This window comes from Xenopus laevis, chromosome 8L (genome assembly GCF_017654675.1).
Source record: "Xenopus laevis strain J_2021 chromosome 8L, Xenopus_laevis_v10.1, whole genome shotgun sequence".
Lineage (NCBI taxonomy): Eukaryota > Metazoa > Chordata > Amphibia > Anura > Pipidae > Xenopus > Xenopus laevis.
Window position 1 is genome coordinate 126,973,376 of NC_054385.1, and position 231,354 is coordinate 127,204,729.

General features: G+C 40.6%; 4 protein-coding genes across 16 annotated transcripts; all 4 read left to right on the forward strand.

Moving 5' to 3' along the window:
* Positions 1-3,261: 3,261 nt before the first annotated feature.
* On the forward strand, positions 3,262-10,689 carry LOC108699593 (SLAM family member 9). 3 transcript variants are annotated; one of them, XM_041573612.1, is made up of 6 exons: positions 3,262-3,362; positions 4,232-4,299; positions 6,171-6,488; positions 6,782-7,039; positions 7,860-7,879; positions 7,980-10,689. In XM_041573612.1, exons 2-6 carry the CDS (start codon positions 4,248-4,250, stop codon positions 7,989-7,991), a joined length of 660 nt encoding a protein of 219 aa, XP_041429546.1. In that variant the 5' UTR covers positions 3,262-3,362; positions 4,232-4,247; the 3' UTR covers positions 7,992-10,689. The 3 variants fall into 3 exon arrangements, with proteins under 3 accessions (XP_041429546.1, XP_018087164.2, XP_041429545.1); XM_018231675.2 differs by having other exon boundaries at positions 7,860-10,689; XM_041573611.1 differs by having other exon boundaries at positions 6,782-10,689.
* Positions 10,690-44,739: 34,050 nt separating this feature from the next.
* On the forward strand, positions 44,740-164,219 carry LOC108699426 (SLAM family member 5). Of its 4 annotated transcripts, XM_041573613.1 has the most exons (13): positions 88,036-88,184; positions 108,483-108,574; positions 108,664-108,800; positions 111,070-111,597; positions 114,033-114,192; positions 145,965-146,294; positions 151,100-151,363; positions 152,432-152,548; positions 155,724-155,770; positions 156,971-157,090; positions 157,628-157,705; positions 158,335-158,421; positions 162,676-164,219. In XM_041573613.1, the coding sequence occupies exons 5-13, from the start codon at positions 114,129-114,131 to the stop codon at positions 162,724-162,726; spliced, it is 1,158 nt and encodes a 385-aa protein (XP_041429547.1). In that variant the 5' UTR covers positions 88,036-88,184; positions 108,483-108,574; positions 108,664-108,800; positions 111,070-111,597; positions 114,033-114,128; the 3' UTR covers positions 162,727-164,219. The 4 variants fall into 4 exon arrangements, with proteins under 4 accessions (XP_041429549.1, XP_041429547.1, XP_041429548.1 ...); XM_041573614.1 differs by having other exon boundaries at positions 88,038-88,184; positions 108,483-108,800; positions 156,971-157,069; XM_041573615.1 differs by lacking the exons at positions 88,036-88,184; positions 108,483-108,574; positions 108,664-108,800; ... (1 more) ...; positions 114,033-114,192; positions 145,965-146,294 and adding exons at positions 44,740-44,829; positions 48,220-48,549.
* Positions 56,706-85,247, forward strand: LOC121397217. Of its 5 annotated transcripts, none has more exons than XM_041573618.1 (8): positions 56,817-57,152; positions 59,533-59,712; positions 76,726-76,866; positions 78,740-78,784; positions 80,979-81,296; positions 81,764-82,021; positions 84,528-84,699; positions 84,795-85,247. In XM_041573618.1, the coding sequence occupies exons 1-7, from the start codon at positions 57,107-57,109 to the stop codon at positions 84,680-84,682; spliced, it is 1,143 nt and encodes a 380-aa protein (XP_041429552.1). In that variant the 5' UTR covers positions 56,817-57,106; the 3' UTR covers positions 84,683-84,699; positions 84,795-85,247. The 5 variants fall into 5 exon arrangements, with proteins under 5 accessions (XP_041429553.1, XP_041429552.1, XP_041429554.1 ...); XM_041573620.1 differs by having other exon boundaries at positions 84,534-84,699; XM_041573619.1 differs by lacking the exon at positions 84,795-85,247 and having other exon boundaries at positions 56,706-57,152; positions 84,528-84,703.
* A 20,486-nt stretch (positions 164,220-184,705) lies between the features above and the next one.
* On the forward strand, positions 184,706-205,707 carry LOC121397218 (SLAM family member 9-like). 4 transcript variants are annotated; one of them, XM_041573625.1, is made up of 8 exons: positions 189,842-189,948; positions 190,267-190,596; positions 194,643-194,906; positions 197,527-197,637; positions 201,015-201,050; positions 201,802-201,836; positions 204,311-204,393; positions 205,490-205,707. In XM_041573625.1, exons 1-7 carry the CDS (start codon positions 189,876-189,878, stop codon positions 204,371-204,373), a joined length of 912 nt encoding a protein of 303 aa, XP_041429559.1. In that variant the 5' UTR covers positions 189,842-189,875; the 3' UTR covers positions 204,374-204,393; positions 205,490-205,707. The 4 variants fall into 4 exon arrangements, with proteins under 4 accessions (XP_041429558.1, XP_041429559.1, XP_041429557.1 ...); XM_041573624.1 differs by lacking the exons at positions 189,842-189,948; positions 204,311-204,393; positions 205,490-205,707 and adding an exon at positions 184,706-185,211 and having other exon boundaries at positions 201,802-202,030; XM_041573623.1 differs by lacking the exons at positions 204,311-204,393; positions 205,490-205,707 and having other exon boundaries at positions 201,802-202,030.
* Positions 205,708-231,354: the final 25,647 nt, after the last annotated feature.

Genomic DNA, 231,354 nt, shown 5'->3' on the forward strand with positions numbered 1-231,354 from the left:
TACTGTTGGGCCACTAATGAAATATTTATATATTTGTCCATGGGACCTGCAAAATTACTAGAGGAGACAGGAGTATGATGACAGATTTCAGTGTCTCAATGGGGCAAATTCACTAAACGAAAAAAGTGCCTAACGCTAGCGTGAATGCGCCAGTGTAGCGCATTTTCGTTAATTTGCCGATTCACTAACGGACGCTGGCGTAAATTCGCTAGTCTTACTTCGCACCCTTATGCCTGGCGAATTTGCGCAACGGACGTAACTACGCAAATTCACTGACGCGCAAATTATTCTGAACGCCACCTTTTATGCCAGACTTCCGTCGCCACCTCAGACCAGGCGAAGTGCAATAGAGTAGATAGGGATTGCTTCAAAAAGTTAAAAAAATTTCTAAGTCCCAAAAAACACTGGCGTTTTTTCATTTTTTATGGGTGATAGGCTGAAAAAGATCGACATTTTTTTTGGGGCTACCCTCCTTCCCCCCTACATTTCCTAACTCATGGCAACTTAACTATACAGTGGGCACATGTGTAGGGCAAAATAAACATTTTATTTGCTGTTGTGAAGGTTTCCCAGGCTTGTGTAGTGCTGCTACATATTCCTCCATTGTAACTTCAATTTGGTGCCGTATGCAAATTAACCATCGCTATCGTAACTTCGCTTTGCTTGGCGAATTAACGCTACGCTTCCCCTGAGCGCAACTTCGGATTTTAGTGAATTTGCGTAGCGCTGGCGAAAATACGCCTGGCGAAGTACGGCGAAGCGGACGCTGGCGCAACAACGAATCTTAGTGAATGTCCCACCATGTCTCTAGGGGCCACACTATCATGTACAAGGGCACAATCCTTGCCGGACTTTAACAAGCAATATAAATAAATACAAAATAAAGCAAAGCTGAAGGAGGTATTTGGGGGCCCACCTGAACCTGTAAATAGTCCCACATATATAACCAAGAGAGTAAAATCATGGTAACTGGGTATTCTGAGATTTTGCAATATACATTTGTTATTTTTTTTAATTCCAAGATATTAAGGGATACATGTACTGTTCATATGAATGAATTTTGTTACAACAGCGCCACCTGCTGGTCAGTTTCCCACCAGTCTGACCACCAAGTAGTCAAGGAAGTTGTCAGGAGAGAGAAAGAGGCTGTACAATAATGCCTTTCAATATGATATAGAATTACTTCTATTGTTTTGAACCGGAAACATTTGGAATTAGCCATTGCAGAATGAGTTAAAGCTGTAACAATCCCAAAGTTCGAGATTTGCTACTAGAATCAAATTGGTCCCAAAATATTGACCAGGTTTTGATAAAAGATTGCTTAAAGTAGAAGGAAAGGCATAAACTAAGTAAGTTTTATCAGAAAGGTCTATATAAATACACCAGTAAACCCTCAAATAAATGCTGCTCTGAGTCCTCTGTCAAAAGAAACAGCACATTTCTTTCCTTCTATTGTGTACTCATGGGCTTCTGTATCAGACTAACTGTTTTCAGCTTAAACCTCCAGGGCTTGGGCTTGAGCATGCTCAGTTTGCTCCTCCCTCTCCTTTTTCCCTCGCCCTCCTCCTCTCCCTGCTGTAAGCTGAGCCCAGAGCTATGAGTGAGCAGGGAGAGACTCAGGCAGGAAGTAATGTCACAATAAGCTAATACGGCAGCTGCTATCCTAAACAAACAAAGCTTCTAGAGTTGCTTACTCAGGTATGGTAAAGCACTCTGCAGAATAAATATAGTGTTATAGCTTGCACTAGTGTGGCTAATCTGTTGGCAATAAACCACTTCGGTAGCTTTCCGTCTCCTTTAAGATGAGGTTCAGCAGTTTTTACACTTATTGCTTCTTGCCAGCAGAGGTGATTCAAGAGAGTCAGGATATCCATTAATGATGGAGGGTTTTCAGATAAACAAATTAAAAACAACCGTTTCTTTGTGGCTGCTGTAAACATCATAATAAGATGGAACAGGAGCTGTTAATAGATAGGAGTTCTATATGCAGTTATTTATTTTATTCTTGTAAGTGCATATTACTGTATGTGTGGGGGTGGGGCAGAAACAAAGTAAATGAATTACTACACGTAAAAAAGTTTCCTTGCTCTTGTGGTTTTTTTTTTATTTTTATTTAGACATTCCAATTGGAGACCCCAATAATAAAGCTGCAGATTGGGGAAGTGACTATAAAGTCAAGTGTTGATACGAATTAACCCGATTCCTGGGAGCGCCGCATGTTACTAATTAGTGGCCATGGTGATGAAACACAGTAGGAAGGAAGTCCCTGCCCCATAGAGCTTACAATCTAAGTGGGCAGATAACATATAGGCACAAATGGAGGGCAAAAGTACACACACAAAGAGTGGCTGGGTGGATAAGAGGTCCGGTTGTGAATTCAATGGGTTTTTTCATTGGGACTACATTTTACTTGTTGGAAGGGTCCACCAACCAGGGAGCCTAATGGGCTAATAATTAGGGCCCCAGGGGGAGGGCACTTCTGACTTAGGGGGGGCTACAATACTACTAATTTAGGGGGTCCCAATTATTACACCAGTTAGTCACCTAGTAGAATGGAGGCCTAATGGATCCACCCGCAACCCCGTCAAATCCTCCCCAAGCCCTGACCTTTTTACAACACACTAATTGCTCTATTATGTCTCTTAGAGACCCTGCTTAGTAGTTCATGAAACGGCGCCAGCATCCGTTTTTTTTGGACACCGACGCATTTTCACCAGCGAAAAAAAAAATGACGCAGGCGTCAAAAACTAGACGCTGGCGCCATTTTACAAATGGCGTAAAAAAAATGGAAAAAATTTGCAAAATGGCGCTAGCGTCTAGTTTTTGACACCGGTGTCCATTTTGTTAACGCCGTCGCAAATTCGCTGGTAAAAATGAGTCGGCGTCCAAAAAAAACAGACGCTTTCGCCGTTTCATGAATTTTACACCGTTCACGGGAAATTTTCGAATTTTTTATCGAAGCGAAACGCGCCAAATTCGCCCATCACTGGTGGCACATTCAATATATTCATTCAACTACTTAATTCTATGCAGCTTGTTAATATGAATTAACTAAAAACCATCAATGGGTTTAATTGTCTTTGTAAATGTATTTGATCTCAAAAGAAGTTCATATTCTCTGCACTTCTAGTTCTGACTCCTGAAATAATGTAGCGGGAGCCAAATGATTAGCAAAACCACGTCATTATGCAAAAAAAAAAAAAGCAGTTGAGGGAAATAGGAAGCTCAGTCTGTCAGATTTTAAAAAACAACTTCCTGCCGCTAATTGTGAGTGTCAGTTGAGTAGGCGAGTTTGTGTCAGTGCCACGAGGGACGTCTCCTTAATGGGTCTGGGCACAATTTCCTATCAGCGAAAATTTCCGGTGAGTGGGGCTGTAGCTGCTGCATTGCCAGATATATACTGTATGTCTATCTTTATTTCTAGCACTGTACATATATTACACAGGGGGGAGAGCACTGCAGTAAATGAATATACAGACAGTTAAAAAGTGCCTCATGTTAGGAAATACAGGATCAAGGAGGTGTGAGTCCTGCAGAGCTTACAATCTAACGAGTCAGGGCAGGGCAGCTGGGCTCATTCACTTTACTGAATCCAAGTTGATAGAAATGTTATAACATACAGGCAGTGCCTGCGGATACAGTAAATGTCCCTACACTGTGGTTTTTCCCTTTTTACTTGTGATTATGGCGGCAGTAAAAGGGGACGGTTACATTAACTTTTAGTAAGTTATAGACAGACCTATTCTAACCAACTGTCCCACTGGCTTTCATTATTTCTTCTGCATGATTTTTGTATTGATATTAGTATTAATATTCCTATTCTGGCACCTGTAATATGCTGTCTGGTTGTTGGGGGTCACCAACCCTATCAACCAAAAAAAAATAATATATATGTATATATATATATGTATATATATATATATATATATATATATATATATATATATATATACAGATTGACTGAGTTTTAATAATTCTTTTTTTGTAAGTTTGTTTCAAGTTCCCTAAAATTCATCTTTATTTGTATTTCAAAGCCCCTCTCTGATTATTCGGGGGATTAACCCTTAGTGAACTGTTTACATTTCATCCCTGGGCTGCAGCACAGAAAATGTAAAACTTTACATCTTTGGGCTCTTTGGGGTATTGGCTTGGACTGAATCTGGGGTTGGAACTGGGGCCCCTCACTAAAGGACAGGCATTTATGTAACTTGATTTTCTTTCTCGTTGCAAGGAAACCTGTGACTAGGATGCCTTTATATCTTCACTTCTGGACCTTTTTAGTTTTCAGTTTGACAAAAGGTAATCTTGTTTCAACTGTTAGAAAGGGTATTCTCATAAAATCCCATTTCTTAATTGTTTTATTCATGTTCACTAAAGTAAATTGTTGTTGTTTTATTAATGTTCACTAAAGTAAATTGTTATGGTTTTATTAATGTTCACTAAACTATACTGCCATTTGTTATTCTGCCCAGTGAGACTTGTGTTGCTCATACATAACCAGAATTAAAGGAATTTCAGTATAAAAATAAAACCTTGGTAAATAAATAGGCTGTGCTAAATAAATAATGTATCTAATATAGTTAATTAGCCAAAAATGTAATATATAAAGGCTGGAGTGACTGGATATGTAACATAATAGCCAGAACACTACTTCCTGCTTTTCAGCTCTCATGGTTTTCACCGATTGGTTATCAGGCAGTAACCAATCAGTAAATTGAGGGGGGCACATGGGTCATAACTGTTGCTTTTGAATCAGAGCTGAATGCTGAGGATCAATTACAAACTCACTGAACAGTTATGTCCCATGTGGCCCCCCTTCAAGTCATTGACTAACTCAGAGTTAGAGAGCTGAAAAGCAGGAAGTAGTGTTCTGGCTATTATGTTACACATCCAGTCACTCCAGCCTTTATACATTACATTTTTGCCTAACTAACTATATTAGAAACATTTTTTATTTTGCACAGCCTATCTATTTACCCAGGTTTTATTTATACACTCAACTGTCCCTTTAATCTGGCCTTCTAATATAAGATCTGCTCATTTGTGGAAGATTCCAAATGAGTGGATCTGGGCCCAATATGACTCTACACATACTGGGCCAAATCTGGCTGATCAGATCATTATGGCCTACACAGAGTTGGATTAGGGTGTGCGGGGCCCACCACTCCACAAGGCCCTGCTCCAGTCATGGCCCTCCCAATTCCAGTTTGCCAACAAACTCTTCCATTTGACCCCCCAAGTACCATTTAACGTTTGCAACCCCCAATGAGAAGAGCAAGGGGAGCACCGACAGTTCCCAGTGGATATGGGTTGGTGGGGCCCATCAGGTTTTTTTCTAGTGTCCCAATGGCCCAGTCTTACCCTGGGCCTTTTGACCTGTCAAAAGAAGAACACATCAACATAATTCAGCCCGTGCATGACCACATTTAGTCAATTGTATGGTCACCATCAGGCTTAGGTAGTGTACAGCAATGACAATTTTGGCAGGCATTTATCCCACAAGCAGCCATTGCAAAATTAGTTGATATAGCAGCCAAAGGCTCCACTTAAGAGAGCACAAGGGTTAGACCCCATGAACCTCCAGAGTAGAGGCTTAGGCTTAAGTATGTAGGCTCAAGAATAGAGAGACCTCCATGGAGCACCAATGTAATGGTCTTGTAACGTGGGACTGGATACCTTTCAATGAGTGCAGATGTGATGTAATGTATACTACCCAGCCTGTGTCCTATGTCACTAGGGAAGCAAATGTACTAGGAGAATATACTAACTATGTTCCATCTGGACTCACGATCTATGAGACCTACTCAAAGAACCTGCTGAGACCTACCTGCTTATGAGGGTTTCTTAGGAAGTCCTTCCGATAAGGGAATTACTGGCACCAATGATTCCTCAGCAAGTCCAGTTGTTTTAGATTTACTTATACTAGATATACCATGACCTGGATGAATGAAAATCTTCATAGTCATACTGGTACCAAAGTTATTGAATATCTTTGATGTATTTGTACCTGGATGCAAACTCTTTCTGCCAAAGCTACTGAATGGACTAAGAGAATAAGAGAGATAAAGATGCGTAATGTAGGGGGTTGGTCTACATAGTGTTATACTGTATATACAAAGTGAGATTCATATTTATTTATATCAAACACTCCATTTCTTTCTCTCCCTTAGCTGTTTTGTGTTCAGCCAAATGTCCAGACACTACAAAAATGATCATAGCCGAGGGAAGTGACGTCACAATGCCAATTAATAAAGACTCAGTTAAAGAGGTTATTTGGGTGTTTAAACACCGTTACATTGCTAAAACCTGGGCAAATCGTATTTCTGAAATCAGTGATCCTGCCTATAAAGGAAGAATGGACATTAAGCCCGGGCTTTCCATCATGATTAAGAATGTAACAGAGGAAGATGAAGGACTTTACACTGCAAATGTACTCAGGGAAAATACTGAAGACTATGAACAACTGTGTTATGAACTCAAAGTATACGGTAAGATGGAACCAACCCATGAACCATTGTTGAGGTGCTAATCCCTTGGCAAGTTGTTTGTCTTTATGCTTTAATTTTTAATGGATTGATCAAGATCTAATTGCTGTTAGAGAAAATTAAGCAAGAAGGATGTTATTAGACACATACACATGCAAATTAGGTAAAGTAGCCCTTTAAACATAGGAAATATGAGTAAATATATATCCATAGGGGTTTAGTACTGCTAGGAGCATGATCTTTATTGACTCAAGATTTTTTACATTCAACATCTTGCATATTGTTATTTCCTCTAGAAAAATTATCAGCCAAAGACCTACAGATCCATCACCGTATCACTGACAGTAAAAACTGCCACCTCAATCTGTCATGTACAGTAAATATAGCTGATGTGACAGTGAGTTGGAATAGCATTGGCAGAGGGGATACCAATGTGGCCAACATTACTTTCCTTGGAAACAGCCCTGATACAGACTCCAGCTACACCTGTATTGCAGCAAATCCAGCCAGCAGTGTCTCTCGTACCATCATTCCAAGGCTCGTCTGTGCAGAAGGTAGGTCTTTTCATATAAAGGGATATATTGTACAAGTCACATGGGCACATATGCTGGGCCCCTTTAGTTATCTATGGAGGATTTACACCCATGGTATTGGAAGTGCAAGCTGTTAGATTTGATACTTCTAAACAATCATATATTGTTATTTACACTAAAGGAACCTCTAATATCAGAGAGGGCACTTTCCTTGAATTTTTTAGATGAACTAGGTTTCTTTTTATTTAAATAGTACTTTTTCATAGACTTTCTCACCATTGTATCTACTGGGTGAGGGGAGATTTTCTAGCAACTAAAAGTGGCCATACACGGGCAAATTAAAGCTGCTGATTCGGGTCCTTTAGACCAATTCAGCAGCTTATGGGGCTCTCCGACAGGCATCCTAGACTGATATCTGGCCAAAAATCATCCAGATCTCTATCAGACAGGTTTGTTTTTCCCACCTGATTGAGGACAGCATTGGCTAGTTGAGGTCTTTGTCTCGTTGGCTGGTATGCCCATGATTGTATGGCAAAACCAAAAGGCAGGCGATATCGGGGGAAGTTTTGGCTCATTTGACGATCTTGTCAAACAAGCAGATCTTATAGGGAATAGCCACCTTTAGGGGATACAGGTAACGCAACCATGAGTTACACTCCCTTCCAAGAGGCTATTATCCTTACTGCTACTAGAGGCACTGTCCCTATTATACCTGCTTCTACTAATATAAAAAAAACCTTCTATTTTCAGCCTTTTAAAACATTGAAAAGAAAAAACTGTTCCCAAACACCTTTAAAGATATTACTTAATGAGTAACTGTATTATTCTTTCCTCCTTACAGAGATGAATCCTAATTCAGGGGTAAGACACAAGAACCAGCACACTGGACTTATTCCAGTCATAGCTATTCTTCTTACTCTTGTTCTCTTCTTGGAGGTTTAATGTTTTCCCTGCCTTTTAGGAATGTCTATAGGGGTGACCTATGGAACCATAGCAAAGGAGGTAAACCCATTGGACCAGGTATGTAGTGGGTTGTTGCTACTTCCCTAATGTATAAACGGGGCAGTAATACTTATATTGGTGTTTGGATTAATATAGCAGGTGGAAATTCTGAAGAGACCAAAATAAAGAGTGAATAAGTTCACAGCCCTATGAGCAAGAAATCTGTAAGTGAGGATCAGATAGTTACAGACTAGATCCTGTTAGAGAACACTCTAACGATTACCTGGTAGGAGGAGCTCAAGATGTGAGGAGCGTCTCATGCACAACACCACAAGCACAGCAGCACCCGGAAGTGGAACAGAGCTGAATACTGTGAGGGGAAGCAGAAGAGGGTAAACAAAACAAGCCAAGGTCTGGGGCAGGCAGCATTCAAGCAGAGTGAGTAGACAGGCCGAGGTTGGTTCAGGCAGCGTTCAAGCAGAGTGGTCAGACAGGCCGAGGTCAGTTCAGGTAGAGTAAAAGCAGAATGGTAGGACAGGCCGAGGTCGGTTCAGGCAGAGTTTAAGCAGATTGGTCAGACAGGCAGAGGTTGGTTTGGGTGGAGTTCAAGCAGATTAATAACAAGCAGAGGTAGTAAACAGTAGATCAAAAATCACAAGAAGAAGTTCACACAGCTAGGATTATAACCAAGCACTGAGAAAATCGTTGAGTGCCCATTTAAAGGGAGGTTTTGGCACCAAACGTATTGACGCTGGACATAATGATGTTGGCCGTAATGACGATGTGCATGCTGACGTCCGTGCTGGGACGCACATTAACCCAAACCCTGGTAAAAACATGCACCTTGATGCCCAGGATCTTGCCGGTTAGTATTACAATAGAAAGTTAGTCAGACAGGAATAGGTAGTGAGATCAGTTCTGTGTCCCAACAAAGAGAAGTAGTGTTGGGTTACTAATCTCCAGCGAAACCCCCTAGTGTGGGGACCACAATGGCTAGTGCTCTCATCAATGAAAGACATTTACTAAGATTTTTACATACACTGGTGTGACAACCCTGTTGATGAGACAAATCTTCACTCTAATCTCTGTCCTACCTAAATATTTGAGAATACACTTCATGGAATCAATCAGCAATGGCTTATTTAGGAAAAAGGGGTGCATGTAACATGGTCTAATGGGAAGCAGCAGTGGCCAAAAGGGAATGCTCTAGACAACCCTTTCAGAGTATCACCTGCCTAACTGTTAAATTAATCTTTAGAAAATCCTATAGGAATGTCCATAGAGTCACTCTTCCCTCAGGAATCTAGTGAGGTCAGACAAGCAACTGTCTCCCAGGAGGCAGAAAAATAGGTCGAGAGAAGAAGGCTGTTCAGTGGTGGGAGAATGCAAAGCTGGCAAGTTGGGGTAGTTAAAGTGAGAAGAATTATATGTTTATAACATCAACAAACTCTCAAATTACAAAAGAATGGGCTGAGCTTGAGCATGCCACCTGCCATGTATAGTGTGTGAAAGGTTGGGCAACATTTTCAAGATGCACTGAGGTCAGGTAAAGTAGTTGTGGTACATGGCAGGTCAACAAAGAAGAAAAAAATCTTCCAAACACTTTCATAGGACCCCAGTAATGCTAGTGATAAGGATGGGTTGCTACCACACCACATGGGACAACACATGAGAGATAGCGGACGATGGTAGACAGACCCAGATTTAACCACCTAAAAACTCTGTTGGACATAGGACACAATAGAGGTGGAAAAAGCTTCACTATACAGTGGGATATGCTTTCACAGAGGATATTCGAATCCCCAAGCCAGTAGCAACAATAATATAGAACAAACTTTGGTGGTACAGTCTTCCTAGGAGAATAGATAGGGACTGCAAGATATGGGGTGTGCAGCAACTGACTAGGTGGGTTACTCAAGTCTTGAGAAATTATTATATGCAAACACTAACCATTTATGCTTTTTTCTCACCACCCTCCATAGGTTACAGAAGTGCTGGAGATCAAAGCAATCCAGGGTTTTACAACCGGTCGCCATATGGGGCCAGGAAGGAATTTTTCCTTATGGTGTAAATTGGCCAGAGCACCAAAGGTTTTTGCCTTCCTCTGGATTGTTATCATCTGTGCAGGTAAAAAAAAAAAAAAAAGAGTTCAGTGACCCAGCTGTGGCTCCTAGGACTCATTGTGGCTGCCAGAGCTCAGTACAGACCAAACTTTAAATGTAAAGGAAACTCTGAAGAAGAGGCTTGGTCGATCTGTTAGGGTGCATTAAAAGGAGGGTATGTGCACTTACTAAACCTTCCAAGTATTCATCATTCTCCCACAGGATCAGAGCAATCCAGTGGCTTGGATGACATCAAGAGTCAGGCTTATATTCAGGTTTATATTCAATCACGTGTGTATCATCTGCCCCATAAATCTGTGCATGTACACAATGCAGACTGGGCTCCTTTTATTTATTAGGTGAGGTACAAATGCTCAGAGCTAAAGTAAAAGCTGTTGGGTCACATCAGTGTATCCAAAATGGCAGCTAGAGTATTAGTCATATTCTGTATCCAAAATGTAGGGGGTTTTTGGTCAAACTTGTTCAAACTAGAGTCCACAATAATCCCAACTCAATTTACATATAAATTTAGGTTAGTGGTTATTGTAGACTCACATTGGATAATCCTATCACAATTACAGAGAATCAACACATCTGTGAGTTTCTTCAGATGTCACCTCTTTGAAGAGTTACAATGTGCCATTGTAAATGGATTAGTGGAAGAGTTTATATGGCGAGAACTTCCCACACCAGTCAGTTGAACTGAAGAAGCTGCTCGGATGAGTAGTGAAACGTCTTCATTGATTACTCAGCAAGTCCAGTTGTTTTTAGATTGACTTATACTAGATATACCATGACATGGATGAATGAAAATCTTCATAGTCATTGTGGACTCTAGTTTGACCACATTTTAACTTACAAGGTTTCTTTGTAATTTAAGTCCCTGGCACACTGGGTGTTCTCCCCATTACTGTTTTCCAGTAGATAAAGGCACTGGGCCAAACAACCCCCTTCCCCATCCTGTAGTTGCTCCTTATGCTGTTGAATGAAAAGATTACTATTGGATACAGAGGAAATAGTAACAAGGGAATCTTGGCACCAAAAAGCTGGTCTTGCAGGTTATGGTCTAATGATCCCTTCCTGGGGGGCACCAATGACCAACAGATGTTGTGGAGCCACAGCTGGGGGCAGTAAACACTTACTTATATTTATTGTTCCTTCTCAATAAAGCCTGTGACTTTCACAGATTTTTGCCACAGTTTTGGTTTCTGTGTCTTAATTTCGAGTGAAGACTTTGATGGATTGTCATACATTGTATGGACTGATATGACATTCTGATGACTCTTTCTGATAACAATTTTAACAGTGTCAGTTCTGTAGGAGGGTGAGTTCATTTCTGTATCACTAGGGACATCTCCTGTCTGGGTCAGTTTAGTATCAGGGAGGATTTCTGGTTAGTGGGACTATATAGCACTGCTTGTAGACACAGCATTGAATATATATTACCCAGACGGGGGGACGATGACAACAATGCAGTAAATGAATATACACATACACTGTTACAAAGTACCACAGTCACTGACCCTGCAAACACCTGCAGATTCTGAAATATAAATATTTCACCAAAAACACAAACAATTTAAAATGAAAAGTAGTTACAGTTTTTTGCAGTCCACACCATACTGAAATTTAATTTTAAGATATCCCTTTAAGTAAGGACTGCCATTTGGATCACATCAAGGTCTTAAGTGGTCTATTAACAAATAGCGGTATGGTACCTATTATCCAGAATGCTCGGGGCCTGGGGTTTTCCAGATAACTGATCTTTCCATAATTTGGATCTTTATACCTAGAAAACCATGTAAACATTAAATAAACCCAATAGGCTGGTTTTGCCTCCAATAAGGATTAATTATATATTAACTTGAATCACGTACACGCAACTGTTTTATTTTTACAGAGAAAAGGGAAATCATTTAAAAAAAAATCTGAATTATTTGGATAAACTTGAGTCTATGGGAGACGGCCTTTCCGTAATTTGGAGCTTTCTGGATAACGGGTTTCCGTATAACGGATCCCATACCTGTATATAGTAAAATAATGCTGATTTTTATCTAAATTGTCTTATTTTGCACATTTTTTCCTGGGAAAAAGTCTAAAAGTCGTAAATATTTGCGAGGAGTATTATTGCCCCCTATGTATTTTATCATTGCAGGTAGACAAATGATTGATAAAGAGTTTGTTATGCGCCAGTATTATAAGAAACATATTAACAGGAAAAGTAGTAAATAAGTTCCGTAGATGCAGATATATCAATTTTTTCTGAACCTGAGCTTTTTTTAAATTCACTGGCAAAAAAAAAATGCAATTAAACTCAATCAAGGGTTTTTTGGGACCACTAGCATATTTTAAGAAAATAACTAGAAAACATGAATGTATACATTTGCGATGGATGGATATGGATATAGACCCACTTATTTCTTACAAATTTGCTTAACGAATAATAGGTCTTCCTCTAGTTGAATTATAGAGAAGCACAACAGGTTTTAATTGCTGATTTTTCCAAGTATCGATTCATCAAAGGGGTTTTTCAACTGAGAGATCTTGAAAGTTTAAGTTTGAAAAACTCAAATAAAATTGCAGAAGAAATGCAATCTGAAATTTGAATACTTTTTCCAGTTAGCATTGTGGTGTTGCTCCAGTTTCTCCATCTTGCCTGTATCAGTGATGGGTTATTAAGCATAAAAACATTCTTCTTACCTCAGTTTTAGCAGTTGGACTTGGAGGATAACCTTAACCATCAAGAAATAACCTGCTGTCACCGAATTACACCTCTTGGGAAATAAGGTCGGACTGGCATTTAAGGGTTGGTTTACTGCATTATAGAATGGTTAATTCTCAGCAAATTTACAATTGGCCTTTATTTTTTTGTTTATTGCCAAAAGATTAGCCACAACAGTGAAAAATAAAATACTATATTTATTCTGCAGAATGCCATACCTGAGTAACAGCTCTAGAAGCGCTCTCTGTTTAGGATATCAGCTGCCATATTAGCTTGCTGTGACATAATTTCCTGCCTGAGTCTCTCCCTGCTCACTCATAGCTCTGGGCTCAGATTACAGCAGGAAGGGGAGGAGGGAGAGGAGCAAACTGAGCATGCTCAAGCCCTAGCCCTTGAGGTTTAAGCTGAAAACAGAAGTCTGATACAGAAGCCCATGAGTACACAATAGAAGGAAAGAAATGTGGTGTTTCTTTTGACAAAGGACTCAGAGCAGCACTACTTTGAGGGTTTACTGGTATATTTATATAGACATTTCTGATAAAGCTTACTTTATTGTAGCCTTTCCTTCTCCTTAAGGCTCCTGACACACAGGGTGTTTTGTTCTCTGCTGCATTTCAAGTGGATAGCAGCAGCAGTTTCTAATACTACTGAATGAAAACTATGTAGCTCCTTATTTATTGTTCATTCTTAATAAAGTCTGAGATTTTGCCATAACTTCATAGTTTCTGTGTATTGATTCTGAGGCGCAAATTCACTAAGCGCCGTTAATTCGCTAGCGTTTGGCATTTTCGGTCCTTCGCAAATTCACTAATGAACGCTGGCGTAAATTCGCTAGTGTTACTTCGCACACTTACGTCAGGCGAATTTTCGCTAGCTATGTAACTACGCAAATTCACTAACTTGCGCAGTGTACTGAACGCTACCTTTTACGCTAGACTTCCTTCGCCACCTCAGACCTGGCGAAGCGCAATAGAGTAGATAGGGATTGTTTCCAAAAAAGTCAAATTTTTTTCTAAGTCCCAAAAAACGCTGGCGTGTTTTCTACATGATGGGTGATAGGCTGAAAAAGATCGAAATTTTTTCTGGGGCTCCCCTCCTTCCCCCCTACATTTCCTGACTCATGGCAACTTACCTAGACAGTGGGCACATGTGTAGGGCAAAATAACATTTTTATTTGCTGATTTGAAGGTTTTCTAGGCATTTGTAGTGCAGATACGTATTCCTCCATTGAAATTTGAATCTCGCGCCGTATGCAAATTAACCATTGCTAGCGAAACTTCGCTTCGCTTGGCGAATTAACGCTAGCGCAACTTTGCAAACTAACGCTACCCCTGTGCGCAACTTCGGATTTTAGTGAATTTGCGGAGCGCTGGCGAAAATACGCCTGGCGAAGTGCGGCGAAGTTGCGTCTGGCGCAACTTCGCATCTTAGTGAATTTGCCCCGAAGTTTCTAAGCAACGAGTGCCCTATATATTTCTCTATTGCCTATTACTATGTAGCTACTGTAGATTCCATTCATTCTCAGGCTCATGATCAAGCCACAGAAAGAAATCATTCCTGCCGTCAATTCTAAACATTTCAGTGCAGCAGGAAAGTGAGTGTGTAACAGCTTTCCTAGTGAAGTATCCCTTCATCTTCATAAGTTCACTTTTCAATTTGTCTTCATTATTTATTTGTTTTTGAATTATTTGCCTTCTTCTTCGCGACTCTTTCCAGCTTTCAAATGGGGGTCACTGACCCCATCTCAAAAAATGCTCTGTAAGGCTACAATTGTATTGCTATTGTTACTTTTTATTATTCCTCTTTCTGTTAAGCCCCTCTCCTATTTATATTCCAGACTCTTGTTCAAATCAGTGCATGGTTGCTTGGGTAATTTGGACCCTAGCAACCAGATTGCTGAAACTGGAGAGCTGCTGAATAAACCAAAATAAACTCAAAAACCAAAATAATAAAAAATGAAAATCTATTGCAAATTGCCTCAAAATATCACTCTCTACATGATATTAGAAGTTAACTGAAAGGCGACCAACCTCTTTCATTTTTTACTTTTATAGAATTTTGCAAAGTTTTAATTCATGTTTGTCACTGTGATATCATGTTGTTGCCCCAGTGTCTCCAGCTTTCCTATTTCAGTGATGGGTTACTGGGCTTTCCAACAGTTTAACTAGCCCAGTTCTTACAGTCGGCAGATAACCTAAACTAGTAATATGGGCAGTGGGGAATGTGGATGGACTGAAGCTGGTGGGTAGAATACGGGCCAATAAAAGAAAACACAGCGGGGCTCATTTACTACCACTGGGGCATTTGCAGAGCAACCCCTGGCAGCCATGTCTGAGAACAGGTATTAAAATTACTTCTGCTTGGCTTTTAAATTGGAAGAAAACATATCTTCACTTCTGGACCTTGGCTTCAGTTTTCTTTTTGAAGCAAAGTAACTTTTTAACCATTATTACTTTTGCAGCTATTTTTGATTGGGGTATTAACTTTATTAAACTTTAATATTGGCCATTATAAAGTATTTTTTATTAAACCTATAACTATGATAGGAAGAAGACCAAGAGAAAACTGCAAAGGTAAAAACTGCAGGGTAAGGTGAAAAGAACAGCCGCAATCCCCCATTTTTTACACTTTGTACCTACATCAATTGCCACAGTTTAGCTTAAATACAGTAACAACAGCAACCAAGAGCACTGTAGTGCCACTGCCACTCAAAAGATAGTCTAACAAGATTATAGGATTTGGCAGCTGAATGGACTACTGTGAAGGCATGATTGATTAGTGTGGGGTCTGTGTCCCCAATATTCCAGTAACCCATAGTAACTGTTAAGCAGGTAGTATCTTCTGGTCTGCTGTTTGACAACCAACATCTAAATGGTTGTTATTGGTTACTAGACATATAACATACTCTGTCCATATTTATTACATTACACTAATAGTCAAAAGCTACAGTCAATCATAATATTTTAATTATTCAATTATGGAGGATGTAATAATTATATTTAGGGGAGTAAGGATTTTGTCTTTTCCCGAGTAACAAATGTCCAGTAGGATTAACTATGACTAGAGGCTGGGTCTACTAGGGTAGTTTGGAGGTGCTCGATGTTACTCATCCAGGTGACAACTGAGATTCATCAGGTAGCTCCTTGCTGGTTTAAAGGGGTTCCCTACTTCTCTAAGTAACTGGCAATTACTCTGGAGGTACTGTACATCTTACCATTCATTTTTTGGCTGGTGATCAAGGCATAGTTTGTATCCATCGGGTTAGGCACACATAGTATATATTCTTAAATCATTGCAATGAAGAGAAATTCCAGATTTCATTTTGCAGGATAATTTCCAAGAGAAAAGGGTGTGTGCCCTTTGGTGTACGAATGCCTGACGAAGGGGCATGCCTCCAAAAAAACTGCCATCAATGCTATTGATATTTACTGGGAACTGCCTTGTCTGAAGTGGAAAGGGGAATGAAACAACATGATTTGGATGATTTGAATAGATACAACAGAGTAAAAGCAGCGAAGAAGAACACAACAAGTAACCAGGGACAGAATTAGTGAGAAAAGAAATGAGTACACTGAAGTGAATCACCTACAAAACAAGAAGACAGTGTAAGGATTAAACAATGCTAAACTAATATTGGCAGAAGATTTATAGGAGCGCAGAACCTGCTGGGTAACACATTCCTGTCAACTCTCCTGGATTTCCTGAGAGATACCAGATCTAGGACCCCTCCCCTGGATGCCTGTGACTTCCCTAGTTATTTACTATGTGCTTCTAACAAAAAAATGAGGTGTTAGTACCATACTTTGGCCAAGGTATGTAGGCTCACAAGCATTATTAAGGCGGCTTATATGTGAGAACTACACTGCATATTGTTGTATGAAATCTATGGGTTATTATAAATTATTAGACCCCCAGTAACAATATGATTGAGTAACAGGTTGCACTCTTTATTCTGGAGCTCAAGCCCAGTTAGTTGAGGTTCTCCTGTGAGAAATGCCTAAACACTAAGGATGGGGGCACACGGGCAGATTCGGGGAGATTTAGGCGCCTTGTGACTAATCGCCTCTTCTTCGGGACGAATCTCCCCAAACTGGCTCCCCGCCGGCTTGAATGAAAAATCGCAAGCGGGGTGGTTCTCGCGGCGCTTTGTTTTCCAAAGTTTCCTCATAAGAGAAAGGCAGTTAGGGAAGATTGTCGTCCCGAAGAAGAGGAGATTTGTCACAGGGGCGACTAATCTCCCCGAATCTTGCCGTGTGTCCTTACCCTAAAGGCTGAATGACAGCAATTGCCGCACTAGGTCTTACTTACAGACATTATTTACACCCCAACAGGGAGAAAATGATTATCAGTGAGCAGTTTCAGCCTATAGAAGTATCTGTTTATGAGATATCTGTTAGGTTTGACTCTTTTAAGGAAACATTCAGCTTCTAAGCACCTTCCTATCTGTATAAATCCATATAAATAGATATATATATTAAATGGGGTGCTAGTATCACACTTTGGCCAAAATATGTAAGCTCACGTGCCGCGTCAAGGCCCCTCATTATATGTGAGACCTACGCTGCCTACCGGTGTAATAAATGTATGGTGTAAACGTATTGTTGTACTAAATCTGTGCTGCACTTATACATATCATTGATCTCCCAGCAACAACATGACTAATGAGATTACGCTGCACTTCCAGAAGCCTATAATCAGTATTATTAGAGTCTGTGGCACAGTGAGTGAGGGAAGGTATAATGTGGGATATGTGAGGCGCAGCGGATGAGGAGAATAACAGGGCTTGTGGGTAATGATTGATGAGTCACTGCCTGGGAATAGGGGAGCGGCTGAGCTCTCTGTCCAGGAAGCAGGAAACAGGAAGTTGAGTTTCTCGTGCAGTGAGATTTGATAGTCCTGAGGAAACAAGACTGAGTTGAATAACTGGGGGTTTAAGGAGTAATTTGCCCTAACAGTGGGTGAGGGGAGCTATAAAGGAGCAGGTTTCAGATTTATACAGATGGCCAGTGTCCCACTCTGTTGTGGAGTTAGAGGAATGACCTTCATTTTGTTCTAAATGATTTATGTTTTTTGTGAAACCCTGCTATGAAAAAACACAGACCGTATTTGCCGGTTGCCTTGATGTTCTGCCATTTGACTGAATTCCCACATACGGTGCGGCCAATGCAGGCACGTTCTTAAAGAGACAGTGTTCTTAAAGAAACAGACACCAGTATATAACAACCTCCATATACAGTAGTTGTTTTTTTCTACTGACCTTCCAGCGACATCCCAGATGTACGATCTGAGTCACCTAGTAAAGAAATGGCTACAACCAGAGCAGGAATAATAAGAATAGTAAGATACCGAGTAAGACTATTCCTGTTAATACAGGGAAGAACAATGTCCTCAAGAGATATAAATACATGTTAAAAAAAAAAAAAGAGAGGAGGCCACAATATGAAGGGGCAGGTAAAAGCAAACACAGCCCACCATCCTGGGATCAGGGTCAGATACAGGGCTGGCAGTTCCATAAACATGAACATATATCCACTACTTGCCCCCTTTAAACTAAACCAATGGTGTGTGATGCCCCAGGTCACATTCATTATTTCCTTGGCCCTTGTGTTCTGCAGAGACTGTCCCACTGCTACGTTTACAACTGAAACCCCCCGTGGTACTGTGTATCTTTCATGAGGTGAGGGGCTGGTGTAATACCATATGTATCAGGTAAAACTGGGATAGACTTTTCCCTAGAACCCAGTACAAAAATGAAAGTATAATTAAGGCCTGGCCTATAGATTACAGTCCTAGTCAGCTAAAACAATGCTATACCAGGCTCAATAGGGGTGACCACTAATGAAATGGGTCCATACCTTTAACCGAACTGTGAGCTTTAAATCAAGATACAAGTTACAGCCTCAGATTTGTTTCTCTTTGTTTATCCAGCAACACATGGTTTTGGATGAGAAACATTGTCCTCATTGACTTTGTACCTGACTTTATAGCTTTTAAACAGTTCTTTTCATGTGAATTGCTCTATGGGAAGCTGAATTGAACATGTTTATAATGTATCTTCCCTCTGATTGTGATGATTTGTGCTCAAAGTTGTCAATGTTTAAACAAATTCAAACAGTAATGGTCTTTCCCTCTCCACACCAGTTATAGTCTCCCCATCCACCCCAATATGGTAGATCTCCCTCTCTGCTGCTTAACCAAACACGTTGTTCCATTAATTACCTGGATGGAGCTTTGTCATTAATCATACAACCTACTGTCCTGCACTACTGGATAATCTGTATTCCCTGGGCAATGACGTTATTATGTTTTGGCTAAGGCAGATACATATTGGACTCTAGTGCAAAGAGACCTTCATCTTTTACTGTATATCCCATGGGACTTGGGGATATACATGAATGAATATTACTGCTATGGAATACAACATCACTCATCATTGTTATCAGAGGAATAACAAGCTGCTGGGATTTGTTTTTGGTGGCCTGGCCTATGAAAGTAATATATCTATTCTGAGGTGTATCTTTTCAAATAAATCCTAAGGAATCAATAACTAATGTGGTTATTTCCCCTTGCACTGCTATGGACGAATCTTACTATTAATGACTGGACCAGATCCTAAAAAGTGACACAGTTACATATAGTGAGCGTTTCTGGATTGTGACCCTTTCACACTGTGCCACTGAACAACCCTGGGAAATGAGCTCCAAACTATGTCTTGTAATGAAACAAATTAGTTCTCTGAGTTACTGGAACTGACAATGAAGGGACAGTTAGGGAGCACCATTTCTTCCATCATTGAAGCAAAACAACCCCAGTTGGCAGCCCTGCTTCAGAAAAGCCCAGTCTATGGTTAATTAGTCAGTCTTCCCCTCATTTGATGACCGCATGGAGAGAATGGATACTTTCCTCCACAATATTGAGATGACAGGCAAGTTGACTGGAAAAGCTAATGATGATTACAGGGAAATGCCCAATACACTGTGTCCAATACCCTCAACATCTATACAATATCCCCAGAGACCTACAGACAGACATTATGTCTAATCATGCTAGTGATACTCCAGTAACTATTATGCCTTATGGAACAATTTTTGGAGCACTCTGAAAATTCATGAGTACGTCTGGGCTCATTATCACTAAGTCCCCCGAGGAAGCTGTCTGGCTGGCAGATAAATGCCTGGATGGAAAAGCTCAGGCCAGTGACTCTTTTAACACCAACAACTGCTTTGTAGACCACCCTGCTACTGGGTCACATGATCCACCAAAACCATCTTGTGACTCCTAGCAGAGGCTGGGGATGCACTCATGGGATATATCAGATTATTTATATTTTGTATTTATATTTTGCCATCGGGTGTGGGTAACCCTTGAAATGCTACTCCTAATTGGGACTGGAGATTTTGAAGTTTTTCCCAAAAGTGCGGAACTGTTATTTAATGGTATGCCACTGATTCTGTAAAATATTTTATAGGAATTTGATTTTCCTTCTGCGGGTCTAGAACAAAGGCAATTGTGTTTTTGAACCAAAATTTGTAGATCCAGCAAACAACATATGGAATAGCCTTTGGTTGATGTACATCAATGTTTCTTTATAGCCCACATTGGGTCTCTATTGATTAACTAGTGTTCTGTTATACTTAGTTGCCTAATAACCTCTCTGATGTGATCTACTCATAATTCTGCCTCCCTTATTAGATTTTTATATTGATATTATTATTCTGCTCAATGCATTTTATTGATCAGTTTTCCATTAAAATGCCTATATTATATGAAGATATATAATCCCTTATTTATAGGTGATAAAAAGTGCCTCATTTTCACTATGGCCAAAAAATTGTGTGAAGACTGTTGCATTGTGCTGTCTGCAAATCCATGTCCCCCATAGAACCTTTGTTTGTGCTCTGTCTCTACATCTCTACATCTTCATCTCTACATCTCTACATCTTCTGGGAGCCTCCCTATCAGGTCCACATCTCCTGGGCAAAAAAGGGTGTCTGATTTCATCTCTTGACTCCTTCAGTCACTTAGGGCACAGATTTCAAAATTGCTGCTGGCTGTGCTATACATTTTACGGGGAACGCCCTCACCCTACAGTGTCCTGGCAGTCCAACCACCACATTGCTGCCTCTGGGACTTCATTATCAAGAACTAGAAGATTCCTACAGTCAGCTTTTTGGTATCTCACACATATTTGCCTACTACTTCATACTACAGTCTCCCGACAGTCCAACTACCACGTTGCTGCCTCAGGGACTATTTTTTCCCGGCAGTCCAACTAGCACATTGCTGCCTCGAGGGTTCTTCATTTAGTTACATTTTCCTATTGCTTTAGCCTAAGGTGCCCGGCAGTCCAACTAATGCATTGCTGCCTAGGGGCCTCGATTTTCCCAATAAAAGAAATTCCCTATAGTATAGTTATGTCAAACACCGTACAGCACAGTAAGATTCAATTCTGAAAGTTACACCCTAAGTGACTCTGAAGGCACCAGGAGTGCATAAGTCACATTTTTCTGTCTGTGGAGTGCAGATAAGAAAGGGAGGCAGCTGGATGGAGCAGTGACAGAGTGCAAGCAAAGGTTCTATGGGGGACATGGGTGCAGGTAGCGCGACAAAGCAGTGACTTCAGAGGAACTCAGTTTAACACCAATTCTTTCATCCATATGGAATCAACTGACACCTCTGAGATTATAAACCATTGTATCAATTCCTTATTATATGAATTAAAAAGAAATTAAGAAAGGAAGTGGGGTAAATATGCAGCCCTAATTTCCAGAGTTAATTGTGAAATGCATCAATAATTGCATATTTGTAGTTGCAATTGTTGTGTTTCCTAAATGCACAATAATTATGTACTTTAATATGATGAAGGGGTTAATATGTAGAGGAAGCATTATGGAATGGCTGAATTGCACATGGCTTGGTGGATCTGCAAACTATGGACCTTATACAGGTCAGAGTATTACATTCATGTACAGGAGTTGCCAAGTGTTAAAACGTTGTCATGTACACAATTAATTCCATCCAGGATATGACATCATTGCAACAGGATCTTGACAAACTGGCAATCTGGGCAGCTAAGAGGCAAATTCGATTTTGATAAATATAAAGTCATGCACCTGGGTTGTTAAAATATCCACTTATACCCTTAATGGGACTGCACTAGGCAAATCCATAATGGAAAATGAGCTTGGAGTCTTTGTATTTAATATACTTGGCTTTAGCAGGCAATGCCAGTCAGCAGCTTCAAGGGCAAATAAGGTCTTGATGATCCCTATTAAAAGGGGCAGAGATTCATGGGAGGAGGGGGTCATTCTTCCACTATATAGAGCACTGGTAAGGCCCCATCTAGAATATGCCGTACAGTTTTGGTCTCCATCACTCAAACAGGACATTATTGTATTAGAGAGGGTACAGAGAAGGGCAACTAAGCTGGTAAAGGGAAAATCTTAGCTATGAGGAAAGACTGGCCAAATTGGGGATGTTCACGCTGGAGAAGAGGCGCTTAAGGGGTGATATGATAACTATGTATAAATATATAAGGGGATCATATAATAATCTCTCTAATGCTTTATTTACCAGTAGGTCCTTTGAGCTGACACAAGGTCACCCATTCTGATTAGAAGAAAAGAGGTTCAATTTAAATATCGGGAAGGGGTTTGATACAGTGAGAGCTGTGAAGATGTGGAATTGTCTCCCTGAATCAGTGGTACAGGCTGATACATTAGATAGGTATAAGAAGGGGTTGGATGGTGTTTAGCAAGTGAGGGAATACAGGGATATGGAAGAAGCTCATAGTACAAGTTGATCCAGGGACTGGTCCCAATGCCATTTTGGAGTCAGGAAGGAATTTTTCCCCTCTGAGGCCAATTGGAGAGGCTTCAGATTGGGTATTTCCCTTCTTCTGGATCAACTGGCAGTAAGGCAGGTTATATATAGACTTAAAAGGTTGGATTGTGTCTTTTTTCAACCTAACATACTATGTTACAAAAATTAGAGAGTTAAACGTTGCTCTTTGCAATTTTGGAAGATATCGTTATGATACGAGACTGTAAACTCTACTAAAACAGAGAATTTCCATAGAGAGGTGTTTCTGTAAAAATATTGCCACTTCAATGTGGGACAATAGGGGATTAATAAAAAAACTACAGTAGAGCCATAAAGAATAAATTATACATAGTAATTAGCCATAAGAGAACATTTATAATGCTGATAGATGTTATACAGGTATGGCATCTGTTATCCAGAATGTTTGGGACCCGGGTTTTCCAGATAAGGGGTCTTTCCATAATTTGGATCGACATACCTTGTCTAAAAAAATATTAATTGAACTCAACAGGACTGTTGTCTGCAATGATATCTCAGTTGATATCAAATTCAAGGTACTGTTTTACTGTTACAGATAAAAGGCAATTGTTTCTAACAATGTGAATTATTTGATTGAATTGCAGTCTATGGCCTTACTTTAATTTATAGCTTTCTGGATAACGGGTTTCCAAATAATGGATCCCATACCTATATAATGTTATATTTTTGAAAGGTCTACTACTGGAATAGACCACTGGGAAGCAGTGTTCTCTGTTTCATAGAGTCTTATGCATCTCGCCACATGATGGAGTTGATAATAAGTTGTAATAAGTTGTTTAGTAATTCCGCATGTGCCTCTTGCTTCATTAGAAAGACCAATACACCTTCTATACAAACATGGCACTAGCTATTATATTATACTATACTATATATTGATGTGGAGAAGGAAACTATGAGGGAGGGCGCATTTACCTTGTACCAAAAGGTAACCCACTGGCCCCATTCCAGACTAAGGTTTACAGTTATTTCCCATTAATAAGTAACTCAGACTAATTCTAGTTCATAAGTGTGAGTTAGTTAAGTTGTTGTACAGTGTACAGACTACCTGTCACTCCTGCTCACTGGAAAGTCTAATGAGATTAATTTCAATCTCAATTTGATTACAGCTCTAATTGATTAGTCCTTAATCTGATAAAATGATCAAAACTGACTACAGAAACAGTTGTAGTGACACAGGGTTTAGTGACACAGGGTTCATCATGGGAATGGTCTGTTCCAAGTATGGGGGCTGTGTACTGCTACACCTCCCTTTAAAGAGACCAAACTCAAATGGACAAGAGGTGGAGGTGGGCATGAAAGTGGGTTTCTTGGCTCACACCAACCATCTTGCCTTGAGTAGAAAATCAAAGAAAAGTATGCATGTAGGAATCTTTCATCCCAAAGCTACCAATAAAAATATATATGTAGCTAAACTCCATTTTTTAGCCACTGGTGAATTAGCACACTAAAGTACCCAAAATGCATACACTCCCCACACATAATAGAAAGACAGTATCAACCCATATGTCTAAAATATTGGCACCTAAACCAACAAGGGTAAAAAGTAAATCACCCACATGAGGCAATGTGATGAAAAGATAGGAAAAATGAATATAGAAAGTAAAGAAGTGCTGACCCCAGTGGGACCTAGAAGACTGTGCCATTTCATCTCCAGTTTCGTCCTAGTATGAATATATGGGATTGAATTATAATATATTGACCAGTGTTCCATTCTGATCTGTACTATAATAACTGTTTGAATTGTGTATTATAAATGATTGTACTGTACTAGAACAACTGGATATAATCACTCCAATCTCAACGGCAGGTAAAGTTTGTTTGTGGTAGAGATTAAGATGACTACATTTACTGATCCAGACATAATTGAAAGTGTGCTTTTTCAGCCTGGTCATCTGTTACACAAAATGGGCTTTGCTTTGGTAAAAATGTGTCTGCAAGGGGGTTTCATTTATAGAAGAGGGGATGCTACTGTTTATAATAGGGGTACTTGGGGAGCAGTCACTGAGTTTTGGAATATTTGAGAGTCTTCTGGTGGTACAGTACAGATTGGCATAGATATTAGAAGAGTTTGCTTCATTAACCTAGAAACCTAGATGTATTTGTTTTATAGATTGGGTCCTTTTTTGGGAAAAGTCTGACCATGGAGGAGCTTCAGCCCTGGATGATAACTGGGGTTTCTTCAGCTTGGTTGGGGTGAGAGTTAAGGATTAGATTGAATCTGATGCGTGTGAATATATTGCCTTAACCTATATGTTTCTTTAACAGGTCATACCCTGGTGTGGGAAAAGTCCAACAGCAGAAATATTCAGTACGATTTTTGGTGTGAGTACATTTTTGGTGTGAGTACTCCTTCAGGGCATTTTATAGGTTGGGCCCTGGCTTTGGTGTTTCAAGCAATGGAGAATTTTTACTCTTGGCGGGTGAGTGGAGATTCTGGTTCTTGAGGTAGGCATGCAGGATAAGAGAAGTCTTGTTTCTAATGAATGTACCAAAGTTTTGATTTAACCAAGGTCTTTTTTTGTGTATAAAGTTGGACCATGGTTTGGATAAAGTCTAAACATAAAGGTTCTCCAGCCTTGGCAGGTAAGTAGAGAAGCCGGTGCTAGTGGCGGGTGAAGTCATTTGGATGTACAGTATGTGAGGATTCCTCTGCCTGTTCAGAATAGGTCAACCATGGAATTAGCTTCAGCCTTGGAAGGTGAGGGGGTGTCAGATGCTTTTGATGAAGGGATTGGTTTAAATGTGTATAAGTGGGTGTTACTTCACCCAGACATCTCTGGAAATTTTTTTCCAAGTTGGAATCAGGCATGGTCTATGTGGACTGTAAGTCGTGGACATGAGAAATGAGGAGGTCAGTACATCCACAGCCAAGAATCAACCCCTCAAGGACGTTGTGACTCTTGCTCATGTCTGGATTGTTTGACTGAGTGGTATCACAGTGAAAAAGAATACAGAATAAAAGATAGCGGTGATCACACTAAGGAATTTTGAAGTGGGTACAGCAGTGACTGTAGGATATACTTTACTATGATCCTGTGACTACAAATGTATGAGGGGATATTGGGTAAAATTAAATAAAGGAATTACTACCTTAGAAAAGTTACCCTGCTGTTCATTTGTTTTTAGATAATCAGTAGAGAGGGGAGAAGGAGTACTCCCAATGAGAATGCTACAGGGCATGAATTAATGAACACAGATATCAGGAGTGTTACAAGTGAACACATAGTATCTTTGTTTTATAGGATGGGTTTGCTTTGGGAAATATTTAGCTAATGAAACACTACGGGCTTCAAGGTAAGTAGGTATGAAGGTACTTAATGTAGCGTGTGAGCAAATGGAGATTTTGATATTGGTTCTCTTTCTTATTCTGCAAGAGGGTTTCATTCATAGTAGAAGAGTGGGAATGGTACTGCTTGTAGTAGGGGTGTTTGGGGAACAATCACTTGGTTTTTGATTATGTGACAGTATGCTACTCCAACCTGAGTGTCCTTTATACTACAGGTTTTGCCTTGGCTTTGGACAATGATGGCTGCAGGGGTGGTTCAGCTTATCCAGTTTGATTAGGATGCTGGTGCCCATATTCTGTGAGCTGCTGGAGGTATCGATTGTCATAGATATGCAGAAGAGTGGATTTCATTAGTCTGATAACATAGGTGTATTTGTTTTATAGGTTGGGTCCTTGTTTGGGGAAAGTCTAGCCATGGAGGAGTTTCAACCTTATTTAGTAACTGAAGTTCTTCAGCTTGGTTGGGGTAAGAGTGAGGTAAGTTTGAAGGGCCTCAACTTATATGTTTTATGTCCAACAGCAGATGTACTTCAGCCTTTGTATAGAAGTTTGCTGTAAAGGATTTGGGTGGAGGGAAATTTTTTGTTGTTGTGTGTACTGCTTCAGGGTATTTTATAGGTTAGACCCGGGCTTTGAAGTTACCAGTAAAGGAGGAGAGTGGGGATTCAGGTTCTTCAGATAAGGGTGCAATGTGTTGTTTAATAAAGGTATTTCTTTGTTTAATAGGTTGGACTCTGGTTTGGATTAAGTGAAGCCATGGAGGTTCTTCAGCCTTGGCAAGTAAGTAGAGAAGCCTACGCTAATGGTGGGGTGTGGGAGTTCATTTGGATGTGTGCGGGCATTCTTCTGCAGATGCTTGTGGTAAAGGGATAGATTGAATTCAGTGTGTATAAGTGTGTGCTACTTGACCATCTTTGTTTTATAAGATGGACTTTACTTTGGGAAATATTAAGCCCCAGAGGCTCTACAGGCTCTTTAGTAAGGAGGCATGTAGGTGCTCGAGGTAGAATATTGGCAAATGGTGTTTGTAAGATTGGGTCTCTTTCTTCTTTTTAGGCTAGGTCCAGTATTGGACTGTCCAGCCGTGGTACCGGGGAAAAAACCTGGTGGACCTTGGTCCTGTTGGGCCCCTTCTTTCCAGGCACCTTGGCAGGCTGTTTGGTACAACGGTGGATCACTAAGGGGCTTAAACATAGCAGCCAGTAATCCACTTTGCAAGGGTGGAGCTTCAGCCTTGGATGGTAACTGGAATTACTTCAGCTTGGTTAGGGTGAGAGTTAAGGGTTAGATTGAATTTGATGTATGTGAATATATTGCCTTAACCTTCAAGTTTCTTTAACCCTTTACTCACCAAGCACATACGGCATATGTGCTGGCGGGCCAGGGCTCTAAGCGCTGGCAACATACACTGTATGTTTTCGCCGGGGGCGCTGTTAGAGATGTGCAGAGGCTGCTTCTGCGGGCAGAACGCTGCAGAGCAGCAGCCGACACCCCTAGGCAACGAGCAGTGGGGCCAGATTTTTTACTTAGGTGCCCGATGATCCCCACGGCGACCCCAAATCAACAGCAACATCAGCAGGCCGTGGGGGTCATCTGTTGGCGCCTCCTTTTGTTTTGCACATGCTGCTGGCTGCGGAGAGATGCAGACCAGCAGCCACCCCCCCCCCCTAGACAAGGAGCAGTGGGGTCAAACTCATCTAAGAGGTGCCCGATTACCCCCACGGGACCCCAAAGAACAGGAACATCAGCAGGCCATGGGGGTCATCAGTGGGCGTATCTCTTTTTTGCTGCGCATGCTGCTGGCTACGGAAAGCTGCAGACCAGCAGCCACCTCCCTTAGGCAACGAGCAGTGGGGTCAAACTCGCCTAGCAGGTGCCTGATGACCCCCGTGGCGACCCCAAAGTAACAGAATATCAGCAGGCCATGGGGGTCATCGGTGGGCACCTCCTTTACTGCTGCTTGCTGCGGAAAGCAGCAGATCAGCAGCCATCCCCACAGGCAACGAACAGTGGGGTCAAACCTTCCTATAAACCTTGTGAAAGCAGCTCAGGGTACACCAAACGCTTTTTGATTTACAAAGGAAAGGACTCACAATTAGACCCCCCCTGGTTGTCCCCTTGACCTGACTGTCAGTGGCAAAATTGTGTGGGAGCTCAACACTCCGGGCCGAGATTACCACTTATACGTGGAGAACTTTTACGCCAGCATCCTCCTATTCAAGACCCTTCATTGTTTAGACACCCCAGCCTGTGGCACCATAAATCATAACCGTAATGGATTGCCCAGGGAGCTCCTCGACAAAAAACTGAACCTTGGAGAAATGTCTTCCCTAAGAAATGATGAGCTCCTTGCCATCAAATTTTTTGATAGGAAAAAAGTTTTTTATGCTGACGACCATCCACGACTCGTCAGTAATTGAAGAACAGAGAGCTGGTAGGCCCCCAAAATCTAAGCCTCTCTGTAGAAAGCAGTACAGTAAGTACATGGGTGGTGTTGACAGAACAGACCAACTCCAACATTATTACGATGCCACCCGAAAAACAAAGGCCTGGTACAAGAAAGTTGGCATATACCTTATTCAAATGGCCCTTCGAAATTCCTATGTTGTCTATAAGGCAGCAGTACCAGGCCCCAAATTGTCCTATTATAAATTCCAGTTGCAGATAATCCCTGCCCTGTTGTTTGGTGGTCTAGAGGAGGCAGTGCCTGAGATGCGTGCTAGTGACAACGTGGCCCGATTGGTGGGGAAGCATTTTATAGACACGCTTCCACCAACTCCTGGAGAACCAAGACCCCAAAAAGCCTGCAAGGTGTGCCGCAAAAGGGGTATCAGACGAGATAGACGGTACTATTGCCCAAAGTGCCCTCGCAACCCTGGGTTATGTTTCAAACCATGTTTTGAAATATACCACACTCAGCTGCACTACTGAAAATGTTGTATATTGTTGTGTACTAATTGACTTTATTATAAGAATTGGCATCCCGATTTGTGCAAAATTTATGTTCAGGGCACTCCTAGTATTTTATGTTGTGTTTAATTTCGTATTTTCTTTTCCCTAAACTGTTCCTATGGTTAGAGGTAGCACTAGGGGGTGTAGCCAAGTGATTTGTTAGGTGAAGGTCAAGGGCGCCTAAAAATTTGTGGTGAGTGATGACTCTGAGATAATTTCATCTTGCCTGCTGATGATGTCTTCTCTCTGATGCCACCGGCATTTACAGAAGGGACCTGTGTTTCTGGCAGTATGAATATATAGTGGCAAATGTTTTTTTTCTTATAATTGTGTAGATTTTCTAGTTCTAGTTTTCTAGGTGTTCTAAAATTGAAGAGTACAGATCAGAAGATGCTCCACACAGATAATGGTAAGGAGAATATTCAGTAACTATTCAGTAGGTTTTTGTTACTTCTCTTTGGGGCTTTGTAGAGAAATCTAGTTTTGAGGTTTTTTTTATCTTCATTGCAAGACAAACTATAACATTTACAAAGAACTGCGTCCAATTCTGCAAGAAGGAAAGCAAGGATGGTGGCGCTAAATAGCTGTAGGTATGCACGTTCAAGGAATATATCGTTTGTGGGTGGTATTTCACAGGTAAGGGGGTTTTTAGACTGAAAAACTGCAAGGTGGGGACGTGGAGCACAGCCTCAAATGTAGCTATTGTCCCTGTTTTATGGCGTTTGGTGTCTTTAGTTGCACCCATACATGTAGGGTATTGTTTTGTTCGGGAGAAGATGCACATTGATATTTAGCAGGTTTTTTTTAGTTGTCATGGCAATTTTGTGGAGAAATCTATCCTTGGTACTTTTTTCCTTTGTTTCAGGCCAAACTCCAAATTTCTATGGAGAACTGCGCCCACAGATCTGCGTGTAGGAAAGGAAGGATGGTGCCGCTGAATAGCTGCAGGTGTGCACTTTCAAGAAATATAAATATTTCACAGGTAAGGAGATGTTTGGACTGAAAAACTGCAAGGTGGGCACTTGGAGTGCAGCCTCAAAATGTAGCTATTGTCCCTGTTTTATGGTGTTTGGTGTCTTTAGGTGCACACATACATGTAGGGTATTGTTTTGTTTGGGGGGAGTTGCACATTGACACTTAGCAGGTGTTTTCTAGTTGTCATGGCAATTTTGGGGAGAAATCTAACTTTGGAATTTTTCTTTCTTTACTTCAGGCCAAATGGCAAACTTCTACAGAGAACTGCGCCCACAGATCTGCATGTAGGAAAGCAAGGATGGCGCCACTTTCACAGGTAAGGGGTGTTTAGACTGAAGAACTGCAAGTTGTGCACTTAGAGCGCAGCCCAAACTTTCCAGCTAAAATTTCCCTTATGTATTGCCCCTGTTTTGGGGTGCTTGGAGGCCCTGTCTTTAGGTGCACCCATACATACAGGGAATGATTTTGTTCAGGAGAAGTTGCAGATTGATATTTGCCAGGTTTTCTTTTAGTTGTCATGGCAATTTTGGGGAGAAATCTAACTTTGGAACTTTTTTTTTCTTTATTTCAGGCCAAACCGCAAACTTTTATGGAGAACTGCACCCGCAGATCTGCATGCAGGAAAGCAAGGATGGCACCTCTGAATAGCTGCAGGTGTGCACTTTCAAGGAATATATAGTTTGTGGGGGGTATTTCACAGGTAAGGGGGTGTTTGGACTGAAAAACTGCATGGTGGGTACTTGGAGTACAGCCTCAAAATGTAGCTATTGCCCCTGTTTTAGGGTGTTTGGTGGCTGTGTCTTTAGGTGCACCCATATATGTAGGGTATTGTTTGGGTATCTCCAGTTTGCAATTTCAGCAGCTGTCTAGTTGCTAGAGTTCAAATTACCCTAGCAACCATGGATTGAATTGAAGAAGAGACTGGAAAATGAATAGGAGAGGCCTGAAAAGAAAGAGTAATAAAAAGTAGCAATAACAATAAATATGTAGCCTTACAGAGCATTTGTTTTTAGATGGGGTCAGTGACCCCCATTTGAAAGCTGGAATGAGTCAGAAGAAGGAAAATATAAATATATATATCCCAAATAAAACATTGCTTAGAATTGGCCATTCTACAGTATAACATATTAAACGTTAACTTAAGGGTGAACCACCCCTTTAATGTGGGTTATATATATTCTTGCTTTAGGCTGATAGAACAGAACTGAGCCGTGTTCTAGGACCGGGTTCTAGACTGTAGAAGTGGATACCTGAGAGATGAATTATACGCCACTCTAAGCACAGGGTAGGGTACAGCTATTATCACTTAATTCACTACATTCCCAACTATCGCTTTTAGTTGAATTGGGGGTTGAATGGTGATTATTCAGTGTAGGGTTACAGGAATTGCCTCAGCACTTCAGGTACCCACTAGTTTTGCCTTATTATGAGACACTGACTAACCAGTACTGCACCAAAGGGTTAATTATCTGTTATTTTAGACTCACAGGTATCTGTTCCTATTGGCGAGTTACTGTAGACCCTTTAAATGCAACGGCAGTTTTGTGTGGCTCAACTAGAACCCTATTACCTCTGCACCTCAGATGCCTCCCAAGTCCTCTCTTCTGAGCACCACTATAAATCAGAAGCCACAGGTTAGCCTCAGGTTAGTTATTATGTTGAAGCAGATTTGCAGTTAGTCTCTTGAATAGAGCGCTGCCTGCATTCAGCAGAATCAGTGGTACAGGCTGATACATTAGATAGGTATAAGAAGGGGTTGGATGGTGTTTAGCAAGTGAGGGAATACAGGGATATGGGAGAGAGCTCATAGTACAAGTTGATCCAGGTACTGGTCCCATTGCCATTTTGGAGTCAGGAAGGAATTTTTCCCCCTCTGAGGCAAATTGGAGAGGCTTCAAATGTTTTTTTTTTTTTTTTTGCTTCCTCTGGATCAACTGGCAGTTAGGCAGGTTAAAATAGAGTTAAAGGGTTGAACTTGATGGACGTGTGTCTTTTTTCATCCTAACTTACTGCGTTACTATGTTACTATGTATACACAGAAGATCAAATGATAAGGGATTAAATGTTTAGGCATAAAAGTCTCACTATCCTGATTTCGTATCCAAATGGTGATGATTAGACACAGGAAAGAAAGGACCCGAATTCTGAAAAAAAAAAAAAAAAACAGTCAGAAAGCAGTGTATTGTTTGTCCCACTCTGTTAGCAGGTCCACATGATGTCTCTTAACCTCTCGCTGGTCTATCAGTCGGACCATCCCTGCCCTTATAAACCCTCTCAGTCCCACTGTACAAACAGAATGAGAATTGATTCCTCATACCAGCTGACTAATTGCTCAAGCCTGAAACCACTCAAGGGATTCCTTTGTGCAGAAAACTACTCCAGGCCAGTGAAGTTATTAAAGAAGCAAACTGAACAGATCGGCCCAACTCAATAGCAGAGGCTTTACTTCTCCTTTAGAACCCAACCAAAAAACAACAAGTTCCCCTAAATCTTTAGAATAGAGCCCTAAACACAACACATGTGGTATAGATTTGAACACTAAATGGGGTTATTTGTTAGTCCAAATGCCAAAAACTGGAAAAATTAGAGAAAAAAACACGATTTTTGTCAGAATTTTATTATACCCCGAGGATGGGAAAAGTCTGAATCCGAAATCCAGCATCTCAGACCTACCGAGGATGCATGTAAGTCAATGGGGGAAGTCCAGAAGCTATCCTGATCTGTGCTGGGTTTCATGCAATAATCAGAAGATTAAGGGCTCTTACTCACTGGCGTTCTGACCTGCGCTCCCCTGCGTTCCGTTTTTCGGCGTTCAGCCGCAGGGGAGCGCAGGAATAGACGCAAGTCATTATTTCAAATGGGGCTGTACTCACTCAGGCGCATGTAGGTGCCGAACGCAGGTTGAGACGCAACATGCTGCATTTTTCCTGCGTTCGGTGCCTACACGCGCCTGAGTGAGTACAGCCCCATTTGAAATAATGACATGCGCCTATTCCTGCGCTCCCCTGCGGCTGAACGCCAAAAAACGGAACGCAGGGGAGCGCAGGTCAGAACGCCAGTGAGTAAGAGCCCTTAGTGGTTTTTTGGGCAGACAATCTGAAAAATTCATACAATTCGATTTTTTTGTACGATTTTCACAATTTTTTTGTTTTTTTATTTCCCGCACTGGATTTTTTCAGGAAGATGTATTGATAAATAAGGGGAAATAATGTGTGAGGATGTGGTAGGAGTATATTTCAGAAAATAGTGAGTTCTTTTTTCAGAATTTTGATAAATAACCCCCTAAATGTGAGTCAGCCTCCTGCCCAACATTATTGCCCAACCTCACTAATGTGTTGCTTACGCTGACAAATCTCCTTACCAAATTTACATAAGATTTTGGACACCTACAGCAAACTCTCTAACTATAAAGCTAATGTTAATAAAACAGAGGCACTTCCACTTAACATCCCACAGAATTCCCTGCTGGACCTTCAATCATCTTTCCAGTATGTGGAAAACGGCCTCAATATCCTCCATAGGGACCCAAATTACGCCACAATACTCTGATCTTTTTAAGCAAAACTTTACCCCTCTAATTCAGCAAATGAAACTACTGTTAGGAAAATGGTCTACATATCCAATCTCCTGGTTTGGCAAAATATCGGCAGTAAAAATGAGTATTCTACCTACTTTTTTGTATTTATTTCAAACGTTACCTATCTCTGTTCCTTTATATGTATTAAGAGAAATTCAATCATGTTTTCATAAATTTATATGGAGCAGACACAGAATTTCAGGGAAAGTGTTAACAACCTCCAGTGACTATGGAAGTCTTGGAGTTCCCGTCATCCAAAAATACTATGAAGCTGCTCAACTTAAACAAATTCTGGCATAGTCAAGATGGACCTCAAACAACAACTGGAGTTTTATTGAGAATGTTTTTTCACCACAAGGCCATGTGAACCATCACATCTGGTCTCAACCAGCCCACACAATGGATCTTTCCATGTTACTCTTTTCTACACGGAGTATGTTAACTCTGTGGAAAAGGCACAGAACCAAATTGTCCTCTAGGAAGTCTACAAACCTGATGTTTCTAAACAACCCAAGCTTTAAACTCGAAACTTACCATCACTTTACCAACAGATGGGGTTCCAAACAATAAGCGATCTGATTAACCCGCTTACCAAAGATTTGTTTTCTTTCAATGACCTTACAGAGAAAATACCGCAAGGAACATGCCGATTCTTCGAATATTTGCAACTGAGACACTTTCTTAAATCTTATTGCGATGAGATCAAAGAAAATGGTGCTCTGCTCTAGACAAAAGGAGCATCTCTACAAAACCATTTTACATTGGTACCATACACCGGCCAAATTACATTCTTTCTTTCCAGATCATTCACCACTCTGCTGGAGAGGTTGTGGGGAAATTGGCAATGTGATCCATATCTTTTGGACTTGTCCTGTGATCCAACCAGTATGGGACAAGATAGCGGGCTCATAAACTCATAAGCTCACAAGCAGGCGTCTTCACAAACCTGTAACATTCAATCTTTTCTGATGGGCAAACCTATGCAAGGCATCCATAAGCATTGTCAATGTCAGGACTTACCCTGGTGATCTAGTGGGTCCACCGCCGCTCCTTCGGCATGGACGCCCGCTGCGCAGTTCCTCCTCTCTTCCTGGTGCCGGTGTATTCTAAGGCGCGCACACCGCACACGCTCGTTTCTTAAAGGCGCAGTGACGCTGGCGTGTGACGTCAGCGCCCAATGGCGCCAAATTCAAACGTATTTAAGGGGAATTTAGGTTTCAGCAAGTTGCCCGTTGTTAGGTTCAATTAGCTTGTTTCTGGGTGTTTACTGTGATTCCTGTCTTGATCTACTGTGTTTGACCCTTGCCTGCCTGCTACTACACTGATCTCTCCAACCCTGACCTTGCCTGTCTGAATCTACGTTGACCTCTCCATTCCTGAATCCTTTGCCTGCCCTCTGACTATTGTACGATCTCTATCCTGATTTTGGCCTGTCCGACTATTCTATCTGCTTGTGCTGGCCCGGCCTGCCGGTTCCTGGTGGCTTCCTATCTTCCAGTATCCTAGTAAACAGTCGTGCCCCATTGCCTGCCAGAACTTACGCCTAGCACCTCTCGTTAAGTCCAGGTGGCATCTGAGTAAGCCGAGGGCTCCTCCCGAGGCCAAAGGCGGTCACTTAATTGGTGAAGTAGAGCCGAGACAAGGGTGCTTGGCATCTGTTCTGGTGTTGGGTGACGACCGTGACAGTCAAGCTCTCCTCAAACAAATCTACACGGCTACCCGTATGAGTATAGCAGCTAAATGGAAGACACAGACCATTCCTTCATTAGAGGAAATAAAAAACGGAGTAAATAGCAATAAAACCTTTGAGGCGGGCACAGCAGCACTGCATAACCAAATGACTCACTTTATTGAAATATGGTCGGCTTGGGAATTATTACCACCGGCCTAAGACATTAACTGGACCTAGTTCACCCCACCAAAGAAACCCACCTGAAATAACCTAGATATTACCTTATCTCACCTTGCCAAACATACTTTTAGTTCATTACAGAGCCCTATAGGTTCACTGTTAAGCTATAATAGAGGAATAAATGTCACAGTATTATTATATTATTTTGTTTCTTTTACTTTTATTTACTTTGGTTTTGCACAGAGCAATATCAAGATTGATGAATATGAACAATGTTGGTTGTAACATATCTTGTTATTTTTGTGAAAAATAATAAAAAATTTAAGTAACAAAAAAAAAAGATATTGGGCAAGCCGGGGTTCCCATACTTTTGTTCATATCGGGTACATATTAATTATTCCTTGTTAGTGCCATGAAGATACCAGGTGTTTAACAACTGAAACAGGCAAGAGGATAGGTAACCTTTATTTTGCTTTTAAACCATAACTATCTTGAGCGTCTGTTCATTCTGGTGTGAGCAAATAAGTGATAGTGATTGTGTTTGGCTGCCAGAATGCCCAGTTCTAGCCCTGCTCAGAGGGTTAAATTACAAAAGCATTCTGTTAAATGTGTAATGTAGCTGTATAAGGCTCATAGGCAGGGACCCATCTCTCCCAGGGACAAACTGGCTTCAGATGTGCTGCCTCTAACAAGAGAAAAGGAGAATAGGGACCAGGGATGGAGATTCCTGCCAAATGGACTATTTATTTTGTACCAAAACCAGCACTGAATAATAAACTAACCTTAAAAAGACTGGTGCTGCAATAAGGGAGGAGCTCCAGGTTTGGATGCTAAACGTATTACAGGATGGGACAATTGCTTGTTGGCTCAGCGTTTCTCTCTTGAATTCAGATTCAGAGGTGGAGACCTGGTCAGTTGGGTTTATTGCTGGGAATCACTTACAATGCGATGCAGAGGGTCACTGAATCATCTTAGGCTTCAGAACAAGAGAGAGCAAGAGAAATATTTAAATTTACAATTTATCGGAGAAGGAAAGGCTTCATGCACTTGGGGGTGCCAAATGGTAGGTACCTGCAAGTGATTGTATTGACTTACCTGAAGCCCCGGGCCAGTGCTCCTATCAGGAGAAAACTGCACCAGCCTGGGGTTCCACCAGTGAGCACCACAGATCGATCCTCTTCCGTCTTTCCCTTTCTTTGCACGGCTGCGCATGTACAGTAGAACGAAAAGCCGAACTTTAACTACAAAGTCGTCAATTTTGTTCAACCACACATGCGTTTGTCCTGGGAGAATGGAAGAAAGAAGAAGCCGGAAGAGGATGGCTCCGTGGTGCTCACTGGTATAACCCCGGGCCGGTGCAGTTTTCTGCTGATAGGATCACCGGCCCGGGGTTTCAGGTAAGTCAATACAATCACTTCGGGGTGCCTAACATTTGCACAAAGCCTTTCCTTCTCCTTTAATCAATTGACATGGGAGTAGAAACATGGTCAAGGTCAAAATTGTACAGCCGAGCCTACATATTTCAGAATTGTAATTTATAATGTGCCAAATCTGGGCTGGGGAAACAGGCATGCCTTTTGGGGGGTACAGGCAGCAGTTGTAGATATAGGGAAAGTAAATGCATTATTTGCCCCTACAGATTTATCACTTGTCTTGGAAGGGGCTGTAGCTGTAACCAACTACTTTCAACATGCTGCTTCCAGCTGCTCCTGAACTACAGTGATGCACATTATACAACAGACAGAGAACTGCAAGTTAAATTACAAATAATGGGTCCCCTCATGTGGTAGTTAACCTGGGCTTAAAAACCAGCAAGTATAGCCCCGAACTCTGAGCTAACCAGCCGTTTGCTTTCACTCCTCACTCAGCCATACACTGATCACAGCTTGTAGTTACTGGTTCTTTAGGATTTCAGCGCCGGAGTGAAGCAGTGTAGAGTTCCTCATACAGATCTAACTGATGTTCCAGTTGCAGCTGTTGGAAATGAAAACAACACACATTTAGATTGTAAACTCTTGTGAGTAGGGCCCTCTGATCCTATTTTTTACTCTGTAATTCTTGTTTGTTATAAGTGAATGTAACTTGCTGGAGTTATATAAATAAATGCTGATGAAGACTGTGGCTGGATCATGTTTATCACTGGATTTTCATTAGTTTCACACACTGTGGCACTAAGCCACTTAGCCATCACTGCTGCCCTTATGTGAAGAGCAGTGCATCATGGGATTTGTGTGTGTGTGGGGGTGACAAAAAAACACAATTCTTAAGATAGCTTTTATTTTTGACCCCATGATATATAGATATATGAGCAGTTGGCTGGACAATAATATTTAATTGAAGGGGCTAATAAACAGATTTTTCTAACTTATTAATTGCATCACCTTTGTTATTCACACACATATACCCGTATACACTACAGTATAATTAAATGTAATCATATTGCTGATATAAATACTTGTTGCATAATCACATTGAATATCTAGGATTTTAAAATCCATAGGCTACAATTATAGTTCAGCAACACCCCGAATGCTGAAAAAAAAGCACATAACTTGACATTGTGCCTTCCCACACACATCATGGGGGTTTGTTTGTATACTTATGTTCCATTCCTCATTCTACAAAGGCTTTTGATTTGAGTAGGAATCCACACACAGTCCCACGTAGCAGTGTATTTAAACACTTATCCCAAAGTCCATCATAAAGTTCTATCCATTCCAGCAATGCCTGAATGCAGACATCTAATTGGTTGCTATGGGTCACTGGCCCTGAGCAGAAGCACCGGCATTTAAACTTTGTCCTGGTTTTTGCATTATATTTACTGTATAACCTACTGCAGGGCCGGAACTAGGGGGAGGCAGAGTAGGCACGTGGCTATGGCACAAATCTGTGGGGGCACCAGGCACGGACCTTCTCTGTCCCACTACCACTAGTTCCGGCCCTGCTTAACTTTGTTTTTCCAATTTGCTTATTTACAACTGCCGCCTACCCTGTATTTTTCCCGGCGCATTTGCGCTTTGGAGCGTGCGATTGTGTCATTTCACATACGCACGTGCGCCCAGCCGGCGCCGGGATCAGCCAGGTTACCTAGAGCACCTGCCCGGGTTCTGACCTACTGATAAAACCCATAAAAGGCTGCAGTGTGGTCACTAGTTCATGTTATATATTTATATTTAGCTCTTCTGCTACTGGTTTCCCATTGTTGGTGCTCCAGGAGTCCTGTGCCTGTATGAGAGACACGGATATAATAGATGTCAGTGCTGAATCCTGGGCCAGGACAGACTGTGCTGTAACTACTGACAGTTTTATCTGCATCTGATCAGTCACACAGAAGTGTCTCATACAGTATAAGCTGTTTGGTCTCTGACCTGCTGCCAGTTTCTCTCATGTGTCAGTTTAATCCCAAGTCCTGATAAGAACTGCCTTTGGGTTCTACACCCTGAATAGAGTTCACTTTACTGCCACAGGGACTCCCTATATACTTGCCCCATGTACTGAGCTCAGCCATCTTACTCCTCTCACTCTGCTTCTCCCTGTGGACTTTCCTTCCTTCCTTCCTGCCCAGCTCACAGGGGTGGGGATTCCTTCCTCTTCCTGATTCCTACCTCTTCCTTCCTGCCCAGCTCCAGAGATAGTAGCTCCTCCCCTCCCTTCACCAAAACAATTCACAGCAGCCATATTGTCACACAGACAGAGATTGGGGAAGGGATTCCTATGTTCCCCCAATAAGTACAGACATACAGACACAGTTACTATACAGACACACAGACAGAGCCGTCACTAGTTACACTGGAGCCCAGGGCTCATGTTTTTGTTTTAATAAAATAACAGCACTTGTCTGGGCTTCATATATTATAATCTGAATGGTCTTTTTCTTCAGGCGCCCCCCTTACAAGTGCCAGTGAGAGATAATGTTTCAATAGACACTGTTTGTATCATTCATGTGTCTGCAGTACAATCTGTTCTGCCCCTAATACACAGACACTGTTTGTATCATTCATGTATCTGCAGTACAATCTGTTCTGCCCCTAATACACTGTTCCCAATCCCCCGGGTTCTACAGTCGCTTGTTTGGGGCCCCCATATGGCTTCCCCTTCTGGCAGCTCTTTATTCTACTGGACATTCAGCCACATTTAATAATCAGCACAGGGGATACCAGGGAGGGAGCAGGGAAGAAAATGATGACCCTGAATTACCAGTCGAGGGTAAAACGATAGAAATTGTAGTCACTTGGGGAGCCTAAGAAACTGTATCCCCAGTGATTTTAGCTTTCATTACATACACCCAGTAGGAGTCTGTGACAATTCTCATGCTGGTGGCTATTAGTCCCCTGAAGCAGTGTCACATCAAACAAGATTATTATGGCAGACTATGCCCTCAGCACAATTAAACATTTGAGTTAATTAACAGTACTGTTCAAAAAGTATAAAGAAATAAATAATCAAGACCAATTGAAACATTTCTTAGAATTGGTTATTCCATAACATACTACAAGTTAATTTTAAAAATCTTAGCTATGAGGAAAGACTGGCCAAATTGGGGATGTTCACGCTGGAGAAGAGGCGCTTAAGGGGTGATATGATAACTATGCATAAATATATAAGGGGATCATTTAATAATCTCTCTAATGCTTTATTTACCAGTAGGTCTTTCCAGCTGATGCAAGGTCACCCATTCTGATTTTTTAAAAGAACTATTTTTATTTGAGCAATAGTCAGGTACAATCTCTCCATCTCTGAATACTTACATTTGTTTTTCCATTTCAACATCATTTACAAATCAGGTGTATACATTATCAGTATTGTACGGCAGTAGATAAAAGAAAAACCCCTCTTCTGGGTTCATTGGTTCACTTCTATTTTTAAACAATCAAAATTCATCCGCTTGCTAAATATTTTAAATTAATTCTATGACTATAGGATCTTAAAAATATAAATAGTGAGTAATTTAATTAGTTAGAATTAATACTACCATATATACTCGAGTATAAGCCGACCCGAGTATAAGCCGAGGTACCTAATTTTACCTACGAAAACTGGGAAAACTTATTGACTCTAGTATAAGCCTAGACACAACTACAGCCCTGTCTCCCAGCAGCGCACATTCAGCCAAAGCGACCCCCCCAGCGATCAACCGGACTTCTTTGCAAAGTTGATGGTGACAGAGAATTAGCAAACGGATTACTGTGTGCATTGTCCCACTGTCCCACTACCATGTGCAGAGGGTGCTGTTTGATATTGCCATCACTGTTAATCTTTCGTACAACCAACATAGGGCGCTGTGTGATATTGCAGTCACTGTTATTCTTTCATATAACCAACAGAGGGCGCTGTGTGATATTGCAGTAACTGTTAATCTTTCATATAACCAACAGAGGGCACTGTGTGATATTGCAGTCACTGTTATTCTTTCATATAACCAACAGAGGGCACTGTGTGATATTGCAGTCACTGTTATTCTTCCATATAACCAACAGATGGCACTGTGTGATATTGCAGTCACTGTTATTCTTTCATATAACCAACAGAGGGCGCACTGTTATTCTTCCATATCACCAACAGAGGGCGCTGTGTGATATTGCAGTCACTGTTAATCTTTCATATAAACAACAGAGGGCGCACTGTTATTCTTTCATACAACCAACAGATGGCGCTGTGTGATATTGCAGTCACTGTTATTCTTTCATATAACCAACAGATGGCGCTGTGTGATATTGCAGTCTCTGTTATTCTTTCATATAACCAACAGAGGGCGCTGTGTGATATTGCAGTCACTGTTATTCTTTCATATAACCAACAGAGGGCGCTGTGTGATATTGCAGTCACTGTTATTCTTTCATATAACCAACAGATGGCGCTGTGTGATATTGCAGTCACTGTTATTCTTTCATATAACCAACAGAGGGCGCTGTGTGATATTGCAGTCACTGTTATTCTTTCATATAACCAACAGAGGGTGCACTGTTATTCTTTCATATAACCAACAGAGGGCATTGTGGGATATTGCAGTCTCTCCCCAAGTGAACTGTTGGTAAAGGAATGATAAAAAGTGACTGCAATCTCAGCTACTCGGGTCGGGTACCGCTGACCCGATTATAAGCCGAGGTAAACTTTTTCAGCACATTTTGGATGCTGAAAAACTCGGCTTATACTGTGCTAATTCATTCGCATCTTACAAAAGACAGGCCAAATCAATTCATTTCTACCATTAAATCACTCCTTTACAATTGACCCACTGCCCAAAGTGCATAAGTGTTATAAAGTTATTAAATTAATTAAACGTGATAAATAGTGAAGAATAAATATATAGATTAGTAAACCAACTTAATTAGCAATAAATCATTTACCCAGCAACTCAACCTGATATAAAATTCGGAAAAGGATATAAAGAGAGGTGGAGTTGTCCCAAAACTTTCTACCTATTGATTTTACTATCCCTGGGACACCACAAAGCAAAAATAGGCAGGAAAAACCAGGGCTGTGGTCTCGATATTTAACTCTGGCCCTATCTTATTTGAAGCGCTATTTAATCCTCACAAAACCACAAATCCTGGTCCCCTTGAGAATCCCAGATACAATAGACAGAGAGGAGAAAAGAGTAGGGTTTGAGTGCTGTTTACCACCAGATAACCACCCCCCCCTTGACCAATTCAATTAATAAGTTAAGAGCTTAAAGCTAAAAATTGTTGTTAAAAAAGTTTTTAGTTTAAAGTCCTTGTTAAAAGGCTATTAAAAGGCAGAGTTTGCTGAAGGGGACAAACAAACCGACTGCCACTAGAACTTTGGATTCTAGCTGTCCAACAATGCCTCCTATTCCGGATCCGGGGAACTTGCACAAAGAAACACCAACGAGTGGATCAGAATAACAAGTTCCGTTTATTGAAGGTCAAACATAGGCTCATATAGGTTATAAGTAAAGACGTCCCAATATAGTGACGTATCAGCATAGTTATTAGCATAGTATATGTCTGTAATAGGTATATCCTTCAGGATGGACAAGATAGAAAAAAGAGACAAATATGTGCATGCTTGTAGCTAAGATATTTTGTCTGAGGCAAGCTGATAATATTGTTTATAGTACATGATGATACTTATGCAAGGTTGTCTAAGAAGAGACAGTACAGGGTCGTACAGGAAAACAAGTACAGAGGCCTACAAGGGTCGGCACGTAGGCATGTTAACCCTTCATTCACCAACGCGCATTTCGCAAGTAATGCTTTCTCAAGGTGTTTACATATATATTAAATATTGCACATATACATTACTGTTACTTTCTATCGTGTACACTCTGAGTTTCCAACATGTCAAGTATATATGGAGATGTAGGCATATATGTATGACATTAAGCCATATGAATGGTCTTCTTATATTTAGTGAACTTATCAACATATTTAACACCTTTTATATAACCAGTATGAAAGTGATAATCGTTACCATTTTTCTTTGTCTATTTCTGGGTCTCATTATATTTTCAGTGCTGCAGTGCCGGAGGTTCCATCTATACATTTCGTGCATGTTCAGTCACAAACTAATAGGAGGATCTCTACTTATAGTTCTTGTAGGAGGTTCCATTTTAATGGATTGGGAAGAGGTTTGTTACAGTGAGAGCAGTGAAGATGTGGAATTGTCTCCCTGAATCAGTGGTACAGGCTGATACATTAGATAGGTATAAGAAGAACCCTGCAGTCTCATGTAAATTAAGGTCGTGTTACACTGGTTCCAGGCAGCTCTGGTGCTATTGTGAAATGCATCTTTACCAATGTTGCCCACCAACACTGCACCAAATTGGCTAAAGATCTGCTTGTCTGGCAACCTAATGGGCCCAGATCATCATGAGGCCTAGGGAGATTTGCTAGTAGAGGATTTCATCAATGTGCCACTGCTGTCCAATGGGGATTTAATTAACCTTCCCAACACTGGAGATGTCGGTTTTGACTCTGTAATATCAAAACAAAGTTAGCTCCACCTGTCAGCTCCATGTAATTATTATGAAATTTAATAATAAATTATTATAATCTGCTTTTTTTACAGACCCCCAAGTTGGAAATTATACCCAGCAGAACATAATACGTCTTGGTTTGTCCTCAGTGATACTGGTTATTACTTCATATCTGATCATCCAACACTTTCATGCCATGAAAAGAGACATGATCCTCAGCGATGGAAGGGCTGGTCATATTGTGACTCCTCATGGGCGGGGCCTATAAAATGTTTCCATTCAGGCTGAAGAGATTGACCATCCATCAAGTTAATCCTTATACTGAAATAAATCCTATCTAGTTTTTTGTAGATCCAGTGGAAGGAGAAAGTTCCCCATAATATAGATTGACTCCAGCCCAATGCACCCACTCACCCTTCTTTATAGATTTCAGGGCAGAAGATCTCACAGTGTAGATAAATGATATAAAGCTGCTTCTTACAGATGACTATACAGTACTATACACTTATAGTGGGATTAGACTTCCTTCACCCCCAGATAACTATTAGGAGAGGTCATATTGGCTTATTTGCTTAATTTATTCAATATGAGGTTGGATATCCCATTTTTTATGTATATAGACAGAAACTCTATGATCAAACAGTCACTATATGTATTCTATGCAATACCTGTATCCTGGAGCTCTGGCCGGGAATATGCCAATAGGCAATGAACATACTGCTAACCTAGGGGTATCTTTATCAAAGAGTGAAGTTAGAGATCACCACAGTCCTCTAGAGTGAAATTCCGCCACTCTCTATTCTGCTAAGGAACGTGCTCATATGGGTAGTACAGGTATGGGATCCATTATCTGCAACCCCCTTTATCCAGAAAGCTCAGAATTAATTGAAGGCTGTCTCCCATAGACTCCATTTTAACTGAATAATTCAAACTTTTAAAAATGATTTACTTCTCTGTAATAGTAAAATAATAACTTGTACTTGATCCCAACTAAGACATAATTAATCCTTATTGGAGGCAAAACCAGACTTTTGGGTTTATTTAATGTTTATATGATTTTTTTAGTAGAGTTAAAAAAATGGAGATCCAAATATGGAGGAGCGCACATCTGGAAAACCCCATACGTGTTTAGCACACTACAAGTCTTGACTGGTGTCCCTCTGTACCATGCATGATCATTACAGAATCCAAGAGGCACCGGGAGTTAATGTACACGCATGGCACCAAGAGCCGCCAGTTGAGACTCTACCAGATCTGATCAGAAATAGTTGTCAGGCCAGTAAGATGTTTTATAGAAGGGTAATGGTGTCAGACATGGATGGCAAATAGAATCACTGGGAGTTGTCTTACACATGGGCTCCATTAGATAGATTTGACTTGAACATGGGGGACACGGTTGCATTTATTTCTTGTTTACTGTGAAAATGGTTCAGTGGAAAACATATCATTTGTACTTCTTTAAAACAAAATACCACTTCCCCTTTGAATCTGTGTGGGTTTTGCTACAAGAGGGTTAGAGAGAGGAAGGCAGTTGAGAGAAGAGAGAGAAAGAGAAGAGGAATGGATCACATCAGATGGCTGCTCATCACTTTCCTACTGACAGGTAACTTTATACTGTCCATTCCCCATGTACCTCATTCATATTCCCTCAACCCTCCATCATACATTTAGTAGACGTGTCCCTGAATTTTCAAATGATCAAATGAGCAATATGTTCCTAAACACAGTTAAGTCCCACAGTCGTGTTTTTACAGTTGATTGACTCGCTGCTCCGAGTACTGTATATCATGTTTACTCTTTTCATTCTGCATTTAACCATCATGTTTGGGACATACAGTATTTATTAAAGAACAGTCACGTTGCTATTCAGTATTGTACCTCACAGTTCAAGTTCATGTGGTTATTGTGTAAATAGAAGACGTGGCCCTTCCTGCTGTGAGTTTGTTCTTGGTTTACAGGGGGTGCAGGGTGGTTCGTTGGGGCAGTTTTGTGAGGGATGATGGGATTAATTGATGTTACCCTGGTCATGGGGGCTTTGGGTTCAGATAAAAGAGTGTGGATATCAAAGAAAGGAGACGTCCTTGTTGTCTGGTGCTTTTCAACAGGCTGAAACTCTTGTGTGTGGGTTGCACATAGGGTTGCCATCCATTTGGGTTTCAGAAGTGCTGCCCGGGTCAAGACTGTCTGCCCAGTTTCCAAATAAGGAAAACCAGACAGGACCCCTCTCAACTGACATGGTGATCCGCCAATCATTGATCACCATGTCATAGCCCTGCCCCATGACGACACTCGCCCGCCAATGCTAGTGTTGGCTCGCCCAATTGTGTTACTGATCAGCCCCACAATGTCATCGACCCAAGCCCTGTCTGGATCATGGGCCAATGGAAAGTGACAACCCTGGTTGCCCAAGATTCCAAATGTGAAGAAAGTAGTACCTGGAGCGCACAACACATTTTATAACATCGCAGTGTGTTTATTGCAGGAATGTCATGCACTACATGTTTCAGCCCAATAGACTTCTTTAGGTGCATAAATGAATGACACAGCAAGCTACCATTTAAACATATCAAGTAAATAATACAGGTATGGGATCTGTTATCTGCAAACCCCTTATCCAGAAAGCTCCAAATTACAGGAAGGTTGTCTCCCATAGACTCCATTGTATCCAAATACTTTTTTTTAAAAAAGTATGTCCTTTTTTCTCTGTAAAACTAAAACAGTAGCTTGTACTTGATCTCAACTAAGATTCTTATTGGAAGCAAAATCAGCCTATTGGGGTTATTTAATGTTTACATTTTTTTTCTAGTAGTGTTAAGGTACGAAGATCCAAATTATGGAAATATCTGTTGTCCAGAATACCCCAGATCCCAAACATTCTGGATATCAGGTCCCATACCTGTATCCTTGAATATAATAAGGCAACCAGTAGTGGTCCCCTACCCTGAGTTGTTTCAGTGACAAAATCATATTCAGTTCACAAATGGAAAGGGTTTTCAGGGTATCTGGAAGAAAAGGCATTTGTTACAAAAAACATTTCGAATAGAATAAGGGAACACAAATATTAAATTTCCACTTCTGAAATCTGATCCTGAAAAAATGAAAACACACATAGTGGTTGGAAACATTTTTATTTACAAAAGCAAAGCCCGGCCAAACCATTATGGCTGGTACTGGAGGTGGTGTGTGTTCCACAAAGAGGTTGCTGATAGAAAGTACCTCCTGTTACAATGTGAGGCAAGGAAAATACATTCAATTGGATACATTGGAACCATTAGGAATGAACATAGCCTTGAGATTTAAAAGTTTTTTGTAACACAATAAATAAATTTAAACTTAATGAGGGGGCTATTCTAAGCACTTTTGTCATTTACATTCATTATTTATTTGTTTCTGATTCCAAGATATTAAAGGATACATGTACTGTAAATAAAAATGTATTTATTATAAAAGCGCCACCTGCTGGTCAGTTTCTGACCATTTCATGTTTACATGATTTTCTAGTAGACTTACAGGATGCATAAAGCTTTAAAATAAGTGAATATAAATTTTATGAGAGGGCTATTCTAAGAACTTTGGTAATTTACGTTCATTTATTATTTATTTTTTTATTCCAAGATATTAAGGGATACATGAACTATTAATATAAATTAATTTTGTTACAACAGCGCCACCTGCTGGTCAGTTTCTGACTAGTCTGACCACCAAGTAGTCAAGGAAGTTGTCAGGAGAAAGAGACAGCTCTGATGTTCTTCTGCTTAGGAAAGATTTCTAAGCAGAAGAACATCAGAGCAGCCTCTTTCTTTCTCCTGACAACTTCCTTGACTACTTGGTGGTCAGACTGGTGGGAAACTGACCAGCAGGTGGTGCTGCTGTAAAAAAAATCATTCATATTAACAGTACATGTATCCCTTAATATCTTGGAATGAAAAAATAAATAATAAAAAACAAATGTCAGAATGGTCACAAACTGACCAGCAGGTGGCGCTTTTATAATAAATGAATTTATATTAACAGTACATTTATCCCTTAATATCTTGGAATAAAAAAAATATATTTTACATTGTCTTATTTTAAAGTTTTACTTATCCTTTAAGTCAGTTCATTGGAGGTCAATGGAGTTTGCCCTATATTTAGACCCTATTCACTTACCTGCCCCTTGAATATAGACATTATATATGTTTCTAGGCAAGAGATATGTTTACAGAAGTCATGTGTGTAAGTTATATTACATGTTTATACGTACGTTATGCAATTTCCATGACTTTCATCAGAATTTGACCGGGCTTGGGATAACAGTGACCCTTCTCCATTGGCAGCAGTCCTGTAAGTGACTATAGGAGACAATACTAATAATTCTCCGTAGGACTGAAATAAACAGAAAAGTCACAAAACAGCAGGAGGAACAGCTAGAAATGTTGGACACACTTTGGCAAACACAATAATCCCTGTTTCATCTGAACAGATAAAACACAAATGTACAAAAATGTCAAAATGTATTTATTCAATTTCAGGGCACACAATGTATCTGCTGGAGTGCAATAATATTGGGTAATGTCATAAACATTTGCTCAGGTCTAGTAACCCATAGCAACCACATCCTTGATTACATACAAGTGTCCACTACACACAACCTGCTGTTTGGTTGCTATGGGTTACTAGACAAATAAAAAAAAACATGCACCTTTTATTACATTAGCCCAATAATATATAAGGAAATACAGAAAGTTTCATTGTATCATTGCAGTGAGCTGTGCAGCCATCTTGGATACATTGGGTAGAAATGTAGAGACTCCTGAGACTGTTGGGAAATATAAAAACAAAATTTAATCTGCTTTAGGTGGAGACTCCCTACTTGTTCCACTGGATCTCTGGCTTTTTTTTTAATTCAGTCTTGAAGGTAAAAGTAAGTGGGAGCCATTTCACCTACAGACTTTAATGTGACAGGGTTGGAAATTACATTTTACAGTTAAAATTTATGTTTATGTCTCATTAGATATTTCATGTAACAAGGAATGTGGCCCCAGGATAAATGTGACCGGAGCAGAAGGGGGAGGAGCCAATCTACCAGTGAAGATACAGGGAGAGATAAAGGACATTACTTGGATTATGCCTAAAGGAGTCAGACCAAATGTCTTTGCTACAACAAAACCCAATGAGCCTGTTGATATCCGGGATATTCAGTATGAGGGGAGACTGCGCAGTGAGACAGACGCCTCCTTAACCCTCACTGATCTGACCAATCAGGACCAGGGAATCTACTCAGCAGCTGTCCGTCTAGAATCAAAGCAGCAGTGTGACCAACTGTATCATCTCCAAGTCTATAGTAAGTCTGGGTGTGATACTTTATAATTACACCTGTACATGTCAGAACTAGAGGGGCCACAGGGCCAAATTTACCCCCCAGTCCTCCTCCCGAAATGATCTTCTGCACCAGGTTATTTATAGGGGTTTCTATTAATGGTCCTTTTTCCTAAGGTGCCAAATATTACACACTCACACACACTCACTCACTTACTCACTCACTCATGTACACACTCACACACTCACTCACATTCACACAATCACTCACTTACACTCACACACTCATTTACTCACTCACACACACTTTCACAGTCACACACTCACTCATGCTCACACTTGCTCTCACTCACACACTCAATCTCACACTCACTCACTTACTCACTCAATCACTGAATATGAATTTCCAACTGGGAGAAATAAGATAAAAGGTGCAAGGTTCACTAGTGGTTAAATCAACAATAGCAATCAATCATCAGTGGCCACCTGTTTAAAAGAAAAAAAATGTATTGGTTACAGGTTTGCTGATTATTAAATTCTGATGCTAATTGCACTGGTTTCTGTGCTGCCATGTAGTAATTATGTGTATTAATTACTAATCAGTCTTATATTGTGACATTTCTATTCTATGTGTACTGTATATTGTGAGTGGGTCCCTAAGCTCAGTAAGTGACAGCAGCACAGAGCATGTGCAGTGAATCAGCAGAAAAGAAGATGGGGAGCTACTGGGGCATCTTTGGAGACACAGATCTTTACTGCTAAAGGGCTTGGGCTGGTACAGAAGCACAAAACATCATGTACAACATTTCTACCTACTTCTTTAGTTATTCTTTAGTTCTCCTTTAAAGTCAAGTCAGTTTTCATCCACAAACATCTGTCCCATCAGAACTGAGCTGCTCCTACATAAACACCACTCAGGCTTTAGCTTCATCAGATGGACCTTCTTTGGGTGCGGTGATGCACTTGCACCTTCAGTGCTAATATCACGCTGGGGGTGGGGTCTGTCAGTGCACATCTACCCATTGACTGTAATGGAAAAGGTCTGTTACAGAGGTGCCCAGCTACAGCTACAGTGTTGTTTTTGCAGCAGAAGAATCAGTTCATGGGACCTTAGTGTAAGATGTAGGTGCAACAGTCAGGGCTGTTATATATTTGTATAAACTGTGTTAAGTTGTATGAAGTTAATTGCTTTTGAAAGATGTCCGAATGCTGTTGCCTTGGTGAATAGTTTTATTCGGGGCACCCCTAGTAGGAATGAAAGACCTTTTTGGCCCGGTACAGTTTCATTGCAAATTTCACATTTTCTGCAGTGGTAAAAATGTTTGCAAATCAGCGATACCATTTTCACATGCATTTTGCCTTAAATTGTATTTAGTATTAGTCTGGTACAAACTGGACTTCACTCCAATACTTGATGCAGTTAAAAAGTAATTTATTTAACAAACAAACATCTCAAAAAGTAGCCTTACGCTTTTTATGCCTTGTGGGCATATTTTTGTGTCACAAACAAAAATCTCAAAAGTAGCCTTACGCGTTTGTGGGCTCTTAGTCATTGTGCCCACAAGGCAAGACACGTGTAAGGTTATGTAACGCTTTCTTGGCCTATTCTGCCAATTAGGAGTTAAGGGTGACCAGCTAGGTAGTGAGCATGGGTTACATTGTGAATCTTCACCCAGGGCAGAGCCTTCGCCAAATGGAAGCTTCCCCTTTAAACTGTAGTTGAACTACAACTCACAGGCATATAAGTGCAAAATAGAATAATGGACGCCAGGAGGTTCTTTTAAAAAGGTAAAACAGGAGCACAGATTTATTATGCCAGAGGCAAATGACCACAAGTTTACTTACAAATATACTGAGGACACAGCAGGTGGAATCACTTTGGACAGTACAAGGTTCACAGTCAAACAGGTGCGACTCCCAAAAGATATTGCAGACAGGTGTACATCAATTCCCAGTTCAACCGACGTTGCACAGTGAGGGGATCGGGATCTATCAGGTAGGGTACAGGTAGTCCTTTGCTCACCTAGATGCCTATCAACTGAGTTCCCTGCTCTAAAGTCAAACAGGCCTTGTGGGAAGCTACTTCCTACTACAATCCTTGTTGGAGCGACAACTGCTCTTTCTGCTACACCTCTCTGTCTTACTCTCCTAGAGAGACTATAACAAGATCTTACTATCTTAGCTGGTCCTCGTTCACGGGGTTACCTGGTCCCCGACTTAGCACCAAAGGTGTCAGGTCCCTCTGGGGTAAAAGCTTACTGGGGCCTATGGTGATCCCAGGCTCAATGGAGATTCACCCAGCAGCAGCACCAGGAGCCAAAGAGGAAGAGGACACTCCCTGCACAACACTATATAGCAGTGTGGCAGGGGAGTGTCATTACACTCTTTGTCCAATAGGTGTGGGTGTTACACTTTACCAGTTACAAGGGCTTGGCCCAATAACAAGGGAAAAGAGAACTACATACAAAAGGTAGGGGATTAACTCTATAGGGATAGGATATCCTATAGGTCCCTACAGTTACTATTTAAGATTTTTTTTTTAATAAATTCCTTTTTAACTGCATTACGTATTGGAGTGAAATCCAGTTTGTGCCAGACTACTCCTAAATACAAGTCTGCCAATTACCTCCACAAGCAAATCACAATATTTGCACCATGTCTAGTAACCCATAGCAACAGCTTAGAACCCTGAACTGTCCTGAAATATGAAATTATGAAATTATGAAATACTAGAAATGGGTAAAACCCTTTAACTGCTAATAAAACATCATGAATGTCCCTACCCACAATCCCTTGGGTGAATGTTATACTCCCTCTATCATAAGAATAATTTCTATTTTAATGCACATTGCTCTTGTACTTCTGCCCGGGGCCACAGTTATTGTTCCCCACAGGTTGTTGTTCTAATAAGAAAGCAATAACATGTTCACAACCATTTTTGGCTGCTGACTCCCATTTTAAAGTTGGAAGAAGAAGAAGACAAATCATTCAAAAACGAAAAATGGTAATTTCTCCTAAAATATAAAGTCATAACAACTGTCCCCACATTCTCTTTGTAGAAAATCTCTCATCAGAAGATATCCAGATTCATGCAAATATCACCCAAAATGAGACCTGTAACGTTACTGTGACCTTGTCCTGTGCTGTGATTGGATCAGATGTGACTGTCACCTGGAATAACACAAACAGCCCTGGTACAGAAGTGACCAATCACACGCTCCGTGTCTATAATGCTCAGTCACATGTCACATACACTTGTACCGCCCGGAACCCAATCAGTGAAGCCTCCAGAACTGCACATATTCTTGTCACATGTCCTACAGGTGGGTTTTATATAGGAGACTCCTAGATTTTATATGGGACACTGGGAAGCTGGGGAGAGATGGGGATTATGAGGGTAATTTATTAAAAGTAACAAGTATTGTTGGTCCCAGTAATTCATAGTAACTAAGCAGCAGTTGCTTTAGTTTCACTTTAATAAGTTAAAGCTACTCGGTTGTAAATTTGACATACGTGATGGGCAAATTATCTGAAGGATTGTTAAGGGATCACATTCAAAATGTTGTCCTAGTGAATGGTATTATGAACAGCAATCAGCATGGCTTTATGAAGGATAATTCATGCCAGACGAATTTGATTGCTTTTTATGATGAGGTAAGTAAGGTGCTGGAGGGACAGTAGATGTGATCTATTTGGATTTTGCCAAAGCGTTTGATACTGTGCCCCACAAACGTCTGCTTTCTAAACTAAGGTCTGTTGGGCTTAATGAAGTCGTTTGCACGTGGATAGGAAACTGGCTACAGGATCGGGTACAGAGGGTGATTGTTAATGGGACATTCTCTACTTGGAGTAAGGTTCTTAGTGGGGTCCCTCAGGGCTCGGTATTGGGTCCACTTTTATTTAACTTGTTCATTAATGACTTAGGGGAGGGTATTGTAAGTAATGTATCAGTGTTTGCAGATGACACAAAACTATTCAGCCCAATTAATTCCATCCAGGATGTGGCACTTGCAACATGATCTTGACAAACTTGCAATCTGGGCAGCTAAGTGGCAAATGAGATTCAATGTTGATAAATGTAAAGTCAAGTTTGGAGAGGATAAACTTGTCTGTAGCAAGCAATGTGAGTCAGTAGTATCAAGGCCAAGCAAGGTCTTGAGCTGTATTAAAAGGGACAGAGTCACGGGAGGAGGGGGTCATTCTTCCACTGTATAGAGCACTGGTAAGGCCCCATCTAGAATATGCCGTACAGTTTTGGTCTCCATCACTCAAACAGGACATTATTGTATTAGAGAGGGGACAGAGAAGGGCAACTAAGCTGGTAAAGGGAAAATCTTAGCTATGAGGAAAGACTGGCCAAATTGGGAATGTTCACTCTGGGGAATATGTATAATATATATATATATAAGGGGATCATATAATAATCTCTCTAATGCTTTATTTACCAGTAGGTCTTTCCAGCTGACACAAGATCACCCATTCCGATTAGAAGAAAAGAGGTTCTGCCTAAGTATTCAGAAAGGGGTTTATTACAGCGAGAGCTGTGAAGATGTGGAATTGTCTCCCTGAATCAGTGGTACAGGCTGATACATTAGATAGGTATAAGAAGGGGTTGGATGGTGTTTAGTAAGTGAGGGAATACAGGGATATGGGAGAGAGCTCATAGTACAAGTTGATCCAGGGACTGGTCCCATTGCCATTTTGGAGTCAGGAAGGAATTTTCTCACCCTCTGAGGCAAATTGGAGAGGCTTCAGATGGGTTTTTTTTTGCCTTCCTCTGGATCAAATAGCAATTAGGCACTTTATATATTGAATTAAATTTTTCAACCTAACTTACTTTGTATGTTTACTTATCCTTTAATTTGTCACACAGCCGTGATCTTTTTTTTCTTCTTTTTTCAACATGATATTTTTAATTTATGATATCATGAAGTGTCATTATCTGATGTCACAGACTATACTCATGGTAATTTTGTAATACAACTACACAAGAACCCTGCAGTCTCATGTAAATTAAGGTTGTGTTACACTGGTTTCATGCAGCTCTGGTGCTATTGTGAAATGCATCTTTACCAATGTTGCCCACCAACACTGCACCAAATTGGCTAAAGATCTGCTTGTCTGGCAACCTCATGGGCCCAGGTGGCAAACAATCAGATCATAATGAGGCCTAGGGAGATTCACTGGGAGAGAATTCCATCAATGTGCCAATGCTGTCCTTAACCAATGGGGATTTATTAACCTTCCCAACACTGAGGATGTCATGTTTGGACTGTACAATGTCAAAACAAAGTCAGCTCCATCTGTCAGCTCCATGTAATTATTTATGGAGGATAGTTACATGATATGAAATTTAATATTAAAATATTACAATTTGCTCTTTTTACAGACCCCCAAGTTGGAAATTATACCCAGCAGAACATCATACGTCTTGGTTTGTCCTCAGTGATACTGATTATTACTTCATATCTGATCATCCAACACTTTCATGCCATGAATAGAGAAACATGATCCTCAGCAATGGAAGGGCTGGTCATATTGTGACTCCTCATGGGCGGGGCCTATACGCTAATGTTTCCGTTCAGGCTGAAGAGATTGACCTTCCATCAAGTTAATCCTTATACTGAAATAAATCCTATCTAGTTTCTTGTTGATCCAGTGGAAGGAGAAAATTCCCCATATGACGCTTTTACCATATTTCACCAAAGGGGATAAATGCTCATTCAATAAATAAAGCTGTTGGATTGGCCCCTGGATGAACACTGTATATAATAACTGTTAATATCAATGCAATAAGCTCTTGCTGAAGTTCTCTTAATCTATGATAACAAACCCAAATGCATTGTCTGTTCTGGATAATGGAAGCCGGTGGTGGAGAATGAGTTGGTATCACCCCACTGTCTCCCGAGGGAGTGTATAGAGGAAACCATGACTATATGCTCTTATTTAGTTTACTTAGTGGCTGGGTAGTCTGTTTTTGGCAAATATAAAAACTGTGCTGAGGACACTTAGCCTTCATCAATGCAATGCTCCAGCCACATGTACCTGCTTCCAGACTGGGATGGAACCAAGCAGGTTGTGTTCCTAAGTACATATGACAGCAGGGACTAATCCTAAAGTTTATTGTCCTTCATATAAAATTTAGTCTGAAGCACCTTCCCATCCAAGCACCCATTCTCCCACTCCAACCAGTTATTTTCACCCCACCCTTCTATTCACATGTGTCCTTCAAGTTCTTGGCATTGGGTACTGACCCTTCAAACTGGAGACAACAAAGCACCAAAATAAAAAAAAGAATTTATTTCAGACTCCTTGATTCTTTTAAAGTAGCAAAAACAAAAAGGAAAAAGAGGACACATTACTTCCGATTCTATAGCTCCCTAAATGCCAAGCAGGAATATGTGCAGTAGTATTAATTATTAACATTGGCCAGGGAGCAATAGATGTGTCCAGACCTGGCAGCTGCCAACCCTGCATTTGGCCATCAGATAAAGGGGAGCAGGGCTGTTTTGGGGTCAAAAAAATTTGGCCGCTCGTCAGAATAGTCACGCGCATAAAAATTGTCGCTTATAAAAATTATTCGGACACCCATTGACTTTAATACATTTGGACAAATTATAATAATTGTCACGGGTGTCAAAATTGTCGCGGGCGATTAAATATTTTTTCCGTCCACGACACTTGACGTCCGCAACAATTTTTATACGCTCGCCTATTTTTTTGACTTCAAAATAATTTTGACGCCAATTGACTTCAATTTGTTTTGCGAATTTTTTGGCGAATCGAAATGGGACAAATTTGCCCATCACTGAACATCTACACTTGTAGATTTTAGTACCCCAATAGCCTTGTATATTAAAGGAGAAGGAAAGCTACCAAAGCAGTTTATTGCCAATAGATCAGCCACAATAGTGCAAGCTATAACACTATCTAGAAACTCTCTGTTTGTTTACAATAGCAACTGCCATATTAGCTTGTGTGATATCACTTCCTGCCTGAGTCTCTCCCTGCTCACTCATAGCTCTGAGATCAGATTACAGCAGGGAGGGGAGGAGGGAGAGAGGAGCAAACTGAGCATGCTCAAGCCCTAGCCCTGGAGGTTTAAGCTGAAAACAGTAAGTCTGATACAGAAGCCCATGAGTACACAATAGAAGGAAATAAATGTGCTGTTTCTTTTGACAGAGAACTCAGAGCAGCATTACTTTGAGGGTTTACTGGTGTATTTATATAGACCTTTCTGATAAAGCTTACTTAGTTTTAGCCTTTCCTTCTCCTTTAAGCTTGTCCAAGAAATCACCCAAGCCACTCTTAAAGGCATAAACAGAATCAGCCATTACATCAATTTCTCATATTGTGTATTTTAAAATACTGCTACTAAAAAATACTGCTAGGACATGTAGCAAGTGCTTAGGATTTACTTAAAGGGATACTGTCATGGGAAAAAAAAATTTTTCAAAATGAATCAGTTAATAGTTCTGCTCCAGCAGAATTCTGCACTGAAAACCATTTCTCAAAAGAGCAAACAGATTTTTATATATTCAATTTTGAAATCTGACATGGGGCTAGACATATTGTCAGTTTACCAGCTGTCCCAGTCATGTGACTTGTGCCTGCACTTTAGGATGGAATTAGTTTCTGGCAGGCTGTTATTTCTCCTACTTAATATAACTGAATCAGTCTCAGTGGGACTTGGCTTTTACTATTAAAAGCTGTTCTTAGATCTACCAGGCAGCTGTTATCTTGTGTTAGGGAGCTACTACCTCGTTACCTTCCCATTGTTCTGTTGTTAGGCTGCTGGGGGGGGAAGGGAGGGGTGATATTACTCCAACTTGCGGTACAGCAGTAAAGAGAGACTGAAGTTTATCAGAGCACAAGTCACATGACTTGGGGCAGCTGGGAAATTGACAATATGTCTAGCCCCAGGTCAGATTTCAAAATTGAATATAACAACATCTGTTTGCTCTTTTGAGAAATGGATTTCAGAACAGAATTCTGCTGGAGCAGCACTATTAACTGATGCATTTTGGAAAAAAAAATTTTCTCATGACAGTATCCCTTTAAGCAATTTGCCTCAAGTTTAATGGAAAGCTGAAATACTCTATGACCATATTCAATTACAAATCTTTATTTGTATTAACCTAGTGTATCAAACCAAAGAAGATATATTAAGGGCATATGTGCTGATATTCTTAATTATAGGAATTTTGTTTTACACAGTTGAGTCTTTACCAAATATCTATTATGAAACCAAAATTCCAAGGGAGATTGAACCCCTATAAATATATAAACTTAAGTTGCTGATGAGACAGTGTTTCTCTTTGTAATGTATTTATTGCTGCTTCATATGGAATATCTCACTCTATCTCAGTTCAGTGACTGGTTAATGTTTCCTTAGATATGGGAGGGATTTAGGAGAGGTGGGCGGGACACAGGCTGGAGGATTAATAACAGGAAAAGGCAGAGAATTTAGGTGATATGTTGTCACTGATGGAATATACAACATAGTCTATTACAGATCTCCCTCTGAGTGTGAGACTGCGGGAGTTGGACATAAAAATTCTGTTTAAAGAGAAAGAAGAAAAATGAATCCTCTGTACCGGAGCCTCGTGCTCTTTATTCTGCTGAAATGTAAGTTTCTCTCTTGTACTGTAATTGCATTTTGTTGGCTTGGGTTATACTGGATATAAACAAACAGTGAGGCTTCTGGACAGGGGTGTTATTTAAAGATTTATTTTAAGTTTTAAAAATAAATGCAGAAGGTCCCTAGGGTTTTTTATGTTTCTTGTGTTGATCAAGTAGAACGTAGTTTGTCAAGACAAATGGGGTACAGAACCAAGGAAAAACAAGGCGCCCAGCTAGGGCTTTATTAGCATTTTGCTCTGTATACTTGACTTTTTTACCCTCTGGCATGGCTGTCCAATATCTCTGGTTAGTTCATAGGCAACTATTGGAGTAGATAGCCCCAGAGTAACTGTGGAAGAATCATGATACAAGCGAAGGGTCCCATGAGTAATAAAAAATGACCCAAGTCAATGAGTCCTCAAGTACATCCCATAGAAACCATAGGGACCCACAAGAGCAGAGGATCATTTTTGGATTGGTATCAGGGAGACCTAAGTGGAGTCTCCTGGAAAGCTTGTGATTTTGTTTGTGGGTCCAGTTAGCCAAACATTGACCTTTATGGTGGCCGCACTGAAGAAACTGAAGGGGCTGGGAGTCCGAGATGGACCAAGGTGCATGTTGAACGTCCCCAATAAAGTGCGGTAAAGCTCTTACAATGTCCTGTTATTAAAGCAGAGAGTTGGTTTGCTCTGTCTGAGACATTGAAAAAGTCCCCCAGGGTTCCTGTGCTACTTATATTCATGTATCTTAATCCTTAATTCATTAAATAAAGTGATGTTGTTTGGGACAGATGCAGCCATTAAAAGCAGAATGAGGCTCCATGGGGCCAAACGAGTTTCTGATTCAGCCCTACTACATGTGTATAAAGAATCAGTGAGGATTAAGGACAGGGGGTGGCAGTTAAGGATTTCTTTTAAGTTTGCAAAATGAATGCAGAAGATCCCTGGTATTCTTTGTTTTTTGTGTTTATAGAGTAGAATGTAGAATAGCAGGGAATTCATTTCAGTGGAGGCACCAGTTTAGTTTGTCAGGATAAATGGGGTGCAGCACCAAGGAATTCCCTGTCACTCAGCTCTATCTTTATTAGCCTTCTGCTCTACATCTTCACTACTGACCCCCTGGAATAGCTGTACAGACACCTGAATGAGGTTCCAACAGGTCTGTGATGTCATTCTTTATGTCCCATGTATTTTAGTCATTATTTCTTAGTGGTTTCCTCTGGGCGGGGGCACCATGTACCCAGTATCCACCCCTACCACCAAGTCAGGGGCTTGTCCTCGTCCAACAAATGCAAAGCCCAGAAAGTTGTGTAATACAGATTTCCATGTAACATGCAGTTGTGAAATATGTTTATAAATGAACAAATGATGAGTAGTTAGAAATGTGAAAGAACAAAATAAATATTAAGATAAAGTTGTATAACCAATATGAGGCAATTAAAATTAACATGAACACAGAAATTCCAGTGAAGAGGAGAGAAGGTGGGGGGGATGGGTGGATAGAGACCTGCCAATTATATTGTTGGTTTAACCAGGGCAGAAGCAGGTGCCACCGGGTCAATAAGGTAAAGAGCAGTTTCACTAGGAAATTTTGTGCAAATCAACATAATGTTTTGAAGTGAAACAGTTAATTGATACAAAGGGGTAAGAAATATATGGTTGTTGGCTTGTCATTGAATTATACAAGTAGGGATCTACATAGAGATATTCCCAACTGATACCTCAGGTTATGCTATGGGAATAATAGTCTTTATATCTGCTACGAAGTATACAAAGGGGTAATTACACTAATATAGATCAAAATCTCCCTCAAAATATCCTTATCCTGCAGCCTTGTGTCTTTATATGGTCACAGACTCAGTGACTTCTAATATCCTTATTATTTACAGAAGGGGGTATATTATCCCTTATAATACATGAGTGATACTCAGAGTTCCCTGTATAACTCAGCCTGCAGCCTTGTGCCTTTATATGGTCACAGAACAACCCCTCAGTGACTTCTAATATCCTTATCATTTACAGTAGGGGGTACATTATCCCTTATAATACATGAGTGATACTCAGAGTTCCCTGTATAACTCAGCCTGCAGCCTTGTGCCTTTATATGGTCACAGAACAACCCCTCAGTAACTTCTAATATCCTTATAATTTACAGTAGGGGGTACATTATCCCTTATAATACATGAGTGATACTCAGAGTTCCCTGTATAACTCAGCCTGCAGCCTTGTGCCTTTATATAGTCACAGAACAACCCCTCAGTGACTCCAGTGGTTCCAGTAAGTACTTAATGCAGTTACACAGTACAGTATATACAGTTGTATGTGTGACACGTCTCACTATTAAATATTTATATCCCACTAAGACCTGTCTCTGCATTTCTGGTTAGTGATATCTCCAGAGTCTCTTTGCTCCTGGGAAATACAAATAAGCGTCGGAGAAGGGAGAGACGTGATTTTGCCAGTGAACAACCCAAAGAACAGAATTTTTTCTTGGCGATTTGATACCGGAAACTTCTTTGAAAGCTTTGCTAAAACAGAAGCCGGAGGGAAGAAATGGGACATAAAGGATCAATTCAGAGGGAGACTGAGCAGCACAGAGAATGGATCTTTAATCATCACTAATATCACCATGAAGACCCCTCATATCTACTATGAATGGCCAGAAGAACGGACTGACTGTATCCAGAAGTATTCCCTCCTTATCTACAGTAAGTCTGACTCTCCTATTAAGCTATATACTACTCAGTAATAGCGAATTTCTCCCGGCAAAAAAATCGTGCAAAATAGTGAATTCTGAAAGTTCACAAAAAATATTGAAATTCGAACGTTTATGAAAAAATCGTGAAATTTGAATGGTTTCACTAAAAAAATCGTGAAATTTGAAGGTTTTCACACAAAAAAATCTGCCATTTTCACAAAAAATCGTGAAAATCAAAAATCGACGCTAGCGAATTTTAACCGGCGAATTTTCACGGGAGATTTGCGTATTTATTTGCCGGCAGCAAAACGTGAAAATTCGCCGCAGATTCGTGCCAGGCAAATTTATTCACCCATCACTACTCAGTAAAAAAAAAATATATAGAAGCATTTGCCCATGTAACCCTTTCTTGGCATACTCTCATAGAACAGGATCACACTCACATTTACTTGGCAGACATGACCTCTTTGCTTAGGAAGATACTGGGAAAACTGAAATTTACAGGTCAACACCTCCACCTAGTGGCCACTGAGGAGTACACCTTAGGGGAATAAAAAACACAAAGTTTCGCAATAAATATAAAGTTTAAATAGCAATAATGAAAATCAACATCAACCAAAACAAGTAATACTTATTTTAATCCAAATGAGTTATGTAACGATATCTGATTGTTGGTTTGCTTTACAGATGATCTCCCAGAAAACGATTCAGTTGTCAGATATATCCCTGGTAAATGTAAGTTCATTATCAATGCTTTTACACGGTACATACTTACAGTTCAGTTACATCTCACTTTTAATGCCCTGACTGGGGTCTATATCAGCCTTCTGAGATCATAAAAACAAAACATTGAAAGTGCCTAAAATATAATTTTTAGTAGGTGAGAGCCTGGTGCATTCTGTGATTGGGTGGTGGCATTTTTTTGTGTTTAAAGGATAAGTAAACCTTTTAAATAAGCAAATGTAAAATTGATGAGGGTGATATTCTAAGCACTTTTGCAATGTACATTCATTATTTATTTTTTTTAATTCCATGATATTAAGGGATACATGTACCGTTAATATGAATGAATTTTGTTACAACAGCGCCACCCGTTGGTCAGTTTCCCACCATTCTGTGCCTTATCCCCTTTTTCAGCTTTGAATGGCTGCCCCCATGACTACAAAGCAGCTTGTTTATATAAACTATTGTAGAGTTGCTGAAGCAAACATGTCAGTTTTACTTTATTTTCATTACTTGATTTTCATTATTTTTAAAGAGTAATTTTTTGGTGTTATTTTCCTTTAACATCTTGCAATTAAAAAAAAAAATAATGAATGTAAATAGCAAAAGTGCTTAGAATTGCATTCTCAATGTCTTCTTGCAGCTGCGCATGCGCAATAGAGTGAAAAGCTGAACTTCAACTAAAAAGTCGGCTATTTCGTTCTACTGCGCATGCGTCTGCCCAGGGAAATTTGAAGAAAGAAGAAGCAGGACGAGGATGGCTCCGTGGTGCTCACTGGTATAACCCCGGGCCGGTGCAGTTTTCTGCTGATAGGAGCATCGGCCCAGGGTTTCAGGTAAGTCAATACATTCACTTGGGGGTGCCTAACATTTGGCACCCCCAAGTGCACCAAGCTAGTGATGTATGAGTCGGGATTTCCCCGACCCGCACCCGACCCTAACCCGCCCTCCCTTAGCCCACGCCTGCCCGCATATGCACTTCCGGGTTGCTTTTATAGATCCATACCGCCCCACCGGTGATGTTATAAAAGGGGCGGGGGGAGCAGGCGCATCGTCTATAAAAGATGAACCCGGAAGTCGGCATTTTACGATGTCAGGCGGAGAGAGCAGAAGAAGAGCTCAACCAGCACCCGCCCGCCACCCGTGAAGAAGCATGCAAGGTCGGCCCGAACCCGCCCAACCCGAGGGTATCGGGCTGACCCGCACATCGCTACACCAAGCCTTTCCTTCTCCTTTAAGGAAATCTCACATGAGTTCTCCAATGAAGGCAGAGTATTAGGCCAAAACTGCATGCCAATTTCCCTAATATTCCCTGAGCAGGCTTTTATAATGGGACAGCTCCAAAATGGTAGTTGTCCAGAGCAAATATAATTTGAATTTAAAATTCAAGCTTTTTACGTTTTGCAATTTTTGAAATTGGTAGAATGGATGAGTTTTTTAATTAGAAATAGCTCAAAAACTCATCATAATCAAATGTGAGCTTATTTGAAATCTTGCATCTTGAAGTTTTTTCTTGATTAAAAATGTGAAAAAGGTCAAATCCAGCACATTCTGCTAATTATTTTCAATTAGTCTATCATATTTAAATACTTGAAATTGTTTTTGAAAAAATCTCAATCTCATCGGATTTTAGATGTTTTGCAATCGAGTCGATTCACTTAATAAATCTCCAACATTTGAGTTTCCTTATCCCAAAGTCAAATTTAAGGACTATCATCTTTTTTTTCAATGCAAACGATATGTGATTGTTGGTTTTCTTTACAGATCATTTTCGATTAGGGCATCCTGCTGTCAGAGATATCCTCGCTAAATGTAAGTTTATTATCAATGCTGATTCAATCACTGTTAATGTCCTGACTGGGGTTTATATCTGCCTGCTGAGCTCATAAAACAAAACACTGGGAGTGCCTAAAATATAACAGCCGATGAGAGTCTGATGTATTTTGTGATTGGGTGGTAACATTTTTATGTATATAAACTTTTAAAATAAGTGAATGTAAAATTGATGAGAGTACTATTCTAAGAACTTTTTTTGTAATTTACATTCATTGTTTTCTTTTTATTCCAAGATATTAAGGGATACATGTACTGTTCATATGAATGAATTTTGTTACAACAGCGCCACCTGCTGGTCAGTTTCCCACCAGTCTGACCACCAAGTAGTCAAGGAAGTTGTCAGGAGAAAGAAAGAGGCTGCTCTGATGTTCTTGTGGTTCTCACATCTTTCCTCTCATTCAAGAAGAGGCTTTATTACATATAACTAAATGGCAGACATATATAAAGATGATATTCAGGAGAAGAAACAAATGACATCAGAGTCACTATTCAATCCCATTGGTTAGTGGGCCTGTAACATGAAAATCCATTTGGTCTGTAAACTTAGCAATAAAATCTCCACCTTTTGTTCCCCCCAATGTTTCTGTCTATACACATAACAGCCAATCAGGTTACATCTCCTCTATTACACTCTAAAAATGTTTTGCTGTATTAAAATCAACATATTATTTCTTGATATGGTCAAGGCACATTTATAAAGGGTCGAATTTACAATTCATGTGAGTTTTTTAAAACTCCCATAAACTCGAAATTCGACCAATTGAAATTTATTAATAAAATCAGATTTTCTCAGCTCAGACAAATTAAATTGACCAGAAAACTCAAATCGAATTTGATTCAAAACCACTATAAATGTGATCTTAAATTCTCTAGCAGTAACATGGCATCCCCCTCTGGGCTAGCCTGCACCCCTACCTCTGTGGCCACCCCTAGAGGCCCCCTACCCAGCCACTACCTCTCTCTGGGCCCTCACGTATACCTGTGCTGTAGTTGTGGCATTGATCGGGGCCAGGGGGGAAACCATCAGAGAGCAGCGTGGGCTGTAGGCGGGTATCGGTCTGGGTCAGTTTTTACCCAGTGTCCAGCCCACCCATAGTTACATAGTAAAATCCAGTTGAAAAAAGACAAAGTCCATCAAGTCCAACCCCTCCAAATGAAAACCCAGCATCCATACACACACCCCTCCCTACTTTTAATTAAATTCTATAAACTCATCTATCTATACTAACTATAGAGCTTAGTATCACAATAGCCTTTGATATTATGTCTGTCCAAAAAATCATCCAAGTCCCTCTTATAGTCATTAACTGAATCAGCATCACAACATCACCCGGCAGTGCATTCCACAACCTCACTGTCCTGACTGTGAAGAACCCCCTACGTTGCTTCAAATGAAAGTTCTTTTCTTCTAGTCTAAAGGGGAGGCCTCTGGTACGGTGATCCACTTTATGGGTAAAAAGGTCCCCTGCTATTTGTCTATAATGTCCTCTAATGTACTTGTAAAGTGTAATCATGTCCCCTCACAAGCGCCTTTTTTCCAGAGAAAACAACCCCAACCTTGACAATCTCCCCTCATAATTTAACTCTTCCCTCCGTCTAACCAGTTTAGTTGCACTTAGTCTCTGCACTCTCTCCAGCTCATTTATATCCCTCTTAAGGACTGGAGTCCAAAACTGCCCCCATACTCCAGATGAGACCTCACCAGGGACCTATAAAGAGGCAGAATTATGTTTTCATCCCTTGAGTTAATGCCCTTTTTTATGCAAGAACTTTATTTGCTTTAGTGGCCACAGAATGACACTGCCCAGAATTAGACAACGTGTTATCTACAAAGACCCCAAGATCCTTCTCATTTAAGGAAACTCCCAACACACTGCCATTTAGTGTGTAACTTGCATTTATATTATTTTTGCCAAAGTGCATAACCTGCATTTATCAACATTGAACCTCATTTTCCAGTTTGCTGCCCAGTTTCCCAATTTAGACAAATCACTGTGCAAAGTGGCAGCATCCTGCATGGAACCTATAGTTCTGCACAATTTAGTATCATCTGCAAAAATAGAAACAGTACTTTCAATGGCCACCTCCAGGTCATTAATAAACAAGTTGAAAAGCAAAGGACCTAGTACAGAGCCCTGCGGTACTCCACTAACAACACTGGTCCAATTAGAAAATGTTCCATTTACCACCACTCTTTGTAGTCTATCTTTTAGCCAGTTCTCTATCCAGGTACAAATACTAAGTTCCAGGTCAACATTCCTTTAAGTCCAACCCTGCTGTTAGTTGTATGGCGGGATATCTTTTCAATATGCTTGAGTTTATTTCAATAGCATTTGTATTAAATTGAGGGCTGTGTTGTGTTACAAAATCCATGGGTATAGTATTAATAGAACAGAACGAATGCGTTGGATAGCAAGAAGTAGCCCACAACAATAACCCAAAGTGGCCTTACTGCTTACACTGGAAACAACTTTTATAATTTTTTTGGATTAATGTAAGGTTCAAAAAATTCACAAAGGCTGAATTCATAAACTGTGTGAATTTCAGTCCCAATTTATTTTATTAGAATAATCACTAAAAGTTTCAAAATCCCCTTTTGTCCTACACCAAATTCATAATAAGTCATCGATATTGAGCCCCCCCAAAATGAAACAGTTAAAGAAGCTATAAGAAGGTGGAACCATTTTTTCCCATTTTGTGCCTTTCTTCTGCAGTTAAAATTTATTACTGTATAAAAAATAATTGTGCGTGAGTAGAAGCGTCGCTGCTTGTAAAAGAAAAGATTGTAGTTGTAGTAATCTAAGACCTTCAGGCCAAGTCTGATATTGCTAGGAAGGTGTAAGACAAGTGGCTGTAGGTATTGGTTTACCAATTGGGCTAAGGGTTCATCTAGGGAGCCTATTCCAGAAATGACGGGAACCGAGTCCAAACCACTTTATAAAGTCAGCGTTGATGATAATATAATAGAATCAATGTATAACTTCACAAACTTTCCAAAGTTCCACCTGTCTATCATTCGAAATAACAACCATTTCAAAAGCCAAATAATTTTTTTGGGGTGCTGTATTGACAACCTATTATTAATTTGGTGTGGAACTTTGTTGATTATACCAATAATACTGAATTGGAACTGAAATAAGAACTTTAATAGATGTAGTTGGCGTTACATAGAAACTTTGTACTCTCTAGTTAGAGATTACCAGTCAAGATATCCAGTAGCCCCGTGGCAGTTGTTCTCTTCTACTGCACTAGTAGCTAATCATGAAGGTTACTAGCTCATTCTTGGTTAGCCCCTCTCCATCTAGAAATAGCTACACAGTAGTCAGTCGTTATATGGAGGTAAATATGGATGTCTATCAGACAGCAGATCCAGACAGGTAGACCAATAGCTTTACTTTAAGATTTAAAAATGACCAGTTATGCAAGGAAAGGTGTTTTGGTTAGGTCCATTGTTTGACCAGTTAACTTATTTACCAAGTATGTTTAGGGGCCTATTTAAGATTGCTTGTGCTTTTCCACTCGAGAAATCTTTGAGAAAACCTCACGAGTTTTCTAATGAAGGCAGGATTTCAGGTAAAAAATGTTCTGACTTTTCTGCGAGTGGGCTTTTATAATGGGACAACTGAATGGGATTGAAATGTAAGCAATGTTTTTAATTGAGGTGTTGTTTTTTAAAGTTGGTAGACTGGGTAGAATGCCAGTTCTGCATTCAAGTTTTTTTCAAATAGACAATGATTAAGGGGTATTCCCAAACGCTTTAAGTGTCCATCACACTGCGACCACCTGTTTTTTAATGTTTCAATAGATAGTGGTCTTTACTCTATAAAACATTGTGCCCTACGAAAAATTTTTGTCTTTTTATTTTGGATAATCGAAGCTCTAGGAGCTCTTTATAGGTGTGGGTGCACTGAATCCTCTGCAGCCATTCTGAGTTTTGTTAAAATTAGAAAAAACTTGAAAGCTCACCAAACTTAAATGGTCACTTATTTAAAATCTTGCATCCTGAAGTTTTTCATGATTAAAAATGTGAAAAAGGTCAAATTCAGCACATTCGGCTCATTATTTTCAATTAGTCTACTAGCTTTAAATATTTTAGATATTTTTTTGTAGAAAAACTGAAAAAATCATGTACAATTTGTCTAGCACAACTCCCACAGCTTTTAGTTTCCAAATTTCCACACTCGAGTTCATTTGCTTAATACATCTCCAACAATGGTGTTTCTCAAACTCAAAGTCCAATTTTTGAGAACTGCAATCATGAAGAATTCTAACATTTATGAAATGTGATCCAATTGATGATACGACAGTGTAGGGTTTCAATTATCTGGGGTCCTGAGTAGCTCTCAGGACTTGGACCACCATTGATACATTGGACCTTCTGGTGAGTACCCTGTGTGAGGTCAGTTAGTGATGCAAGATGGGTAAGGTTTTCAGACACAGAACAGAGGATTAGTAGGAGAATTAGATCAGCCTTCAGGTCAGGCACAGGACACAGTGAAACATTGTCTACTTTATAAGGCATAAAAAGAACCAACAGAAAACGAGTTCTGGTTTTTGTAGGTGAGCAGAAGACTTGTTGGGATAGGTGGGAAAGCTGCTATTTGTATTATAATTTTTCATGAATAAGATCTCTATTTGGGTTCCCATATGTATTATTTCTAAAAGTTTCTCATTAAGGCACACATCCTTAATACTTTGGAATCTTCACATGTCTCTAGGCTGTAGGCAGCCATAAAACAGCCCCTATTATAATTAGCCATACCGTTGCACCACAATTTATTGGCACTGACATGCATATGAATTGTATGGTTTGATCCTGCCATTGTAGTACAGGGCTGTTAGTTGTATTTGGCTGTGGTTGGCACAAATCATATCTCTGTGCCTCAGTACATGGGTCTAATGCTACAGTGCTGCCCTGTAAGATATACCTGATAATACAGAGGTTAAAATGTATTCTTATTAAAGGGTCTCTTCCTTCAACCATATCTATGGATTGGCCACCTATATAGAATAAGGAAAGTCAGTATTCATTTAGCTTAAGGGTTATTATGTGATCTTTATAGGGATTTAATAGCAAATAAAACTTTAAAACACATGTATATAAAGAGAGGTGTATTGGGAAGGGTTGTTGATCATTCTGTAGTGATTAAACTGACACACACACAAGTAAAACCAGGAGATTTATTGATACTTAGCAGTCTCTGTGGGACCCCTCCATACAATGGCTCAGCAGTAATTCCAACGTAACCAGGCACTTCCAAGTCCAGGCCAAACTCAAACAGCTTTTCTCCAAACTAAGAGTTATATATGTTTCCTTCGCACAGAATACAAGAAGAGTATACATTTTATTGGAAGAAATACTATATATGGTAAAAATACATTATTATTGAGTATATCGCATCAGTTAGCATACTATATATGGTCAAAATTAAGCATTAAACAGCAGTGCAGGGCCACGCTGGGCAGGCGCCCTAGGCAGGCCCGGTAGTTGCAGCGCCTGTTTAGTGTGCACATGCGCGAATTTGCATGCATGGTTTGGCCATTCCAGAGTTGACAACCTACTGGACTATTTATGGGGCCAAACCAATGGCCTTTCCTACTGATATCATGCAAGGATTGGCTAGATATTTATTAAAATGCCCATCTGGGGAGCATCAAATCAGCCTGTTAATGCAGCCCTACCTGATGGACCTCCTCAACTAAACTGATAAAAACCAAGCACTACTGTGTCTGAACTGCACAATAAACATATTTATTTATCTTCCCTGTTAATAGGAGAGGAGCCAGAAGAACCAAGGGGAACCATTGGAGGAGAACCAGAACTTGAAAGACAAGGAAGTCTCATTTACAGATTATGGAAAGGTTTAAACAATCTTTGGAAGGTAAGGACTTTTTTGGCATCCCCTAGTGATTAAGTCTTAAAAGATCTTATAACTTGGCTTTATTTTATTTCTCTTTCAGGTATAAAGAGGAAAATCGAATTTAAAAAGAACTCACAGCCACAAATACCAGTTTGATGTACCAGTAATAATTCTTGATTGCAGATATTAATGAATTGATCAGTACTGCACTTTACTTATTTCCTCTCTCTCATTGGTCTGTCATCAGTGTCCCTTATAGAGGGAAAATATAATCAAAATATAAAATGATCCAGTCCTATCTGCTTTTCTGGTTCAACCTGTAGATTTAGAGCCAAATGATTGAATATTGCCTTAGAACTGATTAAAGAGATTCAGATGTAGTGATATAACCATCCATGGCATTGAAAACAATGACCAACTAGATGACTCCTACTGAGAGCCTCATTAATCCAAGAAGATCTGAGCAACTTTGCAATTTTTGCAGTTTTTTAAAGATTTTTACTCATTCAAATTAGAAAGTGAAATGGGAGTCAGCGAGAGTCCATAAAAATGTAACTTTTGTAGAGTTCTAGGAGTGAGGGAGTTACTAGCAAGTTGGTTCTACTCAGGACTGGGTTTAGATGATACCCAGGCATTGAGTGAAAGTGATAAACTCAACTTTAAAAGCAAAACAAGAGGGATATATTTATATGACATAATTGCCCAGATTCAATTCAGTCATAAAAACTGGTCTCCTGGTTTATCATGTGAAAATTCAAGGACAAGATTCAATTCGAGGAGAAAAATCTTTTCTCCTGAATCAGTTCCGTTTTTTTTACCATAGAGTTTTCACTGGTGAGACTGGGACAATAGGATCTTAGCCCATAGTACTGTATTACTGGTGAGACTGGGACAATAGGATCTCAGCCCATAGCCCTGTATTACTGGTGAGACTGGGGCAATAGAATCTCAGCCCATAGTCCTGTATTACTGGTGAGACTGGGACAATAGGATCTCAGCCCATAGTCCTGTATTACTGGTGAGACTGGGGCAATAGGATCTCAGCCCATAGTCCTGTATTACTGGTGAGACTGGGACAATGGGATCTCAGCCCATAGTCCTGTATTACTGGTGAGACTGGGGCAATAGGATCTCAGCCCATAGTCCTGTATTACTGGTGAGACTGGGACAATAGGATCTCAGCCCATAGTCCTGTATTACTGGTGAGACTGGGGCAATAGGATCTCAGCCCATAGCCCTGTATTACTGGTCTGTCTGAGGCAATATAGTTCAGCTATGTTACATGCATTTAGTAGACGTGTCCCTGAATTTTCAAATAATCTCATATCCATAAAGTAACATATATCAGTCTCATAGTCATTTTTATGTTCTGTTCATCTTTTTGGAGTTATTTTAAGTGCATCATGTTTCCCCATCTGCCTTTCATTTTAATTTCCAGAGGACGCATAGAATTTATTGAAACCTGCATGATGTTTTTTATTGAAGTTTTTTATATAGGGTTTTGCCCAAAAACTCCAAAAATTTGAGCGATTCGAGTTTTTTCCTGCAGAAAACTTGATTCATTCGAGGTTTCTGATTTCGGGACTCAGACTCACAGAATTGGGTTTATCCCAATCGAGTTTATTCTTAAATAAGAAACAATTCAAGTTGGGAGTTCATTCCAGTTCATTAGAGGTATAAAAAACTAGGGATGCACCAAATCCAGGATTCTTTCGGGATTCAGCCTTTTTCAGCAGGATTCAGATTCGGACAAATCCTTCTATCCGGCGAACCAAATTTGCATATGCAAATTAGGGGCAGGAAGGGAAATTGCGTGACTTTTTGTCACAAACAAGGAAGTAAAAAATGTTTTCCCCTTACCACCCCTAATTTGCATATGCAGATTCGGTATTCGGCCGAATCTTTTGCGAAGGATTTGGGGGTTCGGCCAGATCCAAAATAGTGGAATCGGTGCATCCCTATAAAAAACTGAAACACTTGACCTTTGATAAAAAAAAAACCTAAATGTGTCCCTGAGTAGTGTGTAAGGGACTATAGGATAGCATTGTACACATTTGCTCAGGTCTAGTAACCCTTAGTACCCAAATATTTGATTTTAGACAGGTATCCAGTAAAAAAAACCCATTGTTTGGTTGCTATGGGTTACTAGAACTTTTTATTATACCAGTTAAACATAAGGACATACAGAAAGCTTTATTATATCCATGCAGTGAGCATCCATGCAGTGAGCATCCAATGCTGTGCAGCCATCATGGATACATTGAGTAGAACTATAGTGGGCCCTGCCATTGTTGGGAAATGGAAAACCAATATTTAATATGTTTCAGCATTCTATAAAGAGCTGGAACTGGACTGGACCTCGGAGGTGAAAGTAAGTTTAAGGTGGGAGCCCTGTCACTGTCACTTACAGACTTACAAACCTTACAACATTTGTAATTATTATATATTGCAAAGTGGCTTATCATTATATTTTCTTTTATTAGGCAAACAATTATTGTTGTGATAGTTACATTATATGAAATATAACATTAAAATGTAACAATTCACTTTTTTACAAAACCACTACTTGGAAATTATACCCATCAGAAGATGATCCGTCTGGCTTTGGCCTCAGTGATACTCATTATTACTTTATATCTGATCATCCAAGAGAAACTTGAACATCAGCAACGGATTGGCTGGTTAAATTGTAACTACTCATGGGCGGGGCCTCTTAATTTGAATCTCTGTTTTGGTTGAACAGAGAGACATGTCCATCAAGTAAAACCTTATGCTGAATAATTCCTATTATATGTTCTTGTTGATCCAGTGGAAGGAGATAGTCCCCATTTGACACAATTATCATATTTCTCCAAAGGGAATAAATGCTCATTCTATAAAATAAGTGTCAGACTGGTCTGACGGGACACCGAGAAAAAACCCAGTGGGCCCTGACCCTCATGGGCCCCTGCTGGGCCAGACCCCCTCTCCTGATGCTTGTTTTTTGCTTTTTTAAAAAAAGGATTTTGGTGATGCGCAGCGTGACGATGGGGCGCCTTGTGTGCATGCGCGCCAAGGGGGAGCCGTGTGTGCATGTGCACCAAGGGGGTGGCGCATGGCGTGCACAGTAGGGGGACAGGGGGGCCTGTAGGGGGGCCCTGGACTGCAGTCCCGGTGGGCCCTGGGCTCCCCAGTCCGACCCTGATTGGAGTAGTCCCTGGATGACCACTGTATAAAAAGAGCCAGATTCAATTTGAATTATTTTTTCTTATTTTCCAGTTCCCTGGACTTGGGTTTGTCAGTTTCTTCTCTATTTAGTATTATTATTAATTGATATCCTCATCATGCCTGATATCATGGGTGATATTCTACCAGAAGCTTCACACAATGACTTATGGTTTAATACAGTTCCCTCTAGTGATGAAATTAGATCATAGCAAACTTATATATCTCTTATGATGTTTTCTCAAACTGCCAAACTCGATTTGAGAAGTGAAACTTTTTTGTAATTTACAAGCCATTTTTTTTGGTTGAAAAAAGGACATTTTAAGAAGATTAAGGAAGTGATGCACTTCCTTTGTATGACTGCAATATATATATATATATACCACCACTGTGATTTTAAGAACTTTTGCGAAAAAAATTCCCAGATATATAAAGAAATAATTTTGAACAAATAGTGTGTTCATAAATAGTTTGTGGTGGGTAACTATATGATTTTGGTTATTCTTGACCATTCTTCATGTATAGAATGTGAAAGGTTCCCCTTCTTTATATAAGTACTGAGCCAAATATAAATCAAGCTGGGCAGATTCACTTTGAAATTAAACCAACAAAATATAATTAAAATTAAATTAAATTTTAAATTAACATTCATTTCAAACAGATTTCTCTTTTAAAATATCAAAACCAAGAAAATGGGTTTATAGTAAAGGCCTCCAGTTCCATAGGTCCTTGGCATTTAATGCATGGCAGGTTCTGCTCCTCCTGTTTGAGCCAGAGGAGGAGCAGTACCAGGAGCACAACAGGTCCTGGGTTTGAAACCAGGTTGTTCCTGACACAAACATGCACAATGGTATCTGAACTTTACATGGGAGCCAGGGAGACATGGATGTGTCCAAACACATTCTGCAGCTCTGCATTTGGACATCAGCTATAGGGGAATTGGGGTGCCCCCGACACTTTTGTAATTGTGGTTGATAAAATAACAGTTATGCAATGAAATAGGTTGCACACAAAACACATTTAACTTCAAATAAGGATTTTATAAATAGCCAAAGAAGGGTCTTTATATTAAAGACAGAAATAAAGTGAGCAGTGGTAAGTGGGATTAGTTACATAGGTAATTTGGATTGAAAAAAGACCAATGTCCATCAAGTTCAACCCCTCCAAAAGAAACCCAGTGTGCTATATATACAAATACTATACTTATTACTGTAGATCTTAAGATCCCATTAGTCTTGAATATTATACTTGAAGCCATCTTCCCCGGGACATGTAGCAATTGGTTAGAAACAACGAGATTTGCCTCAAGTTGTCTGGAGGAATAAAATACTCTATGACTATAAAGTAAAACTCATCATTTATATTAGACTAGGGAAAAGAAACAAGGACAATGTATTAAAGGTGTATGTGCTCATATTGTAGATTATATGAAATATCTTTACCAAATATACATTATGATGCCAAAATTGTGAGGGAGATTGAACCCCTTTATAGATATGAACTTAAGTTGCTGCTGAGACTGTGTTTGTGTTTGTAATGTATTTATTGCTGCTTTATATGGGATATCTCACTTCTTCTCAGTTCAGTGACTGGTTAATGTTTCCTTAGATATGGGAGGGATTTAGGAGAGGTGGGAGGGACACAGGCTGGAGGATTAATTGAAGGAGAAGGCAGTGAATTTGGAATCACAATTCACAGAGCACTAGTAAAGATCTCCATCTGGGTGCGAGACTGCGGGGAGTTGAACATATAAATTCTGTACAAAGAGAAAGAAGAAAGAGAAGGAAAATGATTCCTCTGTACCGGAGCCTCCTGCTCTTTATTCTGCTGAAATGTAAGTTTTTTTGATTGCACTATATTTGTATATTCTTGTACTAGATGGTTATAAAGAAACAGTGAAGCTTTTGGAGTTATAGATTATTTTTAAATTTGCAAAATGTATGTAGAAGGTTCTAGGTTTCTTTATGTAGAATAGCAGGCAATGGATTTCAGTGCAGTCAGTACTCAGTTGAGTACAAATGGCTGTGCATCTAACCTGCCTTGTAGCCATAGTGGTAGTGGGTGTTGTCCCAACACTGGTCGGTTAATAGTCAAATGGGCAACATCAATTAAAGTGAAGTTGAGCAACTTTGGAAGAATCATAAGGATACTGGAGATGGTGCCCAGGGTAAACAAATGGAAGCACATTCCTCAAGTACATACTTTAGGAGCCAAATACAGTTAATAGAGAATCATTTCTGGATTGGAATAAGGGAGAACTATTTGGGAACACCTGGAAAGCTTGTGATTTTGTTTGTGTGCCCGGGATGGCCAAAATGTGCCCACACTAAAGCAACAATAAATATTCAGGTCGTCCTACAGCAGAGGCTTTCTGAGATAGAGTCTACTAAGGTGGGTGTTTAAGTAGACCAATAAAAGTGGAGTAAAGCTCTTAATATGACAGTCCTGTTATTTAATCAGAGAGTGAGTTTGCTCTCTATGTATATGATATGTACAGGGTTCATGTGCTACATGTTCATTGATGAGTTCCTTCATTTTTTAGATAAAATGGTTTTGATTATTGTTTGGGGACGAGACAATTGGGACAGATGCAGTCATGAAAAACAGAGTTAAGGTTCATTGGGGAAAGTGAGTTTCTGATATTCACCTTCTTTATATCCCATGTATTCTCCCTAGTGGTTTCCTCTGATTGGGGCACCATGTTCCCAGTATCCACCCCTACTACCAAGTCATTTCTGTGTCCTGGGCCAACGTATAAGTCCCACAGAGACTTGTGTAATGCTGTTTGTGTATATCCATGTTATATGCAGCTGTGTAATTTTACTTAAAAAAATATTTAGGTAAAGTTGCATAACCCATATGAGGCAATCGATGGGAATCAAAATAAACCTGAACATAGAAATTCCAGTGATGAGGAGAGAAGGCAGGGAGGATGGATCGATAGAGGCCTCCCAAAGTTGTTGTTGGTTTAACCAGGACTGAAGCAGGTGTCTCCCGGGTCAATAGGGTAAAGTGCAGTTTCACTAGGAATTTTGTGAGTGTCTACAGAATGGATTCACATAGAGATATCCCCCAACTGATAACTCAGGCTATTCCCTGTATAACTCAGCCTGCAGCCTTATGCCTTTATATGGTCACATAACCCCTCAGTTACTTCTAAAATCCTTATCATTTACAGTAGGGGGTACATTATCCCTTATAATACATGAGTGATACTCAGAGTTCCATGTATAACTCATCCTGCAGCCTTGTGCCTTTATATGGTCACAGAACAACCCCTCAGTGACTTCTAATATCCTTATCATTTACAGTAGGGGGTACATTATCCATTATAATACATGAGTGATATTCAGAGTTCCCTGTATAACTCAGCCTGCAGCCTTGTGCCTTTATATGGTCACAGAACCCCTCAGTGACTTCTAATATCCTTATCATTTACAGTAGGGGGTACATTATCCCTTATAATACATGAGTGATACTCAGTTCCCTGTATAACTCAGCCTGTAGCCTTGTGCCTTTATATAGTCACAGAACAACCCCTCAGTGACTTCTAATATCCTTATCATTTACAGTAGGGGGTACATTATCCCTTATAATACATGAGTGATACTCAGTTCCCTGTATAATTCAGCCTGTAGCCTTGTGCCTTTATATGGTCACAGAACAACCCCTCAGTGACTTCTAATATCCTTATAATTTACAGTAGGGGGTACATTATCCCTTATAATACATGAGTGATACTCAGAGTTCCCTGTATAACTCAGCCTGCAGCCTTGTGCCTTTATATGGTCACAGAACAACCCCTCAGTGACTTCTAATATCCTTATCATTTACAGTAGGGGGTACATTATCCCTTATAATACATGAGTGATACTCAGAGTTCCCTGTATAACTCAGCCTGCAGCCTTGTGCCTTTATATGGTCACAGAACACCTTGTTGATATTCTAATATTTCGCAGAAGGAGTAACATTATTTTCTGCATATAAGTATAGACATTTATAAATAATTGTTGGTTTGCCTTACAGGTATTTTCCCAGAAATGAACCTGTTCTTCAGTTGGGCCAGTGGTTCCAGTAAGTATTTTCCTAGTCCTCTTACCCATTATGGTAGTTACAGTTTAAAACACATCTCACTATTAATTCCTGAATTGGCTTCTATCCTTGCCTCTTTCACATCTAAGTTCCACTCAAAGATAGAGTGATCTACTTACTGTAATTCCTGTTAGGTACCAGGTGCTAGTGCAGTGTATCGACCCAAACCTGCCTAGGGTCAAAATTTAGATCCAAGCAACGTAGTCACTGCAGCACACTGGAAACTGCCAATTTCATACCTCCCAACTGTCCCTTTTTCGGAGGGACAGTCCCTCTTTTGACAGCTCAACCCGCAGTCCCTCATTTGTACTGGAAAGTCCCTCTTTTCTCTGCACTGAACAGCCAGAAAAAGAAACAAAGTTTCTCACTTAATTGGCTTTTAGCAGAGAGCCCAGAACAGCTAACAGGTGCAAATAAGATACTTTGTAACAATTTTGAGACACAAAAACACAGTTTAGATAAGGAGAAATATTTTCAAACTTTGATAACCTGCCAAATTTTGTAAAACAAACATGGTAATTAGGGGGTGTGGCCACAGAAAGGGGTGTGGTCAAAAAATTGCTGCGCTACATGCGGAAAAAAATTTTTGTCCCTCTTTTTACTTCCAAAATGTTGGGAGGTATGCAATTTGTTCAAAAAAGTGATCTATTGGCTCATAGTAGACAAATCAAACAGGCAACATTTCGGACCCTCCTGGGTCCTTTATCAAGCCTCGGTGTCCGAAAATTGCCAGTTTCCAGTGTGCTGCAGTGACTACTTGATTCTTTCACATCTAAGGACATACGGTATAATCAAAAAGTAATTTGGAATAGTTCTTCATACACCATTCCATTGACAGTGCCAAATATCTAACTTTCATCATCTGGGAGTCCTTGTATAGTTTGCCTGTATTTTCTACTGGATTATTAGCCTTAATCATTAACGTGGGGATTGGGCTGATGGAGAATATTTATCCCACTAAGACCTGTTTCTGTATTTCTTGATAGTGATATTTTGGGAGGATCTGTGCCACAGTGAAATACATATAAGTGTCAGAGAAGGTGGAGACGTGATTTTGCCAGTGAACAAACTGAAGAATGGAACTTTTTATTGGCAATATGATAACGGGTTCACGTTTTTGGAGATTGCTAAAACAGAAGCTGGAGGGAAGATATGGGACATAGAAGATCAATTCAGAGGGAGACTGAGCAGCACAGAGAATGGATCTTTAATCATCACTAATGTCACCATGAAGGACAGACAAAACTACTTTGAATGGCCAGAAGTATGGACTGACTGTATCCAGAAATATTTTCTCCTGATCTCCAGTAAATCTCACTCTCTTATTAACCTATATACTGATCAGTAACACATTATAAATCTGCATTTACCCATAACGGCTCATTAATTCATTCAAGTCTGATAAACAAAATGCAAAAATGAATGTAACTTGTCCATTATTTTTAAATGGGCTGTTCACCTTTGAGCTAACTGTTATTATGATGTAGAGAGAGATATTCGGAGACAGTTTGCAATTAGTTATCATTTTCTATTATTTGTGGTTTTTGAGTTATGTAAGGTATACTGTCATGGGAAAAAAAACATTTTTTCAAAAAGAATTAGTTAATAGTGCTGCTCCAGCAGAAATCTGCACTCAAAAGAGCAAACAGATTTTTTTATATTCAATTTTGAAATCTGACATGGGCTAGACATATTGTCAATTTCCCAGCTGCCCCTGGTCATGTGAACCTCAGAGTTCCCTGTATAACTCAGCCTGCAGCCTTGTGCCTTTATATGTTCACAGAACCCCTCAGTGACTTCTAATATCCTTATCATTTACAGTAGGGGGAACATTATCCCTTATAATACATGAGTGATACTCAGAGTTCCCTGTATAACTCAGCCTGCAGCCTTGTGCCTTTATATGGTCACAGAACAACCTCTCAGTGACTTCTAATATCCTTATCATTTACAGTAGGGGGTACATTATCCCTTATAATACATGAGTGATACTCAGAGTTCCCTGTATAACTCAGCCTGCAGCCTTGTGCCTTTATATGGTCACAGAACAACCCCTCAGTGACTTCTAATATCCTTATCATTTACAGTAGGAGGTACATTATCCCTTATAATACATGAGTGATACTCAGAGTTCCCTGTATAACTCAGCCTGCAGCCTTGTGCCTTTATATGGTCACAGAACAACCCCTCAGTGACTTCTAAAATCCTTATCATTTACAGTAGGGGGTACATTATCCCTTATAATACATGAGTGATACTCAGAGTTCCCTGTATAACTCAGCCTGCAGCCTTGTGCCTTTATATGGTCACAGAACAACCCCTCAGTGACTTCTAATATCCTTATCATTTACAGTAGGGGGTACATTATCCCTTATAATACATGAGTGATACTCAGAGTTCCCTGTATAACTCAGCCTGCAGCCTTGTGCCTTTATATGGTCACAGAACAACCCCTCAGTGACTTCTAATATCCTTATCATTTACAGTAGGGGGTACATTATCCCTTATAATACATGAGTGATACTCAGAGTTCCCTGTATAACTCAGCCTGCAGCCTTGTGCCTTTATATGGTCACAGAATAACCCCTCAGTGACTTCTAATATCCTTATCATTTACAGTAGGGGTACATTATCCCTTATAATACATGAGTGATACTCAGAGTTCCCTGTATAACTCAGCCTGCAGCCTTGTGCCTTTATATGGTCACAGAACAACCCCTCAGTGACTTCTAATATCCTTATTATTTACAGTAGGGGGTACATTATCCCTTATAATACATGAGTGATACTCAGAGTTCCCTGTATAACTCAGCCTGCAGCCTTATGCCTTTATATGGTCACAGAACAACCCCTCAGTGACTTCTAATATCCTTATTATTTACAGTAGGGGGGTACATTATTCCTTATAATACATGAGTGATACTCAGAGTTCCCTGTATAACTCAGCCTGCAGCCTTGTGCCTTTATATGGTCACAGAACCCCTCGATGCCTTCTAATATCCTTATCATTTACAGTAGGGGGTACATTAGCCCTCAGAATTACCTGTAATATATATAAGTGATACCTATAATATTATGTTTATACTGGGAATCATTTGGAGGGGTTGAAATTGATAGACTATTATGTTTTCAATCCAAATGAATTATGTAACTATGTGTGATTGTTGTTTTATTTTACAGGTAATTTCCCAGAAAAGAATCCTATTGTCAGACACAAAGAGTCCAGTGAGTTCTTTCTTAATATTTTTTACACAGTAAAGTACTTACAGTACAGTTTGTAGCACACCTCAAAGTGATTACAAGAGTTGTTTACATGCCAATCAGAGTGTCTAAAATGTAACTGTTATCATATGAGATTCTGGTGCAGGTTGTGATTGGGTGGTTGGATTTATTTTATGTATAAGAAAAGTAGACCTGTCGAATACTTCCCTGAATTTACCAGACAAGATGTCCAGTAACCCCATGACAGTTGTACTTTTACACTTTACTTGTAGCTAAGCCTGAAGGTTCATAGCTTGTATTTGGTATCTAGAAATGGCTGTACAGTAAAGTCCTTATGTGGAGTTAAACAATGGATATACATCAAGAATCCTTATGCTAAGTAACAGCAGATCCATACATGCCCATAGAATTAAGGAGGAAAGAAAGAATATACAGTAGTTTCTCTGCCATAAAGCAGTACAGGAGAGCAGCTTACGGTTGGTTTCAGAATGGAGTGAAACGGGTTGGAAATGCTAAAATAGCATATTGCTAAACGAAAAGAGAGCTCACAGTCTGCCTTGGATCTGGCCAAAGAAACCCCAGTTCATTGAGATCAGCAGGAGACTTGCAGCATATCAAACTGTGTCTGGAGAAGCACACTGGGTGGGAGGTGCTCAAAGCAGTAGAGGAGAATGTCAAACATTACTTAAGCTGGTGTGGGGAACAGTCACACCCGGTCAACACTAGTAAATCTTCAGGCACACTTCACAAGTAGTTTTAAAGGCTAAAAAGTAAAAGCTACTTGGTTTGCTTAGGTTGCTTATGCCATCAAAGGATCCCTCAAGTTCTCATCCAACTTGGTCTTCCAAGTTTCCTCCTGCATCTTCAGATGACAAAGGTCAACATTCTGTTAATTGTGGAACCTCTCTTTTCCTCCTGACCATCACCCCTGGTGGGTCTTGGTTGAATAGGGCTAGTACATTCCTTTGCCCAACCTTTCTTTTCTTGTAGAACAAGATGACAGGTGCTATCATTCCAATTTGTTGGTTAAAGGACTATTGTATGTATGTGTGACAAAAGTGTGTGAGTAGGAGAAGAATTTATTAGTGTTTCTTGTGTACTGGAGAGTCAGCCTTCAAGTGCTCAAATCTGTATCTCTGTGAAAGCGGCTATAATATACATTGTACCTTGGTTCATACCACCAGTGTGTATCATGTCTGCTTTATATTGTAAAGCCCTGTCCAACCATCTTTCCTTTGGGAGTCCACAAGTCACAGGTGGTCCTGTTACAATTCTTGTATTTTTCAAATCACCCTGAGACGGAAGCTGCTGCACCTAAAAGATGCAAAACCAAAGTACAAGAAAAGTAATTTGGTCTGTGCTATCCAGTGTAGTAAAGAGGCACAGATCTATACACCATGAAAACCTAACAACTACTCATTAAGGGACTGGCCCAGAATAGGAGGGCAAACTTCTCAGGACAAGACTCAGAAGTCTATCTTCATCTAAAAGAAAAGGCACATTCTTTTGAGGGCAGCAATGTACATATATTGGACTAATAAGATTTGAAAGAGGCGTTGTTATGGAACAACCATCCCTAAATGCTGGCTTCAGTGAGATTCATGGTTCACACTTTCACACCAGCTAACCCCTAAATATGTTCAATGGAACCATTGTTATTGGATGTTGGTGACTGTAAGAGTTTAAAATGCCAATAGTACTCAACAAGTCCAGTTTGTAGCTTTACTACTGCTACTAAATACTAGCAAATAGAAAAATATGTTTCAGAAACCAGTGGACTCCAGGTGGCCTACATTGGGAGAATGTTTCATTCATTAGTTGTAGACTGAAAATTTTACTCAGAAGGTCAAAAACCAATTGGGAAACTTTGCTTAGGTCAGTCGTTTCACCAGTTAACTTGCTTAGAAGAGCACTTTTACATGAAAGTGTTTTGAGAGTTTATATTTCCATGAATCTTTAGAGTCTCAGCTTCTGAATAATGTGTAGGTTGATTTTACACTACAAGCTCTTGTGAGCAGAGCCCTCTGATCCTATATTTACTCTGTAACCCTTGTTTATTAAATAATCAAAACTTCTGGTTGTTTTACATCAATGTAAAGTGCTGCATAACTTAATTGCTCTATATTAATAAATTATGTTGTTGATGATGATGAATATAAAGACTCCACTGTAGACCTTTATTTGTATTTCTTTTTAGTTGTTGCACAGTATTTTTGTGTACCTGGAATAGAAATCAGTGTCGGAGAAGGAGAAGAAGTGATTCTACCAGTGCTATCAGGGGAGACATTTGATTGGCGATTTGACAATGGATACCAGTATAAACAATTTGCTAAAACAGAAGCTGGAGGGAAGATATGGGACATAAAGGATCAATTCAGAGGGAGACTGAGCAGCACAGAGAATGGATCTTTAATCATCACTAATGTCACCATGAACGACCCACCAACCTACGTTAAATGGTTAGACCAGTCACAATGGCCTGACTGTATCCAGAAGTATTATCTACGGGTCTACAGTAAGTCCAACTGCCTTATTAATGGACATATTGATCAGTAACACAAAACAAATGAAAATGCCCTATAGGCATTTACACATTTACCAACCCTAAGTACAAAAACAGATGTTGTGTGTAATTGCCCTTTGCACCTTACACAGCTACAGGTACAACTAACATTTTTTGTGCTTAGCGTGGCACCTTGTATTAATGAGACCTATAACCTTTCTTTAGTATGAATGTTTAAATCAATTCAAATGTATTTTCATTTTAATGATATAATAAATGTTAATGATAATAGGTTAGTTATGTATTAAACTTCGTAGGCGGGAAGAGTATTTTAAGCAGTGGTTAAATGTCTAAAATTCATCTGAATAATTTGATATTCCGAGTCTTTCTCAGAGTATTTATAAATATATCATGACATCCTGCTTTTCTATAATATTGAGACTGTTACATATAATTAATCATTTGTATTTTTGGCACAGAACCATTAGAAGCTGAAGATATCCTGATCCATCACAATATCACTGGGAAGGGAACGTGTAACATTACACTGACCTGTGCTGTGACCCAATCACAAGTGACCGTCTCTTGGGATGAAACAAATCAGAGAGACACAGAGGTGGAAGGGGACACTCTTCATATCTATAATGTTAAGTCTACAGTTACTTACACTTGTACAGCACAGAATCCCATCAGCAGAACCTCCAAGAGTATAAATCCTTGGCATCTCTGTTATAAAGGTAAAGCACTTCTATTTGCCCCCCTACCAGAACATCTCTTCCTTACAGTATCTTTTGGGGTAATTGGTCTGGCCTGCTGTCCAATGTACATAGTAAGGGACCCTGGGGTTTTGAGATGCACATCAGGTTTACTTGTGATATAATTTGTAGTGAATTTATTTATTGGTCAATTTCTGAGGCTTATACTAGGAACCAATGGCATAACTAGAGTGCACCAGACCCCCCCTACAAAACATCTTCAGAAGGGCCCAGCACACTCTGATCCCAATTCCCCCGCCCACTTCCCACACCCTCCCACTTCCTGCCCAGACTCCTCCCTCTCCCTGCCCAGACTCCTCCCACTATCCTCCCACTATCTGCCTCATGCCGACACGCTCTGCTTCCCTGGCACAGGTAAAAGAGTGGCTGGGGAAAGGGGAATTGTTGGCTCTAGAGGAAGCAGTCCCCCTTTTCCCCGGGCCCTCTGAGAATGCGGGGTCTGCTTCCTCATTAAACCTCTGCTAGGAACCATTTAATTACTAAAGTAAAATTACTCAAAGTAATAATAGTCTCTTGTTAAGAATGTTGATGCCTCGAACTTGATGGAAAAGCTCCTTGACATAAAGTATGTAATAATAGTAGGTAGTGTAACTATACAGTAACTATACAGAAGCCCAGAACAAAATAGCCAGAGCTCAGTCTAACCCACAATGCGGCATAGACCAGATGCTAGAGACAACCTTGTGCCAGCGCTCAATTTAACTCACCATCTGGAGTTGACCAGCTGCTATCAATGATAAAAAGCCAATATTTGTACACAAAGAGAAAACTTACCAGCTCACTGTATGCCTTTATAAATAATTATTACAAAAAATAAAGTGTTAGCGCCACATTAAATATGTAAGCTCACGAGCCATGTCAAGGCCCCTCATTGTGAGTCCTACATTATTTGTGAGCATTATAATTTTGTAGTGCATTTAAAATCAAGTCCCCAGCAACCAGTGTGACTGAGTAGTAAGACCAGTGTGTTCTTACCATTAGCTCAGGAGCTCTAGTGAGAAAGCAGGAAGCTTTTAAGCCCCAGCCTGTGAATAATTCCCTTCCTCTACAATGCTCTACAAACGTAGAATGCAATGAGGGGCCTTGATGTGGAACGTGAACTGCTAGACACACAAGGGTGTCTAGAGCTCGATCCAATCCACAATCGGGAGTTGACCATTTTCTCTTTCTTTTATTGGCTTTTTATCATTTATGACAGCTGGTCAACTCCAGATTGTAGGTTAGACCAAGTGCTGGCATAAGGGTGTCTGTAGCAGCTGGTCGACTCCAGATTGTGGGTTAGACCGAGCACTGTTGATTTTTTTCTGTGTTCCCTGTACGGATTGTAGTCAATTACTGCCTATAGCTGCCATTAAGCCTTTAAAACAGGGAATTATTTATAAATCTATGTTAGTCGGTTGGGGCTTAAAAGTTGAAAAAAAAATATAAGCATGAATTTGTCTATGTAATGTAGATAACTCACCAAAGTGAAGCAGTGGCCAAGGTGCTCCTGCCCCAGGCCCTCAGCTCAGGGGGGGTGGTCAATCCATATAGAAACAATAAAAGTTATAGGGCACTCTGAGTCACATGGAGATCAGGTGAAAAATAGTTAAAAAGTAGAAAAAAAAACCTTTTTTTATACAATCATATTAATGATATTATGCATGTTTCTGGCATCTAACACTTAAGACATAAGCTTAAAAGTTCCCCGCTTTCTCACTAGAGCTACTGAGCAGGCCCGGACTGGCAATCTGTGGGTTCTGGCAAATGCCAGAGGGGCTGCTGCATGGTTCCATAGAAACTTACCATATAGTGGTTTGTAGGGGGCTGTTTGGGCCTCTGTGTACTTGGAATGGCAGGACATATTTTGACTCCCAGTCCAGGCCTGCTCCTGAGTTAAGGGTAAGTGCACACTGATCTTACTACTCAGTCACATTGGTTGCTGGGGAACTTGATTTTAAATGCACTACAAAATTAAAATGCTCATAAATAGTGTAGGACTCACGTACAATGAGGGGCCTTGACATGCACTTGAGCTTACATGTTTTGGTCAAAGTGTGGTACTAACACCTCATTTTTATACAGAAGCCCCAACCTTAAACTTATGATGAGGCAGAGGAGGATTTAAATTATCTAGGGCTCTGGATAGTTCTAAAGACTTGGAACCCTACCGATTCATTGAACCTTGTTCTACCATCTCATTCCAGCTATTTGTAAACAACCAGAACCAAGAGAGTGAATATTGTACCAGAAACGCTCTTCTGGTGAGTCCTTATTGCTGTTTAGGTTGCTGCTGCACAATATGAGTTCAGCTAGTGATGCAAGATGGTCAGACACAGAAGAGAGGACTAGTAGGGAAGTTGGATCAGCTCTGGTGTTTGCCATAGAATATAGTGAAGCAATGTCTGTTTTACTAGGCATAAAAAGAACCAATAGGAAAGCAGGATCCATTAACATATGTATTATTTATTACCTTCTCTGTTAACAGGAGCAGAGCCAACTGGAGCCAGTTCTGCGACTGTTGCATCTATTAATGAAAATGTGTTGAAGGAGAACCAGATCAGGAAAGATCAAGTTGTGTTGAAGGAGAACCAGATCATGAAAGATCAAGGTGTCCAAGATCCAGATCTGGGAAAGATTTAAAAAAAAATCTTTGGAAAGTAAGATTGCCCTCTGTCAACCCCAGTGATTAAGCTTTTAATTCAAAAAAATCATAAAAATTATTGAAAATGTGATTATTTTCATTCTCTTTCAGGTAAAAAGAGAAAAACAGAGATTATAGAAAGGACTCACAACCACAAATACAACTGTTCATTTATATTAAAAATACCAGCATGTCAGTAAATTAAAGTAGTTTCTGATTGCAGACATCAAGGACCTGACTTTACTCATTCGTTCTCATTGGTCTCTCATTGGCCTTCAAGTCCCTTATTGAGGAAATATAAATGTATCTTAAGATAAAAGGATCCCACCCTATCTGCTCTACTGGTGTAACCTGTATTTTTGGAAGCCAAATGATTCACATCTGGTCTCATCATTAAAACGAACGAGATTATATACCTATCCATGGCATGGAAGCCCAAATCTTGGATGACTCCTAGAGAGGGCCTTATTAAAGGAAAACTAAAGCCTAACTAATGAAGTAGGCAAGAGATATTGCGCATTATGTTTCCGGCTTCTGTACCAGCCCAAGGCAACCACAGCCATTTAGCAGTAAAGATCTGTGTCTCCAAAGATGCCCCAGTAGCTCCCCATCTTCTTTTCTGCTGATTCACTGCACATGCTCTGTGTTGCTGTCACTTACTGAGCTTAGGGACCCACTCACAATATACAGTACACATAGAATAGAAATGTCACAATATAAGGCTGATTAGTAATTAATACACATAATTACTACATGGCAGCACAGAAACCAGTGCAATTAGCATCAGAATTTAATAATCAGCCCTGTAGTATCAGCTTATATTACAGACCAACCTCATTTTTGACATTTCATGTGATAAACCTTTTTTTTACTGAATTGAATCTGGCCAAAAAGTGTTACTATCAATGCAAGAGGTTTTAGGAGATCATTTTAGCACTGTTAATCTATGATAATAAACTCAATGCATTCTGTGGTTTGGCTAATGGAAGCCGGTGGTGGGGGGTGAGTTGACAGTCATGGAATTGGTTGGGTGTCAAGGGATGTAAGTAGAACTGTTATTTCTATGTTCTGATTTAGTTTATCTAATTACTTGGAAGTCAATTTATGGCAAATATAAGAACACATTGCCTTCAACAACCCACCAGCCAGATGAACACATTTCAGTTGAGACATACCGGAGAGGAACCAATCAGGCTGGGTTTGCTTAGTGGCAGACATGACATCAGGGACTTATACTCTGAATCATTTTCTTTCGTGCAAAATTTAGTCTGATGCACCTTCTTCCCAAACAAGCACCCATACTCCACTCCAACCAGTGTTTTTTTTTTATCCCACCCCCTCTATCCACACATGTCCCTCAAGTTCTACATTTGCCATTGTGCACTAACCTTTCAACCAGGAGTTTCTTAATTCTTCTGTGGTGGAAATTTGACTGATGTTGAATTATTTTTTTCAGATCTTCCAGTTCCCTGGGCTTGGGTTTGTTTTTAGTTTCTTATCCATTTAGTATTATTTATTGATATCCTCATCATGTCTGATATCATGGGTGACCTTCTACAAGTAACTTCACACAATGACTTATGGTTTGCATTTAATACAGTTCCCTCTAGTGATGAAATTAGATCATAGTAAACTTATATATCTCTTGTGATCTTTTCTCAAGATCTTTTCTGCCAAGCTCGATTTGAGAAGTGAAACTTTTTGTAATCTACAAGCCAATTTTTTTGGGGAAAAAAGGACATTTTAAGAAGATTAAGGAAGTGCTTCCTTTGTATGGCTACAACATATATATACCCCTGTGATTTTAAACACATTTGCAAAAATAAAAACCCAGATATATAAAGAAATCACCGTGAACAAATAGTTATGTGTTCATAAAAAGTTTGTGGTTGGTAAAGTATCCACAAGACGTCCTGTTGCAATATGTGTATTTAAAGAAAAACTATATGATTTTGGTTAATCTTGACCATTATTCATGTATAGAATGTGAAAGGTCCACCTTCATTATAGAAGTACTGAGCAAAATATACATCATGTTGGGCAGATTCACTTTGAAAATAAACAAAATATAATTAAATTACATTTTAAATTAACATTCATTTAAAAAAAACTTCTCTTTTAAAATATCAATAGAAGGGGTTTATAGTAAAGGCCACTTCACTTCCAATTCCATAGCATTAAATGTCAAGCAGGAATTATCTGGTTTCGTACTTGTTGCATATCAGGTATTGCTCCTCCTGCTTGAGCCACAGGAGGAGCAGTGGCAGGAATGTAATAGGTCCTGGGTTCGAAACCAGGGAGTTCTTGACAGGAACATGTACAGTGGAAACTGATCTTAACATGGCAGCCAGGGAGAGACAGGTCCAAAAACTTTCTGCAGCTCTGCATTTGGACCCAACTTTCTCAAAGGTTTGTAATTGTGGTTGATAAAATGAGAAAACAGTAATGCAATGAAATAGGTTGCACAGGAAACACATTTAACTTCAAATAAGGATTTTATAAATAGCCAAAGAAGGGTCTTTATATTAAAGACAGAAATAAAGTGAGCAGTGGTAAGTGGGATTAGTTACATAGGTAATTTGGGTTGAAAAAAGACCAACCCATCATGTTCAACCCATCCAAACAAAACCCAGTGTGCTATATATACCAATACCAATACGAATAACTGTAGCTCTTAAGATCCCAATAGCCTTGAATATTATACTTGAAGCCATCTTCCTTGGGACATGTAGCAAGTGGTTAGAAACAACGAGATTTGCCTCAAGTTGACTGGAGAAATAAAATACTCTAGGCACAAATTCACTAAGCCGCGAAGCGCCGAACGCTAGCGTTAATTCGCTAGTGTTTTGCATTTTCGCTACTGCGCAAATTCACTAACGAATGCTGGCGTAGTTTCGCTAGTGTTACTTCGCACCCTTACGCCAGGTGAAGAGATTTGCCTCAAGTTTGCTGATGAAATACTCTATGACTATACAGTAAAAGTGACTCTTCATTTATATTAAACTATGGAAAAGAAACAAGGTCAATGTATTAAAGGTGTTTGTGCTCATAGATTATATGAATCTTGTTTTACGTAGTTGAAAGGTCTTCACCAAATATACATTATGATGCCAAAATTGCAAGGGAGATTGAACCTCTTTATAGATATGAACTTAAGTGGCTGCTGAGACGTTGTTTGTGTTTGTAATTTATTTATTGCTGCTTTATATGGGATTTCTAACTTCTTCTCAGTTCAGTGACTGGTTAATGTGTTCCCTTAGATATGGGAGGGATTTAGGAGAGGTGGGCGGGACACAGGCTGTAGGATTAATAAAAGGAAAAGGCAGAGAATTTAGGTCATTTGTTGACGGAATCACAATTCACAGAGCACTAGTAAAGACCTCCATCTGGGTGCGAGACTGCGGGGAGTTGAACATATAAATCCTGTACAAAGAGAAAGAAGAAAAAGAAGGAAAATGATTCCTCTGTACTGGAGCCTCCTGCTCTTTATTCTACTGAAATGTACGTTTTTCTCTTGCACTGTATTTGTGAATTCTTAGCTCGAGTTGCACTAGATGTGTGTGTACACAAACGGTGTATTCTTTGTTAATTTTCACAGTGTATGTGAAAGGTTCTTTATGTAAAACTAGCAGGGAATGTATTTCAGTGCAGTCACTCAGTTGAGTACAAATGGGGCATCCCCTGGCATGGCTGTGCATCTAACCTGCATTGTAGCCATAGTGGGTGCTGTCCCAACACTGGTCGGTTAATAGTCAAATGGGCAACATCAATTAAAGTGAAGTTGAGCAACTATGGAAGAATCATAAGGATACTGGAGATGGTGCCCAGGGTAAAAAAAATGGAAGCACATTCCTCAAGTACATACTTTAGGAGCCAAATACAGTTAATAGAGAATCATTTCTGGATTGGTATAAGGGAGAACTATTTGGGAACACCTGGAAAGCTTGTGATTTTGTTTGTGAGCCCAGCTGGCCAAACAGGGACCTGTAGGTGCCCACACTAAAGCAACAATAAATAGGCAGGTCGTCCTACAGCAGAGGCTTTCTGAGATAGAGTCTACTAAGGTGGGTGTTTAAGTAGACCAATAAAAGTGGAGTAAAGCTCTTAATATGATAGTCCTGTTATTTAAGCAGAGAGTGAATTTGCTCTTTATGTATATGATATGTACAGGGTTCATGTGCTACATATGCTCATGGATAAGAGTTCCTTCATTTTTTAGATAAAATGGTTTTGATTATTGTTTGGGGATGAGACAATTGGGACAGATGCAGTCATGAAAAACAGAGTTAAGGTTCATTGGGGTAAAGTGAGTTTCTGATATTCACCTTCTTTATATCCCATGTATTCTCCCTAGTGGTTTCCTCTGATTGCAGGCACCATGTTCCCAGTATCCACCCCTACTACCAAGTCATTTCTGTGTCCTGGGCCAACGTATGAGTCCCACAGAGACTTGTGTAATGCTGTTTATGTATATCCATGTTATATGCAGCTGTGTAATTTTATTTAAAAGAACAGGGTAATAAGAAATGTGAAAGTCATTTTGCACAAAATAAATATTAAGGTAAAGTTGCATAACCCATATGAGGCAATCAATGGGAATCAAAATAAACATGAACATAGAAATTCCAGTGATGAGGAGAGAAGGCAGGGAGGATGGATCGATAGAGGCCTCCCAAAGTTGTTGTTGGTTTAACTAGGACTAAAGCAGGTGTCTCCCGGGTCAATAGGGTAAAGTGCAGTTTCACTAGGAATTTTGTGAGTGTCTACAGAATGGATTCACATAGAGATATCCCCCAACTGATAACTCAGGCTATTCCCTGTATAACTCAGCCTGCAGCCTTATGCCTTTTTATGGTCACATAGCCCCTCAGTTACTTCTAAAATCCTTATCATTTACAGTAGGGGGTACATTATCCCTTATAATACATGAGTGATACTCAGAGTTCCCTGTATAACTCAGCCTGCAGCCTTGTGCCTTTATATGGTCACAGAACAACCCCTCAGTGACTTCTAATATCCTTATCATTTACAGTAGGGGGTACATTATCCCTTATAATACATGAGTGATACTCAGAGTTCCCTGTATAACTCAGCCTGCAGCCTTGTGCCTTTATATGGTCACAGAACCCCTCAGTGACTTCTAATATCCTTATCATTTACAGTAGGGGGTACATTATCCCTTATAATACATGAGTGATACTCAGAGTTCCCTGTATAACTCAGCCTGCAGCCTTGTGCCTTTATATGGTCACATAGCCCCTCAGTTACTTCTAATATCCTTATCATTTACAGTAGGGGGTACATTATCCCTTATAATACGAGTGATACTCAGAGTTCCCTGTATAACTCAGCCTGCAGCCTTGTGCCTTTAAATGGTCACAGAACCCCTCAGTGACTTCTAATATCCTTATCATTTACAGTAGGGGGTACATTATCCCTTATAATACAGGAGTGATACTCAGAGTTCCCTGTATAACTCAGCATGCAGCCTTGTGTCTTTATATGGTCACAGAACCCCTAGGTGACTTCTAATATTCTTATCATTTACAGTATGTAACACCCTGTTGGCGACCCCCCTGGTGCCAAGGTTGTACCAGCTTACCAACTCGGGTCCTGAGTTCCCTTTGCAAGGTGAAAGGTACTGGGAAAACTCTTTCTCTGGCAGGGCCTCCACCTAATGGGTCCTGGAATACACCTGAGGATAGTCCCACTAGGAAACAAATCAATCACACACTTTATTATTTAACAAATATAACTTTATATAAAATAAGTGCAAGTTTAAAGGGGAAGTAAAAGGTAACATTTCACACATAAATGCATTTAAAGCATGACCCACTACCCTAGAACATGTTGCCGTCCAGTCCTGGTGATTCCCCGCCAGTCAAAGTCCCACACTACTCCTTTTGGCAAGCCCAAGAGTTCCATCCCTTGCCCCAAAAGAGTACAGTTCTAGGTAGCGCTACCTGCCCACATGCTTTCCCACAGGAGTAGTGTTGCTCCCACGTGGCAGGCTCACAAACAGCCTGTTTCCAGAAACACAAGATCACTGGATCCTCATCCTTTCCTACCCTCCCCAAAGGTAACACTCACCCAAGGGAGTCATACAGATGATAGTGACAGAGCTGATAGGCATCACCAGCGATGAAGATTCTTTATAAGCTCCAGACTCTCCCAGTCAAGCACACACAGAAACATCCTAGATCCTCTTCCTTTACCATTCCAGGCAGACTCACACAGAGATGAAGCAGGAATCCATATTAATCCAGCTCCCAACGCTGTCTATAGCTTGAGCCCAAAATGACATCAATGCTGAACTGCATCTCTCATCCTCTCCAAAGGTGAATACAGAAATCCGGCAAATCCAAACTCCAAACCATCCTAGTTGAGTTATCAAGGCACTAGAGGATCCTGCCCAGCCTTTGGCAAGCCTATCACACTCCACTGTAGCCTACATTTTGCCGGGGGTGTCACTTTCTCCACAGTGAAACAAAGTTCTGCAGCAGATAACAGTAATCACTGTAAATTGTAATTGTAATGGCTGACTGAGCATCCCCTTTTATATGGTTGCACAGCACCACCTTGTGGTTCCTTTTGGGATCAGCCATGCTGCACCAATCCAAAGGCTCTGCCCCTGGAAACTTCAGGCAGAAAACCCATATCTCAGGCCATGAGTCTCCGGGGAGGGGAGTTAACTCTCAGACCATAGGATTAACTATACAGGTCCCTACATTTAGGGGGTACATTTTCCCTTATAGTACATGAGTGATACTCAGAGTTCCCTGTATAACTCGGCCTGCAGCCTTGTGCCTTTATATGGTCACAGAACAACCCCTCAGTGACTTCTAATATCCTTATCATTTACAGTAGGGGGTACATTATCCCTTATAATAAACAAGTGATACCTATAATGTGTATGCTAGGAATCATTTGGAGGGTTTGAAATTGACAGATGATTATTCCAAATGAATGATGTAACTATGTTTGATTGTTGATTTACTTTACAGGTAATTTCCCAGAAAAGAATCCTATTGTCAGACAAAAGGAGTGAGTTCTTTCTTAATATTTTTACACAGTAAAGTACTTTCAGTTCAGTTTGTAACACACCTTTAAGTGATTACAACAGCTGTTTACATGCCAATAAGAGTGCCTAAAATATGAGATGTCATTCTGGTGCAGGTTGTGATGGGGTGTTTGAAATTATTTTATTGATAGGATTTCTTATTTGGATGACCAAAAAAATTAAGGTTTCATTAGCAAAGGAAAAGGGTTGTTGTATGCGGGTGGTGGTGTCACAAGAGTACGGAAAAGCACTGAGGCCATGATGAATTATGACTTTTAATCTCATAATTATGATTTTTAAACTCATAATTTTGAATTTTAATCTCATAATTATGACTTTTAAATTCATAATTATAATTTTAATCTCATAATTATAACTTTAAAAAGTAAAAATTAAGACTTTTAATCTCATAATTATTACTTAAAAAGTAAAAATTACGACTTTTAATCTCATAATTATTACTTAAAAAGTCGAAATTATGTATTTTAATCTCATAATTATGACTTTAAAAAGTCAAAATTATGTATTTTAATCTTAAAATTAAGACTTTAAAAAATCGAAATTCTGAATTTTAATCTCAAAATTTTATGACTCATAATTATGATTTAAAAAAATTGAAATTATGACTTTTAATCTCATAATTATGACTTTAAAAGTCATAATTTCGATTTTTTAAAGTCATTATTATGAGTTTAAAAGTTATAATTATAAGATTAAAAATCATAATTTCTATTTTTTAAAGTCATAATTATGAGTTTAAAAGTCATAATTATGAATTTAAAAATCATAATTATGACATTAAAATCATAGTTCTGAGGGTAAAACTCATAATTTTGACTTTTTAAAGTCATAATTATGAGTTTAAAAGTCATAATTATGAGATTAACAGTCATAATTTCTATTTTTTTAAATCATAATTATGAGTTTAAAAGTCATAATTATAATTTTAAATATCATAATTATGAGATTAAAATCATAGTTCTGAGGTTAAAACTCATAATTTTGACTTTTTAAAGTCATAATTATGAGATTAAAAGTCATTATTATGAGTTTAAAAGTCATAATTATGAGATTAAAAATCACAATTTCTATTTTTTTAAATCATAATTATGAGTTTAAAAGTCATAATTATAATTGTAAAAATCATAATTATGAGATTAAAACCATAGTTCTGAGGTTAAAACTCATAATTTTGACTTTTTAAATTCATAATTATGAGATTAAAAATCATTATTATGAGTTTAAAAGTCATAATTATGAGATTAAAAGTCATAATTTCTATTTTTTAAGTCATAATTATGAGTTTAAAAGTCATAATTATAATTTTAAAAATCATAATTATGAGATTAAAATCATAGTTCTGAGGTTAAAACTCATAATTTTGACTTTTTAAAGTCATAATTATGAGATTAAAAGTCATTATTATGAGTTTAAAAATCATAATTATGAGATTAAAAATCACAATTTCTATTTTTTTAAATCATAATTATGAGTTGAAAAGTCATAATTATAATTGTAAAAATCATAATTATGAGATTAAAATCATAGTTCTGAGGTTAAAACTCATAATTTTGACTTTTTAAATTCATAATTATGAGATTAAAAATCATTATTATGAGTTTAAAAGTCATAATTATGAGATTAAAAGTCATAATTTCTATTTTTTAAGTCATAATTATGAGTTTAAAAGTCATAATTATAATTTTAAAAATCATAATTATGAGATAAAAATCATAGTTCTGAGGTTAAAACTCATAATTTTGACTTTTTAAAGTCATAATTATGAGATTAAAAGTCATTATTATGAGTTTAAAAGTCATAATTAAAAAAAAAAAGTCTTGATTTCTATTTTTTAAGTCATAATTATGAGTTTAAAAGTCATAATTATAATTTTAAAAATCATAATTATGAGATTAAAATCATAGTTCTGAGGTTAAAACTCATAATTTTGACTTTTTAAAGTCATAATTATGAGATTAAAAGTCATTATTATTAGTTTAAAAGTCATAATTATGAGATTAAAAATCATAATTTCTATTTTTTTAAGTCATAATCATGAGTTTAAAAGTCATAATTATAGTGTTAATTATAGTGTTATTATATAGTCAGAATAATAGTGTTGAAATCTGTTTCTTAAAAGAGCAAACCGTTTTTTCTATATTTAATTTTGAAATCTGACATGGGGCTAGACATATTGTCAGTTTCCCAGCTGCCCCAGTCATGTGACTTGTGCTTTGATAAACTTCAGTCACTCTTTAGTGCAAGTTAGAGTGATATCACCCCCTCCCCCCCAACAGCCTAACAACAGAACAATGGGAAGGTAACCAGATAGCAGCTCCCTAAAACAAGATAACAGCTGCCTGGTAGATCTAAGAGCAGCACTCAATGGTAAAATCCAGGTCCACTGTGACTACTGAGTAGGAGAAACAACAGCGTGTCAGAAAGCAGTTCCATCCTAAAGTGCTGGCTCTTTCTGAAAGCACATGACCAGGCAAAATGACCTGAGATGCACCTACACACCAATATTATAAATTAAAAAAATTACACTTGCTGACTCAGGAATTAAATTTTACATGGTAGAGTGAATTATTTGCAGTGTAAACAGTGTAATTTAGAAATAAAAATGACACCATAAAAATCATGATAGAATCCATTTAAGATTGTTTTTTAGGGTAATTCCTCTATTCAATGAAGAGCAGGAGCCAGGAACTTCATTTTTGGCCTAAATAAAGACAGACGTCAGAGACAGACCAGGTAGAAGGCAGCACCTTGTTAACATTAGGTAGAAATTAAGAAGGATAGCTTAATTTAGGAGGATAGCTTGCCACAGAGATGACAATCAGCCAGGATATTTACCAAGGGCAGTCTGTGGAGTGTGTTTTGGGGAAGGATCTCGGGCGATTGTGCACCAGCTAGATTTAGACCAGTCACAATGGCCAGACTGTATTATCTACGGCTCTACAGTAAGTGCATCTACCTTAGTAATCTACATATTGATCAGTAACACAGAACAAATGAAAATGCATTTACACATTTACCAATCCAAGTGCAAAGTGCAAAAACAGATGTTGTGTGCAATTGCATTTTGCACCTTACACGGCTAAACAGCTACAACTAATATTTTTGTGCTTAACGTGGCACCTAGAATTCTGCTTATTAACAGCTTGAGCAGCCTTTTTCAAAATACTTGCGCCAAAACCCGACGCCATTATCATTTATTTTGGGGCTGAAGAAGCCGAAAGCTCTCATGACTAAAACTGGCCAATCGCGTTCAGCCTATTTGCATAATGTCGCCAAAACGTTTAGGCGCAAATAGGCTGATCCTGCGCTTACACGCTGATTGCTGAGAGAGAGGATCTGGTGTGCGGCTCTGCGTGGATGAAGACGTTCTGCCTGCTGCTCCGTCTCCAATAAACAAGCACAATTCAGCAGGAACAGCCCCCTAAGTTTGCTCATAGTCTGTACAGAGAGATCCCATAAAACTGTGGCAGCATAGGTATTCCTCTGTACTAAGCACAATTCAGCAGGAACAGCCCCTAAATTTGCTCATAGTCTGTACAGAGAGATCCCATAAAACTATGGCAGTATAGGTATTCCCTGTACTAAGCACAATTCAGCAGGAACAGTCCCTAAGTTTGCTCATAGTCTGTACAGAGAGATAACAGAAAACCATGCCAGCATAGGTATTCCCCTGTACTATTTACCATACAACAGGAAGGTTTGAGGATAAATCTTTAAAAATGCACATATACTGTGAAAATAAATTCCTGCGTTTTGTATGCAGTTGAACTCTAGAAATAAATTAGTCAAATGTAGTGAGTAATTATCATGGGACAGGAACCCTGTGCCAGATGGCAAAACTCCATTTAGGGGGCCCCACCAAAATGGTTCCAAATGGGCCCCGCAGTTGTTAAGACTGACCCTGCCTTCACTTCTTCCATGTGCCTCATCGATGGAGCGGCCGCAGTGAGCTGGCTCTGGCTGCTGTTGCACATTTGCAGAAGATGATGCCATGGTGACACAGGTGCAAGCTGCGACACCTGTCAGCATGAGTGAGCCCCCCACCGCTCGGTGCCCAGCTGCTTCATGAGTGCATTCAATAGTGGGCTCAGGACAATCAAAGGGCAGGGGAGGGTACCATTGCCACTGGTACTCGGTCATTTTGTCCTCAGCTCTTGGAGGACTACAAGTCCCTACTTCCATCACCATTAATTACAGGCTGCCTGATGTTGGGAGTTGTTGTGCAAATAGAGCTGCTAGGCTAGCCTTTAGCCTAGCAATCCAATAAGCACAATGGGGAAGCCGCAACTTCCCAGAAGTTACATTCATTGCACATCATTGGGTGGGAGCTGTGAATGATGTGCAATGAATGTAACTGCTGGGAAGTTGCTGCTTCCTCATTGCTGCTCATAGGATTGCTAGGCATGCATTTTGATGTTTTGCTGCCCTACTGCTGTTTACTCTTTCAGTGCCACAGTGATGGGCACACATGCTGTTACATAGTTACATAGTTACATAGTTACATAGTTAAATTGGGTTGAAAAAAGACAAAGTCCATCAAGTTCAACCCCTCCAAATGAAAACCCATCATCCATACACACACCCCTCCCTACTTTTAATTAAAATTCTATATACCCATACCTATACTAACTATAGAGTTTAGTATCACAATAGCCTTGGATATTATGTCTGTCCAAAAAATCATCCAAGTCCCTCTTATAGTCATTAACTGAATCAGCATCACAACATCACCCGGCAGTGCATTCCACAACCTCACTGTCCTGACTGTGAAGAACCCTCTACGTTGCTTCAAATGAAAGTTCTTTTCTTCTAGTCTAAAGGGGAGGCCTCTGGTACGGTGATCCACTTTATGGGTAAAAAGGTCCCCTGCCATTTGTCTATAATGTCCTCTAATGTACTTGTAAAGTGTAATCATGTCCCCTCGCAAGCGCCTTTTTTCCAGAGAAAACAACCCCAACCTTGACAGTCTACCCTCATAATTTAAGTCTTCCATCCCACTAACCAATTTAGTTGCACTTAGTCTCTGCACTCTCTCCAGCTCATTTATATCCCTCTTAAGGACTGGAGTCCAAAACTGCCCCCATACTCCAGATGAGGCCTCACCAGGGACCTATAAAGAGGCATAATTATGTTTTCATGCCTTGAGTTAATGCCCTTTTTTATGCAAGACAGAACTTTATTTGCTTTAGTGGCCACAGAATGACACTGCCCAGAATTAGACAACGTGTTATCTACAAAGACCCCTAGATCCTTTTCATTTAAGGAAACTCCCAACACACTGCCATTTAGTGTATAACTTGCATTTATATTATTTTTGCCAAAGTGCATAACCTTGCATTTATCAACGTTGAACCTCATTTTCCAGTTTGCTGCCCAGTTTTCCAGTTTAGACAGATCACTTTGCAAAGTGGCAGCATCCTGCATGGAACCTATAGTTCTGCACAATTTAGTATCATCTGCAAAAATAGAAACAGTACTTTCAATGCCCACCTCCAGGTCATTAATAAACAAGTTGAAAAGCAAGGGACCTAGTACAGAGCCCTGCGGTACTCCACTAACAACACTGGTCCAATTAGAAAATGTTCCATTTACCACCACTCTTTGTAGTCTATCTTTTAGCCAGTTCTCTATCCAGGTACAAATACTATGTTCCAGGCCAACATTCCTTAATTTAACCAGTAACCTTTTGTGTGGCACTGTATCAAATGCTTTAGCAAAGTCTAAGTAAATCACATCCACTGCCATCCCAGAATCGAGGTCTCTACTTACATTCTCGTAAAAAGAAATTAAGTTAGTCTGGCAAGATCTATTACGCATAAAACCATGCTGGCACAAACTCATAGTATTATGATTTGCTATGAAGTCCAGTATCTTATCCTTTATTAACCCTTCGAAAAGCTTTCCTAATACTGACGTCAGACTAACTGGCCTATAGTTTTGAGGCTGAGAACGGGATCCTTTTTTGAATAGAGGCACCACATTAGCAATTCGCCAGTCTCTCGGCACAATGCCAGATCTCAATGAATCCTGAAAAATTAAGTAAAGAGGTTTGGCAATCACAGAGCTAAGCTCGCTAATTACCCTGGGATGAATACCATCTGGCCCTGGACCTTTGTTAATCTTAACATGTTCAAGTCTCTTTTGAATTTCTTCATGTGTGAACCATGCATCATTAGTTGTATTACTAGAATTGGGAGTGTTAAGAAGGAAACCTTCACTTACTGGTTCTTCATTTGTGTAGACAGATGAAAAATACGAGTTCAGAATCTGCGCTTTTATTTTGTTTTCATCAACCAGCTGACCCCCCTCTGATAGTAAGGGTCCCACCCCTTCCTGCTTCATTTTTTTACTATTGACATATTTAAAAAATAATTTTGGATTTTTTTTACTGCTTGCTGCAATATCCTTTTCTATAGCAATTTTAGCTTGCCTTATAGCTTCTTTGCATGATTTATTGGCCTCCTTGTACCTTATAAATGTTTCGGCTGTACCAGCTAACTTGAAAGCCTTAAAAGCACGTCTTTTCTTACCCACCTCAACACCAACGCTTCTATTGAACCAAAAAGGTTTTGCTTTGCAACGACGTTCCTTGCTTACAAGTGGAATATACTGACAAGTATATTTATTAAGCAGCATTTTAAAGACTTCCCATTTTTGTTCTGTGTTTAACCCTGTGAAAAGCATTTCCCACTTAATATGTTGCAGAGATGCCCTTATACTGTCAAAGTTTGCACGTCTGAAATTTAGTGTTTTAGTTACTCCCTTATAGAATTGCTTCTGCAACAGAATCTCAAAGGAGACCATGTTATGATCACTATTCCCTAAATGCCCCTCACCCACACAAATGTTAGAGATGAGTTCAGTATTATTAGTTATTACAAGGTCCAAAAGAGAGTTATTCCTAGTAGGTTCTTGAACGAGCTGGAATAAAAAGTTGTCATTCAGCATATTTACAAACCTACTAGCTTTTTCTGTCTTAGCAACCCCATTACCCCAGTCAATGTCTGGATAATTGAAGTCACCCATAGCAACAACTTGACCCAGCTGTGAAGCCGCTTGTATCTGCAAGAGTAGCTGGGCTTCATACTCGACACTTATACGAGGTGGTTTATAGCATACACCAATGATAATTCTTTTTGATACCTTTTGCCCAGTCGAAATCTCTACCCAGAGTGATTCTACACCCTCACCAGTGCCAGCTATTTTTATTTCTTTAGCGCATGGCTTTAATTCAGGCTTTACATACAAACACACTCCTCCACCCTTTTTAATCCCTCTATCCCTCCTAAAAAGGGTGTAACCATTTAAATTCACAATCCAGTCACATGTTTCATCCCACCAGGTCTCAGTGATACCAATTATATCATAATTTTTAGAGCATGCAATTAATTCTAGGTCTCCCATTTTACCTGACAAACTCCGTGCATTTGCCAGCATACAGCGGAGGTTATTACTTTTACTTTTGAAATGTGTTAGTCCTTAAAGGCCTATGTGTGTCATTTGGGAGGGGTAGGGTCTATGCCACAGGTCACATTAAATTTCCACTGTGCCATTCAGTCTAGGGGTATTTATACATGAAATTTCCGGAAATGTGAAATTAAAATTGAAATTCCCTGAAAATTCAGTGAAAACACACAGGAAAGTGGGTGGAGTCAAAGGGGAGTGGCTAAAAGGGGCTTGGTCAAAAAATTAGCGACACGCGTTGCACGCCTCCATTGCACCTCGTCCTGGCCCCCCCAGCTGAAACCATCTTCTGCTGCCTATGATGTAATATGTAATGATAATATAATAATTTGTAATGATGATATAATAATTTGTGATGATAATAGGTTAGTTATGTATTAAACATAGTAGGCAGGAAGGGTATCTTTAGGCAGTGCTTAAATGCCTAAAATTCCCCTGAATAATTTGATATTTTGAGTTTTTCTCAAAATATTTATAAATATATAAAAATGTAGAAATATATCATGAAATCCTGCTTCTCTATAATATTCAGACTGTTACATATAATTAATCATTTGTATTTTTGGCACAGAACCAGTAGAAGTTGAAGATATCCTGATCCATCACAATATCACTGGGAAGGGAACGTGTAACATTACACTGACCTGTGCTGTGACCCAACCACAAGTGACCGTCTCTTGGGATGAAACAAATCAGAGAGACACAGAGGTGGAAGGGGACACTCTTCACTTACAATGAGGGGCCTTGACGTGGCAAGTGAGCTTACATCATTTGGCCAAAGTGTGGTAATAATGCCTCATTTTTTATACAGAAGCCCCAACATTTAACTTGAGGCAGAGGAGGATTTAAATTATCTGGGGCTCTGGATAGTTCTAAAGACTTGGACCCCTACCGGTCCACTGACACTTGTTCTACCGTCTTATTCCAACTATTCATAAACAACCAGAACAAAGCGTGCATATTGTACCAGAAACGCTCTTCTGGTGAGTCCTTATTGTTGTTTAGGTTGCTGCTGCACAATATGAGTTCAGCTAGTGATCTACGATGGTCCAACATCCAGATCTGGGAAAGATTTTTAAAGGAAAGTAAGATTGCCCTCTGTCAACCCCCACACACAGCGATTAAGCTTTTAATTAAAAAAAATAATAATTTAAAATGTGATTATTTTCATTCTCTTTCAGGTAAAAAGAGAAAAACAGAGAGTATAGAAAGGACTCACAACTCACAACCACAAATACAGTTACATTAAAATACCAGTATGTCAGTAATTCCTGATTGCAGACATCAAGGACCTGATCCGAAACTTTACTCATTCGTTCTCATTGGTCTCTCATTGGCCTTTAGGTCCCTTATAGAGGAAATATAAATGTATCTAAAGATAAAAGGATCCCACCCTATCTGCTCTACTGGTGTAACCTGTGATTCATGTTTGGTCTCAGCCTTAAAACAAATGAGATTCACTTGAAATGATATACCTAGCCATAGCATGGAAGCCTAAATCTTGGATGACTCCTACTGAGGGCCTTATTAAACAAAGAAGATCAATAAGAGTCAACTTCAATATGATTTATTTTTATGTGTTTTTTTAGTGATTCTTTTAAACTAGAAAGTGGAATGAAATATCTTACTTCTATAGACTATCAATAAGTCTTACTAGCAAGTTGGGTCTACTCAGCGGTTAGATTATGCCAAGCAGGGCTGCCATCAGAAATCGCAGGGCCCCGTATGAAAAAATTTCCTGGGCCCCCTGGGCTCCGCCTACCACAAGCCCAACCTACAGGTCCGCCCTCCCCACCCCACAGGTCCACCCCCACCACGCACTAAAAAAAAAAAACATTGGTGGCTATGATTCCCACATGTTAATAAAAAGATATTAGTGGTCAGGGCCCCCCCATTGAAAAAAACGTTTGTGGTCAAGGCCCCCCCATTAAAAAAAACATGTGTGGTCAGGGCCCCACATTAAAAAATATTGGTGGCTAGGACCCGACATGGGGAAAAAAAATTGGTGGCCAGGGCCCCCCTTTAACGTCTATGTAAAAAAACTTGCCCCACCCCCAGAAGGCTAATCAGGAAAGTGTGGCGTGGCTGGGCCCCCCTTACCCTCTGGGCCCCCTACAACTCTCCCCCCTGTCCCCCCCGATGGCTGCCCTGATGCCAAGACATTGCAATAAGGCTGATGACCAAAATTTAAGAGCAAAACAAGAGGGAAATAATTACATAATATAATGTTGAGATGTTGATGCTATTTTATAAAGCTTTGTTTATCCATAAAATGTTGGGATTGCGTTTTTAATAATTGGTCATCAAATTATTTGGACCACTATGATGCACATCTGGGACTATAGGATCTCAGCCCATAGCCCTGTACTACTGGTGAGACTGGGGCAATAGGATCTCAGCCCATAGCCCTGTATTACTGGTTAAACTGGGACAATAGGATCTCAGCCCATAGCCCTGTATTACTGGTGAAACTGGGGCAATAGGATCTCAGCCCATAGTCCTGTATTACTGGTGAGACTGGGGCAATAGGATCTCAGCCCATAGTCCTGTATTACTGGTGAGACTGGGACAATAGGATCTCAGCCCATAGCCCTGTATTACTGGTGAGACTGGGACAATAGGATCTCAGCCCATAGTCCTGTATTACTGGTGAGACTGGGGCAATAGGATCTCAGCCCATAGTCCTGTATTACTGGTGAGACTGGGGCAATAGGATCTCAGCCCATAGCCCTGTATTACTGGTGAGACTGGGACAATAGGATCTCAGCCCATAGTCCTGTATTACTGGTTAGACTGGGGCAATAGGATCTCAGCCCATAGCCCTGTACTACTGGTGAGACTGGGGCAATAGGATCTCAGCCCATAGCCCTGTATTACTGGTTAAACTGGGACAATAGGATCTCAGCCCATAGTCCTGTATTACTGGTGAGACTGGGACAATAGGATCTCAGCCCATAGCCCTGTATTACTGGTGAGACTGGGACAATAGGATCTCAGCCCATAGCCCTGTATTACTGGTGAGACTGGGACAATAGGATCTCAGCCCATAGTCCTGTATTACTGGTGAGATAGGGGCAATAGGATCTCAGCCCATAGTCCTGTATTACTGGTGAGACTGGGACAATAGGATCTCAGTCCATAGTCCTGTATTACTAGTGAGACTGGGACAATAGGATCTCAGCCCATAGCCCTGTATTACTGGTGAGACTGGGACAATAGGATCTCAGCCCATAGCCCTGTATTACTGGTGAGACTGGGGCTATAGGATCTCAGCCCCTAACCCTGTATTACTGGTGAGACTGGGACAATAGGATTTCAGCCCATAGCCCTGTATTACTGGTGAGACTGGGACAATAGGATCTCAGCCCATAGTCCTGTATTACTGGTGAGACTGGGGCAATAGGCTCTCAGCCCATAGCCCTGTATTACTGGTGAGACTGGGACAATAGGATCTCAGCCCATAGTCCTGTATTACTGGTGAGACTGGGGCAATAGGCTCTCAGCCCATAGCCCTGTATTACTGGTGAGACTGGGGCTATAGGATCTCAGCCCCTAACCCTGTATTACTGGTGAGACTGGGACAATAGGATCTCAGCCCATAGTCCTGTATTACTGGTGAGACTGAGGCAATAGGATCTCAGCCCATAGTCCTGTATTACTGGTGAGACTGGGACAATAGGATCTCAGCCCATAGTCCTGTATTACTGGTGAGACTGGGACAATAGGATCTCAGCCCATAGCCCTGTATTACTGGTGAGACTGGGACAATAGGATCTCAGCCAATAGTCCTGTATTACTGATGAGACTGGGACAATAGGATCTCAGCCCATAGTCCTGTATTACTGGTGAGACTGGGACAATAGGATCTCAGCCCATAGTCCTGTATTACTGGTGAGACTGGGACAATAGGATCTCAGCCCATAGTCCTGTATTACTGGTGAGACTGGGGCAATAGGATCTCAGCCCATAGCCCTGTATTACTGGTGAGACTGGGACAATAGGATCTCAGCCCATAGCCCTGTATTACTGGTGAGACTGGGACAATGGGATCTCAGACCATAGTCCTGTATTACTGGTGAGACTGGGGCAATAGGATCTCAGCCCATAGCCCTGTACTACTGGTGAGACTGGGGCAATAGGATCTCAGCCCATAGCCCTGTATTACTGGTTAAACTGGGACAATAGGATCTCAGCCCATAGTCCTGTATTACTGGTGAGACTGGGACAATAGGATCTCAGCCCATAGCCCTGTATTACTGGTGAGACTGGGACAATAGGATCTCAGCCCATAGCCCTGTATTACTGGTGAGACTGGGACAATAGGATCTCAGCCCATAGTCCTGTATTACTGGTGAGACTGGGGCAATAGGATCTCAGCCCATAGTCCTGTATTACTGGTGAGACTGGGACAATAGGATCTCAGTCCATAGTCCTGTATTACGAGTGAGACTGGGACAATAGGATCTCAGCCCATAGCCCTGTATTACTGGTGAGACTGGGACAATAGGATCTCAGCCCATAGCCCTGTATTACTGGTGAGACTGGGACAATAGGATCTCAGCCCATAGCCCTGTATTACTGGTGAGACTGGGGCAATAGGATCTCAGCCCATAGTCCTGTATTACTGGTGAGACTGGGACAATAGGATCTCAGTCCATAGTCCTGTATTACTAGTGAGACTGGGACAATAGGATCTCAGCCCATAGCCCTGTATTACTGGTGAGACTGGGGCTATAGGATCTCAGCCCCTAACCCTGTATTACTGGTGCGACTGGGACAATAGGATTTCAGCCCATAGCCCTGTATTACTGGTGAGACTGGGACAATAGGATCTCAGCCCATAGTCCTGTATTACTGGTGAGACTGGGGCAATAGGCTCTCAGCCCATAGCCCTGTATTACTGGTGAGACTGGGACAATAGGATCTCAGCCCATAGTCCTGTATTACTGGTGAGACTGGGGCAATAGGCTCTCAGCCCATAGCCCTGTATTACTGGTGAGACTGGGGCTATAGGATCTCAGCCCCTAACCCTGTATTACTGGTGAGACTGGGACAATAGGATCTCAGCCCATAGTCCTGTATTACTGGTGAGACTGGGACAATAGGATCTCAGCCCATAGTCCTGTATTACTGGTGAGACTGGGGCAATAGGCTCTCAGCCCATAGCCCTGTATTACTGGTGAGACTGGGACAATAGGATCTCAGCCCATAGTCCTGTATTACTGGTGAGACTGGGGCAATAGGCTCTCAGCCCATAGCCCTGTATTACTGGTGAGACTGGGGCTATAGGATCTCAGCCCCTAACCCTGTATTACTGGTGAGACTGGGACAATAGGATCTCAGCCCATAGTCCTGTATTACTGGTGAGACTGAGGCAATAGGATCTCAGCCCATAGTCCTGTATTACTGGTGAGACTGGGGCAATAGGATCTCAGCCCATAGCCCTGTATTACTGGTGAGACTGGGACAATAGGATCTCAGCCCATAGTCCTGTATTACTGGTGAGACTGGGACAAAAGGATCTCAGCCCATAGTCCTGTATTACTGATGAGACTGGGACAATAGGATCTCAGCCCATAGTCCTGTATTACTGGTGAGACTGGGACAATAGGATCTCAGCCCATAGCCCTGTATTACTGGTGAGACTGGGACAATAGGATCTCAGCCCATAGTCCTGTATTACTGGTGAGACTGGGGCAATAGGCTCTCAGCCCATAGCCCTGTATTACTGGTGAGACTGGGACAATAGGATCTCAGCCCATAGTCCTGTATTACTGGTGAGACTGGGGCAATAGGCTCTCAGCCCATAGCCCTGTATTACTGGTGGGACTGGGGCTATAGGATCTCAGCCCCTAACCCTGTATTACTGGTGAGACTGGGACAATAGGATCTCAGCCCATAGTCCTGTATTACTGGTGAGACTGGGACAATAGGATCTCAGCCCATAGTCCTTTATTACTGGTGAGACTGGGACAATAGGATCTCAGCCCATAGTCCTGTATTACTGGTGAGACTGGGGCAATAGGATCTCAGCCCATAGCCCTGTATTACTGGTGAGACTGGGGCAATAGGATCTCAGCCCATAGCCCTGTATTAATGGTGAGACTGGGGCAATAGGATCTCAGCCCATAGCCCTGTATTACTGGTGAGACTGGGACAATGGGATCTCAGACCATAGTCCTGTATTACTGGTGAGACTGGGGCAATAGGATCTCAGCCCATAGTCCTGTATTACTGGTGAGACTGGGACAATAGGATCTCAGCCCATAGTCCTGTATTACTGGTGAGACTGGGACAATAGGATCTCAGCGCATAGCCCTGTATTACTGGTGGGACTGGGACAATGGGATCTCAGACCATAGTCCTGTATTACTGGTGAGACTGGGACAATAGGATCTCAGCCCATAGCCCTGTATTACTGGTGAGACTGGGACAATAGGATCTCAGCCCATAGTCCTGTATTACTGGTGAGACTGGGACAATAGGATCTCAGCCCATAGCCTTGTATTACTGGTGAGACTGGGACAATAGGATCTCAGCCCATAGTCCTGTATTATTGGCCTGAGTTGTCAATCATTATGTTATAACCCCACCCACAACATAAATCACCCACCCTGCCCCATGGCGGCATTCACTCATCATTTTAATATTTCTTTGTTTATTAAAGAACAGTTCAGTATAAAAATAAAAACTGGGTAAACAGACTGTGCAAAATAAAAAATGTATCTAATATAGTTACTTAGGCAAAAATGTAATGTATAAAGGCTGAAGTGACAAGATAATCAACTGATTAGCTGAGGAATGCCGGAGAAGTGCTTTACAAAACATGCATACAAAAACTGGGGCCGGCATTCCATCAGTTGATTTACAGGGCAGAGGAGAGAAAGGTTGGCAATGATGAAGAGCGATATTATCCTGGGTGGAGCTGCTGTCACTGTGCTTGCTGTGCTCTCTCTGCTCTTTCCCCGCATCAAACCACCGACCAACAACGGGAGGCCCAAATCCTTTCTGAGATCCCATCGCGAGGCAGAGCTTCTCTTCTGGAGGGGGGTCGGGGGATGAAGGGATGCCCCCAGGGAGGGCAGATGAGCTGCTGCCCAGGGAGATAATGGGTCGGACAGGGGCTTTAGGCTGCCAGGATTTCACCTATGTAACCGGCCTCAAGCCTGTGGGCTCCGGATTCATAACTTCCGGTTTTGGCAGAAGTTGGGTTAGGGAGAAGATGCGGAGTGCAGAGCTGCAGAGTGAGTCGCCATATCGCCGTTCTCCAGTAGACAGGAAGCAGTGTTTTCTAACAGTATTTTTTTAATAAAGCATTGCTTTTAATACACTTTATGCAGGGTAGATCTATTATTAGTGTAGGTAGAATTAATTTTTTAATAAAAATTTTTTTAGCGTTACTGTTCCTTTAAAGAGATGGTTCACTTTAAAGTAAGCTTTTAGTATGTTATAAAATGGCTGTTTCTAAGCAACATTTCAATTGGTCTTTATTATTTATTTTTTATATTTTTTAATTATTTGCCTTCCTCTTTTGACTCTTTCCATCTTACAAATGGGGGTCACTGACCCATCTGAAAAGCAAATGCTCTGTAAGGCTACACATGTATTGTTATTGCTACTTTTTATTCGGGCCTCCAGATAGCTATTCCAGTCTTTTATTCAAATCAATATATGGTTGCTAGGGTAATTTGGACCCTAGCAACTAGATGGCTAAAACTGCAAACTGAAGAATAAAAAGCTGAATAACTCAAAAACCGCAAATAATAAAAAATGAAAAATCCAATTGCAAATTGTCTCAGAAGATCACTCTCTCCATCATACTAAAAGTTAACACAAATGTGAACAAGAGAAATCCATCTCCTTTTTAATATACTTTAATTAAAAAATGTGTGCAGTTTTTAAAAGAAACCTGACGCAGTGAAATTCCCCCTTCATTTACTTGTGCTGTTTTAATCATTTATGATGATCCCTAAGCTTAACCTCCCAAGTGAAGCCCAGACCACAGTGAGCATGTGCGTAGTCTTGGTCTTGCAAACTTGTATAGCTAAGTTACAAGATGACAGCCCCCTGTGCCAACTTTGAAAGCTTAAATCATTTGTTTTATTAGGCTTTTGGAGCAGTAAGATCATGTTTATATTTAGTATACAAAATACAACCTTTCTAGTATTCTATTTTAGACTTTAGTTGCCCTTTAAATGGATTACAATGGCTAGAAAAGTAGTGTGACATCCTTGTTATACACAAGACATCAATGTGTTTCCCCAGTTTCGCAATTTTGTCTGTGGTTGTGAGAATTTTAGCCAAAGCAAAAATGGGTCAGATTTGCTCATCACTGTGGCACAGAAAACAAAGTTACACTGTGCACAGACAAATACAGTTGAATGGGGGGGGGAAATTTTTTTGGAACTTTACGCTCGCAAATGCATATTTAAAGGGACATCTGCACTGAAATCCATTTCTCAAAAGCGCAAACAGATTTTTTTTATATTCAATTTTGAAATCTGACATGGGGCTAGACATTTTGTCAATTTCCCAGCTGCCCCTGGTCAAGTGACTTGTGCCTGCACTTTAGGAGAGAAATGCTTTCTGGCAGGCTGCTGTTTTTCCTTCTCAATGTAACTGAATGTGTCTCAGTGAGACATGCGTTTTTACTATTGAGTGTTGTTCTTAGATCTACCAGGCAGCTGTTATCTTGTGTTAGGATGCTGTTATCTGTTACCTTCCTATTGTTCTTTTGTTTGGCTGCTGGGGGGGAAAATGGAGGGGGTGGTATCAGTCCAACTTGCAGTACAGCAGTAAAGAGTGATTGAAGTTTATCAGAGCACAAGTCACATGACTTGGGGCAGCTGGGAAATTGATAAAATGTCTAGCCCCATGTCAGATTTCAAAATTGAATATAAAAAAATCTGTTTGCTCTTTTGAGAAATGGATTTCAGTGCAGAATTCTGCTGGAGCAGCACTATTAACTGATATATTTTGAAAAAAAATGTTTTTCCCATGACAGAAAATACTTGATGTTGACAAGAATATAAGGCTGGCATATTGGTGAAATTAAACAAGGAAACAAAAATGTGCACTTTAGTAAATATACCCTCTAGTAACACATAGCAACCAGATTTTTGGGTGAAGTGCAGTATCTACCACTGGTGAAGTTCCTCAAAATGTAAAAACTACAGTGGAACAGGGGATGTCAGTTATTGGACAGAGGGCTTGGAACTTGCACTTTATAAAATGTATTTTTATTCCCATATTAGATATTTCATGTTATAATGAATGTGGCCCCAGGATAAATGTGAGTGGAGCAGAAGGGGGAGGAGCCAGTCTACCAGTGAAGCTGCAGGAGGAGGTAAAAGACATCGCTTGGATTAGAAGTGACAATCATTTTGCTACAACAAAACCCAATGGACAAATTACTATCCGTTCTGGTCAGTTTAGGGGGAGACTGCGCAGTGAGACAGACGCCTCCTTGATCATCGCTGATCTGACCAATCAGGACCAGGGAATCTACTCAGCAAATGTTCTATACAAATCACATTCACTGTGTAATCAACTGTATGATCTTCAAGTCTATAGTAAGTCTGAATGTGGTGAAGTCAGATAAAATCAGCCTTATTATTGTGCCACTTTATTAACCCATAGTTGGCATTTTGTTCAGCGCCCTTTAAATCTGAAAACTTTTAAAAAGTGCCACCAGAGGGAGGATGCACGTGGCATAAACAGTATACTGCAGAATATATTCTGTGAACCTGGAAGTGATGTTATAAGATTGTACCCGCCCCCGGAAGTGACATCACACGTCTGCCCTTTAATTTCTGCTCTTGCTCCACTCACACAGACTTGAGCCGGCACAGATCTTAGAAGGCTGGTGGTTGCTTTTCTTCACAATGATCAGAGCTCCTCCAAGTTCTGAAGAGCAGGGAGGCAGCAAGAAACAAACACATAAATTAACCCCAAAGTTCCCAAAGTGATGAAGTTACATATCTCCCTACTCTCCTGTTTTCTGCGGGACAGTCCCGATTTTGACAGCTCAGCCCCCAGTCCTGGGTTTCTTACTGAAATGTTCCATCTTTCTCTTTGATCTCATAAACTGGCCCCAGAAAAAGATACAACGTTTCTGAAACTTAATTACAAAAGAGGCTTTTTGGCAGAGAGCAAAGAACACTCAGCAGCTGCACTTGGATACATTTGTAACAATTTGAGATAAGCAATGATACAATTGTAACTATTTAAAATAAGCAGGTCTCTTGGGAGAACTGAGACTCAAAGCTTAAAGGGCAATTCACTTTCATTAGCAAAACTGTTATATCACATAAAACATTGCCCCAAAAACGCCCAGAAATGTGTTTCAAAACTCTTATACCCTGCCAAGTGTTGTAAAATGGACATGGTAATTAGGGGGTGTGGCCATAAAATGGGCGTATGTGCAAGTGGAGCAAGAGCAGAAATAAAGTGCAATCTGTTGGCCATGTACCTGAGACTAACAAACATCAGGTTGGCTGTGACATTTAGCCCATAAAAGATTAAAATACCAAAGTATCAGATTTAAAAGGCCTGTGTCTTTTTCAGTTGTTGGTTTTCAGTGGCTTGAAGTGGGACCTATTACAAGTATAGGATCCATTATCCAGAAAGCTCTGCATTACAGAAGGCCATCTCCCATAGACTCCATTTTATCCTAATAATCCAAATTTTTAGAAATGATTTCCCTTTTCCCTGTAATCCCTGTAATAATAAAACAGTAACTAATATGTAATTAATCCTTATTGGAAGTAAAACCAGCCTATTGGGTTTATTTAACATTTACATGGTTTTCTAGTATACTTAAGGTATTACGATCAAAATTAAGGAAAGATCCATTATCCAGAAACCCCCAGGTCCCGCAAATTCTGGATAACAGGTCCCATACCTGTATAAAGTTTGGTTCCAAATGGATAATGATATATAATATTATATGTAACTTGTAAAATAATTGTGAGTTTGTTTTTCCATAAAGGGGTAGCTCACTTCTAAATTAACGGTTAGTATGATGTGGGCATTGATATTCTGATACAATTAGCAATTAGGCCTAAGCTGGTGAAGGAAACTCTGGCGAAAGAAATAAGGTTCTGTAAAATTCTCATTAGTGAATTTGCAAAATAACGATCACCTTAGTGAAAATTCGCCTGGTGATAGGCCGCAAAACTGCATTAGCTACGGTCTTTTTCACTAGCGAATTGTCCTCTACGCCTTTTAGTAAATTGGCAATGTCCCTGCGGATGGGATTTCTGGCGAATTCTCAACAAGCGACAGCCACTTCGCCCTTTAGTAAAGTGCCCCATTGACTCTTCAATACATTGCTACAAAAAAGTTGCCCATAGCCTGTTATGTATTTTGATAATTTTTCAGTGAAGCAAAACGGGGCAAATTCGCTCATCACTGGGAAGGTGGGGAGAGATGTTATTAGTGGGGAGAAGATATTAACAGGAACAATCAGCAGTTCTCTAGTTTTTGGTTACTATAACCTTTCTACTCACTGTGATTCTTCTGTTATTATTTGGGAACATATAACTGCTGATTGGTTATTATGGATCACTGGCAAAATGGGTCAATTATACTATATCTCCATATTATTTGCTTCCCTGCCAGGGCAACTCTTTACCCCCTTACTTTAACCCCTTACTGACTGTACATTAAGAACTTTCACTTCTTTTGCCACTGAGATAAATGTACTTGTGCCACAGCATAAAGTAACATGGTCATGTGATGCCACAAGTCAGCTCCATCTGTAGTTGCATGTCATTTTATATGGAATAGTTATACAGCATGAACTATACTATTAAAAGATTACATTTTTTTCTTTTTCAGATAACACAGCACATTCTGTTGGAAATTACACCCATCAGAACATAATACGTCTTGGTTTGGCCTCAGTAATACTGATTATTACTTCATATCTGATCATCCAACACTTTCATGCCATGAAAAGAGAAAATGCCTTAAGTGTTTATATATATAAAAAGAAGGTTTGTTTTGTATACCCTAATCAAATTTGAATTCACTTTCTAGAGCAGGGGTGTCCAAACTACGGCCCGCGGGCCAAATGCGGCCCGATATCCATTTTATATTGGCCCGCAGCCTGCAAAAATCCCTCCCCCCTCTCAGCATCTACAAGAAAAAAAAAAGTTTCCTACCATGTGTCATTGGGGGGCAGAACCTGCAGTGCTTCAGTGTAGACTGGAGGACGCTTGTCCTAAACTCCGCCCTCCCCTCCCCGTGACAGGAGTTAAGTGTAGTGCGGGGAGGGAGGGGGGCAGTAAACAACTGAAAGCATGGCTCCATTCCCCTTCTACACTGCTGCCTAACCTGGCCTGGATTTCGTGCATCGGATGAATTGTGAGTAACTGTTCGGTGCTTGGCTTGGGGGAGGGGTGGATTTAGTGAGGCTGCAGCCGGGCAAGGGAGTCAGTTACAGATCTAGTGTGTGTATCTCACTGTGTGTGTGTATCTCACTGTGTGTGTGTGTGTGTGTATCTGTCTGTATGTGTTTCACTGTGTATGTGTCACTGTCTGTATGTGTTTCACTGTGTGTGTGTGTTTCACTGTCTGTATGTGTTTCACTGTGTGTGTGTGTGTGTGTTTCACTGACTGTATGTGTTTCACTGTGTGTGTGTGTTTCACTGTCTGTATGTGTTTCACTGTGTGTGGGTGTGTTACGTATTTTCAATTTGTAAAATGAACATGTTAAGCAGGGGGTGTGGCCACAAAATGGGCGTGGCCACAGTGAGTGGCCCGGCTGTTTGTATATTTTACCGCATATGGCCCTTGGAGAAAAAAGTTTGGACACCCCTGTTCTAGAGAGAGAGAGAGAGAGAGGTATAATAACCTAATTATACACTTACTGAGAATGAAAAGGAGTAAAACCCCTCTCTATCTAGTCACCCACCAATTATTAATCACACATTAATTAACGATAATTGTATTGTTCAACTGTTCAGCTTCCAATGATTGTGAATAATTTAAATAAATATTTTAAATTAAATAAATATCAGAAAATATATTATTTGTGATTCGTTATTACGTGATGGTGTTCAGCACCGAAAGGTGATTACCCTATTAAGTACTTTGTGCCGTTAATTAACAATTATAAATGACTTGAATTCTAAAATACTAAGTTAAGTGATTAATTAAAGTGCCGGTGCCGATTTTATTCCAAATTCATGACTTAAATAACCAGAATAAAATACAAGTACACAAGTAAGGGTAATAAATTAGGTAAAAACCTTATTACCACAAATTAATTAGGAAAAGTTGACAAAATTCATTACCACCCAAATACTGACAGTGGATTAATGTTAATAAAAAGGGGGGGCCCCCAAAAGAATGATAAATTATAATTGGTTTACACACCTCAGCCGAGGCTGATGGTGTTTGAAAGTGAATAAATTAAAAATTATTAATATTAATTTGTCCAATTCGAGTCCAGCATTGAAGGAAAAGAATGAAAATGAAAATAATAGAAGTGGAGAAATCCCAAGATCTAACTGCCTATAATTTTTCTAAGTTCTGGGACCCAACAAGGGGAGATAGTAGGTCACTGGGGACTGTAGTCTCGTGATTACCTTGCTAGCTCTTTAGTTTTGCTAATCTTCCCTAAAAAGCCACAAATCCCACAGTGCCATATGATTTCAGAACAGGAAGTAAGAAGAAAGAAGCCCATAAAGCGCCCCTGGGACAGGTGAAGCAGAGAGGGGCATGACTGAGGGACGAGTAGGCCTAAAGAAGGGGTCTGAACGCTAGGCACTATGGGGATTGTAGGAATAGAGGCTGGGCTGCAATGGGGTTGGGCTTAGACTATAAATAGAGGAGTAAGAAGCGGGAAGCCAGTCTTACCTGGGGAACAGCAGGAGGAGGTGTGTTTCTTTGCAGGATGACGCAGGCTGGATACGTGATTCAAGGCCTCAGGATGGCGTAACGGGGCAGGACGGTGAGTGGATCCGGAGGGAATTGCTGGCCTTGCTGGGTACAGCTGAGAACAGTGAGGACGGCGCGGCAGTGGTGAGCGGAAGAGGACAGCGGCCACAGAGAAGAACACGCCCCCCGAACCTGCTCAGCCCGACATCCGGTATCCAGGGGCGGCGCAGGAGGAGTCCTTCGAGGGAGCCTGGGCCTTCGAGGAGTAGAGCGGGAGGAGGACCGGTGGCAGCAGTAGTCAGCAGGGACGCTGGCTTGGGCCGCACCAGGCAAGTTGCGGTGCCTCAGGGAAGGCCGCGGCAGGCACTGGGGGTGGCTGGTTAGGCGGGGCGGAGCCAGACGATGGTGCACATGGAGCAGCAGCAGGCTGAGGGCATTGCAGCCAGCTCACCGGGCCCGAGGAGCTCCCCGGTGGGGGAGTTTGGAGAGTTGCGGGAAGCAGTCAGGACAGAGCAGCGTGGCTGGGATGGGCCCTGCAGTCACGGGAGTGATTTTGAGTGGCAGGGGGTGTCCCAGCCCTCCAGCAGTAAGGGGAGGTGCTGTGGAACAGCAGGTTAGCAGGGCGAGCAGGGAGAGGACAAGCAGTGCTGGAGCAGGGAGTCCTGGGTCGGGCAGATGCCGCAGCAAGAGCAGGTCGCGAATCCGGCAGGGGTCCCCAAAAGGGACGGCTCCCAGAGGGTCTAGGTCATGGGACAGGCTGCCGGATCGGAGGAGCAGGCCTAGGTATCGTGACAGGTCTAGGAGCCGGTCTGGAAGCAGGTTCAGCAGGGGTGACAGCAGGCGTCCGAGGGAGCACAGGTGGTTTGTTCCCCTGTCCATGAACGTGCTTTTTCTTCTGGTCGTTTATGTTCCCCTAGGAATCCAGGATTGGGAGACGGTAATCATGACAGGAGATCCACGACAAGGGATTCGAGATCACGGAGTCGCCAACATATGCGTTCTGCAAACAGGAAATGGAACAGGCCATAGCCGGCAGGGCGACGGCACAGCAGGAGGGTGCCTTACGCGGGTCAGGCGGTGAGTGCTCTAGGATTGACACTGGGTCTTAGGACGATCAAGGTTTGCTGGCTGGTCTGAGGGCATTGCTGGGGAAGTGAGATAGTCAGTACCCCCAAGGGGGGGTGGCCAGGTCATGGGGTCAGGACTCGAGTTGGCGGGGTTCGCGGGCCACAGCAGGTGGAGCAGCCTGGCGACATGGAGGCAACCTGCCTGCCATGGTGGAGGGGGCGGCGGTGTTAGGGGCGGGTCCGGACAGTCAGGTGGCACCAGCAGGGACAGGGGGCTGCGAGCAGCTTACACCGGAAGTCATTCCTGATGCAGCGCCAAGGGGGGCTTATGTGTCATTTGCAGGCCCACTTGTTACTCATGTTAAAAAGGAAGTAAGGGAGAAGATATGGAAGGGGGAGTTTGATGAGATCTTCTCCCTCCTCCCATTGGAGGAGTCGGTAGAACTCAAAGATGAGGATAAGAAGTATGGAAAAAAGGAGGAGGAAGAGAGGAGTAAACACTATAGGAAGATCCCCAAAACTTTCGGGAATTGGCTCCGGGCACCCTAGCTAGTATTATCGGTGAGAAACACCCGGAGCGCTGTTCACCTCTCTTTTGGTACTTGGATGGGATTTGGGAGGCGTACAGGGTATACGGCAGATTGGCATGGCGGCGGTATGATGAACAGTTCCGTCAGAGGCTAGCGGCCAACCCGGGTATGCGCTGGGACCAATTGGACATGCCTTTGTGGTTGGGGTTAATGACCGCGCAGAAGGCATCGCCCTTTCAGAGAGGCGCCGGGGGGGGCGCAACAAGGGACCTCCTCGCCGATCAACAAACCTGGGTATTGCTGGCAGTTTAACGAAGGGCAGTGCAAGTGGGGAGCGTCATGCAAGTACAAGCACGAGTATTCTGGGTGCGGGGGAGCCCACCCGCATGCCAGATGTTTCAAGAAAAGAAAAGGGGTGGCTAAGTCAACTGAGACTCCCAAAGGGGAGGACTCCGGTGAGCCTCGACGCGATGCGGCCTTGGCTAGACCGTTACGTTAGGCGGGGGGATGCGGTACTTTTGGCGGAAGGGTTTCAGTGGGGATTCAGGATTCCGTTCCGAGCTAGGGGTCAAGGGGAGGTGCATGAGAACCTTAGGTCGGTAGCTGCACGGGTCCATTTGCAGCCCCTCCATTGGAGGACCTGAGGGTGTCTCCTTTGGGGGGTGGTTCCAAAGAAAGAGCCTGGGAAGTTCCGCCTCATTCATCATTTGTCCTAGCCGAAAGGATCTTCGGTGAATGATGATATTGATCCGGAACTTTGTTCGGACTCTTACACATCGTTTGATCAGGTATTGGCGATGGTTGAGAAGGCGGGAACAGGTGCTTGGTTGGCCAAAGCAGACATTAAGTTGGCGTTTCGGTTGCTACCCATTCACCCGGACTGTCATCATCTTTTGGGCTGCGCCCTGGATGGTTGTTTTTACGTTGATTTATGTTTGCCGATGGGGTGTTCTATCTCGTGCTCTTACTTTGAGAAGTTTAGCTCTTTTCTCGAATGGGTGGTATTCATCGATCGGGAGTCCACATATGATTACTGCCTTAATTAAGCCAAAGAGACTTGCCCCAGTTCACAGGCAATCATATGCAAAAAATTCCTATATCCAAAGATATCTGTCCCAAGGCTTTCTTTCTTCAGTAAAGAAATATTTTATTTAAATTCACATTAAAATTCAGATACATACTGACCCCACATGGCCCACCAAAGCCGCCAAATTCCTGCTGGGTACCCTGCCATATACACAAAAGATCGTCTATAAAACGTATATATAGCTTTAGATGTTCTCTCTGTTTTGCAGTAATATTGGTTTCTTCCCACCACCCCATGTACAAGTTAGCAAATGAGGGGGCAAATTTTGCACCCATCGCTGTCCAGAAGGAACCTGATGGCCTCCAACAAAATCTGTATAAATGAATAATCGCTATATTTCATTAAGTGGTACTGGATTGCATATATGCCCTTATCATGTGGTATCGAGGAATACAGGGAGATCACATCCAGTGTTCCCCATGCATTGTTTTCTGCCCATCCAGTATCACCTATCCGTTGTAATACATGTGTGGTATCTCTAGTGTAGCTATCTAACCGTACCACCAATGGTTGGAGATGTGCATCAATCCACTCGGAGAGATGTTCATTTAGGGAGCCAATTCCAGATATAATTGGTCTCCCCAAAGGAGACCTCTCCTTCTTATGAACTTTAGGAAGGTGATAAAAAGTGGGAATGGTTATCGATTTTGGGACCAAATAAGCCCGAAATGCCACATCAATTGTAGTGATGGGCGAATTTGCGCCGTTTCGCTTCGCCGAAAAATTCACGAATTTTGCGAGAAATTCGGGAAACGGCGAAAAATTCACGAAACGCCGTCCGTTTTTCGGAAAAAAATTTTTTTGACGCCGGCGAAATTTTACCGCGAATTTTCGCGAATTTATTCGCTGTGCGCGAATCGCGCAAATTCGCCGCGAATTCGCGCCTGGCGAATAAATTCGCCCATCACTAATCAATTGCATTAACTTCCAATCCCTTTTGAACCAAACTGTGAGACACTCACCCAGGGGACGGCAGGGACGCCTGCCGCCCCCTCGACGGGGACGCCCGTCTCACTTCCCTGCTGCCGATGCGGCTAGGCCCCAGGCGCCGGCTCCTATGGAGCGCGCGGCGCGCATGCGCCGGAATTAAAGGGGCAGGCACGCTGGCGCGATTGCGCTGCCGTGATTGCGCAGGCGCTGATTTGCCAGCGTCCAATGGCGCCAAATTCAAATGTTTAAATGGCCAGCAGTCCTTTTGTGCCTTGCCCAACGTAGGTTCTGTATTTTGTTCCTGGGTGCGATATTTCTGTGATTCTTGTTGTGACCTTTGGCTATTCCTGATTCCTGTTTGACTTCCGCCTGCCCTGACCCTTTGGCTTGTTCCTGAATACTCTTTGGATTCCGTTCTGTACTTCGACCCTGTTAGTTGCTGACCTGGCCTGTGACCTCGACTACTCTGCTGTTTACTGATTTTGTACTGCATTCCTAATTGGTTTCGACTTGGCCCGTTCCTGGACTTTGATAACCTTTACGTTAAGTTCCCTTGCTCGCCCAGAGTTCTTCCCTCAGTCTCCTCACTCTAAGTCCTGGCGGCATCTGAGTAGCGGAGGGCCCGACCCGACGTGAAAGGCGGCGGTTATAGGCCGAAGCGTGAGCCGAGCCCGGAACATTGGGGTTTACTCTGGGTTGTGGGATATTGAACGTTACACAAACACTCTAATTCCATCTGGAACTGTCTCGTAGGATCCCTTTTAGTTTGACATATGCTTCCTGATCGCTAAGTTGCCTAAGCGCTTCTGCTCTATACACTGCATCTTGTATCTTGTTCTTTCACTTTTTTATTAAGTTCCCATAAACCCTCCTCAACTTTTCTCTGAAACTGTTCCACTAAAGGGCCCCTCAATTATATTGGGTAGAAATCACTTTTATTTTTAAATCTCCTGCTAATCTCATTATCCTGTTGGACATGGGGTGGTAAGGATAGTTAGCAGGGTGTGTGGTTTTACGTAATCTCTTGGGGTTGAATTCTTCTTGGTGGGTACGTTTCTGGAAGGTGAGTACAGTAGGTTATTGGTAGGATGATATTGAGGTTTAAAGATGATGGAATGGTGGTAAACCCTCTAGGAGAATCCAAGGGCAAATCTGAGTTGTATGTACAGGTATGGGACCTTTTATCTAGAATGCTCGGGACCTGGGGGTTTCCAGATAACGGATCATTTCATAATTTGGATCTTTATACCTTAAGTCAACTAGAAAATCATGTACACATTAAATGAGCCCAATAGGCTGGTTTTGCTTCCAATAAGGATTAATTATATATTAGTTGGGATCAAGTACAAGCTACTGTTTTATTATTACTGTCAGGTCTGGCCACAGGTGAGTGACCACCGGGCTGGAGCCTATTTGCAAAGTAATACCCCTGAATGGATGGATAATTAGTAGAAGCCATAGTAAGGCAAAAAGGAATTATTTAATAACAAAATGAGAAAATAATCAAATACACAGAAGTTGAAAAATACAGGCCTGGAACGAGGCTGGCAATGGAGAGAGGCAAGTCCAGAAACAAACAAAATGGTCAGGGCTGGCGGCAGGCAGGCGAAGTCCAAAAGGCAGGCTGAGGTCAAATGGCAGGCAGCAGACGAGAACCAAGGGAATCCAGAGTAGTAGGAGTCGGGAACCAGGTGAGAACAGGAAGGTAGGAGCGAGGAACACAGGAAGGCGAACACGGAGCGAGGCAGGGAACACAGGAATCAGGGATCAGGGATCAGGCAGGAATCAGCATAAACACAGGTAGAATGGGCTCAGGAGCTCAGATGATCAAGCAAGAGGAAGTTTGATGGCACAGGCTTATAAAGGGCCTTGATTGCTTGACTGACAACACATGTTGTTAATGAGGCGAGATAAGGTAAGCGTGTTGCAAGAATATAGTAAGTCTGTTCAGGGCAATATAAGCACTAGGATTCCCCAGTGGCTCACCAGTATAGTGCAGGATTGTTCAAATACAAAGACCAGGGTTTGATTCCACCATGATTCCTGACAATTACACAGAAAAAGGGAATCATTTTGAAAAATGTATGATTATTTGGATAAAATGGTGTCTATGGGAGACGACCTTTACATAATTCTGCGCTTTCTGTATACCGCGTTTCCGGATAACAGATCCCATACTTGTATACATGAATTTTAAATATGTTTTAAGTTACTTTTGCACACAATATTTAATTTATCTGTTAAATTAATAAATCATGCTGCAGCATTATCTTCCCAATCTAAGTGTTGTGGTTCACTGGGTAACACTAGTAAGAGGTATGCTAGTATTATAGTATGAGATAGGGTATATGAAAAATTATTTTAACAGGTGGGGGGTTGGGTTGACACTTCCCAAGTTATGTATTTTTACCTCTGGAACAATTTGTTTTAATAAAGTACAATACCTGTCCCTTCACTCTGATGCATATCCAATATGGACAGATGATAGTGCTCAGCTCTCCATAGATCAGAATGTCATTCAATTGTACAAAGCCGTCAGACACATGCCTGAGAATTAACACTGGGATAAACCTTAACATATATGGCAATTTGTTAAAAAACATCCCTGGGTTTCATGGTAATTCTCCTGACAGGAAAGTTTATTAGATTCTTAAACTACAGGAAATGTTCACAGTCTGATACATCCATCTCATATTGATCATATCCCCCCTTGAGCTTTCTTGTCAATGTAGGGACCCCTACTGGGTTAATCTGCCCTGCAGCTTTAAGGCCCCCACCTTTTTCTTAGAGTGATCTGCCAGAGAGAATGACACTCCCCTGCTACACTGCTATATAGTGAGTGTAGGAAGTGGCCACTTCCTCTTTGGCCTGTGGATGATGATCCAGCTGGGTGAGCTCAGGGGAGCCTGGGTACAACTAGGCCCAGAAAGGCCCATGTGCTTTGGAGAATAAGTCGGGGACCAGGTAACCCCGTGAATGAGGAATAGTTACACTAGGGCAGACTTGTCATAGTCTCTCTAGGAGAGAAAGGCAGAGAGGTGAGAGAGAAAGAGCAGCTGAAGCTCCAACAAGGATTTGCAGTAAGGGAGGAGCTTCCCAGAGGCTCTGTGTGTTGCCTCCAGTCAGGGACCTCAGTGAAGAGGGACTGTAGGGTACAAGCTGCTTCCTGACAACTTCCAGGAGGGAATGTGTGTGAATACTGCAAATGCCTAATGGAGACCTTTCCTCTGTGAGAAATGCCTAATGCCTGCAGCTGTGTGTGAGAAATGTGCTATTGCCTCAGCTCCTGTGTGACTACTAAACCTGTGGTCACTTGCCTCGTGCATAGATCAATAAACCGTTTCTGTTTTACTGCAAGAACCTCCTGGCGCCCATCTTTTGTTGTGTGCACAGTAGCCTGGGGGGATGTAGTTGCACTACACCATAGAGGGAACACTTCCACATGGCGAAGGCCCTGACCCTGTTGTGTGAAGTCGCATGTAACCCATGCTTCTACTGCTAGCTGGACAGTTTAACTATTTGTGTGCTATGCGGCCCAAATAGGTGTTACATTTGGCTGCCCAACGTGGGGCTCGATTCCCTAAAACCAGGCTGTGCATTGTTTTGTTCGAATCATACGAATGGATGTACGAATTTGTCGGAGCGTACGAATGGATCGTATGAATTTTTCGAAGTGGATAAACGGAACGTACGAATACTTCGAATCGTACGAATTTTCTTCAGAGTGTTTGGCCGTGGGTTCGGGCTTGGAGGTTCGCCCCGAATTTCACGAAGGCCTGCGGATGTCAGTTGGAATGGATGGGAGGAAGATGGATGTCTCTGCTGGGACCACTCCCTGTTCATTTGTGCCCCCTGATGTGAGAGAAGGACCTGGAGGATGGATTCTTCTGTGTTTGCTACAGCTCTTCTATGGACTCCTGCAGAATGAGATGCCTAGAGTGCTGCTTGCTTGTTTTTGTGGCTGGAAGGACTGCTGGACTAAGTGGGTTCTAATTCAGGACTATTGATCCCCACCACCATTTCTTCTGCCTTCACCTACTCGCTGAGTAGTGTTTCTGCACCCAAGGATTGGCCTGTGTGGACCCTTGGGAGGGGGAGAAGTATTTTTGCAGATGTGTAATAAAGTTGACCAACTGCAACTGTTTATTATGCAATTGAAAATGTTTGATACAATATTGTGCATGCTGTGTTTCCTTTACAGTGACCATTGTTACCAGGTATGCCTTAGGAGAGGATACCAGAAGTGGATGTGATGGTACTGTAAGTTGATATATGTTGGGGATGTTTAAACCATTGTTGGGACGAAATGGGTTTTTCCCCCGGGTGTATGTAGGGACCCCTACTGGGTAATCTGCCCTGCAGCTTTAAGGCCCCCACCTTTTTTCTTAGAGTGATCTGCCAGGAGAGAATGACACTCCCCTGCTACACTGCACTATAGTGAGTGTAGGGAGTGGCCACTTCCTCTTTGGCCTGTGGATGGTGATCCAGCTGGGTGTGCTCAAGGGAGCCTGGGTACAGCTAGGCCCAGAATGGCCCATGTGCTTTGGAGAAGAAGTCGGGGACCAGGTAACCCCGTGAATGAGGAATAGTTACACTAGGGCAGACTTGTCATAGTCTCTCTAGGAGAGAAAGGCAGAGAGGTGAGAGAGAAAGAGCAGCTGAAGCTCCAACAAGGATTTGCAGTAAGGGAGTAGCTTCCCAGAGGCTCTGTGTGTTGCCTCCAGTCAGGGACCTCAGTGAAGAGGGACTGTAGGGTAGAAGCTGCTTCCTGACAACTTCCAGGAGGGAATGTGTGTGAATACTGCAAATGCCTAATGGAGACCTTTCCTCTGTGAGAAATGCCTAATGCCTGCAGCTGTGTGTGAGAAATGTGCTATTGCCTCAGCTCCTGCGTGACTACTAAACCTGTGGTCACTTGCCTCGTGCATAGATCAATAAACCGTTTCTGTTTTACTGCAAGAACCTCCTGGCGCCCATCTTTTGTTGTGTGCACCGTAGCCTGGGGGATGTAGTTGCACTACACCATAGAGGGAACACTTCCACATGGCGAAGGCCCTGACCCTGTTGTGTGAAGTCGCGTGTAACCCATGCTTCTACTGCTAGCTGGACACTTTAACTATTTGTGTGCTATGGAGCCCAAATAGGTGTTACATCAACTTGGCCATTCACTCTTTATAACCGAGACCCTCCATTCCCTTAATTAACTTTGTTGCCCTCCATCATTTTATCTCTGTGATAGACTACTTGGCTAGCAGTGGGTTAAATGATTGTGCCGTGTTAGTTCAGGTGAAGCAGTCAGACAAGCACACTAACTTCTGGTATTTTTATTACAACAGATAAGACAGCCCTGCCCTCCACACTTGCTCTCAGCTTAGACAGGAAGAGGGAAACAGGAAGAGGAATATGACTAGTAAGGCAATGACAAAACAGCAGGAATGCCCTTAACCAAAATGTCCACAAAAGCTGGTTACTACACTCTCCTTCTCAACAATGTCCTTGCGTGTGTACCAGAGACCAACTATACTCTAGTATTACACACTCCTCCCATAAGTCTGTATTATTGGGAATTGTAGTTGGAGAAAGCCTAAGAAATACAGGGTGAAGGCCAGAGTAAGGGCAGCACTTGATTATGGAGTTGAATGGGTCAATCTCTTTGTCTTCTCTCTCTTGATCTACGCTTTTAACCAGACATTTCTGTCTTATACTGTAGTGGGAGCTGTAATTATTCGTTTCCCTAGGCAGCTGTATAAATATATAAGTAAATTGTGAAAAAGTATATAATATATGATTACATTTTGGTGAAAACACAATTTTTCCCTTTTTCTGACCCACCCTTTTCCAGGATTAAAACTTTAAAAGGAACAGTTCAGTGTAAAAATAAAAACTGGGTAAATAGATAGACTGTGCAAAATAAAAAATGTTTTTAATATAGTAAGTTAGCCAAAAATATAATGTATAAAGGCTGGAGTGACTGGATGTGTAACATAATAGCCAGAACACTACTTCCTGCTTTTCAGCTCTCTAACTCTGAGTTAGTCAGTGACTATAAGGGGGGCCACATGGGACATAACTGTTCAGTGAGTTTGCAATTGATCCTCAGCATTCAGCTCAGATTCAAAAGCAACAGTTATGGCCCATGTGACCTCCCCCCTCAAGTCACTGATTGGTTACTGCCTGGTAACCAGTCAGTGTAAACCGAGAGAGCTGAAAAGCAGGAAGTAGTGTTCTGGCTATTATGTTACACATCCAGTCACTCCAGAGAGTGAGGAGAGGAAGGCAGTTGAGAGAAGAAAGAGAAGAGGAATGGATCACATCAGATGGCTGCTGATCACTTTCCTACTGACAGGTAACTTTATACTGTCCATTCCCCATGTACCTCATTCATATTGCTGAGTTTGGGTGCTGGCGGAGGAAAGAGTTAATATACAGATGAAGCCACTTGGATTTGTGAGATAAATGCGTCATGACTCATGGTTAATTGAAGAAACTGCGTTATCTAAAGTCATCTTAACTCATTTAATGCATTTAACCTTTCCATTAGCATACCAAAGCACCATTGTGAACAATGGTGAATGCTTTAATTAGATGGGATGTTGTGACTCAGTTTTCTGTGTTAAATGAGATAAATGGGATATCTGTGTTTAGTTATTCTGTGTCAAACAGACAAACCAAAGTGGCTGCATCTGTACTTACAGCCCATAGGCCTATATTACTGATTCCCTGAGTAATTCACTCACCAACCATCACATAATTCTCATAAATCTCAGCTTGGCCTCAGCTATTTGGTATGCACTTTGTGCTTTGCAGTTTGCAAATGTGCTTCATTTTGGCTAGCCTTTGAATCCAGCATTGACTTTAGGGAGATGCATGTAATCGTCATCTCACCTGTCCTCAACCCACCTCTAAATTTCAGGTCATTTGCACGTTCAAGGTAGGGAGCTGCAGGAGGCGCAGCCCAGATCAGGGCCCTGTTCTTAATGCCTGGCTTATGGGTGATGGTAAGGACTGGGCTGGGACGCACCTCCTGACTCTGCCCTAAGCTCTGGACTTTTAATCACTTTTAGCACATGGACCAGCAATGTGGGGGAGCCAGTGCTCTGTATGACCAAGGGGTAGTTACTGTAAATGACCCCTATTGTTTTTACCCAGAATTAAGCATTTTCCCCATTTTCCCCAGAACTCCAGCATAATTGCATACATTAAACTTGGCAGAATTGTGTCTGAAGCTCCAAAATGTGCCCAATGTATTTGCTCTGGACAATGTTGGTGTTGGCATTTTGTCATTTCCAGCACTATGATATTATATCATGTACACTACTCAGTTTAATAATTATTTTTAAGAGTACACACAAACTGAGTCACATCTACACTAGCACCAGACAATAATGAAAGATGAATGGGGAGCATGAAAGGAGAGATAAGCAATAGAACTTAACCCTATGGGTCCCTACACAAGGTTTCCCCTCGATAGGGTTACTATTGTAGGAGGGTACAGGTTTTAGTTCTCAATAGTTTTGGGAGTTGGGCCTCATTCACATTTGGGGGGGGGGAGTTTTTTCTTTTATCAAGATCAATGTATTTCAATGGCAGCGCAGTATTTGGCCAGTTGATGCCAGGATTTCCTTGTTTATTAAACAGGGAGCCTCCACGTGCTCTGTTTCTTTGGTCCACACTAGCTGGAGGGATTGGTGCACTAAAGGGCCTGGGGTGGAGGTTGTTTCCTGTAGGTGAAGTGGTTTTAGGTGAAGGCAAAATTATGTTAATTAGAAGAACAGCCAAATGCTCCACTTAGGCCAGGAAGGTAACCTGCCAGTATAGAGAGTAAAGTGATTGGATATAGGTATAGGAGGATCCTGGAGAGGGCACCACTGTGAGCTTCACCTAGCATTGGGTACTAGTTTAACTATCTGTGAGTACTACCTCTGGGTTGGTGTGAACACTACAGCTGAGATAAAGAAAAAGTACCATACTGGGGATAAAAGTGTTTGTAGCATATATGAAATGACTGATGTTTGTACCATCAAATCAGAACCAAGCAAATGACTGGAAGTAATTGTGATATGAGCAGTGAATCCCCTTGAGAATGTTCCAGAGCAGGTTCCCCGCTGTGTCAGGATTGTTCTAAGTAGTCTTTATAAAGTGGAAGAACAATGGGCCAGTGGGACCAGGGAAACGACTCAGCAAATATCCGTCTGCAATCAAATCAGCAATGAGACCTGTAACGTTACGGTTACCTTGTCCTGTGCTATGATTGGATCAGATTTGACTCTCACCTGGAATAAGACAAACAGCCCTGGTACAGAAGTGACACCAGGGGGTTCTTGCAGCAAACAAACAAAATAACTTTTATTGTCTAAAACGATAGATCCACAGGGTTATACTACCAAATCCAAAGAGGCAACGTATGGCAAGATGTTACCAGGCCAGGACATTCAAGCAGAGTCAGCACAATGTAGCGCCATGTTATGTTAAGGTACACATCAAGGATGGAATGCCCTAACATGGTCTGGATCCCATACAGTGTAAATGATCAGGGAGAATAATCTAAGCCTGATTCCCTATCCAACTGTGGTCCCTTTACTTAGGGGGTTATTTACTAAACTCCGAATGCAAAAATCTTTTTTATAAAATTGGACTTTTAAAAATTCAAGAATTTTTCAGAATTTTTTAAACCCCGAGGATGCAAAAGTCAGAATCTGAAAATCCGGCATCTTAAAGGAATAGTTCAGTGTGAAAATAAAAACTGGGTAAATAGATAGGCTGTGCAAAATAAAAAATGTTTCTAATATAGTTAGTTAGCCAAAAAAGTAATATATAAAGACTGGAGTGAACAGATGTCTAATAAAACAGCCAGAATCCAACTTCCTGCTTTTCAGCTCTCTAACTCTGAGCTAGTCAGCGACTTGAAGGGGGGCCACATGGTACATTTCTGTTCAGTGAGTTTGCAATTGATCCTCAGCATTCAGCTCAGATTCAAAAGCAACAGATATGACCCATGTGGCCCCCCCTCAAGTCTCTGATTGGTTACTGCCTGGTAGCCAGGGTAACCAGTTAGTGTAAACCAAGAGAGCTGAAAAGCAGGAAGTAGTGTTCAGACTGACATGTTATACATCAAATCACTCCAGCCTTTATACTTTGCATTTTTGGCTAACTAACTATATTAGAAACATTTCTTATTTTGCACAGCCTTTCTATTTACCCAGTTTTTATTTTTACACTGAACAATTCCTTTAAACCTGTTGAGATTGCATATAAGTCAATGGGAGAAGTCCCAAAAATTTTTTGATGTGCGCTGGGTTTCGTGCAATTGGAGTTTTCAGGTGAAAATTCTGAAAAAAAATCAGTAAAATCATGAAAATCGGATGGGAAAATCAGAAAAAAATCGGGAAAATCTGATTTTTTCTCGCAAAGCAAATTTTGGAGAAAATGTAATAAGAAATACGAGTAAAAAACCAGAGCGGATCTGATCAGAGTTTGTAGCAGAAAATATTGAGATAAATTCGGATGTACGGTATATAAATATATAAATAACCCCCTTAGACTTAGAGCCTAGAGGAGAGCTACTCCCTACTACAATCCTTGCAGGACACTCTCCTAAAGAGTGCTATGAAAGTGTTAATCTTACACTGGCTGGCCTCATTCACGGGGTCCCTGCTCTCTGACTTTCACTAGAGGTACTGGTCCTTGTTGATCTCAGGCTCCCTGGAACACATGCAGCTGGATCAGCAACCAGAAGCCAAAGATCCACCCGAAGCACTATAGTAAAATATGGCAGGAAGTGATCATAATAGAAGCTCCTCTCGCACTCCCTGGCCTACGTGTTGATTGCCCAGTGCACGGTGACGAAGGGATCGCCCCCTCCAACTACAAGTAGGTAAGAAATCACTGGTACTCAAAGGGCAGTTGCAAGCAGGGACAGTCCCTTGTGTTTTATTAGTAGAAAATGCGACGTTTCGCGGTCAGGCCATATGCTTAAAGGGGCCTGACCCCGAAATGTCGCATTTTCTGCCCCGGTCATTTGAGTGCCAGTGATTTCTTACCTACAGGAAGTGACCATAAACCAGTAGGCCAATAAAAGAAATATGTAAATGAAGTAACTAGATACATGGAACTCTGTCCAGCAACTAGAGAAATCTTGAACCGCTGCAGTTTAGATCTCATTACGCTAACCATTCAGCAATTACAGATTGGCCAAAAAGATCTGCAGCAGCAAATCCACGTGGCGGAAGAAGAGTACAAGAGCAAGGTGGGAGCAACAAGCAATACTACAATCCAGGAATTGGAACAAAAAATCGAGAAACTACAGCAAGACCTGTTACAAGTAAAGCTTCGCAAGTTCAAAAGGGATACGAGAGATTACGAAAGCGGAGAGGTCTATACTTGGAAGGAAACAAACCGAGCATATCGGCATTACCGGCAAGCCTCTGCTGGCTCCTCATGGCGATCAGGTGCGGCGCATACGGATTCCGAGCCGTCATCACCTGCCTCCTCACAGGGATCTGCGGTCTCTTTTTTAGGAAAGGGCCGGGGAAAAGGAACCGAAAAACCAGGAGGGGTCGCAGAAGAAAGAACCAGTGTGAAGACACGGGCGAAGCGGTCATACCGCAGGTAAATGTTATGAACTTATCTTCATATGAACTTGGGGGTCACGAACTCACTGTACTTGATAAGGGATTGAACTTTGTCCCAGTATATACTGCGGCTCCATTCACCTTTGTGATTGATTTGTTCAAATTTATACGATCGCTTAAACTAAAAGTTTATTTTTCAGATAAGGAATTACAACAAACTGATACTATGACTAAAGCACTTAAATGTAAACTGGGTACCAAAAGTTCATTTGTTCCCCCAGGTACCTTTTCCACAATCGACACCTTCGAGGCGATGGTAATGTTTGATGTCGGTAAATATAACAATTGTTTAACTGATAAAAGAGCACATTTTAAACAACAGAATATTACAGTAAATGAACGTAAAGCTTTAAAATCCCTACAAAACAATACCGACATATTCATTACTAGAGCTGATAAAGGTGGAGGCACTGTTGTTATGAATCTAAGTGATTACGATACGGAGGCAATAAGACAGTTAAATAATGAGGCTCACTATCAGAGATTATCCAGTGATCCTACTATTAAATTTAAAAACGAATTGAACATCTTTTTGAATGGTGCTGTAATGGAAGGAGTCATCTCTGAGGATATTATGCAATTGCTTATTGAAAAATTTCCTAAAGTTCCACATATATATTTCCTGCCTAAGGTGCATAAACGTTTAAGTAAACCACCTGGGAGACCGATTGTCTCTAATGTAGGCTCCTTATGGCAACCTGCTGCCATCTATATCGATATGCACCTACAGGAAATACTGCCATCATTAAAACCTTGTCTAACTGACACAACTGAATTTTTAAAGAAACTTAACCAAGTATCTATACCATCTGGAAATTTTCTTTTATGCTCACTTGATGTTAAAGACCTTTTTACCTCAATACCCCATAACGAGGGGATCGAATGTGTACATGATTACTTACTAACATCAAATTTACCTATGCATACTGTTTCATTCATATGTCAGCTATTGGAGATGGTACTTACCAAAAATTATTTTTTGTATAATAATGAATATTTTTTACAAACGCAAGGCTGCAAGGTGCTAACATGGCGCCGGCCTACGCCAATATTTTTATGGACCACTTTGAAAAAGCATACATTTTCTCCAATAGCATCTACAAACAGCACATACAGCAATATATGCGGTATGTCGACGATACCTTTTTTATATGGTCTGGGGATATGCAAACATTAGAAAATTTTGTTTCCCATTTGAATGAGGTCCATCCGACGATTAAATTTACTTTTGAAGCTAGCCCTAGCAACCTCCACTTCCTGGATGTTAATATCCAGTTAGAAGGGACTACCTTTGTTACATCAATTTACAGTAAGCCTACGGATAAGAATAATTTACTGCGCCCTTCAAGTTTCCATCCACCTAGCTTGTTTAAAGGGCTTCCACGAAGCCAATTAATGAGGGTGAAAAGAATTACGTCCACGCCTGAGCTTTACAAATCTGAATCTTGTACGATGGTAGAAAAATTCGTGGAAAGGGGGTATGATAAATCTAAATTGGTGGCTACACAAAATGAGGTTGAACTTATATCTAGAGAAGTAGCATTAACTAAGAAATTGAGACCGAAATCTGCCATACAAAGAATTCCCTTTGTTACGTCCTATGATACTAATTCAAAATATTACCGTAAGGTAGTGTTAAAACATTGGAATATTTTAAGTACTGATACTAAACATGGCCATTTGTTCAAAGTACCCCCAATTTTTTCGTATAGAAGGGGCAAGAATGTTGGTGAACTGATTAAACGTAAAACTATTCCACAAAAAGGGATACGTAATATATTGGGCACACAAAGCATGGGAACTTTCCCCTGCATAAACTGCAGTCATTGCAGTGCCATTATCCCTGGTAACTGTGTGACACATCCACAGACAGGACAGAAACATAAAATTTATGGCTTTTCTACTTGTGATACATCTGAGGTTGTATATTGCCTCAAATGCCCTTGCGGGTTACTATATATTGGTCAAACAAGTAGAGCGATTAAAACCAGGCTTAATGAACACAAATCAAATATTAGGACTTATCGCCCTGATTTACCTATAACCTTATCACATGGTAAAAAACCAGTGGACAAAATAAATAAATTTAAATCTGAATCGTTATTAGCCAAATACTTTTTTGAACATGGACATCGAGTATCGCAATTGCGATGGCAAGTGATTGAGAAAGTGAATTCCTGCAAGGGTATGGATAAAAAGAAAAATATCTTACAGCGAGAATGCTATTGGATTTGGCTATTACAGACACGCCACCCTAAAGGGTTAAATGAAGATTTTAATATGGCCTGTTATTTGTGAAACCTTTTTTAGGTATAACAGTATGATACCTGTAATCCCATTCTCTAATGTGTTCTGTTCTTCTCTTGTAGATAACAATTACAGCCGGATTATATGCCAGGGACAGCTTCCCATATGTAGGGTAAGATAGTTATTTTGTTTCTTTAAGTGTCAAGTAATAAAATTAGCTAAAAAGTGTTACATACTTACCTCCAACTCTGCTGCTCCCTTCAAGTTTAACTGGATACTTTGTTTTTAATCTTGGTATATTTGGTATTTCATTCATGTTTTACTATGTAAAAATAATGGTTTTTATTCAAGTATTTGATATAATATCTGTAATTATTTTTCTATTTTTTTAGTGATTTTTCCTAAACAATTTTTTGGATATCGATTATTGGGACACTTTACTACAAGTAACATTTTTTCGGGTGCTTAATATTTTCTTGTTAACTTTTCTTGTCGTTTTCTTTTTTTGAAAAATTCTTTTCTTTGTGATGGTAATTTATTATGTTAATTTATTATGTTAATTATATGCACACATATGTAATTGTTACGTCACCAACCTATGCTTTAAATTGCTCCGTGCATTCTGTTTCAGTATGCTTGATAAAGGGGTTGTCCCCGAAACGTTGCATGTCGCACTATTAAACTTTAAAGCAAGGGCTTTCACCCTGCCAGCAATACCTGTGTGCCGGTGAATTCTTTTCTTCATATTGTCGTGGGTTTGCCGAAGCCCTTTTCCCCGAGCACCAGGGTTAGTATTTTACTGGGTGTGCGTGAGCAGTTTGAATTTTTTTCAGCAACTAGAGAAAGCCATAGGGACTTACTGAACCTATGGGTTTCTACATCTCGTTGGATACAATTCTTTTGACCCCGTGCCAACTGTGTGAATGGAAGGGAACACCATAAAGAGCGTGGGTATAGCATAATGCCCTTATCTGTCTCTTTTCTAAACAGGTTTAAAACCTAAACAGTTCTTTTAATCTTTCATTATGATGGTTACATCTAGAAAATGGATTAAAGGACAAGGAAAGTCTAAAATAGAATAAGGCTAGAAATGCTGTATTTTGTATACTAAGCATAAGCATGAACTTACTGCACCACAAGCCTAATCAAACAAATGATTTATGCTTTCAAAGTTGGCCACAGGGGGCTGTCATCTTGTAACTTTGTTATACATCTTTGCCTGACCCTGACCTTGCACATGCTCAGTGTGGTCTGGGCTGCTTAGGGATCATCATAAACAAAGCTGCTTGAGTTCTGCATGGCTGGTAAGTAAGGCGGGGGCTCCCCCTGCTGTACATAAGTATGATTGTTTCCCTGCTCAGCAGTTATGGAATGTCTGACAATTCCTATCCACAGCAATAAATGAAGGGAGAATTTTACTGCATACAGTCTGGTTTCTTATAAAAACGGTACACATTTTTTAATTAAAGTATATTGGAGATAGGTTTCTTTTTCATTAAAGAAAGTAAAAATGGGATTTTATATTTTTGCCTTTCCTTGTCCTTTAAGTGTTTGTCATGAAGAAAGAGATACAGTAAATGAGCAAATAAATGGCAGATTGTAGCTTTCAGGGGATATAACTAAAATATACCCACAATCCCCATGCCACCAATTAAACACATTGACAGTGAATTGTTTTACTTTAACAGACACCAGTCTATTCAAGTGAAAATTCAAGCAAACTATTTTGAACAAAGGTGGACTGAGGTACCTGAGACCCACTGGAGAACCTGACCTCAAGGGACTAACCTTCAAAGACCAACAGAACGTTAGAAAGCAGTCATTTGTGGGCCACTGTTTAGAAGAGTAAAGGTTTTGCTTACCATGTGCTCAGTCACTTTTGGGCTGTTCACCTGCTGGAGAAAGTACTGTGGTGCTCCATAGATCCCAGAACAAAGAAATGTTCCAGAATAAGTGAAGTGCAAGGACAGTTCTTTTATAGTCACTCTAGAAGTGAACGATAGGATCAGGAGTTATTTGGAGAGCAGCCAGAGGCTCCAACAAGGCAACCAGGGTTAGTACCCTTGAGGGAAAAAGGCCACCATCAAGTGTTCAGGCTCAGGGATAGAGAGCTCCTTGGAGTCTGAGACCCCTGTGAGATTCACCTTCAGTGGGGATTGTGCACTAAAGGCAGGCAATGCTATCTCGGGTGATGGAAACACTCATTCTGAAAGTTGTGAGTATAAACTGGATGATTATTTGTGGGAAGCACCTACAGCAATGTTTAGAGAGAAAAGGTGCCCCAGAATATATTGTAAATATCTCACCGAGCAGTAGATGTGGTCCAGGTGCACCAGCCCCAGACCCCCAGCTTTAGGGAGCAGCACGCCAGAAAAATCAAAGAAAGAACAGGGCTGCCCAGCACTCAAACGGATCCACAGGACCAGAAAAGGTTCAAGTTAAAAAATATATCTTTATTTTACAAAGTTAAAAATGTATATTTGCATCTCCATCCTCCCTACACGTTTCGTATCCACCAGGGCACTTAATCATGTAGGTGCCAAATCACCTACAGCACCCATCAAAGATAAACTGTAAAGAGATCCATAGTCTGCATGTGATTTAAAGATACAGTGTTCTGCAAATAAAACTTTCAACTTTATCCCTGTATGTGGATCATAGAAGTTCCCAGGGAGGGGTGTTACAGCTCGGTCTGTCCTGACCCCGGGTGGAGGCACGCCATTTTATACTGTACCTGCTCTCCCATATAGCGGAGGCACAGGATTCCTGTAGCAAGAAAATCAATGCTAGAGGTCTTGCAGCAGCAGAAGAGGGCTACAATTGTATAAAACGCTTTGGCAAATTCCAAATAGATCACAGCTACTGCTCTCCCACTGTCCAGCTTCCTACTTACCTCATCATGAAAAGCAGTGACATTTGTCAAGATCTGCCCATCATTAAACCATACTAATTCCTACTCATAGGGGCCCATTTACTTAGCTCTAGTGAAGGAATAAAAACTCAGAATTTCGTGTGTTTTTCTGGCTTCTTCGACCATCGAATGGGCTACTTCGACCTTCGACTACGACCTTGAATCGAACGATTCTAACTAAAAATCGTTCGACTATTCGACCATTCGATAGTCGAAGTACTGTCTCTTTATGAAAAAACTTCGACCCCCTAGTTGGCACCTAAAACCTACAGAAGTCAATGTTAGCCTATGGGAAAGGTCCCCATAGGCTTGGCAATCTTTTTTTGGTTGAACAAAAATCGTTCGATCGATGGATTAAAATCCTTCGGTTCGAAAGATTCGAAGGATTTAATCGTTAGATCGAACGATTTTCGCTAAATCCTTCGACTTCGATATTCGAAGTCGAAGGATTTAACTTCGACAGTCGAATATCGAGGGTTAATTAACCCTCGATATTCGACCTTAAGTAAATTTGCCCCATAATGTCACTGTCCAGAACATACCCTTAAATGTGATATTTTACAAAACTTTTAAATAACTTGCCCAACACAGATGTCAGCTGTACAGGCATATAATTGCATTAAAATATAATCCCTTTTTATATATAGGATTACTGTACATCAACTTTTAATGCATAGGTTCAATAACAGAAGAGTCTGAGAATATCATAAATAAAGGTCTGTCTGGAACTGATCTAGCGTGTTCCATCTGGTCCCGCTGCCTTGTTCACATTAACTTCTAAGTGAACTTTTTGGTACCATATACAGTGTCAGTTGCTGATTTGATTGAGCAGAGCCATCTATGTCTTTACCAAGTGGGTTTTGAAACTCTGACACCAAAGAGCTGATTAAAGGGATACTGTCATGGGACAACATGTTTTGTTTTTTTTCAAAATGCATCAGTTTATAGTTTATTCTATACTGAAATCTATTTTTCAAAAGAGCAAACAGATTATTTTATATTTAATTTTAAAATCTGACTTGTGCTCTGATAAACTTCAGTCACTCTTTACTGCTGCGCTGCAAGTTGGAATGATATTACCCCTTCCATCAGCAGCCTAACAACAGAACAATGGGAAGGTAACCAGATAGCAGCTCCCTAACACAAGATACACCCTCATACTGTGAGGATGTGTTTTTGAGTGTGCTGCAGGACTGTGTGTTCTCCCAGGCCCTTGCGGGTCCTGGGGGAGTTAGTCCCGGTCCCTATCCCTCTGTGACCCCCTCCTTTATACCCCCAAGTATAGTTAATTTCTCCATTTTTGTTATTTTGGGGCTTCCCCCCTCCTCACCCCTGCCTAAATTGGGTTAAGGAAGAAGGGAGATGCAAACCCTGCGGGTGGACGAACCCGCCTTGGAAGCAACCGCAGAGCAATGGAGGAAAAGTCCCCAGTACCTGCTGAACGTACACGAAGTGCGAAAAAGAACAAACCAACTAGGCGGCAACTACCTGAATATGACTCCTCTTCGATGGAAGAAGCCGAGGAGAGCAATGGAAGACATCCGGGTCCGGGAGGAAGTGCAGGAGCGAGTGCAGGGAGCTGCGGCGTGACTGCAGGGCCTTCCGATCTGGTGCAGAGTGAGATCCCGGCAGTGAGAGGAGGAGAGCTACCGCAAGAGTTGAGTTCAGCAGAGGCAATGGAGGAAGCAGCAGGAACAATTGCTCAGGAAGTTGCCGAGCAGGTCCTGGAGGCAAATGCTGCACAGAATGGAAACCTGGCTGCAGAGACTGATAGATCGCTCTTGGTGAGTGTTAACTTGCCTGATACTGAAGTGGCTGCATTTGTGACTGTGGGGGAAGGGGGCACATAGACTGTGTCAGTTTTGGAAAAGGGAGATGTCAGTTTGGGAAAAAATATTCATATAAAAGAAAAAGAAAAAAAAACGAATTTGTCTAAGCCAGCATTAGGAAAAGACACTGAAAAGAATGTTGGCTTGGTAATTGAATATGATAAAATCATCGGAGCACTTAATGAGTTAAAATGCCTGGAGACCAAACAGTCTGTTTTAACCAAAGGCATAGATGTGCTGATCAGAGACTTAAGGCTGTTAAAGGGAGATCGAAGGACTGAGGCCATTAGACAACTGGCTTATTTAAACAAAGACTTTGAATCGGTGGACTTACAAATTAAATCAATTCTGAATGTGATTGAACCGTGGAAAGAGTTGTATTATAATAAAAAAAGATTTGAGGAAATGAAAAGTGGGGGAGGGATTGCAGAAACGGAAAGGCTGCTTAAAATCTCACAATTACTAAATGAAAATGTTTCTTGTGATGTATCTGAGGTTATATCAGTGCAAGAAAGTGTTAACACCCCCTCTGTTAAAAAAATTGGTAGTAACTCCACACCAGAAACAAAAGGGTTAAATACTTATTTTAATCAGATAGATGAGTCTTTAAATTCTGAACAGCCAGTAGAGGGCACTTCCCTTTCTGGAGCAATAGAAAATTACCTAGAACCAGGTGCAAACAATAAAGAAGGAGGCAGTGTGTGGGGGAAAAAGAAACTGTTTGAGAATTCACAGGGGGAGGGGCAGGAGGAGGATGAATATGGCAAAAGACAGAATGCTGTAAAGATAAAATGGGTAGGTGAAAGGGAAAACTTTCCAGGTAGGAGATTTGTAGCAAAGATTTTGTTCAAACAAGTTTTGGGATTCGTAGTAGATGATATCTATGCTATGCTCAGTTTTACTGATATTGAATTTGACTTGAGCTTTAAATTGGCACAAGGATTAGAAGAATTTTGGAGACGTTACAACCTGACAAAACATGCTAAAGAATGGAAGGATTTTAAAGTCATACCTATTTCTAAACCTGAACTTAAAAATATTACAGTCATAATGAAAAATGAAACTGTACATCCTGAGGATATTTTGGTATGGCTTAAAAGACAGTGTACAGTGATGTCACCACTTGTAAAAATCTTTGATGAAGAAGGCTTTTGGATAGGGGGCTATAAAGTTCAAGTCAAATTAAATACAGAAGGTTATTCACAAAAACATTTACCCACGTCCTTTTTCATTGGTAGAGATAGGGGTGTTTGCTTTTATGTGGGACAGGCCAAACTTTGTTTTAAATGTGGGGCAAGAACACATCTCGCAGGGAATTGTAGCATTAAGAAATGTGCCTTCTGCGGAGAGATTGGTCATACCAGTAAAGAGTGTGAAAAAGATATTAAATGCAACCTGTGTTTGAAAATAGGCCATGCCTTTAAAAATTGTCCAGAAGCTTGGAGAAATATTAAGAAAGCTTGCCCTAATATAGAAGAGCAATTGAGAGAGAATATGACTGATGTGACCAAGGTGACTGATGTGACCAATGTGACTAATCTTCCTGAAATACAAACGCAAGAAAAAAACGAGGTAGATAATAGCATTAGGATAAAAGAAAAGATACCCCTTGTTAAAGAGGGAGAAGTAAATGAATGGAAATCTGTGGGAAAAAGAACTAGGAAAAGGAAGACAGAAAAGAAAAATGTGACGGGTGAAATAACTGTGGTAAGCCAAAATAGATATGAGGTCTTGGGAAAAAAATCATGGGGGGAAGCAGTTAAGGAATCAGAAGAGTTGGAACGAATAGAGAGGAGGAGGAAAGAGAAAAAAGAAAAAAACAGGTTCAAGACACCAGTCGAAAAAAAAGTAAAAACGAGCCTGATGATGTGTCCCTAGACCTAGAGTGGGAGTCTTTAGAAGAGGAGGAAATGGAGGTAAATCTACACCCTAGGATACAAGTTATAAGGACAGGGGATGAGAGTGAGGCCTCAAGGAAAAAAAACAAAAAAAATGAATCTGTCAGTTGATTTTTTGACCATTAATGTATGTAGTATAAAAACCAGCAAGACCAGATTTTTGGCTTATGATTTTTTAAAACAAACAGAAGCTGACATTATATTTCTCCAAGAGACAAGACTCTCATCTTTGGGGGAAGTTAAGGAGGCAAAAAGGGAATGGAGAGAGGGTTTATCTTTCTGGTCATTAGCAACCAAACCTGCAGAAGGAGTTGGTATTTTGTTTAAAGGAAATAAGAAGGTGATTGTCAAGAAAGTGGTAGATATTTCACTAGGAAGATGTTTAATGTTGGACATTATGATAGAAGAGAAACTAATGAGGCTCATTAATATTTACGGAGCTCATACAATTTCAGAAAGAAGGTCTTTGTTGACTGATATCAAACCTTTTCTCTTCACATCAATTCCAGTAATTTTCTCAGGAGATTTTAACCAAGTATTGGATGAAAAGGATAGGACAGGCAAAATAAATAAATACGAAAGTTTATTTTTCAAAAATTTGATTAAAGATGCTGGACTAATAGATTTAGCAACTTACGATGGTAGAAATAGCTGTCATACATATAGATGCGGCACAAGGAGTAGCAGGATAGACTTCATCTTCATAAAAAATGGAGAAATCTTCTCCAAGTTTAGAGAAATTATAGTGGAATTTTCAGACCATCTGGGATTAGCCTTTCATTATGGTGGAACAGGAGGTATGGGAGTAGGTAAAGGCCTTTGGAGATTAGGCAAAGAATTACTAGAGGAGGAGGAGGTCAAAATTGCCTTTAAGAAATTTTTTAAGTTGCAGGTTTCAAAAATTGATTTTTTCGATTCTGTTGCGGAATGGTGGGATTCGGCTAAGGATTCTTTCCGGACCTTTTTCGCTTCTACCTCTTTTAAGAAAGGGAGGGCTAAAGAAAAAGAGAGTTGGTCTTTAAGAAGGAAACTCGAGATCTGTGTTTCGGCAGGGGAGGAAGGGGAAAAAGTAAACCGGCTGAAGTATTTGTTGAGACAGCATCAGTACAACCGGCTTAAGTCCCTGGTTCTGGAGAGGGACTACGGAACTTCGGTTTCCCCGGACCCTTGTCAGAATTGTAAGGAGACTGTAAAGACAAAGCAGGTTGAGAGCCTTTATGACTCCCAGGGTAATTTAGAAGTATCTAGGGAGGGAATCCTGGGGGTTGTAGAGACTTACTATGCTGACCTTTTCAAAGAAACAGCTTTGGATAAGGAGAAGATCCAAGTTTTTCTAAAGGCAACCCCAGTATCAGACACTGCAAATTTGGACATTCCCCTGTTGATATCAGAGATAACAGAGGAGGAAGTAAGGCAGGCAATTGACAAAAAACAGAAAAAGAAAGCTCCTGGACCAGATGGGTTAACAGCAGAATTCTATGTCACCTTTAAAGAAGATCTGGTTCCAGTGTTAGCCCAAGTCTTTAATGCCTGCCTAAAAGAAAAACATCTCTCACCATCTATGCAGTACTCCTCTTTAGTTCTGATATCGAAGGGGAAGGATTCGAGGCACATTGAGAATTGGAGGCCAATTGCCCTTCTCAATTGTGATAGAAAGATTCTGGCAAAGATTCTTACACAGAGGTTGGGTGCGGTGGCAGGTTTTCTTCTCTCTGCATCTCAATTCTCTTCAGTAGAAGGGCGAAATATCTTTGGAGCTGTTTTGTCACTAAGGGAAGCACTGGAGAGATGTAAAGGTAGGCAATGGGGTAAATACTTTCTATCTTTAGACCAAGCAAAAGCCTTTGATAAGGTCAACCACAAGTACCTATGGGCTGTTTTGCTTAGATATGGCATTCCGGAAGAATTTGTAGAATGGATTAGGACTTTGTATAAAGGGGCAAAAAGCTTCCCGCTGATTAATGGTTGGAAAGGTGAGAACTTTTTGGTGAGAGCTGGTGTGAGACAGGGATGTCCCTTGAGTCCGCTCCTGTATGTTTTCTCTTTGGATCCTTTCCTGGGGAGACTGCAGAATTGCGGGCTTGAGGGAGTTCCATTTCCGCTGGGTCAATCCTTTAAGTCCCTTGCCTACGCGGATGATGTCACTCTAGTAATATCAAAGCCTGAGGAGGAGGACAAGGCTTTGGAGTGTATCAGAAGCTACTCTGAGGCATCAGGGTCTCAGATCAACCAAGAAAAGTCAGAAGCTTTTTGGACTTTAGAAGGGGAACCTTGTTTTAAACTCAAGAAATTCCCAGTGGCCCCAGAAGTAGTTAAGATCCTAGGGGTGAAATTCGGGAAGGGAGACCTGGTGAAGGTAAATTGGGAAGATAAATTGAATGCTGGTCAGGCAAAAGTTCAGCGATGGAAAGCATGGAAGCTGACCTATAGGGAAAGAGTTGACATTATTAAGACTTTTTTGATTCCGCTTTTTCTTTTCAATTCGTATGTCTTTTTATTGCCAGAATCTCTCTATGCCCGGATCCAGAGCCTGTTCTTCCAAATGCTTTGGGGGAATAGGCTCAACCCAGTAAAAAGGGGGATCACCTTCCTGCGGAAGAAAAGGGGAGGGTTGGACATGCCTTGTCCAGTGGGTTTCTTCTGCACCATTTTTCTGAAGTTTAACTTTGGAGGAGTGGTGCGGGGGAAAGAGTCTTTGTGGGAAGTCAGTGTAAGAGACTGGGCATTGCCTTTTATTAGAGATTGGCTACTCGGCGGTAGAGTGAAAGAGGTAAGGATAAGAGGAGGCCTTGTTCCCACCTATCTGCGGCAGTCAGTAAAAATCTTAAAAAAATGGGATATTTGTTCAGAAGATTTAAGATCCTTAGATAGGAAATCTCTATATTGGAAAACAATAGACCTTCACTTTTCCTCTGAAATCAGCGTCAGAGATTGTCCTAAGGAAATGTTAGAGGAAAGTATAAAGTATCTGATAGATAGAAGAATGCCAAAAAAGTTTTGGGACACATCATGGCTTTCCCTACAAGGCAAGATGTTTGTAAGAGGAAACATGAAACACCTTAATGTTACAGACAGAGAATGTCCTTGGGGGTGCAAAGTAGAAGAAACCCAACAACATTTTTTAGTAGACTGTCCAGTCTCTTGTTCTCTAAGGGAAAATGTTGCAAAGCATCTAAAACTGAATCTAGTAAAAAATCTAGACTACTCAGAATTGTCTTATGGAATAGTAAAGAAACAGAGAGTTGGAAGGAGAAATAAAGCCACTTTGTACATTATTATTGCAGTACTGCGTTATCATTTGTGGCAAATGAGATGTAGACTGACTATTGGGCAGATACAAGTATCAGTGAAAACAGTTACAGAAGCAATTTGCAGAGACATTGTTTTCATAAAAACTAAAGAATCAGAATTTTCAGATGCTCAAAAGAAAATGTGGGAAAATCTATAAATTGCTCTGTCTTTATATTTTGTTTTGATTAATCATGTAATTGATTGAAATGTATTCTTTTTGTACCTTTGTTTGAAAATTTCTGATTCATGTTTATTGTATTATGAATATTTTAAATAAAATACCCTAACACAAGATAACAGCTGCCTGGTAGATCTAAGAACAGCACTCAATAGTAAAATCCAGGTCCCACTGAGACACATTCAGTTACATTGAGTAGGAGAAACAACAGCCTGCCAGAAAGCAGTTCCATCCTAAAGTGCTGGCTCTTTCTGAAAGCACATGACTAGGCAAAATGACCTGAGATGCACCTACACACCAATATTACAACTAAAAAATACACTTGCTGGTTCAGGAATGAAATTTTATATTGTAGAGTGAATTATTTGAGGTATAATTTAGAAATAAATACTACACCATAAAAATTACAACAGTATCATTTTAAGGACATTTGCTTTTTCTGAATCATTTATAACCAGATAGTTTTAGCCTGCATCTTTTCACTACTGAAAAAAGTTTTGGGATAAGTCTTTGCCTGTGAAGTAATAAGTTCTTCATTTTTTATTTTTGCCTTCCTGATTGCTGTTTTACAACACTTTCCTACTAGAGGCCACTTTTAGCACCAGCCTACAAGTAAATGATACATAATCCAACAACTCCCAGGTAGTGAACTATGAAAACATCTCATCCCTTCAAGAGCCTGAATAATGATTCCAGATTTTTAATAACCCCAGACCATTCTCTTTGCAACACGTTCTTACCTGGTAATTTCTTTACAAAAATTTCTACAAAATAGTACTTATTTTTTATTTTTATATCTACAAGAAAGAAAGTTAAACCCCTAAGCACCCAAAGACTAATTCACTTATTGAAAGTCACAGATGAACCAAACAGTAGAGCCATTTAATGTGCAACTCATTTGCAATTATTATAATACTGTTATAAAATACCTGATTAAATTAAATTGCTCTTTGCAAGAGGTTATATCCACAAGTAATTAATATTTGGTCAAAAAGAAACAACTTTACCATTGGTGACAGTCCAGTATGGCCACAGGATATGGAGCATAGTATATGGGTCAATCATATCTTATTATAGAAAATGTAATTTTTAATTTTTAATAGGTGGATATGTGTTTAGATTTTATCTGGACAATGTCTAGTATGGAGCAAAACCATTATTTGGTGCACTACTCTGTAATAAAAACAGACTGGTATAAAGTTCCTTGGAAAAATAGTTTTCAACCACTAGAGGTCACTAAGGGACAACAGACCCAGAAAGTATCTGAATCTAAATTATCAATTGTTAATGATACGTGGTACAATCACAAACCGCATTAGAGATCATAAGGAGTATTTGAAGTTAACATTCTCATTCAAACCCTTATTAGCCATATTTAATTTTATAATCCAATATAACTCCCTCTGTAATAACCTACATGTGTTATCACCTGTTTGGTAATTTGCCACCGTATTTGACTCACATTATGTATGTCTGCGTTCAATAAAGTAGATCAAGTTCTTCAAAAGCCAAGTGAAATATTCTTTTATTTCAATACGAAAGCTTTGTGAACAAGTGGATGTATTGTGCCTTTAAAGGAAAACGATACCACCGAACAATGTAGGTCTCTATAAAAAGATATCACCTAAAACAGCTCATGTGTAAAATTCTGCTTCATGTAAATAAACCATTTTCATAATAATATACTTATTTAGTAGTATGTGCCATTGGGTAATTCTAAATAGAAAATTTAAAAAAATAAGGACCGCCCCCTGGGATCGTATAATTCACAGTGCACACAAACAAACTATACATGTTAGGTCACATGAGCCAATTAAAGAGATACTGACACCTGAAATTAAACTTTTTTTTACATCTATTATAATATTGGCTTTGCAAGCTACTTCTAACTTTGCCATAAAGTATTTGCATGATGCTTTTACATTACCTGTCTGATCCCCCATGTTCCTGTATGAGGGGGCTGCCATATTTGTGCAGCAGGAGTCCGTTCGCATTAGAAACTGTAACTAACAGGCTGAGATGGGACAGTCAGGTTGGCAAAGTCAGAGTGTCAGAGAGTCAGGCTTAGGAACTTCAACTAACAATTATATACAAAAACAAACCTCTCAGCAAAAAATTATCAACATAACCTATAGGTAACATTAAATGTACATTCATATGTTAAAATTGATTTTTTAGTGTCAGTATCACTTTAACAGACAGAGTTGTGTCTTTTGCTTCCACACTTCTTCCTGTTACTGTTAGAGCTGCAGTATTTCTGGTCAGGTGATCTCTGAGGCAGCACACAGACCATCACGAAATGGTGGCTCAAGGCAAGAGATGTAAAAGGGCAAGATTTACTTAAATATATATGCCAGTTTGGTAAGATTCTTTAATATGCCACTTAAGTTGATATAAATTTGTTTCTTAAAGGAACAGTAACATCAAAAAATCAAAGTGTTTTAAAGTAATGAAAATACAATGCAGTGTTGCCCTGCACTGATAAAACTGCTGTGTTTGCTTCAGAAACACTACTATTGTTTATATAAATAAGCTGCTGTGTAGCAATGGGAGCAGCCATTCAAAGGAGAAAAGGCTCAGGTTACACAGCAGATAGCAAATAAGCTCTGTCTGTCTAATGGTGTTATCTGTTATCCATTAGTTAACCTGTGCCATATAGCCGTTTTTCAATTTCTGCCATTGCTACAAAGCAGCTTGTTTATATGAACTATAGTAGTGTTTCTGAAGCAAACACATCCGTTTTACCAGTGCAGGGCAACAGTACATGATATTTTCATTATTTTAAAACACTTACATTTTTTGGTGTTACTGTACATTTTGGGGGTAAATTGTGATTATAATTTTGGCAAGATAGGCAAGTAAATGTACCATGCTGTGAAGTTCCCAAAAATCATTGTATGGGAGCTGATGGGGTTCTGGTATCAGTAAATATAAGTAGTTATGAGTGAATCTGTCCCATTTCGCTTGGCAGAAAAAAAATTAAAACGTCTGCTGAAAGGCAGAAAGGTGTGTTATGTTATGTTATATTAGACATTCAGTCACTCCAGCCTTTATACTTTACATTTTTGGCTAACTAACTATATTAGATACATTTTTGTTTTTGCACAGCCTACTTACCCAGTTTCTATTTTTACATTAAACTGTTCCTTTAAGTCATTTCTCAACTCCTCCCCACAAGTCTTATCTGAAGAGACAGAGAGAAGAGACTGACGTATGCTTCTGTGGGAGAGAGTCGTTAACTTGCATACTAAATAATGTCGCTCTGAAGGAAACTAATATGAGGCTCCTCTTATACCAGGGTCTGATGCTCCTCTCCTGCTACAAATGTGAGTGTCTCTTTTATTCATATAATGAAATCAGTATATAGAAAAGATGGTTCATATGCAGTGTTCTACATTTTGTTGAACAAAGTTAAAGGGACTCTAGTAAAAAGTGACTGAAGTTTATCACAGCACAAGTCACATGACTGGGGGCACCGGGGAAACTGACAATACGTTGAGCCCAATGTCAGATTTCAAAATTAACTATAAAAAAATTAGCTTGCTCTTTTGAAAAAACGGATTTCAGTGCAGAAGTCTACTGGAACAGCACTATTAACTGATGCATTTTGAAAAAAATGTTTTCCCATGACAGTATCCCTTTAAAGTTTTTATGACCGTCTAAGGGAGTTTTGGTTTTCTGGGTACAGGGTTTCCCTTAATTTATAACACTACTCTTTAAAGCACCCATAAACCCAGGATGTTGATGTACAAAGCTTGTTCTTGGTGGTAAGTAAAATAAATCCATATTGATGCCAAATCCATCCTGGGTTTTCTAAAATGTTTAAATATATTTTTGACTGTTTGATTCTCAGAAATTAAAAGCCAATGTGTAAAACTAAAGCATTGGGGGTTTTTTTTTAACATAGGACTGTATGGGAAATGGCATTGGCGTTGTGCAGTTTTCTGTTAAATGGTTTCTTGATAGTATGTTATCCTTGGGCAATCAAATGCACCTACATGCAGAGAGGCTGTTCACCAAAAGTATAGAGTCCTCCTGTTGGAGATGTTGTGCCATAAAATCTCATAGAAACAAAAAATAAGGCACAAAAAAGAAGCTGAGGCAGTTGCTCCGATCTCTTGATCACAGGGCAGATTTAAAAGATTTCAGTATGCAGCAATCTTCATATACGTGGATTGAGATGAAGCCAATTTGGAATATACCATGCTATACCCTGCATAAGAAAGAATATCTGTGAATGGTAAAATACATTTCTTCATCTCCCCAAGAACTCAAGGCAGGGCTAGACTGAAGGAATGCTCCTCCATAATGAAAATGATACAGTAAACACTCAGAACTGATTCCTCTGTCCTGTACATTGACTCTCTGCCAATACCTTTGCAGACACCAGCGACTGCTTTTTAACCATGGATTTATCCTGCCAAAGCATCCTGCTGGACAAAACATAATATTTAACTCTATGTTTTGTTACAAACAAGGGAATATATAACTCTCATGGGCCCAAATTTTGGTTGTGACCACTATATTTTACACCCAATTTGTCCTATTCCGTTTCTAGAGTCCAGAGGTCTTGTGGCCCAATAGGCCTGAGCCTTGAAATTCAGTGGGGTTGTGCAATATCTAACTAACAACTTTAAAGGGATCCTGTCATCGGAAAACATGTTTTTTTAATAGTGCTACTCCAGCAGAATTCTTCACTGAAATCCATTTCTCAAAAGAGCAAACAGACTTTTTTATATTCAATTTTGAAATCTGACATGGAGCTAGACATTTTATCAATTTCCCAGCTGCCCCCAGTCATGTGACTTGTGCCTGCACTTTAGGAGAGAAATGCTTTCTGGCAGGCTGCTGTTTTTCCTTCTCAATGTAACTGAATGTGTCTCAGTGGGACATGGGTTTTTACTATTGAGTGTTGTTCTTAGATCTACCAGGCAGCTGTTATCTTGTGTTAGGGAGCTGTTATCTGGTTACCTTCCCATTGTTCTTTTGTTTGGCTGCTGGGGGGGGGGGAAAGGGAGGTGGGTGATACCACTCCAACTTGCAGTACAGCAGTAAAGAGTGACTGAAGTTTATCAGAGCACAAGTCACATGACCAGGGACAGCTGGGAAATTGACAATATGTCTAGCACCATGTCAGATTTCAAAATCTGACATGGGGAATCTAAAAAAATCTGTTTGCTCTTTTGAGAAATGGATTTCAGTGCAGAATTCTGCTGGAGCAGCACTATTAATTGATTCATTTTGAAAAAAACATTTTTTCCCATGACAGTATCCCTTTAACTTGGGTTGCACTGGGGGTGGATGGTCTCTGGGGATACTGTTTACCTTCAGAGAATGACGAAATGTTGTTGTACTTTTGGTCAGATGTTTTACCTTGTGTTTTAAACTGTACCGGCTTGCCCCTATTAGACGTCCCTTACCCCTCCAATCGAAGTCCATACCTCCCAATTTTGACAGCTCAGCCCATAGTCCCTGATTGTTACTGAAATGCCCCGACTTTCTGTTTGATCTCCTGCACTGAACAGTCAGAAAAAGATACAAAGCAACGTAGCAAAGCAAAGAAGCAACTGTAAAAATGTAAGATAAGCAGGTCTCTTGGGGAAACTGTGACTTGCAGCTTAAAGGATAATGCACCTTCATCAGCACAACTGTAATGACACATAAAACCTGACCCTAAAACACTGAGAAATGTGTTTCCAGACCTGCTAAATCTTGTAAAATGGATGTAGTATTTAGGAGGTGTGGCCATAAAATGGGCATGGTCAAAAAAATCTTTTTGTCCCTCTTTCTGTTTTCCAAATGTTTGGAGGTATGAAGTATACCAGTGAGACCTTAAACTCCATTTCTTAATCCTATCTCCCAGTTTATTATTTTTTGCTCTCCCTTGACCCCACACCAGCCCACCTACCTCCACACCTGCCATGGTACGACATGAGCTTGCTTCCCAGGGTCCCCTTTCTTACACTACCAGTGTACATCAAGGCCTTATATTGTAGGCTCTGGATGCACATCTTTATTTTCTGAGGGGAGATCACCAAGAGGCCATTTCTGACCAATTCTCTATATTTTATGCAGCAAATAGAAGGGTCTTTGATAATAGTTTTATTTGTGGGTCTGTCTTAATGCTGAAACTCTTCCACCCCCAGGAAACACTCACTGACAGGAAGTTTCCACATACCATTCTCCATATATGGAACAAAGATAGGTTAAATTCAAATCAATGTAAAAATTTCTGTTTTTGCCTCATTAGATATTTCATGTAACAATACATGTGGCCCCAGGATAAATGTGAGTGGAGCAGAAGGGGGAGGAGCCAGTCTACCAGTGAGGATACAGGGGCAGATAAAGGACATTACTTGGATTATAAATGACAGTGGGAGAGTGAATCATTTTGCTACAACAAAACCCAATGAGACTGTTGATATCCGGGATAATCAGTATGAGGGGAGACTGCGTAGTGAGACAGACGCCTCCTTAACCCTCACTGATCTGACCAATCAGGACCAGGGAATCTACGCAGCAAGTATCCGTCTGCGATCAAATCAACTCTGTGACCAACTGTATCATCTCCAAGTCTATAGTAAGTACATACATTATACTCCTGTTTACATTATTAAAAGACAAGAAAAGACCAAAAATGCAATCGAATATTTGTGGTCATGTTTTTTCACGGTCAAAAACTTGCACATACGTATATTGCTCCACTCATGTTCAAAGAGTCTAACAAATCTTAAATGTTTTAATAGAGTGGGGGGGAACAAAGTTGTTAGAGACAATTCCCATTGACTACTATAGCAATTTTGATAAATCTATAGGTAAACCCCTATGGGTAAACCAATGTTTAACTTTTTTTATTCATTTGTAGCACTTGTCCATAGTTATTTTTAAGAAGGGTAAGAATAAAAATGCTTATTGCTTGTAAAAAAAAGGACAGCAGTGCTTTCATATTAAACAATTTCTTTTCTATGAAGAATTGTATGAATGTTTTCTCCTGTATGATTTGCTTCAGAGTTTAATTATTTGTATAGTTAGTAATTATACCTGCTGTGCTCTACCATCCTACTGAAATTGATAAATGTTTAAATTTTTCTGAATGTCAGCAACTGAAAGAGAAAGGGCCTTACTTAAAGGAGAAGGAAACCCCCTGGGCGCAAAAACCCTCCCCCTCCCCTGTGTTGCTCCCCCTCCCTCCTCCCCCCTGGCCTACCCGTCCCGCTGGGCAAATGCCCCTAACTTGTTACTTACCCTTCTGCGCAGGTCCAGTCTACGGAGTTCACAGACGCCATCTTCTTCCAAGCGATCTTCTTCCTGCTTTGACCGGCGTTTTGGCGCAAGCGCAGTAGGAGCATTTCGCCGGTACGGATCTACTGTGCATGCGCCAAAAGTCACAAAGTTTCTTCGTGACTTTTGGCGCATGCACAGTAGATCCGTACCGGCGAAATGCTCCTACTACGCATGCGCAAAAACGCCGGTCAAAGCAGGAAGAAGATCGCGTGGAAGAAGATGGCGTCTGTGAACTCCGTAGACTGGACCTGCGCAGAAGGGTAAGTAACAAGTTAGGGGCATTTGCCCAGCGGGACAGGTAGGCCGGGGGGAGGAGGGAGCAACACAGGGGAGGGGGGAGGGTTTTTGCACCCAGGGGGTTTCCTTCTCCTTTAACCAAACACTATATTAAAATGTGTCAGAAAGTGATCATAAGCCTATGGGCCGATGATCACAGACATGTAAATGAATAAATGGATACATGGACTTTTGACCAGGAACTTGAGAAATGAGGAAGCATATGGATTTTTAAGCTATAGGGGCTTACTCAACCTATGGGTCCCTACACTAATTTAATGAGAACAACTTGTTTTTTATTCAATTACATATTTTCCCTTTGTCTTCAATAACATTTTTACATGATTAACCATGGGTTGAGTACTATTCATCAAACTGAACCTGGGTCATTGGCAACACTAAACTAGAGGAAATGTTACATTCTAAAGAAAACAGATAGGAATGATACCTTCTTATATAGTTGGTGTCTTTTAAAAACAATATTAAACTATAAGTACATTGAATTAACAGATCTAAATTGTTTAAGTTGTGAAATGATGAAGTCCTAGCCTAACACAGTTTAGCATGAATAGAAGCAATGAGACTGGGGAAAAAGGCATTGAACAGTCTTAATTATTCCTGTGTCTTATATCAGCCTTGATGCTCCAGTTGTATACACTGTATCAGAGGGTTAGTGTAATGGTTCCTGATCTATACTATACAATAAGGGGGTTATTTACTAAACTCCAAATTTATCTTGTCTGGCTTTTTGGGGAAAAACTCACATTTTTTTTTTTTTTTTACAAACTCAAATTTTTCAAGATTGATTAAATCCAGATGCTGCAAAAAGCCTGAATTCAAAAATCCGCTATCTCAGACCTGCCAAGGTTGTGTATACAGTAAGTCAGTGGCAGATAACCCTATCCTATTGGGAAGTTTCTGTGGTCTGCCCCAGCTTTTCGGGCAAAAATCTAAAAAAATCGAGCAATTCCAGAAAAAAACACATATTAAATGGGTTTTCATTCGATTTAATCAGGTTTTTACCCAAACCGATTAAATCAAGCTTTTTTTTTTTTTTATAATAAATACGGTAAAATCAGGTATGGGAGTTTGGTCTGTGTTTTTTTATTTATATAATGAGATAAATTCAGATTTTAGTAAATATCCCCCTAAATGTGTTGTCTGTGGTTTTCTTTATATAGTCTGTATAGGATGGACAGTTTAATGGCTCCTACTATATATGTTATATACTGTATGTTATTAAAGCTTTGTGAATTGTGGTGCATATGATATATAGTCTCATGTTTCCTGCAAAGCCTACTGTCTATTTTGTATATACATCTGAAAATGTTACAGTATTTATTATAAATAAGTGTAATGCCCAGTCATTGCACAACTGAAATATGGAAAATGTTAAGAATAGTTCTTTTGCTTAAAGACCCTGTACACTGCAGCCTTACAGATAAAGTTCAAGCAGCTTCTGTAGCAGACAGATAAGCAACTTATTTACAACACTTTTTCAACTTCCGCTGTATCATATGGCATTTAAGAAACTGTAGAGAAGCTATGGCTGACTTTAATTTCTGACATATTAGGGTCATTTATTATCTCTAGGTGATAAAATAGGCACAGACTTTTTTAAAGATATAGAAGATATAATGAATAGGCTCTAGGGTTGCCACCTGTCTGGATTTCACGCGGACAGCCGGGTTTATGGAAGGGTTGCCCGGCTGAAAAGTTTATGACATTGAAGGGAATGATATGGTTATTAGCCAATTGCTGATTGCATGTCATCACTCCCGCCCCTGATGTCACCCACCCTGCCTCCCTACGTCAGCCGCCCATCCCCCAATGTCACCGCCCCCCCACATCACTGGCCCGCCCCCTGCCCATTTTCACAAAACAAAAATAGGCCCATCCATACCAATTTGCCAGTTGTACTTGTGTCTGGGTTTCCATTATTCCTCAATAAAGCCATAAAAGAAGCAGAATAAACCTAAAACACCTTTGCTAAAATTAGCACAATAATTAGAAATTACAATCTGCCTATTTATTATAAAAATACATATGTGCTTTTCTACTTTTTTTTAGCAGTTTTATGGTGGTGGCACACACAGCGATTAGTCGCCAAACGATGAATCTACTGCGGGCGATTCATTTCCCCGAAATGCCTTCCCGTCGGCAATTTGCATTCTTGTCTGTGGGAAAAGGCATTTGGTAGAGGCCACTAGCTAAGTAGTGGAGATCGACTGCAGTTGCCACCTTATAACCCACCTAGGGTCATGATGTTGCAGGGCAGGATGGGACTATTTGTCAATCACCATGTCAATCTGGGGGAGTCCTGCCCAGTTTTCCTAATTGAGAAAATCATGCAAGCAGTTTTGTCCCAGGCAGCCCTTTGGAAAACTGGAGACAAAAGGATAGGAGTCAACCCTATGATTGACCATAATTGGCACTGGAACCTGGGGCTCTAAATTACTCTGCTCAGAGAAGGGGCCTGACCTTGTGGTTCTTATAGAACAATGCCCAGAGTACCTAAATGGTTCCTAGATCTGTTACAGCTACAGTGAAGGCCTACTACAACAGGAACATGAGGGGCCTAAATTGCAAGTAGAGCGAAGCCCTTGCCTGACTGACACACTAAGTGGAACCTGCAGTTGGTTCAGCCTCCCCTGCACTTTACCAACTTTATATCACAGGGGTCTCCCTCTCCCTGCTGCTGTCAGATCTGTGTCTGCTCTCTCCTTGCCTTGCTGCCTTCCTCTCCTCCATCTCTTCTAACATACTCACATGGCATTGACCTTGATGTTTCTGGATTCCCAAAGGGCATTCTGCAGGCTGGTGGTGACCAATGCACTAGTGATGTGTAGGCTGGGCCAAAACATGTGGGACTCGTACATGGGAAATTTGAAAAATTATTATATCTCCTGCGCATCCCCAGTGTTTTTCAACCAATGTGGGTGTGGTTGGGGAGCATGCCGCCCCCTTATAATCCTGCCACCCTAGGCCCAGGCCTTGGTGGCCTTTCCACAAACCCAGGGCTGACCGCTAACATCTGTCTCTTTTGCTAGCGAAGTTACGCCTGTGCCCGTTAGTAAATTGGCGTAGTGCCTGAAAGCAGTAACGCCGGCGAATGATTTCCAGCGTTAGTCACTTCACCCTTTAGTATATCTGCCCCTTCGGGTTTCACTTCTGGCTCCTCCATTTACAGATTTGTGCCTGCCCCGCCCTGCTCCTTTCATGAGGTCACTGTGGGGTGAGTCTTTAAATGGAGGAGCCGGGCCAGGCCGGGTGCGGGTTGGGTGAGGGCGGGTTAGCGTCGGGTGTGGGTCCAGAAAATCTTGTTTGTCTGCCAAATATAATTTTGGGAATTTACTCAAATAGTAGCCATAGTAATAACACCTCATGGCAGAAAGGTAACGACATCAAGGTAACTTTAACAAAAATCCATATGGTTTATTCACAACTAAGTTTTCCAAAGAACAGCACTTGCAACAAAAGTATCGTTAAAATACAGTTCTTGTTTATTAGCCAGAACCACCTGTTCCTCAGGCAGCTGCCCACAGAGGACTTGCTCTGTACAGCAAAGTTTATTGTCAATACTTCAGTCTTAGATTTAGCACGGAAGTATTTCCCTTCACAACAGTCTCTCAGTCACACAGAGACTTCCTGCTTCCTGTGGCACAGCTCCCCTCCCCCAGAGTATCACTCTCATCACCTGTTATTCAATTCAGAGGAGGGCCAAGCCGACCAGGCGTCATAGGCATCGTTTATGGGGAACCACCCCTTTAAGTTAATTTCATTTTAAATGTTGCATAATAAAAAATCCCTTTTCTTTACATGTAGAAAATCTATCCACAGAAGATATCCAGATTCATGCAAATATCACCCACAATGAGACCTGTGATGTAACACTCACCTTGTCCTGTGCTGTGATTGGATCAGATGTGACTGTCACCTGGAATAACACAAACAGCCCTGGTACAGAAGTGACCAATCACACGCTCCGTGTCTATAATGCTTATTCTGATGTCACATACACTTGTACCGCCCGGAATCCAGTCAGCAAAGCTTCCAGAACTGCACATATTCCTGTCACTTGTAATCGAGGTGGGTTTTATATAGGAGGCTCCTAGAATTTATATGGGACACTGGGAAGGTGGGGAGTGACAGGAATTTTGCCTGGTTCCAGTGATCCACAGTAGCCAAGCAGCGGATTCGTACGGTTTTCGGACCGTGTGTGGAGAGTGCTGACATTTTTGTCCGGTGGAGATCGGTCGTTTGGTCGATCGGACAGGTTTGATTTTGTCCCGACCGATCCCGCCGGAGCCCATTGCGCATCGTAATCAGATCGGCCATAGGGCCAACGTTCAGATCACCCCTCATATAGCCATGCCGTTAGTGGCATATCGGAGAAAGATCCACTCGTTTGGCGATGTCGCCAAACGAGCGGATCCTTGCGTCTATGGCCACCTTTAGAAGAAGAAACCCATATAAAATAACAGTGTCTTGTGCTGTGGGCATGTGAAATATTTACTAAACAAACATGCAAAGTGCTAAATATTGGCACAAATCAGAATTTGTGTCTTTTCACATCCATGTTTATTAGTTTATTGCTGCCTTTCTTTGGGGCTACAATCTACAGCAGGTTTAAAGGGATTGGGCACCTTTAATTATCTTCTAATATCATGTAGAGAGTGGTATTTTTATCATTTGTGGTTTTTGAGTTATTTGGCCATTTCAGCAAAACTGGAGAGCTGCTGGAATTTATGGCAAAAATTTTAATTCAAGCATTGTTAAATCAGCCCCTGAATTTACAATGTAGTTTTCGTATAGTATATGGGGTTTCTAATATACCTAGGTTTTGGTAAAATTAGTCACAATTAGAATATTGTTGTCTCTGGTCCCAAGAGTATGTGCAAGTTAAAAATGAAATACTTAAACGTGCAACTTTTAATCCAATCATTGAAAAATATTGCAAAAGCTGCTACTTTGGGAAATCATTTGCATGATTATATTTTTGAGTACAAAGATGTGACTTAAGAAATTATGAATTATTTAGGTGTTCTTTCTAATTATTTATATATGATACCCATGAGCATCATCAATCTTAACACAAGCTAACCGTTTCTTATTTAATGCTTAACTTTTCATCAGTTTTTTTATTAATCTTCACAGCTTCAATAGCAGGAAATATATTCCCATGGTGGATCGCTCTGATTTTAGTTCTGATTTTAGCAGCAGTTGGGATTCCTTCGGCTGTTTTTTATTACCTATTTAAAAGGAAGAAGAAGGGTGAGTGTAATTTCCTAATGATATCATGCTAGTGTGAGACTCTTATACCCTTTATTCAACTGTAATTGTGTTCCTTTATCTTTATGATAGGGTTTGGCTAAGCAGTGTCTAAGGGGCAGATTTATCAATGGTCGAGGTGAATTTTCTAATGAAAAAAAAAATTGCATTTTGAGCTATTTTTGTGTACTTCGACTAGGGAATAGTCCATATTCGATTCGAATTTGAAAAAAAATTCAAAAATTCAAATATCGAAATTTAAATGTAAAAATTCAACTTCAACCCTTCGCCTTCTAAAACCTGCCAAATTGCTGTTTTAGCCTGAGGGGGACCTCCTAGAACCCATGTGGAGTCAATTGGTGGACTTTGAAAAATCTACTTTTTTTTGGGAAAAACTTCCAATCGAATTCGCTATTCCTTCACCGAATACGGACCTATTTGATCGAAAACTCACCTATTCGACCAAAAAAAAACTTTGACTTAATTTTCGGTTGGTCTTTTTGAACTCAAATTTCGAAGTTTTTTCATTCCAAATTCGACCCTTAGGGGCAGATGTATTAAGGGTCGAATATCGAGGGTTAATTAACCCTCGATATTCGACTGGCAAATTAAAATCCTTCGACTTCGCATATCGAAGTCGAAGGATTTTGCGCAATTCGTTCGTTCGAACGATCGAAGGAATAATCGTTCGATTGAAGGATTTTAATCCATCGATTGAAGGATTATCCTTCAATCAGAGAAAACTTGGAAAGCCTATGGGGACCTTCCCTGACTTCGGTAGCTTTTAGGTGGCGAACTAGGGGGTCAAAGTATTTTCTTAAAGAGACAGTACTTCGACTATCAAATGGTCGAATAGTCGAGCGATTTTTAGTTTGAATCATTCGATTCGAAGTCGTAGTCGAAGGTCGAAGTAGCCTATTCAATGGTCGAAGTAGCCAAAAAAACACTTCGAAATGCGAAGTATTTTTTATTCTATTACTTCACTTTAATAAATATGCCCCTTAGTGTTGAACATAATATCCCTATATATGTTCTCCCACTGCAGTGTATGTTTTTTTTTTATTTCCCCTTGTTTGTCTAATGGGAATATTGAGTTGTAAATGTATTTCCTTCTACTTTTTTGCCTAGATTTTATAAAGGTGTTAATGGGGTCACAGGTTTTGCCATAGGACACCATTGTTGGAAAACATGGCTAAAAAAGAAGATCATGTAGATATTCAGTGATTTGGAGTTACTTCATGTTATGCTCTGGGTTTAACCAGAAAATCTGACTTTTTCGGGTTTTCAGGCAAAACTCTAAAAATTTGAGCACATTGAGAAAAAAAAGCAGAAGCAATTCAAGCAATTAATTTCCTGATTTTATTGTGTTTTTCCATGATCCCATTTAATTGTTTTAATCAATAAATAAGCTATGGGAGTTTGGTCGTGGTTTTTTTTAAAAAGAATATGGGATAAATTCAGATTTTAATAAATAACCCCTTAGGGGCCGATTCACTAACTTCGAGTGAAGGATTCAAAGTAAAAAAACTTCGAATTTCGAAGTGTTTTTTGGGCTACTTCGACCATCGAATGGGCTACTTCGACCTTCGACTACGACTTTGAATTGAAGGATTCAAACTAAAAATCGTTCGACTATTCGACCATTCGATAGTCGAAGTACTGTCTCTTTAAGAAAAACCTTCGACCCCCTAGTTCGCCATCTAAAACCTACCGAACTCAATGTTAGCCTATGGGGAAGGTCCCCATAGGCTTTCCTACGTTTTTTTGTTCGGAGGATATTCCTTCGATTGTTGGATTTAAATCCTTCGAATCGTTCGATTCGAAGGATTTTATGATTCGATCGAAGGAATAATCCTTCGATCGTTCGATCGCACTATTTGCGCTAAAATCCTTCGACTTCGATATTCGAAGTCGAAGGATTTTAATTCCCATTCGAATATCGAGGGTTAATTAACCCTCGATATTCGACCTTTTGTGAATCGGCCCCTTAGTGTTTAATGATGCCATAAGGATCAAGAAAAGGATTACATATTTTCCAGAATATGAACTGTAGCTACTATTACTGGAGTCCAAATGTTCTCCTTGTCTAATGCACTGTCGAATATTCATTCAAAATTGCATATTTTCTTGAAATGGTCATCATGGCATTGTGAGCATTATGTGCTAAAATTTAGCGGGTTTGCTGTGAAATTATGCAACTTTTTCCCCATACAATTGTAATGGGAAAATACCCTGTCAAATTAACCCCATAAAGCAATGATACATGTGAAATATTACCATGGAGGATACAACATAGATATTGAGATGCTACAGTATCTTTATGACAGCCCACATAGTGTATATTTGATTGTTTCCTGCTATTTCTTCACTAACTTTGACAAAGGTTTAAAGGGGATCTAAACTCTCCATAGAACTGCCCCACTGGAGCTCACTAAAAAAGTTGACCAAAGAAAAAGGGAAATCGCCAATGAAAATGCTGCTTCACAGCACTATGTCAGCCACCTTGCATACGATCTTACATACCGAGATTGTTGTGTTATTTTGTCTCATTATATTACACAGAAATTAAAAATGGGGAACACATTTGTTCAGTGCCTAGAAAATGTGCTTAAAGGAGAAGGAAAGCTACTAAGGCAGTTTATTGCCAATAGATTAGCCACAACAGTGCTAACAAAAGTAGAATGGCATTTGTATTCTTTAGAATGCTTTCTGTACCTGAGTAAACAGCTCTAGACACTGTTAGTTTAGGATAGCAGCTGCCATATTAGCTTGGTGTGACATCACTTCCTGCCTGAGTCTCTCCCTGCTCACTCATAGCTCTGGGCTCAGATTACAGCAGGGAGGAGAGGAACAAACTGAGCATGCTCAAGCCCTAGCCCTGGAGGTTTAAGCTGAAAACAGGAAGTCTGATACAGAAGCCCATGAGTACACAATAGAAGGAAAGAAATGCTGTGTTTCTTTTGACAGAGGACTCAGAGCAGCATTACTTTGAGGATTTGCCTTGTCAGATTGGTTAGCCACAGGTTTACAAATCATTTCCAATAGTCCTTCTATAGTATGTTTGTTTAAAGCTGTGTTCAGAATAATGTCTCAATATACACTATTGTGCTCTCATTTTATAACACTTGGTGCTTGCTATTACTTGTGGCCTAAAGTCATCTTTTCAATTTCATTCTAGATCAGCATATTGTACAAGTAATCAAAGGACAGACTATCTATGCTCAGGTAATGTGCACATTATTTTTATACGAGAGGAAGCAGGAGTGGAATGTATGTAATGAGCTACGGAGAAGGGACTTGGAAGCAGGGGGTGTCCTATGTCAATTTCATTCATGAGTGGGAGTTTAAAAGACAAAGAAGTAAAAAGTGGCTTCTATTGTGGTTGCGTAAAAAAGCACAATAAACACATTGTTTATTATATTTATCTGTATATTAAGCAGAGAATTTTTCAATGGTGAGGATTCTGCAATACACAGGTTTGTTATCCAGAATGCTCAGGATCTGGGGTTTTCCAGATAACGGATCTTTCTGTAATAAGGGTCTTCATACCTTAAAGGAGAAGCAGAGAATCTCCCTTTGCCCTTGGGGAACTGATATAAGCCTTTTTCTAATTGCAGTCAATTATTTTTTATTAGCGGTTTTCATTTGCGCTTCAGTTTAGTTGACCAATGAAGAACGAGTAGCCAGTCAAGCAACGGTGGGAGTGATGGTGACGTTCTGCAAGCAAGACTGCCTACTCGTTCTTCATTGGTAGGTGGGCGGGAACAGCAGAAGAGGCAGGCGGATCAAACAGCAAAGATGGCCACGGGCCGTGAAGGTTTTGCTCGCAGCTGAAAGAGCAGGTATGAGGGGGAACGAACTGCGCTCAACTTTAAACTGAAGAGCAAATGAAAACTGCTAATAAAAAATAATTGATTGCAATTACAAAAAAGCTTATATCGGTTCCCCAAGGGCAAAGGGGGGTTTTAATTTTTGACAATACATCCCCTTTAAATCTGGGGCGATGTGTAAGGCTGGGAGTAGACAAGAGGCTATAAAGGCTTCTGTAAGAGTTTATAATATGATAAATACGCTTCTTTAAATTCAACAGGAATGAATAGAAAGTGGGGGGATTTTTCAGTTAGCTCTAATCTCATTTTGATAAATCTGCCCCATATATATATATCTGACCAAGGCAATACCTACAAAATATGTCAAAGCTTCCAAAATTCAGAACTGGCCGATTTAATTTCCCATGAATCGTATTTCACAGAAGTCTAACTCATAAACACAGAATAAATACAGATGTGGTTACATGGGGCGTGTGAAGGAGAAATCGTAGAGAATCTCCATAAAATTTAAACAGAAAAACTATTATGCGGAAGTTACAAATGTCCATAAGTATGTATGTAACACAAATTAATATCCCATTATTTATGTGTTCAGGTCCAGAAACGAAAAAGAGAGACTGTATCTGGTCCAGGCACAGAAGAAGCAACAGCTGACAGTTCAGTAACTGTGTATAGTGAAGTTCAACTACCGAAGGTAATGCAGCAGAATATTAAAGTAAATATATTTGCTTTTTTAGCCATTTTAACTTTGCAAATAGAGTTGTACAAATATAACTACCGGTATACAATATGTCTTGCTTAATTCAGCCCAGTAGTTCAGCCCCTGGATTATTCAGACTACTGCCAGCTAGACATGAAGCAGGAGGACCATGGATATTTTCATTAATTAAAAGAAATTCTAAATAGCACAGGTGTCATGCAGTTATTTGTTTTTGAAGGCGACACAAAGAGGCTGCAAGATTGTGTATAGGTCTAGTTATATATAGCAACCAATCAGCATTTAGAATATACTTGTGTAAAAGTAGCAGCTGATTGGTGGCTATGGGGTAACCACACCTGGGCAAACTTTTTACTTTTTATCGGATGCCAAGATGTTGAAAAACATTTAAATAAACTAGGTGACAATGGACAAACACTTGAGGATGGTGAGGACGTTCTCAAGGCCCAACAAAATGATTTACATTAATATTTTCTATACCTCATTGTGAATGATAAAGTATAAAACAGCTAATTGAACCTTTCCTTTTAACAGGGAGGCAAAGCTACAAATGAAAAGTCCACACAAGAAAAAGCAGAGACTGTGTATAGTGAGGTGAATCAACCAGTTCAGGTACCAATGTTAAAGCTTTGCTAAAATTCCCCGTGCCCTTAAACCTACACCATTGGCATCACATGAAGCCTTTACCCCATTTCTATCATTCTATCCCTCTCTCATTTTCTGTCCCCTCATATTAAATATCACTTTCATTGGCTCTTGCTTCCTCTTCCCGAAACTTTTATTGTACTCCTGACTCTGAGATTTTTGGTTGGTGCTTGTTTCTTTATTAGATAACTCAGTATGACTTGCCTGTTAAGCAAATGGGCTAGTTTATAAAGGGGACAGCACTATACTAAAGCCTCATTTATTGCACTTAGTTTTTTTTGGGCAGCAGGTCTAATAGGGGCACATGCCAAAGCATAAATGACCATGGGTGCAGGTAAGCAGAGCACAAACAACTCTTAACTTAGCCGATGATAAAAGGATCATTGACCTTTGGCTAAACTTTGTCAGGCTAAATTGGTGACGCCCAAATCAAAAAAAAAAAAAGATGGACAACAAAGTTTTTTTTTACTGCTGTACTTATATAAGGCCTAATTTTCAAGGGCACAAATAAGAGCGTTTATATTGCGGATAATTTGTTTCAAGGGAAGAATCTTGAAATTAGCACATATTTACATGATGGTCTTTTACCATTAAAGGGCAATGGAGCTGGAATTCGGAAGGAAAACACATATACCGAGGACCAGACCGTTGAATCATGTTATGATTCGGTGAAGAACATCCAGGTGATTCAACTTTACTGCTCTTTGTTCCTTTTTCAGGCTAAATATAGTCAAAGGTGTATGCAGGGATTTATACAAAGATACTGTATAGCTGTGTCCCATTACTCAACTATTTTCATGACTTGCCAATCTGGGTTTCCTATAACCTATCAGTTAGGAAAATAAAGGGAGATTTTGTTTGCTTCCAGTTTCTTTGTGATACAAGAATGACCATCTTCTAAGTATTTTTGTTGAGTTAAATCAAGGGATAGCGAGTCAGCCTGAAGACCCATTAAGATGACATATGGGTTGATCGAATATTTGCTCTCCTTTATGTCTAGTGGGGTAAATAGTGATGAGCGAATTTCTTTGCTAGCCATTTAATTGTGGCGAAATTCTGCATTTCGCCATCTGTAAATCTTTTCATGAAACTGTGGCATTGAAAAATTCGCCACAACAAAAATGTCGCTGAAACAAAAAAAGTCGCCATTGACTTTAATGCATTTGGACAAAAAAGTCGCCATTAGAAAAAAAACCTTTGGCTTTAATGCATTTGGACAAAAAAGTTGCCAAAAGAAAAAACACTCAATGACTTTAATGCATTTGGACAAAAAAGTCGCCAAAAGAAAAAACACTCAATGACTTTAATGCATTTGGACAAAAAAGTCACCATAAGAAAAAACGCCCATTGACTTTAATGCATTTGGACAAAAAAGTCACCATAAGAAAAAACGCCCATTGACTTTAATGCATTTGGACAAAAAAGTCGCCATATGAAAAAACGCCCATTGAGTTTAATGCATTTGAACAAAAAAGTTGCTGAGAAAAAAAAGCTGCTTCAGGAAAAAAAACTCCTTTGATTTTAATGCATAGCCAGAATTTTGCGTGGAAAAAGTATTTTGTCGCCTATTGAATTTTTTAGCAGTTTTGTGAATATTTGGGCGAAGCGAAATGGGACAAATTCGCTCATCACCAGGGGTAAACAATATAAATCACACGCTATTCTTTGATAGATGTTAAGGTTAACGGTAGAACAAATCTTGGGTTCTTGTAGAACCAGTTACGAAGGGAGGTTCAAGTGCACCGCCCTGAACCCTCCGCTTGGACCATATAATATCTGAACACAGTTGGCTTAGGTGCAGTCATATACAAAAAAGTTCCAACTCAAGATGAAGGTTCTACAGTCAGTCCTGACTCAAGACATTTACTAACAAGACTAGAAAGATCTGCTGGAGTGGAGGAAACCTTAATTCAGTCAGGTGGAATAATTAAAAGTTACTGGGCACCACCACCCTTTCTGAATAACACCTTAAATAAATATATATTAAAACTGCTTATCGGTCAGTGTCCCCTTAGCTTTCCCAGACGTCCCTTGGCACACTGTCAATCCTTGATTTTTTTCTGGTTGAGTTTTTCAGGGGGAAAAAATCTAATTTTTAGAGGAAAACAAAAAACAAGAACTTTTAAAATGTATTATGCGCCAAACTTTTTTAAAATCAGAATCCAAAAATACTCCAGCTAAAACCTTTCAAAGTCACGTTAAAGTCAATGGCAAATGTGCCTTCTACAATTTGAAAATGTTTCTTACCTTCATGATCATGGACGGTTTCAGGCTGGTTTTTGATCTGAAAAATTGGGCGTCAAATTGAAAAAAGTCTCACGATTCTAGAGTCAAATTAAAAAAGTTGCATGATTCAATTTAATGCATAATTTTGTTGCATCGACTTTTATGATCTGATTTTTTGTTAAATTATGTAAATTAGTGTGTGGGAGTTGGGTCGACTTTGTTTTATTAAAAAAATAGGCCTAATATATACCCCCATAGACTTAAGGGCAGATTTATCAAAGGTCAAGGTGAATTTTAGAAGTTAAAAACTTCAAATTTCAAGCTATTTTTTGTGTATTTTCGACTAGGGAATCAGTGGCGTAACTACCGGGGGAGCAGGGGGTGCGATTTGGCCTGGGGGTGTGATTGGACTGATTCTAGGCGGATTCCGGGCGTACGGAGGGTGGACCGTCTGCACGTCCTGCGCCAGGGCCCGCCCCTCTCTAGTTACGTTGCTGTAGGGAATAGTCCAACTTTGATTCGAATTTGAAAAAAACTTCGAAATTTGAATATCGAAATTTATCATGTACTGTCTCTTTAAAACTTTGACTTCGACCATTCGACCATCTAAAACCTACCGAAGTGCTGTTTAGCCTATGGGGGACCTCCTAGAACCCATATGGAGTCAATTGGTGGACTTTGAGAAATCAAAGTTTTTTGGGGGGGGAAACTTTGAATCGAATTCGATCGAATGTGCTATTCCTTTGATCGTATGATTCGAATACAGCCGAAAACAGACCTCTTCGACCCAAAAAACCTTCGATTTCACTTCGGTTGGTCTTTTTGAATTTGAATTTCAAAGTATTTTCCATTCGAAACTCGACCCTTGATAAATATGCCCCTTAGTATAATTAGTAACATTTTGCAATTCCTGGGAAGGCTGAGTAAGATGCTCAACTTTTCTCTCCCAGGTAAGTGTATTTTTTTGTTCCTAAAAGAACCGTTGGCTTGGGGAGAAAACTTAGAGATCCAATGATTAGTGATGAGCGAATTTATTCGCCAGGGTGGGAATTTGCGGCAAATTTGCGCGATTCGCCGCCGGCAAATAAATTCGCAAACGGGCGCCAAAATTCGCCATTGAAAAAAATGGATGCTGCCGTCAAAAAGGAGACGCTGGCACAGTTTCGCGAATTTTTTGCTGTTTCGCTGGAAATTCGCAACGAAACAAACGATGCAAATTTGCCCATCACTACCAATGATTTATGGAGTGCCTCAGATATTGGTTTGTAGATCAGGATGCTCATATGATCATGTTTCGCCCACAAGCAGTAAATTATTATCTTACATCCCTTTTATCTTCAAAAGAAAAACCACTTCCTGTTATGAAAAACCCATGATCTGTTCTATAAAAATATTATTTATTTTGAGCACATTGCACCTTTCTTGGGTTTTCTTTTTAAGTTAAGCCTTAATAGTATTCAAAGCTGGACATAGTGGATAATGTAATAATTCTAGTAAAGTTTGCGTCAGGTCTAGTAATAACCCATAGCAGTCAGCAAATAGCAGACATCTTTTTGAAAGGAAACACCCAATTATTGGCTATTGGTTTTGGGACACAGCACAAACGTTGTGACGTTTATTACCAAAAGTAAACTAGAAAGACAAATACAGTCAAATCTCAATTTTTAAGTTCACGCATTCTACATTTTCTCTCATCTTTTTGCAGTGCCCATAAACATTAATGCATTTCAGTGTATGTATTTCACCCCACGTCTTCACACATACAGAAACTTCCCCACAACTTTGCCAGATTCCTTAAAGGGGACCCGTCACCCAAACAAAATTATCCAAATCCTATTTTATCATGTTAGTCAAGCAAAATTAACTTTAATTACACTGTATAAATTATTTGAATCTTGTTTCCTTCAGTCTGGGAATTCATAATTATAACAAGCAGGCAGGAGCCATTTTGTGGACACTGTTATTAAGACAAGTCTTGTATCATCTCAGAATCTTGTTTGTGCACCAGAATGGGGGACCTGATGTCCATCCCCATGCCCTGGTTACACAATTAAATCGTTAAGAGAATTGGGGGAATGAAGGGAGAGCAGTGACATGTAGGAAGTGCTGAATGGAAAGTGAAAGTAATTGCCTAAGGCATAGAGGAGGGGCAGACAATATTTGATTGACAGCTGAGATTTTTAAATGAGTTTACAACAGCTATGAATGCTTTAATAAAAAAAAAGAAATTGGATTTCATATTTAATTAAGGACTTTTATTATACAGATTTTTATGTCTGGGTGACGGGTCCACTTTAAGTGAATGTTGTATTTTGTGAAACATTTTCATACAATACAAATCTTGATTTTATTTCACCAAATTTTACATTTTCCTATTCCCCCCCCCCCCATTTTTTCCTCTTTCCCCTGAAAACCACAAATGAGGGTTTTACAGTAATTTCTTGCCCAACTACCACATGGGAAACATAAAGTGCTAAATGTTTATATGAATGTCCCACACAACTTGTTATGATGTTGTTTGAAGACAAGTAACAATGATTTGAGGAGCATGAATATATCCTCAGTGGGAACATTTCTCATACCTCAGGCAAAGGTAACAAATATTAAGCCTTTTATTGAGAACGAGAATCCAATGATCTGCAAAAGAACAGGGCAGTGTAGTTCCCACATGCAACTGGCTTCTCACATTGTTGTGTGTCTTTTTTTGACAGGCAGCCAATAATACAATGGACCCATTAAGCAATGTGAAGAACATCCTATGACCAAGTGATGTAAAGTCTCCCTTGATATGGATGCTCGGGATGGAAGAGTGGGAATCCTTCCCCTACACGTAGGTGGTGGGAGAATAATGAAGATTAAGGGAAGTTTGGCTTCAAACTCCAGCTGGGGCATTAGACTCAAAGTGGCAACAGAACCTGGGGCTAAATTGCTTCTCTAAGGCAACTAAATACTGTGATACAGCAGAGATGGTTTTCTATTCTCTTGCTGCTGACATAGTCAGAATTTTATTTATAGGTTTTTATACATTTCAATTTGTACCAAGAAGTATTTTGTTCTTTGTCTATGAGATAATTTTTACTGAAGGACCCAACATGTTGTCCAACAACGTTATCCATTAAAGACCCTGTCATCCACCTTTTTCTTGGCTTCCATTTTGGATCTGTTCCATTTTGGATCTGTTCAACTGACCAAGTGATGTAAAGTCTCTCATGATACTGATGGAAGAGTGGGAATCCTTCCCCCACACGTAGGTGGAGAATAATGACGTTTGGCCCCTCTGAGAAAAAGATCAAACTCCAGCTGGGGCATTAGACTGAAAGTGACAACAGACCCTGGGGCTAAATGGCTTCCCTAAAACAAACGTTCAGTACTATGATACAGCAGAGATATTTTTCTATTCTCTTGCTACTATTTCTTAGCCAAAATTTTATTTATAGGTTTTTATACATTTCAATTTGTACCAAGAAGTATTATGTTCTTTGCCTGTAAGATCATTTTTACTGAAGGACCCAACTTGTTGTCCAACAACGTTAGACCAGCACAAACTACCAGTAAAAAGGAAAGACCCTGTCATCCACCTTTTTCTTGGCTTCCATTTTGGATTTTTTCAAGTGAATATACAAGGCCATATTCTCCCCGACCCTTCTACTGGGATGTCTGAGCCCTCTAGACTCAAACCAGAGATGACATCTACTGAGCATGCTCTCTACTGGAGTCATCCAGAAGGTGAAGAAGTGGATATTCAGAGTTTATGTGACTCTACTGGAATAATACAATGACTTGGACCAGGTGTTGCAAGGATCGTTTGTTGAATGGTGCATTGTATTGCTGGGGAAAAGGATTGTTACCTTTGAGTATTTCAGAAGAGAGAGTTGCCATACTCTCCCAGCCTACTCATGGCACATTCATGACATCAGGTACAGCTTTGAGGTGAGATGGATCACATGGAGGTACAACTGCCCAACATATTAAATCATGTGTGATCTGATTGAATTCAGGGAAGCTCTTTGGAAATGATCTTGTACCCAAAGAACAAGTGTTGTAGTAATACAACCCTCAGTCATGGAGCAGGACAGGATGGCTACTAACAGTGATATAAAATAACAGAACCATAATTATGACAGTATTAATGTAACAGACAATCTGTTCAGAACACAATGATTTCAGGGATTGTTAATCTTTATTATGATAAACATTGATATTCTGAAATAATTTGCAGCTGGCCTTCCTTAATTATATTTCGAATTTTTCTTAATCGTGTACTTTTTTTTTTTAGCAGTCAACCTCTTTCTCTAACCTCTAAGTCGCCACGACATACAGCAAGTCAATTTGTTCTTTGTGTTTGTCGTTTCACCACAAACCCTCGTCTCACTTAAAAAATAGGACAGTCCCCAAAAAAAAACATATTTTCTATGCAGACATAAGGCAAACAAAAATAATCTACACATTAACGTCCAATAAAGGAACAGTGATACCAAAAATGAAAGGAATGATAATATAATGTTACCTTTAATGCTACGTGCACTTTACATAGATATATAAAGAAGACTAGAGGGCTTCACAAACTTTTATCTTTTATATATATAAAGCATAAAGAGAACCGCAAGCTTCTCAGCTTCAGTCATATTGCAACAGAATGTGTGACAGCCGCTTAGGGGAATTTACTACCACTTCCTCTCAACTGTCTTTTTCTTGTCAGTTTTTGTCTATCAGTTTTAAGGCAGCTATTGGGGGAAAGCCCATAGTATTAATTCTGATAGTATAAGCCTCGGTGTGCCGGGCACCAGAGCACAGATATGCAGTTATTCCCATACTGGAAACTCTGGAAAACACATACGTTTTGTTGGGGGGCCCTGGCAGAAGGGCAGCTAGGGTGAGATTTGGTGAAAATGCCTAATTTATGTCTGTGATGCTCCAGGGAGTGTAACATGATGACCAATTAAAGTGGATTTTGGATCAAATTAATTTGTTGTTCTACATATGGTGGGAACTATAATTGAATGGCTGATACAGGAGTGGTCTCATATACATAAGGGGGCCCAGAACAAATGTTGCACCTCAAAGGGGGGTTTATTTAAACAATCTGGCAATCAGTGCACTACCGGAATAAATTCCTTAATCTACCCGGGAATGCTTGCCTCGTTTGTGAGTTTAAACGGATTCTTTCTTGGGAAAATGCATGAGTTAATTTCACTCCTCCAGCAGAATTCTGCATTGAAATCCTTTTTCTAAAACGCAAACAGATTTTTTTTTAAATCTAATTTTGAAATCTGACATGGGAATAGACATGTCAGTTTCCCAGGTGCCCCCAATCACGTGACTTTCAGTCACTCTTTACTGCTGCACTGCAAGTTTGAGTGATTTCACCTCCCCCCCAGAAGCCCATCAGCAGAACATTGGGAATGTAACCAGATAACTGCTCCCTGACACAAGATCAGTGGCGGAACTACCAGGGGAGCAGGGGTGCCAGCGGGCCAGGGCCCGCACCCCCCTCAGGGCCCCCCGGAAGCTGACGCGCCACTGACAAATGCGGCCAAATGCGGCCGTACGGAGGGGGGCGGGGGCCCGGCTGCGTGTCACGCACCTGGGCCGGCCCCCTCTAGTGACGCTACTGCACAAGATAACAGCTCCCTTATAGATACAAGAACAGCACTCAATAGTAAAAATCCAAGTCCCTCTGTGACACCTTCAGTTACATTTAGTAGGAAAAACAATAGTCTATCTGAAAGCAGTTACATCATGAAGTGCTGGCTCTTTCTGAAAGCACATGACCAGGTAAAATGACCTTAGATGGCTGGCTACACACCAATTTTACAGCTAAAAAACATATTCATTGGTTCAAAAATGGTAGAATGAATTACTTGCAACACGCACAGTGTACGCATACAAGTTACTCACATGCGACTGGTCCGCGTCTACCCTCGTGGTGGCCCTCTGTCAGCCGGACTCCGCTCCTGGCACACTGACAACGTCCAAAATAATGGTAGATAGACAGGAGCCGTAATAACCACGGGTAGTGTTAAGATAAAAAAACATCTTTATTTCCAAGCATCTTTAAAAACACAAACAGGCATCCTCCTGGAGCTCTTTAACTAAACCATGACGTGTCTAGCACAGTGCAATTCAGTAATTAAAACTATGCCATAAAAATCATGACATATCCCATTAAAATGACCCAACTGATAGAAGGTAAGTAGTGCCCAGCTACTGATATTTATTCTATGGTGGATGTGACCACTGATGATTGCTTGCACTCAGAACCCTGCCCATACATGAAAACATCCACTTGTCTAACAAGAATTCCCAGCAAGCAGAGAAAGCTGAAAATCATACCAGCCAAGCACTGCCAAATAGGTTGGAAATTTGTAAATATATTGCAATAGGCAGACAAATGTGGACCAGTCAGAGCCCGGGTGCCACTTTTGAGCAGCTCATTATCAGGGGCTTCTCGGTGAAGAAGTACTTAAGCAAAACAAGCTTCACATTCTTGTTTATTGCCAATTTTTCTCGATCAAAACAATAGGCAAAAAGTATGCTTAACACAAACCCTATGCATTCAGCTCATGTTGAAAAGAGGTGTATATTGTCCCTTCAGTAGTGATGGGCCGTATATTGTCTCTTCCTGATTGTGCACAACCAACAGTAGCAGGACATCTTACTTAGCACTTTCATGAAGGAAGACTCTCTCCAACAGCCAAGTGGATTCCCCAATGGAATCCTAGAGCAACTCCACAGGCACATTGTTAGATGCTGCTAATCTGTGGATTGCCTAAAGGGAATCTGTATGTTGTCTCTAGCCTGGGTGTAAAGGGTCGCCCCGGTGGTCTAGGGATTCGGCAGGGAATCCAGTCGCCTTCCCGGATCTGGTTCCTCCAGGTGACTGTCTTCCTATGGCGCGTGTGGCATGCACTTCCGGGTTTTTATGCGCAGAATGTATGACGTCATCATGTTTTTGGTGCAAAAGTTTCAATATTTAATGGGGCCTTTGGGTCAAACTCATTGCCCATTGTTAGGTTTAATTTGATAAGTTCCTGGGTGCGCTTATGTCTAATATTCTCTGGTTTGATCCCTGCCTGTCTTACTTTGCTGAACTCTGCTTCTACCGACCTCTGCCTGCCTGACTATTCTGGAAATCTGCCTGTACTGACCCCTGCCTACCTGCTTTTCAGCTCTCTTGGTTTACACTGACTGGTTACCCTGGTTACCAGGCAGTAACCAATCAGAGACTTGAGGGGGGGCCACATGGGTCATATCTGTTGCTTTTGAATCTGAGCTGAATGCTGAGGATCAATTACAAACTCACTGAACAGAAATGTCCCATATGACCCCCCTTATAGTCACTGACTAACTCAGAGTTAGAGAGCTGAAAAGCAGGAAGTAGTGTTCTGGCTATTATGTTACACATCCAGTCACTCCAGTCTTTATACATTACATTTTTGGCTAACTAACTATATTAGATACATTTTTTATTTTGCACAGCCTATTTATTTACCCAGTTTTTATTTTTATACTGAACTGTTCCTTTAAACGGACTGGGATACTGTACATTGAGAATAACCTGAAATGGGTAATTGGTTGGTTGTGAGGGGGTCTCAAGTTTGCCTCTTGTATTCTGTAGGGTACCACAGGTGGCTACCCCTATATTCCTGACCCACATGCAACATAATAATGACCCAATTTAAATTTTTTATAAAGAAATTGAACTGCGCCCATAATTTGCAGCAAGGCAGTGGCTGTTGTCTGGTTGACTGAAACAAATTACAAAGAAACTTCTCCTTTTTTAGAAGCAGAAAGGGAAGTTCTGAAGTGTAAAAAAGAAACCGAGAGGAAGTTGCTGATGATCTATACGTTTCACATCTTCTCAACCACATCTGCTGCATCACAGGCATCTTTCTTCAGTAACACAACCACACAATTTTGTACTTAGGGTTGGTCTACCCTGAATTCATAAGGACGCTCTTTATAATTAAAGAAAAGTACTCAAGTGGTGGCTGTTGTAAGTAAGTACTCAGTTTACTGACAGATGCTCCTTCCATAGATTCCTTTAGGTTAAATTCAGATGTTAAAGAAACAATAACACTAAAAAATAAACCCATTTTAAAGTAATTAAACTATACCCCCCAAACAATGTAGGTCTCTATAAAAAATATAATGCATAAACAGCTCATATGTAAAATCCTGCTTCATGTAAATAAACAATTTTTATAATAATATACTTTTTTAGTAGTAGTCCTTATCTGTTATCTACTGTGTATCCTGTGCTTGAATGGCTGCCCCCATGGCTACACAGCAGCTTGTTTATATAAACTATACTAGTACTTATCTGTTATCTAATGTGTATCCTGTGCTTGAATGGCTGCCCCCATGGCTACACAGCAGCTTGTTTATATAAACTATAGTAGTACTTATCTGTTATCTACTGTGTATACTGTGCTTGAATGGCTGCCCCCATGGCTACACAGCAGCTTGTATATATAAACTATAGTAGTACTTATCTGTTATCTACTGTGTATCCTGTGCTTGAATGGCTGCCCCCATGGCTACACAGCAGCTTGTTTATATAAACTATACTAGTACTTATCTGTTATCTAATGTGTATCCTGTGCTTGAATGGCTGCCCCCATGGCTACACAGCAGCTTGTTTATATAAACTATAGTAGTACTTATCTGTTATCTACTGTGTATACTGTGCTTGAATGGCTGCCCCCATGGCTACACAGCAGCTTGTATATATAAACTATAGTAGTACTTATCTGTTATCTACTGTGTATCCTGTGCTTGAATGGCTGCCCCCATGGCTACACAGCAGCTTGTTTATATAAACTATAGTAGTACTTATCTGTTATCTACTGTGTATCCTGTGCTTGAATGGCTGCCCCCATGGCTACACAGCAGCTTCTTTATATAAACTATAGTAGTACTTATCTGTTATCTACTGTATATCCTGTGCTTGAATGGCTACCCCCATGGCTACACAGCAGATTGTTTATATAAACTATAGTAGTACTTATCTGTTATCTACTGTGTATCCTGTGCTTGGATGGCTGCCCCCATGGCTACACAGCAGCTTGTATATATAAACTATAGTAGTACTTATCTGTTATCTACTGTGTATCCTGTGCTTGAATGGCTGCCCCCATGGCTACACAGCAGCTTGTTTATATAAACTATAGTAGTACTTATCTGTTATCTACTGTGTATCCTGTGCTTGAATGGCTGCCCCCATGGCTACACAGCAGCTTGTTTATATAAACTATAGTAGTACTTATCTGTTATCTACTGTGTATCCTGTGCTTGAATGGCTGCCCCCATGGCTACACAGCAGCTTCTTTATATAAACTATAGTAGTACTTATCTGTTATCTACTGTGTATCCTGTGCTTGAATGGCTGCCCCCATGGCTAAACAGCAGCTTCTTTATATAAACTATAGTAGTACTTATCTGTTATCTACTGTGTATCCTGTGCTTGAATGGCTGCCCCCATGGCTACACAGCAGCTTGTTTATATAAACTATAATAGTACTTATCTGTTATCTACTGTGTATCCTGTGCTTGAATGGCTGCCCCCATGGCTACACAGCAGCTTGTTTATATAAACTATAGTAGTACTTATCTGTTATCTACTGTGTATCCTGTGCTTGAATGGCTGCCCTCATGGCTAAACAGCAGCTTGTTTATATAAACTATAGTAGTACTTATCTGTTATCTACTGTGTATCCTGTGCTTGAATGGCTGCCCCCATGGCTACACAGCAGCTTGTTTATATAAACTATAGTAGTACTTATCTGTTATCTACTGTGTATCCTGTGCTTGAATGGCTGCCCCCATGGCTAAACAGCAGCTTGTTTATATAAACTATAGTAGTACTTATCTGTTATCTACTGTGTATCCTGTGCTTGAATGGCTGCCCCCATGGCTACACAGCAGCTTGTTTATATAAACTATAGTAGTACTTATCTGTTATCTACTGTGTATCCTGTGCTTGAATGGCTACCCCCATGGCTACACAGCAGCTTGTTTATATAAACTATAGTAGTACTTATCTGTTATCTACTGTGTATCCTGTGCTTGAATGGCTGCCCCCATGGCTACACAGCAGCTTGTTTATATAAACTATAGTAGTACTTATCTGTTATCTACTGTGTATCCTGTGCTTGAATGGCTGCCCCCATGGCTAAAAAGCAGCTTGTTTATATAAACTATAGTAGTACTTATCTGTTATCTACTGTGTATCCTGTGCTTGAATGGCTGCCCCCATGGCTACACAGCAGCTTTTTTATATAAACTATAATAGTACTTATCTGTTATCTAATGTGTATCCTGTGCTTGAATGGCTGCCCCCATGGCTACACAGCAGCTTGTTTATATAAACTATAGTAGTACTTATCTGTTATCTACTGTGTATCCTGTGCTTGAATGGCTGCCCCCATGGCTAAACAGCAGCTTCTTTATATAAACTATAGTAGTACTTATCTGTTATCTACTGTGTATCCTGTGCTTGAATGGCTGCCCCCATGGCTAAACAGCAGCTTGTTTATATAAACTATAGTAGTACTTATCTATTATCTACTGTGTATCCTGTGCTTGAATGACTGCCCCCATGGCTACACAGCAGCTTGATTATATAAACTATAGTAGTACTTATCTGTTATCTACTGTGTATCCTGTGCTTGAATGGCTGCCCCCATGGCTAAACAGCAGCTTGTTTATATAAACTATAGTAGTACTTATCTATTATCTACTGTGTATCCTGTGCTTGAATGACTGCCCCCATGGCTACACAGCAGCTTGATTATATAAACTATAGTAGTACTTATCTGTTATCTACTGTGTATCCTGTGCTTGAATGGCTGCCCCCATGGCTACACAGCAGCTTTTTTATATAAACTATAATAGTACTTATCTGTTATCTACTGTGTATCCTGTGCTTGAATGGCTGCCCCCATGGCTACACAGCAGCTTGTTTATATAAACTATAGTAGTACTTATCTGTTATATACTGTGTATCCTGTGCTTGAATGGCTGCCCCCATGGCTACACATCAGCTTGTTTATATAAACTATAGTAGTACTTATCTGTTATCTACTGTGTATCCTGTGCTTGAATGGCTGCCCCTATGGCTACACAGCAGCTTGTTTATATAAACTATAGTAGCACTTTTTTGTCACTATGTCCCATATAAAATGAAGTAAAAGTATTGATTTTTGCAGTACCTGAAATAACAGAAATGATGATCATATGGGTATCTTCATATTTGGGCCCCTACATGCCCCATACTTAGGTTAACCTATGCACAATGGGCCCCACCAAACTGGTAGACCCCCAGACATTCATATTTAATATTTTTTGTGTTGGTGCTTAATGTCCAATGGGAAAGAACATTCTGAGAACTAGAAGTTTTGTGATTTTTCAAAAAATTCAGAAATAACGTTTGGAAAGAATTGCAACTGGGTAGTCCAGAGTAGAAAGATACATTTAACCATTTATTTAATTTCTGGAATGTGTTCTTCCAAAAGTGTACGGTGTGCTAGTGTAAACCTACTGGAGATTTTAGCCTTGGAATCTGAGTTATGCTGATTTCTGGACAGGACTGGCAATCTGTGGGTTCTGGCAAATGCCAGAGGGGCTGCTATAAGGTCCCATAGAAAGTCAGTATTTAGTGGGCTGGTGGGGGCTGTTTGGGCCTCTGTGTACCTGAAATCCCAGGGCCTATTTTAATTCTCAGTCCAGATCTGTTTCTGGAGAGGTGCTTTGGAAATTTAGTAGAGAACTGCTGGGACGTTCTGACCAATACAAGTCAAAACTCTCCATAAAACTGGATGATTATGAAGATTTTCTTTCTTTCTCCATTTTTTTTAAAATGTTTCTCCATTTCCTTCAATTCTCCATAAAACTATACGTGGTTGGTATTTCAGCACTAGTAAACTGTGTAGGTGACTATAGCAATAAAGTTATTAACCAAGACTCTGAGAATCTCCACCTTCTTCCTGAAATGACTTTTCACATCCACCAACCTGACTCCCCCACATGGTCTGTGGTCACCTCTTCTCATACCTTCCCTTCTGACACAGTTTTCCACTCGGCTACGTTGACCTTTTTAACACAATTACTCCTGTTGTTTATTTCCATTTTACCCTTTTCATACATATGTGATCTCTCACATTCATTACATACATATATGATGTTATAATAATCCGTCCCTTGTATATTGTGGAGCATAGGATCCCAAACTGTGTACTGTAGGTCTCTCTCTGGTCATGAAGGTCTTGTCTGAAGACCATTAAGGCTTAGATGGGACTGAACCTAAAGAGTACACACTGTTGCTGTTCCATTGTTACAAGGTTGCGAAGAGAAATGTATGATAATAGGTTTGGGAATTTTTGAATGTATTGGCATATCTCAATCCTTTAAAAAATAAGGATGCCCAGACTTTACCTATGCTGGGTCTACTTTTACTGAAGTTTACACTGTGGTCTACCGCCCATAGCCAAAGTGACAAACTTACCATCTACTGGTCGATCACAATGTTTGACTGATGGACAATCCTGCCCTTTCCTACATGAAAAAGTAATTTTCAATTCTAAATTTTATTTTGATTCCAATGCCACTGGGGAAAAGGTAATTAAAGGAGAACCAAACCCTTAATTAAAAAACCCTACCCCGTTAACCTACATAGACCCCCTCCCTGCTCCCCCCCCCAGCCTAGGTGGTACCATTGGTAAATGCCCATCTTAACTTACCCCTCTGTGCAGATTCTGTGCAGAGGAGCTCACAAGCGCAAACTTCCGGCACTTCGGAAATCTTCTGGTGCTTCAGCAATTTCCGTCGCTTTTGGCGCATGCGCAGTGGAGCAATCTTCTGTTTCACAACAACTGCGCATGCGCCCAAAGTGATGGAAATTGCCAAAACACCAGAAGAAGACCAGAAGATTTCCGAAGTGCTGGAAGATGGGGCCCGTGAATTCCTCTGCACACAATCTGCACAGAGGGGTAAGTAAAGAGTTAGGGGCATTTACCAAGGGTACCACCTAGGCTGGGGGGGAGCAAGGGGGTCTATGTAGGGTAGGGGGGTAGGGTTTTTTAATTAAGGGTTTGTTTCTCCTTTAAACTGCCATGGGTTGAGCAAAGCTGCCTTGAAATTGTGGAAATTATGAAGTTTTAAACATTTTCTAAATAAGTCACAAGACTTAAGCAGTTTTGTGGTATTGGACATGAAACAAAGCCGTGTGATGTTTACTCCCCTTTCACATGTCTAGGACAATGGATTCGCTGTTTGACCTACAGCTGGCTTAAATAATAATCACTGATTGGTTTCTATTGGTTACTACCCATGTGCAAATTTGTTTATAAATGAGCCCCACTGTGTTTTGGAACTGGTCCAATCATCACCCTACACTGATAATAAAGTTATATTTGTAGCTAGAACTTACCCGTATCACAAATGCTTTAACCCAAACAGAAGCCATTCAGCTCCCAAGCTGGGGGCTGTTGTAGACGTCAGACTCTTTACAGATATAAATAGAGTCATTTCATGTAACTGCAGATATAGAGAAAATGAGGCATTTCTGGAACACGAGTCTAACAGCGGAATATGACATTTACTATACAAATGTGGTTTGTGTTTAACCCGACAGAGAAGACTCCCAGCATAGCAGGTGTCTGGGCCAAGAATATTTATGTGCACACAATCCTTATATAAAATAACTGGGGGAGCTTCTACTAATCCATATAAAAGCTTGTTAGCAGGGCCGGATTTACATAGCTGGCACCCCTAGGCCCGCTGTCTTTTGTTGCCCCCCATCCCTTTCTTTTAACCGCTCAAATTTTCATTATCAGGAACAATGGGGATTGGCGCATGGAAAATTAAAAAAACTATGATATCTCCTGCGCATCCCCAGTGTTTCTGAACTAGGGTTGCCACCTTTTATATATAAATTTACCGGCTGCTGGGGCCGTGGCCTCAAAGGGGCGGGACGTGGCGTCAAAAGGGGCGGGATGTGACGTCAAAAGGGGCAGGGCCACGCCACGGACAATAGAAGAGGAAAAAGAAAAAGTAAGTTGGGGGCGATTGGGGGCAGGCCGAGGGCTTCTTTTGATCGTATTACAAATTTACCAGCAGTTACATTGCCGGTAAATTTGTAATACCGGCCCCGGCCTTGGCAGGTATTTTACCGGCTAGGCCGGTAAAATACCGGCCGGGTGGCAACCCTATTCTGAACCAATGTGGGTGTAGTTGGGCAACATGCTGCCCCCTAAAATCCTGCCGCCCTAAGCCCGGGCCGTTTTGGCCTTTAAACAAATCTGGGCCTGCAAATAGGTCGTAGGCAGGAGGCTCTGTGCTGCCTGCGTTCCTCGGATGCACTCCAGCCCCATGGTACAAACATTACAAAGCAGCCCCGGGATAGGGCAAATCTCCAGTCTGTAGGAATCAGAGGGAACGCAGAGAGTGTGTGTGCGAACATAAGGACAGACAGCTATAACAGCACACCACACAAAACTTACCCACAAAAAGCAATAGTCCCAGAAAGGCAACAGCAGCAAGCGGGATTTTCTTCGTTTTTTTTTTCACTTGAGCCGATAGTAATGCATTAACAGCAGAAGTCACGCAACTTTGTCCTGCTTATCATGTGCCTCTACTTGCACTTTGTATGGATCGTCCCTGCACTCACATCCCTCACCTCATCCTACTGTACCTTTCTTTCTCCTTCCTTTAATCCAATTAGCCTCTCCCCATTTCACCTTGCTGCTCCCAGATATTAACAAACATTCTGTGTGTGATACACGGCTCCCCATCCCCACGATACTCCTAATACTCAGCGGCGGATTTTGTGGTTGGGCGGCCAGAGGCCGCGTGGTCTTAGCACCTACCCACACAATCCTTCCCTACGAGTGCACATGTGTGCCTGAACCCGAGTGTTCCCCAGTGCTTCACAGATAGCGGCTGGGCGGCATGCCGCCCCTAATTTTTTGCCGCCCTAGGCCCGGGCCTATGTGGCCTCACCACAAATCTGGGCCTGGCCGCATGAGGGTGCACCTTATAACTGGTGCCATGAAGCCAATAATAAGTAACCTGTAGAATATTTGTGAGTTATGGTATTTTATTGAGAAAGAAGCGAATAGCGGAGCACTGAGGAGACCAGTGTAAGGATAAAAAGTAGAAATGTATTCAATAGGTATAAAACCTCTCATTACAGCAGGATAGTAAAGGTCATGACTGCCCTCTTAAGGGTAAGGCCACACAAGGAGATTCGGGAAGATTTTGTCGCCTGCCTCCGGAGGCAACTTTGGGCGACTATTGAAAACACATCGCGGCATGTGCATTAACGCAGGTGACTTTTCATTGTAGCCTATGGGAAAGCACACTGAGGCAGTTCAGGGAGATAGTTGCTCAAAAGACGAGGCGATTAGTTGCCATGCGACAAAATCTCCCAGAATCTCCTCATGTGGACTAACCCTAACGCATTTCGTGGCTTCCCGCTACTTCATCAGTAGCTGTCGGCAGCCTACCTCCACCTTCCTTAAAGGCATACAGACACGCTCACACTAATTGTTAACCCCATGCAGTGTACACCATAATATGATGTGGGAAACTAATACATATACATCATGTTTGGTGAATTGATGTTTAATATGGTGTATAGTGCATGGGGTTAACAATTAGTGTGGGTGTGTCTGTATGCTTTTAAGCCCAGTTATTATAAGGGGGAATATATATATATATATATGAGCCCTTGTGTAGGAAGTGGTGTCAGCACCGATTATCTGGTAACACTGCTTGCCTACAGATTCCCATAGATTGCACACATATGTTATAACTGTAAGAAGGCGGATTTCATTGGGAATTAGTGTTGCAAAATGTGTGTGATGAAACTATAATAACTTAAAGCCTTGTCTTATTTCTGCACTTCTTCTCTGCACACGGAAAGAAGCTGAGACCACACGAACCAAAATTATCACTCCCCGGCCACCCGCCCACACACTAACACTGCTACTAACTCATCTGCTGCTCATCTGCAATGTATGTGTGGGACATTCAATTCCCCTTCATCTTTCTTGCCCTTTCTACACATCAAATCTACTGCCTTACAGGGGCATGAACTGAAAACACAGACACAGTCAGTTGAACAAGGCCATAAATGAAAAATCATAAGAATTAGGGTTACCATCTGCACTGAAATCCATTTTTCAAAAGAGCAAACAGATTTTGTTAAATTCAATTTCGAAATCTGACATGGGGTTAGACATATTGTCAGTTGCCCAGCTGCCTCCAGTCATGTGACTTATGGAACAATGGGAAGGTAACCAGATAGCAGCTCCCTAACACAAGATAACAGCTCCCTGGAAGATCTAAGAACAACACTCAATAGTAAAAACCCATGTCCCACTGAGACACATTCAGTTACATTGAGAAGGAAAAACAGCAGCCTGCCAGAAAGCATTTCTCTCCTAAAGTGCAGGCACAAGTCACATGACTGGGGCAGCTGGGAAATTGACAATATGTCTAGCCCCATGTCAGATTTCAAAATTGAATATAAAAAAATCTGTTTGCTCTTTCGAGAAATGGATTTCAGCGCAGAATTCTGCTGGAGCAGCACTATTAACTGATTCATTTTGGAAAAAACATGTTTTCCCATGACAGTATCAGTTTAACACATTATGATTATATCACAAACTCAGTAGGGGAATGAGGGGCTTGAAAACATTTCAGGTCTGTTCTCCAGGTGTTGAGTTTCAGTAAGTTATTGCTTAATAAAGACTTAGCGATTTCAAAGTTTAATTTGTCTTTGTGTTTTTTTTTAGTTGTATACTAATGAATTTTTTTTTAAAAAAATTTGATGTTACTGGTCCTTTAAGTTATAGGCTAGAGTGAAAAGGTGGGTTTAAGTGACTGTTTGAAAACATGGAACAGGGCAGCACATTCCAGAGGATGGGAACAGCAAGATTGGTAGATACACACGCAGCACCTCATCAATATGTTCCTATGATTAAGGGTAGGAAGTGCCTGAAACACGTCATATTGTACAAGTTTTAGGAGATATGAATAAAAAAATGACAGTTTTTCTATTATTATGCTTCTAGAACTGATGGCGCTTTATCCCAGGTTGGACTGAAATGCCAGTCTTTTTGTCTTCAAGACGACCACTCTACCAGGCCCACATATATTCAGGAGGAGGTTGACTATGGGTCATGGGGTTGGTCCCTAAGGTGGTGGCCCTCTATGCCCCAGTATGACTTGGTTTCTATCTAACATTTGATGTAAAAACCATGTCTTAACCAACCATACAAATACCACTAAATCACCCCCTAATAAATGAACATGTCCTTCATACTGAAATGCCTACACTCATGATAATGATGGGATACACATATGTCCAGTTATCAAACCCACATTTCAAGTCCTTTATGAAGCTGCTAAACGTTACAATCATCCCACCTTTATAAGCATCCCTGCCATGCCATCTACTGGTGAGCCACAGAGTAAAACTACAGTTATTGTGTTATTTATACACAGCACTGACACACACACATCATTCCCAGCAGTCCTTGATCCAGAGGAGCTTACAGTCTAATGTCCTTATCACAGTCACACACACTAGGAGCAGTCAGGAGCCAATTAAGCTGCCTGTATATATTGGAGGGAGGTAATAGGATTGAACAACTGTTAGTGAAGGAGGCAAGATGGACTAACAGTTGTAATATAGTGAATAAAGTAGCCCCTCTTGTAAAATATAAGGATATTATAAGTTACCGAGGAGTTTCATGACCATATAAAAGTTCGAGGCCGAAGGCCGAGTGTTTTTATACAGGTCATGAAACTCCGAGGTAACTTATAATATCCTTATATTTTACAACTGGGGGTACTTTATTTATTATAATACACAAATTTCAGTGAGTCATGTGACAGAAATGACATCAGAACTCACCGTTTATAACTGATGACATCAGAACTCACCGTTTATAAGGATATAATTTACAAGATATTCATGGCTTTTGTGTATTATAAGGATATTATAAGTTACCGAGGAGTTTCATGACCATATAAAAACACGAGGCCGAAGGATGCTTTCTTTTATACAGGTCATGGAACTCCGAGGTGACTTCTAATATCCTCATATTTTACAACTGGGGGTACTTTATTTATTATAATACACAAGTTTTAGTGAGTCATGTGACAGAAATGACATCAGAACTCACCGTTTATAACTGATGACATCACAACTCACCATTTATAAGGATATAATTTACAAGATATTCATGGCTTTTGTGTAATATATATATATATATAAATTGTACAAACACAGTGACAGGCACAGGAGCAGCAGCATCTCCTCCTTCTCCAACCCAGGGAATGATGGGAGATCACACCCCAACCCAATAAACCCCTTGTACCCAATCAAATATCGGGTCGACTAAAGGGGTTCTTCACCTTTAAATTCCCTGTTAGTATTATGTAGAGAGGGATATTCTGAGACAATTTGCAATTGGTTTCCATTTTTTTATCATTTGTGGTTTTTGACTTATTTAGCTTTTTATTCAGCAGCTCTCCAGTTTGAAATTAAGCAATTTAGTTGCTAGAGTCCAAATTCCCCTAGCAACCATGCATTGATTTGAATAAGAGACTGGAATATGAACAGGAGAGGCCCGAATAAAAAGATAAGTAATAAAAAGTAGCAATAACAATACACTTGTAGCCTTACAGAGCATTTTTTTTTAGATGGGGTCAGCGACCCCTTTTTGAAAGCTGGAAAGAGTCAGAAGAAGAAGGCAAATAATAAAAAAAGAAAAAATGAAGGCCAAATGAAAAGTTGCTTAAACGTAACTATTCTAAAACATACTAACGGTTAACTTAAAGGTGAACCCCCCGTCGCTGATTAGGTAAATCCTTAAATAAGTATAAGCCCAGGTTTTCTTCTGATTTTCAGTAGGGCCATATGTGCTCACAAAACAGAAGGTGAGTTTTTTTCTTCTTTGTTTGCGATTTAGGGGCAGATTTACTAAGGTTTGAATGGCAAATTTAAGTTTTCGAAACTCAAATTCGAATCCGACATTTATCATCCCCCTACCCTGGAAGGAACTCGAATTCGATAGGTCGCCACCTAAAACCTGATGAATTCATATAGAAGTCAATGGCAGACGGCCGCTGACTTATTTGAAGCAGTTAATCGCCTTCCTGACATTCAGGATTTTTTTTGGAGAAAAACGTGATTGGATTTGAATTCGAGTTTTCAGGTCGATAACATTTGTTCTAATTTTAGACGTTCAAGTTTCTTAATTAAGATGCCATTCGAGTTTCAAGGTCACTTGAGTTCATTTGAAGTAAAAAAAACTGTAACATTCAACCTTTAATAAATCAGCCTCTTGGCTACAGGTATGGGATCCGTTATCCAGAAAGCTCTGAATTACGAAAAAGCCGTCTCCCATAGATCCAATTTTATCCAAATAATTAAAATGTTTTAAAAATATTTTCTTTTTTCTCAGTGATAATGAAACAGTGGCTTGTACTTGATCCCAACTAAGATATAATTAATCCTTATTGGAGGCAAAACCAGCCTATCGGGTTTATTTAATGTTTATATGATTTTCTAGTAGACTTAAGGTGTGAAGACCAAATTACAGAAAGATTGTTTATCCGGATTCATGATAACAGGTCCCATTCCTGTACCCAATTTTGGGTTCCCTTTCTTTGAATGTTTCAGCTACTTTATGACTTTTTTTCATTGGCTTATTTTGTATTTAGGAATCCTGTTGACCATAGACAATTGCCTTTGGGGATCCCCCTAGTGACACCTTGTGGATGAAAACTAGAATGCACTTTGATATTTTGAGATTTGTTTGAAATGTGCCTTTTTTATTTCTTTGCTGGGACTTCAGATTCTAGATAGTTTGTAGTTCTGGTGTTGGTTTCACAGTTGAATGCTGTAGTTTCATGGATGAAGTGTAAATAGTACTTTTCATATTCCACACTATGGGAGAGACAGTGAATCATATGTACATCCAACAAGGTGAAATTTCACTGCCAAAACACCAGACAATGTCATAGAGACAAGGCAACAGTGATATTATATAACTCTTTTAGATTCTTTACTGAAACACTCTCCCAAAGTATATAGCAAGAAAAACGTCAGATTTATATGACCCATACAGGCCACCGTATGCAGAATATTGACTTATTAAATAATATAGTTTCACCAAAACAACCTTTTAATGAAAACAAATATCTAACATTTGGGACTCCGTTTTGGCTTATTTCCTGCAATCTGAATTACAATATATATATCATCCACAAATCTAAGACACAATTTTGTTTTAAGCTTAAATTTTAGATGGTCTAGAATGTTGCCCGTGCCGACCTTTTGCATTAAATTAATGCATTAGAATACTGGACGTACAGAGTAAAGAGACTGATAGCCGGACACATTAAAGAAACACGACCTTCAGTCCTTTACAAGCAAACTAGTTCGGTCAGCAGCCTCACAAGTGTGAAAGTAATTAATTAAAATATAACTTTTATTCTAATCAGCCAGTAAAACGCTCGTATCAAAACACACCCACTGTTTTTTAATTAAAAACTGCAAAGAGTGGACCTGTGGTATTAAAGTGCAGATTCTGAGTGTCTGCCTTGGCTAGTAGTAACAGCAGTACTCAAGCTAACACGCCTTTGCCCGCTCCCTCCCTTCCAGTAAATCCCTCTGACCCAATTCTGCCGGTCTACGTAGGGACTAGGTGGGAGCTCAGTATCCCACTGTCCACCTATACCAGCCCGACGCGTTTCGCTGTGTCCACGGCTTCCTCAGGGGCATAAGTGATGAGCGTGCATTTGTTTCAGTTTTAAATAGGCTTTCAACGATAATCTGGTGCGTGTTTGCGCTGGCGCATCCTGTTATGCGCGGGTGCATTTTCACAACGTCACTTCCGTTTTCGCACTAGTCCGGTGCGTGTTTGCGCTGGCGCTCCCTGTTACGCGCGGGCGCATTTTCGCAACATCACTTCCGTTTTCGCACTAGTCCGGTGCGTGTTTGTGCTGGCGCTTCCTGTTACGCGCGGGCGCATTTTCGCAACATCACTTCCGTTTTCGCACTAGTCCGGTGCGTGTTTGCGCTGGCGCTTCCTGTTACGCTCGGGTGCATTTTCGCAACGTCACTTCTGTTTTCGCACTAGTCCGGTGCGTGTTTGCGCTGTCGCTTCCTGTTACGCGCCGGGCGCATTTTCACAACGTCACTTCTGTTTTCGCACTAGTCCGGTGCGTGTTTGCGCTGGCGCTTCCTGTTATGCTCGCTTCAGTTGCTTCACTGCTCTAGTGCGCATGTGTTGCCCTTACTGCTGGGTCCATATTGGTACTCCAGCTCTATTACTAGGGTGTTTCAATTTCAAACGGCCAGACGTGCTACTTATCATGGCCACTACAGTTAATGTGCGCTAGTGAGTCATCTAGTAACTAGGTGAATGTGTCCATGGCAACCACGTACGTTATGTTGCCACAAGTCACCGCATTAATTTGCTTACAAAATATTTGAATAATACGTCTTATAGAAAGGGGCAAAAAGTGAATCCTTCATTTAATCCGTTTGGGGCTTTGGTGTTTAGCCAGTATATCCATTTGGCTTCACTTTGGAGACGTTTTTTGCCTATATCTCCGATTCTTGTGGTCTGTTGTATGCTGTGTCCCCTTTATGCATATCATTTATATGGTTTGCTACTGTGGTATTTCGCTTGTTTCTCACATCTCCTACATGTTCAAGGATACGCCTCCTAAATTCTCTTCGCGTTTTGCCAACATATAGTAGGTCGCATTTGCATTTCATGACGTATATTGCGCCAGTCGTTTTGCAGTTGATAAACTGTTTGATGGTGTAATTGGGGAGGTCCCTTCTTCCTGTGACCTCTTTGGTCTGAGGTATGAACGCGCATGCCATGCAATTAGCACATTTATGGCATCCTTGGGTTGTATTGATGAGCCATGAGGATTTTCGGGGGGGGGGGGGGAGTGAGATGATTTCTTATTAACTGGTCTCTTAGGTTTGTGCTTCTCCTAAGAGTGATAAGGGGACCGTCCCCAATGCATTAAAACATGACAGTTGCCTACTAGAGAGACTGCTACTTCCAACCTCCAATATTCTGCTACTGGTCCAAAGTCTGGACTCAACTATAAATTCTCCATTTTACTGTTCAAGATTTTTGCATTAATACTGAGGCCATGTTAAACGTCTAAACTATCTACCCTAGGATTGCACCTTACTCCAGCCACCCCTATGCCTAGTTTAAAATTTCCATGTGTTTTCTAGCCATTCATTCCCCAAAAACAGTGCACTATAATAACAGAAGTTCTCCTATCCCCAGCAAAAGTCTAAATCATCCCAGTTCCCTGCACCCATTTTTAAAGGATAAGTAAACCTTTAAAATAAGTGAACATAAAATTGATGAGGGTGCTATTGTAAGCACTTTGTATTTCTCTTTTATTTATTTATTTTTACATTCCAAGATATTAAGGGATACATGTACTGTTAATATGAATGAATTTTGTTACAACAGCGCCACCTGCTGGTCAGTTTCCCACCAGTCTGACCACCAAGTAGTCAAGGAAGTTGTCAGGAGAAAGAAAGAGGCTGCTCTGATGTTCTTCTGCTTAGGAAAGATTTGAGAAAGGTTTCTAATTTTTTTCCTAATCAGAAGAACACAGTGTCGGACTGGCCGGGCCAGACCACCTCTAATAGTATAAAAACTTTTAAAAAGTTTCCGGCGATGCGCATCGCGTCGCCGCTTGCGCATGCGCATTGCCGCTTGCTCAACGAGAAGCGCTGCTCGCGCATGCGCATGGCGGCTGTCGAGCGGCGGGCGGCGGGGGGCCCTGGACCAGCAGTCCCGGTGGGCCCTGGGCCCCCCAGTCCGACCCTGGAAGAACATCAGAGCAGCCTCTTTCTTTCTCCTGACAACTTCCCTGACTACTTGGTGGTCAGACTGGTCAGAAACTGACCAGCAGGTGGCGCTGTTGTAACAAAATTCATATTAACAGTACATGTATCCCTTAATATCTTGGAATTTTAAAAAATAAATAAATAATGAATATAAATATAAATTTTACATTCATTTATTTTAAAGGTTTACTTATACTAAGTAATTTCAGCACAAACGAGTCACTTATTTTATATTTGTATTAGAAAGAAAATTAAAGTACTTTAGTACTTTAGAGTTGGTGTCATTTTATTTTTGTGGTTACAAGGTACAGAAATAGGTGTCAATATGGACACAAAATACTCCAGTTGGCAATGCTACGTGGCTTAATAATGTCTTTTGAGTTACCAAAGACCACTGTTTTAAGCATTTCTCTTAAAATCAATTATTTTTAAAACAATTATAAATTGTTTTAAATAATAGTTTTCACCCACCAGAGGTCACATGGGGAACCTCTAAATGCAGTTAATCTGTATCATAAGGATATGCTACAAGACCAAACATTAATGTGATTTATAACACAATTCCAAGTAAAGAAAAAAATACAGTAAAAAATGACTAAGTCATTTACAGAGTGAGGAGGGTCTGATAGAAGAGGGGGTTCTTAAAGGTACAAACCAGAAAGAACCAAGAATCAAAGGTAAAGTTAAATACTTGCTGCTTAAAAAGTATCTGAAACTTTGAAGAGATTAACTATTTTGCAAATGATTTAACAGTTTCTGAAGACAAAATGAGAGAGTTAAATACAAGGAAGAGAGATGAGTTAAAGGAGTGGTTCACCTTTAAATTAACATTTAGTATATTATAGAATGGCTAATTCTAAGCCACTTTTCAATTGGTCTTCATTATTTTTTTTATAGTTTTTGAATGATTTGCCTACTTATTTGCCTGACTCTTTCCAGCTTTCAAAAGGGGTTCACTGACCCCATCTACAACAAATGCTCTGAAAGGCTTTTTTTGGTTTTTGGAAGGGCAGTCTAGGGGACAACTGCCTGTCTGGATTTCTAAATAGTTAATAGTTGTGATCAGTCAATTGCTGGTCACCACATTATCAGTCCCACCCCTGATATCAACTTCACCACCTCTGAGGTCCTGCCTGGAGTTGACCAAACGAAAATGTGGCAACCCAATGTTGAAGGAAGGAGCCGTAAGAGTGAAAGAGTGGAAGTGCGTGGAAATACAGGTAATCCTTCTACAGAGATATTAGTGAATTAAAGGCAAGTCCAGGGTCGGACAGAGCCGGCGAGGCACCAGGGAAAAATCCGGTGGGCCCCTGGCTCTAGCGGGCCCCACCGGCCCAGATCCGCGATTTGGAGGCTTTTTTTTACAGTTCCTCTTCGGATGGAAAACCTAATTAAAAACACGACAAGCGGACGCATATGCGCAGTAGCCCCGGTGGGCCCCGGGCTCCCCAGTCCGACCCTGGGCAAGTCCATACAAATAGGCGTGAAAGGGAACAAGGAAACTCTGCATCTTTTTTTTGGGAGAAAAGAAGGTTGTTCCCTGTCCCCAGCAGTGGCATAACTACCGGGGGAGCAGGGGGTGCGATTGGGCCAGGGCACCCCCTCAGGGCCCCCCCGGCAGCTTGCGCCACTGTTCTAACGCGGCCGTTTCTGGTCGTATGGAGGGGGACGGGGCCCGGCTGCACGTCCCGCGCCAGGGCCCGCCCCCCCTCTAGTTACGTCACAGAGCAGTCTGTGCCTCATCTAGGAGGGATAGAAAGGGCTTAGCTCTCCCCTCAAGAAAGAATGGCCTAGTGTAGTGTAGGGATCACAGCCTATAGGGATTTAGGTTATGTGATCTCCCTGATCCAACATGTGGAGATGCGGTAAATAGATCCTGAAGGTGTATCTAGAACCCCATAAATTGTCTCCACATGGATGTCACATGGTGTAAGCTCTGAATTGCTATGCTGTGCCTGATACACATTTTATACTGCCTTAAAAAGATGCGAGTAACCCTGTGGATGCTAAATACATTTTCTTTGTTTTAAAGCAGTTATTGAGCTGAGGTTTCATGTATAACCAAGCATTCTGGCACAGATCTTATCTGATACCAATAGTAAGCAGCAGCCCTTTGCCCCATTCCTTGGCTCCACCCCAATTACATATGATACCACAAGTACTGTGTGTTTTTATATTACTTTGCAGAAGTCGGACGGAAGTGTGAAAAGAAGACATTGACTGTCAGAAGCTGAGTAGAAGTTGACTTGCAGAGAAGAATACATTAAATCTGAAGGTGAAAGAAACATGAAGCTCCTTTTATACCAGTGTCTGTGTCTCCTCTCCTGGTACAAATGTAAGTGTTCCTTTAATTTCTCTCCCTTGTTTTTGTCTCCATGATGTTATAGATGATCAAACAGTTGGTGTATGAAAATAGTAGACCTGGGGGCAGCCGTTCTGTCTGTAAGAGGAGAAAAGGCATAGGTTACACAGCAGAAGACAATGGGTTTAGTTCTTTCACAGGAAAATAAACAGGGGTTGAAGAAGTTGAATATCATTTGTTGCCAAGAAATGATTTATTTGTAGGTTCTAGGTCAACACATATAAACTTTAAATGTAAAAAAGTATATATATTCCTATATTACTACTACCTGGACACCAGAATGGTTACCGCTGGGTGGTGGGCAGTACCCTCCACTCAAAATAAAGCCACTAACCTAGAAGCTTAAATTGTCGGCTCTTTTGAAGCTGACGGATTTAAGCCTATAATTCCCCCACCCAATTAATGACAACCACAGTCCAAATATGGAAAGCAGTGCTCCAGCTTTTCCCCAGGGATGTAACACACTACTCCGGTAACTTGACCCACTGGCACAATCCACAACTTCCACCACTGCGCACCATTCCTGACCCTAAAATATGGGCCCAGTATAACATTAAACACCTGGGGCAAGTTATAACCCAAAGGAACCTAATTACATTTGATGATTTGAAAGCTACATTTCAACTGCCTAATACTGCGTTCTTCAGGTTCCTGCAACTCCAACAAGCCCTCGAAACACAATTCGGTCACATTCACCCAGACGTCTCACCCCGGTGAATAGAAGAGCTTGCCTTTACTCCCAATTTAGCCAAACCAATATCACAATTCTGTGCTCTGCTAAATACACCAAAAGTGTACTTAAAGGGATAATATCATGGGAAAAAAATTTTTTTTCCAAAATGAATCAGTTAATAATGCTACTCCAGCAGAATTCTGTGCTGAAATCCATTTCTCAAAAGAGCAAACAGATTTTTTTATATTTAATTTTAAAATCTGACATGGGGCTAGACATTTTGTCAATTTCCCAGCTGCCCAAAGTCATGTGACGTGTGCCTGCACTTTAGGAGAGAAATGCTTTCTGGCAGGCTGCTGTTTTTCCTTCTCAATGTAACTGAATGTGTCTCAGTGGGACATGGGTTTTTACTATTGAGTGTTGTTCTTAGATCTACCAGGCAGCTGTTATCTTGTGTTAGGGAGCTGTTATCTGGTTACCTTCCCATTGTTCTTTTGTTTGGCTGCTGGGGGGAGAAAGGGAGGGGGTGATATCACTCCAACTTGCAGTACAGCAGTAAAGAGTGATTGAAGTTTATCAGAGCACAAGTCACATGAATTGGGGCAGCTGGGAAATTGACAATATGTCGAGCCCCATGTCAGATTTCAAAATTGAATATAAAAAATCTGTTTGCTCTTTTGAGAAATGGATTTCAGTGATTTCAGTATCCCTTTAAAGGAAAACTATACCCCCAAAATGAACACTTAAGCAACAGATCATTTACATCAAATTTAGTGGCATATTAAAGAATCTTACCAAACTGGAATATATATTGAAGTAAATATTGTCCTTTTACATCTCTTGCCTTGAACCACCATTTTATGATATTCCCTGTGCTGCCTCAGAGATCACCTGACCAAAAAATACTGCAGCTCTAATTGTAACAGGAAGAAGTGTGGACACAACTCTGTCTGTTAATTGGCTCATGTGACCTAACATGTATGGTTTGTTTGGTATGTTTGTGTGCACCGTGAATCCTACAATCCCAGGGGGCGGCCCTTATATTATAAAATGGCAGTTTTATATTTACGATTACCCAATGGCACGTACTACTAAAAAAAGTATATTATTATGAAAATCTTTTATTTACATGAAGCAGGGTTTTACACATGAGCTGTTTTATGCAATAGCTTTTTATAGAGACCTACATTGTCCGTGGGTATAGTTTTCCTTTAAAAAAAAACTGTTCAAGAAATGGCTACAAGACATTCCCCAACTTACTCCAGAAATGTGGATGGACATTCTGGAAACACATCGCTCCAGATTAGTCACCTTAAATGATACAATTTCATTACCTTCACAGAACCTAACACCCCCATAGACTTCATCTGATAAATCCCACTATACCAGATATTTGCTCTAAATGTTCTCATTCCCCAGCAAATTTCATGCATCTAGTATGGCACTGCCCTGTAATCAAGAGGTTTTGGAAAAAAGTGTCAGACGAAACTAGCCTCATTCTAGGTTTGCAACCCCCCTCCCCCACCCTTCCCTAGATTGCCAGGGAAACAAAAAAACAAAACATACAAATAGACGGGTATTAAGTTACTTTATTGGTTTAAATGTTATCGTCTCAATTGTCTAAATATCTGTAATTATATGCAAAGGCTAGCCAAATAGTACTGAATTACTATACTGCATTCTACAGCCCTTGAACATGATACCTTGTACTTGCATTATAACTGAACCGATACTGCTGAAGTTGTTTATTACTTAAGCTGGTACAAGTAAAATGGAAAATTCTATCAAAACAAATTTAAAAAAGATATATATATATATATATATATATATATTTTTTTTTTTCACCTTTTTGACGATACTGGTCTTTTAAGCTTTGCTTGTTCCTGCTTGACTGTGCAGTTACAAAAAACGATAATTTCATCACCAGTATTGATGTATGCCGCTTAGTCATCGACAAGGTACTGTTTGATTATGACAGTAAAAAAACATATTAATAATTATTTATTTGAACTGGACTCTATCAGAAATAGCATTGAGATATTTGCCAGCTTTCTGGATAACAGGATAACGGAGCACACACCTGTGCAGTGATAGACAAATAAACTTGCCATGGGGCAAGAACTTCAGAGCCAGGGATTTGAAGGGTAAGAAAAAAGGACAAAAAGGAAAAATTGTGAGAGCACTCCATGGCTAAATAAAAATGTACTAAAATACATTGGAAGTGCTACTGATCTGGACAAATTAACTACAGACAGAAAAAAAAGAAGAAAAATTGATCAATGCACATTCCCTGGTCCCCTGTCATATCAGTAATCTATGCAGATTCATGTATTTACAAAGACAGGGGTTTTTTTAGTTACAAAATTATGATCATAAGATTGATAAGCCACCATACCACGTCAAGGTAAAACCCATATGGCGGTCCCTAACTATTTACCTCTGGTCATAATATCAAATGCTAAAGCCTCCCGGCATAAGAGCATTACCTGAAAAATAAGGTCTCCCGACCTGGGCATTGGTTTTCATCCATAGGGCTTAGTCTGTAAGAAAAAAGGACATTTACTAAGAATACAGCAAGGTGGGCTACAAGCACAGCACTGGGGCTACACATACTTGTTTACAACTGATCCAGGTGCCTTTTTTATGGTGATGTTCCCCTGTAACACGCTCATCACAAGTCTGACGGAGCCGTAACCCTGTAAATCTTCATGGCCCAAAATAAACCATGAAAAAGAGAGACTGAGGCATCATCCCGACTTAAGAGGTTTGCCCACAAAAAGCAGCAAGATGGTGCTGCCACCTATTTCAGCTCACAACATAGCAGAGATGCACCCTTGCCATTTGCAATTAGTCTCTCTGAGCACATATATCTAAAGTGTCAGTGGGCATTCATTTCTATCTTCGTGGATTTATTCATGGAGGTAATGAAGCATAGAATCATCAAAAATGACTTGAGTGAAGCCAAACTACAATACTTATTCTATACCCTGGTGACTGCTGATGGTACTACCCATTTCTGCTCTTCTCCCCAAGAACTCGGTGCATGGCTAGACTCAAGAAAAGCTCATACACTGTCAACATTGTGCATTCGTGGTACCAAAGCATCCTGTTGGACAATGCATACCTTCTCACCACCCTCCTTGCTCACCCACGTGTCAACAAAGCCCCTGTTTCCATTTGTTATCCTTCCATTCACCTCTCTAGTCCCCTTTGCTCACCCTTGTGCAACTGATGTTCACCCTTTCAGGAGCTTTCTAAGCCAAGGCAAACTTAAATAGAGGGAGTGTATTTTGCAGTAATTTCTTTTTGGGTAGTTGTGCCTTCCCCCATTTGTGCCCTTGGGTGCAACCTACTTCTATTCTACCCTCTGTTGGGGATGGGATGAAAGTGGATGGGATGAAAGTGGATGGCCTTAAGGAAACTTTGTGCTCAGAGAATGGACAATGGGAAAAGTCAGGTTGTTGGCTCAGCTGTTTTATACTTTGTATGTTACTCTTCTATTCTGGTGCTGCAGTCCTAGATCTAGGTTACTAGATAAAAAGTGCACATCGTAGTATGAAAAAAATATGGCAATTATGCATTAAAGTAATAAGAGGGAATCGTACCATCAAAATAAGATTGGTGTTAGATTTTGTTTTTTACAAAATTTGCAAAAAAAACAAAAAACCTTTTACTCACTTCTTCTTCTTTAGTTGTATTGGATGAACACTATCCAGAGGAATCTCATATAATAGACCTTTGGAGGTTACACTCCAGTTTGAGACCCCTTCTGGGAGACCAAAGTGGTCCTAAAGTCTGCTATGGCTGAAAGTTAGATAAAGAAGCCTTATTAGGTGCATGCATGGACAAAAATTTTACGCTGCACCCTCTATCACTCTTACTTTATTGAATGCCTTTAAAACTTACATAACAGGCCAGGTTATATTTGTTTTATTTTTTACAAAATTTTAGAAAATTAAACTAGATGTGGAACTTTACTTTAAGATGCTGCAGCCCTGAACTTAGTGCCATCTACAGGATACTGGGTCATGAGCATGGTGAGTAACTATGGATGTCCAGGTCCTCCAGCAACCCACACCTGCAGGACTCATAGTCCACCCAGCGTATATGATGCAACACATGAGAGATAGGCAATCACATGACATGTGCTGGTGGGATGAGGGTTCTTACAGACCATATAGTTAGGAAACTGGTCCTGGAGATCCCATTAAGCTGTTCATGATATGGTGAGTCTATGTATAACTCCTGCAGAAACTCAACACAGTATGGTGCCCTAGAAATTGTACAAGATAAATAGAGGACAATAAATAAAGGGGGTTTAACTTTTCCATTAAAATGTATTTTTCCTTTATTAGATATTTCATGTAACACTGCATGTGGCCTCAGGATAAATGTGACTGGCGCAAAAGGGGGACGAGCCACTTTACCAGTGAAGTTTCTAGAGCAGATAAAGGAAATTACTTGGATTATACTTAACGGAGACAAACCAAATGATTTTGCTACAACAAAACCCAATGAGCCTGTTGATATCCAGGATAATCAGTATGAGGGGAGACTGCGCAGTGAGACAGACGCCTCCTTGACCCTCACTTATCTGACCAATCAGGACCAAGGAATCTACTCAGCAAATATTCATCTGCGATCAAATCAGATCTGTGACCAACTGTATCATCTCCAAGTCTATAGTAAGTTCATTTGTTATATTTATATCCATATTATATATATCAGGCTTTCAATCACACTGAGAATTCTTTCACAGCTATGATGTCAGTTTGTTCTCTTGGGTTTTCTGGTTATTTTCTGTTTTTGTTTTCGTTAGTTGAGCTGCTGAAATGTTAAAAACCCAAAACACGTAGCACCGTGTTAGATTTAAAAGTTGTTTGGGTGCAATTGAGTAGCTAAGCGAGTGGGGTGCCCTGTAGAGATGGCGCGAACTGTTCGCCGGCGAACTTGTTCGCGCGAACATCGGGTGTTCGCGCTCGCCGGAAGTTCGCGAACGTCGCGCGACGTTCGCCATTTTGGGTTCGCCATTGTTGGCGCTTTTTTTTGCCCTCTCACCCCAGACCAGCAGGTACATGGCAGCCAATCAGGAAGCTCTCCCCTGGACCACTCCCCTTCCCTATAAAAACCGAAGCCCTGCAGCGTTTTTTCACTCTGCCTGTGTGTGCTGAAGAGATAGTGTAGGGAGAGAGCTGCTGCCTGTTAGTGATTTCAGGGACAGTTGAAAGTTTGCTGGCTAGTAATCGTTTTGATACTGCTCTGTTATTGGAGGGACAGAAGTCTGCAGGGGTTTGAGGGACATTTAAGCTTAGGTAGCTTTGCTGGCTAGTAATCTACCTTCTACTGCAGTGCTCTGTATGTAGCTGCAGTGGGCAGCTGTCCTGCTTCTGATCTCATCTGCTGACTGCTGCAATAACAGTAGTCCTTGTAAGGACTGCTTTTATTTATTTTTTTGTTGTTTTACTACTACTACTACTACTACTACTATAAGAGCCCAGTGCTATTAGTCTAGCAGTGTTGGGGAGTGGGACTGGTGTGCTAATCTGCTGCTCCTAGTAGTTCAGCAGCACCAACTTTAATTTTTTTTTTTAATATTCATTTTTTTTTTATTTTACTTTTTTTTATTTTACTACCGCTGTAGTAGTGTATAAGTTGACCTTTTAGGCATTATTTGCCCTGTAGGCATTTTTTGCCCAGTGTGTTATTCAACCAACTGCCATCTAGCTGTGTGACCTTGTTCACATTCTGTCTAAATATCCATAATATTACCGTCTCCAGAAAAAACACCGGAGTGACTTTTTTCAAGCAGCCATAATATATTTTACGTAATCCGTATCCATCGCTGTATTAGTGTATAAATTGACCTTTTAGGCATTATTTGCCCTGTAGGCATTTTTTGCCCAGTGTGTTATTCAACCAACTGCCATCTAGCTGTGTGACCTTGTTCACATTCTGTCTAAATATCCATAATATTACCGTCTCCAGAAAAAACACCGGAGTGACTTTTTTCAAGCAGCCATAATATATTTTACGTAATCCGTATCCATCGCTGTATTAGTGTATAAATTGACCTTTTAGGCATTATTTGCCCTGTAGGCATTTTTTGCCCAGTGTGTTATTCAACCAACTGCCATCTAGCTGTGTGACCTTGTTCACATTCTGTCTAAATATCCATAATATTACCGTCTCCAGAAAAAACACCGGAGTGACTTTTTTCAAGCAGCATTCATATATTTTACGTAATCCGTATCCACCGCTGTAGTAGTGTATACGTTGATCTTGTGGGCAGTATTTGCACAGTGTTTTCTTCAAACCGCCATCTAGCTGTGTGAGCTTGTTCACATTTTGTCTAAATATTGATAATATTATCGTCTCTAGAAAAACCACTTGAGTTACTTTTTTTCAAGCAGCATTCATATATTTTACGTAATCCGTATCCACCGCTGTAGTAGTGTATACGTTGACCTTGTAGGCATTATTTGCACAGTGTTTTCTTCAAACCGCCATCTAGCTGTGTGAGCTTGTTCACATTTTGTCTAAATATTGATAATATTATCGTCTCTAGAAAAACCACTTGAGTTACTTTTTTTCAAGCAGCATTCATATATTTTACGTAATCCGTATCCACCGCTGTAGTAGTGTATACGTTGACCTTGTAGGCATTGTTTGTCCAGTTTTTTTGGCCGCAGCCACTGAAGCACAGAGGCCAGAAAAAATATGCCATATAAATGCTGAAAATAGTCATTTTTTGCCATACGTTGACTCAACGTATATGGCAAAAAATTACTATTTTCAGCATTTATATGGCATATTTTTTCTGGCAACTGTGCTTCAGTGGCTGCGACCAAAAAAACTGGGCAAACAATGCCTACAAGGTCAACGTATGGCAAAAAATGACTATTTTCAGCATTTATATGGCATATTTTTTCTGGCAACTGTGCTTCAGTGGCTGCAACCAAAAAAACTGGGCAAACAATGTCTACAAGGTCAACGTATGGCGAAAAATTACTATTTTCAGCATTTATATGGCATATTTTTTCTGGCAACTGTGCTTCAGTGGCTGCGTCCAAAAAAACTGGGCAAACAATGCCTACAAGGTCAACGTATGGCAGTTGTTTAAAGAGAACAGTAGATTACTAGCCAGCAAAGCTACCTAAGCTAAAATGTCCCTCAAATCCCTGCAGACTTCTGTCCCTCCAATACAGAGCAGTATCAAGCAGATTACTAGCCAGCAAACTTACTATCATCTGTCCCTGAAATCACTAACAGCTCTCCCCCTACACTATCTCTTCCAAGCACACACAGGCAGATTTTTCAGATACATTTTTGCCCTTGATCCCCCTCTGGCATGCCACTGTCCAGGTCGTTGCACCCTTTAAACAACTTTAAAATCATTTTTCTGGCCAGAAATGTCTTTTTTAGATGTTAAAGTTCGCCTTCCCATTGAAGTCTATGGGGTTCGCGAACCGTTCGCGAACCGCTCGCATTTTTGCGCAAGTTCGCGAATATGTTCGCGAACTTTTTTTCCGACGTTCGCTACATCCCTAGTGCCCTGCATGCGATCATTGCCATTCCAGGGATCATATTAGGGGGTACTGCAAAGTCAAGGAAGGGTAGGGGGGCTCACTGTGAAGGTTAAAATGTATGAAAGTGTATACACGGAGCTGCAAGGCAGATATCACATGTAGTATTTAACAGGAACCATTAGTTGACCATCACATAATTCTATACGGTTTGTAAAACAGATATTGTAAAAATAAAATGTAAAAAAAGGTAGAATATCCAGGTGTAAAGTAGGATATATAGTACGCCTGCACCACTCCAATGTTTTTTACTCGTGAGCCACATACAAATCTAAAAGGAGTTGAGCAACAGCAAAAGAATGATAAACGTTCCTCGGGTGCCGAATTAGGGCATGGACTGGCAGCCTACAGAACGTTCTGTTTGGCAGTAAATCTGGTTTTTATACAACCAAAACTTGCCTCCAAGCCAGAAATTCAAATATAATCACCTGCTTTGAGGCCACTGGGAGCAACATCCAATGGGTTGGAGAACAACATGTTACTCACAAGCCCTTTCATACCCTTTACCAGTACTTGATTGAAATAAAAAAATGGTGCCCGACATTTTGCATTGATTTTTTTGCTTTTTCAAGGACTTAACTAAACCTATAAACACACATAGGGGTTCATGAGACTGACCAACAGGTACTATGAGCATGCTGATACACTTGTAAAGTCAATAGTCAATCTGGGGCTGTTGTAAACCTCATGTTCATTGTTCTTTTATTTTTATTTTTCACTTCAAAGAGATAAACTCGAGTTTTAGTAAATAACTTCCTTAAGACTTAACAAAGACTTATGAAAAGGAGATGTCTATTACAGAAAGATCCCTTATCTGGAAAACTCCAGGTCCAGAGCATTCTGGATAGCAGGTGCCATACCTGTAAAACGTAACTTCATCCTCACCGCTTTTATCTGCACATCGACAAAAATCCATGTCTCCTCCAATGGGTTCCCTTGGTTTGGAACATGGTCCATTGTATAGTTCAAAGCAGGTTCCATCACAATCGCATATTTGTTATGTACTTATATTTATATAATATGATGAGATATTTGTATTTACATTATGTGATGATATTAATATTGTAAAGTAATGTAAATTAATGCAATCGAACCTTTTGCACAATAAAGAAAGCAAACTATCAAAACTGTCCCCTCTTTGCATGTAGGAAATCTCTCATCTGAAGATATCCTGATCCACCCAAATGTCATCCACAATGAGACCTGTAACGTTACTGTGACCTTGTCCTGTGCTGTGATTGGATCAGATGTGACTCTCTCCTGGAATAACACAAACAGCCCTGGTACAGAAGTGACCAATCACACGCTCCGTGTCTATAATGCTTCTTCTGATGTCACATACAGTTGTACCGCCCGGAACCCAATCAGTGAAGCCTCCAGAACTGCACATATTCCTGTCACTTGTCCTACAGGTGGGTTTTATATAGGAGACTCCTAGAATTTAAATGGGACACTGGGAAGCTTTGGAGAGGAGAGAATGGTGGGGATAATTTATCAACAGGAACATGTTTTGCCTGGTCCCAGAGATCCATAGTAACCCAGCAGCAGTTACTGTACTTTTAATTTTATAATGAAATCAACATCTCATTGGTTGCTAAGGGTTACTAGACACTTATCTGAAGGATGAATTTATTTATTCATTGTCAGATTACAGGAGAAACAAAAATACAGATTTTACAGCAGGTATTCTTCACGCTTGGTTGAGGTGGGACCTTCAGCCGTTCTTCAAGCTTAGAAGGAGAGCTATAGTCCCTTACAATAATCTTAAATACCCTTTGCTCTCATACGGTTCTGTTAGCCCTATTCGTATCCCCCTTAGTTCATCCCTCCCCCCGATAGCAATTTACTATACTTGCCATACCTGAAACCATACACACAATTTGGCCTGAGACTATTCCACATGTTTTCCCATTGACTTATAAATACATTTAAATACAATGTTATCTATCACGTTGGACTATATTTAAACTCTAAGTATAGATTAGTTAACCTTATCCTTGCTTCCATGTTAAAGTTAAAATAAAACTGAACTTTTGTGAATTCCAGAGTCTACATTTTCCAAAAAGTACCATTGTGTGGATGGCTTATTCTTAACTGTTCTGGCAACACATTAAAATCTTTTATCATACTTTGGTCCAGATTCAGTGAGAAAACGTTATCTCATATTTATCATGTGAAAACTCATGAATGAGATTAAATTCAGGGAGATAAATATTTTCTCCTAATTCAGTTCCAGTTTTCACGTGATAAACTGGGAGATACGTTTTTCTGAATTGAATTGCATCTCAATTTGAATCTCATCCATGAGTTTACAATTACCCTAAAGGGCAATAATAAAAAGTTTTACGAACTATGGATACCGTATATACTCGAGTATAAGCCGAGGTACCTAATTTTACCTCCAAAAACTGGGAAAGCTTATTGACTCGAGTATAAGCCTAGGGTGAGAAAGGCAGCAGCTTCTGGTAAGTTTCAATCAAAAAATTGAGGGTTTCTGCTCCCATTGGAGGTGCCAGCGTCTCGTTTTTGGATGCCGGCGACCATTCTTGGACGCCGGCGAATATTCTTGGGGACTATTCTTGGACGCCGGCGACTATTCTTAGCCGGCGACCGTTTTTACGCTTGACCAAAGTATAAGCCGAGGTAGAGTTTTTCAGCATATTTTGGGGGCTGAAAAACTCGGCTTATGCTCTAGTATATACAGTATATTTTCTTGGGTTATTTTTGTGTAGAACAATCAATGTTACATACAGTACCTACTTTAAATTCTTCAGGATGTGTTCTTTATAGTATATATAGGTATATCATATCCTCCTGGGGTTAACGTGCTGTTTGGAGCATTAGCAATACCTTTATGTATGTGAAAAATGTAACAGTATATTACAGGAATATATATTTGGAGCATTTTTGCTGCTGCAAATGAGCAAGTGTGACTGTAAGTTCAAGTAAGGGGAAAATCAGACACAAATTTGTGTACTCTTCAACGCAATTTACAACAGTAACTATAACACACTCTTTGCCTTCTTTGTTGAATTGCATGCCAAGTGCAGAATTCAGTTAGAATAAATTAATACTACCCTTAAAGGAAAACTATAACCACGAACAATGTAGGTCTCTATAAAAAGATACTGCATAAAACAGCTCATATGTAAAACCCTGCTTCATGTAAATAAACCATTTTCATAATAATATACTTTTTTAGTAGTATGTGCTACTGGGTAATCATAAATAGGAAATTCGCCAATTTAAATACTAAGTGCCGCCCCCTGGGAACCTGCAATTCATGGTGCACACAAACAACCCAAGGGCACTAATACCTGTTAGGTTTGGTGAGTCTAAAACATATACATTATTACTGTACTTCACATTCATTTATAACTAACAAGGATCTTGTCACAAACATATACATTATTCTACACAAAAATATACATTATAACGGCACTTCACATTAATTTATAACTAACAAGGATCGATAAGAGGGCCCTATTAACAAGAACTTACAATCTTAGGGTAAGGGCACACCTGGAGATTCGGGGAAGTCGCCCGAAGTTTCCTCACAAGTAAACTTCGGGCGACTTTGGAAATCGAAAGCGCCGCGAGTGCATTGGCGCAGACGTTTTTTCATTAAAGCCGGCGGAAGACACAGGGAAGCAGTTCGGGGAGATCAGTCACCCCAAAGAAGAGGCGATTAGTTGCCGGGCGACTAAATCTCCCCGAATCTCCAGGTGTGCCCTTACCCTAAGACTGTAAGTTCTTGTGAATAGGGCCCTCTTATCCGATTGTACTCTCTAAACCTTTGTTTGTTAAATTTTGATAAGATCCTTGTTAGTTATAAATTAATGTGAAGTACAGTTATAATGTATATGTTTGTGTAGAAAAATATAACTATGCATTGTTATTTGCTACATAATTAGTTAGAATATGTTCTTTCCTAATATAAATGGGCTCATTTTGACGTTACAGAAGAACTAACTTTATCTTGACTAATGTCTGACTCTAAATGGCATTTATGTTATATTACTGATTTTACAGCTCCGACCACAGGAAATCTCGCACTCGCATGGTTAATCGCTCTGGTTTTAATAGTAGCGACAGTTATTGTTGTGGTTGCAGTTTGTTGCCTATGTAAAAGGAAGAAGAAGGGTGAGTGTATTTCTTGATGATGTTATGTAATACTCTTTATTTAGCTGTAATTCTTATCAAGTTTTGTATTAGCTTTGTTACACTGTTTAAATATTTCACATAAAATTCCATCTTGAAAAGCATCGGCTATATAAAAATGCTGTGTGAAAAATGGCAATCACCCAACCCTTTGTATTATGTGTTTTACCAACAGAATTTGACTTGAGAAGGTTATGGCATAAAATCATTCATTTACAATAACGGTTTTCTAATTGTCGTGCTGATATTTAGCAAAGCTGTATATGGGTGTAAACTCAAAATATAGATTTTTTTAATAGTTACAATACAATTATTGTAAATATGCCATGACGTTTAAACAGAACACTTGTTTCCTTCTAACTGGTCAGTAGACTGAGCAAAACTACTAAATGATTGGTTGAAAACTTATGCAGTTTAGCACCTATCTTGGTAAATGAGTCCTATCATCTCTAAATACAGATCCCACATGGGTGAATTATGGGCACTTACAATAAGACAGTGATAGTGTGGATTAGCACATTACCAACACTTTTGGGGTTGTGACCGGCCAAAACCACCTGCATAAAATTTACTGTGTCTTTATAAACACCACAATGGATTTGAGAAAGTCTATTAAAACCATGGAAACAAAAAGCAATATCTAGAGAACTTATGTAGAAACCAGTTTAGTAGTGAAATGTGAGATCTCCAACCTCAAACCCAACCCACATCTCCTCAAACTACACCCATTTAGGACTCGAGTGCCTCGTTTTAGCCCAAACATACCCCACTCATGGGTTTTGGACAGGATTGTGCATCAATACTGTGTAGTTACTAAAACAATCTCCTGAAATGTCTTCTGCAGCTCTACTAAGTAGAAATGATCTTAGTTTCTACTAAGGTATTCTACATGTGGCTAAGCCACCATTAGTTGCTCTGTTGTGGATTTATTTTGGAAAGCAGATTCACCAGAGATTCTATTTTTTTTAAAAATTAATCTACAATAAAAAATATTTTATACTATTTTTGGTCGCTCTTGAGTGCCTGGATGCCCCCTGTTTTCTGCCATTGGTTTATCTGCTCCCTAAGTTGAGTGTCTGGTGCCACTGCACCTGGACCCCTGACCCATCAGGTTTAGACACTGAATCCTGTGCCCCTATTTGTTGTTTCATAATGTTAAGCAGATTCACACTCACAAGGTCTGTCAAGCCTTCTGGAACCTGCACCAAGGTAAATTAGTAAGTTCTTGCATTAAGTGCCTTCACCTTGCTGGATGGCTATCTCAGTAAGGACTCAGTAATACTGCAAGTCATCATGGAAAACCTTATATTATACATAGTAAGTTAGGTTGAAAAAGACACACGTCCATCAAGTTCAACCTTTTTACTTTTTTCTAACCTGCCTAATTGTCAGTTGATCCAGAGGAAGACAAAAAACCCATCTGAAGTCTCTCCAATTTGCCTCAGAGGGGGAAAAATTCCTTCCTGACTCCAAAATGGCAATGGGACCAGTCCCTGGATCAACTTTGAAAGGAAAACTCTGCTAAAATCTTTAACCCTTACACCTCTAAAGCTGTTCTGCCCTAAAGGGACAGACCTTTTAGTGAAAGTTGAGGAACAGGAACGCCGTGAATGAGGTTAAGTCAGTGTACAGGATTAATGACTGTTATAGTTTTTTCCTCGGAACATGAGATAGTAGAGAACTAGTTATAAAGAGCAGTCTATGCACCAACAAGGATTTATAGATGGAGGTAGCTTCCCCCTTGTCTTAGTGAAAGGAGAGCAGTTCTGAAGAAGGATTTGGGCTACATTCTTCTTCCTGATACATTTTTGGTGAAGGGGACCACATTGATTAGAAACACTAGAACACTAAAACCTTAAACTCCCCAAGTAGTGATGGGTGAATTTTTTCGGCAGGGGCAAATTTGCAGAGAATTTCCGAGTTTCGTCATTGGCAAATAAATTTGCAAATTTGCAGCGAATGCCCATTGATTTTAATGCACGTCAGATGTCACCGGCGCCAACTTTGACTCCAGTAAATTCTCGTCGGCGTCAAAATTCACGTTTCACTGATTTTTAGTCCGTTTCACAAATTTCGCTGGAACGGGAAAAATTCGCCCATCGATATCCCCAAGTTGTCTCCACAGGGTGTCACAGATCTCTGCTCTGCCTGTGATTGTGCATAACATTATTTTTTACCTTGATTCTCTTCAGTATAACTCTCAGGCACTTTACAAATAAAGCCTGTAAGGGGGTGAACCAGATTTAGGTGTGATATGTGACAAAAATGTGTTTGATTGTGAAATGTTGTGTGTTTGTAAAAGTGTTGAGTGTAATTTGTGTAAATCGCCACTAGATGGCAGAGGTTTAGTTCTTAATTTAGTTGTAATTTCTTCCCCAGACACTAGAGGCCACTATAGAGCACACAAGGGTTATAAAAGGAGGTGCCCCGTCCAAGGTGAGCAGTCTTGATGGGAGGGCGTGACAGAAGGATATCAGCTGATCGGTGAGTGAAGACAACATTAATAGATAGGAAAAGCTAGAATAGGAAAGATTTTAAGTAAATTGAGCACTAGGTGCACGAGATAGCAAGGAAAGTTAGTAAGGGCAACTGTGGCCCCATCAAGGAGGAAGTGGAATTAGTTTCCTACGGGCACTCCGTAAGTAAGGGAATCAGTGATAGTTTAGGACAAGGTAGGAAAGAACACCTGAGTCTCTGGACAGGAATTGGATGGAAAAAGGTCCTAACCTGGAAGAGTGGAGGGATATCACCCAAGAGGTATCGGGCCACTATTGGAGAGTGGGGGTATACGGGTGGAGCATATATCGGACCACTAGTCGGTTAGGTGTGATCCAAGATCCTATGGCAGGTGTGCCTACTCTGCAGTGATTCCTTGAAGAAAATTGAAGTGGAAGTGTCTTTGAACAAGTGTGTGCTGGAGTGTCTATTGAGTGTCCTGGTGTTCCTATTCTGAATAAAAATCTTCTGTTTAATTTTTACATCAAGTCTCGTCGATGAGTAAAACATTTGGGTTAAGTTCCCCTTTAAATCTGGAAGCCCCTCCCACAAGCCTGTTGCTATTTTGTTTTGCAAGAGCCTTCTGAGAGCCTTGATCTTATTTTACACAACAGCATAAGAGAGGCATAGTCCCACAACACCCTCACTTCACCCATCCACGTAGGAAAGGCCCATGTTGTAGACAGAGAGTCCAATGTGACCTGTGTTCTATTTCACTTAAATAAGTCTAGGGGTAAATTTGTTTTCATCAAATTGAATCTGTCTCATTGTTGGGAAAGTTTTGATCCAGAAGCATTCCCTTTATAACAGTAACCTTTCATCATCTCCGCCATATTTAAGGGATGTTTCAACTTCAATTGCAGGAAGAAAGAACATGAAGTCAGATTTGGACGAATCAGGTAGGATTTTCACTGGAGGATGATTTTGCATTTTGATGGGAAAAAGTTTTATTGAGCAATATTCCATTAATAAAACAACTCTAATGTTTCTCAGCTACACCTCCCAGCATGCCTTAACCCTTGATAATATGTATGCTGGGATTTGTAGTTCAGGAACCATTGGTTGAGCAACAGTGATTCGATTCCCTTTAAGTCTTGTCATTAGGTTGGTTGGCCACAGGCTTTCTAATCACTTTCCATAGTAGTGTTTATGTCTAAAAACAACAATGTGCCAGTGGATTATTTTTAATATAGAAGGAAATTCATTAAGAAATTGTGTTTCAGGTTGATTTGTTGAATCAACTTCCACTTCCCACTGCCTCCTTTCCCAGGCTGTGCAGGGGAGCGGCATCACTCAGCACACTGCACTGCAGGACAGGAACCAATCAGCAGCTAGGCTGACCTGATAGAGAACTGATGCCTGTCTTTGCTTGTGTGACTGTGATTGGCTGTCCCCCTCCTACTGTGCTTCTGGCATGGACCATTAGGACACGCCCACCCCTCATTTGGGGCATGAACAGTGATCTTAGCAGATCTATAGGGAGCTCCAATAAAGGGGCCATTTTTAAAGATAATATTAATGTTAAGCCCAAAGTAAAACCAGCACCATATATTATACACTATTGCCTACATTATTAGGGAGATTTCACTAATCCTATAGATCTCCTTTAACTAAATAAAGCCTAAACTCTCTTTTTTAATTTGATTCTAGGTCAGCAAAAGCTGGAGATGACTTGCTATATTCAGGTAAATTGCACATTATTGTTAGGTGGAGAGGGGGAGCCGAAGCGGCATCTATGTACTACTGTAAGCTACAAATATATCCTAGGTCACTTCCATCCATGAGTTCATAAGACAATTATTATGAATTATTATTATGAGATTATTCTTTATGCAAACCATCATTTGCCAAGGTAATATCTTTGGATGATTTCAATGAAGTTTCTTACCCTCCAAGTTTAATTATCTGACCAAGGGAAACCCCAACAAAATTTGAAAAGCTTCCAAAATTCAAAACTGGTCTGATGGAATGTACTTCACATAAGTCTAACTTATAAATACACAGTGGTTACATGGGGCTTGTCAGACAGAAGTTACAGAGAACTTTCATATACTGTAAACAGAATAAATGATTATGCAGCAGTTAATATATACAGGGTTGGATTGGGCCAGCGGGGTACTGGGTAAAAACCTGGTGGGCCCCGGTGCTTCATAGGCCCCGACGACCCAGACCCGCACTGGGTGTAAGAATTGGATGTAAATGGTTGCAAGGTTCTTTGGGAGTTTATTATCCACTAACAAAAACATATTATACTTCCCCATTCCTGTATTTGGTCTGTATTTGGTTCCAGCACAGAAGGAAGAAGAGATGATAGAGAAGTAATGGTGTATGGCAAAGTTCAAGTACAAAAGGCAAGAAATCAGGACATTAACATAACATCATATGGGGACTTAATTTACTAACATTCAAATTTCTTTTTTTTTTCAGGAATCTCTAAAAATTTGTGTTTTTTCTTTATTTCTTTAAAACTCTAAAAATTCAAGATTTATTAAGTGTAAAAAAAACACTAAAAACCCAAGTAAAAGCTGTCAAGGTCCTACAGAAGTCCATGGGAGCTGTGCTGATCCTACTGGACCATTTTTAATCAATTTGGATTTTTAAAGGTTATTGAATATCTTTTTTAAAATAACTTGAATTCTTAGCACATTGTCCAGCTTTTTGACTTTTGATAAATCTGCCCCTTTATGGTGAGGATGTTCTCATGACCCAACAAGGTGTTTCGCATAAATATTTTAACCACATCATTATTAATCCTAAAGTATAGTTTTTTTCTGGCAGGATGGCAAAGCTTTAAACATGAGGCCCACACAAAAAGATAAAGTAGAGACTATAAAATTTCTTTCCATGTCCCTCTCTGATTTTCTGTTTTTTTCTGATTTCCAGTTATTCTCCGTTCCAGTTAAATTGTGCACCTTTCATACTTTTCTTATTCTTTCTATTTTTTCTGCTTTTCAATATTTTTTTTTGCCTCCATTCCATTTTTGGTTGTGCTGTCTTATTTTCTTTACAGATATATCTACAAATTTGTTTAGGAAACTCTCATTTTACGAATCTTTTTCCCTACTCTTCTAACTCATGGCTCAAGCCTCATGTGTCAATAGATATAATTGAAAACCTGAGCAGTCACTTCTGCTATTGGTTTGTTCCTGTGAAACTTCCAGCTTATGCCAGTGAGTACAGTAGAGAGAGCGAGAACCGCTCCGACTCACCGCAAGTTGATTGGAAAGCAGCCGGCACAATAAATCTAAGTTCGGGTGCTGCAAGTTCGGCGTCCCAAGCCGTAAGCGATAAGGATAAATAGAGGAAAGCGATTCCGCACACCAGGCCGTTAGTAAAAGTAGAAAATCTTTATTCAATCATGGTTTAAAAGTACACGTGTACTTTTAAACCATGATTGAATAAAGATTTTCTACTTTTACTAACGGCCTGGTGTGCGGAATCGCTTTCCTCTATATATCCTTAGTGAGTACAGTAGTCCATGTTTAGGAGATCTGTTTTAAGTGAAACAACAGCACATTACCAATTAGTTTCCATGGAAAGTCTATACCAACATCTCATCTTATTCAGAGACCTACAGAATTAAACTTCTTCAGTTCTTTTTAAAGCTGTATCAGTGGATATACTTGGGGGCAGATTTATCAAGGGTCGAATTTCAAATTTAAAAACTTCGAAATTCGAATTCAAAAAGACCAACCGAAGTCGACGTTTTTTTAGGGTTGAAGAGGCCAAATTCGAATCGTACGATCGAAGGAATAGTGCATTCAATCGAATTCGATTCAAAGTTTTCCCCTCAAAACCCCTCAAAAACCTTCATTCTCCCAATTGACTCCAAATAGGTTCTAGACGGTCCCCCTAGGCTAAAACAGCACTTCTGCAGGTTTTAGATGGCGAATGGTCGAAGTCGAAGTTTTAAAGAGACAGTAAATGATAAATTTCGATTATTAGTCTTTTGACTATTCCCTAGTCGAAGTACACAAAAAATAGCTCAAATTCAAAGTTTTTAACTTCGAAAAATTCACCTTGACCTTTGATAAATCTGCCCCTTGATGTCATGTGACTCCAAAGTAGTTTTTTCTTCATGAATCAATGCGACTAATTTTTTTAAAGAAAGAAACCTAAAATTAACACAAACTGACATGATGGACTTTTAAAATTCTAGATGACCCGAATCAAAATGACAATATCGGAATCCATGATGATGAATGATTTAACTTTAAATTAGTAACATTTTACCTGGGAAAGGTAAGTAAAATGTTCAACTTTTTCCCAACTAGGTTGGTGCATTTTTATTCCAGGAAAAAAATATAGCAATTAAATTCACTGTGGGTGGGGTGCCTTATACTGGTTCCCTCAGTAAATCTGCTTGTCCTAGTCCTAGTTAAAGTAAAGATATGAAAGTTTTGACTTTAATGGTTGTCTACTTAAGACTGAATATAGTAGGTCAGGGAGCTCATATGATTGTAAAACTTCAGCAGCACTTCTAACGTCTAAAAAACCCACTTGTTATGAAATACCCATGTTAAGTTCTAAAGAAAATGAGTATTCATTAAGCATCCGGCATCATTCTGAATGCTGAACATACATCAGGCTGGAAGAATTCAGGAGAGGGTCCTGCCTACAAGAGCTTGATTGTAAAATCTAATAAGGTATTCCTTAAAGCTGGACATAGTGAATAATGTAATAAAACTAATGTTTGCATCAGGTCTAGTAAACCATAGCAACCAGCATTTAGCAGACATCTTTTGGAAAGCACCACCTCTGCAGATAAGCCTCATTTTTATGTTCCTAAACTTTACATTTTCCTGTATTTACCCCATATTTTCACTTTTCATCGCCCGACTGTTAGAGTTAGATATGCATACTTAGTAGCCTGAACTAAATTCTCTGTCAATTAGTGATGGGCAAATTTATTCTCCAGGTGCAAATTTGCCGCGAATTCGGCGGCGGCAAAAAAAAATGACGCCAGCGTCCAAAAAAAATGTCGCCAGCGTCCAAAAAAAATGTCACCAGCGTCCAAAAAAAGTCATAAACGGACGCCGGCGTCAAAAACTAGACGCCGGCGGCATTTCACAAATTTTTCAAGAATTTGGCATTTTCTCTGGAAATTCGCAAATTTTTCAGCGAAGCGAAACGGCGCAATTTCGGCCATCACTACTATCAATCAGAATCTACCACGTTAACATCTATCCAATGATTTCTCATACACAGCACTCTCAGTGAATGGTAGAAAATAAGCCTGTTATTGTAAAAGAGACATCAATGATCAGCAAAAAAACAGGACAGTGCAGCTCCCACATGCTACTTCTCACATTGACAGTATAAGGTCTTATTTTGACAGGCATTCAATAATACAAGACACATCCAACAATAGTCCCAGCAGAACATACCGACGAGAGATGTTCGAGATGGAATCATACTCAGACACATGGAGATGGAGAATTAGAGATCAAATGCCACATATAGTCATATTTAAAGGATATGGAAATCTTTAAAATAAGTGAATGTAAAATATTCTAAGCGCTTTTGTAATTTATATTAATTATTTTATTTTTTTTAATTCCAAGATATTAAGGGATACATGTACTGTTAAAGGAATACTGTCATGGAAATTTTTTTTCAAAATAAATAAATAATAGTGCTGCTCCAGCAGAATTCTGCACTGAAATCCATTTCTCAAAACAGCAAACAGATTTTTTTATATTCAATTTTGAAATCTGACATGGGGCTACACATATTGTCAATTTCCCAGCTGCCCCAAGTCATGTGACTTGTGCTCTGATAAACTTCAATCACTCTTTACTGCTTTATTGCAAGTTAGAGTGATATCACCCCCTCCCTTTTCCCCCCAGCAGCCAAACAAAAGAACAATGGTAAGGTAACCAGATAGCAGCTCCCTAACACAAGATAACAGCTGCCTGGTAGATCTAAGAACAACACTCAATAGTAAAAACCCATGTCTCACTGAGACACATTCAGTTACATTGAGAAGGAAAAACAGCAGCCTGCCAGAAAACATTTCTCTCCTAAAGTGCAGGCACAAGTCACATGACCAGGGGCAGCTGGGAAATTGACAAAATGTCTAGCCCCATGTCAGATTTCAAAATTGAATATAAAAAATCTGTTTGCTCTTTTGAGAAATGGATTTCAGTGCAGAATTCTGCTGGAGTAGCACTATTAACTGATGTGTTTTGAAAAAAACATGTTTTCCGATGACAGGATCCCTTTAAGGGATACTTGTACTGTTAATATGAATGAATTTTCAGCGCCACCTGCTGGTCAGTTTCCCACCAGTCTGACCACCAAGTAGTCAAGGAAGTTGTCAGGAGAAAGAGGCTGCTCTGATGTTCTTCTTCTTAGATAAACAATTGAAAACCTTTCTCAATTTTTTCCTAAGCAGAAGAACATCAGAGCAGCCTCTTTCTGTCTCCTGATTAACTAGATTAACCTATAGGTTAATTGCAATTAATGAAGGATTTACAGAATCAGATACTGAGCAAATTCTGTCACACAGATCACACGGGGATTGGGGAACCACTGAGCATCATGTTCCATTATGTGTGATTATACTCTAATAAATGGAGAGACATGATGGCACATATTGAACCAACTTAACCCAATGTCTTGATAAAGTTTTGTCCATCTGTAATTAAAGGGATTCTGTCATGATTTTTATGATGTAGTTTTTATTTCTAAATAACACTGCAAATAATTCACTCTACAATAAAAAATTTAATTCCTGAACCAGCAAGTGTATTTAGTTGTAATATTGGTGTGTAGGTGCATCTCAGGTCATTTTGCCTGGTCATGTGCTTTCAGAAAGAGCCAGCACTTTAGGATGGAACTGCTTTCTGGCAGGCTGTTGTTTGTCCTACTCAATGTAACTTAATGTGTCTCAGTGGGACCTGGATTTTACTATTGAGTGCTGTTCTTATATCTACCAGGCAGCTGTTATCTTGTTTTAGGGAGCTTTTATCTCGTTACCTTCCCATTGTTCTGTTGTTAGGCTGCTGGTGGGGAAGGGAGGGGGTGATATCACTCCAAATTGCAGTACAGCAGTAAAGAGTGACTGAAGTTAATAAGAGCACAAGTCACATGACTGTGGCAGCTGGGAAACTGACAATATGTCTAGCCCCATGTCAGATTTCAAAATTGAATATAAAAAAATGTGTTTGCTCTTTTGAGAAACGGATTTCAGTGCAGAATTCTGCTGGAGCAGCACTATTAATTGGTATGTTTTGGGGGAAAAAAAAGTTTTTCCCATGACAGTATCCCTTTAAAGTCGTGAAGTGTTAAAGTGCTACAACCCTCAGACATTGAGCAGGATAGGACAGATGCTAACAGTGATATAAAATAGCAGGACAGTAAATATGGGGGTAATTATGACAGGAAATTATATTCCTATAACAGAGAGTCTGTTGAGAATAAAATGATTCCAGGGAATGTTCATCTCAGAAATAACTTTAGTATGATGTAAATATTAATATTCTTTTTTTTTTTTATTCTGTTTTTTAGTAGTCAGACTCTTTCTCTTATTGGAAATGTGTAATGCCACCAGGTTGCCACAATGCACTCAATTCACCAGGTTGCCACAATGCACTCAATTCCCCCCTGGTAGGGTTAAAAAAAATAGGACAGTCTCCAAAAATCATTGTGTATAAGCAGATGTAATGGAAGAATATTAATACACACATAGGGGCAGATTTATCAAGGGTCGCAATTTCGAAGTTGAAAATACTTCGAAATTCGACCATCAAATTGAATTAATTCAACTCTGAATAGGCCATTTGCGGTCGAAGTAAAATCGTTCTGATCGAAGGATTTTAGCGATCGAACGAACGATTTTACTTCGACTTCAGAAAACTTAGATGGCCCTAGAAGGTCCCCATAGGCTAACATAGCAATTTGGCAGGTTTAAAGGGATACTATCATGGGAAAAAAAATGTTTCAAAATGAATCAGTTAATAGTGCTGATCCAGCAGAATTCTGTACTGAAATCCATTTCTCAAAAGAGCAAACAGATTTTGTTATATTCAATTTTTAAATCTGACATGGGGCTAGACATTTTGTCAATTTCCCAGCTGCCCCTGGTCATGTGACTTGTGCCTGCACTTTAGGAGAGAAATGCTTTCTGGCAGGCTGCTGTTTTTCCTTCTCAATGTAACTGAATGTGTTTCCGTGGGACATGGGTTTTTACTATTAAGTGCTGTTCTTAGATCTACCAGGCAGCTGTTATCTTGTGTTAGGGAGCTGTTATCTTGTTACCTTCCCATTGTTCTTTTGTTTGGCTGCTGGGGGGAAAGGGAGGGGGTGATATCACTCCAACTTGCAGTACAGCAGTAAAGAGTGTTTGAAGTTTATCAGAGCACAAGTCACATGACTTGGGGCAGCTGGGAAATTGACAATATCTCTAGCCCCATGTCAAATTTCAAAATTGAATATAAAAAAATCTGTTTGCTCTTTTGAGAAATGGATTTCAGTGCAGAATTCCGCTGGAGCAGCACTATTAACTGATTCATTTTGAAAAAAAAATTTTTTCCCATGACAGTATCCCTTTAAGTTGGTGAAGTATTGAAGTCAAAGTTTTTTTAAAGAGACAGTACTTTGATTATGAAATGGTCGAATATTCGAAGTATTTTACTTTGAGTCGAAGTCGTAGTAGCTTATTCAATGGTCAAAGTATCCAAAAAATTACTTCGAATTTCGAATTTTTTTACTTCGAAAATTCCCTCGAATTTACTTCGACCCTTGATAAATATGCCCCCATACTGCACATCTTATTTTCCCTTTGTTGCCACTTGCTCTTTACATAGATATCTAAAGTACAGTAGGGGGCTTGTGTAGCTTTTATCTTTTATTTTTGTCCAGCATACAGAATAAACAGAACTGCGTGCTTTTCAACCTCAGTCGTCGTGCAACTGAAAGAAGGCTGCAATGTGTGACAGCAGATTAGGGAATTTGCCACCACTTCCTCTCAACTGTCTGAGTGTGAATTTGCATCTAGCAATGCAAATTTTTATCAGGATTAGTATTACTTCTGTTAATATAAGCATAGAAATGCAGTTCTTACAAAACTGGATAACCTTGGGGAGCACAGAACCTTTGCTGGGGGGCCATGACGGAAGGGCAGCAAGGCAGAGATTTGGGGAGAATGCTTAATTTCTCTTATTGATGCTCCGGTGGAGCTTAATATGATGGTCCATAAAAGTGCATTTTGAGCAAGCTATAGTATAATTTAGGAGTGGTCTCATATACCTCTATGGGCTAAGAGGGTACTAACCAAATGCTGAACCTTAAAGGGGGGGTTACCAAAACCAGTTTAGTAAGCAGTGCACTAATGTAATAAATCCCAAGGTCCTTTCCTGAATCTTCCTCTGAAGCTCTTGTCTTATTCCTGTGGAATATGAATTTAAAGTGACAAGACTACCGGGGAGTAAAGAATGTCTAGGTATTGATTATTCTATGGTGGGTATGGAGACAGTTAATTACAATATTTCCATGTGAAGGGGAGCTATGTACACTTGTCTCTCCTCTGTGTTGTCCCTGGAAGCTGACAGGAAGGAAGTGCTGCACAGGAAGTACTGCTGGGAGAGAACATGATAAGAAGGAAGGCCTGCACAGGAAGTGCTGGGAGAGAGAAGCATTTGAGCGAAAACAAGTTGCTGCAGATTCCTAGATATTACTGTGTGTGAAGTCAGTAGGGAACCCCAGTGGCAGAAAAGCACGCTCTATATAGGATATGGAAGGAAAGGGGGTCCTTGTCAGGGCTCTGAAGAGAAAAGTATGCTCTCAGGGCACAGAAAGCCAAAGAGTCCTTCTCAGGACTATGAAGAAACTGCCACATAAGTGGGGATTCTCCTCAACAGCTCAGAAATATTATGTAAATGTTACCCCATCTTGGCCACCCCCTCTGCCATAGGATATACACTATGAATTTCTTTCCATCCACAGGTCCTGAATCCACTTTGCTAAATGAAAGGATACTTGGACTTTCTCTGTATGGCAGTGCCTCCACCTAGTGGGATCCGGGGATACACCTAAAGGTGGCCCCACTAGGAACAAATGATTAACCACACCATTGCAGTAAAACAAATAGAACTTTATATAAGAAGTAAAAGGCAAAATGCAATTATACAATGCAATATAGATCCTCCCATGGGGTACCCCCGAGGGCTCACACAGAATTGGTGCAGGCATCCACAGCTCTCGATGAAATCTTCAGGGTGACTACAACACCCTTCCTGAGTGTGAGTACTCCCAAGCCTCTTTCCTTGGAATCCATCTCCAGGCATCTCTCTCTGGGCAAACTCATGATTAGCAAGGTTCTGTTATGCCCGAGCACACCTAGGGCATCATCACCCATGTGGTTTCTCTCCATAGCCTGGGGCTGGTAGCTGACACCAGAACCCCAGCAAGAATAAAATCCCTCCATTCTTAGTGAAAATGAAAGTAGACTGACTCCTGAGCACATGGCAGCTCAGCTATTTGAAGAAATGACACAACACTGAAACCTTCTGGCCAAATCTCGGACTCACTCCCCCTCTATTATCCAATTTAGGTCCAACCTTTAGCTGGCTACACCAGGGGATGTCCAACTTTGTGGGATTTTAACACCATAGGAGAAATTAACCCTATTGATTCCTACATAAAGTTGCTCCAGGCTGGCAGTCTGTATGTATCATGCTTATTTAAAGATACAGTGTCCTGCAAATAAACCCATCAGCCCTTCCTCTATGTGTGTGATTGTGGATCAGGGAAGTTCCCAGGGAGGGTTATCATAGGCTAGTCTGTCCTGACCCTGGTGGAGGCATGCCAAATCATAGCATACCTGCTGTCCCAAGTAGCAGAGACACAGGACTCTTGTAGCACCACTACATTTCTTGCAGTAGTAGAATAGGGCTACATGGAAGTGGAAATAGTTGCAAAATGAGCTTGAGAAGTAATTAAACTGATGCTAAATTAATCCCCTTGCAGCAGCACCTGTCTTCCCATTCTATTTCTGCTCTTCTTCTCTACACAGGAAAGGATGCTGATACAACACACACCAAAATAATGACAAACGCAGTCCCCCTGGCACACCCGTAAACACTCACACTGCTGCTCATCTGTCTATGGAGAGATACTGAACCCCTCACACCCCCATCGTTCATGCCCTACACACATCTCCCAAACGGTCAGCTGAACAATGCATTCAACCTGCAATGGGTTGAGCAAAGCTGGCTTGGCATTGTATGAATAATAAGTTAAGATGGGAATATTTATTTGTAGCTCATTTTCTAAGCCAGTGCTGCATTCATATCCATGGAGGATACACTTAGCCCAAGGAACAGTAGAAGACTACTACTCATACAGCTGAGGCATGATCATAAGCCTCGTAATACTTAAGATTAATTAACGTTTCTGGTGCAGTTCTAGTCTTTGCTTATTTGTGCATTAAGCTGCAGATACAAATCTGAAACAGAGACAACCGGAGAAAAAGTTTAAAAAAATCTTCTTGTTCTCTTGTTCATGAATTATATAACTACATATGTGCCTCTGTTTTACTCTGTACTGTTCCTGTACATGTGTGTGTGTGTGTGTTTTGTACTGTGTCTGTTTCTGTGTCTATGTGCCTGTACTTGTTATGTTTGGTGACTAAAGGGAAAGGAAACCAAAGTAGAACAAGCAGGAAGCCTTCACCACATTCTGTGTTCTCATGTTTAGTATGTTCCTTTCATATATATTGAGAGTAAAGCGCAGGCAGCAAGCTGAGAGTCCAGACCAACTTTTCTGATCCAAACAGTGGCAGCCGTGGGAGCAGCAGCATCTCCTACTTCTCCAACCTAGGGAAGAGCACTGAGTATTGCACTTGCACCCATTTTACCTGCAGCAGCCCCCGCACATACCCCTTATAGCCAATAAAATATTTGCTTTCAGTATTTGCACAGCACAGCGGTTGATTAATGCTAATTGCTAATTGTTAGCATGACGTTTAGGTTTACCCCTTTTTCACAAAAATAGGCAAATCCTTAAATAAGGATAATCCAGGGGTTTCTGATGGTTTTCTTAAAGGGATGATATTGTAATTTTATGGTGTCGTTTTTATTTCTAAATAACTCTGTTTACACTGCAAATATTTCACTCTACCATGTAAAATTTAACAAGTGTATTTTTTTTAGTTGTAGTATTGGTGTGAAGGTGCATCTCAGGTCATTTTGCCTGGTCATGTGATTTCAGAAAGAGCCAGCACTTTAGGATGGAACTGCTTTCTGGCAGGCTGTTGTTTCTCCTACTCAGTGTAACTGAATGTGTCTCAGTGGGACCTGGATTTTACTATTGAGTGCTGTTCTTAGATCTACCAGGCAGCTGTTATCTTGTGTTAGGGAGCTGCTATCTGGTTACCTTCCCTTTGTTCTGTTGTTAGGCTGCTGGGGGGAGGGGTGATAACACTCCAACTTGCAGTACAGCAGTAAAGAGTGACCGTGTTATGATCGGTATCCAAAACCCAGAACAATCCCCAAGGTCCCAGTTAAGGCTCACTCTTTAAATTCATATGTGTTGCCACTCCAACCTGGAAGTAATCAGCGCGGTCATTTCTTCAGAGAGCACATAGTCGCACCCCCACGAGATCACCAGGGTAAGTCCTCACAGACTGAAGTTTTCAGGGCACAAGTAACATGACTGGGGACACCTGGGAAACTCACAATATGTCTAGCACCATGTCAGATTTCAAAATTAAATATTAAAAAAAACAGTGTGCTCTTTTAAAAATGGATTTCAGTGCAGAATTCTGCTGGAGCAGCACTATTAACTGATGCGTTTTGAAAATAAGCATGTTTTCACATGAACGTATCCCTTTAAGAAAATCAGATTGGGGACCATACATGCTCAAAAAAAAGAACATTTTTTTTTTATTTAGGTATAGGTACTAGCAAATTGCCTTCTATTTGTATTGACTCAAATCAATTTAGGGTATCCTTTCTCTGAATTTTTCATTTAGTATGACTTATGTTTTGATTGGCATGACTTTTGAGGATCCCCCTAGTGGATGAAAAGTAGAATGGGTGTGCTGATTATTTTTACCTGTAGGTTTGCAGATTTGTCTGAAATGTGCCTTTTTTCTTTGACTTCAGCATCTAAATATTTTTTGTTTCTGGTGTTGGTTTCACATGTGAATGTTATAGTGCCATGGATGGAGCCTAATATGACAGAAACGCTTGTAATTCACTTTCATTACCATTGCACATCAGGAAAAAGGCAGGTCACCATTTGTGCATCCAACAAAATTCACTGTCAAAACGTACAACAATGTCATGGTGACATTGTGAGAAATTGTATTAAATCTTTGACATTCTTTAATCATCCGACAACCAAAGTTATATATATCTATTGAGGAAATGCATGGTGGAACACACAATTACTACTGTATCCCTCCTGCATTCCTCCAGTTAACTAGTTCAGGTGCTGAGGTAATTGATTAATTAAAACTCAACTTTTATTAATCTCATTTAAAAGAACACGCTACACAAACACATCATTGGGGATCATCCTCAATGAAGCTGGACAATGTCCATAAAAATACACATAACTTAAAAACACATAGGATGGACAGGTGGGATAGTAGTGCACTGATATCCAATCAGCCACTATCTCTGCAGATATATTCAATGATGAGGCATATATAAATTTTCCCCTGCTATTATCTATATATAACAAATATTGAGACATCCAGTGAAAATTCTGGTTATTAAAAGTTGATTCCAAAAAACCACAAAATAATGGCTTTTCCTTTTAGCCAGATAACAATTTCCTTTTAGCCAGAGTGAAAATATGCCTTTTAGTGACCAAGCGTTAATAACTGGTCATGGCCAAAGCCAGTCCTCCCAAACCACCTTCCATCAATTCCCAGAGTGATTCTGCCTACCTACGTAGGGAGCAGATGGGAGCTGGTCTCCCACTGTCCACCTATGCCACCCAACGCGTTTCACCGGAAACCCGGCTTCTTCAGGGGCATAAGTGAGTTGCGCGTGTCTCCTAAGCGTTTAAATAAGGTATGCGCTGTGAAAGCGCCATCACTTCCGCATACGTCACTTACATCACGTGACGTGCGGCTCCTTCTCTAACACGCCGGTCAATGCCGTTGTCACTTGTTATGCGCATAGCTTACCAAGCGCTACTTCCGCATCTGTAAAGCGCATCATGTGACATTCAGCACCATTTTCCCCCTTCAAACATATACTATGGCCATATCATTATGCGCATGCGTATTCTATTAGATGCTGTAACTGATAGGTAAGAACTGCAGCATGTAACGATTCTGCCTATGTAAATAAATATAAGGGCATAGAATCCATGACTAGGGATGTAGCGACTGTTCGCGTCCGCCGAATGTTCGCGAACGTCGCGCGACGTTCGCGTCAAAAATCGTCCGACCATTCGATCGCTAAATCTAAGGATTTTCGTTCGAATCGAACGATCGAAGCCATTGGATTGAATGAAATCATTCGATCGAATGGTTTCGATCGTTCGATTCGAACGAAAATCGTTCGATCGAACGATTAAAATCCTTCGATCGTTCGTATCGAACGATTTTCGGATGTTCGAAGTTCGCGAACAGTTCGCGAACTGTTCGCATTTTTTGCCGGTGTTCGCGAACGGCGTTGGCGAACACATAAACGGCAGTTCGCTACATCCCTATCCATGACCAATTACGATCAATGGGCATCATATTTCATAAGCCCTCATTGCTACCTTGTTTCACTTTCTGTTACTCCGATAGTTAGTGACAACCAAAGTTATATAAGAAAACATCAGACATATTACCCATACAGGCCACTCTATGCAAAATAGTGACTTATTAAACCCACCATGGGCATAACATTGTGTGACAACAACTACCAACCAAACCAACCAAACAGACAGTTTTTTTATTTTATTTATACATACGATTATTTCAGTGTTATACATACCTATAAATATATTCATATATAAAGGAGCCACATTCACCCCATACCTGTGCCATATATTTGTAGCTAGTACCTATCCCTAATGTCCGTTTTTTGTTCAACACAATATCAAGGCAATCACAAGTAAAATGTATAGAACTGTTATCTTCACCAAAAGTCAAGCTGAGCTTTTTAGGAATGATGCATCCTGCTTGGATTCAATTGTTCAACATAGTTTTACCACCCTCCTAGCACCAAACTGCTCACACCACAAGTATGACTTGTGAAACACAAAAAGAAACCTGCTCCAGGCCACATAGGATGAGATGTGGCGAAAATAATCTTCCATGGAGGCCCTCTTAAAAAAAATGCAAAAATAACATCCACCCCACACACCAATGCTCAATAAATGATGTGTGCAGGTAGGTCTCACATAATATTCTACCGAACAACAAGAAAAAGAGATTTTCTGCAAGACAGACCACTCACAGCACCCATCCACAAGTAAATGCTACACAATCTAATAACCACCAGGCAGTCGACAATGAAAATCTACAATATTCTCCTACTGCTCCCACAATACCAGACTCACAATAACTATAAATTCTCCATTTTACTATTCAATATTCCTGCATTAATACTGAGGCCATGTTGAAATTCTAAATGTTAGCCATTCTTTTCATCAAAAAACAGAGCACTCTAATAACTGAGGTGCTCTTTACCTCCTTAAGAGCCAAAATTATCCCTATTCTCTATACCTGGTTGTAGCTTACTGAAGTATTATCACAATAGCACAATAGACACAATACAAGAGGTCCTCTGTACTCAACCCATTATCAATAAGGACATTGAGACATTTTGTGCCTTAAAGGGATACTGTCATGGGAATCTTTTTTTTCAAAAGACATCAGTTAATAGTACTCCTTCTGCACTGAAATCCATTTCTCAAAAGAGCAAACAGATTTTTTTATATTTAATTTTGAAATTTGACATATTGTCAGTTTCCCAGCTGCCCCCAGTCATGTGACTTGTGCTCTGATAAACTGCAGTCACTCTTTACTGCTGTACTGCAATTTGGAGTGATATCAGCCCCTCCTTCCCCCTCTCCAGCAGCCTAATAACATGTAACAGGTGGATGGGTCTTCCTAAACCTTCCCTTGGGTTACTATGCATTGGTTTTGGTACCCGGGCAAGGGGTCCAACTCCCGATAAGCAAGATATAATTAGACTCTTTATCCTCAGGTGGGGCCCCCGTTATGGTATAGAGGAAGGGATTACCACACTGGTATAAGCACACACAGTATTCACTCTTGATCAAATAAACTTTGGGCGCCAGTGGTTCTTTAAAACAGCAGAACATTTATTGAACTGGTGGTACACTTCACGAAGCAAGTAGTGGCAGCAGGTCATTTACACAATTGTATTACTCACAGATACTGTCTGATCCTTTGTGACAGATCAGTTCAGGAAAGTTAGTGAGCAGCTAAGTTAGTGAGCAGCCCTGTTCTACTACACTCTTTTTTAACTCACTGAAGAAATATCAGCACTAGTGATGTGCGGGTTTATCCACGGATCAGGCGGGTTTGGGCTACTAATTTAAAGCCTAGTCAGGTTTTGCAAAAGAAACTAGCCAAGGTACGGATTTGGGCTACTTTTTGGGCCTTTGGCTGGTTTGTACTTTAGAAACCAACCAAGGTCTTTTCTTGCCCTAATGTGCGAAGCCTGCTTCTCCCAATGCATGCTGGGTCATGTAGTTTTTGTTTAACAATTTGCAGACTCTTTGCCGAAGTTTAACGGAAGGCTACAATACCCAGCATGCAATGGGACTGACTTGTGAAGATGTCGGGAATTACAAGATTTTCATCGCTGTACTCAAGTCTCCCATCCCTCTTAAAGCATTCTCACATTTTCCGGAGACTTTTCTCAATTTCAGACAATTTTGGGGCAAAAATCTGCTGCCCACCAAAATGTCTAGATGTTGAGCTGTTTTACCAATATTTACTGAAATTGTATATGAATTAGGGCCTTATGGGGTCCCTATACCATACCCCCCAACACTCTGGAAACGGAAAGAGGGACAAAAAAATTTGGTGTGTGGAGCACGGTGAATTTTTTTAGACCACGCCCCTTTTTGCAGCCACAGGCCCTAATTGCCATGCCTTTTTTACAAAATTTGGCAGGTTATGAAAGTTTGAACACATTTCTGTAGTTTTTATGTTTTATTATAGTTTCACTAATGAAGGTCAATTGCCATTTAAAGGACAAGGAAACCCTGTAGAAAAAAAAAACATACCCCCCACCCCACGTAGATCCCCCCTCCCTCCTCCCCCAGGCTAACTGCCCCCCCTGGGGAAATGCCCAATACTTTATACTTACCCCTCGTCACAGATTCTGGCAGCGGACTTCATGGCATCCATTTTTCCGGGTCCTCTGTAAACTGACTGGGAGATCGGTATGTTGGCGCATGCGCATTTGAACAATTTGCCAGTTTTCGACGATTGCGCATGCGCCGAAATTGACGTAGATTGCCGATTTCCCAGTCATCTTACCGAGGACCCGGGAGATGAATGCCGCGAAGTCAGCTGCCAGAATCTGCAGCGAGGGGTAAGTATAAAGTATGGAGCATTTCCCCAGGGGGCAGTTAGCATGGGGGAGGAGGTAGGGGGGTCTAAGTGGGGTGGGGGTATGGGTTTTTTTTCTACAGGGTCTACAAATGTATTTTAAGCATCTATTCTGGGCTCTCTGCCAAGAGCCAATTAATCTTTTTTTTTTAATCTTAATCTTTTTTAGCAGAGAAATCAGGACTTTCCAGCACAAAGGCAGGACTGCGGGTTGAGCTGTCAAAGCGGGACTGTTCCGCTCAAAATGGGACAGTTGGGAGGTATGCTATACCTCCTGGGCCCCCTCTGTAGTTAAGCCCTGGTGACGGACGAATCTGTCCCATTTTACTCCATGGAAACATTTGCAAATTAGTAAAAATTTGAAAAAAGGTGTATTTTCACATATATTCATTTTTTTCAGACTTTTTCCCCTGCACATATTGTGCTATTTTGGGCTACTTTTGAAGTTCATCTTGGCAAGTTTTGTAGCTGGTTTTGAAAATTAGACCTGGCAACCCTGAGGTCTATCCTGGGACCTCACCTTTCTAGGAGGCTGATACGGGCCCAGGGTCCGGTTATTAAAGTTTGATTTAGGCCATAGTGATAGTCAGATTTGTTACATTTTGTAGTAGAGTGAAAGAAAAGCTCAGAGAAGTTAGCGAGAAGCTTCCACTCCAACAAGGAGGAATAGTGGGCTTAGGACCCCTTGGTGAGTGAACCACTAGAACAGGGACAACAGTGGGTGAGTTGAGGACCAGACAGGGTGCCAAGAATCAAGACCCCAGGCTGAGGATCCCTGTGTGAAGGTATTTTACTCTAAGAGAGGAATTATCCTAAAATGTGGTAATTCATGCACTGTGTATTCTACCCCTGAGAGAAATTGACAATATTTGCCTTTGCAACTTCTTCAAACAAAGCGACTGTACATATTTCCATCACCCTTTTTCCCTGTTAATAAACAAGTTATTGCTGCAAAGAAATCTCTCTGTTACTGCATCCTTTGCTACCGCGAAGAACATAAGGTACTGGGAGTTATTGGGAGTTGCTCAGGTACAGGTGGGTCACTGGCACAACACAAGCAGACATAGTCCTGGTCTCACACTATAATACACACTGCTAAAGTGCACTCAGGGGTCTGCTACACACTTCATTTGTATTTGTATCTGAATGAAAATTAAATCATTAAATTACTTTAGAATTGGTGACATTTTTTCTTGTGGTTACAAGGCACAGCTAGGGGTGTCAATATGGCCCCAACATACTCCAGTTATTTATACTACGTAGGTTTATAATCTCCTGCTATAGTAAAAGCATAATTCAATGTTCTGCTAGCTTGAACCAGGTTGATATTTTTGGGGGTGATATTAGCTACTGCTCCCATGTAGGTGAGACCACTACACTACAAAGGCAGCAATAAAGTTGTTATAACATATTTCAACCACCAGAGGTCCCTATAAAACCCTCAAAATGCAGTTCATCTGTATCAGAAGGATGTGCTGCTAGAGAGCCACAAATTTATGTAATTCATAGTAAAAAAAATATTTCTAGAAAAACATTTGTGTTAATATAGTTGGATAATTATTGCAAGAGGGTGGATGAGAAAGGGTAATTTATGTTTTAATCCATGTCTAACTGCATTGAAACAAATACACCCAGGGTAAAAAGGATATTTAAAAAAATAACACATTTGTCATAAAGCTGCAACCCTAGACCAAACTATAGCACAGCGACTTCCAAAAAGACTTGGGATATGGGCCCACTAACTTTGACCCAAATAATGACAAAAAAATGCATATAATCATTAACCTCTATAGCTACGTTAAACAAATGGGATAAATGCAGAAGAAATAATCAATTAGCAAAATTCCAATAACAGGCAACCCATTGCGAGCCATTTAAAAATTGATATCTATAATCAGTTTCCAGGTGGAGGTTCCCTCAAAACCAATGCCTACATCAATTAATTGAGAAAATGAAGATTAAAAACGTGCATAAAACAGCATTATATATATGAACAAAGATTCAGTTATCTACTTAACATGGACTACTATAACAGAGCATGCTGTCCCAATGAGAATGGACCCCCATTGTAAGCAGCAGTCCTGCCCTGCTTTATGGCTGAGATTCTAGCTATCTCTATAACAGAGCATTCTGTCCCAGTGGCTGCACAGTTCCTATCTGATCCCCATTGTAAGCAGCAGTCCTGTCCTGCTTTATGGCAGCTGAGATTCTAGCTATCTGTATAACAGAGCATTCTGCCCCAGTGGCTGCACAGATCCTATCTGATCCCCATTGTAAGCAGCAGTCCTGTCCTGCTTTATGGCAGCTGAGATTCTAGCTATCTGTATAACAGAGCATTCTGTCCCAGTGGCTGCACAGATCCTATCTGATCCCCATTGTAAGCAGCAGTCCTGCCCTTCTTTATGGCAGCTGAGATTCTAGCTATCTGTATAACAGAACATTCTGTCCCAGTGGCTGCACAGATCCTATCTGATCCCCATTGTAAGCAGCAGTCCTGTCCTGCTTTATGGCAGCTGAGATTCTAGCTATCTGTATAACAGAGCATTCTGTCCCAGTGGCTGCACAGATCCTATCTGATCCCCATTGTAAGCAGCAGTCCTGCCCTGCTTTATGGCAGCTGAGAATCTAGCTATCTGTATAACAGAGCATTCTGTCTAAGTGGCTGCACAGATCCTATCTGATCCCCATTGAAAGCAGCAGTCCTGTCCTGCTTTATGGCAGCTGAGATTCTAGCTATCTGTATAACAGAACATTCTATCCCAGTGGCTGCACAGATCCTATCTGATCCCCATTGTAAGCAACAGTCCTGTCCTGCTTTATGGCAGCTGAGATTCTAGCTATCTGTATAACAGAACATTCTGTCCCAGTGGCTGCACAGATCCTATCTGATCCCCATTGTAAGCAGCAGTCCTGTCCTGCTTTATGGCAGCTGAGATTCTAGCTATCTGTATAACAGAACATTCTGTCCCAGTGGCTGCACAGATCCTATCTGATCCACATTGCAAGCAGTTGTGTGTCAGAGAGCTCTGCAATGTCCGGAACAAGCCCAGGCCCTGCTAGGGCTGGTCGGGCTACCAGACAAAGCGAGGCCCAGGCTTTGGGGCCTAGCCTTCCGGCTGAACATACAAGGCCAAAGCTACGCTCCTCTTCTTTGGGAACCCCGAGATCAAGGAGGAGAAACAGCAGTGAGAGTGATGAGGAGATGGAGAAAAGTCTGGCTGAGATCAGAAAACAAAAGCAAAGGAATGTACAAGTGGCTCGGGCCCAGGAAGTTGGAAGCCGGCGTGGGGCTCCCACTGAGAAACCCCCCCTGGAAGAATCCAAGCTGAATCCTGCATTACCCCCAGGGAAACAAGGTAAGAAGAAAGAGCAAAAGCCTGAATGTGAGCCTGAATTGAAAAATATTGCTGGCATTGGGTACGCTTTATTGACGATATCTTCGCATTATGGACGGGGCCACGCTGGAGCCTTGAAAAATTCTTTGAACATATTAACTCAGTTTCCCCATTCACAAAATTTACCTTGAATGTGAGTCAAGATACGATTGCTTTTTTAGATACATCTATTACTTTAAGAGAAGGGGCACTGTGGTCGAACCTATATGTGAAATCAACAGACAAAAATACAATGTTGCATTTTTATTCATTTCGCCCCCCGCATATAAAAAAATCTTTACCAAAATCTCAATTTAAGCGGGTTAAACGTATTGTGTCCGACCCAGGTGCCATCCAGGGGAGCTTAGATGAGATGTCTGTAAAATTTCAGGAAAGAGGTTACCCTTTAGCCTTACTGAAGGAACAGCAAGCCATGGTTGAGAATCCATACATGGACATTTAACATTTGTTACCAAGTATAGTTCTCTGAGTACACATATTTCAAAAATAATTAATAAACATTGGGGTTTACTGAAGGATGGGATCCCCAATATACAGGAATTTAAGGTATCTCCCACTATGGCATATAAAAAGAATAAGACTGTGGGATCTCTTTTAGTGAGATCAGATTTGGGCAGTACACAGATGACACAACAGGTATTGAGACCAGTGAAGCAGGGTACTTTCCCATGTTTAACCTGTAACTGTTGCTCTGTCAGCGAGGTGAGGTTATCTATCACTCACACAGGGGCACTCCCATAAAAATTAAAGGGCACTACACTTGTTCTTCTTCTTTTGTAATTTATGTTATCAAGTGTCCCTGTGGTTTACAGTATGTGGGGCAAACCACTCACATGGTTAAAGAGCGGATATGAGAACACAAATCCGCCATACGAACTAAAAAGGTGGAACAAGCAGTGGCTTGTCACTTCGTTGAGAAGGGACATGGTGTCCATCAGTTAAAATATCAGGTTTTTGATGGGGTCCCGAAATTACACCATAGAGGGGATCAAAGTAAGGAATTATTAAAAAAGGAAGCGAGGTGGATTAGGCTGTTAGGTACCCTTACCCCTAAAGGCTTGAATAGGGAATATGAACATCACAAAATTTTCCGGTAACTTCACAAATTTTAATAGTTGATTTTAAATGTTTTTATCTTTTTCAGATATTTGTTCTTGGACTATAATATTTTGTATGGACATGATCCAGCAATGTGTAACAAAAGAAGAATGTATCACAAAATTGTAAAAAGTTTTTCATTTGAACTTGCAACAGTGTATATTCAATTTAATTAAGGGTTTTCATGTGTTTAATTAAGATGTAGCTGCCAGTAGATGGTGCTGTTTAAAGAAGTATAAAATCTGTAACTGCATGTGCACTCAGTAGCTTGAAGAAAGGCTAATGTAAGCCTGAAACGTTGCTGTATTTCGTCTGAATAAAGCCCTTCAAATAAAGGCTTTTTAAGAAAATTCCTGTTGGGTGCTGTCTATTTTGCAAAGTGTGACCCTGTGTGTGCAGATAATAAAAAGCAGCAGCTGCAGGTTACAGCAGTGAGTGAGTTTAGTAAATGCACTGACACTGAAAGTAAAACCCTGCAAAAGAAAGAAACATCTGCCAAAGCTGCTGATAAAATGCACAAGTTTATTGCACCCCAAACACACAGTGATCCCCCCCTGTCAGACCCTGTGATGCACATGGAGTTGGAGTCTGTGGCCCCTGGGGAGGGAGGTGTCTGTGTTGTGGAGCTGGGAGAGTCTGGGAAGTGAACTGACAGTTGCAGCAGACCTGCAGTCTCAGCATGGGGAATCCAAGATGGCGCCGGCAAACACTGCACAAGGAGTTGGGGGCGTTGGCAATGACATCACAAAGGCTCCTGTCAGTCAAACTGAGCCTCTCACCTGTGCAGGTGCAGCCAATGTTACAGCTCAATCACCAGGGGGAGAGAATGTGCAGGAGGAACAGCTTGTGAGGAAGAAGGGGGAGGAGCCAACATTTAAAGCAACAGTGGCAAAGCCAAGCAAAGGAGCCATTCCATGCAAAGGCAAGATTAAAGGCAAAGACGAGCCAATCACTGCAGAGGAGGTTGCAGACGCCTTAAAGGAGCTGCAAACATTACAAAATGAAAAGAAAAAACTGCAGATATCCATAAAGTGTCTGAATAACCTCGTATCCTTTTCTGATGGGAAGGAAACTGAGCTTAACAGGAGAAAGAAAGACAGTTTGTTTGATGAAATGAGCAGCATTGACCAGCGAATAAACCAACTGTATGGGAAAGTCGGGCCGTGGAAAGAAATCTATCAGAACAAGCAAAGGTTTGAGTCAATGCGTTCTGGTTATAAAGCAGCGTATCCACATCCTGCTACTGGGCGGCGCCAGACCCGATCCAGTACCTCCAACAGTCCGGCCACTTCTCAAAGTGAACCAGAGTTTGCAAAACCATTGCCTCCCCGGCGGCAGCAGCAACGACCAAGTGACAGAGTCAATTAGCAGAACATGACTTTTGATGAGAAGGAGATTCAGGAGCAAGAAAAGAAGAAAAAAGAACAGAAAAGCTTCAAGGTGAATCTGCCACAAACCAGCACAAGACCTAAGCTACGGTATGAGGATTCGTCTTAAGCCGCCTATGAAATCTCATCTGATCAGGACTTTCCAGAGTTGCCTAAAGCTGCAGTGAGACCAACAGAAGATCCAAGTGTCCGGCGCCGGAACCAGACAGAGGGCAAGAAGGTCTCCCATAAAGCAGCTGAGAGTGGCCCAGAATCTCAAGACAAAATGGAATCTCTTTTGTGTGTGCAGAATGAAGTGGCTGAGAGTGTGGCTGAGAGTGTGGCACCTGTCACAGATGGGAATGAGTGTGAGCAGATGGAAGTGAGAGAGAGTCAAGCTGAAGAGGCAGAAGTGAGAGAGAGTGCGGCTGAGCAAACAGAAGTGAGAGAGAGTGCGGTTGTGCAGCCTGAACAAGAGAATGCAGCGGAAGAGTCTGTGACTCAGGAGGCAGGGGTAGAGGTCGAGCAAGTTGGTGATATAGAGAGTTAGTCAGATCAGGTACAGCAGAGAATGGAGGTAGAATCTATTCAGGTAGGAGGGGTGGATGAAACTGCAAACAGTTTTTGGGGAAAGCGAAGGCTCTTTGCAACCCCAGACGTGTCCCATGATAACCAACCCTTTAAGAGGAAACATTGGGTAAAAATTAAATGGGATGGAGAGAAAGAACAAGTTCCATTTAGAAGGTTTCTTGTAAGAACAGTCATACTGGATAGTATGGGGTTCAGGCCTGGGGATTTATCAGCTGTTATAGCACAAACTGAAACTGATTTTGATGTCACTTTTAAGCTTCAGGAAGCACTTGAACACTTTTGGCTATCTATAATATGCAAAAAAGGGCAGGTAACCAAAATTGGGAACAATTTGTGGTAATCCCTTTGACAAAGCCTGAGACAAAAAACATCACAATTGTAACAAAGAATGACGCCAGGAAGACATTCTCATATGGTTGACATTCCCATATGTACAGTCCTTACACCTCTAGTTAAGGTTTTTGATGAGGATGGGGTTTGGGCAGGAGTCTGGAAAACACAGGTTAAGTTAAACATCTCAGGTAACGTTCCACAGCACCTGCCCAATTCTTTTTTCATTGGGAAAGAACGAGGTACCTGTTTTTATGCTGGGCGGCCCAGTAGGTGCTTTAAATGTGGAGCAAGTAACCATTTGGCCAGGTCATGTGCAGTCCTGAGGTGCGCCCTATGTAATGCAATTGGTCATGTTGCAGATGCATGTGTAAATGTCAGGTGCAATCTCTGTAATCGAATGGGACACGTGCATAGGAGTTGCCCTGAGGCCTACCATAATATAGTCACCCTTTTCCCAGAGATTGACAAGGAGATGAGGAAGGATTTTGTAACACCAGAAAGAGAGACCAGTGAGGAAAGTGAAACAGAAGTGAGGGACTCACAGAGTAGTACTGTTCCAAAGAAACCTGTGGAGGCTCTTCTTTGCCACCAGCTCGATAGAGTCGATTTTTACAACTCTGTGTCATCATGGTGGGAGGATGCCAAATTCTCATTCCGAACCTTCTTCCGTAAGCTATCTGTACGTAGGGAGGGAAATAGGTATAAGAAGTAGCTGACTCTTTTAAAGAAGTTGGAGTCCTCTATTTCGGATGGGGTGGAGGGGTCAAAAATTGCCCAGCTGAAGGCCCAGATCAGAGAATGTCAGTACAGCCGGTACAAATCTCTTGTGCAGGAAAGGGATTATGCCGGACCCCTTTTTAAACTGCAAAGAGAATGTTGGCCGAAAACTTGTCCCTAGTCTGATCAATCCCAAGGGTGAGTTACAAACATCAAGGGAGGGCATCCTTGGGATAGTGAAAGACTTCTACGGTTCTCTGTTCCGGCTAAGGCTTTGGATAAGGGGAGGACTTCATCCTTCCTGGAGGCAACCCCAGGGCCTGATGTAACTAATTTGGACTTTGAGCCTTTGACAGCTGATATCACGGAGGATGAAGTCAAAACTGCCATCGACTGCCTCGCTAAAAAGAAGGCTCCAGGACCAGACGGCCTTACAGACGAATTTTATAAGAAGTTTAAAGAGGTTTTTAGAGACTGCCTGGAAGGGGGTATCTTAGCCCCCTCTATGAGAGAATCTTCCTTGATCCTGCTGTCAAAAGGCAAGGATCCAAAGCATGTTGAGAAATGGAGGCCAATTGCCCTTCTCAACACTGATAGGAAGCTTCTTGCACGGATACTTTTTACTAGATTGAGTTCATTTTCAGGCACTTTATTATCTCCTGTCCAGTTCTGCACGGTAAAAGGGCGGAGCATCTTTGGGGTGATCCTTACTATTAGGGAAGCCTTGAAGCTATGCAAAGTCCAAAATACTGGGTGTTACTTTCTAACTCTGGACCAGGCTAAGGCCTTTGATCGAGTGGATCATGAGTATCTGTGGGCCGTTTTGGCAAAGTATGGCATCCCGGGAACATTCATTAGATGGCTCTCAGCTTTGTACAAAGGGTCAGTAAGCTTTCCACTTATCAATGGGTGGCGTGGTGAAAACTTTGAGGTTGGGGCCGGGGTAAGACAGGGGTGTCCCTTAAGACCTCTGCTATATGTTTTTGCGATTGGTCCTTTTCTAAGGCGTTTGCTGGTGAGTGGAATTAGGGGTCTCTCTGTTCCCCGTAGCCAGCCTCTCGGTTCAGTAGCCTATGCGGATGATGTCACGGGAGCAGTCTCTTGTCCAGAAGATGCGAGAGTGCTGTCCGAGAAAATAAGAAGTTACTCAGAGGCCTCCGGGTCTCTGGTCAACATGGATAAGTCTCAAGCTTTTTGGTCATTAGACAAGGAGCCGGCTTTTCCACTCCAGGAATTTCCAACAGCCCAAACTCAGATTAGAATTTTGGGAATCAAATTTGGGAAGGGAGATGATGGTAGGCAAAACTGGGAAGAAAAGTTGGACGCTGGAAATGTTAAAGTACATCATTGGAAGCAGTAGAAGCTGTCCTACAGAGAAAGGGTGAACCTCATGAAGACTTACCTGGTCCCTATCTTTTTGTTTGTTTCCTACCTGTATCTGCTGCCAGAAGCTCTCTATGCTCGGATCCAAAGCCTGTTCTTCCAGTTAATCTGGGGGAACAGGCTGAATCCAGTAAAAAGGGGCATTACTTACCTGCAGAGGAAAGAGGGAGGATTGGGCATGTTATGTCCAGTGGCTTTCTTTGGATCCATTTTCTTGAAGTTTAACTTTGGGGGCCTGGGCCAAAGATCTAATTCCCTGTGGGAATGTTGCATCAGGAATTGGGCATTGCCTCTGGTAGGAGATTGGGTGCTTGGCAATAGTGTGAAGCAGGTCCGAGTGCGCAGGAATTGTCTCCCACTGCATATTCTACTCGGGCTAAAACTTTTGAGAAAGTGGGACATTAGAATTGGGGAACTGAGTTCTGTTACAAGGAGACAAATATATCAGAGGATCCTATTGAGCTATTTTGTTGTCCCCTTGGCCTTGAAGGACTGTGTGGGGGATGTCCTTTCTCAGAGCCTCCGGTGGCTCAGTGACAGAAGGGTGCCCCCAAAGTATTTTGATCTGAACTGGCTGGCTCTTCAGGGAAGACTTTTTGTCCAAGGCAATGTGAGCTTTTTGAACATCACATAAAGGTAGTGCCCATGGGGCTGTTCCACTAATGAGACCCTAGAACATTTTCTTGTGGATTGTCCTGTGACAAAAGTTTTAAAATATCGGCTGGCAGAGGCTCTCAACGAGCCCCACATCAAACACCTGTCCTGTGCTGATGCGGCCTATGGTGTTCTGTCTTGGTTTGGGAATTATGGACAGAGGAAGGACTCCAAGAGGGTTTGGTGGTAGGAGATACTGCCAAGCCAAAGATTATTTATTGGTGGTAAATAGTTTAAAATCAGGTTTGATTTAGCAGAGCTGATGATTATTGTAAATTGATAATTTTTTCTCAATAAAAAAATTTCTATCTGAAAATTCCTATCTGATCCCCATAGGGAGCAGACCTATTTGGAGAGAGCTGGTGATTTTGAGAGAGAGCTTGTGATTTTGACTTACCCAGGCCCTTCTGGGTCTGGGGAGGTTGATTTCTCAGCTGTTTTTGCAGCTTTATAGCCTTTACTATTCATTTTTGTTTTATATATTTTTTTTGGAAATGGGTAAGAAGTTGCCCCCAACAGAGGAAGCAGGGGCAATGAATACCCGAGCAGACTGGAGCCACTGGTCTGGTACTTGCATCAGTCAGGGAGCAGAGGGGAGCGGTGCTTTGCTGGGGGAAAAGGAAGGTACAAGCGGCTGTACTGACACACAAGCAGCTGCTGCTATGGACAGTGACCCCCAGCTGAGGGAGAAAGCAGGTACCAGCTGCACTGCAGTAATGGAGGCCGGCCATGTGCTTGGGAAGGAGGACGCCATTTTGGAAGCAGAGACAAGCTTGTGCACAGCAAAGGGGAAGCTCCGCCCACCCAGCGAGAACTGCAGCCAGTCCAGCAGAGACAGTGAGGAGAAGGAAAAGCAAAAGAGCCAGAGAGAGGAAAGTAAAGTGGAAGTGAATCCCTCCCCATAAATGGAACCAACTGCTGCTGCACCAGTGGGAGGAATGCATGGACTATGGTTCCCTGGCCGAAACTGTGGCTTTACAGGTGCTGGAGCCAGACTGTGCAGGCACAAACAACAAACAAACAAACTGACTTTTCTTTAATTGTCTGTGTCGGGGAGGGGGCTTCCACTAATGAGACTGTTGCTGCTACAGACTGTGTCTCTAAAGACTTTTCTGGGACCTCCACCTCTAAAGACTCTGTAAATCAGGAGGAAATTGTCAGAGCACTAAAAGCTATGGAGTGATTGCAAAAGAACTTAGTTTGGCTGCCATGGCGACTGGAGAGTTAAGAGGGCAGAGAATAAGAAAGACTGCTTTGTACAATGAAGAGTTGGAGGAACTGGAAGACGAAATTAAAAAGACTTTTCTAATAATTAAGCCATGGGAAGAGATTTATAAGAACCGGGAGAGGTTTGAGTAGATGAAAAAAGGGAACACAAATTCTTCTAATGTTTCCTCTAATATCCCTGCTAATGTTGTTGTGCAGCCAGAGTGTGTGAGTGTGAGTGCAGGTGTGAGTGCAGGTGTGAGTGGGGCAAGTGGTGAGAGAGAGGCTGTGAGTGAGGGGGTACATGGGGTTGAGAGTGCTGGTGTGGGGGGGATGGGAGAGGGGACTGTGGGGGGCAGTAAGGCTGCTCCAGAGGTTGGGCAAGAGAGAAGCCAAGCACCTGTGAATGTGTGGGAAAGGAGGAGGCTGTTTGCTAACTCATCTGGGGTAAATAGATCCTTTGATGGGCCGGTGTTTAAAAGGCGCAATGTGGTGAGAATTAAATGGGAGGGGGAGCAAGACAAATTCCCAGGATGGAGATATGTGGCACGTAACCTGGTGAAAGAGTCTATGGGTTTCACTACTAATGATGTCAATGCTTTTCTTGATATTTCTGTTACTGAATATGATCTCAGCTTTAAACTGTCCCAGGGGATGGAGAGGTTTTGGGCTCTTTATGACCAAAAGAAAAGCACAAAAGAGTAGGAAAATTTTAAGGCAATCCCAATCTCACGTCCTGAAACCAAAAATGTAACCATTTTTTCCTACTAGGAAATGTAAAGAGTCAGTTAAAAGGAAACTGGTGAGGGGTCTCATTGACTTCAAGGGTAAAGAGCAAAAGGCAAGGGAGGGAATACTGGAGGTCGTGAGATCCTACTATGCTGCTTTGTTTGGGGAGAGAACTTTGGAGAGGGAAATTTGGATTTTTCCTCCTTGACAGCTAAAATCACGGAGGAGGAGGTAAAGTTGGCGATAGAGAGTCTGCAGAATAAGAAAGCTAAAGGTCCGGATGGCTTAACATCAGAATTCTATAAGACCGTTAAAGATCTGTTGGCCCCCGGCACTTGTTGAGGTGTTTAACTGTTGTTTAGAGGAAGGAAACCCCCCGCCATCTATGCAGTTTTCCTCTTTGATTTTGTTGTCAATAGGTAAGGACGAGAAGCATATTGAGAACTGGAGGCCGATTGCCCTGCTCAATACAGATAGAAAGATTCTCGCAAAGGTTATTTTCTTTCGTTTAAGTTTATTTTCAAGCACTTTATTGTCTGACTGTCAGTTCTGCACGGTGAAGGGGCGGAGCATTTTTGGAGCTGTCTTTACCATTACAGAGGCTCTGGAATTATGCAAAGCTCACAGGTGGGGGAAATACTTTCTGTGTTTAGATCAGTCAAAAGCCTTTGATAGGGTGAATCACCAGTACCTATGGGCTGTTTTATCTAAATACGGTATCCCAGGGCAATTTATTAGTTGGATAAAAGTTTTGTACAAAGGGGCGAGAAGCTTCCCACTGATTAACGGTTGGCAGGGTGAAGACTTCCAGGTTGGGACAGGAGTAAGACAGGGGTGCCCTCTGAGTCCTTTGCTGTATGCGTTTGCGTTAGATCCATTTCTTAGGTCGCTGCAGGGAGGTAACTTGGAGGGTATCTGCGCACCCAGTGGTCAGCGCCTGAGGTTGGTGGCCTATGCGGATGATGTGACAGTGGTTATCTCAAAGCCTGAAGAGGTGGAGAGAGTCTCCTGTTGCATCAGAAGCTACTCAGAGGCCTCAGGGTCTCTGGTCAATAGTGAAAAGTCGGAAGCTTTGTGGAGTTTGGAGGAAGAGCCCAGTTTTGAGTTAAGAACCTTCCCTGTTGCCTCCTCTCAAGTTAAAATACTAGGGGTTAAATTTTGGAGGGAAGATAATGCCAGGCTAAATTGGGAAGAGAAGTTGGATACCGGTTTGGCAAAAGTTCAGCGTTGGAAAGGGTGGAAGCTGACCTATAGGGAAAGAGTTAACCTTATCAAGACTTTTCTGATCCCATTGTTTTTGTATGTGTCCTGTGTGTTCCCTTTGCCAGAATCTTTCTATGCTCGAGTCTATAGCTTATTCTTCCAGATGATCTGGGGGAATAGGCTAAACCCAGTCAAAAGAGGGGTAACGTTCCAGCAGAGGAAAGAGGGAGGTTTGGGGATGGTCTGTCCTGTGACCTTCTTTGGTGTCATGTTCCTAAAGTTTAACTTTGCGGGTCTGACTCAAGGAACAAGCTCCCTGTGGGAAAGTTGTATAAGGTCTTGGGCATCGTCTTTTATCATGGACTGGCTGCAGGGCGGTAGGGCGAAAGAGGTCCGTGTAAGACAGAGCTATTTCCCACCACACATTGCCCATGCCCTTAAGCTGATAAAGAGGTGGGGCATTGGGGCAGAAGAAATAACATCAACCCCAAGGAAGCAAATCTATGCCAGGGTACTAACCTCCTTCTTTACTGTCCCACTGGCTATAAGAGACTGTACCAGCAAAACCTTGGAGGAGATACTAAAGTATTTAAACAGCGTGAGACTCCCCCCAAAACTGTTTGATAACTCCTGGCTGACACTGCAGGGCAAGTTGTATGTGCGGGGCAACATGAAATATCTGAGTCATGTAAGAAAAGAGTGTCCCTGGGGTAGTGGGGTGGAGGAGAGTCAAGAGCACTTTTTGGTGGATTGTTCGGTGTCAAACAGTTTATATGAGGGTGTACTGAAGGTGTTGGGTATTTATAATATATGTGCTAATGACTATGCAGAAAGAGCCTATGGGATCATTCATAGGAACCACCGCTATAACCAAGAGACTGTATTTGTATCTGTATAACAGAACATTCTGTCCCAGTGGCTGCACAGATCCTATCTGATCCCCATTGTAAGCAGCAGTCCTGTCCTGCTTTATGGCAGCTGAGAT

Coding starts and splice junctions, on each gene's coding strand:
- LOC108699593 (XM_041573611.1), top strand. CDS start 4,248: ATGCCTTTATATCTTCACTTCTGGACCTTTTTAGTTTTCAGTTTGACA. Junction 4,300..6,170: donor AGTTTTCAGTTTGACAAAAG/GTAATCTTGTTT, acceptor TCTCTCCCTTAG/CTGTTTTGTGTTCAGCCAAA. Junction 6,489..6,781: donor TTATGAACTCAAAGTATACG/GTAAGATGGAAC, acceptor TATTTCCTCTAG/AAAAATTATCAGCCAAAGAC.
- LOC121397217 (XM_041573619.1), top strand. CDS start 57,107: ATGAATCCTCTGTACCGGAGCCTCGTGCTCTTTATTCTGCTGAAAT. Junction 76,867..78,739: donor ATATTTTCTCCTGATCTCCA/GTAAATCTCACT, acceptor TTTATTTTACAG/GTAATTTCCCAGAAAAGAAT. Junction 82,022..84,527: donor TTGGCATCTCTGTTATAAAG/GTAAAGCACTTC, acceptor CTCTGTTAACAG/GAGCAGAGCCAACTGGAGCC.
- LOC108699426 (XM_041573613.1), top strand. CDS start 114,129: ATGGAACAGGCCATAGCCGGCAGGGCGACGGCACAGCAGGAGGGTGCC. Junction 155,771..156,970: donor GACAGACTATCTATGCTCAG/GTAATGTGCACA, acceptor TTATGTGTTCAG/GTCCAGAAACGAAAAAGAGA. Junction 158,422..162,675: donor ATTCGGTGAAGAACATCCAG/GTGATTCAACTT, acceptor TTTTTTTGACAG/GCAGCCAATAATACAATGGA.
- LOC121397218 (XM_041573623.1), top strand. CDS start 189,876: ATGTGGAACTTTACTTTAAGATGCTGCAGCCCTGAACTTAGTGCCATC. Junction 194,907..197,526: donor TCCTGTCACTTGTCCTACAG/GTGGGTTTTATA, acceptor CTGATTTTACAG/CTCCGACCACAGGAAATCTC. Junction 197,638..201,014: donor ATGTAAAAGGAAGAAGAAGG/GTGAGTGTATTT, acceptor CTTCAATTGCAG/GAAGAAAGAACATGAAGTCA.